Source organism: Nelumbo nucifera, chromosome 4 (assembly GCF_055504915.1).
Source record: "Nelumbo nucifera cultivar China Antique chromosome 4, China Antique-T2T, whole genome shotgun sequence".
Classification (NCBI taxonomy): Eukaryota; Viridiplantae; Streptophyta; class Magnoliopsida; order Proteales; family Nelumbonaceae; genus Nelumbo; species Nelumbo nucifera.
The window spans coordinates 42446089-42734446 of NC_142652.1; the positions used below are offsets into that span (position 1 = coordinate 42446089).

Genomic DNA, 288358 nt, shown 5'->3' on the forward strand with positions numbered 1-288358 from the left:
AACTGATGGCTATCGATCCCTACGGGAACCATTGAGGGCTCAATAGTTGGGAGAGGCATAGTTTGAGAGGACAGAGGGAGGTTCAATCCTGGGGTGTTCGTGATGCCTGGCAAAGTAAGAGGGATAGTGAATTGTCCTATCATGACGAATGGGTTCTCCATGTTCGACGCAAACTGGCTTTGCCCTCTAAGTGCAATGTCCTCAACCTGGATGTTGTTGTTGTTGGCGTTGCTTGGAGATGCCATTTCTCGTTTAGTGAAAATGTGAGAACTTGACTTATTGTATCAAGTTCCCATAGATTGAGCCAATTAATGGTTTGTGATCTGGTCGCTCCCTATTGGAAGATAGCTCAAATGGTGAGTTGCTAAAAAGAGAGATCAGAGTGTGATGCTCTCTTGGTGTAGGAACTTTGATGCTTAAGTCAGTGAAGAGTTTTGGAGAACTAGAAAGCAAGAAAGTAAGAAAGTTGTGAAAGCTAAATTGTGGGTACCTTCTGCGAGAGAGGGGACGCCTTTATATAGGCATAAGGAACCGAGAGCTTTGCGTAACGCGTTCGAGATCTCCGGGAATCCATATCCGCCATATTCGAAGGCGATTTCTTAGTTGGAAAACATGATCCACGTAGAGGGATAATGTTTGTCCGATCAACTCCGATGTGAAAATGCAGAGAGACAGGTCTAATGGTCAAGCATTGTGATCCCGGAGAAATCGGAGACAATAGCTCACTCATGAAGGAGACCGGTCGCTATGTCAAGCATGTCAGCCACTAGCCCCAATCAAGTTGGTCGGGTCTTGGGGGAAGGTCGCCCTTGACGCCGAGGTCCCAAGCTCGATCGTGATCAGGTCATTAGGTTCGATTTTTGACATAGATTCGAGTTACCTGAGGTGTGAGAGTCTCCTCCAAGGTATATCACGTTTGATGTGGCTCGAAAGTGCCATGTGGCATGCTATGACTAGAGGGCCAAATTCTCTTTCATTAAATAGGAAACCGAAGGGAATAATGTGACATAGCTCATCCTCCACTTGAAATAAACATTATAGAAATTAGATTTAGGGATTGCTTGGAGGACGAAATAGTGGTGTGATTGTAATTCCAATCGATTTATATGCACAAAACTTGAAAACTAGATAGGTATTTTGATTATTGTAATATAATAGAAGCTAAAATAGATTCAAATTACACGATCACATAAGCAATGTGTTGGGAAGAAAAAAATGAAAAGAATGAATACTTGGAGTCTAATTGTGGATGATGGTGTTGGTCGCCACCAATTGGAGAGGGAGAGAGTGGGAGTACAAAGGGTGGGTTCAATTTGGTGTGGTGCGAAACCGAAAGTGAGAGGAGTTTGGCCAGAGAGCAGTGGAAGGAATGAAGAGATCCACGTTTCATTCCTTCCACTCCTCTCTGTTTCAAACACGCACATGTTTCAAGGACACGTGGCACATCTTCATACTGCACGCATGAAATTGAAGTCACATCTGCCCCACAAATGCACCTAAAAACGTCTCATCCGTGTATCGGAAAGATATCTGAATGACAACATCTGACATGATATTCTCAATGCACGGTGAAATATGCGTGGGGCGTTTGGGCGCGTTCTGTGAGTACAGATGTGAAGTCCATAAAGTCTGCTCTAATGGAAACCGGACTCGTATGCTTTACAGTTGATGCCTCTATGATGAGTTACGTGTTTTCTTGTGATTGGGTAACTAAGCCCGTCGTACACTTTCTTTAGCACATACCGCCGAGAGCACGTTGCGACCACGCGCTCTCTCGCGAATTCCAATCAAATACTGACGGGTCAGAATTTTAAAGGATTTAAATACATTTATATTTATTTCCATCGCTGACTTGTCCGTGTATTATTGGGGTTTCGTAAAGTGTGCTGCAGATGTGAATACAATCTGCCCCAGTGGACCTCTGCTCTACTTGTTTCCGTTGAATGCCGGAGACTCTGCGCGTAGAAACGTGAGAACTGAGAAGCGTCAAGTCAAGGCAATATTTGTGAATTTCGAATTAAGAGAGAGAGAGAGGCTCTCCGGTTGATTTCCGAGAAGTAGACGAAGGACAAGTCAACAAGACTGGTTTCTTTGCGGCTTCGTCTGCTCTTATTCTGATTTTTTCGGGCGATCGAATCTAGTGTTCTTATACTGTTTTCGGACTTCAGAGTAGAGTCATCGGTACAGGCTTCCTTAAATACCAAACCCACTTGCCTTTCTTTCTCCCTCTTTGTCTGTCTGTTTGTCTCTTCTAGAGCAACTAGCGAGGGAAATTCAGAGCGAAGTTTTAATCATCTCAGAAGGGTTGCTCCGGAGAACACTGGGTTTGTGAACCAAGTTGACTAGCTCTAGTGGAAGTTAATTACAGACGGTTTATTGATTTGCTGTTGAAAATTGTGCAGGTTTCTCTTTGGTAATTTTATCTATTATCTTTTATTCTTCATGCATTTAATAATGCATATCTCTTCCTCTTGGTTCTGTTTTCTTTAATATTTGAATGAGACTGTTTTGTTATATGAACTGATTTGAGGCGTATCTCACCTATTACATTGTCGTTATATATGACATAGTAAAAGAAGGATAAGGGGATTTTGTCCCAGTATAATTAAATCTTTGCATCAGCTGCAAAGTTGGCTAAGTTATTAGCACAAGAATTGAGCTCTCAACTCGATGATGACAGCTTCAAAGTTGGAGGAGTTGCCTGGTTTTCATGGTGGAGAGTTTCATGTCCCATGACATGGGTTTATGCTGATTTCTTAGTATTCCACTATTAGCTTTGAATCACCTCCCGTAACCATGTGTGAGTAATAGATCCAATGGGTAACTCGGATGTTAACTGCTGCTTCTGCTTCTGCGACAGGGGCTGTTGTATATCCAATATATAGGCTGCTATTGGCTACTTGAAATCTACCGGATTTATCCCTAATGATTCATCCTAAGTCTTCTGGCCCAGGGTTGCCCCTGGCAAGGCTGTCGAAGATGAGATTCACAGTGGTTATCTTTATGTTGAGGCTTTCCCCAGCACCACTTGAAACCATCTCTACTTCAGTGCCTACCTTGGAATCACCTCAAATGAGATTCATAGCTAACGGAAAATCACAAAGACTTCAAAACACAAAATAATCCTTAAAAAGGAACCAAGTTGCAGGTTCAATCCTAGACTGCACCCTGGGAGGGAAACCCCTATCTGTGCACTGGTAGAAACAGATATTAATTGGAACTCATTTCAGAGGCCCTAGAAATAAATCAAATCAAAATCACCCACTATAAATAAACCCAAAGACACTAGAGTGTCGCTTAAGATCTTGATCAATCAGTATCTAAAAAATTTCTTACCTTTTTTCTCTCCTTTTTCTTGATTATTTGGTAGAAACTCCAGGTCTCCTTCTTTTGGCAGCAATGAATCTTATATTTATTCTTTAAAAATCATCAAAAACCTGGCAGCTCATTATAGATTGATCAACTCCATTTTTTCTGCAGTTTGCTGATCCTAAAACTGCATGGGTTTCACCTGACAACTTTTTTGAATTTCTCTAATACCTATTTATTTTTTTCTTGAATATAATTTTTTTTCTTGATTCTAACTTTATATGATTGCGAGTGAGAGGAAGAAGAAGAGAAGTAGAGAAATAAAGAGAAGAGAGGAGAAACAGTAATGCAAGCAGACAAAAAGTATAGGGGCATGTGTCCCTTTATAATATTTATATCAATCACCAAATTATATATGCAAGGGAATTTCTATGATGTTGGAAAGGTATGATATCAGAAGAACTTGGACCAATCAGAAAGACACCATGGGTGAATTTTGTTGAATACCAGCTAATTGGTTATCATAGTTAGACTCAGTCGTTCTTCTTTCTTCCCAACACAAAGAAAAAGAAGAAGCTATAAGTAACTAGAATAACTAGGAATAAGTAAGCTAGAATAATAACATAAATCTCTCAAAAAGTATCCATTTAGAATTTGGAGGAAGTAGCAGAAGAAGAGACTAGAGATGATGATGATATAGCTGATGAAGTTTCTAAGGTTAACAAGATAGTAGGTTTAAACAAACTAATTGAAAAAGGAGTTGAGGTTGGCAAAAATAGACTTTCGCCGCATTTGGTTTGCGGGAATAGGGATCGTCTGGAATCGGAATTGGAATGGGCTATTCCAATTCCAACTATTTGGTTGGGCAGAATCGGAATCCCATTCCCATTCCTGTCTGAACCAAACAGACTATGGGAATAGACCATTCCGATTCCAACTCAGAAGGGTTTCGTTTTCGGTTTGCTTTACAAATTGCTTTAGTTAGAATCTTTGCCAATCGATCTCCTGTCTGAACACAAGGTAAGCAGACTTCCTCAATAGCCACTTTTCTTTAACAAAATGCATGTCTACTTTGATATGCATTTTTCTATCATGTTGGACAGAGTTATGTGCAATGTTGATAGTAGCTTTGTTGTCACAATCCAGCCTCATTGGATCATTGATTGGGAACCCTAGTTCTTGGAGTAATGTCTTTTAACCATAGTAGTTTGTAAGAACCTAGAGTCATTGCCCTATGTTCTACTTTAGCACTTGATCAGGTTGTCATTGATTGTTTTCTGCTCCTCTATGTAACTAGGTTTCCTCCAAATGAAATTATATCTTGATGTAGATATTCTATCAACAATAGATCTACCCAATCTACATGAATACAAACTTTAACTTTCAAGTTTCCATGGTTCTTAACATGAATAAAACAGATTATTTATATTAGACATCCTTCAATCAGAAATTCAAATCTGAAAATTTTCCTTATTTCACAGGAAAACTCAATAAAAAATATGTACCTCATTCAGGTTATGAGGTCCCCTTGATTATCACTGTACCAGTAGTCGATAAATGTAATGACATCACCTGTACAGCATGATGATGCCAGCAATCTCCCCTTACTAGTAATAGGTGTAGGATCTATAGTGGCCTGTGCTCTAAGCCTGGAGGCTCTGATAGACTGATACCAAGTAGAAGCATGAAGATGACAGTTGGGATACTGTCCAAGGAAGGAGAGAAGAGATTAAGAGAAGAGAGGGATTGGGGCAATGATCAATAGTGTGGTATCTGTCCCACACATTCACCTATCTTGGAATGGAGAAAACTACCATTGTTACCCCTAATTAAAAGATAATGTAAAACATACTTATTATATAATAGTTCTAATGGGGTGTTGCAAAAATTGATACTAAAAGGTGGAGTTGATTTGGTGAGAGGTTGGGGTTCAGAAGGGTTTATTTTTTATTTTTATTATTTTTTGAGTGGTTTATAAAGTTGGTCTTGGAGAGGTGGATGGAAGTTCTGGTAAGGCCTCTGGCTGGTTGTAGAAAAGACTTGGGATAGAATCCCACCATCACGAGGGTTGGGGGGCGGGGGGCGGCGTGGAGGTAATGTTATGGGTTTTGGGGATGGGCTACCCTCTTTATGTTGCCCCATGTAATCAAAAATAAAAAAATCCAATTTTTGGAAATAAAAGGCCTTTGAGAGGTGGATGGAAATTCTGGTGGTTTGGCATGGATGGTTGGGGGAGGAGAGTTGAGGTCTGTTGTATTTTTTCTTATTATTGTTTGTGTTGGGTGTTTGATGGCTTTGTCTTGGTGGGGAATAAATTTTCCTTGACTCTTTTCTTTTTATTTTGGTGATATCTGATCACTTGAGGTTGTATCTTTTTCTTTACTATCAAAAAGAAAAAAAAAAGTTTATTTAGAAGGTCACCTGTTTACAACTTTATTGCGGGTGCATGTAACTATAAAACATATAACATCATTATATGTATTGACCCATACCTCTTGTCAGGCATGCATGCCAGACACTGGTTGAAAATGGTTGCTCCCTTATCTTATTAAAATCTTGTCAGTTTGCTTTGACAGCACTTGCTAAATTTTGAATCCATATGGTCAGTTAAATCTGCTATGAAACACTTAATTCCATTGCCTTATTAATATTTTTGGTGATTAATACATTAAAATGTGCAGCTGCTTCAAATGTTGAATGGATAGAATAGAGGAATCTGGATCTTTGCTTATTTGTTTTCAACTTTTTAATACAGGTTTAGTCCCTGAGAAATGGCTAGTGATGAAAAAGATGAAGTGCCCATGTTATCAAACACTGATTCTCAGTCATTGGATGAAAGCTTGGATGTTGAATTCCCAAGATTTTCATCAAGGAACAGGAGTGCATCCATGTCTATAACAATGAACTCTGTGCACTTAAATGAAGGTGAAAATAACTTTGTAGGTTATACTGGTCCTTTGCGGAATGAAAGGAGAACTCCCTTTGTGCAGATGAGTGGTCCTTTATATATCAGCCGGAAACCTGAGAACTTTAATCGACCAATGCATGGGTCAATTGATGACAAAATATCAATACTTACAGCCGAACACTATCCTTCATTTAATGGAAGGGATAAAAAAGAATGGATGGATGAAAGTTATGCCCGCAAGAATGAACATTTGTTGAGGTCCGGGCCATTGGGAGTATGCAATGATCCTTACTGCACAACATGTCCAACATACAATTTCAGTGGATTTCAACAAAAGAACTCAAAGGTGCTTGTCCCTTAACAGTTCAGCTCTCCATATTTATGCTTTCGTACTTACATCTACAAAATCTATGTGTATCCATATTAATAATTTATGTGTCTGACTTTTTTAAATGAGGTCCATACATAATTTAGATGAAGTAAACAAAGAACCTGATTATATAGCTATCTATCTGTGATAATACTACAGGGCTTCTAGTTTCTTTTGATAGGTGATGCATATTTAATGAATAAAAAAATTAAATGTTACAAAAAGATAATGAGAAGGACCCATCCAAAAAAAGTGTATTCTGTCAAGGAAAAAGTAGATATAAGAACCCAATTTTTCAAAGTGGGTCACCGGGCAGGCATTTTTTTTGAAGAATCAAGCAAAAATTTCATTAAAAGAAAAAATATTACATCCTAGCACCCTTGGTTGTTTAGATGACATACCAAATACATTCTCCAAGCTTAAAAATGAAAAGGGTTTTGCATTACAAGGCTGGAAATCAAGGAAATTCCAGAAGTTTTCAATGGGATCAGCTTTGGAGGCTTGATCAGATTGCCCATTCCTACTATCAAATATTCAATGCTCCACCCATTCTCTTCCCTCCTCCTTCTCTCATACCCCTTGCAATCCAGCTAAGGAACCACATCTTCCTCCCCATCTCCCTGTCTTCCCACCAATCCCAAGATCAGTCAATCTCTTCCAGTCCCTCCTCTTCTCCCACTTCCTCGTTCCACCCCTCAACTTTTTCTAAATACTCTTCCTTTTTCTTATTCTCTTCTATTTTCTTTTTTTTCAAACTTCTTAAAAGCTATTCTTGCGAAGCCTTCCCCTCCCCAACAAACTAAATCTAGAGGCTTTCCTATCTCGACCTCCCTCTCCACCAATGTAGAGGACTGATTTACTTCTTGGTATCAGAGCTGGATTTCCCTTCTCTTTTTTTTTTTTTTCTTTTCTCTTTTCCCATACACCCTTCAATTAGGAGAGTATACAGAGAGATAAATTCCGTATAGTTTAGGGGATCTTTTCTCTTTTCCCACTCTTTTCCCATACACCCTTATGCTAATCGTGCATATATAAGACCATTGCTAATGTTTTGTCCCTTAAGGTGAAAAAGGTATTGCCATCTCTAATTTCTTAGTATCAAGGGGCCTTCATTCAAGATCAGATTTTAATTGCTAATGAGTGTGTTGAGGCCTAGAAGAGATTAAGAAAGAAGGGAATTGTGGTTAAGTTGGACTTGGAGAAATCCTACGATCTTGTGGATTGGTTTTTAATTAACATTTTGAGAATTTGTGGCTTTGGATTGTTGTGGTGTAAATGGGTTAGAGGATGCTTGCAATCAAGTCATTACTCAATATTTGTTAATGGGTCGGTGGTAGATTTTTTTGAAGACACTCGAGGTCTTAGGCAAGGTGACCCACTATCCCCTTTTGTTTTTGTTATGGTTGTGCCTTGAATTCTTTGTTGTGATCTGCTTCGAATTAAGTTGAGAAAAACCCAAAGGAAAAATTTCATAGTAGTTTGTAGTGGAAGCATAGGGCTTGGGCTGTCCCTGTAGTGCTAAGGATAGGATGCATATTCATCTTATGGGTCTGAACCAAATACAAAGAGTTATTTACTTAGGGGGTTTCCTCTCTATTGTATACTTAGTCTTTGTCTTATGGGAGAAGATAGTGATTTTGGGTGTATTTGGGGTTTAGGGTTTTCTGTAAGTGATGTTGTGAGTGCACAACTCTGTATTATTCTCCATTGCTGATTACATAGTGGATTTCTGCTCCTCTTTCGCCCGTGGACATAGGCTATGAGCTGAACCATGTAAATCTATCTGTCCCCTTTGCTTGCTTCTCTTTATCTCTATTTTTTTTTCTTTTTCTTGGGTGCCATGTGAATCTGTTTTTTCTGGGTTTTGTGAAACAATTTTCACCTTGGTAGCTGAAGTTTTGAGCAAATTGATCTCTAGAGCCAATAGTTTGCAGCTGATTAAAGGTTGGTCAGTTGGGAGGGATAGAATTCTGGTCATGCACTTACAATTTGCTGATGATATCCTAGTCTTTTGGATAGGGAATTCAGAGATGGGTGGAAAATTTGAAACTAGCAGTAATCCTTTTGAGAGGGCTTCCAACTTGACTATTAATTTGAATAAAGGCTTATTTTCCGGAGAAAGGGGAGTGGCCACTCAAATACTTGGGGTGTGAGAAGGGGAGTGGCCACTCAAATATTTGGGATTACCTCTAGATGACAACCCCGGGTGAAGGGATGAGAGATCCATCATATGGACGCCAAAATCTTGCGGAATAAGGTGGGCGAATTTCAAAAATTTTTATCTCCCTTCAACTGGGAATCGAATTTCCTATTTAGAAAATCTTATTTTCAAGGATCAATCTTGAACCATAAACTAAATCAGATCTGAACAAAAGCAGTAGGAGAGAATTATACCTGATACAGAGAAATATTATCTCTCAATGGAGGTGTTCACGCCCAAGGAAGGATCCAAAGACTACTCCCACTGAATATGGCGCAGTGCAGGATGGAGCAGAATCAACAGTGTTCTCCAAGAACCTGATCCTTCGTAAGAATAGCTGGATGGCACGTGAGCACTGCTTCCAATCAGTCCTTTCACAAAGGGCTGCTATCAAGATCGAATCTTGATTTTTCCTACAAAGTTGGAGATCGAACTAGAGGTCTGGTGGCGGCAAGAAAGTATTTCGCAGAAATTGCAAAAATCTTTCTTCAGTGATTTCAACTCTGAAGACTAGAGAACTTGGTGATGTGTTTTCTGTTGTATCAAAAGGTTGCCGCCCCTTCTTTTTCTTGTAACCCTAAATGATCAGCTCCTAATCCAATTAGGAGTTGCTGATCCAAATCACATTTAGATCAGACATCCCTTTAGGTGATAAGGATAAACCCTTATCTTATCTGTGGATTAGATCAGTCCTCTCCTAATCCTATTAGGAGGCTCCTAGATCTAAATCTTATTTAGATCTTGGACTCTCTGAGTGGATAGGGTCAAGGCCCAATCCTATTAACTGATTTAATCCCAGATCCGCCCCTCATTTAAACTGATCAAATCAGCCCAGTTCGAAATGAGCTTCAGGCCCATTAAGGTTATGTGCTCACTAAGCCTTCTAAACTGCTGCTCAGTTGGGCTTCCTTGTATGGCGTGGGACCCAAACATTGATCTACACATCAGCCACATGGGTTCGGCCTAGCCTTTGTTACAAGGCCTGGCCGAATACACTGCTATAGATGGTGCACCCCTTGAAACCCATCAGATGGGCTCTATGGGCCCAACACTTACCCTAAGTGGTCCCTGGGCCAAGCAACCTTGTAACACCCAGGGACTGTGGGAAGATGCAAGGTTAGCCCATCAGGTATTATCCTCAATGGTCTTACACTCAACCTCTCAGCCCATAATGATCAAACACTACCCGACAAGAGAGGACCTCTCCCTCAGCTGCAAGGAACAGTGTTGCACTCTCTATTCATATGGATCCCGGGAATTAAAACCTTTTGCAAACATTTTAGAAATCATAATATATATACTTTTATATCTCATATAAAATATATTTTGCAAAACAAATCTCAACGATTGAAATCAGCTACCGGCAGTCTTGGTTTCCATCAGTAAGAGTGCATCCTCGATCATTAACTTTGTCCGACAAAGGGGCTAATCCTGTCACTGATTGGTACATCAAAGACAGCCCAATCTGACACCTAGTGTAGTATCATAATCGAGTCTAGGGGTCGGGTGTAAGTTTCCAGTTTTGCCCATTAATCTCCAAGGTCCAGGGCAACACTGGAAATCTGGTTCGGTTCAAAGATTCAATTAATCCTACACTGCATGTGCCTTGGGTCTCACCTTGTCGACTGAGACAGGCCACCCCAACCAACTTGGTGGCACACCAGTGTTAGCCTTATCAGGATAGGTCTCCCCAGACCGACCCACCGGCTGTGAACATTCTAAACTAACACGAGTCTCATTAAGTGTCCAATTTAAGGGTATTACACAGAAACATACCAAAGGAACATGAATCAAATTTGTACTTTATTCATTTCCAATAAACTCATAATGTACGTCATTCTGATTAAAGCTAAGGGCATACAAAAACTGTCTAACACCGGGTCACTTGGCTTTTGGAATCCAGTGGTGGAAAGGTTTGAGAAGCGAATAGCTGGATGGAAACACAATTATGTTCTCTACCTTAGCTAACCTTCCTGTTTATTATATGTCAGTTTTTAGGATACCCCAAGTTGTGGTGAAAAAAATTGAAAAGATTATGAGAGACTTCTTGTTTTCTCTTTCAAACTGTTAGGTTGGCAATTCCTGCTATTGTACCTCTTTTATTTTGTGTCTGATAAAAATAGCACCTGGGGCGGCAGATCAGATTAGATTTTTTTGCACCCCTTTTCCTATTCTTTCTTCTCTGCTCTCTTCTTCTCTTCTCTTCCATCTCTGTTCTTTCTTTCTTCTTGCTAAAACAAGTCTGAACCAAGGTACAAACAATCGTTACGAATCAGCCCATATCGGCCAATACGTATCATATCGGCCCCTTCCCAATACGCCTGTACAGGGGTTGTATCGGGTCAGGGCCCTGGTTCATAGGGTAGCCGGTGAAAGAATGGTAGGATCCATCGTATGGACGCCAAAAAGGTTGCGGAATGGGTGGAAGAATTTCAAAAATTTCCTACCTTTCTTCCAATTGGGAATCGTATTCCCTAATTTTAGAATCAAAATTCAAGGGTCCTACTTGAACCAAACCAAACCAGATCTGAACCAAAGATCAGGGGAAGGGTTATACCTGATACGGAGAATCAAAATCTTCCAATGTCGGTGTTCACGCCCAAAGAAAGATCCAAGATCTGCTCCCGCTGAAGATGACACAACGATGGTGGGGCAGAACCAACAGTGTACGTCTCACGTACCGAACTCTTCACAAGAACTCGTTGGAGGCTTAGAGCACCGAAGCAAATCAGCCTTTCAGCAAAGACTGATATCAAGAATAGATTTCTTGATTCTCCCTTCAATGGAGTTTGAACTATGCAGCAAGGTGGTGGCGGCTGGAGGAGATCCCTAAGGCTGAAAGTGACGTGAATGCAGTTTTCAACTTAGGGGAGATGAGATCCTATCTCAGATTGCAGAGAGTGTTGACTGCAAAACCCTAGGTCGAATTCTTGTAATTCTCTGTTAGGGTTTCCTTCATTCTTGGTGATTAAGAAATCTCCTAATCCTATTAGGAGTTATCCCAATCCAAATCTGTATTTGGATAGGGGATAATCTTAATCCTATCTGTAGATTAGATCAGCCCATTCCTGATCTCATCAGGTTAGTCTTAATCCTATCTGCAGATTCGCCCCTTTAAGTGGGTGATCATATCAACCCAGTTCGAAATGGGCTTTTAGGCCTAATAAATAAATAGTGCTCAATAAGTTTCCAAACTACTGCCCAGTTGGGCTACTTTGTATGGTGTGGGACCCAAGCATTGATCTCCACATCAGCCACATGGGTTCGGCCCAGCCTTTGTTACAAGGCCTAGCCGAATTCACTGGAAAGCCCAGTGAACCCCTTGAGCCCATCACATGGACCCTATGGGCCCAACACTTACACTAAGTGGTCCCTTGGGCCAAACCATCTTATAAAAGCCCAGGGACTGTGGGCAGATGCAAGATTAGCCCATCAGGTATTATCGTAAATGGCCTTACACTTAACCTCTCAGCCCATAATGATCAAGCACTGCCCGACAAGAGAGGACCTCTCCCTCGGCTGCAAGGAACAGTGCAGCACTCTCTGCTCCCATGGATCCCGGGAATTAAAACCATTTGCAAACATTTTGAAACCATATGTAAGTATATATCATATATATGTAAATTTTGCAAAACAAAATTCCAACGATTGAAATCAATTGCCGGCAGTTTGGTTTCCATCAGAGAGAGTGCATCCCCGATCATTACCTTTGTCCGACAAAGGGGCTGATCCCGTCACTATGATCACCCACTTAGATGAATTCTCAGACTGTCCCAACATACCCAGGTTTTGACCCCCGCTAAGGATCTCACTGATTGGCATATCAAAGATAGCCCAATCCGACACCTAGTGTAGTACCATAATTGGGTCTTGGGGTCAGGTGTAACTTTCTAGTTTTGCCCATCAATCTCAAAGGTCCATGACAATACTGGAAATCTGGTCCGGTTCAAGGGTTCAAGTAATCCTACATTGCGTGTGCCTTGGGTCTCACCCTGGTGGCTGAGACAAGCCACCCCAATAGTTGGCAGCAAACTAGTGTCAGCCTTGGCAGGATAAATCTCCCCAGACTTATCCAACGACTATGAACATTTAAAACCAACACAAGTCTCATTAAGTGTCCAGTTTGAAGGTCTTACACAGAAGCATACCACACAACATGAATCAGACATGTACTTTATTTATTTACATTAAATATCAAAAGTATATCAAAACAGATTGAAGCTAAGGGCATACAAAACTGTCTAACAGCTCTCACTTGCACTTAGGTCCAATCTGGTACAAGTCGGAGTCCCATACATTCCACGTGTTTCTCAAACACCTTTTGTGTGAGTGGCTTAGTTATTGGGTCTGCCACATTCTCCACTGACGCTACCTTCTGAATTAGGACGTCCCCTCTACTAACGATCTCCCGCAGTACATGGTACTTCCTCTCGATGTGCTTTGACTTCGAGTGGGCTCGAGGCTCTTTAGCCTGGGCGATCGCTCCATTATTGTCACACAACAACGAGATGGGTGATGTGCTGGACGGAATCACTCCCAATTCGTGTATGAATTTCTTCATCCACACGGCTTCCTTGGCAGCTTCACTTGCGGCAATGTACTCGGCCTCGGTTGTGGAGTCTGCCGTGGACCCCTGTTTGCTGCTTTTCCAGCAGCAACACACGATCCTATCGTGAAAACATACCAGGTGTAGACTTTCTATCATCTGGATCCGACTGGAAATTGGCATCAGTATACCCTAGAATTTGTAGTGAACTACCGTCGAATACCAGACAAAACTCTTTTGTCATTCGAAGGTATTTGAGTATGTTCTTCACAACAGTCCAATGATCCTGCCTTGGGTTGGCCTGGAACCTGCTTATGATACTCACCGCCTGAGCAATGTCAGGGCGAGTGCACAACATGGCATACATGATGCTCCCTACGGCTGAGGCATAGGGAACGTCTTTCATGCCCTCAATCTCCTCAGAAGTCTTGGGAGACATCTTCTTGGAGAGAGTAACTTCGTGCCTGAAAGGAACGTTTTCTTTCTTGGAGTTCTCCATGTTGTACCTTTTGACAATTTTGTCAATGTAAGCAGCCTGGGATAATCCAATTATCCGCTTCGATTTATCTCTATAGAGTCGAAGACCCAGTATATAGGAAGCTTCTCCAAGATCTTTCATGGAGAATTGCTGCGAAAGCCATACCTTGATCGAAGTCAACATTCCTACATCATTCCCAATGAGTAGGATATCGTCCACATACAACACCAAGAAGGTGACCTTATACCCACTAGACTTCCTGTAAACACAAGGCTCATCCGGATTCTGCTCAAAGTCAAACGATTTGATGGCAGAGTCAAAACGGATGTTCCAACTCCTAGAAGCTTGCTTGAGTCCATATATGGATCTATTAAGTTTACATATCATATGTTCCTGACTAGCAGCAATGAAGCCTTGCGGCTGCTGCATGTAGATATCTTCACTAAGATCTCCATTCAGGAATGTTGTTTTGACTTCCATTTGCCAAATCTCGTAGTCATGGTATGTTGCTACAGCTAGCAGGATCCTAATGGATTTAAGCATGGCCACGGGCGAAAAGGTTTCCTCATAGTCGATGCCTTCTTTCTGAGTGTACCCTTTCGCCACCAAACGAGCTTTGTAGGTCTCAATCTTGCCATCGGGGCCCTTCTTCCTCTTATAGATCCATTTGCAACCAATTGCTTTTACCCCGGAGGGCGGATCTACTAGAGTCCACACTCCATTGGCCTCCATCGAGTTCATCTCAGCTCTCATGGCCTCCACCCACTTTTGGGAATCTATGTCCAACATAGCTTCCGCGTAAGTCACGGGATCCTCCTCACTAGTCAAGGCTTCCACCAGGTAACTATCCTGGTCATAACCATAACGGACTGGTGGCCTGGATACCCGGGTGGATCTTCTAGGTTGGTCATTACCTGGAACTTGTGGGACATCTCCCACTGGTCTTGAGCTCTCCTCATCAAGAACTATTTCCTGACGATGGGTGTCCAGGATGTAATCAGTCTCTAAGAACTGGGCATTTTGACTGCAGAACACTTTCTGCTCACTTGGGTCATAGAAAAGATAACCCACTGAATCCTTTGGGTAGCCTACAAATAGGCAACGACTGGTCTTGGATTCCAACTTGTCCGCACTCATTCTTTTAATGTGCGCAGGACAACCCCAAATCTTCAAGTGTCTGACACTTGGTTTCTTTCCGGTCCATAGTTCGTATGGAGTTTTCGGAATCGATTTGGTTGGAAACCGATTCAGCACGTAGATAGCAGTCTCTAATGCATATCCCCAAAAGGATGTGGGTAATTCCGATCATGTGAGAAGTGACCGGACCATGTCTAACAATGTCCTGTTCCTCCTCTCTAAAACACCGTTAAGTTGCAGTGTTGTAGGAGGAGCCAACTGCGATATTAACCCGTTGGCCTTCAAGTAGTCTCTGAATTCGTCATCGAGATACTTGCCTCCTCGATCTGATCGAAGGGCCTTAATTTCTCTCCCTAACTGTTTCTCGACTTTTTGTTTGAACTCCTTGAACTTTTCAAAGGATTCGGACTTCTGTCTCATTAGGTACACGTAACCATATCGTGAGTGGTCATCGGTGAAGGTGATGAAATACACGTATTGGTTACGAGTCCTAACACTCAGGGGACCACATACATCAGTATGTATAAGGTCAAGTGTGCCTGTACATCTTTCAGGCTTACCGTTAAATGGCCGTTTTGTCATCTTGCATCGGAGGCAAGGCTCACAAGTGGGAAGATCTTCTACGGTTAGAAAATCCAAAGCACCATCCTTTACCAGTCTTGTGATTCGGTCAACACCGATATGGCCAAGTTGGTAATGCCTCAGGCATGTGGGACTAACTATATCACGACTCCTTTTCTTGGGAATTTTGACCGACGTAGTTTCGGTTAAGTTAGCTTCTAGAGAAGGATGTAGAACATAGAGACCGTTCTCCAGTTCCCCGCATGCGATGAATTTATTATTCCGTTTAACAGTAATCATATTACTAAAGTTAATAGTATATTCATCAGCACACAGTTTAGAAACAGAAATCAAATTTCTTCTTAAGTTCTGTACATAAAGACAATCTTTAAGTACAATAACTTCTTCTGTAAAAACTAATTCTACGGTTCCAATTGCCACAGCTGCAACACTTGCAGTCGTTACCAAGAAAAGTGTCACTTCCCCTCCAGTGAATTACACGCATGAGTTGAAGCCCCGGAGTCAACACACCAGGACACAGAAGTGACTAACAGATTAGTCTCAATGACACAAGTTTCGAAAGTACCTTTCTTCAATTCCAGGTAGGCAGGACAGTTTCTTTTCTAGTGGCTGGCCTGCTTGCAGAAGTGACAGGCATCGGATGCCTTGTCTTTCTTTTGTTTCTTAGATTTAGTGGCCTTTTTCTGGGGTTTCCTCTTTTCCCTCCTCTTCTTGCCAGATTTGCTAGCTTCAACAAGCATGGTTATCGACTCATCCTTTCTAATCAGTTCCTCGGCTCGTTGCAACATGTTGCTGAGCTCTTGAACGTTGACATTCAACTTGTTCATATTGTAATTCATTATGAATGGATTGAAGGACGGAGGCAAGGAGTTAAGAATGACATCTATCTGTGTGACCAGATCCAGCCCGGACCCAAGGGCCTCCAGCTCGTTAATGTAACCCATCATCCGGAGACAATGGTCATGAACTTGCTGCTCCTTGGTCATCTGCGCGGTCATGAACTGCTTCAGGACCTTTTGTCGAGTAGAACGGTTCTACTCTTCGTACATAGTCTTCAGATTATCCAATATGTCCTTGGCGAGTTCGATCTGATCGAACTGCCTCTGTATCGGATTATCCAAAGAGGCTATTATATAGTAGCGGGCTAAGAAGTTTTTCTCCTCCCATTCTTGGTATTCCCTCCTGCGGGCTTCTAAAGCCCTATCTCCCGGTCGATCCGATGCAGGATTCTTTGCCACTTTATCTAATTTTTTTGAAGTCAGGACCAACATAAGGTTTCTGTACCAATCGGCTTAGTTTGGGCCGTTAAGCTTGTTGTCGTCAAGCAACTTAGCAAATTGTCCATTTGCCATTTTCTAATAAAACAGCAAAACGTTATTCCACAACCTTAGTTTGATTCATGTTACCTACATAGATAAGGCTTTTAATCTATGCTCCATTTCCATTTGTTCATCTCTGAGATTTCCCTCCTATCTCAGTGACGGAGATGGCGAAATGTCTCTGGAAATGTAGGAAATCACATAGGGTGCGTGGGGCCAACTGTTTCAGCTGCATAACCCCACCACCTTTCTGTGACGAATCATATCCACTCATCATATGAGTTTCCCTTTGGCCTCTGTCAGACAAGGTTCAGAGCCGTTTTCAGGTAAACCTTTCTGTCTAGTGAGTGCTCATCCATCATATTCAGGTTACGCCAAGGTACCGTAAGAGAGTTCCCATTTTCTAGTGAAGCCCCTCCCACATCGGTCTATGATCTTATGAAACACTTTGACAGACCCAACAGCAAATGGATAGCTTAATTTTATGGTGTGTTTCCTCATTACTGAAGGACCCATCATCGTGCTAATGATGGAAGGCCTTTAGAGAGTCTATCATATGGATCTCCCTATCACCTGCACTCATATTTGCTGGAGGGAACAAAATTACGCCCTTGTTAATTTAGGTCAAACCAAAGTGGCTCCCACTGACTTTCATAAAGTCAGATTTATGGTGACCCAAATCGGCTAGGGTTTTTGCACGCGTCCCTTTTCAGGGTTGTGGGGCCCACCATGAAAGGAAGGGGTCATCCAATGACCTTAGGGAAACACCATGGCAATGATGTGCATTCAGCCATGGTGTGCCCAAGAGCCACTTAACGAATCATCATGGGCCAAGTGCTTATGGCCCATGGTCACAGCACATCAAACATCTGAAAGAATGGTAGGATCCATTGTATGGACGCCAACAAGGTTGCGGAATAGGTGGGTGAATTTCAAAAATTTCCTACCTTTCTTCCAGCTGGGAATCGTATTCCCTGAATTTAGAATCAAAATTCAAGGATCTTACTTGAATCAAACCAAACCAGATCTTTACCAAAGATCCGGGGAAGGGTTATACCTGATATGGAGAATCAAAATCTCCCAATGTCGGTGTTCACTTCCAAAGAAAGATCCAAGATCTGCTCCCGCTGAAGATGACACAGCGATGGTGGGGCAGAACCAACAGTGTACGTCTCACGTACTGAACTCTTCACAAGAACTCGTTGGAGGCTTAGAGCACCGAACCAAATCTGCCTTTCAGAAAAGACTGATATCAAGAACAGATTTCTTGATTCTCCCTTCAATGGAGTTCGAACTATGCAGCAAGGTGGCGGTGGCTGGAGGAGATCCCTAAGGCTGAAAGTGGCGTGAATACAGTTTTCAGCTTAGGGGAGATGAGATCCTATCTCAGATTGCAGAGAGAGTTGACTGCAAAACCCTAGGTCGAATTCTTGTAATTCTCTGTTAGGGTTTCCTCCTTTCTTGGTGATTGAAGAAAACTGAAGAAAATAGACCTTGAGAGTTCCGCAATGAGGGTTTTGAGAGTGAGAGTTTCAAACATTACTCCCTCTCAGCACCCTTACACTATTTTATTAAGATAAATTTGAATAATTACAAGGAGGCCCTTAGTTGGGCAAGAAATTACAAAGAACATAACATAGAAAGGATGGGCCCGAAATAAGGCCCATTACAGAAAAGAACATAAACAGTAAGAAAGAATAAACAGCCTATGGGCCATTCGGCCCATCTTCTCTACACTCCCCCTCAAGCTGAGCATAGATGTCAATCATGCCAAGCTTGCTAGTATCATGCTGAAGTTTTGCCTTGGGAATGCCTTTGGTGAGAAAATCTGCCAATTGTCCTTCAGATGAGATGAAAGGAAAACATACTTCACCCGAAGAGACCCTTTCTCTAATGAAGTGTCGATCAACTTCAATATGCTTAATTCTATCATGTTGCACTGGATTGTGAGCAATGTTGATGGAAGCCTGATTATCACAGTACAACATCATTGGCTTGTCATGTTCAACCCCAAGTTCCTTCATCAATGATTTTAGCCATAATAATTCAAGAACTTCATGTGCCATGGCCTTGTATTCTGCTTCAGCTGAAGACCGAGCAACAACCGATTGTTTCTTGTTTCTCCAAGAAACAACATTACCAGCCACCAAGTTGCAATACCCAGAAGTAGATCTTCTGTCATTAATGTTTCCGGCCTAGTCAGCATCGGTGTAGGATTCAAGTTTCATATGACCATGCTTGGCAAACAGAATTCCCTTTCCTGGGGAGCCCTTCAAATAACATAGGATTCGCTCTACTGCTGCCATATGAGTGTCTCAGGGAGCATGCATGAATTGGCTAATGCAACTGACTGTATATGCAATATCTGGCCGAGTCATGCATAGGTACATGAGTTTCCCAAGAAGTCTCTAGAAGATTCCTTTGTCTTCTAACAATGTCCCATCTGAGGCAGAGAGTTTATGACTCATATCAATAGGAGTAGCAATTGGTCTAGCACCCATCTTTCCAGTTTCAGAGAGCAAGTCAAGAACATACTTCCTTTGGGAGATAAGAATCCCATCCTTGGATCGAGCAACTTCTATGCCGAGGAAGTATTTCAGTTTGCCCAAATCTTTAATCTCAAACTCTGTATGGAAGAAAGATTTTAGATCATGAATTCCTGAAACATCATTACCAGTCACTACAATATCATCTACATATACAATGAGGTATACTGCCAGATGTTCACTCATTTTCACAAAAAGAGTATGATCAGACTATGTCTGCACATAATCAAAGTTAATGAGTGTTGTTCTAAATCTCTCAAACCATGCTCTAGGGGACTGTTTTAGTCCATAAAGGGATTTCTTCAGCCTGCATACCTTTCCTTTCATATTGGTTCCATACATCCCTGGAGGAAGAGACATATAAACCTCCTCATGTAATTCACCATTCAGAAATGCATTCTTCACATCCAATTGATAAAGGGGCCAGTCAAAGTGAGCAGCTAAAGATAGAAGAACCCTCACAGATGTCATCTTGGCAACAGGTGCAAAGGTCTCCAGATAATCAATCCCATATGTCTGTGTATAGCCTTTTGCAACCAGCCTAGCCTTGTACCTTTCAATGGTGCCATCAGCTCGATATTTGATAGTAAAGACCCACTTGCAACCGACTGGATCCTTCCCTTCAGGCAAATCAACCACTTCCCATATGTCATTCTTGTGTAGGGCATCAATTTCAGACCTCATAGCACCCTCCATTCTGGAATATTAAGAGCTTCTGACACAGACCTGGGAATAGGGTTAGAAGCAGCAGAAGATAGATAGGCAAAGTATGAAGGAGAAAAGAACCTGTAAGAAAGGTGCTTGGAAATGCAGTGAGCAGTGCACTTCCGTTTTCCTTTCCTAACAGCAATGGGAATATCAAGGTCAGGGAAGGATGACTCAAGAGTGATTTGGAATACAAAAATGAGGGGACTGGGAGAAAAGAAAGGAAGGGGTGGGGGGGACTTGCAGGAATCAAAGTTAGCTAAACAGAAATGCAAGATTGAGGAGAATTATATGGTCAGAAAGGAATCTAAGCTGGTCACTGGCATCATCATGTGGAGCCTTTGAAGAAATAACATCAATCTGGAAAATGGAGATGTATGAAGGTATAGAGGAACTATAGGGAGATATGCTGACTCCATAAGCTAAAGAATGTGAATAATGGAAGGGAATGGGTGAGAACAAACATGTATGGTCCAAATTCATATCAGAAGAGGAGGGAGTTGTTGGAGGAGCTCTATGCCATCAAAGGTTTGTTGGAGGGGCAATGGGGTTCATTTCTTGTTTTTGGGGGGCAGGGGGTGAATAGTTGAATGCAATTAGATATGCCAACAAAACAAATGATTCTAATCAAATTGTAACAACTAAAATGAGAAAATTCAATCAATTTATTAACAATTGCGGTGCTGATAAAAAGCTATTAACAATTGTAAGCTGAGGGAGCCAAGGCTATTGTTAATTTCAAATGATCCAATTTTCAGGAAAACCCTACCTGTTCTAAGCTAATAGGTTCCTTTACTCAATTGAGTGGGAGGATCAAGGGGGAGAGGGATTATCCTGCAAATCCCTCTCCTGCCCCATATCAATAGAGAAGGCCATTGGATGTCTAAAAGCTGTTTTGAATTGTCTAGATAGATGTTGGACACAAAAAAGGACCTAGTGGGAACAAGGCCCCACCTGAGGATTTTGGTCCACAATCCTTAATTACAAGCAAAGATTTGGAAGGGCCCATATTAATAGTCTTTCTTTTTATTTAATCATCTTGAGAAGGGATTACTTATTTTAATCATTGTAATGAATATATTACATGTGAATATTTAGTCTTTGTGTGATCCAATTATTTGTTTTTTCTAGAATGAATACAGTGTATGTGATTTTTTAGTCCTCATGTGCTCTGACTATTTGTTCTTGTATTGGTTTTCTAGAGGTCAGAAAGACTGATTCTAGTTCCCATTTTCAATCTCTTATATTGTGATTAGTAGACCCTTTTTATTTCTCAATTGATTCACATCTATAGTAGTATCATTCAGGTAATTTATCTGATTCATGCAATTTGCTTTTATATGTGGTCATTTGCAGTTCCATAATGCTTTCTATGATGATGCTAAGAGTCAGACAAGGAGGATTTGTACCCTCTTACAGTCATATATACCTGGTGTTATGAACCCTCATACTAAAATTGTTCAGCAATGGAATCAATTTTTTGTCATTTCTTGCTTAGTGGCGATTTTTGTAGACCCCTTGTTTTTCTTCCTGCTTTCTGCAAAGGAGGTATGCCATTGCTTACTTTGTTTCCAAAAGCATCTTTTTGCAATACAATGGAATGATGTTGATCATGGGTTGAATACTTGATATATCTTCTTATTAAATGACCAAGTATCTTAGCAGTACACACAAACTAACATATTTTCTTTATAATAAGATTATTATATTCTCCCATTAGGGTTGTTGTCCACATTTAAAATGCTTTACCCAATATACAAGTTCTTGGGAACATGTTAGGACTTAAAGTCCTTGGGAACATGTTCTTCAAGGTATGACATGAATGGAAAGGTTTGTAAACTAAAGAGGGCCTTGTATGGACTTAAATAATCCCCAAGGACCTGCTTGAAAGATTGTGCAAGGCAATAAAAACTGTAGGATACTAGAAGAGTAGTGCCAATCCCACTTTTCCATAAAAATAACAGAGGAAACCTAACATCATTGATTGTATATGTTGCATAGTTTTCAAGGCGCCAAGGCAAGACTAGGCGACAATGGGGCTCCTTGTCGCCTAGTCGTCTAGGCGGGTGCCTAGGCGATGGATTTTTTTTAAATTAAACCATATATCCTAGGGTAGTTCCCTAGGTTCCATAACCATCTTTCCTTAATAATTATTCATAATTTCATAAGATATATATAAATTTCTTGTTTAATTCTAGAAAATCAACATTTTATGAGAGGAAAAAGAACAAAGTAAAGAAAACTCAAAAAAATATAGGGGCTGAACCCCTACTTTTGTTATAGGAAAGACAAAAAGAAAAGGTGGAGGAAGAAGAAGAAGATGTGGAAGAAAAAAATGTGTTGATTAGACAAAATTTTAAGTTCTTCCCTTGTTTTTTGGTTCAGGTTTTGAAATTTTTGAGGGTTCAATCAAGGATCAAAATTTCAATACGGTATGCCCTGTATTGGGTGTATTGTATTGTATCTTTGGGGTCCTGATACCTATTTACAAGTGTTTTTGGGGACCCATTTTTTTAAATAATATATATATATATTTAAAAATGAAATTGAAAACCAAACAAATAAAAAAAATAGGGGGAGTATCGTTATAAGTAACGATGCACCTCTGCCAACACACAGAGGTGTATTGATACTTTGAACCATGGGTTCAACACAGCAGTTAGCAATGTTTGCGTTGATTAAACCCTAACAAAATAAGAAATTAATAAAAAGAAATTAGTATATAAACACATAAAATGAATATTCTAGTTTAGTAATATCTATTTTATAATTATAATATCAAAAAATTAAAAATATAAAAGTATTTTATAACCTAGTTCACAAAACTGCTTGGCGATGGGTGAGGCGAGCCTCCAAGGCTGCCTTGTCGCCTAGGCGTCACCTTGACAATTATGATATGTTGATGACATGGTTGTTACTAGAATTGATCCAATGGATATTTATAAGTTAAAATGTTTCTTAGCCTCAAAGTTTGAGATTAAAGACTTAGGACTTCTAAGGTATTTTTTTGGAAATAAAGGTAGCTAGATCCAGTGAGGGAATTTATATTTACCAAAGGAAATATGCATTGGATCCGTTGAAGGAGACATGAAAATTAGGGATCAGACCCGTAGACGCTCCTATTAGAGAAGAATCATCGATTGCTACAAAGTGGAGAACTTTACACAAACAGAGGAAGGCACCAGTGACTTGTTGGCAAACTTCTCTACTTATATCTCTTTAGACTTGGCACTACATTTTTATTCATATGGTTAGCCAGTTTATGCATATTCTTCGAGTTTCACACATGAAGACAGTAAAAGGAATCTTGAGATACCTCAAAAACATGTCTTGGAAAATGATTATTTTTCAAGAAACATGATAGGATCACTGATGCTGATTGGGCTTGATCTCTTGGGGATAGGAGGTCTACATTTGGATATTGTACCTTTGTAAGTGGTAATCCTATTACTTGGAGAGGTAAGAAACAATCTGTATTAGTTAGATCAAGTGCTAAAATTGAATACATGGCCATGGCTCATGGAGCAAGTTACTTTGGCTCTGGATACTCTTAAATAAGTTGGAGACAGGTGTGATTGGACCTCTAAAGCTTTATTGTGACAACTGAGCAACACTTAACATTGTTAATAATCCAGTCCAACATGATAGAGCTAAACATATTGAAATCGATAGACACATTGTGAGAGAAAAGATTGTTTCTGGAGACCTCTGTGTTCCTTACATGCCTTTTGCAAGAAAGCTAACTAATGTGTTCACCAAGAGTCTTACTAGATTATGATTTGTAGAATTTCTATGCAAGTTGGGCATGATAAATATCTATTTTGAGCTTGAGGGGGAGTGTTGTCAGACCTAAAGATGTGGGTTTTGGCCCCTTTATCTATCTGTGATATATATTTTTTTTATTTTGTTGGGTTGTATGGGTCTGTACTTGTTATGTATTTCAAATCTTTACTAGCTACCACCGAAGTAGGGGACAGTTTTGTCACTTTATTGTCACTTTTGAAAATTTATGTAAATAACAATTTTCTGCTGGACAGAATTGTGCTGACGCCCATTTCTCTTCATTCTTCTCTTCTCTAACCCAGGGCTGAAACAAAACCTCAAAAGAGGCATTCTGAAGTGGAAATTTTCACTTCTTTGGGTTTTGGAATAGTTAAAACTTTTACTTGTAGAAGGGTAGAAGTTGGTGACCAAAATTGGTGGGAGGGTATGGGGGGTCTAGTGACTTTCAATGGAGATGGTTAGTGGGATTGTGAGAAGTCTTGGTAATGCGAGAAAGTGAGTTGTGAAGGATTTTTTGCAGAGGTTGAAACCATCCATTATTTTTTTAAAGAAGCAAAAATAGAAAAAAAATCAATGTTTTTGGTTGGGAAGTATTTGAGGGTTGAGGAATTAGTTTTGGGTTGGCATCCCCTCTCTTGGTGCCTTGGGTTGAATTTTGACACCATGGGATGAGAGTCAAGTGGAGTTTGTTAAAGTAGTGGGGAATTTTATGGTGACAGTGAAATTTAGAGAAAAAAATGGTGGTTGACAAATGTATATGGCTTTACATCTTATAGAGATAGGGAAGGTTTGTGGGAGGAGCTATATGGTGTTAGCAGGTTGTGTGAGGGTACGTGGTGTTTGGTGGGGGATTTCAATGTCACCTGTTTTTGTTCTGACAGTAATGTGGGCGCTTCTATAATTACTAAAAGCATGACAAATTTCAGTGAATTCATTTCAGATTGTTTGCCAAGGGACCACCCCTTGCAGAATGAATGGTTTACATGGTCCAATTTGCAAGCAAACACTTTATGTTGTAAGTTGGACACGCATTTTTGTTTAAGGTTGGGAGGTGTATTTTGGATCTGTTATGGTGAAAGCCATGGCAAGGACAATTTTTGCTCACTGTCTCTTAGTGTTGAAATTGGATGAGATGACCTATGGTCCTACCCCTTTTAGATTCAAAAACATGTGGATCAAACACCCTAATTAGACCAAATTGTAATAGCAAATGAGGAGGTAGAGGATTTTAGGAGGATTGGTAAGAAAGGGTTTGTATATGTTTAAAGGTTGTCTTAGGTTCACCTTAATGCAGCAGGGGAAATATTGTATTTTTACTTTATTTTTCTGATTGCCCTAACATAAATACCAATGCTGGTGCTGCCAGATCAATTGGGGGAGTGATTAGAGATCATGAAGTATTGATGGTGGTACTGTATTCAGGTGTAGTTGGCTTAGGAGATTCAATTAAGGCAGAAATTTTGGCACTTATACAAGGTTTGAGATTAGCACAGAAGCTTGGTCTTTGAGATTTGGAAGTGGAGGGTGACTCACAACTAGTAATTCATTGGGCAAAGCAACTTAAAGCAGCACCTTGGAAATGTAGACATGCATTTGGGGAAATTGATGTTATTTCAAAGTGTTAGTGTCGACTGTATAGGGGTAGTTTAGTTCTTCTAGTTATGTTTAAGCTGGTGTGTAGTGTTTATGTTAAGTGATGTGTCCTATACTTAAGTAGGGGCATAATAGTCTTTTGTTTTAATTTAATAGAAACATGTAAATATAACCTGGTTGACTAGAGAGAGTGACTTTTTTTCTCTTGTTTGAACCACTTTTCTCCTCCTTTCTTTTCTTCTCTTTTTCTCTCTTCTATCTCCTTAATCTTCCTCTAATTCTAACAGAATTCTAGTGCAGGTCTGAACTTTATCATGGTATCAGAGTCATTGTGACAAAATCAGATCTGCCCAGAATTCTGTCCTATCGCCATTCAGCCTAGGGTTTTACAGTTTTCTTCATCATCCGTTGGAGATAAGGAAAAGGGATGAAAAGGAGTGATCACCCTTTCCCTTTGGAGGTTTTCATGCCTCCTGTCAGTGGTTTAGTGGGTGTTTGTGGTGGTTTGTAGGAAGCCCTCTAATCGATGGTACGAAGGGGGCTGTTTCAGGTGGTGCAGTGTACAGTTGAGTGTTAGGTTGGTTTTTGGTATCAGATAGGTGGGACATATGTGTGTTTCAGTGTGAATCGAGTGGTTGGTGAGTTGCTAGTGCTATGGTGTGTATTCAAGTAGTTGTGTGGTGCTGAAAGCGAAGAAATCAGCGACAGGTATTGATGAAAATTGTGACTGTAGGTGGTTTCACTAATGTGTAGTGTGGTGAAAAGTGATTTAGATATAAAAAAAAAAAAATTGGGAGAATTCAGATATTGGAGACCGTTGTGAACACAAATCTAGTGTTTTGGTTCCCAACGACTACTTGAATGTTCAGATGACTTCTATCAAGTTGAATGGGGAGAATTATGTGCCTTGGGCAAATTTTGTAGAGGTCTTTCTTAGAGCTAAGAAGAAAGTGAAGCATGTAAGAAAAGAAAAACCTCTTGCTGAATCTTTGGAGTATGGTGATTGGGGACAAGAAGATGCACAGATTATGACCTGGTTATGGAATAGTATGGAACACAAGATCAATGTGAATTTTATGTTCCTAGGTACAGCCAAGGAGATTTGGGACCATGCCAAGAAATTGTACTCGGGACAAGACAATACTACTAGAGTGTATTAGCTTTATCAGGAGTACTTTAATCTACAACAGGGTAATCAGAGTCTTGAGGAGTACTATGCTAGTATGAGGAACCTTCGTAATGAGTTGAATGTGTACCATCCCCTCACCTCTGATGTTAAGATTCAACAACAGAGAGAACAACTAGATATGACCAGATTTTTAGTAAGGCTGAAATCTGAATATGAACCAGTGAGAGCACAAATACTAGGAGGGTCAGCTCTTTTGTCTCTAGAAGAGGTGCTTGCTTGTCTTCAAAGGTGGAGCTCGGGGTGTTAAAGGTGGAGCTCAGGGAGTTCATCCCGGTCGTAGTGGTAGTAGTGGATCTATGTATGGTCGTAGTGGTGGTGGTGGACATGTTGGAGGTTGAGATTCAGGGGGAGCTTGTGGTAGAGGACATAGTAATGGTTCGAGGGGGTGTACAAATTGTGGTATGGAAGGGCACACTATTAGCTTTTGTTAAGATTTGCATGGCCCACCTTCAACATGGGCAAATCATGTAGTTGCTAGTGATGGTAGTTCAAGACAAGATATCCAACAAACTGATAAGATGCCCTTTACATCTATGGTTGTCTCCGGGAAGGAGATGATGAGTGTCCCACGTGATGAATATGAACGGTTTATCCAGGCCACCTCTCAATAGAATACAACTACTCTCGCACATTCAGGTATGGCTTGTCTGGCATCCAAACCCACCTCCTCGATTATTGACTCTGGAGCTTCTGATCATATGACTGGGACTCTAGGTGTGTTTTCCTCCCTTTAATAGTGCTCCACATCACATTCTATTACCCTTGCTAGTGGTTCCACATCATCCATTTGTGGTGTTGGTAATGTTGACATAGACCCTTTATCCCTGTCCTCAGTTTTGTATGTTCCCAAATTCCCTTTTAATCTTATGTTTGTTAGTAAGCTAGCGAAGTCTCTTAATTACTCTATCACCTTTTACCCCTCTTCTTGTGTTCTTCAGGATCTCAATACGGGGACGAAGATTGGTGGAGGGCATGAAGCTGATGGACTGTATTATCTTAATGGTGGTGGTGGTTCATCAACAATTCTTTAGACATCTCTCTCTCTTCAGTGGCACTATACACATGGTCATCCATCGCTTAAAGCACTGAAATCACTTATTCCGTTGAGTAGTCTTTCTGTTTTGGATTGTGAGTCATGTTAGTTGGGGAAACATCATTGTGTTCCCTTTAGTCCTAGGGTTGATAATCGTATGTCGAGTCCTTTTTCTTTAGTTCATTCAGATATTTGGGGTCTTAATAAAATAGTGTCATACAATGGTTGCAAATACTTTGTTATTTTTGTTGATGATTATTCAAGGATGGCGTGGCTTTACCTAATGAAAGGAGTGAATTGTTTTCCATTTAAAAAAAAAATTATGTTGAAATTTGCAACCATCTTGGTATACACATTAAGATTCTTGATTCTAATAATGGTCGGGAATACTTTTATACACCATTTTAGGAGTATTTAGAACTGTTGGAAAGTAGAAGATTGACTCTCTGATTGATTCTCCATAATTTTAGGTCCATCAGTTTAGGAAACTTAATTTCCTAGAATCATGGGATATTAATTGGAGAATCCCACTGATATAGAAATTAGTTTTTTAGGAAAAGTTAGTTTCCTATTTTATCACCCTGTAAATTAGCTCTGTAATTCTATATAAAGTTGTGTATATGCTCCTTCCAAGACAATACAATCAATTCATGTTTTCCCTCAAATTTTCACATGGTATCAGAGCCAGGTTACGACCTAATCCACACATAGTATCTCTTTGGTCATCTCTGCTGCGTTCAAGAACTCTCAAACAGTATTTGGGAGGTTCTTGAGTATCCTTGATTCTTCTTCGAGATCGGCTACAGATCTGAACTCTACATTTTTGCTTCTTCTGGACTGTTGTGCCATTGGATTCATCCTTTTTTTCTTGGATCTCTTTGTAGAGGCATCAGATCAGTCTGAAATCTTAGATTTGGTGTTGCCCAGAGCAGATTTACTGAATCCCTTTGGTTTCATTTGGATCAGTTTTGATTTTGAGTGGTTTCGATCCACTCTTCAGTTTGGTGGAGCATTACAGTTACCTTTTTTTTTTACATTGGCTAAAAGATTCTTTAGGCCTTCATCGCCAATCCTTACTAAGTTTTTCAGACCTTCATTGTCTGTTTTTTTCTCTCTTTCTTGAAGCCCACCCAATATGTCAGAAGCCACCGTATCAAATACTACTGCACAATCGGAAGAAGTTTCCTCACATCAAGCATCTGGCAACCTGCAAAACATTCAGGCAGCATATAGGTTGAATGGGAAAAATTATTTGAAGTGGTCTCAGTTTGTTCGAACATATTTAAAGGGAAAAGGAAAGCTTAGCCATCTCAGAGGGACGGGACCGAAGGAAGGAGATCCAAGATTTGATGCATGGGACGAAGCTGACTCCATGATCATGTCATGGTTATAAAATTCAATGAACCCTGAAATCAGCGATACGTGTATGTTTTTATCCACGGCTAAAGATATCTGGGATGCCGTCCGACAAACATATTCAAAAGCATGTGATGCAGCACAAGTGTACGAAATCAAAGTCAAGACTGGAGCAACTAAACAAGGCAGCAAGACAGTTACCGAGTATGCAAATTTACTGCAGAACCTGTGGCAAGAACTCGATCATTATCGGTGCATTGAGACTAAATGTGCAGCGGATGCAGCAATCCTAAAGAGTTTTATCGAAAAAGATTGCGTTTATGACTTTCTTGCAGGACTCAACGCAGAATTTGATAAAGTTAGGGTCCAGATTCTCGGCAAAGAAGAGGTACCATCTCTAAATGAGACTATTTCTCTGATTCGTGCTGAAGAAAGCCGTAGGGGGGTTATGCTTGAACCCCAAGTACTAGAAGGTTCAGCCATGAATACAAGGATGGAACAACCAAAAATACTGGAAGGAATGAAGACAGATTTGTCCTCTGCACGGGACAACAAGGAGTCTCTTTGGTGTACCTATTGCAAGAAACCAAGGCACACCAAAGAGAAGTGTTGGAAGCTGAATGGTAAACCATCGAATAGGGAATGGGGCTACCGAGGAGGACAACAGAAGAGTCGAAGTCAAGCTAACTTCACCACAAATCAGTCGAGCCAAGAAAAGCCTCCAGACAAGACCGAGTTCAATAAGGAGGAGATCGAAAAGTTAAAGGGGCTTCTGGGTTCGTTGGAGAAACCTAGTGGTACAGGCTCTCTTGCAATCTCAGGTAAGTTTTCTATTCCTCACGGACTAAATGTCTCAGATGAACCTATTAGGGATTTATGGGTTATTGACTCAGGAGCCACAGATCACATGACTCACTCCTCACTACATTTTAGCACTTACACCCCCTACCCAAGCAATCGAAAAATAGCCATTGCAGACGGTTCCCTTACTACCGTAGCTGGCCTTGGGGATATCCATATTAATCCATCACTTACACTAAAAAGTGTCCTTCATGTTCCAAAATTGTCCACTAACCTGATATCCATCCAAAAACTCACCCATGACATGAACTGTAATGTGCTTTTCTATCCTTCTTACTGTATATTTCAGGACCAGGATTCGGGGAAGAGGATTGGACTTGCTAAGGAGAAGAATGGACTCTACTATCTTGAAGAATCATGCAAATCAAATATTGTCCAGGATAAGTTATCTCTGTCATTCCTTTCATCATCCAACAAAGACACCATTTGGCTTCATCACTTTAGACTAGGACATCCATCTTTTGGAATTCTGAAAACTATGTTTCCCTCCTTATTTAAAGGATTGAGTGTTGAATATTTTCATTGTGATGTGTGTGAATTTGCAAAACACAAGCGTGTGCCCTTTCCAATCAGTAACAAGAGAAGTTCAGTCCCATTCTTTTTGATCCATAGTGATATATGGGGATCCTCCACAGTTCCAAATGTGTCTGGCTCACGATGGTTCGTCTCTTTTATTGATGATTGCACTAGGGTCTCTTGGATCTTTCTTCTTAAATCTAAATCAGATGTAAGTAGTGTACTCCCAAATTTCCATAACATGATCCAAAATCAGTTTGGGGTCAGAATCAAAAGATTTAGATCGGATAATGCACGGGATTATTTCAACCAAACTTTATCCCCATATTTTCAAAAAGAAGGGATTATCCATGAATCCTCCTGCATTAATACTCCACAACAAAACGGAGTAGCAGAAAGGAAGAATGGTCATCTACTAGCTGCAACCCGAGCCTTACTTTTCCACCAGCATGTTCCAAAAACCTATTGGGGGGAAGCTGTGCTTACAGCTGCATACATTATAAATCGATTACCTTCAAGGGTTTTGGGATTTAAAACACCAATGGAAACACTTTCTCAATTTTATCCCGATCTACGTACAACAAATAATCTCACCCCAAGAATCTTTGGATGCATTGCTTTTGTCCATGTTCATACCCATAATAGAGGGAAGTTAGATCCAAGAGCCATCAAGTGTATTTTTGTGGGTTATTCGTCCACCCAAAAGGGTTATAAGTGTTATCACCCACCTACTAAAAAATTCTTTGTCTCTATTGATGTCACTTTTGAAGAAAAAACACCATATTTCACTCAACCTTATCTTCAGGGGGAGTCTTTGTCATTCATTGAAGATAAGGACAGAGAATTGTTCCCTCTTGGTCTACCTACAGTTTCTCAACACCCAAACTCAGCATCTATACCAGCTCAATCCGTATCTGCACCTATCGAACCACCTCAAACCAAACCAACTTCTTCACCCATTCATACCAGACCCATGACAGAGAATGATGAACTTTGTAACTCTATGAGATTGCAGGTATATTCAAGAAGAAGAAACCAGGATCCTAATCTTGTGCAGGTTCAAGATTCAACTCCTAATCCTGAGAATGAGGTAAATACAGTTCCAGAAATTTCTTCTGAATTAGCATCTGACCAAGATCTTCCTATTGCCCTTAGGAAAGGCACAAGAGAATGCACTAAACATCCCTTATATCCCTTAGCAAATTTTGTGTCCTTTAAAAAATTCTCACCATCACATAGGAGTTTCCTAGTTAGTCTAAACACCATTCATATTCCTAATACTTTATCTGAGGCATTTTCTGATGAGAAATGGAAAGATGCTATGAGAGAAGAGTTGCAGGCTCTAGATAAGAATCAAACGTGGGAAATTGTTGACCTACCACCAGGAAAGAAACCCGTGGGCTGCAAGTGGGTTTTCACAGTAAAGTACAAGTCAGACGGCTCTCTAGAAAGATACAAGGCAAGACTCGTGGCAAAAGGATATACACAAACCTATGGTGTTGACTATCAGGAGACATTCGCTCCAGTGGCTAAGATGAATACGGTAAGAATTTTGTTGTCACTAGCAGCTAACTTCGACTGGTACTTGGAGCAATTTGATGTAAAGAATGCTTTTCTTCACGGTAATTTAGAGGAGGAGATATACATGGATATTCCTCCGGGCTTCAAAGGAAATCTAAAAGTAAATAAAGTTTGTAGGTTGAAAAAAGCACTATATGGTCTCAAGCAATCACCTAGGGCGTGGTTTGGAAGATTTACTAAAGTTATGCTTGCCATTGGATACAAACAAAGTCAGGGAGATCATACACTCTTTATAAAGCATTCGGATGTAGGGGGAGTCACGGCTCTTCTGGTATATGTCGATGACATAATTGTCACAGGAAATGATGAAAAGGAGAAGGAAGCCTTGAGAAGATGCCTAGTCAAAGAATTCGAAATAAAAGAACTTGGGAGATTGAAGCATTTTCTAGGGATTGAAGTAGCTCATTCCAGAGAAGGCATCTTTATCTCACAACAGAAATATGTAACAAATCTTTTAAGAGAGACAGGAAAGTTAGCATGCAAACCATCCTCCACACCGATTGAGCCAACTCACAAATTGGGAGAAGCAAATGAAGATCCAGCCGTGAATAGGGAAATGTACCAAAGATTAGTAGGAAAACTTATATATCTTGTCTACACAAGGCCAGACATAGCATATGCCGTAAGCGTGGCTAGCCAGCTTATGCACAACCCGAAAGAGGTTCACCTACAGGCGGTCTATAGGATACTACATTACCTAAAGACTAATCCTGGCAAAGGAATCTTGTTTAAAAGAAATACTGGATTAACCCTAGAGGCATACACCGATGCAAATTATGCAGGCTCTCCCATGGATAGGCGGTCCACTACAGGTTACTGTACATTCCTTGGAGGAAATCTTGTGACATGGAGGAGTAAGAAGCAGAATGTGGTAGCTAGATCAAGTGCGAAGGCAGAATTCAGGGCAATGGCTCAGGGAGTATGTGAATTACTATGGCTCAAGATAATTTTGGAAGACCTAAAGATCAGATGGGAAGGTCCAATGAGATTATTCTATGACAACAAGTCAGCTATTAACATTGCTCACAATCCGATCCAACATGACAGGACAAAGCACATTGAGATAGATAGGCATTTCATAAAGGAAAAGCTGGATAGCGGATTAATTTGCACTCCATACGTCTCAACGAATGGTCAACTGGCAGATGTGCTGACAAAAGGGCTTTGCAATGTGGCATTCCAAGGACTTATCTCCAAGCTGGGAATGAAAGATGCATATTCACCAGCTTGAGGGGGAGTGTTGGAAAGTAGAAGATTGACTCTCTGATTGATTCTCCATAATTTTAGGTCCATCAGTTTAGGAAACTTAATTTCCTAGAATCATGGGATATTAATTGGAGAATCCCACTGATATAGAAATTAGTTTTTTAGGAAAAGTTAGTTTCCTATTTTATCACCCTGTAAATTAGCTCTGTAATTCTATATAAAGTTGTGTATATGCTCCTTCCAAGACAATACAATCAATTCATTTTTTCCCTTAAATTTTCACAAGAACAACATGGCATTATCCGTCAGACTTCATGTACCTACACTTGACAACAAAATGGGGTAGCTGAGAGAAATACCTGTCATCTTTTAGAAACTGCTCGGTCCCTTATGCACCATATGAATGTACCCAAACATTTTTGGAGTGATGTTGTGCTTACATTTTGCTTCCTAATTAACCGGATGCCCACGTCCATCCTTGAAGTTCATTCTCCTTTCACCACTTTGTTTCTTACTTTGTCTCCGTTTCCTCTTACTCTTTTCGTGTGTGCGTATGTTTTGTTCATAATCTTGGACCTAGAATGGACAAATTAGATGCACGATCCACTAAGTGTATCATCCTTGTCATGGTATAAGTGTTATAACCCTAGTTCTCGACATTCCTTTGTGTGTTCTGATGTTACTTTTTTTGAGTCTACTCCGTTCTTCTTTGGGTCAGGTGATGCCCCTTCTTCTTCCTCACCTCCTCCTCCTCCTCTTCCATTTCTTGTTGAGGACCCCATTCCACTTGTTCTAGTTGTGACTAAGTCTTTGCCTCCAGTGTGGCTTCCTGTTGAATGGCCACCCATCCATCAAGTGTATACGCATCGACAACATGCACTAGCTCCTCCTCTAGCTTCGTCACCGCCGACAGATCTGGCAGTTGTTCCCACACCAGCCACACCCCCTGTTTCTGACCTTGATCTTCTTATCGCTTTGCAGAAAGGTAAACATAGTTGCACACTTCATCCCATTTCTAATTATGTTTCTTCCTCTCACCTTTCTGCTTCCCATCGCCAGTTTGTTTCTCTGTTGTCTTCTATTTCTATTCAAACAGATGTCCAGGAAGCCCTTTCCTCTCCAAGGTGGCACCATGCAATGGAAGAAGAACTCTCTTCTTTAGCTCATAATCATACGTGGTATCTCACCACCCTCCCTCCTGGTAAGCATGTTGTAGGTTGTAAGTGGGTATATATTGTTAAGTATTTACCTAATGGTAGTGTAGAGCGGTTGAAAGCTAGATTGGTTGCCAAAGGATATTCCCAAACATATGGTATTGACTATATGGAGACCTTCTCTCCTGTTGCTAAAATTGGTTCAATTCATGTTATGATATCTCTAGTTGCTATGTATGATTGGCCTCTATTTCAGCTTGACATCAAGAATGTCTTTTTACATGGTGATCTCCTTGAGGAGGTCTATATGGAGCAACCGTTGGGGTTTGTTGCTTAGGGGGAGGATGGTAAGGTGTGCAAACTAAAGAAGGCCACTTTATGGACTTAAATAGTCCCCCAGTGCATGGTTTGATAGATTCAATGAAGTGATAAGGAAGTTTTGTATGAAACAGTGTCAGGTTGATCACTCAGTATTCAACCATCATTCACATGTTGGGAAGACCTTACTGGTGGTGTATGTAGATGATATTGTCATTACCAACAGTGATAGATTGGGGATTGATAGGTTGAAGACCTTTTTGGAGCACTTTCAAATAAAGGACCTTGGTAAATTAAAATACTTCTTGGGGATAGAAGTAGCAAGGACTAAGCATGGTATTAATTTGTGCCAAAGGAAGTACGTTCTTGATTTGTTGGAGGAGATAGGATTATTAGGTGCCAAACTGGTTCAAACACCTATGGAACCAAATACCAAATTGAGCAGTGATATGGGTGAGGAGTTTGAAGATCTTGGAAGGTACAAGTAATTGGTGGGTAAGTTAAACTACGTAACCATTACTTGGCCAGATATTCATTTGTAGTTAGTGTGGTGAGTCGGTTTATGCAGAAACCTTAGGTTCCACATTGGGATGCAGCTTTAAGGATTGTAAGGTATTTTAAGGGAGCTCCTGGTCGTGGCTTGATATACAAGAGTGGAGGAAATCTTGAAATAGAGGGATACACTGATGCTGATTGGGCTGGTTTTGTATTTGGCAGAAGGTCCACTACAAGTTATTGTACTTTCCTTGGGGGTAATTTGGTGACATGGAAAAGTAAGAAATAGACAGTTGTGGCAAGAAGCAGTGTAGAAGCTGAATATAAAGCCATGACACATACCACTTGTGAACTAGTGTGGTTGAAAAATCTTCTACAGGAGATGGGATATTCAGTTGACACTCCAATGAAGCTTTATTGTAACAACCAAGCTGTAGTTCACATCCGGACAAAGCATATAAAAGATGACTGCCACTTTGTGAGAGAGAAGGTGCTTAGTGGAGTGATGGATACTGAATATGTTAACACAGGAAGTCAATGGGTAGACTTGTTCACAAAGGGTTGAGTCGGGGAAGAGTGGACTACATATGTAACAAGATGGAACTATATGATATATACTCACCAGCTTGAGGGGGAGTGTTAGTGTCAACTATATGGGAGTAGTTTAGTCCTTATAGTTATGTTTAAGCTGATGTGTAATGTTTATGTTAAGCGATGTGTTCCATACTTAAGTAGGGACATAATAGTCTTTTGTTTTAATTTAATAGAAACATATAAATATAATCTGGCCAACTAGAGAGAGTGACTTCTCTCTTGTTTGAACCAGTTTTCTCCTTCTCCTTTCTTTTCTTCTCTTCTTCTCTTCTTCTCTCTTCTATCTCCTCTAATCTTCCTCTAGTTCTAATAGAATTCTAGTGTAGGTCTGAACTTTATCACAAAGAAATTGATAGTGTAGTATCATAATCGAGTCTACGGGTCAGGTGTAACTTTCCAGTTTTGCCCATCAATCTCCAAGGTCCAGGGCAATACTGGAAATCTGGTCTGGTTCAAAGATTCAATTAATCCTACACTGCATGTGCCTTGGGTCTCACCCTGGCGGCTGAGACAGGCCACCCCAACATTTGGCAGCACACCAGCATCAGCCTTGGCAGGATAAATCTCCCCAGACTTATCCAACGGCTGTGAACATTCTAAACTAACACGAGTCTCATAAGTGTCCAGTTTAAGGGTATTATACAGAAACACACCATAGGAACATGAATCAAATATGTACTTTATTCATTTACAATAAATTCATAATGTACATCATTCTGATTGGAGCTAAGGGCATACAACTGTCTAACAAGGATTTGGTACACTCTTTGGGCGTGAACACCTACGTTGTGTGGAGCATTCTTGTGTGGGTTCCGTATCAGGTATATCCCTCCCTTATTTTGGTTTTAGATTTGGTCTGGTTTGGTTACAAGAACGAACCTTGAAAATGCAATTTTCTAAATTGTGAATTGGATTTCCAGATGGGAGTAAAGAAATTTTTGAAATTTCACCCAACCTTCCTGTAGGGTTCGGCCATTCATATGATGGATCTCCCATCCCTTCAATCGCCTCGTTCTCCTCGCACCCCAGCATCTCCCTTTTTTTGTTGCTCAAACTAAATCACCGTTGCCGTTGTAACTTCCGGCGGGACGGTGGTCCTTTCTCAAACCAAGTTACCAGAAATCCCCTGTTCTGATCGGCTTTCACATGGACCACCCCACTTCGCCTTCAGCCATTTGGCCGATCACCAGATTGGGTTCGAATTCCAAGCACGCTTGGTAAAAAGTTGTTTGGGTAAAGAGGTGGTTGACTAATCACCACTTAGAGATCAAATTTTCTACTTCGACACTGCACTCTGCATGCAACTCTCCGTTTGGACCAGTTTAAGTGATGGATGAAGATGAGCTTTCCACTACCCAATCTTATTGTTGGATTCTTAATTCATACCCATATTGGTTTTGTCTTTAATCCCATTGATGGGAACTTTCAGGAAGGGTTTTTCAAATGAGGTAAGGGGATTTTTCATACCACACATATTCAGACATAAACAGAGATATAAACAGTCCATATGCATACCTATCAATAAACACTGCCACATGGATGAAATCCAGTCCAAAAGAGAAAGAAGACGCTACACTATCAGCCGACTAGAGAATTCTGTTCACACCTGTCCACCACCAGCCCTCTTCGAGTCATCGATTAGAGAGTTTCTAGCAAACCACCACAATGACCAATACCACAGCAACTGGAGGCATAGTTACCTCCAATAAGGAAAAATGACCACTTTTTGGTCCCATATCGATCCTCCAATTAGTTTGGGAGTTATTCAAAAAGAAGTTCTGATATGGTGTTCCCAGGTGTAAGGAAAGAAAAAAAACTGAGTTTTAGACTGATTTTCTAATGCTCTGATACAATGTGAGTGATTTGATTAACACTAGTACAGTCCTAGGTCTAAGATAAGTAAGAAGGAAAGAAGAAGAATAATAGAAAGAAGAGAGGAGAAGAAGAAAGGGTTTGGTCTGAGAAGAGGAAAAGTCAATCCCTCTCATCCAACCTACCTTATATTTATACTCTTTGTATTAGACTGCAAAAGACAAATCTATCCTTCATTAAGTATGGGACACAACTTAAACCCAGACAAAATAGTCAAATGACCAAAGTGCCCTTGTACTGTTGACTCTAATACCATCAAATTGGTAATGCCATTTCAAAATTTCCTACAAAGTTTCCCGCAAATATTTGCATTTTTTGAAGGATCGTTTTCCCATAAAATAGAAAACTTGGACCATGTTTTTTTCCATGTTATATTTGTGCAGGTACATTATATTTGCTCTTCTTTTCTATTAATTTTAATTCTATTTTTTTCCTAGGAGTACAAATGCATAGTTCTTAATTGGCCCATGACAAAAACACTTGTGGCTCTTAGAAGTTTGACTGATTTTGTTTACTTTCTGCACATGCTACTTCAGGTAAGCTACTCTCTTAGATCTTTGCATTTTTTAGCAGATTCTAAGATCCTTTCTTAGTAGTTTTGATTTCCACATATTCATATATTCTTTCATAGTAAATAAAAAAAAAATTATTGATGAAGGAAAAATTCAATAATAGTGTCTTAAAGTAACATGTCCATCTCACCCAATTGTATGCAATAAGTTCAAAAGAAGAAAGAAACAGAAAAAAACACTTTATTATCATTAATAAAAACTCTCAAGAATAGACCAAAAATTTATTATCATCCAATTGTATGAAAAATATCACTTCATTATCCTTAATGACAATGTCAGAAAAAACTCTCTGGATGAGAAACTATCCAATCCAGAATAAGATTCCATGTCATTGAAATACCATGGTCCCTTGCTTATTGCATTGTGAAATTCAGTTCCATTCCATTATGATTGATTTATGTTTATAGCATCTATTGGGTCTGTTGGTTCACCAACTAAAACAATAATACTACAGATTTCAGATGACTTTGGTCTATCTGTCCAGTAACTGGGCTATAGGTTAAAACCAAACTGAGGTGGACTAGGGTACTTTTTTTTTTGCCTGTCTTCTTTTTTTCACTTGCATATTTTTGTTGGTTGGGAGTTGCAGTGCAAGAATGCTATGATATTCTCATTATCTTTATTTGTATTAGCACAACAAAATAATAATATTGGTAGGTGAAATTGCATCTATAACTTTAGATAGAACTTTTTTGTTTTGTCAGATTTTTTTTTCTAAGCTCCTGATGGTAGTTTCAGTTTTTTTTTTAGTTTTTTTTTTCTTGTGGGTTGTACCTAATTGCTTTTGCATAGAACAGTAGGGTTTTTTGTTGTGTCAGATTGTTTTCTAAAGTCTCAATGATACTTTTGCATTTTTTTTAGTTTTTCGTGTGGGTTGCATGTAACTCCTTTTGCATAAGATAATTTGTCCTTTCATACTTTTTTATGATTTTATCTTATCTCTGTTGGTAAATATCTTATTTTATTATTTTGATAAAAAGGAGCTTGTCCCAAGTGTATGCAAGCAGATCCTGATTCTTTTTTTGGTGTATTAATGCATATCTAGTACATCTGTCTTAAAGTTAGCTTTCCATGTCAACGGAAGTGTAATGAAGAAATATCTTTTTTCAATTCATTAACTTTTGTGGGAGACAATTCAGATCTTATATATAACATTTTTTCTTCTTTTTTTTTTCAGTTTAGGTTGGCTTATGTTGCTCCTGAATCTAGAGTTGTGGGTGCTGGTGAATTAGTTGATGATCCGAAGACAATTGCTCTCCATTACCTTGTAGGCTACTTTTTACTTGATATAGTTGTGGTACTGCCACTTCCTCAGGTAATGTTCTATCTCATGATTCTTTTTTTTTTAGTGTCAGTGGAAATGTCGACTGGGGAATATGTCGGTTCCAGTAAAATTTTGTGTCACTACCCATGGAAATGGAAATGTGTGGAAATATTAGGAAATTTAGGGACATTTTAAACCATGTATAACTAAAAACTTTTGAATTGAAAGCTTTTCTTACACTTCATTAGAAAGATATAATGGAAATTTGTAAATTTAATGAGCAGATATTATTGTGTTCTTTGGAATTTCTAACACATTTACTATCTATTCATGCAGCAAGATCTAGTGAAGGTGATTGCTTCTATTCTTTTATTTAATCTCCTGTGGATGTTCCCCATAAATATGGGGACAGTTCTTTTTTTGTCTGACATTAGGAGGATAGGTTGTCTGAAGTGGGAAATTGTATGGCACCCAACTTTGAAAGGTCTATTGTTGCATAGGGAGATTGAAGAATGCACACTTTTGTTTAAGACTTTTTTCCCTGGTTTGAAACAACTACTTGATTAACAAATGAGAAACTCAAACTCAACTCTATGTTAGTCCTAATTATTTAGGGCTGGCTATGCTAGTACTGTTTTTCCATTGTGCTCTATCAAGATCCATGTTTATTGTTAAATTGCAAGTCATCAGATCATTCCTTACCACTTCTTCCCATACTTACTCTGATATTTCCCTTGCTCTTTTAGATCCTTCTATTTGTACCAAGTCACTCCTTTTTGGTGTGATCATTTGTTGTCTGTGTAATTAAATCTAGCTTCAGAGTTGATGGTTCTATGGTTTTATTGTTGTTTGTGTTACATGGTATCATGTGTACATTTGTGCAAATATTTTTCCTTTTTTTCTTTCTTTTTAGCTTTCATAGGGGAAATTTTTATGTAGTACATAATTACATATATTGAGAATCTCATTTATGCACTACATTTATTCCCACTTATCACTTAGTTTATTAATAGGGTAAAATACTTAAAATACCCCTAGGTTTTGTGAAATGGATTAAGTAATACCCTATGGTTTCAATAATCCCTTAAAGTACCTTCAGTTTTTCTGATAATAGGATGAACGCAGCCTTCCGTTAGCACTCTGTTACATTATGTTCACCTGTGATAGCACGTGACTGTAATAATATTTTAAAAGCCCCATTTTCCCTCATCACCAACCTTATTTATCAAAATGGTTTTATCCACTGTCACAAAAAACAGTATTCCTTGCCAGAAGTATCCATGTGTTGCCCGGTGGCACTGAGGTCAAGCCCTCAGCTTTACTTTCACTGAAGTGGGGATTTCAGTGATTTTTCCCATTTTACAAGCTGATTTGATCCCCAAGCCAACAAATTCCATCTCCATACCCCGTGGTGACAACTTTTCAAGGATTTGATCCCAAGTCCTCAGCTCTGTTTCCACTTAAGTGGGGATTTCAGATTTTACAAGTTGCAGAGGGTTCGTTTCTATTTCTTTTTCTCTGTTATGTCTATTTTTGTTATTTCTTTGTTTCATTCTCTGTGTTTCACATAAATTCCATAATTTGTTTTCTGCCATTGCAAACAACAAGGTAGAAAAAAGTGTCTACAGATTGTGTAAGTATGCTGAACCTGCAAGAACAAGAAAAGGGAAAGGTGAATAGCCATTGTTCTTGATGCCTAACAACTATCTTCATGTCTTCAATCTTGTTGGTGCCTGTATTCCAACTCAAAGAAGATACTGTTATTGGATTTCTGTTATTCCCCTATTGGGGCGAAATATGGCTTCACCATGGTTTCGTTGTGAATTGAAGACCTAAATTTCTATCTATACTTGATCTCTGATCTTAAAGTCTGGGTTTCCTTGAAGTTCATTGTTTTAGGATTTTGTGTTTGGAGCACATACTCAGTGGAGTATTTTGCTAGAAGAAAGCCACCGGCTTCAGTAACACCTGAATTTATATAAAAAGCTGCCTGGTTTAAGACACAGCAAAATCATAAATTGTTACATGGACTACAAAGGAATTGTGGCTTAAGACTAAATGCAGCTTTATGTCTCAAACACCTTTTTTCTTGGTGGTGCCTTCATTCCTTTCAAGTTTGTCAAGGGTGGGCTGAGTAGTGTCAACATTGGAAGAAAATAAAGGGGTCAGCATTGTTCTACTGGATCAAACAAATGGACCCTTCAGAAGCGTTGATTGGGTCATTGTTTATTGGAACAATGCAAGGAGGATGACACTCAAGGCAATGATTTCATGCCTTGAGGAATATACCTGGAACCATGTGGTGGTCGAGACCAATGTGCCAGTGTATAGAAGTGTCTATGTTACAGTAGATATTTCAAGTGGAGTCATTTTTTATTTTTGGATTACTTTAGATCCATTTCAAGGTTTGAATCTTGTCAATCTTGAGAGGTTACCATGAAATCTCATGATGACACAGACTATAAACCTGAAAGATTTAGATGGTAGATTTAGATTTGTGGTAGGTAGATTTCTCTTTGGAAATTTTATAGATGAGCCCTGAAATGGGTAAAGCCAGTGCTTGGTCATGTTTTTTAAATTAAAAAAAAGAAGGAATAGGGGAAAAATAGACATTTTTGCTATTCTGTCAAGAGATAAAGGTGTTGCCCAATTTTTCAAAAACCAAGGGGTACTTTAAGGGATTATTGAAACCAGTGGGTATTACTTAGTCCATTTCACAAAACCTAGGGTTACATTTAAGTAAGTTGAAAACAGTCCTCTTGAAGTATAGAGCTGCTTGAGATTAGATGCAAAACCAGAAAACAAACAAGAGAAGATTAAGAAGATGAGAGAGAGAGAGAGCTGGCGGCAATGAGAGTTAGAGAGTGAGAGGTTCGAACTAAACCTCCCTCTAACACTCTAAAACATTTTGTTAAGTTAATCCTTGAATTATTACAGAGAGGCCTTTGGGTGGGCAAGAAATTACAAAAACAGAATATATAAGAGTATGGGCCTAGAATAAGGCCCATTATAGAGGAAAACATAAACATAACATAGAATGACAGCCTATGGGCCATTCGGCCCATCTCCTCTACACTCCCCCTCAAGCTGAGCATAGATGTTAATCATGCCTAGCTTGCTAGTGTCATGTTGAAGCCTTGCCTTGGAAATACCCTTGGTGAGGAAATCTGCCAATTGTCCTTTAGAAGTAATGAATGGAAGAAACACTTCACCGGAAGAGACTCTTTCTTGAATAAAGTGTCTATCAACCTCAATATATTTGGTTCTATCATGTTGTACTGGGTTGTGAGCAATGTTGATGGCAACCTGATTATCACAGTACAACATCATGGGTTTGTCATGATCAATCCCAAGTTCTTCCATTAAGGACCTTAGCCCCAACAATTCAGAGACTCCATGTGCCATGGTTCTATACTCTGCTTCGGCGGAGGATCGGGCCACAACTGATTGTTTCTTACTCCTCCAAGAGACAACATTACCAGCCACCAGACTGCAATACCCTGAAGTAGATCTTCTATCATCAATATTTCCAGGCCAATCAGCATCAGTATAGGCTTCAAGTTTCAGATGACCATGCTTGGTAAATAGAATTCCTTTTCCTGGAGAGCCTTTCAGATAACACAAAATTTGTTCTGTTGCAGCCATATGAGTATCTCTAGGAGCATGCATGAACTGGCTAATACAACTGACAGCATACGCAATATCTGGCCGAGTCATGCACTGGTATAGGAGCTTCCCAAGAAGTCTCTGAAAGACCCCTTTGTCTTCCAACAATGTTCCATCTGAAGCTGAAAGTTTGCGACTCATATCAATGGGAGTTGCAGATGGTCTAGCACCCATTTTTCCAGTTTTAGACAGCAAATCAAGGACATATTTCCTCTGGGAAATAAGAGTCCCATCCTTGGATCTAGCAACTTTTATGCCAAGGAAGTATCTCAACTCCCCCAGATCCCTAATCTCAAATTCTGTACGGAGGAAAGACTTAAGGGCCCGAATGCCTGAGGCATCATCACCAGTCACTATAATGTCATCAACATACACAATGAGATACATTGCTAGAGATCCACTTTTCTTCACAAAGAGAGTACGATCTGACTATGTCTGAACATAGCCGAATTTAACAAGTGCAGCTCTAAATTTCTCAAACTAGGCTCTAGGAGACTGTTTGAGGCCATAAAGTGATTTCTTCAATTTGCATACCTTTCCTTGCATATCTTTCCCATACATTCCTGGAGGGAGACACATGTAGACCTCCTCATGTAAGTCACCATTCAGAAATGCATTCTTTACATCCAACTGATAAAGAGGCTAATCAAAGTGAGCTGCCAGAGATAAGAGAACCCTAACAGATGTCATCTTGGCAATAGGGGCAAAGGTCTCCAGGTAGTCAATCCCATATGTCTGTGTGTAGCCTTTTGCAACAAGTCTGGCCTTGTACCTCTCAATAGTCCCATCAGCCCTGTATTTAATGGTAAAGACCCACTTGCACCCAACTGGATCCTTCCCTTCAAGCAAATCCACCACCTCCCAAGTATCATTTTTGTGTAGAGCATCCATTTCAGACTTTATGGCATCTCTCCATTCTGGAATCCGAAGAGCTTCTGACACAAACCTAGGAATGGGGTTAGAAGCATTTGAAGAGAGGTAGGCAAAGTATGAAGGAGAAAGTAGATCATAAGAAAGGTGTTTGGAAATGTAGTGTGCAGTGCACTTCCGCTTTCCTTTCCTAACAGCAATGGGGACATCAAGATCTGGGAAAGATGGTTCCAAAGAGGCTGAAGCAGTGCCTGTTATCTCATCTGTGATTGGGAATGTATGAGTCTCATTTGTTGTAAGGGAAACAACTTGCTCATTCCTGGATCTTTGCCTTTGATACACTTTGGGATTATGGGTATGACGAGGAGGTAAAGAAATAGGGCCACTAGGGCAAGAGGAATGAAGTGACTGATCCTCTTTTGATTCATTTGGTGAGGATACAAGCTTGTCAAGTGACTCAACTGGGATAGGAAGAGGAAGAGCAAATACTTGTGACAGACTCTCCCCCTGTTGACAATGTCCTTCCTGAGAGGAACCATAAAAAGGAGAAAGCTCATCAAAGGTAACATCCATAGAGACATGTCGAGTTCCAGTCTTTGGATCAAAACAACAATAACCCTTTTGTGTGGGGGAGTAACCAAGGAAGATGCATTTTGGGCTTTTGGTTCAAACTTATGTCTCTGGGCACTTGGAATGTGAACATAACAGGTACAACCAAACACACAAAGAGGAATCGGGAAGAGATCCTTGTATGGATGAAGAAGACTGAACGGGGATTTAAACCCTAAAACCCTGGATGGCATACGGTTTATGAGATAGATAGCAGTAAGAACATCACCCCAAAATCTTGTGGGAACATGTGAGGAAAACAAAAGGCTCCTTGCAACTTCAACAATATGTCTATTTTTCCTTTCAGCAACTCCATTTTGTTCAGGGGTTCTAACACAGGAGCTTTGGTGAATAACCCCCATGTCAGAGAGATACAAGGATAAACTTTTCTCAAAATACTCTTTTGCATTGTCGGATTTGAAAACCTTAATTCTGGTATCAAATTGAGTTAAAACTGTTAGACAGTCTTGTATGCCCTTAGCTTCAATCCGATTTGATGTACTTTTGACATTTAGTGTAAATAAATAAAGTGCATGTTTGATTCATGTTGTTTGGTTTAATTCTGTGTATGACCCTAAAACTGGACACTTATAGAGACTCGTGTTAGTTTTAAATGTTCACAGCCATTGGATAAGTTTGGGGAGATTTATCCTTTCAAGGCTGATATTGGTGTGCCACCAAGTGTTGGGATGGCCTGTCTTGGCCATCAGGGTAAGACCCAAGGCATATGCAGTATGGGATTACCTGAATCTTTGAACCGGACCAGATTTCCAGTATTGCCCTGGACCTTGGAGATAGATGGGCAAAACTGGAAAGTTACACTTGACCCCTAGACTCGATTATGATACTTCACTGGGTGTTGGATCAGACTGTCTTTGATATGCCAATCAGTGAGATCCTTAGTGGGGATCAAAACCTGGGTATGTTGGGACAGTTTGAGAATTCATCTGAGTGGGTGATCATAGTGACAGGATCAGCCCCTTTGTCGGACAAAGGTAATGATCGGGAATGCACTCTCCCTGGTGGAAACCAAACCGCCGGCAGTTGATTTCAATCGTTGGAAATTTGTTTTGCAAAATTAATATATTTATATATATGTACGGTTTCGAAATGTTTGCAAATGGTTTTAATTCCTGGGATCCATGTGAGTAGAGAGTGCGGCACTGTTCCTTGCAGGCGAGGGAGAGGTCCTCTCTTGTCGGGCAGTGCTTGATCTTTAAGGGCTGAGAGGTTAAGTATAAGACCATTTAGGATAATACTTGATGGGCTAATCTTGCACCTGCCCACAATCCCTGGGTTTTTATAAGATGGCTTGGCCCAGGGACCACTTAATGTAAGTGTTGGGCCCATAGGGTCCATGTGATGGGCTCAGGGGTTCACTGAGCATTTCAGTGGATTCGGCTAGGCCTTGTAATAAAGGCTGGGCCGAACCCATGTGGCTGGTGTGTAGATCAATGCTTGGGTCCCACGCCATACAAAGAAGCCCAACTAGGCAGCAGATTGGAAACTAGTTAGACACTGGACCTATAATGGGCCAAAAGCCCATTTCGAGATGGGCTGATAGGATCACCCATCTATGGGGTGAATCTGAGATTATTGTTAGTAAAAGGATTGGGCCTTTAACCTTATCCACTTTGGGAGACCAAATTCAAATTAGATTTGAATCTGGTAACCTTCTTATAAGATCAGGAGTTAGCTAACTTAATCTGCAGATAGGATTAAGATAATCCCCTATCCAAATACTGATTTGGATTGGGATAACTCCTAATTAGGAGGTTTCTTAATCAAGAAGTAAGGAGGAGAAATCCAAGAGAAATATATCAGATTTCGAACCAAGGGGTTTAATCAAGAAAAACTCCCTGCGAATTGAGATTAGATCTCATACATACTCCAGAGAGAAGAGAAGCAGTTCAGCCATCTTCGTCCCAGGAGTTCTCCTCCAGCCGCCGCCATTCCCTCTTGCAAGATTCGATCTTTGTAGAGGAAAGAAGTCAAGAAATAAGTTCTTGACATCAGTCTTGCAGGAAAGACTGAAAAAGATTCAGTGTTCAGAGTTTCCAGAGGATTCTTGCGAAGGATCCAGTGTGTAGGACGCACCCTGCTGGTTCCGTTCCATCCACAGCTGTGTCATCTTCAGCAGGAGCGGATCTTGGTTTCTTATTTGGGCGTGAACACCAACTTTGGGAGATACTGTTTCTCCGGATCAGGTATAATCCTCCCTTTTTCCTTTTGGTTCAGATCTGGTTCGATTATGGTTCAAGTAGAATCCTTGAATATTGTATTCTAAATTTAGGGAATGCGATTCCCAGTTGGGAGAAAGTAGGAAAATTTTTGAAATTCGCCCACCCATTCCGCAACCTTTTTGGCGTCCATTAGATGGATCCTACCATTCTTTCAAAAACAAGCTCATGAAATTGCCTCACAAGTCTTGGGACTTCATCACGGGATTTCATTTGGTATATCCAAGTGAATCTAGAAAAGTCATCAATAAACAGGATGAAATATCTGTAGCCCCCCATAGTAGGTAAGTGGTAAGGCCCCCACACATCAGAGTGCACAATATGAAAAGGAAAATAAAATCTTTTATTGCTCACAGGGTAATTGTTTCAACAATGCTTTGACAACTGACATGAATCACAATTGAGACTGGACACACTGACTCCCTTAAACAATTCGGGAAGTAAATGACTTAAAGCAGAAAAAGGTAAATGACCCAACTGACAATGACTCAACATAATTCGACTGACAGACTCTGAAGAAGTAGAACCAAAGGCAACATTCTTGGGATGATCAAAGCATTGGCAAGGAGTGTCGAGCAAGTATATTCCATTTGCTTCATGGCCACTCCCAATCACCTTTCGAGACTCCACGTCCTGAAACACACAGTGAGAAGGGAAAAAGGTTACACAACAATTCAATGACTTGGTCAAGCTACTTACAGATAATAAATTTGTATTTAATTTAGGTACATGAAGAGTGGAAGATAAGAGTAAGGAATCTGTAGCCTTGACAGTTCCGTTGCCAGAAATAGAGGCAAGAAAACCATTAGCTAAGGTGATTTTGTCTCAACCAGGAAGCAACTCATACGAAACAAACAGAGTGGAAAGGTTGGTCTTGTGATCAGAAGCATCTGAGTCTATGATCCAAGGGGTCTTCTGATTACCTGAGGTGGATGCATGGTTAGCAGAAGCTCTTATACCTGAGTGAGCAAATGCGGTGGTGGCTGAATTTCCAGAAGGGTTGGATGATGAAGTTACACCTTCAAGATGGCTGATCATCTTTCCAAACTTCTCACATTCAGCTTTCATGGCTGTCAACTGTGTACAGGCAGACTCAACTTCTGTATCTGTACCCATGGCTGCATTTGCACTCCCTGTCTTTCTACTATCATTTTTCTTCTGAACTGAACAGGGACAAGACTGGGATGCAATTTCTAGCACTTGTCCTTGGTGTGTTTTGGCTTCTTGCAATATTTACAAACCACCTCCTTCTTCCTGTGCCACTGGGAGCCCCTATAACCCCTTTGGGTTTAACCCCTATATTTGCAAAATGGTCATTGATGCCAACTCCTTGAACCTGTACTTGTCTTCTACTCTCTTCACTGCTGACCAAAGCATATGCTTGCGACAATGAAACACTTTGCTTGGACAAAATGTTCTGCTTTGTGATATCATATTCAGGATTCAGCCCAGTTAGGAACTCAAAGACCCTGTTCATTTCAACTAATTTCCTGTATGTTTCAGCATCATTGGGGGTATCTCATGTTACAGCCTCTATCAGATCAATATCTTGCTATAAAGATTTCAGGGTTGAGAAGTATGCCGCAAGGGATTTCTCCCCCTGTCTTAGATTCTTCACATCACTCCTCAGTTTATAGGCTCTGGCAACATTCAATTTCTAGGAGTCGGTTTCTACAACACTATCCCAGATTTCCTTAGCCGAGTTCATCCAAAGATAGTGTTGACTAATCTGTGGCTGCATTGAATTCACAAGCCACCCAATCACTGTGTAGTTCTCTTGCATCCCTCTCTCATAAGATGGATCGTCTTTTGGGGGAGATTTCTTGCTCCCAGAAACAAACCCCCATTTTCCTCTGCTACAAATATGGATTTTCACTGATTGTGACCATGCCAAGTGGTTGGTCCCATCAAGTTTAACTGTAGTTACAGCCAACATAGAATCGGCTGGGGTTCTCAATGTCTGTCCATATTCAGCAGCACTCTTGCTTTCAAGGTCTGAGAAGTCCATCATGAAAAGGTTCCAATTAGGGTTTTAATAAGTTTCTCAAAGTGCAGGGATTCTTGATGAACTTGGTTTGAGCTGAATCGGCAACATCACACAGCTCACAAAATCAGTTCAGTCTTGACAACCATGACAGCCAAGCTCGGTGGCAGTTCTTTCTAGAAGAAGAAATACTATTTCAGCCTTCAAGGGGCAACTAGCAGACCTCCAAACACAAAGTATTCCAGGTCCCCAACAACTGTTGTCCCAAGGAGAAGAAATAACAGTCCACAGTCCTTAAGAGGCCTTTTAACAAACACTCTGTGTGCAGTAGTTAACACCCTACTGATAACTAGTAGAAACCACTTCAATAGTATTTCGTATAGGTCCAAGAAAAGGCTGGGCTGAATTAGAGACTAATACCACTGAGCCCAAACCAGTTTCAGCAACTTGACAGTTCAACAATAGCCGAACTGCTCCCCAAAATAACCTAGAAATCTCTGAGTTGAATCAGTCCAGCAATAGCCGAACAGTAGGGCAGAATGAAGAGGGTTTTCGAGTACTTTAACTGCGGTAACTTACAGTATGTGAATCTTTGATTTGAGCTTCAAATCAAGCTGAACACCTCTCTCTAATTCTTCCTGGTCACCGAACTATTCTCCAAGTGGGTAGAGACTTGGGCACCCTCCAATGACCTCCAAGAACCAGACGAATGACTTTAAACTTCCAGCCCTAGAACATCCTCATGCAGTCGGCTGGATTAGAACCACATGAGGGTCATGCCAAGCTTTGGCCTGCTTTGATACCAAGTTGAAAACAATCCTCTTGAAGTATAGAACTGCTTGAGATTAGATGCAAAACCAGAAAACAAACAAGAGAAGATTAAGAAGATGAGAGAGAGAGAGCTGACGGCAATGAGAGTTAGAGAGTGAGAGGTTCGAACTAAACCTCCCTCTAACACTCTAAAACATTTTATTAAGTTAATCATTGAATTATTACAGAGAGGCCCTTGGGTGGGCAAGAAATTACAAAAACAGAGTATATAAGAGTATGGGCCCAGAATAAGGCCCATTATAGAAGAAAATATAAACATAACATAGAATGACAGCCGATGGGCCATTCGGCCCATCTCCTCTACAAAGTATTTTACCTTTATTATTAATATTGTTGTTGTGCCCAACACATTTCAGATTTGAAAATATGTGGTTTGGGCATCTGGGGTTTGGAAAGGTGGTAACAGTGTGGTGGAAGAAGAATATAGATGGAAAGGTGTGAGATTCTTCAAGAAAATTCATAAAGGACAGATTGAAGACATGGGATAGAGAGGCTTTTGAGAGAATCTTTGGATAGGGGATTCTTTTGTTAAACACAAATTTTCTTTTTTGTACTCTCTTTCCTTATGAGGGAATTATGCTTCCTTATTGGAACTGCTATACTTGCTAGAGTCAGTTTTTTGGATTAGTTGTATGCAGACAGTTACCCAATAAGAACCAAACATATATAACAGAAACTTATAAGAAAAGGCCCAGTCCCATACTATTATTATTCCTTACAACACTTCCCTTCAAGCTGAGGATATGTATCTATCATGCCTAGCTTGCATTACAGTTCATGAACCTCGCTTTAGATAACCCATTTGCGAGCACATCTACAGTCTATCTTCCAGTTGGCCAGTATGGAATGCACAAATCTCCAACTACCATTTTTTCTCTAACAAAGTGTCTAACAATCTCCATATGCCTGGTTCTATTATGCTGAACTGGATAGTTAGCCATGTTAGTTTCTGCTTGGTTATTACAATACAACTTTAGAGGAGGTGAAATCCCCATCCCCAATTCTCTTAATGGAATCGAATTCCATAATAACTTAGTTACTCAATGAGCCATGGCCCTATACTCAGCGTTAGTTTCTTGGTTCTCCAAATTTCAAGTTTCCTACCAACAAATATACAATACCAAGTGGTAGATATCCTGTCCCCTATAGATCCTATCCAATCATTATTGATTATGTTCTTATGTCAAATTTATCATGTTTCTTGAATACTTTTCTTGGACATGTCTTGACTTGAGGTATTTGAGAATTATTTCAGTAGCTTTCACATGAGCAACTCTAGGAGCATGCATGAATTGACTTACAACATGCTTTGCATGTGCAATATCAGGGCCTCCTATAATCCATGGTTTTGTTCAATGGTGTTTCATTTTTTTTTTTGCTTCCAAGTTTCCTTATTTCTTGCAATAGGTCCAATGTATTTTTCCATTGACATATGTAGATTCCTTCACTACACCTTGTCACCTCTATTCCAAGGTAGTGCCTTAAATGACCCAAGTCCTTAATCTTAAATTCTGAGGCTAAGAAGTTTTCCAACCTTTGAATCTCCTTCGAGTCATTTCTAGTAAGCACCATTTCATCAACATATACAATTAAAGCATTGATCTAATCCTTTCTTTTCTAAAACAAAGTGTGGTCAGCACCACTTTGTATCCTACACTTCTCATTGCTTTATATAATCTCTCAAATGAGGCTTTAGGAGATTGTTTTAAGCCATTTCAGAGCCCTGTTGGCAATAGCAACAGGAGCAATTTGATTCTTAAATTTACATCCACATCTTCCACAGTGGCAGTGAGAGGCCCTAAGTATAGTCACCTATCCAACCGTAATGAGATATTACCGACACTCACCAGCCAATTAGAATGAAACAAGCTTGTCAATATAACTGAAATTATCACTCCAGATCTTGCTACCCCTGGAAGGCTTCAAGGTGATGTAGAAATTCTATTTTTGAGATATTGGGATTGGAAAAACTTATCTTAAACGTGCTGTTCAAACAACCCCTTCCAAAGTGCTTTAAGTCTGAAAACATGACTGACACCTCAACACTTCTTACATGGAAATCCCCTTCATCAATAGGAAGGCAAATATTCTTCCAGGAAACTCAGTGATGCATTCTTTCTATTTCTTAGTTCTCAACAAGAGGTTAGCCAAAATGTGCTCCACTCTTCTTATCACCCCCTTGGGAAGTGCCACAGCAGCAGGAACATGAATTGGCATACTATTAAGAACATGCCTTATAAGAACCAGCTTTCCACCATGAGGCAAATAACGACCCTCCCAACTAGCCCCCTTGTTCTGGATTTTTTCAACTATTGAAATAAGCACACTTCATCTTCCCCTTCAAAATAGAAACCCCAAGATATGTGAAAGGCATTCTCTTATGAACAAACCCTGTCACACTATGAACAATCTGAATTCTGGAATTAGAAGCTTTACTAGACATATGAAATCTGCTTTTGTTTATGTTTATTTCTTCACCTGAATCTCGTGGGTAACATTTAAAAAAAAAATTCATGATTCAAGTCAAGGCATACCTGGTTCCTCATGTGGAAATAATGGTATCATTGGCATAAAGAGAGTATTCATAGGGATCTCCTTCGACTAGAATATTGCAGATTGGGATCATTAGAAATCAAGTTTGCAGTCCACGAAGATTTGTAGTAGCCTGTAACTGTACCATTCCATATAATAGAAAACCAGCAATTATTTAAGATCTTTGAAGTAAGAGTAACCCAATCTTGTTGAAATCAAACTGACTAAGAACCTACACCAGGAACTGCCATCCCATACAATTATATGCCTTCACCATATCAAGCTTGAGAATCACATTACCTCCAATCAACTTTCTATCAATGTCAAAAACAAGCTCTTGCATCAGAGTGACGTTATCAAATATTCTCCTTACTTTTACAAATCCACTTGCTCCTCCAAAATGATTTTGGGGATTAAATTAGTTATACTCAGAGTGGTTAGTCTCGAAAAATTTTGTAATAGAAATTACCCGAACTTCTTGGCCTAAAATCTGAGAAAGATTTAGGGCTCTTGCACTTTGGGATCAAGGTGATAAAAGGAAGTGTAACTGGTGGGAAAACCACCTCCTTGAAAGAAAAAGAGGCCTAAACACATCCTTCTTGATTATCTCCCAACCATGAACATAAAAATAACTCAAAAAGCCATCAGGCCCCAGGATACTCTCCTTACAGAGGATATACATTTTCTAATAATCTAGTTCAGCATGATTGTACTAAACATATGGAGGTGGATGTATATTTTATCTAGGAGAGAATCACAAGTGGAGAAATTTGGCTACCTTTTGTAAAACCAAGTGACCAACTTTCTAATTGTTTAGTCAATGGTATATCTTGTGTGACCTTAGGAGCTGTATTCAAAGTAGTAGAGAAGAGAAGAAGACCTCTGAAATACTGTGAATGTCGAACTGAATAGCTTAGTCGACAATACTGTTATTTATATTAGAATGTAGTACAATGATACAAGGAATTACTGGAATGCCCCTGATTAGTAATGGGACACCCAAACAACTTAAAGCATTAAACAGGCTTAGGCCCATTAACACAGGCCCAGTACAGGATAACTTAAACTTAAGTATAGGCTAATAAGAACTCTTATCAGCTGAACACTCATACATAAATAGACTTCAATCCAACACTCCCCCTCAAGCTAAGCATGGATATCAATCATGTTTAGCTTGCCAAGTATGTCCCTGAACTTTGCTGCTGCCAGCCCTTTAGTCAATACATCTGCAATTTGCATCTCAGATGGAGTATAAGGCACACAGAGTTCTCCCGAGACAATTCTCTCTCTAACAAAGTGTCGATCAATCTCAATATGTTTTGTCCTGTCATGCTGCACGGGATTGTTGGCAATGTTGATGGCAGCTTTATTGTCACATTACAGCCTGAGAGGACCTTCAACCTTAATGCCAAGCTCATTAAGAAGAGTTCTAAGCCATAAGAGTTCAGCAACCCCGTGGGCCATAGCTCGATATTCTGCTTCTGCACTTGATCTAGCCACTACATTTTGCTTCTTACTGCGCCATGTGACCAGGTTTGCTCCCACAAATGTACAGTAACCTGAGGTTGATTTTCTGTCTCCAATAGACCCAGCCCAATCTGCATCATTGTAGGCTTCAATTTCAAGTTTATTATTTTTTCTGAATAGAATTCCCTTCCCTGGGCAAGTCTTCAAGTATCTGAGAATTCTTTCAACTACTCTCATATGAGGGGTCTTTGGTGAGTGCATGAATTGACTGACAACATGCACTGCATAAGCAAAGTCTGGCCGAGTAAGGGATAAGTATATCAATTTTCCTACCAATTTTTGGTACCTTTCTTTATCACAGTATTCCTCACCCATTGATTTTTGTAATCCATGGTTCGGTTCTATTGGAGTGTCTGCTGGCCTGCATCCCATCATGCCTGTTTCCTCTAGGAGATGTAGCACATATTTCCACTGACATATGTAGATTCCTTCTCTTGATCTAGCAACTTCAATCCCAAGAAAATATCTCAGATTTCCCAAGTCTTTGATCTCAAATTCTGAAGCTAGGAACTCCTTCAGTCTCTTTATCTCTTCCAAGTCATTCCCGGTAATCACTATATCATCCACATAAACAATGAGTGTCGTAAGCTTCCAATCCTGTCTCCTTGTAAACAAGGTATGATCTGCACCACTCTGAGTGTACCCCACTTTCTTCAAGGCCATACAAAGTCTCTCGAACCATGCCCGGGGAGACTGCTTCAAACCATATAATGCTTTCCTTAGTTTACACACCTTCTTGCCTATTAGACAGTTTTGTATGCCCTTAGCTTCAATCCGATTTGATGTACTTTTGTTATTTAGTGGAAATAAATAAAGTACATGTTTGATTCATGTTGTTTGGTTTAATTCTGTGTATGACCCTAAAACTGGACACTTATAGAGACTCGTGTTAGTTTTAAATGTTCACAGCCATTGGATAAGTTTGGGGAGATTTATCCTGCCAAGGCTGATACTGGTGTGCCACCAAGTGTTGGGATGGCCTGTCTTGGCCATCAGGGTAAGACCTAAGGCACATGCAGTATGGGATTACTTGAATCCTTGAACCGGACCAGATTTCCAGTATTGCCTTGGACCTTGGAGACAGATGGGCAAAATTGGAAAGTTACACCTGACCCCTAGACTCGATTATGACATTTCACTAGGTGTCGGATCGGGCTGTCTTTGATATGCCAATCAGTGAGATCCTTAGACGGGGATCAAAACCTGGGTATGTTGGGACAGTCTGAGAATTCATCTGAGTGGGTGATCATAGTGACAGGATCAGCCCCTTTGTCGGACAAAAGGTAATGATCGGAAATGCACTCTCCCTGATGGAAATCAAACTGCCGGAAGTTGATTTCAATCGTTGGAATTTTGTGTTGCAAAATTAATATATATATATATATGTACGGTTTCGAGTTGTTTGCAAATGGTTTTAATTCCCGGGATCCATGTGAGTGGAGAGTGCGGCACTGTTCCTTGCAGCCGAGAGAGAGGTCCTCTCTTGTCAGGCAGTGCTTGATCATTAAGGGCTGAGAGGTTAAGTGTAAGACCATTTAGGGTAGTACCTGATGGGCTAATCTTGCACCTGCCCACAGTCCCTGGGTTTTTATAAGATGGCTTGGCCCAAGGACCACTTAATGTAAGTGTTGAGCCCATAGGGTCCATACGATGGGCTCAGGGGTTTACTAAGTCTTTCAGTGAATTCGGCTGGGCCTTGTATTAAAGGCTGGGCCGAACCCATGTGGCTGGTGTGTAGATCAATGCTTGGGTCCCATGCCATGCAAAGAAGCCCAACTGGGCAGCAGATTGGAAGCTAGTTAAACACTGAACATCTAATGGGGCAAAAGCCCATTTCGAGCTGGGTTGATATGATCACCCATCTATGGGGCGAATCTGAGATTAATGTTAGTAAAAGGATTGGGCCTTTGACCTTATCCACTCCAGGAGACCAAATTCAAATTAGATTTGAATTGGTAACCTCCTGATAAGATCAGGAGTAAACTAACTTAATCTGCAGATAGGATTAAGATAATCCCCTATCCAAATACAGTTTTGGATTGGGATAACTCCTAATTAGGAGGTTTCTTAATCAAGAAGAAAAGAGGAGAAAAGAGAGAAAAAAAAAACATCAGAATTCGAACTAGGGTTTTGGTGAAAGAAAACTCCCTGCGAATTGAGATTAGATCTCATTCATACTCCAGAGAGAAGAAAAGCAGTTCAACCATCTTCGTCCCCAGTGTTCTCCTCCTACCGCCGCCATTCACCCTTGCGAGATTTGATCTTTGCAACAATAGGAAGTCAAGAAATCAGTTCTTGACATCAGTCTTGCAAGAAAGATTGAAGAAGATTCGGTGTTCAGAGTATCCAGAGGATTCTTGCGAAGGATCCAGTGTGTAGGACGCATCCTGCTAGTTCCGTTCCATCCACAGCTGTGTCATCTTCAGCAGAAGCAGATCTTGGTTTCTTCTTTGTGCGTGAACACCAACTTTGGGAGATACTGCTTCTCCGGATCAGGTATAATCCTCCCATTAACCTTTTGGTTCAGATTTGGTTCGATTATGGTTCAAATAAGATCCTTGAATATGGTATTCTAAATTTAGGGAATACGATTCCTAGTTGGAGTAAGGTAGGAAATTTTTGAAATTCGCCCACCCATTCCGCAACATTTTGGCATCCATTAGATGGATCCTACCATTCCTTCAGTTGTATCAGAGCCATAGGTTCGAATCTTGAACCAAAAAGAAAATTAGATCTGACCCTGCGCAGATGGATAGAAATTGTTCTTCCAAGTTTTGCGCATATTGCTTTCTTTTTTTCAAGAAACTGTTTTTGTTAAGGGCGATTGATCTGAAATTAATTTTGTTAAATCCAAAATTTATTTAGAATTGTTCTTTATTTATTTTGATTTAATGGACTGTTCGAACCTGGAGATCGCAGTGCAGATTTGGCGTAGATGGTCTGCGCACCCTTTTTCCTTTCTATTTATTTATTTCATTTAATTTGGTCTGTAAATAATTTTTTTTTTTATTTTCTAGACTGAATGTATAGGATTTGATCAAGAATGTAATTAATTAATAGAAATAGGATTTCTGTTATTTATTTTCTTGATTAAAGAAGAAGGAAGAAGATGGTGGCGTTGGAGATTTGCAGATGGAGAAATCGCTTCCTGCGATTTGCAGTTTGTGAAACTGCAACATTGGAGATTAACCTCTGTTTTGCAGGTGGTGCGAACAGTCCATAGATTGATTTGTGTTTGTTTAATTTTCAAATTTTTAATTTCAGATCTTTCATGAATTAATTCTTGAATTGAAAATCAGTTTTGGACCTTTTCGGACTAGATTGGACCAAAACTGTTTGGACCGAATCTGGGGTTCGAAGAGGACTGTTTTTCAGTCCATCTTTCTCACACTTGCTGTTCCAAATCTAATGTTCAATTACAAGAATTAATTCGGCCCACCTGTAAAGCCCAGTTTTAAAGGGTTAAAACTGCAAAAGCCCATTATTGTGAGATAAGCTATTTGGGCCGAACTGCTAACTGCGATTCAGCCCATACACCTAGTAGACATTAATTGTTAATGATTTAGTTTGATATGGGCTATTCGATGGGCTTTACAGCAGTTAATTGATTGGATCAATTCCTCCTTTACATGTGATGTTTGGATGTTTGATGTGCTGTGACCATGAGCCATAAGCACTTGGCCCATGAAGACTCGTTAGTGGCTCTCGCGCACACCATGGCTGAATGCACATCATTGCCATGGTGTCCCTTAAGGTCATTAGATGACCCCTCTTTGTTTGGTGGGCCCCACAACCCTGAAAAGGGATGCGTACGGAACCCCTAGCTGATTATGGCCCACCAGAAATCTGACTTTATGAAAGTCAATGGGAGCCACTCTGGTTTGACCTAAATTAGAACTAGGGCGTAATTTTGTTCCCTCCAGCAAATATGTGCGATAGGGCGATCTATGTGATGGACTCTCTAAAGGCCTTCCGTCATTAGCACAATGATGGGTCCTTCAGTAATGAGGAAACACACCATAAAATTGGGCTATCCATTTGCTGTTAGATCTGTCAGAGTGTTTCATAAGATGATAGGGGCGTCATAAACCGATGTGGGAGGGGCTTCACCAGAAAATGGGAACTCTCTCACGGTACCTTGGCGTAACCTGAATATGATGGGTAAGCACTCACTGGACAGAAAGGTTTACCTGAAAACGGCTCTGAACCTTGTCTGACAGAGGCCAAAGGGAAGCTCATTTGATGAGTGGATATGATCCGTCACAGAAAGGTGGTGGGGTTATGCAGCAGAAACAGTTGGCTTCACGCACCCCATGTGATTTCCTACATTTCCAGAGACATTTCGTCGTCTCCGTCACTGAGAAAGGAGGGAAATCTCAGAGATGAACAAATGGGAGTGAAACATAGATTAAAATCCATATCTATGTAAGTAACATGAATCCAACCAAGGTTGTGGACTAATGTCTTTGCTGTTTTATCAGAAAATGGCAAACGGTCAATTTGCAAAGCTGCTAGACGATAACAAGCTTAAGGGCCCAAACTATGCCAACTGGTACAAAAATCTTATGCTGGTCCTAACTTCCGAAAAGTTAGACAAGGTGGTGAAAAATCCTGCCCTGGAACGTCCGGGTGATAGGGCTTCTGAGGCCCGTAGGAGGGACTACCAAGATTGGGAGGATAAGAACTCCCTAGCCCGCTGCTTTGTCATTGCCTCATTAGACAACTCAATATAGAGGCAGTTCGATCAGATCGAACTAGCCAAGGACATATTGGACAGTCTAAGAACAATGTATGAAGAGCAGAACCGTTCTACTTGACAGAAGGTCCTGAAATTGTTCATGACCGCGCAGATGACCAAAGGGCAGAAAGTTCATAACCATTGTTTTCGGATGATGGGATGCATTAACGAACTTGAAGCTCTTGGATCCGGGCTAGATCTTGGCACGCAAGTGGATGCCATCCTAAATTCTTTGCCCTCTTCCTTCAATGCGTTCACAATGAACTATAATATGAATAAGCTGAATGTCAGCGTCTAGGAACTCAGCAATATGTTGCAGAGAGCCGAGGGTATACTCAAGAAGGATGAGCCTGTGGTTTTGCTTGCTGAAGCTAACAAAGCGGGCAAGAAAAAGAGAAAGGCAAAGAAGCCCCAGAAGAAAACTACCAAACCTAAGAAGCAAAAGAAGAACAAGGCATCTGATGTCTGTCACTTTTGCAAGCAGACTGGCCACTGGAAGAGGAATTGTCCTGCCTACCTGGAATCTAAGAAAGGTAACATCGAAACTTGTGTCATAGAAACTAATATGTTAGTTACTTCTGTGTCCTGGTGTGTTGACTCCGGGGCTTCAAGATTGTGCGGCAATAGGAACCATAGAATTAGTTTTTAGAGGAGTACTTGTACTTAAAGATTGTCTTTATGTACAGAACCTGAGAAGAAATTTAATTTCTGTTTCTAAACTATGTGCTGATGTATATACTGTTTATTTTAGTAATATGATTACTGTTAAACGGAATAACAAATTCATCGCATGCGGGGAACTGGAGAACGGTCTCTATGTTCTACATCCTTCTCTGGAAACTAACATAACCGAAACTACGTCGGTCGAAAATCCCAAGAAAGGAATTGTGATACAGTAAGTCCCACGTGCCTCTGGCATTACCGACTTGGCCATATCGGTGTTGACCGGATCACAAGGCTGGTAAAGGATGGTCCTTTGGATTTTCTAACTGTAGAAAATCTTCCCACTTGTGAACTTTGCCTTCAAGGTAAGATGTCTAAGCGGCCATTTGACGGTAAGCCTGAAAGATCTGAAGGCACACTTGACCTAATACATACTGATGTATGTGGTACCCTGAGTGTTAGGACACGCAATCAGCACGTGTATTTCATCACCTTTACAGATGATTTTTCACGATATGGTTACGTGTACCTAATGAGACATAAGTCTGAAACCTTTGAAAAGTTCAAAGAGTTCAGACAGGAAGTCGAGAAACAGTTGGGGAGAGAAATTAAGGCCCTTCGATCAGATCGTGGTGGCGAGTATCTCTCTGACGAATTCAGGGACTACTTAAAGGACAATGGGATAGTGCCACAATTAGCTCCTCCTGCTACACTTCAACTCAACGGTGTTTCAGAGAGGAGGAATAGGACCTTGTTGGACATGGTCTGGTCACTTCTCGTACGCTCAGAATTACCCACATCCTTTTGGGGATACACATTAGAGACTGCTATCTACGTGCTGAATCGGGTTCCAACCAAATCAGTTCCGTAAACTCCATATGAACTTTGGATCGGAAAGAAGCCAAGTGTAAGACACTTGAAGATTTGGGGTTGTCCTGCACACGTTAAAAGAACAAGTGCAGACAAGTTGGAATCCAAAACCAGTCGTTGCCTGTTTATAGGCTACCCAAAGGATTCGGTGGGTTATCTATTCTATGACCCAAGTGAGCAGAAAGTGTTCTGTAGTCGAAACGCCTAATTCTTAGAATCCGAATACATCCTGGACACCCATCGTCAGGAAATAGTTCTTGATGAAGAGAGCTCAGGAGCAGTGGGAGATGTCCCACAAGTCCAGGTAATGACCAACCTAGAAGGTCCACCCGGGTATCCAGACCACCAGTCCGATATGGTTATGACCAGGATAGTTACCTGGTGGAAGCCTTGACTAGTGAAGAGGATCCCGTGACTTACGCGGAAGCTATGTTAGACATAGACTCCCAGAAGTGGGTGGAGGCCATGAGAGCTGAGATGGACTCGATGGAGACCAATGGAGTCTGGACTCTAGTAGACCCGCCCTCCGGGGTAAAAGCAATTGGTTGCAAATGGATCTACAAGAGGAAGAAGGGCCCCTATGGCAGGATTGAGACCTACAAAGCTCGTTTGGTGGCGAAAGGGTATACTCAGAAAGAAGGCATCGATTATGAGGAAACCTTTTCGCTCGTGGCCATGCTTAAATCCATTAGGATCCTACTAGCTGTAGCAGCGTACCATGACTACAAGATTTGGCAAATGGATGTCAAAACCGCGTTCCTGAATGGAGATCTTAGTGAAGATATCTACATGCAGCAGCCGCAAGGCTTCATTGCTGCTGGTCAGGAACACATGGTATGTAAACTTAATAGATCCATATATGGACTTAAGCAGGCTTCTAGGAGTTGGAACATCCGATTTGATTTTGCAGTCAAAATGTTTGATTTTGAGCAAAATTCGGATAAGCCCTGTGTTTACAGGAAATCCAGTGGGGATAAGATCACCTTTTTGGTGTTGTACGTGGACGATATCCTACTCATTAGGAATGATGTAGGAATGTTGACTTCGGTCAAGGTATGGCTATCACAGCAGTTCTCCATGAAAGATCTTGGAGAAGCTTCATACATACTGGGTCTTCGACTCTATAGAGATAGATCGAAGCGGACAATTGGATTATCCCAGGCTTTTTATATTGACAAAATTGTCAAAAGATACAGCATGGAGAACTCCAAGAAAGGAAACGTTCCTTTTAGGCACGAAGTCACTCTCTCCAAGAAGATGTCTCCCAAGACTTCTGAGGAGATTGAGAGCATGAGAGACGTTCCCTATGCCTCAACCGTAGGGAGCATCATGTATGCCATGCTATGCACTCGCCCGGACATTGCTCAGGCGGTGAGTGTGGTAAGCAGATTCCAGGCAAACCCAGGGCAGGAGCATTGGACTGCTGTGAAGAACATACTCAAATACCTTCGAAGGACAAAAGAGTTTTGTCTGGTATTCGATAGTAGTTCACTACAAGTTCTAGGATATACTGATGTCGATTTCCAGTCGGATCCAAATGATAGAAAGTCTACATCTGGATATGTTTTCACGATAGGATTGTGTGCTGTTTGCTAGAAAAGCAGCAAACAGGGGTCCACTTCAGACTCCACAACCGAAGCCGAGTACATTGCTGCAAGTGAAGCTGCCAAGGAAGCCGTGTGGATGAAGAAATTCATACACGAATTGGGAGCGATTCCATCCAGCACATCACCCATCCCATTGTTGTGTGACAACAATGGAGCGATCGCCCAGGCTTAAGAGCCACGGGCTCACTCGAGGTCAAAGCACATCGAGAGAAAGTACCATGTACTGCGGGAGATCGTTGGTAGAGGGGACGTCCTAATTCAGAAGGTAGCATCAGCGGATAATGTGGCAGACCCAATAACTAAGCCATTGACAAAGAAGGTGTTTGAGAAACACGTGGAAAGTATGGGACTCCGGCTTGTACCAGATTGGACCTAAGTGCAAGTGGGAGCTGTTAAACAGTTTTGTATGCCCTTAGCTTCAATCCGATTTGATGTACTTTTGTTATTTTGTGGAAATAAATAAAGTACATGTTTGATTCATGTTGTTTGGTTTAATTCTGTGTATGACCCTAAAACTGGACACTTATAGAGACTCGTGTTAGTTTTAAATGTTCACAGCCGTTGGATAAGTCTGGGGAGATTTATCCTACTAAGGCTGATACTGGTGTGCCACCAAATGTTGGGATGGCCTGTCTCAGCCACCAGGGTAAGACCCAAGGCACATGCAGTATGGGATTATTTGAATCCTTGAACCGGACCGGATTTCCAGTATTGCCTTGGACCTTGGAGACAGATGGGCAAAATTGGAAAGTTACACCTGACCCCTAGACTCGATTATGACATTTCACTAGGTGTCGGATCGGGCTGTCTTTGATATGCCAATCAGTGAGATCCTTAGATGGGGATCAAAACCTGGGTATGTTGGGACAGTCTGAGAATTCATCTGAGTGGGTGATCATAGTGACAGGATCAGCCCCTTTGTCGGACAAAGAGTAATGATTGGGAATGCACTCTCCCTGATGGAAACCAAACTGTCGGCAGTTGATTTCAATCGTTGGAATTTTGTTTTGCAAAATTAATATATTTATATATATGTACGGTTTCGAATTGTTTGCAAATGGTTTTAATTCCCGGGATCCATGTGAGTGGAGAGTGCGGCACTGTTCCTTGCAGCCGAGAGAGAGGTCCTCTCTTGTCGGGCAGTGCTTGATCATTAAGGGCTGAGAGGTTAAGTGTAAGACCATTTAGGGTAGTACCTGATGGGCTAATCTTGCACCTGCCCACAGTCCCTGGGTTTTTATAAGATGGCTTGGCCCAGGGACCACTTAATGTAAGTGTTGAGCCCATAGGGTCCATATGATGGGCTCAAGGGTTTACTGAGTCTTTCAGTGAATTCGGCTGGGCCTTGTATTAAAGGCTGGGCCAAACCCATGTGGCTGGTGTGTAGATCAATGCTTGGGTCCCATGCCATGCAAAGAAGCCCAACTGGGCAGCAGATTGGAAGCTAGTTAAACACTGAACATCTAATGGGCCAAAAGCCCATTTCGAGCTAGGCTGATATGATCACCCATCTATGGGGCGAATCTGAGATTAATGTTAGTAAAAGGATTGGGCCTTTGACCTTATCCACTCCAGGAGACCAAATTCAAATTAGATTTGAATTGGTAACCTCCTGATAAGATCAGGAGTAAACTAACTTAATCTGCAGATAGGATTAAGATAATCCCCTATCCAAATACAGTTTTGGATTGGGATAACTCCTAATTAGGAGGTTTCTTAATGAAGAAGAAAGGAGGAGAAAAACAAGAGAAAATACATCAGAATTCGAACTAGGGTTTTGGTGAAAGAAAACTCCCTGCGAATTGAGATTAGATCTCATTCATACTCCAGAGAAGAAAAGCAGTTCAGCCATCTTCGTCCCTGGTGTTCTCCTCCTACCGCCGCCATTCTCCCTTTTGAGATTCGATCTTTGCAACAATAGGAAGTCAAGAAATCAGTTCTTGACATCAGTCTTGCAAGAAAGACTGAAGAAGATTCGGTGTTTAGAGTTTCCAAAGGATTCTTGCGAAGGATCCAGTGTGTAGGATGTACCCTGCTGGTTCCGTTCCATCCACAGCTGTGTCATATTCAGCAGGAGCGGATCTTGGTTTCTTCTTTGGGCGTGAACACCAACTTTGGGAGATACTGCTTCTCCGGATCAGGTATAATCCTCCCATTAACCTTTTGGTTCAGATCTGGTTCGATTATGGTTCAAATAAGATCCTTGAATATGGTATTCTAAATTTAGGGAATACGATTTCCAGTTGGAGGAAGGTAGGAAATTTTTGAAATTCGCCCACCCATTCCGCAACCTTTTGGCGTCCATTAGATGGATCCTACCATTCCTTCATTGGCAACATCATAGCCTAGTGGAGGTTCCATGAATACCTCTTCATGAAGATCACCATTTAGGAAGGCATTTTTCACATCCAGCTGATGAAGTTCTCATGAGAAATTTGCTGCTAGTGACAAAAGAACCCGGATTGTGTTGAGCTTTGCTACTGGGGCAAAGGTTTCTTTGTAGTCAATTCCTTCCTTTTGAGTAAATCCCTTTGCTACAAGTTTGGCCTTGTACCTCTCGATTGACCCATCCTCCTTGTGCTTTACTGTAAATACCCACTTGCACCCAACAATGCCCTTCCCCTCTGGCTGGTCCACTAATTTCCAAGTTCTTGCATTCATTAGGGCTTTCATCTCTTCATTCATGGCTTCTTTCCACCTTGGATCAGATGCTGCCTTTGAGTGCTTAGAAGGAACACGTACAGAGGAAAGAGCAGGCACAAAGGAGTGATAGGCAGGAGATAATTGTAAGAAACAAAATCAGCTATGGGATGTCGGGAGGTACAAGAACGGACAGACTTATGAAGAGCAATAGGAAGATCCAAATCCGAAGTATGTGAGTCAGAATTACCTTGAATTGTAGAGACAGATTGATCTGAGTCCAATTGATTGCAGTCATGAGGTTGAGAGCCCTTTTTCCTTTTATTGTGGGTAAGTATCTCCTTTTGTTGCCTACTGGAATCTTCAAGAGCAGCTGCTGCATCAGGAGGAGTAACTGGTACATTTGGAGCCTTACTAGGTTGGCCCAGAATGTCATAGCTAAGAGTAGTGGAATATGATGGAAGACCTGAGTCTGATAGGGGAACAAAAAAGGACGGAGAATGAGAATCCTCTTCCAATCCTCTAGTCTCCCCCTGAAGAGGATTCTGAGAGGACTGGAAATAGGGTTGAGACTCAAAAAAGACTACATCTCTGGTGACATACTTTTTCTTGGAGACAGGATCATAACACTTGTACCCCTTTTGTGTAGGAGAGTACCCAAAAAATATTCCCTTTGTAGCCTTGGGATCTAGCTTGGTTTTCTTTGGATCCTTCACATGTATGAAACATATACAGCCAAAAACCCGTGGGGGAAGAGGAAATTCTGGAAGAGTGGGACACAAAACAGAGAAAGGGGTCTTCATACCCAATACCTTAGATGGCATCCGATTTATCAGGTATGATGCAGTGAGTACAGTGTTAGAATGTTAGAGTGATGTTCGGCTGATAAGAGTTCTTATTAGCCCATACTTATGTTTAACGTATCTTGTAACTAGGCCTATGTTAATGGGCCTAATCCCGTTTAATGATTTAAGTCATCTGAGTGTCCCATCACTAATCAGGGGCATCCTAGTAATTTCTTGTACTTTGTACTACATTCATATATAAATAATAGCATGGTCGACTGACTAGTATAGTTTGACATTCACTGCATTTCAGAGTTTCTCCTCTCTCCTTTGCTACCTCGAGTACATCTCCTAAGATTACATGGTATCAGAGCAAGTTCGAACCTAGGGTTTCAGCAGGCGCACTCTCTTCTCTTGTTGTCTTTTCATCTTCTCTCTTCCTTTTATGGGTTGCTGCAGTAAAGACCTAGGGGTGTAAGAGAGTAAAGCAAGTTCGAACCTAGGGTTTCTCTTGGTTGTAGGACTCAAGGGAAGTAAGACCCAGAAGTAGATGTCCTACTAGGTTGTTTCCAGTAAGTAGTAGCTATTTGGCTACTGAGAGAGGTCTGTATAGGACAGACCTAGTTGAGGACTGATTTCAGCAGTCCTAGCACTAGCCGAAAGGGGGAGAGCTTCCTCTACAGTTGCAGCTTCGGTGCTCCAGCAAGACTTGCGCAGAACAATGGTAAAGACTTTGCCTCTTCTATAGTTGCAGCTTTGGTGCTCCAGCAAGACTCTTACAGAATAGTAGTAAATAGCCCTATTTTCAGGTCGGTTACCAGCCCTACTTTAGCCCTGCACAGCACAGTGGTAAAGACTTACACTGCACAGTTGCAGCCTCGAACTTTTACTTGCTACTGTACCCGAACTGGTTCAGTCCAAGTGAAGTTTATCTAGTGTGCTACCAGCACTGTGAACACTTCTACCAGCACTGTGAACACTATGACCACTTCAGCCAGCCCTAAACTGAACCACCTACAGCATTGTGAACAACTCTAGGACTGAAGTCAGGATGTCCTCAGTATCCGGTGAAGTTTCCTCTAGAGATAATAGACCTGTCGCAAGGTCCTCAAACTTGGAAAACCCTAATCTGCACAGCTTACAGATTACAAGTGTGCTGCTGGATGAGTATAACTTCAGAGAGTGGTCCGTCTCAGCAAGGCTGTTCATTACCTCTCGTGAACTCACAGGCTATTTGGATGGAGACAAGAAAGAACCAGAAATTGGCAGTCCTGAATACATCGTGTGGCGCTAGGAAAATGCCACAGTCATGTCTTGGTTGCTGGCCTCCATGACTCCTCGGGTGGCCAGAACTGCTCATCATTTCCCTACAGCCACTAAAATTTGGGAGAAAGTATCCAAGACATACGGCCAGAAAAAGAACAATGCTAGAATCTACAGGCTGAACCAAGATATTGCAGCCTTAAGGCAAGGAGACATGTCCGTGGCAACATACTTTGCAACACTGGAAGGCCTCTGGGAAGAGCTTGATCATCACTTGATTTTGGATTGGGAAAATGCCAAGGATAAGGAGAGGCATGACAAGCAGATTGAGGAGAGCAGAGCCTTCAAGTTTCTAGCGGGCTTAGGCCTTGTATATGAAGGTATAAGGTCACAGATTCTAGGAGAGATGAATTACCTGAGCTTTGCCATGTCTACTACCTGGTGAGGAATGAAGAAGTAAGGAGAAAGGAGATGCAAGTTGACTCCCAGACATAGTCCACAAAACTATTTGGAGAACATTCAGCCCTAGTCTCCACTAAGGGAAATATATTTTCAGACAAGAAGTCCCTCAAGTGTACCCATTGTGGTGGTGAGAAACACACAAAGGAGAAATGTTGGGTCTTGTACCCTCATCTGAAGCCAGCTGCTCTGAGAAAGGACAATAGGCAACATAAGGGCCACACAGCAAGTGGGAATCTTGCCACCAACAACAGCAGTGACAACTCACAGAGTACTCAGACAGTGTCTTCATCCACCACAAGGCAGGCTGCCGACTCCTCTGGACCAAGTACTTTGGGCTTCACAGCTAGTGAGGTAGAGGTTCTCAGCCGGGCATTAGGTACAACCTCTGCATTTAGTGCAACTATTTCCATTCATTCTACCTCTTGGGTGATTGATTCCGGAGCCACTGACCATATGACACATATGTCCTCCTTATTCTCTTCGTATCATTTGTTGTCTGGCTAGGATAAGATGAGAGTAGCTGTGGGTCTCTCTCTACCATCTCTGGAAAGGGGGTGGGTGACCTAAGCAAGGATCTCTCTCTTAAATCAGTCCTACATGTTCCTAGTCTTACCTCAAATTTGTTGTCTGTTTCAAAGCTTACAAAAAATTTGAATTGTAGTATAACTTTTTTTCCTTCTCATTGTGTCTTCTAGGACAGATTGATGAGGAGAACAATTGGGAGTGGTCATGAGTATGGGGGCCTCTACTATTTTGATGCAGATATCAGCTTAGCCCTACATGCTTCTGCTACTACTAGTCTGGAAAGTGTGGAGTCAATAACTAGGTTGCACCTATGGCATGCTAGGCTAGGTCATTTGTCTTTTTCTTCTTTAGCAATGTTGTTTCCCGAATTATGTAAGGGCATTCTAAGTCAGAGTTTAATTTGTGATGTGTGTCAAATGTCAAAACAATGCAGATCAATGTATCCAATTTCTAGTAATGAAATTCAAGCCCCTTTTGATTTGGTTCATTTTGATGTTTGGGGTCCTTCACCCATTGTTTCCATTGATGGCTTCCGTTACTTTATCAGTTTTATTGACCATTATTCTCGGTGCAGTTGGATTTATCTGTTAAAAGGATGTGATGAAGTTCCATGGATAATTATGATGTTTTGCAAGATGGTTGAAACACAATTTGATAAGAAGATTAAGCAATTCCATTCAGACAATGTAGCTGAATACTTTGAAAGATCCCTGAACTCATTCATGGAAGATGCAGGCATGTTACACCAATCATCGTGTGCTTACACCCCCCAGCAAAATGGGGTTGTTGAGTGCAAGAACAGGCACCTATTGGAGACAGCTCGAGCTCTACTTTTCCAGCATAATGTGCCCAAGCAATATTGGTCTCAAGCTGTTCTCACTGCATCATACCTAATAAATCGGATGCCATCTAAGGTACTGGGTATGAAGACTCCTTTCTTTGTTTTGTGTCCCACTCTTCTAGAATTTCCTCTTTCCCCACGGGTTTTTGGCTGTATATGCTTCATACATGTGAAGGATCCAAAGAAAACCAAACTGGATCCCAAGGCTACAAAGGGAATTTTTTTGGGTACTCTCCTACACAAAAGGGGTATAAGTGTTATGATCCTGTCTCCAAGAAAAAATGTCACTAGAGATGTAGTCTTTTTTGAGTCTCAACCCTATTTCCTGTCTTCTCAGAATCCTCTTCAGGGGGAGACTAGTGGGTTGGAAGAGGATTCTCATTCTCCCTTCTTTTTTGTTCCCCTTTCATCACCTTCCACTACTCCTAGCTGTAACATTCTGGGTCAACCTTGTGAGACTCCCACTGTGCCAATTACTTCTCCAGATTCAGTTGATGCTTCTGAAGGTTCCAGTAGGCAAGAGAAAGAGATACTTACATACAGTAGAAGGAAGAAGGGCCCTTAACCTCATGATTGCAACCAGTTGAACTCAGATCAATCTGTCTCTGCAATCCAAGGTAATTCTGACTCACTCAATTCAGATTTGGATCTTCCTATTGCTCTCCATAAGCCTGTTCGTTCTTGTACCACTCGGCATCCCATAGCTGATTATGTTTCTTATTCACACTTATCCCCTGCCTATCATTCCTTTGTGTCTGCTCTTTCCTCTGTATGTGTCCCTTCTAGGTACTCAGAGGCGGCATCTGATCCAAGGTGGAAAGAAGCCATGAATGAAAGGATGAAAGCCCTAATGAAAGCAAGAACGTGGGAATTGGTGGACCTGCCAAAGGGGAAAGGCACTATTGGGCGCAAGTGGGTATTCACAGTAAAGCACAGGGAAGATGGGTCAACTGAGAGGTACAAGACCAGACTTGTGGCAAAGGGTTTTACACAAAAGAAAGGAATTGACTACAAGGAAACCTTTGCCCCAGTAGCAAAGCTCAACACAATCAGGGTTCTACTATCACTAGCAGCAAAATTCTCTTGGGAACTCCATCAGCTGGATGTGAAGAATGCCTTTCTAAATGGTGATCTTCATGAAGAGGTATTCATGGAACCCCCACCTGGATATGATGTTGGAAAGAAGGTGTGTAAACTAAGGAAAGCATTATATGGTTTGAAGCAGTCTTCCCGGGCATGGTTTGAGAGACTTTGTATTGCCATGAAGAAAGTGGGGTACACTCAGAGCAGTGCAGATCATACATTGTTTACAAGGAGATAGGATGACAAACTTACAACACTCATTGTTTATGTGGATGATCTGGTGATTACTGGAAATGATGTTAAAGAGATGAAGAGGCTGAAGGAGTTCTTAGCGTCAGAATTTGAGATCAAAGTCCTGGGAAATCTGAGATATTTTCTTGGGATTGAAGTTGCTAGATCAAGAGAAGGAATCTACATATGTCAACGAAAATATGTGCTAGATCTCCTAGAGGAAACAGGCATGATGGGGTGCAGGCCAGCAGACACTCCAATAGAACCGAACCATGGATTACAAAAATCAATGGGTGAGGAATACTGTGATAAAGAAAGGTACCAAAAATTGGTAGGAAAATTGATATACTTATCCCTTACTCGGCCAGACTTTGCTTATGCAGTGCATGTTGTCAGTCAATTCATGCACTCACTAAAGACCCCTCATATGAGAGCAGTGGAAAGAATTCTCAGATACTTGAAGACTTGCCCAGGGAAAGGAATTCTATTCAGGAAAAACAGCAGACTTGAAATTGAAGCATACACTAATGTTGATCGGGCTGGGTCTGTTGGAGACAGAAAATCAACCTCCGGTTACTGTACATTCTTGGGAGGAAACCTAGTCACACGGCACAGTAAGAAGCAAAATGTTGTGGCTAGATCAAGTGCAGGAGCAGAATACCGAGCTATGGCACACGGAGTTACTGAACTCTTATGGCTCAGAACTCTTCTTAATGAGCTTGGTATCAAAACTGAGGGTCCTCTTAGGCTGTATTGTGATAATAAAGCTGTGGTCAACATTGCCAACAATCCCGTGCAGCATGACAGGACAAAACATATTGAAATTGATCGACACTTTGTCAGAGAGAGAATTATTTCAGGAGAACTCTGTGTGTCTTATACTCCATCAGAGATGCAGATTGCAGATGTATTAACTAAAGGGCTGTGAACAACGTTCAAGGACTTACTTGGCAAGCTAAACATGGTTGATATCCATGCTTAGCTTGAGGGGGAGTGTTAGAATGTTAGAGTGATGTTCGGCTGATAAGAGTTCTTATTAGCCCATACTAATGTTTAACTTATCTTGTAACTGGGCCTATATTAATAGGCCTAATACTATATAATGATTTAAGTCATCTGAGTGTCCCATCACTAATCTGGGGCATCCCAGTAATTTCTTGTACTTTGTACTACATTCATATATAAATAATAGCATGGTCGACTAACTAGTATAGTTCGACATTCACTGTATTTCAGAGTTTCTCTTCTCTCTTTTGCTATTCGGGTACAGCTCCTAAGATTACATACAGCTTGGGACCAGTATTGCTTGGGCACTTTGTGCTGGAATAGTAGGGCTCGAGCTGTCTCCAATAGATGTCTGTTCTTACGCTCAGCAACTCCATTTTGCTGAGGGGTGTTAGCATAGGATGATTGGTGTAACATGCCAGCATCTTTCATGAATGAGTTCAGGGATTTTTCAAAGTATTCAGCAGCATTGTCTGACCGAAATTGCTTAATCTTCTTATCAAATTGTGTTTCAATCATCTTGCAAAAAGCCATAGTTATCCGTGGTACTTCATCTTGTCCTTTTAACAGATAAATCCATGTGCACCGAGAATAATGGTCAATAAAACTAATAAAGTAACGGAATCCATCAATGGAAACAATGGGTGAAGGTCCCCAAACATCAGAATGAATCAAATCAAAAGGAGCTCGAATTTCATTACTAGAAGTTGGATACACTGTTCTACATTGTTTTGACATTTGACAAACATCACAAATTAAACTCTGACTTGGAATGCCCTTAAACAATTCCGGAAACAACATTGCTAATGAAGAGAACGACACATGACTTATTAGCCTAGCATGCGATAGGTGCAGCCTAGCTATTGACTCCACACTTTCCGGACTAGTACCAGCAGAAGCTTGTAGGGCTGAGCCGATGTCTGCATCAAAATAGTAGAGGCCTCCATACTCATGACCACTCCCAATCGTTCTCGTCAATCTGTCTTGGAAGACACAATGAGTAGGGAAAAAAGTTATACTACAGTTCAAATTTTTTGTAAGCTTTGAAATAAACAACAAATTTGAGGTAAGACTAGGAATATGTAGGACTGATTTAAGAGAGAGGTCCTTGCTTAGGTCAACCACCCCCTTTCCAGAGATGGTGGAGAAAGACCCATCAGCCACTCTCATCTTATCCTGGCCAGACAACAAGTGATAAGAAGAGAATAAGGAAGACATATGTGTCAAATGGTCAGTTGCTCTGGAATCAATCACCCAAGAAGTGGAATCAATGGAGCTAGTTGCACTAAAGGCAGAGACTGTACCTGATCTGGAAAGAGAGGTGGAAGCAAAAGAATTGTTTTTTAGACGGGCTAATGCCCGGCTGGGAACCTCTACCTCACTAGCCGTGAAGCCCCAAGTACCAACTCCAGAGGAGTCAGCAACCTGCCCTATGGAGGAAGAAGACACTGTTGGAGTACTTTGTGAGTTGTCACCACTGTTGTTGTTGGTGGCAAGATTCCCACTTGTCGTATGTCCCTTATGTTGTCTCTTGTCCTTTCTCAATGCAGCTGGCTTCAGATGAGGATACAGGACCCAACATTTTTCTTTTGTATGTTTCTCACCACCACAGTGGGTGCACTTGAGGGACTTCTTGTCTGGATATCTGTTTCCCTTAGTGGAGACTTGGGCTGAATGTTCTCCAAATAGTTCAGTTGACAGTGTTTGAGAATCAACTTGCATCTCCTTTCTCCTGACTTCTTCATTTCTCACTAGGTAATAGACATGGTGTAGCTCCGGTAATTCATTTCTCCCTAGAATTTTGTACCTTATACCCTCATACACTGGGTCTAGGCCAGCTAGAAACTTGAAGGCTCTGCTCTTTTCAATTTGCTTTTTATGTCTCTCCTTGTTCCTGGCATTTTCCCAATCCAATATCAAGTGATGATCAAACTCATCCCAAAGGCCTTCCAGAGTTGCAAAGTATGTTGCAACCGTAATATCTCCTTGCCTTAGAGCTGCAATGTCTTGGTTCAATCTGTAGATTCTAGCATTGTTCTTTTTCTGGCCGTAGGTCTTAGATACCTTTTCCCAAATCTTAGTAGCTATTAGGGAAATGATGAACAGTTCTGGCAACCCGAGGATTCATGGAGGCCAGCAACCAAGACATGACTATGGCATTTTCCTTGCGCCACACGGCATGCTCAGGACTGCCGACTTTAGGTTCCTTCTTGTCCCCATCTAAATAGCCTGTGAGATCACGGGAAGTAATGAAAAGTCTTGCTGAGATGGACCACTCTCTGAAGTTATACTCATCCAGCAACACACTTGTAATCTACAAGCTGTGCAGATTAGGGTTTTCCAGGTTTGAGAACCTTGCAGCAGGTCTGTTATCTCTAGAGGAAACTTCTCCGGATAGTGTGGACATCCTGACTTCAGTCTTAGTGTAGATGGCTCTGTTTAGAGCTGGCTGAAGTGTTCACAGTGCTGGACAATCAGGTGCTGTTAGCTCGCTAGGTGGACTTCACTTGAGCTGAAGCAGTTCGGGTACAGCAGCAAGTGAGAGGTTCTGGGCTGATAATCGACTTGAAATTAGGGCTCTTTACCACTGTGCTGTGCAAGTCTTGCTGGAGCTTCGAAGCTGCAACTGTAGAAGAAGCTCTCCCCCTTTCGGCTGGTGCTAGGACTGCTGAAATCAGTCCTCGACTAGGTCTGTCCTATACAAACCTCTCTTAGTAGCCAAATAGCTACTATTTGCTGGAAATAACCTAGTAGGACATCTGCTTCTGGGTCTTACTTCCCTTGAGCCCTACAACCAAGGGAAACCCTAGGTTCGAACTTGCTTTGTTCTCTTACAACCCTAGGTTTTCACTGCAGCAACCCAGAAAAGAAGAAAGAAGATGAAAAGACAGCAAGAGAAGAGAGAGTGCGCCGGCTGAAACTAGGGAGAAGCTAATGTTCTGATACTATGTGAGCTTAGGAGCTGTATTCGAAGTAGTAGAGAAGAGAAGAAGACCTCTGAAATACTGTGAATGTCAAACTGAATAGCTCTGTCGACAATACTGTTATTTATATTAGAATGTAGTACAATGATACAAGGAATTACTGAAATGCCCCTGATTAGTGATGGGACACCTAGACAACTTAAAACATTAAACAGGCTTAGGCCCATTAACACAGGCCCAGTACAGGATAACTTAAACTTAAGTATAGGCTAATAAGAACTCTTATCAGCCGAACACTCATACATAAAGAGACTTCTGATTGTTTAGTCAATGGTATATCTTGGATTAGGATGGAAGACAACTTGTACAGGCGTAGCATTTCTTTTAATTATGCCTAACTTGAGGGGGAATTTTAGAGCTACCAGTTTAGAGATAGTTTTGTCTACTCATAATCTTTTACTAGTGAGGTACATGTATTAATCATTAGTATAAAACCTAATAAGGTGGCTGGTATACAGAACTTTTTTCCCTCTCATTTTTTTTTCTCTTCTCATCTCTTCCTCTCTCTTTCTTACTTCTCTTCTTCTACCTTTCTAATATCATATTTCTGATACTAAAACATCACAATTCCTGCATCAATATTCATACTAATATATGTAAATTGCAATACAACACTTAATTAACCTAATGACTACAAGTCCTTATAATAGTAACTCTCAACATTCTCTTCTTCTGTTCCTTTTTATGACATATTGTTCTGTACTTTAATTTTGTGTTCTCCTTTTGTGTAGATCCTGATATTGCTTGTATTTCCCAAGTATGTTGGGTCAGCAAATTATGCAAAAAATCTATTACGAGCATCGATTCTTTTACAATACATACCCAGGCTTTTCAGGTGCTTGCCTTTGCTTGCTGGTCAATCATCAAGTGGCTTCATATTTGAATCAGCATGGGCCAACTTTGTAATCAATCTTCTTGTGTTCATGCTGGCTGGACATGTTGTAGGATCGTGTTGGTACCTACTTGGGCTACAGGTGGGTTGCGTCACTTTTGATATGAACAGATAGAATTGTCGAATACATGTTTTTTCTATATCTTTATGCACATTAAAATACTGAAGCCATGAAGCTGTTCTCATGAGATAATTGGATGGTTATGCATTTGGCAATTGACTTTCTTGATAATATCTTTTTCTATTCAACTATCATATTGATATTTACAGAATCTAAGTGTATGCTGGGGATGATATAATAGCTAATAAATAATTTGTGGAATGTTTGATACACCTAGGGAAAAGGTGCTTATTTTTGTTTATATTATGATTGAATGTAGCTATTTGTGGCAGAGATTTGCATATTTTTATTTGTTACTCCACATTTTTTACATTGCAACCATAAGTCCAGCACGTACTTCATGATAATTCAGTTTGGGTGGTCAAAACAATAAACCTACTTCCTCAGGTAAGCCCCACATATACTTTCCTTGTTTTTGTTAATGAAAGAAGAAAGAAGAAATTTGAGACTAAGAAAAGAAAAGAGTGAAGGTGGACTATGATCATTACATTTTATTCAATGTCTTAACCATTATACATTCTAAATACCCAACAAATCCAATTTACCTTAAGGCTTGTTACGATATTTTCTTATTGGTCACTCTCTTGCTCCCTTAGGCTGTGTTTGGTTTGAAAGAAAAGGTAGGGAAACCTGTAGAAATCTTGTATTAGGTTTTTCCTTTTCTTTCAAACCAAACACAACCTTAGTGGATGGTTCTTTCTCTCTACCATTATCTATAGGTATCCTATCCACCTAACCTTCAAGGTTTAAAATGTTGGTGTCAGTGGAAATGTTGGTCATCCAAATGTAGGAAACATTTCATAAATGTTGGAAATATTGTATGGAAATAGTGTAAAAATTATAGACATGGTGGAAACATTATGAAGTACGCAAAAATATATAATGGTATTTTATGAAATGATAAAATAAGCATGGAAACTCCTTTTTAAATTATTTTCTTGTTCCAAATCATTAAGCAAAACTAAGAAACTAAGGTTGTAGACAAAATAGTATGTTGTGAAGTTGTCTTGTAAGCCTCATGTGGTTGAAACTTCCAGTGAGTGTACCATGTATGCTTTGGCTTCTTACAGTAATCAAATACAGAGTCTTTTTCCCCATCTGAACTGTCAACCTTACTGTAGTAAGGTTTAGATTTGGCTATTTTCATAGCCAAATTGTCCAAGGGAGGTGTCTGGAGCATGATTTCCTCCAACTTTCCTCACTGTGAACTAGGGTGTAGGCTTGAGAAAGTGATAATCACTTTGTGTGAGAATGTGTTGTCTAGTAATGGCTTACTCTTGATCTAGCCCAATTAAAAACTTATTGTGGGTTGCTTTATCCTCCTACAACTTCCATTCCAGGGTCTCTAGTTAGTCCATCTCCTCCCAGAGTGATTTCAGTGTAGAGAAATACAAAGTCAGAGACATATCTCTGTGCTTCAAAACATTAACCTACATCCTTAACTGATATACTCTGTCTACATCAAGAGATGTGAATATGTCTACAATACTATCCTAGACATCCTTGCTAATTGTAGAGACAATGAGAAGATCTAGCCATAGGGCTATTTTTGTACTTTTACTTCTTTTGTTGTACATCTATTTTATGTACTCTTTCTTTTGTACACTAAGGGCAGATTTGTCCTTTTACTTTCTTTAATATAAATCTCTTTTAGGGTGTCGATAGTGACCATGTGACACACCTACCAATCTGCTGTGTTCTCTTCTCTCTCTGTCTTTTTTATCTGACTTTGACATGGTATCTGAGCAGGTCACGATCAGATCTGCATATAACCTATTTTGAACTCTTTTCTTTTCAGCTATCTAGAGTACTCCCTAACAGTATTTGAGAGGCTCTCGAGTGCCCTTGAATCCCTCCTCTAGGGCATCTCTTGATCAGAACTCTATAGACATTTTTTTGGACTGTTGTGCCATCAGATTTCTTTTTTTTTTCATTGGATCTTCTTGTAGAGACATTGGATCAGGCTGAAACTTTAGATCTGGTGTCGCCCAGAGCAGATCTACTTATTCGAATTGGTTTGGATTGGATCGGATTTGATTAAGAAGGGTTTTGAGCCACTTCTGAGTTTGGCAGACTCTTATAGTTTCCTTTTCTGGATATTAGTTGAAAGGTATCTCTTTCATTATTCTGATTTGAACCATATCTTTTGCTTAGAAGTGTGGTTTTCTATCTCTTGTGATTCAATGGCATTAGAAAGGATGGAGGTTTTCTCTATTAAGTTTATTGGTATGAACTATGCACTATGGAAGTTTAATTTTCAATTTCATGTCGAGGCAAAAGGTCTTTGGGGATATCTGGATGGATTAGTACCTAAACCTGATGATTCAGATATTAAGGTCATAATTAGTGGAAGATTGATAATGCGAAAATCACATCATGGATCCTAGGATCAGTTGAAATTGACATTGTAATCCCTATGAGAGGATACAGGACTGCCTATGAGATGTATGAGTATCTTGAGAATGTATATCAGCAATCAAACACCTCTAGACAATACCAGATAGAGGTTGACATCTTCTCATACTACCAGGGAGAAAGGATGGTCCAGGAATACTATGCATGGTTTATTAATCTCTGGACAAAGTATGAGTTAGTTCACATGGGAAAGGATCTGTCAGAATGTTGCATGAAGTATATAAAGGAGCACTTTGATAGAAGGAAGATTATGCATTTTCTAATGCATCTCAGGCTTGAGTTTGAAGTTGTCAGATCAAATATCCTGAACCGAGGAACACTTCCTGACTTGGATATTATTCTTGGGGAAATTCTGAGAGCTGAAGCTAGATTTGCTACACAGATTATTCTGGATGGGAGAAAAGATTCTAACATTAATACTGTCCTCCTGGCAACAAAATCAAAGGGGAAGGACTTCTCTAAAGTACAATGCTATGAATGTAAGGAATTTGGCCATGGTGTCTCCCATTGCAAGAAAAAGAGTACATGCACTTATTGCAAGCAGTTCGGCCATATCATTACTGAATGCCCTACTCGGCCTTAGAAAAGCGGTGGATCCAATTGGAAGAAAGTAATCTACAAGGCCTATCAGACTGTTGTAGATGGATTAGATGCCTCATCCTCCATTACTTCTGTGGTTGGCCAAAATGACACTTTTGGTGGCATGTCTGAAGAACGGATTTGACAACTCTTGTCCTTGGTCATCTCCTCAATCTTCTCTGCTATTGGTCTGTTTGGTAAGTCACCAACCTATTGTTCCTCACCAAATCACCTCTAGTACATCGACTCAGGAGCCTCTAATCATATTATAGGGGCCACACTCGGTCAGTACTTCTGATGGTCATCTCCATTTCATTTATCTACTTCTAAGTCATCTCCGTTTCATTTATCCAAAACGTTATTTGTACCCAAGCTCACCACCAATTTGATTTCTGTTGGCCAACTTGTAGAGGAAGGTAGCATTGTCTCATTTACTTCTGATGGTTGTTTGATAAAGGACCGACAAACTGAGGAGGTGAAGGGGAAGGGGCGTAGACTGGGACGACTATTTGCTTTGGAGTTTAAGAAGAATAAGGCTTCACATGTTTCTACTTCTTGTTTGCTTTCTACTACTTTTGGTTTTGAGTCCTTCAGTTGTAATAATGATTGGCATTTGTGGCATAAATTGTTGGACAGTTTTGTATGCCCTTAGCTTCAATCAGAATGATGTACTTTATGAGTTTATTGTAAATGAATAAAAGTGCATATTTGATTCATGTTCCCTTGGTATGTTTCTGTGTAAAACCCTTAAACTAGACACTTAATGAGACTCGTGTTAGTTTAGAATATTCACAGCCAGTGGGTCAGTCTGGGGAGACCTATCCTGATAAGGCTGACACTGTTGTGCCACCAAGTCGGTTGGGGTGGACTGTCTCAACTGCCAGGGTGAGACCCTAGGCACATACAGTGTAGGATTAATTGAATCTTTGAATTGGACCAGATTTCCAATATTGCCCTGGACCATGGAGATTAATGGGCAAAACTGGAAAGTTACACCCGACCCCTAGACTCGATTATGATACTGCACTAGGTGTCGGATTGGGCTGTCTTTGATGTACCAATCAGTGAGATCCTTAGCGGGGGTCAAAACCTGGGTATGTTGGGATAGTCTGAGAATTCATCTGAGTGGGTGATCATAGTGACAGGATCAGCCCCTTTGTCGGACAAAGGTAATGATCGGGGATGCACTCTCACTAATGGAAACCAAGACTGCCGGCAGCCGATTTCAATCGTTGAGATTTGTTTTGCAAAATATATTTTATATGAGATATAAAAGTATATATATTATGGTTTCTAAAAAGTTTGCAAAAAGGTTTTAATTCCCGGGATCCATATAAGTAGAGAGTGCAACACTGTTCCTTGCAGCCGAGGGAGAGGTCTTCTCTTGTCGGGCAGTGTTTGATCATTAAGGGCTGAGAGGTTAAGTGTAAGACCATTGAGGATAATACCTGATGGGCTAATCTTGCATCTGCCCACAGTCCTTGGGTATTACAAAGTGGCTTGGCCTAGGGACCACTTAGGGTAAGTGTTGGGCCCATAGAGCCCATTTGATGGGTTTCAGGAGGTGCACTGTCCATAACAGTGTATTCGGCCAGGCCTTGTAACAAAGACTGGGCCGAACCCATGTGGCTGATGTGTAGATCAATGCTTGAGTCCCACGCCATACAAGGAAGCCCAATTGGACAACAGTTAGGAAGGTTAAGTGAGCACATAAGCTTAATGGGCCTAAAGCCCATTTCGAACTGGACTTATTTAATAAGTTAAGTATGGGCGAATTCTGAGATGGATCAGCAGATAGGATTGGGTCTCAACCCTATCCACTCAGAGAGTCCAGATCTGAATATGATTCAGATCTAGAAACCTTCTAATGATATTAGGAGATGGCTGATCTAATTTGCAGATAGGATAAGGGTTTATCCTTATCATCTAAAAGGATGTCTGATCCAAATATGGTTTGGATCAGCAGCTCCTAATTGGATTAGGAGCTGATCTTTTAGGATTAGAAAAGGAGGGGGCGGCAGCCTTTAGAGACAGATACTCACATCCTCTTCAGAGCTGAAAATCACAGAAGAAAGATTTCTGCAATCCCTGTGAAAATCTTTCTTGGCGCCTCATTCCTGCGGTCGCCAGACTTCCAGTTCGATCTCCAACACTGTGGGAGAAGTCAAGATTCGATCTTGACATCAGTTCTTTGTGAAAGAATTGATTGGAAGTTGTGCTTACATGCCATCCTGTTGTTTCTTGCGAAGGACAGAGTTCTTGGAGAAGAACACTACTGATTCTGCTCCATTCTACACTGCACCATCTTCAGTGGGAGCAGTCTTTGGATCCTTCCTTGGGCGTGAACACCTTCGTTGGGAGATATTATTTCTCCGTATCAGGTATAATCCTCTCCTACTCCTTTTGGTTCAGATCTGGCTCAGTTTATGGTTCAAGATTGATCCTTGAAAATGTGATTTTCTAAATTGGGAATGCGATTCCCAGTTGAAGGGAGAGAAAAATTTTTGAAATTCGCCCCTTTATTCCGCAAGATTTGGGCGTCCATACGATGGATCCCTCATCCCTTCATAAACACCTTCGTTTTCTAAGAAACTTGATCAGTTATTTGCTTCTGGTAGCTTACCTATTTTTGTTATTTCCTTTAAGAATGTTAATAAAAATTGCATTAATTGTGGTTTATGTAAGAGCCATATTTTACCTTTTCTTTCTCACTCTGAGCATGCTACAGTTCTTTTTCATTTAATACATAGTGATGTTTGGTCATCTCTTGTTGTTTCACGGCTGGGTTATAAGTAGTTTGTAACCTTTATTAATGACTGCACCGGATTCACTTGGATTTATTTACTTTGAAAGAAATCTGAAGTTTACTCTGTATTTAAGCACTTTCATGCTTATGTTACTACTCAATTTGATGCTCAGATATGTGTGCTATGATTGGATTCAGGGGGAGAGTATTTTGATGGGGATTTCCAAACTTAAAACAACACTGAATTCAATCCCAGAAATCCTATCCAGGTACCCCATAACAAAGTAGGGTAACAAAAAGAAAGAATGGGCATATTTTGAGCGTAGTCAGAACACTTCTACAAGATTCCCATGTACCTTCTTGGTTTTGGGTGGAGGCGGCCAGCAATGCTGTGTATCTCAAAAATCGTCTTCCTTCATTTGTTTTAAATAATTCTTCTCCTTTCCAATCTCTCTTCCACAAACCTCCAGATCTATCTATACTTAGGGTTTTTGGTTGTGCTTGTTTTGTTCACCTTCCACCTCATGAACACACAAAGTTAACCACACAAACAACTTTGTGTGCCTTTATGGGGTACAATTCTGAACATAAAAGATTCCTTTGCTATGATCCTTTGGTCTGACATATTCGAATCTCTCGTAATGTAGTTTTCCTTGAGAGAGCGTCCTTTTTTGAACATATTGTAAAATTCCCAACTCCTTCCACTTCCTTGTTACGCAATTTTGATTCTATAGGTACCTCAAGTATACCCATGCCACCTCTGTAGAAACTTTAGACCTACAGGAAGTAACAATCTTCTTCAGTCTCAATGTCCCCCCCTGCTCCACCACCAGCTACTGATCCAGTCACTCCAATTGCCCTAGTAAGTGCACCTGATCCACCCCTTGAACCCATTGTACCCACTTTACGTCATTCTTCTAGATTCTCGCCCACATAACCGTTATGGTTTTTCACTAGACCATAGATCCTTCCTTGATGTTTTATCTACTACAGGCATTCCCAGATCTTACCAGCAGGTTGTATCAAAACCACATTGGAAAGATGCCATGGATTTTGAGATCCGAGTCCTTGAGAATGACACTTGGGACTTGGTCAAAGCTCCACCTGAGATATCTCTCATAGGGAGCCGATGGGTCTATTCTGTGAAAATGAAATCTGATGGGAGTCTTGACAGATACAAGGTTAGGTTGGTTGCACAAGGCTATAAACAGGAATATGGGATAGACTATGAGGAGACCTTTGCTCCTATAGCAAAAATGACCACTGTACGACTTCTAATGGCTATATCTGTAGCCAAACAGTGGACAATCCATTCAAATGGACGTAAAGAATGCATTCCTTCATGGGGAGTTGAAGGAGACAGTCTATATGAAGCCCCCTCTTGGATATTGTACAAACATGCAGCTTGTTTTTCGTCTAAAGAAGTCACTCTATGGTTTGAAGCAAGCTCCTAGAGCCTGATTTGAGAAGTTCAGATCTGTTATCACTGATGCAGGATTTATCCAGAGTTCTTCGGATTATTCTTTATTGACTTTAAGGCGAAAGCAGGAAGTGACGATCTTACTTCTTTATGACGATCTTTATAGGGGATGGTGTAGAAGGAATTGTTGAGCTACGATAGTTACTCGGTGAATCCTTTAAGATGAAGGACTTGGGGTCTTTGACATATTTCTTGGGGCTATTTTGTTAACCAACAAAAGTATGCAGCTGATCTAGTTAAACTGGCCAATCTCAGTGATTCCGAGATTGTGGACACCCCACTAGAATTGAATTTAAACTCAGCAAAGATGATGGTTCTCTCCTTGAAGATTCTACCCTTTATTGTCAACTAGTGGGCAGTTTAATCTCTCTCACCATGAATTGGCCAGATATATCATATGCAGTTCAACTGGTGAGCCAATTCATGTCTTCTCCAAGACAACCTCATTTATCTGCAGTTCATCGGATCATTTAGACATGTGTGAGGCACCTTATCATATGGGATATTTTTCTCCTCTTCATCCCCTATTAACCTTACGGCTTATGTTGATATTGATTGGGCCGGTTGCCTTAACACCCAATGGTCCACTACTGGCTGGTGTGTATTCTTAGTCAACTCTCTTATCTTGTGGAAGTGTAAGAAACAACCTACTATATCAAAATCTTCCATTGAAGCTGAATGCAAAGCTGTCTTCTGTGTGTAGTGAAATCATATGGCTCCGGGCTCTTCTACTTGACATGCTTAATGAACCATCACCGTTTGTGCCTCTCTATGCAAACAATGTCAATGTAACCAAAATTGCCTCCTACCCTGTCTTCCATGAGCACACTAAACACATAGAAGTTGATTGCCACTTCATCTACGCTCTTCTTCTTGAGGGTATTATATCTCTTCCTCATGTCTCCTCTAGGCTCCAACTGGCAGACTTGTTAACTAAAGCAATGACTCGGGCTCGACATCTATTTCTCATGGACAAACTGATGCTTATTCCTAGGCATCAGTTTCAAGGGGAGTGTAGAGGTAGTGAGAAGATCTAGCCACAAGACTATTTTTGTACTTTTACTTCTTTTGTTGTACATCTATTTTATGTACTCTTTCTTCTATACACTAAGGGCAGATTTGTCCTTTTACTTTCTTTAATATAAATCTCTCTTTTAGGGTATCAACAGTGACCATGTGACACTCCTACCAATCTGTTGCGTTCTCTTCTCTCTCTGTCTTTTCGATCTGACTCTGACACTAATGTGTGGCTGAATGGAATTAAGCAATCGCAGCATAACCATATAGTTTTCTTGCATCTAATGGGGATAACTAGGGTCCTTGGAATTAGGCTGTACTAAACTCCTAGTGATGTAACTTAGTTTTCCATGCTCACCATTGCCAATTCTTATAGGCTAAGACCATTCTAGGTTGTTAGTGCCATCTAGTCTTGCTGTAGAAATCTGTCCTACATTTTGGAGATCTCTAGTTTCTCTTGGAACCATATTTTATTAATAAGAATATCATCACTGCAGATTCAGATTAGCTGAATGCTTTGGCTGTTCAGCAGGCTGTGGAACCAATGATGAGGTTCCACACCAGTAAAAAATTCAGGGACCCCACTGTGAAAGGTGCAGGCCCCATGTATTTTGTTACTTGCGTAGAACAGCCTGCTAAACAGCCAAAGCGTTCAGCTACACCTTGCTCCATCACTGCATCCTCCCAGAACCATTTTAGGATCACCAGTAGACTTCTGATTACTCCCACTAGCCTCCATGTCTTTTTCAAACAATTCGAAACACCAAAATAATGAAAAGTAAACACTTATGGGTTGTATAAATCAGAGTTTTGGGCAACAAAAGGTCTTCCCAAGGGAAAATCTAACTTGGTAACTCTAGGAAGGAGAAATTCTTTAACCGATCTCTCAAAAAGAACAAGAAAGGTTTCCAGCTTAGATTGATCTCACATACAATGTGAAAGAAACCCAATCAAATCAAGTCACAAAATAAAAATAACTCTAGTAAGAGTCCCATCTCTGAAACCCTAGCCCTTAACTTGGGAAGAGCAAATCTTAGATTGATCTCTGCAGAGATCTCTACACTTTATCTTGTGGAAATTGATCTTCTTATAGAAGAAAAATAACTTGAATAAGTGTCAATTTCCATTTCAAAGGATAAAAATGTATCCTTCCAATTGAAAAACTCCCTTTATTTCTCTGATTCTTCTTATTTCTAGGAAATTCTCCAAGAACATTACCTTGGGCAGCAACCAGAACTCCAAAAACTAAGAATTAGGCCAAATGTAAATGATTGCTCAGCCTTCTTTCTTCCATGCAATCGTCTGATCTGAAACTTGCATGAAATAAACTGAACTCACAATAGATATCGTTCAAGAAAGAATGCAATGTACAAGAGAAGAGAAGAGATCTGAAACGAATAGTATAAGGGGAAAAATGAGGGAGAAGACAATTTACACTTATTCCCTTAACGAGGAGGAAACTAATAACAAATTCAATATAAACTAAATAGCCCATGGGCCTAATAACAAATTTAGAACATACATAAAAAAGAATGAACCCGGGCCTGTCAGCACTATGCAACCCTAATGCATTTGATACCTCTAGCTCTATATTTGTTCTATTTTCACATATAATTTGTTTACATGTTACTTGTATACTTGCTTTGAGTCAGACAATTTGCAATGACTTATTTTAATCATTTTGAACATTTATGCTGAAATTGGTTTGCTAATTTGTTCTTTCTATTTTTTTTTTTTCAGAGGGTCAATCAATGCCTTAGAGATGCATGTGATTCTTATGGAATGGGGAATTCTTCTCGAGTTGGTTATTGCAGGGACTTCATAGATTGCGGGCATGGTGATCCAAAAATGGAGCCATTACTAGAATGGAATGACTGGAAAAACCATACAGATGCAAATAATTGTTTTTCCAAAGATGCTCCTTTTAATTACGGAATCTACATTCAAGCTGTTAATATTACTGGGAAATCCAGTATCATTACAAGATATATATATTCCTTGTTTTGGGGTTTCCAGGTGCTTCTTGTATCTTTAAGTCAATCTATATATGTTACTCATTTTTTGTTGTGTTCTGGGCAATAGATAATTCTTATAAATCTTGCTTTCTTAAGATTTGTTGTTTAACTCAAGGTTCAAAATTTTGGCGTTGTGTATTATATTGGTAAGCTTTGATACAGATATGTATCACAATACACTTTGGATACACATGGATGCAATGGAAAGATATGGAAATGCTCAAATACATTGGGGAAACTCTTATAAATCCCACAAATACATAAATGACAATAAATTTAAAGATGAAATAACCATGGATAAAGTACAAATACATGACAAATGCACATTTTAGTAGTTTACATGGAGAGATACATTACAATGAACAATATTGGGAGTCTAGAACATCTAGATATCATACAATAACTTTACTATTAATGCAATAGGAAATGTTTAAGCATTCCAATCTACTAAAAATTCACTACAAGATACATTAAATTGTTGTTTGATATCCATGAATTTGATATATCATTGGTAAATCCATCTTATATTTTCCATAACATGAAAATCAATTTAGAATATATGAAATAAATTACTTTTTTAAATTTTCAGATCTTTTCCAAAAAATAAGAAAAATTCATTTTTGACATAAATTATTAGTTGGGACCCATGTGGTGCACAGGCTTTGTTAAACAAAACTGTAGCAGAAAGAACCCTTTAACATTCTTGACTAAGTCAATGTAGTCCAAGTCCAACTCAAGCATTACTTTCAAAATGTATAGTTAGTCCTAATATAATTTTTATTGTAGTAAATCTAAATATTATATTATTGTATAACTTTTACTTATCTATTCATTTTAAATATAATTTAAATGGATTTTAATACATAATTAAGTGCAATTTCAATTTTTATTAATAAACTAAAAACTTTTTTGGGTTGTATCTATTTGGTCCAAAATTTTATTTGTTTATTCAGCGTGAATAAAATTAGATGTAAATCAGTCCTCTAATATCAAGATTAAACTTAGTGATTAGCAGAATAGAACATATTTGAATAATTATATAAGAGAGGAAGATGGCGAAGAGAAGAGGTAAGAGAAGAAGAGGTCAAATTAATCACCCTTCTCCTCTAACCCTATTTTATTAATCTCTAAAAAATTGATGATGACAAGTATACCCTTAAGTGGGCGGCCATCTTGGCAGTTACATAAAGAAAATAAAATAAGAACAAATAACAGGCCCATTAAGCGAGGCCCATCAACATAAAATAAAAGATAAAATAAAGGATATCACATGAAAGGCTATTAGGGCCCATTCGGCCCAGTCTCTTTACACTCCCCCTCAAGCTGAGCATAGATGTCAATCATGCCCAACTTGCTTATATAGTGTGTCAATTTCCCCCTGGGAACTCCCTTGGTCAAGATATCAGCCAGTTACTCTTCTGATGTGATAAATGGTAAACAAACTTCTCCTAAAGAGACCCATTCGGCCCAGTCTCTTTACACTCCCCCTCAAGCTGAGCATAGATGTCAATCATGCCCAACTTGCTTATATAGTGTGTCAATTTCCCCCTGGGAACTCCCTTGGTCAAGATATCAGCCAGTTACTCTTCTGATGTGATAAATGGTAAACAAACTTCTCCTGAAGAGACTCTTTCCCTTATGAAATGCCTATCAACCTCAATGTGCTTAGTTTTGTCATGTTGAACAGGATTATGTGCAATGTTGATAGCAGCTTGGTTATCGCAATAGAGCATCATTGGTTTCTCATAGTCCACCCCCAATTCCTCTAGAAGGGATCGTAGCCATAGTAATTCCGACACACCATGAGCCATTGCCCTATATTCTGCTTCAGCTGAGGATCTAGCAACTACTGATTGTTTCTTACTCCTCCAAGACACAATATTCCCAGCAACCAGAGCACAATAACCAGAGGTGGACCTTCTGTCATCAATACATCCTACCCAATCTACATCAGTAAAGGCTTCTAGCTTCATGTGACCATGCTTAGCAAATAGAATACCTTTCCTTGGAGTACCTTTCAAGTAGTACAGAACCCTTTCTACCGCAACTAGATGAGTATCTCTGGGAGAATGCATAAACTGACTGATAACTCTGACTGTATAGGAAATATCTGGCCGATTCATGCAAAGGTATAACAGCTTCCCAAGCAGTCTCTGAAACACTCCCTTATCAGACAAAAGTTCACCATTTGTGGCAGAAAGTTTATGATTAGGATCAATGGGAGTGGAGATGGGTTTAGCTCCAAGTTTACCAGTTTCAGCAAGAAGATCAAGGACATATTTGCGCTGAGATATGAATATACCATCCTTAGATCGAGTGTACGAGTTTTTGTACCGAGGATTCGAATCCCTCTCTTTCCGTTTCCTCTGATGACTTGAGATTTTTCTTTCGAATTCTAAAAAAATCTCGAGCCTCTTTTATCTTTTATCATAGTTAAATGTGTGGAATAGATAAAATCATAAGAAAATTCAGAAATAAATAATAAATTAAGTAAGGAAAATGAGAAACCCCTTATTTTTTTTTATTCCTCACGTCCAAGATTACGTCCTGGATCATTAGATAGGAATCCGAAGATGAATAACCCCAAAGGGTTGTGGGTTTTTTTCTACCAATTGGGGCCCTCCCTTCACAACCCCCATAGGGATATCAACAGGTGTTCCATCTTGCAAATAAGGCATATCTTGTCTAGGCAAAATTTTTGAAATGATACCTTTATTCCCATGTCTTCCAACTACTTTATCACCTACTCTGATTTCACGTTTCTGTGAAATATATACACGAATCGTTTCTGGATTATAGCTGGAACCTCCCTTTTTCTGGATCCATCTCACATCAATAACTCGACTTCAATGCCCAGGAAATACCGAAGACCTCCCAAATCTTTGATTTCAAATTCAGAGTTGAGAAATGCTTTTAGTTTACTGGCCTCTTCAATGTCATTACCTGTGACCACAATATCATCAACATAAACAATCAAGAAGGTCACCAGAGAGTAATTTCTCTTCAAGAACATTGTATGATCAGATTGTGTTTGAATGTAGCCAAAAGTGACAAGAGCAGCCCGAAATCTCTCAAACCAAGCCCGAGGAGATTGTTTGAGACCATAAATAGATATGTGTAGTTTACACACCTTGCCTTTCATTTCTTTCCCATACACTCTTGGAGGTAGAGACATATAGACCTCTTCACGAAGTTCTCCATTCAAGAAGGCATTTTTAACATCGAACTGGTGTAGGGGCCAGTCAAAAGTAGCTGCTAGAGAAAGTAAAACCCTGACTGAAGTCATCTTAGCTATAGAAGCAAATGTCTCAAGATAGTCAATGCCATACATTTGGGTGTAACCCTTAGCAACCAACCGAGCCTTAAACCTCTCAACAGAGCCATCAGAGTGATATTTAATAGTAAACACCCATTTACAACCCACTGGTTCCTTCCCTTCCGGCAAGTCCACAATATCCCAGGTATGATTCTTATGCAATGCATCAAGTTCTGTCATCATAGCTTCCCTCCATTCAGCTTGAGATAAAGCTTCCGGTACAGACCTGGGTATCACATGGGAAGAAACAAAGGCAAGAAAAGAGTAGTAGGAAGGGGAGAGAAGGCTGTAAGATAAGTGTTTGGAGATACAATGGGCTGTACACTTCTGGTTGCCCTTGCGAAGAGCAATAGGAAGGTCAAGGTCTGGAACAGTCTGAGATGGGTCAGTAGAGAGCTGACTTGTTTGCTCAGGAATGATGGGAGTGGCAAGATGCTCTTCTGAAGGAGTGGAAACAACCTGCACATGTCTGAATCTCTGCTTTTGGTACCACCTTTGGAGAGCAGGAGCAAAAGTAGGAGGGGGAGCAGGGACATCAGGGGTAGGTCCAGTGGAAGAGGTGGACACCCCATGATTGGACTCACAAGGGATGGGAAGAGGAACAGCTGGAGACATAGCAAAGTGCTCATCAGATTTCTCCCCCTCGGGAGGAATACTAAAGAAGGGAGTCAACTCTGCAAATGTGACATCCCGAGATACAAAGTGGGTGCCACGAACTGGATCAAAACAGCAATAACCCTTCTGTGTGGAATATCCCAAAAACACGCACTTATGAGCCTTAGGTTCAAACTTGTGCCTTTGGTGACTATGAATATGCACATAGCAAGTACACCCAAACACACGGAAGAGAAAAGAAATCCTCATCCGGGAAGAGAAGACTAAAAGGGGTTTTAAAGCCAAGGACCTAGGAGGGCATACGGTTGATCAGAAAGGTAGCAGTAAGAACAACATCTCCCCAAAACTTTATAGGAACATGGGATGCAAATAAGAGGGATCTGGCAACTTCAACCACATGCCTGTTCTTTCTTTCCGCCACCCCATTTTGTTGTGCAGTGTAGGAACAAGAACTTTGATGAATAACCCCAAAAGTTTCAAGATAGGTGGAGAGGGTTCTCTCAAAATACTCCTTAGCATTGTTAGAGTGGAATATTTTGATACGGGTATTAAATTGGGTGAGGATGAGTTCATGAAAATTTTTCACAGTAGTTGGTACTTTATCCCTGGATTTCATGAGATAAATCCAAGTGTAACGTGAATAATCATCAATAAAAAGGATAAAGTACCTATAACCCCCCATGGTTGGCATGTGATATGGGCCCCACACATCAGAGTGAACAATATGGAAAGGAGAAAATGATCTTTTATTGCTAATTGAATAGGAATGTCTACAATGCTTTGCCAGCTCACATGATTCACAATGAAGACTCGATAAAGACACTCCTTTAAACATATCTGGGAACAAATGACTCAAAGCAAAAAAGGACAAGTGACCAAACCGAAAATGACATAATAAAGTTTTGTTAACAGACTCTGACACGACTGACTCTAAGGCAACTCCATGAGGTGGTCCCAAAGCTTGATCTAGTGTGTCCAGCAAGTATATTCCGTTTGCCTCATGGCCACTTCCAATCATCCTCCGAGGCTGCAGGTCCTGAAAAACACAATGAGTGGGAAAGAAAGTTATGCTGCAATTCATTGACTTTGTTAAGCTACTAACAGATAAGAGGCTTGTGTTAAGCTTAGGGACATGAATGACAGAAGATAAGAACAGGGTGTCAGAGGTCTTTATATCACCTTTACCAAAGATGGGGCAAGGGACCCATCGGCAAGGGATATTTTCTCTTTCCCAGAGAGGAGGTGATATGAGCAAAACAGGTTAGATAGGTTGGTCATATGGTCTAATGCACCGGAATCAATAATCCCAGGGATTTTATGATTACCTGAAGCTGAAGCATGATTCGCAGAAGCACGAGTACCTGAGTGAGAAAAAGCCGATGAAGATGATGTACTGTTGGAAGGGTGAGTTGAAGAAACCGTAGCTTCCAGGTGATTTAGGAGCCTCCCATACTTCTCAAAATCTAGCTTCATTGCAGCCAACTGCTCAATAGTTGATTTTTCTTTGCTTTCCTTACTTCCCCCTTCAGGCACTGTAGCAGCATTAGCAGTCTTGGATTTTCCCACCTGACTGCCCTTCTTAGGGTTATTATTGTTCTTAAACCTATCAGGAAGAAGTTCAGGATGAAGCTTCCAGCAGGTGTCCTTTGTATGTCATGGTTTCTTGCAATATTCACACATCTGCTCTCTTTTCTCAGTAGGGCCCTTTGGTTTCATTCCCGCATGCGCAAAATGTTCTGTAGATGGACTCTGCAACTGCACCTGCCGCCTACTCTCCTCACTACTTATCATAGCATATGCTTGTGAAAGAGTAACCTCATCCCTGGCCAAAATGTTCTGTCTGATAATATCAAACTCAGGGTTGAGTCCAGTGAGAAACTCAAACACCCTATTTCTCTCCACTAGCTTTCTATACATTTCAGCATTCTTTGTACTCTCCCACACCACTGTCTCCATAACATCAATTTCCTGCCATAGGGATTTTAGTATAGAGTAGTAGATTGCCACATTCTTCTCCCCCTGTCTCAGGTTCTTCACATCACTTTTCAATTTGTATGCTCTGGCTACATTCAGTTTCTGTGAATAGGTCTCAGTTACACTATCCCATATCTCCTTAGCCGAAGACATCCAGAGATAGTGCTGGCTTATATGGGGTTGCATAGAGTTGACTAACCATCCTATAATAGTATAGTTCTCTTGCATCCATCTTTCAAATTCAGGGTTTGTCTCTTTGGGTTTCACCTTGCTGCTTGTGAGATACCCGAGTTTTCCTCTACTACAAACATAGATTTTTATAGACTATGCCCAAGCAAGATAGTTCGTCCCATCTAGCTTAATTGTAGTAACACCAGTCAAAACAGAATCTACTGAAGCAGGTCCAGAAACTGGCACCTGCTTGAACTCACTTCCGTATGCCTCCATTAATCAAACGGAAATCAAAGAACAGAAAATTTTGACTATGTAAACTTACTTGAAATCAAACCAGAACTTGGGTGCTTGAAAAACTAGGGTTTTGCTCTGTCTAGCAGATGGGAGGAATAGAGAAGATACTGTCGCACCCACCAGACTAACCCAAACTCTTCCAAACCTAAACCGCCCTCCTTTACCAGTCACAAGACACCTTCCAAGCACAGAGCGCCACACCCAAGCTTCACCTTTCCTAGTAACCTCGAAAATCTCTAGTCGGCTAGGGTTTTGGGCAGCAGCAAAACAACATCACTTCTTAGCAAAATCTGGCCAAAACTAAACCCTCCAAACCCTTCTACCAATTAGGCAAGTGATTCTCTATACTATAGAGAACCTATCTCTCCATACACTCTCTTGATTTTAGAGTGTACAGGAACAAAGAAAAAAAGAAGGAAGAGGAATTGAACCTGCTTTGATACCAAGATGTAAATCAGTCCTCTAATATCAAGATTAAACTTAGTGATTAGCAGAATAGAACATATCTGAATAACTATATAAGAGAGGAAGATGGCGAAGATAAGAGGTAAGAGAAGAAGAAGTCAAATTAATCACCCTTCTCCTCTAACCCTATTTTATTAATCTCTAAAAAATTGATGATGACAAGTATACCCTTAAGTGGGCGGCCAACTTGGCAGTTACATAAAGAAAATAAAATAAGAACAAATAACAGGCCCATTAAGTGAGGCCCATCAACATAAAATAAAAGATAAAATAAAGGATATCACACGAAAGGCTGTTAGGGCCCATTCGGCCTAGTCTCTTTACAAAATTAAATACAATTTTAATTTTTATTAACAATTTTAAAATTTTTATTAATATAAGTTTTTTAAGTGGAGTTTAAATGGATGTTAAGTTGCAATCAAGTGTGTTTTTTAAATTATAATATTACCATATCATTTTTATTGTAGCAGTGCAACTTGGTGGGCCCAACTTGAGCCCAAGTTGATATAGTTCATGATTTTACATGGGATGGGTTTGATTTTTAGTCCTCAAGTTGGGCTCAGGACCAAAACCTCAAGCCTTACTATTTTTCAAAGTTGGTTTTGAGCGTAGTCCTTAGGTAGCAAGAGCTCAACCCATGCCTAAGCCCAACCTTAACCTAACTTGAGCCTAGCCCGACTACATACAAAATATATAAATTTTCTATTTGAAGGTTTAAATTATTCATTCTAAATAGGTTAATGCAACTTTTTAATACATTGAGCCTAATGAGCCCACCTAAGCCCAATTGACCAACCCAAGCCTAACTTGAACCCATGTACATCAGTTTTCAGTTTTATGTTGCTTGTGTTGGACAAGTTGGTCTTGACCTCAAGCTTTGGCCTTAAGCCCAACTCTCAAGGTGGGGCCTGGGTTGACCTTAAACCCAGCCCAATCTACTTATCCTGCTTCCATGTTTTATTGTTGCAAGTCAGTTCTAATTTTGTTTATTTTAAATGAATTTTTAATCTTAATTAAAATGGAACTTAAGTATTTTGGTTTCATGCTTACTAAATGTTTGTTAACAACTGAAATCATTGGTGCTATTATTTTAACTTTTAGTGGTTGAGTTATTTTTTTGATCAAAGAATAAAAACTTTATTAATCAAAATATGAAAGCATTACAAAAAGGAGCATTGTTGGCGGTTCATGCTGCCAAGACAACTGGTAACCTATGGAAACTATTAAAATATAAATATTTTTTATACTGACAATTTTCAACTGCCACTATGTTGAGAATGGCTAGACAGGGGTGTTTTTGGTTTTTTCTCTTTTCTCGTACTCTCTCAATATTTGGACACCCATATAGGGGCCTTCTTGTAATTATAATTTTCTCAGATTATAATGTATTCTTTTGAGTGTGTGACCAGTGAAAACACACACCTCTCGACACTTAGCTCTCTTCTTCCCCTTCTTCTCTTCTTCCTCTTGAAACCCTAGTTTCTACAACTTGGTATCAGAGCGGGTAGAAGCATTTGGGAGTTGTTCTCTGCTGATCTCCTACCTAAAGGCGAATTGTTGACGTCAGACCGCCCACCACCGGATGACGTCAGCAGTCTGTACAGGTGCCGGCAGCAATCTATGAAACCAGCACAGTTTTATTCGCCCTGATTTTAGAAAAATTTTGGTATCTCTTGTCATCATATGAATCTTCTATGATTTTTGATGGATATTTTAAGGAAAAAACCGCAGAAATTTCAGATCTGATGTCGAGCCATGTGCAACAGGTTTAATGATATTTTTTGCTGTAAAACCTAGACCATTCAGGTCATTTTTCAATTTGGGAACAAGAAGTGGTCCCATAATTTTCTAAGCATTATGTGATTTTTGGGAGATTTTTTTCTCCTTTTATTTTGCCGCCAACCTAGTTTTTTCGGGCTTCCTTTGGTTCTTAATCGTGTGGTAACCTGGTTTTTGGGTTTGGAAGCTTGATTTAAGTGTTGGAGTCCTTTTTGGTTGGTGAATAGGTGTCTTGTTAGAATATGGAATCATCTAAGGATTTTCAGATGGTTCCCCGACATGCTCCCAGGAACTGCAGATATTTCCAATGGTATGATAACTACTGTTAAACTGGATGGAACTAACTTTTTAGAGTGGTCTCAGTTTGCTAAACTTACCATTACTGGGAGGGGTAAATTGGGATTCATCACAGGAAGGGAAGTGAAGTCGAGTCCTGAAGACCCGAAACTTGCAAGGTGGGAACAAGACAATTACCTTGTTATGTCATGGCTGATTTGCTCAATGCAACCTCATATTTCCCGAAATTACATGTTTCTTCCATCTGCCAAGGATATCTGGGATAGGGTGGTTGCTACTGATTCCCAAGTTAACAATACTTCTAGAGTGTATCAGCTTCGGAGGGAAGCTTGCAGTATGCATCAAGGGGAGAGATTTGTTGCTATGTATTTCTCTTCTCTACAGTCTATTTGGGAAGAAATGGATAACTTGAAATCTCTAGTTTGGAAGGACCCTGAGGATGGTGAGTAGTATCGGAAGTACATAGAGGAGAATAGAGTCTTTGATTTTTTGGCAGGCTTAAACCCAGAGTTTGATTTCACCAGGCAACACATTCTTAGTGCAGGCGTTGTCTCTCTTGCTACTGCTTACTCTCTTGTACAAGGGGAAGAAAGTCAAAGAACCGTCATGATGCAATCCTCTGTGAGTGATCATTCTACCTTTATGTCATCACGACCCAAACAAAATTCTAACAAACATCCCATTGCAGAGAAGGTTGAGGATGTTATTTGTGAGTACTGCAAGACACCAAGACACACTAAAGAAAGGTGCTGGAAGCTCAATCCTCATCTAAAGCCGGAGAAGTACAAAACTAGGAAGAAGGGCAATGCTCACTTGGCTACAGTTGGTAATGATGCTCATGCCCTCGGATGTGATTAACTCCTCTAATGTGATGGACAAACTCAGGAATGTATTGTTGCAGCTAGAGAAGAGTGGTACATCCTCCTCATCTGGTTCTGGACTTAGTAATCTATCTAGTTCATATGCCAAGACAGGTACTGCACTTGCTTGTTCCACCTCCTTTAGCCCATGGATTGTAGACTCTGGGGCCAATGCCCATATGACTGGTATGCCTTCACATTTTACCTCATATAAGTTAACCCTGGGAAGGGCAAGATTACTATTGCCGATGGATCTCAGATCCCAATCTTGGGTTGGGTGAAGTCAAAATCACTAATAACCTTTCTCTTGACTTTGTTCTACATGTGCCCCAGCTACAAAAAAATTTATTGTCTATTAGTTCTTTAACAAAATCCCACAATTCCTTAGTGACCTTTTTTCTCAACCATTGTGTTTTTTAGGACCTAAGCACAGGGAAGACAATTGGAAGTGGGCATGAAGTGGATGGAATCTACCTCCTGGATGGACCTTTAGAGCATGGATTGTCAAGCCAGACAGAGTCTTGTTCCAATGAGAAAACAAGTCTTTTGAAATTATGGCATTGTCACCTTGGTCATATGTCTATCAATTCTGTCAAATTTTTGTTTCCAAACTTGTTTGATTCTATGTCCAAATTGAATTTTGAATGTGAAGTTTGTCATTTATCCAAACAATATAGAAACACATATTTTGCAAGCAATAAAAGAAGTAATGTTGCTTTCCACTTGATCCATACTGATGTTCGGGGCCCATATGCTGTCCCCTGTATGGGGGGGTACAGATATTTCATTCTCTTCATTGATGATTATAGTCGGTATACATGGATTTATTTGATGAGAAGTAGAGATGAAGTTCCTATGATTGTTGAAAACTTCATGAATATGGTCGAGACACAATTTGAGAAAAGAGTTAAGATAATAAGATCTGGCAATGCCAAGGAATACTTTGAACATCACTTGCATAGATTTCTTGAAGACAGGGGAACTATTCACCAAAGTTCATGTAGTCATACTCCACAACAAAATGGGGTGGCTGAAAGAAAAAATAGGCATGTGGTTGAAGTTGCTCGAGGCTTATTGTTCCAAAATCATGTTCCAACTCTTTTCTGGGGTGATGCTATTGAGACAACTGTATATCTCATTAACAGACTCCCATTAAGGGTCCTTAACCTTCATTCTCCTCATCAACTACTCTTCCCTGATGAACCTCCTTTAAATCTACCCCTTAAGGTCTTTGGTTGTGTTTGCTTTGTTCATGATATGAGTCATTCCCGGTGCAAGTTTGATCCTAAATCAGTTAAGTGTGTATTCTTTGGTTACTCTCCAGTCCAGAAAGGCTATAGATGTTATGATGCTCTCTCTAACAAGAGATATGTCCCTAAGGGTGTTACCTTTTTGGAATCCTCTTCCTTTTTCCAGTCACCCCGTCCTTCTCTTCAGGGGGAGAATACAAATGAAGATTGGACTCCCTTCTGCCTTCCTATACCTACCTCTATTCCTTCCTCTCTTCCTACCGCTATTCCTTCTCCTCCTCCTCCTCTTCCTCCTGTGTATCGACCTCGGTCCTAGCAGCAATTTTTCATCAGGCACAATAAGAGGGTGGCTCCTGAAACAGAATGCCCATCACAATCTGATTCCCCGGACTTAGGTAATCTTGAACCTCCTGACAATCCTATTATTGATTTTAACCTTGATCTTCCTATTGCCATTCGAAAAGGGAAGAGGACATGCAAAAATTATCCTATCACTAACTATGTGTCTTATGCTCTTTCACCTTCCTATTGTGCCTATATTTCTCCTATATCTTCTGGTTCCATCCCTCGCAATGTTACAGATGCAATGCAGTGCTCACTCTGGAAGGAAGCTATGAACTAAGAAATGGAGGCCCTAATAAAGAATTAGACTTGTGTTCCATGCCCCAAAGATAAGATTCCTGTTGGGTGTAAGTGGATTTATACTATTAAGCATAAGGCAAATGGCTCAATTGAAAGATACAATGCTCGGCTTGTAGCCAAAGGATACACTCAGCCTTATGGCATTGATTATTTGGAAACCTTTGCTCCAGTTGCTAAAATGAACTCTATTTGTGTGATCATGTCTCTTTCTACCCATTACTCGTGGCCTTTATATCAAATGGATGTAAAGAATGCCTTCCTTATTGGGGACTTACAAGAGGAAGTGTATATGGACTTACCACCTGGGGTAAGTTTTCCTAATAGTGATGGAAAAGTGTGCCGCTTGAAAAAGTCTTTGTATGGGCTAAAACAATCTCCAAGAGCATGGTTTGACAGGTTCAGGAATGCCATTTTAAAGATTGTTTTTTCTCAATCTTAGGCTGACCACACCTTATTTATTAGAAGAGTTGAAGGTAGAGTAACAATGTTGATAGTATATGTTGATGACATTGTTGTGACAGGTGATGATATCAGAGGTATCTCATAGTTAAAGTCATTCATTGCTTCTGAATTTGAGATTAAGGACCTTGGTGATCTCCGATACATTCTTGGCATTGAAGTTACAAGATCCAAGAAGGGGATTTTTCTGTCACAAAGGAAATATGTACTTGATTTGCTTCATGAGGTTGGGAAATTAGGGTGAAAGCTTGTAGAAACTCCAATTGATCCCAACCACAAGTTGAACTCTACTGAAGGAGAAGTTCTTATAGACAGGGGGTATATCAGAGATTGGTGGGACGCCTTATGTATCTTTGTTTGACTAGACCTGACATTTCCTATGCTGTTGGAGTGGTTAGCCAATATATGCATGAACCCAGGACATCTCATATGCAGGCAATTAACAGAATTTTAGCATACCTGAAAGGATGTCCTAGCAAAGGGATGTTGTATTCCAACCACGGCCATTTAAAGATTGAGGCTTACACAGATGTTGATTGGGCAGGGTCCATCGATGATAGAAGATCTGCATCCGATTATTGTGCCTCAGTTGGAGGCAATGTGGTTTCCTGGAGAAGTGAGAAACAATATGTGGTTGCTCGTTCTAGTGTTGAGGCAAAGTACAGGGCAATGGCTCATGGAGTGTCTGAACTACTCTGGTTGAAGACCTTATTGACTGAGATGGGCATCCAAGCAGATGTTCCAATGAGACTATATTGTGACAATCAAATAGTCATAAATATTGCTCAAAATTCTGTCCAACATGATCGTACAAAGCATATTGAGGTGGATAGACACTTTATTAGAGAAAGAATTGCTAGCGGAGGGAGTTGCCTTCCTTTTGTAAGGTCAGAAGACCAACTAGCTGATTGCCTCACTAAAGGTGTTCACCATCCAAAGTTTGCTAAGAACCTTGCCAAGCTGGGCATGATTCACATATATGCTCAGCTTGAGGAGGAGTGTTGAGAATGGCTAGACAGGGGTGTTCTTGGTTTTTTTCTCCTTTCTTATACTCTCTTAGTATTTGGGCACCCATATAGGGGCCTTCTTGTAATTATTATTTTCTCAGATTATAATGTATTCTTTTGAGGGTGTGAACAATGAAAACACACTCCTCTCGGCACTTAGCTCTCTTCTTCCCCTTCTTCTTCTCTTCTCTTCTCTTCTCTTCTTCCTCTCTCTTGAAACCCTAGTTTCTACAACTCACTAAAAGTTGAAGACCAGGAACAAGTCCCTTTATACTGCATTATTTTGATATTTTCCATGTAAGCCATGTACCCATGCCTTTGGATACTGATATGATACACCCTGTATCAGGCATATCGAGTTAATATTTTGAACCTTGGTTTAAGCTAGTTGTTAGCAATAAATACTGTTGACAGATTGGGTCATCTATACGGTTTGTGTTAGTTTCATATGTCTGTTTATGTGTTTAGACCAGGTTAATGTTTTAGCTTTTTTTTGTGTAACAGATTGTTTGGTTGATCTATTAGAATAATTTGCACATTTCTATGAGGTTCATATGTTACTTGAGCTCACTCTATCATGTAGTTTTGACTAAGTTCATTGTACAAATTTGCAGCATATTATTTTGTTTATTAACCTTAGTTTCTTATATTTGTTTGATGGTTTGAAACATAAAGTTGTCTGAATGAGTAGAGTGTTTTTTTCTAAATATTACTTACCTAGAATTTTGTTATTTGCCATTTGACTATTTATCGCACATACTACTAATTGGAACTATGTTTTCGTTTTTGGTGGTAATGCATTAGCAAATCAGCACGCTTGCCGGAAACCAAGTTCCTAGTGATTTTGAATGGGAAGTTCTTTTTACCATGGCAATTATTGGACTTGGCCTCTTACTTTTTGCATTACTGATTGGAAATATACAAAATTATTTGCAAGCCCTTGGAAGGAGGTATGTACTGTATTTATTGGATTGATAATGAAAAATGCCACTGGATACGTAACATAAATGTAGAAAAAGTCTTTCATTTTTTTAATTGAAATTCAGACTTGAGAGTTGAGGAAAATTTTCATAATTTAAAGAAATTAACAACTAGTTAAAGAAGCTCATTTAATGTTGAATTATGTTATTGATGCTTCCTTGAGGTCTGACAGACTATTTTTAACAAATGTGGTTTATGAAAGTCTAGGAAAGCATGTACAACCATGAAATTTGGTTCGTCTAGGGTTTATATTGAATGGTACAAGTATTATATGACTAGGGCAATGTCATGTTAGGATTCAAGTTAAAGGATCTAAATTGCTGGTTAAAGATCGAGAGGACCTTTATCAATACACACAGAATACTTAACAAAAACCCAAGCACAAGAAAGTGGGAATTTGAGAAGAATTACTGTAGTGCAAATCTATTAAAATGGGACAAAAGGGAAGTTGAATTAGGTTTTAATCTAATGGAGTAGACACACAAGGGATGATTTCTACTTGACTGGTTTCATAGGGCAAAACAGTAAGAGTATCTGAAAGGATTCAGTTACAAGATGTTTATTTACTGGTTATTGGTCAATGTTAGCCCCAAAGTAGAGTTTTTGTATCACCTCATAGCAACACCCAATATGCAACATTGAACGATAGCAAAGATTTATCATATTTCGAAACTTGGAAAGCAGGAAAAAAAAACCTGTAGATCCTGTAGTCTGTAGGGTTCTCTGGGTATCAGACCTAGAACTTCTTTTTTCAAGGGGCCACACAATGAAGGATAGCCATCCCCCAAATCCATAATCTCCCCAACCCACGAGGCAACAGGATTTGATCCCATGTCTCTGCTCCAACTTGCCAGAGAACTTACTAACTGAACCATCACGAGTCGGTAATATTGAAATGAAAAATTTTAATTGTTTATTCATTTCCTAAAAGACAAATATTGCTACATATTATGCTATATAGGCCTTGTTTGTTTGCTGTGCAATTTCATTTGCGGTGATGCAAAAGTACGAGTGTAAATGATTTGAGTTCGCATCCTGATTTTTTTTTGTTTTTACTCTTTTATCATTTTCCTTCCATTTGCATTGTGGATTAAGCATGGTTTGAATATTGGCAATATTTGGTGAAATTTCCCTTGAATATCCCCCTTTTTCTAGGTGACGATGCAAAGTTTTTTGGGAATCTTATTTTTTCCAAATATCTCCAAAATTTTTGGATGTCAGTGATGTTTTAATTTCATTGATAAATTATATGTTTGGTTTAAAACTTTAGAATATTATTAAAAACTTTTCATTTTTTTTTTAAATTCTCATATTTTTTTAAATATTTTCCTAAAAGAACCAATGAGGAATTGGTGATTTGATAAGGAACTTATTAAAGTCTCATAGTTTTATCCTATTTGACTTATAAAGTTCTTTGCTATTGTTTATAAATTTATTAAAATATTTTCCTAAAATATGGAAAGTGGCATATTTAATGAAGAGAAGATGGATAAAAAAACTAAAAGGGGAATGAAGAAAAGGATACTTATTAAAGTCTCTTAATTTTCTCCTACTAAAAGGAAGGGAAATTTTAAGCTCATGCAAATTTAAACAGTGGCAGCAGTGGCTCATATAAAATAGGTTTCCCTTCCTTTCTGTTCCTTTTATTTCAAACCAAACACAGCCTAAGTGTGCAACTATACTTCTTTTGATGATTTCTTGAAGGTTTATTAAATAATTCCATGTTCTAGAAAATTTTCAAGAAAACATTTTGTTTTCTTGGTGACTCGTTGCCCAATGGGGATATAGATTTGATGGGTCCAGGGACCAAGGTAAAGTGAGGAAAGGTGTTAGGCACCCTACACGCCCGGTTATACCAGTCTCTACTTCACCAATGTTCCAAGGATGATTTTTAATAATTTTGGGCCTTAAAAATTAGAACCCACTTAAATAGTAATGGACAAATAATATTAAAACTACTAAAAGAAATAAACTAAAGAAATGACAATATCAAATGAAGAGAGAATGTTCAAATAGCTAGGTAAATCATGCAAGTCATAATCTATCATTGAAACAAGTGAGTGGAGGATACATGAACTAAAAACTAATTATTTGCTATAGAAATTAAAGCTAACGAAATCCTAAGTGATGGACTATGTGTTGGAATAGGGTTAGAATCTATCTGATGGATGGTCGTGTTAGACAGTTGCATGCCCTTAGCTCCAATCAGAATGATGTACATTATGAATTTATTGTAAATGAATAAAGTACATATTTGATTCATGTTCTTGTGGTGTGTTTCTGTGTAATACCCTTAAATTAGACACTTATGAGACTCGTGTTAGTTTAGAATGTTCACAGCCGTTGGATAAGTCTGGGGAGATTTATTCTGCCAAGGCTGACACTGGTGTGCTGCCAATTGTTGGGGTGGCCTATCTCAGCTGTCAGGGTGAGACCCAAGGCACATGCAATGTAGGATTAATTGAATCTTTGAATCGGACCAGATTTGCAGTATTGCCCTGGACCTTGGAGATTGATGGGCAAAAATGGAAAATTACACCTGACCCCTAGACTCGATTATGATACTGCACTAAGTGTCGTATTGGGCTGTCTTTGATATGCCAATCAGTGAGATCCTTAGCGGGGGTCAATGTTAGACAGTTTTTGTATGCCCTTAGCTTCAATCAGAATGATGTACATTATGAGTTTATTGTAAATGAATAAAGTACATATTTGATTCATGTTCCTTTGGTGTGTTTCTGTGCAATACCCTTAAACTGGACACTTAATGAGACTCGTGTTAGTTTAGAATGTTCACAGCCAGTGGGTCGGTCTGGAGAGACCTATCCTGATAAGGCTGACACTGATGTGCCACCAAGTCGGTTGGGGTGGCCTGTCTCAGCCACCAGGGTGAGACCCCAGGCACATGCAATGTAGGATCAATTGAATCTTTGAATTGGACCAGATTTCCAGTATTGCCCTGGACCTTGAGATTAATGGGCAAAACTGGAAAGTTACACCCGACCCCTAGACTCGATTATGATACTGCACTAGGTGTCGGATTGGGCTGCCTTTGATGTACCAATCAGTGAGATCCTTAGTGGGGGTCAAAACCTGGGTATGTTGGGACAGTCTGAGAATTCATCTGAGTGGGTGATCATAGTGACAAGATCAGCCCCTTTGTCGGACAAAGGTAATGATCGGGGATGCACTCTCACTAATGGAAACCAAGACTGCCGGCAGCCGATTTCAATCGTTGAGATTTGTTTTGCAAAATATATTTTATATGAGATATAAAAGTATATATATTATGGTTTCTAAAATGTTTGCAAAGGTTTTAATTCCCTGGATCCATATAAGTCGAGAGTGCAACACTGTTCCTTGTAGCCGAGGGAGAGGTCCTCTCTTGTCGGGCAGTGTTTGATCATTATGGGCTGAGAGGTTAAGTGTAAGACCATTGAAGATAATACCTGATGGGCTATTCTTGCATCTGCCCACAGTCCCTGGGTGTTACAAGGTGGATTGGCCCAGGGACCACTTAGGGTAAGTGTTGGGCCCATAGAGCCCATGTGATGGGTTTCAGGGGGTGCACTGTCCATAACAGTGTATTCAGCCAGGCCTTGTAACAAAGACTGGGCTGAACCCATGTGGCTGATGTATAGATCAATGCTTGGGTCCCACGCCATACAAGGAAGCCCAACTGGGCAGCAGTTAGGAAGGCTAAGTGAGCACATAACCTTAATGGGCCTCAATCCCATTTCGAATTGGGCTAATTTAATGAGTTAAACATGGGGCGAATTCTGAGATGGATTAGCAGATAGGATAGAGTCTTAACCCTATCCACTCAGAGAGTCCAAATCTGAATGTGATTCAGATCTAGAAACCTCCTAATGAGATTAGGAGAAGGCTGATCTAATCTGCAGATAAGGGTTTATCCTTATCTCCTAAAGGGATGTTTGATCCAAATATGATTTGGATCAGCAACTCCTAATTGGATTAGGGACTGATCCTTTAGGGTTACAAAAGAAGGAAGGGGCGGCAGCCTTTAGATGACACACATTCACATCCTCTTTAGAGCTGAAATCACAGAAGAAAGAATTAAGCAACTCTGCAGAATTCTTTCTTGCCGCCTCCTTCTTCTTGCCCCTTATCTTGCCAGTTCAATCTCCAGTTCAGTGGGAGAAGTCAAGATTCGATCTTGATATCAGTTCTTTGTGAAATGACTGATTGGAAGCTGTGCTCATGTGCCATCCTACTATTTCTTGCGAAGGACTAGGTTCTTGGAGAAGAACACTGCTGATTTTTCTCCATCCTGCACTGCGCTATCTTCAGAGGGAGCAGTCTTTGGATCCTTCCTTGGGCGTGAACTCCTCCATTAGGAGATATTATTTCTTCGTATCAGGTATAATTCTCTCCTACTGCTTTTGTTCCGATTTGGTTCAGTTTATGGTTCAAGATTGATCCTTGAAAATATGATTTTCTAAATAGGGAATTCGTTTCCCAGTTGAAAGGAAGAGAAATTTTTTTTTGAAATTCGCCCACCTTATTCCATAAGATTTGGGTGTCCATACGATGGATCTCTCATCCCTTCAGTGAAAACCTAGGTATGTTGGGACATTCTGAGAATTCATCTAAGTGGGTGATCATAGTGACAAGATCAGCCCCTTTGTCGGACAAAGGTAATGATCGGGGATGCACTCTCTCTGATGGAAACCAAGACTACCGGCAGCCGATTTCAATTGTTGAGATTTGTTTTGCAAAATATATTTTATATGAGATATAAAAGTATATATATAATGGTTTCCAAACGTTTGCAAAAGGTTTTAATTCACAGGATCCATATGAGTAGAGAGTGCATCACTGTTCCTTCCAGCCGAGGGAGAGGTCCTCTCTTGTCGGGCAGTGTTTGATCATTATGGGCTGAGAGGTTAAGTGTAAGACCATTTAGGGTAATACCTGATGGGCTAATCTTGCATCTGCCCATAGTCTTTGGGTGTTACAAGGTGGCTTGGCCCAGGGACCACTTAGGGTAAGTGTTGGGCCCATAGAGCCCATCTGATAGGTTTCAGGGGGTGCACTGTCCATAACAGTGTATTCGGCCAAGCCTTGTAACAAAGGCTGGGCTGAACCCATGTGGCTGATGTGTAGATCAATGTTTGGGTCCCATGCCATACAAGGAAGCCCAACTGGGCAGCAGTTAGGAAGGTTAAGTGAGCACATAACATTAATGGGCCTAAAGCCCATTTCGAACTGGGCTGATTTGATCAATTAAATAAGGGGCAAATTCTGAGATTGGATTAGCAAATAGGATTGGGTCTTAATCCTATCCACTCAGAGAGTCCAAATCTAAATGTGATTCAGATCTGGAAACCTCCTAATGAGATTAGGAGAAGGCTGATCTAATCTGCAGATAAGATAAGGGTTTACCCTTATCACTTAAAGGGAATTCTGATCCAAATATGATTTGGATCAGCAACTCCTAATGGGATTAGGAGCTGATCCCTTTAAGCTTATAAAAGGAGGAGGGGGCGACAGCTTTTAGTAGATACACATTCACATCCTCTTCAGAGTTGAAATCACTGAACGAAGAATTCAGCAACCCTGCAAAATTCTTCCTTGCTGCCTCCTTCCTGCCGCTGCCTCACCTGCCAGTTCGATCTCCAGTTAGGTGGGAGAAATCAAGATTGGATCTTGGTATCAGTTTCTTGTGAAGGGACTGATAGGAAGCTGTGCTCACGTGCCGTCCTGGTAATTCTTGCGAAGGATTAGGTTCTTGGGAAGAACACTGTTGATTCTGCTCCATCCTGCATTGCGCCATCTTCAATGGGAGCAGTCTTTGGATCCTTCCTTGGGCGTGAACACCTTCGTTGGGAGATATTATTTCTCCGTATCATGTTGGTTCAAGATTGTTCATTGAAAAATATGATTTTTCTAAAATAAGGGAATACGATTCCCAGTAGGATGGAGAAAAATTTTTGAAATTCGCCCATTCTATTCCGCAAGATTTGGGCATCCATACGATGGATATCTCATCCCTTCAGGCCGAACCATGCTTGATGGTTAGACGGAATTTCAAAATTTTTTCTAACCTTTTCAGGAACCAATTTCTCAATAAATTTGAAATCTAAAATTTCAAGATCGTTCTTGCATCGATTGGACTAGATTTGAAACCAAAGAGAAGGGAGATGATACCTGATACGGAGACCACAAATCGTAGCTCCCAAGGTGGAAGTTCACACCCAATATCAGTCCTAAAACCAGCCTCCAACTGAAGATGGCGCAATGTACAGAGGACCGATTCAACAACACTTGATTTCAGCAAATCTACTTTCCAACTTGCTTGGATTGAGTAGGGTAATTGACCTGATATTCTCTTGTGTTTTTCTTGAAAAAAATAGAGAATAAAACTGATCTAAATCAGTTCTTGAAAGCCTAGGTCGCGATAGGGTTTCTTGGGAGACAAAAGAGAAGAAGAGGGAACAAAAGAGAAAAGTGTACAAGTCTAATTCACCCTCTTCTTTTATCTCTTAATGGAGCACTCTCCTAATATAATTAGGAGATTATCCAAATCTGAATTAGATCTAGACTCATTTAACAATTAAACATTATCCCCTTGAGAGGATAAGTGCTCCATACACAATACCAGACCCAGATTTTGTCATGTGACTACTTAATTAATCTTATTAATTATGGGCCTTTGGCCCATTTTCTTCAAAGGCTCACGACCCTAGGTGTTGCATGGCTACTTTAGGCCTGATATTGTATGTCATGGGATCCCACAAAGGTTTCCCTCAAGTCCATAAGGGTCCGGACCCACCTCTAAAAGAGGTTAGGCCGAATTTACTGCTCAAAGCAGTGAACCCCTGATCCAATCAGCATGGGCTGTCTGAGTCCAATATTTACACCTAAATGATCCCTAGATTCAGCCACCCTATAAATATTCAACGATAATGGACTTAAGTGAGATAAAAGTCATCAGGTAATCAGCCCTGTAATGGTCTCTTACACTTAACTTCTCGGCTCATAATGATCACAACACTACCCGATAGGGAAGGACCTCTCCCCTGACTACAAGGTGCAGTGCCACACTCTCTGCTCAGGTGGATCCCGGGATTAAAACCTTTTTTTGCAAAACTTTTTCATATAAATACATTTTGCAAAAACAATTTTAGTTACAGTTGAAATCCACTACTGGCAGTTTAGGTTTCCATCAAAGAGTGTAAACCCTAATATTCAGTTAATTAACAATGCCAATATGTAAATCCACTACCGGCAGTTTAGGTAAGAAGTAATTCTATATCCTACAACTAAGATGTGATGAAAGTGACCATTATCATGCAAAATCCTGATGCCTATTTATTCACGCAAAGAAAAACGAGCAAATAGAATGAGAGTGCATGTTGATCAAAATAGGATTACCAAGCTACTTTCCAATCCAGCAAGCGGATCTACTAATACATGCAAGATAATTCACTAGTAATCAACATTTTACATTACAAGAAGATGACTTACTTGGTATTCTGTTTGTGATTGCTTGAGTGAAAATTCAGTTATTTAACTAAACCCATAGAAAAATCCAAGAATGAGAGAAAACCATTATAACTTTCTACCACTGTATCCTGTAACTCTGAGTTTTATGATTAATTGACACTCGACATGACCCTTCGGCATCATTCATACATTCAAAACCTCTCTCCATTCTTATGGAAATATTCAGATTTTTTGGTAGGATAGAACTATTGGTTGTGTGGCCCAAATGGTATAGAAAGACTGACATAAGAGTTGTCATACCACTGCTGCATTGTTTGATCTCAAGCATTCTCCTTGCTTTGCTTCATAGCGTCCAAGGGGTGTTTCTTGTGCTTCCAGTGTGTGGGTTGAAGAAAAGAGTTTTTTCAAAGTGTAGGATGTGGATGGAAGAGAGAGGGAGCTTAAGGATGTGGCTAATGGTTGTGGGAGTGTGCTTGCATGGGTTTCTCCCTAGGCTAGAATGTGTGTCCTTGTGTGTGAGAAAAGGAGGGTATTTATAGATTTTTGGGGAGGATTCTAGAAGGGAATGGAGGGCTGAGATTTGAGATTTAGGAGATCTATGGCTGAGGTTTAAAGGTTTAAAGGGTTTTTGGAGGGAGATTGATTGAGGAAAGGGGCTACCAAGATAGCTTTGGGAGAGATCCTCTCAATCAATGAAGACAATAGGTGGAAAATTTCACCAATTTACTTAAATTTAACATTCCAAGTTTAGGTGATTGGCTTATTTGATTGTGGCTCCTTATTTGGTTAAATTTTAAATTCTAAGATGGCTCTGGAGGCTGAGGGAAAGATCTGGTCATGAGGGTCCCTAGGTTCGAATTTGTAGTGAAGAGGATTCCAAATGGAGGGCCTAGATCAATCTAGATTTGGGTCTCAAGATAGAAAGGCTAATGGTGTCTGAATTGGATGATCTTGGTTTCCTTGGACTCGGAATTTGGAGCTCTAGGCATCTACAAGGTTGGATTTTTGGTTTCATGTAGCATATGGTTCAAGATAAAAAATGATCCCAATCGGACGATCAGAATTGGTTCCGGCTTCGAGTCTTAAGATGAAAGGGTAAATGGTGTCGTTGGATTTGGATTGTTGGGCTCTATATACCTGTGGTCTCGGATTTTTGATTTGACGGGAGATGAGATTCAGAATCAAAATGACCCCCATTAAACGATCGGAATCAGTTTTGGCTTCGGGTCCTAAGATGAAGGGGTAAGCGATGTCGGATTTCGGTGATTTGGATATCCTCGGATTTGGATTGTTAGGCTCTACATACCTGTGGTCTTGGATTTCTGATTTGATGGGAGATGAGATTCAGAATCAAAATGACCCCGATTATCGGGATTGGTTCCGACTTTGGGTCTTAAGATGAAAGGGGTAAACGGTATTGAAATTAGGTGATCTTGGTGTCGATGGATTTGGATTTTTTGGCGCTACGTACCTATGGTTTCAGATTTCTGATTCGACGTGATATGAGGTTCAAGATCAAAATGACCCCAATTAGATGACTAGAATCAGTTCTGGCTTTGGGTCTTAAGATGAAGGGGTAAATGGTGTTTGGTTTGGATGATCATGGTCTCATTGGATTTGGATTTTAGGGCTCTATGTACCTAATGTGCTGGTTGTAGAGTTCAAACTTTTGTGAAATTCCAAAAATGCCCTTGGGTCGACTGAGAGGTTAGCTGAAGCATGCTTGGATCTTGAAGAACTGCAAAAAGACCAAAGAGCGCAAAAATGGGTTGTCAACAAATATGTTTGGTCCTATCATGCTAGATTGGATTATAGGCAATATTAAACACAACTTGATTGCCGCAATACAGTTTCATAGGTGAATGAAAATTAATCCCCAACTCTCCTGTTAGATTCTTCAACCAAAGAAGTCTAGATACACAATGTTCTACTACCTTTTATTCAGATAAAATCACTAAATAATCCTCATGGAGAAGTCCCTGAATTCATTCTCTATTGGAATATAGAGATTTCTTAGACTGGGCTAGTGGTTAACCATAGGGCTGATGATGTCATCCATACAGCCACAGCTAGTGATATCAACAATTTCCTGTTAGTTGGAAGGATCTCCAGTGTTGCTCTGGTGCCAACTTCAATGCAGAAATGAAAATATAATATTATAATGATAAAAGGTGAAAAAACAAGTGAAGAAGAAACCAGGAAGGAGAAAGGTTTTAGAAGCGGAAAAACTTAATTGTGCTCCATTTCAACAACTACAAATAATTGTAATCACCTAAAGCTGAGATTAACTGTGGAGATTTTATCTTTGAACACAAGGGGCTAAGAAATCCTGCTAAAGATGAACATGCCAGAAATGTGGTGTGAAGAAGTGAAAAAGGACATCTTACTAATTCAAGAACCGAAGTGTTGGTTCGGCTGTGTTAATTTGTATGTTTATCTTTGTTGGGTCTTAAGTCATTAGTTATTGGGCCTTAGTTACTGGGCCTAATCTTATTTAGTGTTTATTTGACTAGGTGTCCCATCCTAATCAGGGGCATTCTGGTCTATTTATGTAACATTATGTAATGTTTTTATACATAATAGATTAGGGCTGGCTGAGAACAATTCTGCCGCCCATCTCATACCTTCTTCTTCTTCTTCTTCTTCTTCTTCTCCTCTCATTCAACAGCTCTATTTCAGCAAACATGGTATCAGAGCACTAATCTTTCGACTGGTTACAGCAGCCGCCTCTTCTTCTACTCGCAGTTAACTCTCTCACTTCTTTTTTTTTGGTTGCTGCAAAGAAACCCTAGGGTTGGTCGTAGAACACAGCTGGACCTACATCTAGGGTTTCCCTTGGTTGTAGGGCCCAAGGGGAGTTAGACCCAGAGGCTAATGCCCTAATAGACGCAGTACAGCAGACTGTAGCCATTCGGCTAAGATAGATCTGTGTAGAACAGATCTAGGCGGAAGGACTAATCTCAGCAGTCCTAGAACTGTTCGTGGGTGAGGTTATAACCTGCGATAGCAGTGCTTAGCACACAGTAGAAGCCAACACAGCAAGTTGCAGGCTGCGGCAGCAGTGATTAGAACACAGCAGAAGGTAGCACAACAGATTATAATCTGTGACAGCAGTAATTAGGGCACAGTGTGCAGTGTAGTACTCGGTGTGTCAGCTCTGTGTCGGGTTCTCAGGACTGAGTTTACAGTGCAGCAAGTTCCGTATGTGTGAAACAGTTCACTATATATTGTGTTTACAGTCTTGACATTTACGAGTAAGAGAAGATGTCTTCCATATCCGGGGAAGTGTCTTCTAGAGATGTTAGGGCTTGTGGGAGGTCTCCTAATTTGGAGAATCCAAATCTGCACAACCTATCACAAGTATGTTGTTGGATGAGTACAATTTCAGAGAATGGTCTGTCTCAGCCATGCTTTTCATCACATCCCGGGAACTCACTGGTTACTTGGACGGGCAGAAGAAGGAACCCGAAGTGGGGAGTGCTGAATATGCAGCTTGGTGCAAGGAGAATGCTACAATTATGTCCTGGCTACTTGCCTCAATGACTCCAAGAGTAGCTAGGACTGTTCAACATTTCTCCACGGCTGCCAAGATATGGGAAAAAGTTTCTAAAACCTATGGGCAGAAAAAGAATAATGCCAGAATTTACAGACTGAATCAAGACATTGCTGCCTTGAGGCAAGGAGATATGAGTGTTGCAACATATTTTGCTACACTAGAAGGACTATGGGAAGAGTTAGATCACCACCTTATTATTGATTGGGAGAATGCCAGAGACAAGGAAAAGCATGACAAACAAGTTGAAGAGGGTAGAGCATTTAAATTTCTGGCTGGCCTAGATCCTATATATGAGAGCATAAGGTCCCAAATTCTGGGAAGGGATGAAATGCCAGACTTACATCATGTTCACTACCTTGTGAGGAATGAAGAGGTGAGAAGAAAAGAGATGCAGGTTGATACTCAAACTAAACTAGCTGAACAGTCTGTGGAACATTTGGCCCTAATCTCTACAAATCAAAGGGGAAACAGGCACTCTGACAAGAGACATCTGAAGTGCACCCACTGTGGAGGGGAAAGGCATGTGAAAGAGACCTGTTGGGTTCTCCATCCGCATCTGAAGCCAGCTGCATTGAGGAAAGATAAGAAGCATCAGAAGGGTCAATCTGCAAGTGTGAATCTGGCTACGGGTCAAAGTGATGATGATTCAAAACACTCATTCACAGTTACTTCCTCTTCCATGGGACAGACTACTAATTCCCCTGGAACCGGGTCCTTGGGTTTTACTGCCGATGAGGTAGAGGTACTTAGCCGGGCCCTAGCCCGTCTAAGGACCAATTCTCTTCCATCCTCCTCCCTTGCCAGATCAGGTATTGTCTCTACCTTTAGTGCAATTAGTACTATTGATCCTGCCTCTTGGATTATTGATTATGGTGCAACTGACCACATGACACACATGTCTTCTCTATTTTCTTCCTATCATTTAATGTCTGGCCAAGATAAAATGAGGGTTGCTGATGGTTCTCTCTCTACCATCTCTGGGAAAGGAGTGGTTGACCTAAGCAAGGACCTCTCACTCAAATCTGTCTTGCATGTTCCCAATCTTTCTTCAAATCTCTTATCTGTTTCAAAGCTTACCAAAAATTTGAATTGTAGCATAACCTTTTTTCTACTCATTGTGTCTTTCAGGACAGATTGACGAAGAGAACGATTGGGAGCGGTCATGAGTGTGGAGGTTTCTACTACCTTGATGCAAACATCAGTTCGGCCTTACAAACATCTGCTACTAGTAGTCAGTCCAATGTGGAGTCAATAGCTAGGTTACATCTGTGGCATGCTAGGCTAGGTCATTTACCGTTTTCATCATTGGAAGTGTTGTTTCCAGAATTATTCAAAGGTGTTTCAAGTCAAGAGTTAGTTTGTGAAGTCTGTCAACTATCAAAGCAATGTAGAACTGTTTATTCAACTTCGAGTAATGAAATTCAAGCTTCTTTTGACTTAGTCCACTCTGATGTTTGGGGCCCCTCTCCCATTATTTTTGTTCATGGCTTTCGATACTTTATCAATTTTATTGATCACTATTCTCGATGCACATGGATCTACTTATTAAAAGGACGAGAAGAAGTGCCGCGGGTAACCATGACATTTTGCAAAATGATTGAAACACAATTTGGCACGAAGATCAAACAATTCAGGTCAGATAATGCTGCAAAATACCTTGAAAGGTCCTTGAATCTGTTTATGGAGGATGTTGGAATGATTCATCAGTCATCTTGTGCTAGTACCCCCCAACAGAATGGAGTTGCTGAGCGCAAGAATAGGCACCTATTGGAGACTGCTCGAGCCTTACTATTTCAGCACAAAGTTCCAAAAAACTATTGGTCTCAAGCAATCCTTACTGCATCATATCTGATAAATCGAATGCCATCCAAGGTATTGGGGATGAAAACTCCTTTCTCTGTTCTTTGCCCTCATCTTCCTGACTTTTCTCTTCCACCGAGAGTCTTTGGTTGTGTATGCTTTATACATGTCAAGGATCCGAAGAAGACCAAATTGGATCCTAGGGCTACAAAGGGAATCTTTTTGGGGTACTTCCCTACTCAGAAGGGATACAAGTGTTATGATCCAGTCACCAAAAAAAAATATGTCACAAAGGATGTGGTATTCTTTGAGTCTCAATCCTATTTTCATTCTTCCCAGAATCCTCTTCAGGGGAAGACTAGTGGGATGGAAGAGGATTCTTCTATTCCTCCATTCTTTGTGCCTCTCTCTACCTCAGGCCTTCCATCTTCTCCTCCTGATCCACCTAGTTGTGGTATCCCGGGTGAATCTAGTGAGGCTCCCATTGTACCAGCTACTACTAGTGATGTTGCAAATATTACTGAAGACTCCAGTAGGCTGCAAAGAGATATCGGAATCACCTACAACAGAAGGAAGAAGGGCCCTCTAACTCATGACAGCAACCAATTGGACTCGGATCAACCCGTCTCAGAAACTCAAGGTAATCCTATCAGTTCCTCTGACTTGGATCTTCCTATTGCCCTTCGTAAGTCTACTCATTCTTGTACTATCAGACACCCCATTGCTGATTTTGTGTCTTACTCACATTTGTCTCCTCGTTATTGTTCTTTTGTGTCTGCTCTCTCTTCTGTGCATGTTCCTACCAGGTATTCTGAGGCAGTATTTAACCCAAAATGGAAAGAGGCTATGGACGAAGAAATGAAGGCCTTAATGAAAGCAGGGACTTGGGAATTAGTGGATCTACCAGAAGGGAAAGGCACTGTTGGATGCAAGTGGGTGTTCACTGTGAAGCATAGGGAGGACGGGTCCATTGAAAGGTACAAGGCTAGACTGGTAGCAAAAGGGTTTACTCAAAAAGAAGGGATTGACTACAAAGAAACCTTTGCTCCGGTGGCAAAACTCAACACAATCCGAGTTCTATTATCATTAGCTGCAAATTTCTCATGGGAGCTACATCAGTTGGACGTGAAGAATGCTTTCTTGAATGGCGACCTGCATGAAGAGGTGTTCATGGATCCTCCACTAGGTTATGGGCTTGGTAAGAAGGTATGTAGACTGAGAAAAGCCCTATACGGCCTTAAGCAGTCCCCTCGAGCTTGGTTTGAGAAGCTATGTGGGGCCATGAAGAAAGGGGGTTACACTCAAAGTGGGGCAGATCATACTCTATTCATAAGGAAGAGAAATGGCAAACTTACAACACTTATTGTCTATGTGGATGATATGGTAATTACAGGGGATGATCAGGAAGAGATTAAAAGACTAAAGGAGGTCTTGGCTGCTGAATTTGAGATCAAAGACCTGGGCCAACTGAGATACTTTCTTGGGGTTGAAGTTGCAAGATCCAAAGAGGGCATCTATATATGTCAGCGGAAATACATCCTTGATCTTCTTCAAGAGACAGGCATGATGGGGTGTAGGCCAGCAGATACTCCAATAGAACAGAATCATGGTCTACAGGAGTCAGTAGGAGAGGACTACCTTGATAAGGGAAGATATCAAAAGCTGGTGGGGAAGTTGATTTACTTGTCCCTCACTCGCCCTGACATTGCTTATGTTGTACATGTTGTCAGTCAATTCATGCACACTCCTAAAATCCCTCACATGAAAACTGTGGAAAGGATCCTCAGATATTTGACGTCTTGCCCGGGGAAAGGGATTCTGTTTAGGAAAAACAGTAAAATTGAAGTTGAAGGATATACTGATGCAGATTGGGCTGGCTCTGTTGGGGACAGGAAGTCTACTTCTGGGTACTGCACCTTTGTTGGAGGAAATTTAGTTACATGGAGGAGTAAAAAACAGAATGTGGTTGCTAGATCTAGTGCAGAGGCCGAATATCGAGCTATGGCTCATGGTGTTGCTGAACTTTTATGGCTTAAGATCCTGCTTGGTGAACTTGGAATAAAGATTGAGTGTCCTCTCAGGTTGTACTGTGACAACAAGGCTGCCATCAACATTGCAAATAACCCAGTGCAACATGATAGAACAAAACATATTGAGATAGACCGTCACTTTGTCAGAGAAAGAATTGTCTCAGGAGAACTCTGCATCCCTTATACTCCCTCCGAGATGCAGATTGCAGATGTTCTGACTAAAGGGCTAGCTACAATGAAATTCGTGGACTTACTTGGCAAGCTAAACATGATTGACATCCATGCTTAGCTTGAGGGGGAGTGTTGGTTCGGCTGTGTTAATTTGTATGTTTATCTTTGTTGGGTCTTAAGTCATTAGTTATTGGGCCTTAGTTACTGGGCCTAATCTTATTTAGTGTTTATTTGACTAGGTGTCCCATCCTAATCAGGGGCATTCTGGTCTATTTATGTAACATTATGTAATGTTCTTATACATAATAGATTAGGGCTGGCTGAGAACAATTCTGCCGCCCATCTCATATCTTCTTCTTCTTCTTCTCCTCTCATTCGACAGCTCTATTTCAGCAAAACGAAGCATTTATGCATCGATGGATGTCGGGTTAAGAAATGACATTTTAGTGTTAATATTGGAGAGTCAAGAGTGGGAGGTGGTTCTAATAGAAGGTTTATTCAAAGGGATGCTACATTTTGCAATTCTAGGTCGTCTCTAAGGTGATAGAATGGAAAGTAGATCCTCTTTATATTTTGCAATTCTAGGGCGACCTCTAGTTTTCTTATGAAATAGTATTACCAACAGGATCTACTGGTTTCATGAATCCTTTATTGTCCTTGTTTTCTCATTGATCCATTAAGTATATAATCTACAAAAAGAATATAAGAGAAAATATAATGTTTTCTGAGTGTTGCTTTAATCTTATCTTTCAATTAGATTTTGTAATTTATCCTAATACTTAATTGATATTTTCTTAATTTTGATTTGTTAAGGGGACTAGAAATGCAGCTAAGGCGTCGTGATGTTGAGAAGTGGATGAGTCATAGACGTTTGCCTCTACCACTAAGAAGGTATTCCTGATTCGGTACCTTTATATTAATTTTTTTTTAGTATCTAAATTGTAGCATTTATTTACACTGGTTTACTTTTGTTTTCCTTTTATTGGTCTTGTTTGGATTTATATCTGGTTTTCCATTAGAAGTGTTAAAGCTTACATTTAACATATTGTGCAAAATTACAAAGAGGCCCTTGAATAGGCACCCTAATACAAAAGAAACATAAAAGGACAAAAATACCCTTACATTGTCAACACTCCCCCTCAAGCTGAGCATAGATATTTGCCATGCCCAAATTGTTTTTGTTGTTGTCAAGCTGGTTTGGGGTCCCCATGAGCCATAGCTTTGTACCTTACCTTTGCACTAGATCCACAACTGATTGTTTCTTACTACTCCAAGATACAACATTACCATCCACCAAGGTACAGTAGCCAGAAGTAGGCCACCAATCATCAATAGAATCTGCCCAGTTAACATCAAAATAGGCCTCTACCATCAGATGCCGATGATTAGAATACAACATTCCTTTTCCTGGACACCCCTTCAAATATGCAGGTATTCTATTCACTGCTTGCATTTGAGATGATATAGGCTTATTCATATATTGGTTGACCACACTTACAGCATATGATATATCAAGTCTACTTAGACACAAGTAGAGAAGGCGACCGACAAGTCTTTGATACACACCCTTGTTAAGAAGAATATCTCCATCATCAACACCCAAATTATGATTGGGAACAATTGGGAGTTTCAACTAGTTTACAATCCAATTTACCAACCTTCTAAAGTAGATTAACAATATATTTCCTCTAAGAAATGTAAATGCCTCACTTTGACCTTGCAATCTCAATCCCTAGGAAATATTGGAGATTTCCAAGGTCCTTAATTTAAAATTTAGTAGCAAGAAAATACTTCAGTTCAACAATTCCAGAGATATCATCCCTTGTGATAACAATATCATCGACATATACTATCAACATAATCACTTTTCCATTTAATCTCATGATAAACAATAAGGTATGCTTAGCTTGAGATTGTGAGAAGCCAACTTTCAAGACGAATTTTCTGAATTTGTCAAACCAAGCACTAGGGGACTGTTTAAGGCCATAAAGGGATTTCTTCAAGAAGCAAACCTTCCCTTCACTCCCAAGGATGTTCATTCCTAGAGTAAGTTCCATGTAAACTTATCCCTGAAGGTTGCCATTAAGAAAAGCATTATTAACATCCATTGATACAAGGGCTAAGAATAGTGGGCAGCAAGGGACATGATAACTTTGATTGAGTTCATCTTGGTTATTGGGGCAAATGTTTCTTGGTAATCAATGTCATAAGACTAAGTATACCCATTTTCCACAAGTCAAGCTTTATACATTTCAATTGATCCATCAGCTTTATGTTTCACAATGTAAACCCACCTACATCCAACAAGAACATTGCCTTTTGGGAGAGAAACAATTTCCCATGTTTTGTTTTTTTTCAAGTGCCTCCATTTCCTGGTTCATAGCATCCTTCCAATGAGAGAACTGCATTGCCTCAATAACAATGTGAGGGATAAAAACAGAAGCAATAGAAGAGATATAGGCACAATAAGAAGGTGATAAGGATTCATAGGAGACATAATTTGAGATAAGATATTTAGTACATGTACTTTTTGCGTTATGAATTGCAATATGATGGTCAAGGTCAGAACCCACACTAGGAAGCTCAGTAACAAATTCAACACAAGGATTAGAAACAGGAAGAGGTTTAATGAACCAGTAGTGCCAAGACTGAGGAATAGGAGGAGGCACAAGAGGAACACTATTACCACCACGAGGAGGAGGAAAAAAAGAAGAACTAACAATATCTGTTGTTTTTGGAAGAAGAATTGACATACAAAAAGGAGTCCAATCTTCATTGACATTCTCCTCTTGAAAAGAAGGATGATGGGAGGAGAAGAAGGGAGTAGACTCAAAGAATGACATCTTTGGACACACATCTTTTTCTAAAACATGGGTCATAACAACAGTACCCCTTTTGGACCGAAGAATATCCCAAGAAGACACAAGAGGTTTCAACAGCAGCCAACCCACCATACGAGCATGCAATCCCTAAGCTCCAAATCTGGATTTTTAGCCAATTTCCATCCAAAAAATCTAAGAAAAATATAAAACAGCTTCAAACCACCATGAAACCTATACCAAAATTCCTCTAAAACTGGAGTGCATCAATATGCATTAGAAACCCATGTGGATGCTGCCAACTGTATGAATTGCTGATGTCAACCGGCAGCATGCTAACGCCAGTAGGTCTATCTGTGAGTCATGACCATTAGCAGATGGTTTCCTCGATCTTACGATGCTCTGATACCAAGTTAGAAGATATAGAGATGAGGGAAAAGAGAGTGACAGGTGTGTTACTGTTCACACCTAGAAAGCCTACATTTAACATATTGCGCAAAATTACAAAGAGGCCTTTGAATAGGTGCCCTAATACAAAAACAAAACATAAAGGAACAAAAACATCAAGAAGTCACTTGTGCATTCTCCCTTGTCTTTGCCTCATCCTCCTAAAGGAGGAGAACATCAATCATTTCATAATAATTCTAGATGATTACTAGTCATAACAACACTATTATCTTTTTAGTGGAAATCTTCTCAGAAATGAATTGTTCTTCAACTTCTATATGACTGGTCCTATCATGATGAATTGGATTTTTTTGGATATTGATTGTTGCCCTATTGTTTGGATAGAGACTTATAGGCTCTCCAACAGTTAACTTGAAATAATATTCAGCTTTAGCACCTCATTGAACAATGACTAACTGTCTTTTGCTCCTCCTGGTCATGAAGATTCTTTTTTAGATTGGTTTTCTTCATTACTGAGGTTTCACTAACAAAAGGTATAACTAGAGATAAATTTTCTACCATTTGCTATACCTTTTGTAGTGAAACCTTTTAGTAACCAAGAGAACTTATTTACTAGTTACTATTTTTAGTAATTTTTTTAACTCCATATTAAGTTCATTTAAGTAGCATTAGGAAAGCATTATTACAGTTGTTTAGGAGTTTTTCCTTATTTAGGTGAGGTTACTTATGGACTTGTTTTTGTTTTAAAGTGTTGTAATGTGCATGTTTAGTGACATAGGGGCATTATTGTCCTTTCATCTTTAGTTATGTTTGCCGTGATAAAATAATGAATAGGAGTTGCCACTTTTGCCTCTTATTTTCTCTTCTCTTCTACTTCATTTTCTTTATGAGTTTAGTTCTATTATCATGGTTCTTGGTGTCACATTCTGTAACAATGGTAAAACTGGAAACAGAGGTTAAAGATCATGGTCGGTCCCACTTGCACATAGAAAATGTCATCAGAGACCCCGGTTTATGGACTCAAGGGCGGCCACTACGATGGTCAAGTTAGTTGAGCCAAGGAGAAAGGCAAGTTGAGGAGCTCGATAGTGCACCAAGGTGTGCCAAGGTGAGAAAGAAAGTAGAGGAGTGTAGAGAGGAAGAGTCTAGAGACAATCAAACGTTCTACTTCTTAGCCTATTTATAGGTGGAGCCATTAAGTGCAGGGGTGGCAAGCTTGGTAATGGTTTCCAAGGTAGGACTGCCTTTTCCACCCCACAATGCATGAGCTAGTTCCACATGGCCAACTATTACACCAATTAAGCATTTTAGTTTAATGGTCCCAATAGCTTGGTTGACATGTAACTATTGGGTATAATGTTCCTCTTAACTAGAGGTGTAAATTGAGTCGTGCCGCTTGCAGCCCGGCACGAACTTGGACTGGCCCAACACGACGGTCCATGGGCCGTGCCAGGCCTGGCACCACCGAGCGGGCCGTGCTGCGCGGCACAACCCATATATATTATTTATATATATTTATATATACATTATATATATATATATTTATATATTTATGTAGAGAACACTGATGTGGGCCCCACAGCTGTGGTCCCACTCTGTCCGTAGGGTAGAATGTACCTAGTCATCCTAGGGTTAGCTGATGGTCAATCTGTTATTCTAGTTGTTATTTATATTTCAGTTTTATATTGTTTTATGTTATGTAAATACCAAGGGCAGATGTGTCTTTTCATGTAACTAGCATAACCTATAAATATTAAATAGAAGTGGCGGCGGCAGGACATTTGAGATTCTGTCCTTCCTTTCAAATCTTGTGTTCTACTGCTCTCTCACTACTCTTTCTCCTATTTCCTCCATACTTTCTCTCCTTTTTCGAACCTGAAATTTATTAGTGCTCAAGACTGATAGCAGTCTTGAACATCTACAATTTATATAATATTATATAAATTATAATTATATAATAATATATAGTATATAATATATTAATAAAATAAATAATATTCTTTAATTTTATTATACTAACTTATTTAATTATTGTATACACAAAATTCATATGAAATTAAAAGTTTAAGTTTTTGTCAATTCTTTTTTAAATAAATAGCTTTGGCCCGATGCACAGCCTGACCTGGCCCAAGGCTCAGCCCACAAGCTAGCCCGGCCCGCGACACGGCACAGGCCTGGGCTGTGGGCCATGCTGGGCTGACCCCCAAATTTTTCACTGGGGAGGGCAGCATGGCCCACGGGGCAGCACAACACGGCCCACACTTTGCGTGGGCATGGGCCACTTTATACCTCTACTCTTAACTCACCCAAAGGAGTTATCAAATTGCCCCCAAGGTCTTTGGATTGCCAAGAATACCCTCTAAGGTATTTCACATGGTGTCTCTAGCATAGGATCTGTCTAGCTCGATCCAGTTTCAATTGGGCAAATGGCACAATTTGGCACTTCTTCAATACTGAGGTGAGTAAGCTCCTCCACAAACATTGACCTACCGAGATCAAGGTTTATTGAGATAACCAAGGTACTTTGGTGTGGCTTGTTCTTTGGCTTCATACACTCCATTAACCTAGTTGACAATCAACTGAAACCACTGAAGACAACTAATCGGATTGCTTCCAATTTCTTTGCTAGGGAGATCCCGGTTATGAGTGCCTTCGCCATACTTGGCTTCATTATTTGAAGCTCAAATACCAAACCTTAGCATATACTCCAATATTGTGTCATTTGGGCTCAAGTCCACACTTAGCATGTGAGTTATGACCAAGGGATCAATCCTTGGCATTCTAGTGGCAGGCCAGGAAAATGCATTGGTGTTGGCTCGAAGGAAACTGACCAAATTAGAGCAGAGGTCATCTTGGAACAAGAAACCGATCTAGACTGTCTTCTCAAGCTCGTCTTCATTCAGGAGCACAACGAGGTTTTCTATTGGTTGACCTCAATTGGTATTCAATTTGTTATGAATGTCTAAGCCATCAACCTCCAATCCTTCTTTGGTCTTTCCCTTCAAGGCAGCAATGGAACACTGATAAGCCACCTACTAGTTGTTGCAGACTGTCTGGTCCCATGGTCAGTTGATAATTTCATGGCAAGGTGGAGGCTACCGCCTTCATTGCATTTGAGTGTAGGTCATCCAATAGTGACATTGTAAGGCAAGGTGACCTTGACAACCAAGAACACTGTCATAGTTGTAAACTAACGAGGTTATTCCTAAGCTGTGACAGGAAGGTAATTTTCCCTTCATGCTTCATTTTTGCACTAGAGAACCTGACAAGGGGCATGTCAGTGAGTTGAAGCCAATCTAGGCTAGCTCCACCCTCTTAAAAGCATTACTGAAGAGGATGTCTGTTGAGCTTCCATTATCTATCAAAATCATCTTGACATCATAGTTGGTGATCATCATCACGACCAAGGACCACCAATGCATCGTCATGGGGTGTATGAATCCCTACCAAATGATTGCCGGAGAAGGTGATCACCTTGTCCAACTTAAGTTTCTTCTACAGCCTGTATTTCATCTAGAGTTGTCGGACATAAGCCTTACATGTTGTGGAGCTTTCCTCTCCAGAAGCTGGTCCACTAGATATCACCACAATGACCCCTATTGTAGGTTGGTTAGACGTTGGATCAGTTGAGGAAAAGCCAACCTCTTTGTCATTTCGGATGTACACCTTCAAGTTCCCTCACCTAATGAGGGTTTCAATCTCATTTTTTGGCTCATGACATTTGTTCATATTGTGGATGATGTTGCAGCGAAACTTGCAATATTTTCCCTGATTCCTCGTGCTGGGATTATTCTTCATTTATGAGTACAACAAATGCAGTCCTACTTCCTGACCTACATCATTCTAGATCTGGATTTGATTGGGATATAGGTTTTAGGAGGGGTTTCCGTGAATTTGAATTAAATAGTGTCTTATGCTTTTCTGAATATGATCTATAGGAAGAACTATATAGAGTACCATGACCTAATTTTTGGTCTTTGGGTGATTGGAAGTTAAGTCAGTTGAAGAAATCCATACATGGATTGAAAGCCTTCCAAAATCCTGGTTTGAGAGGTTTGGAGTTGCTATGCAACAGGTGGGATTCCAAAATCCATACATGGATTAAAAGCCTTCCAAAATCCTGGTTTTAGAGGTTTGGAGTTGCTATGCAACAGGTGGGAGGTGGGATTCCATTAATACATATGTATCATACCGTCCATATCAAAACAGAGAGAAGTATAATTACTTCTTAATTTATACATATGATGACCTTGTTGTCAAAGGTAATAATCCCCTTCAGAAATAGCCAAATTGAAGTTTTTGACTGTTGAATTTAAATAAGGATTTTAGTTACTTGAAGTTTCTTAGGAATCAATGTAGCTTGATACAAGAAAGGGATATTTATAGTAGTGAAACTATCTATTGAAAGACATAGGAGAAGTAAGAGTTAAACTTGTGAATACTCTTGAGGATCCCAAGCACAGATTAAGTGCTAATATTGGGAAGCCGCTTCAGTATCAAGCTTCTATCAGTCATAAGCTATATGTATCTGTTAAAATTCTCCTATTGACCTCTTAATCAACTCTGTTACCAGATTAGGTTACTCCATACAGATCAAAACATAAAGGGGGTATGATCTAAAAATAAGTTCACAAACTAGACAGAAGGAAGAAATACAGAAACCACAGAAAGATATGAAGAGGTATCTAGAGTAGTTGATCCTCACCCGTAATGACCCTTTATTGGAATATGGAAGAGAGATCAAATATGTAGTAGTATAAAATTACAGAAATGCTCATTTGGACCTACATAAAATAAAAACATAATTCAATGCTACTTCTGTACACTAGTGTCTTAACATGACTATATACAATCCCTTCTTTCACAAAATAGTCACCCAAATCTACTATTGACTACTCTATGAGGGCTTATTTTTTATTTTCCTATTTGTGCAATTGGGGAATTCGAAGCCACTGCTTAGAACTTGAAGTCAGTATTTTAAAACCACAAGGCACAAAAAAGGCGCAAAGGCCAATTTGCACCCAAGGCACAAGTTGCAAGGCACAAGGCGAGGTGTGCACCTTTTTGAAGCAAGGCGCAAAAATATGAAAACAAAAGCTAAAAAATCAAAAACATGTCAGGAAATTCAAAAACAAATGCCAAAAATTAAAAAAAAAAGCAAAAAACATAAAAAATATTAAACATAATATTAATAAAAATATACCTTAAATTTTAAAATTAATGTTTTAAAAAATATATTATCTGAAATTAAAATACATAAACATAACATGTAAAGCGTATTCAAATGAAAATATAAAAATAAAATCAAACATATAAAACATTTTCAAGCATGTAAAATCCATAATCTCTTTTTTTTCCTTAATTGCATTACTCAAGTAGCTAATGTGATGTAAAACATATTACATTCCTGATTCTACGAGCTGACTTTGTGCCACGCCGCTTGAGGCAAGCCCAAACAAGTCCATTTTAGGGTCTTAAATTCTTAATTTCCACACTAAAAATAATGGTTTTATATTTTTTAATTGCCTTTTAAGAAGATATTTTATTAAGATAAACAAATGAACAACATGGACTTGTTTGTGCTTACCTTGAGGGGCGTGGTCAGGGGTTTGGGGACAGAGCCCCCAACCCAGCCGCTAGGTTCAAAAAAAAAAGCAAAAAAGCGTAAATTTTTCAAAAGGCACATGCCTAGGCTAAGGCGAAAGGCGTATCAGGTGCATGCCTAGGCACACCAGGCGGGTGCCTTTTGAAAGTGCTACACCTAGGACCTGGGCAAGGCGCCTAACCTAAAATAAACCTCACCTCTGTACCTAGGTGTGCCTTTTAAATCACTGCTTGAACTTGCTGATGTGTCAAGATTTAAATCACTATAGTTTAAAGGCTGAATCACAATTGGAAAGAGATGGCAGATTTGGAATCTCTTGTTCTAAAATTTTTGACACATCAACATAGAAGTTTTGTATGTATGAATTTGCTTTTCTAGATTGAACAATGTATTTTTGTGGATCTTATGTAGCTGTTATATAATGTAGGCAAGTACGACAATCAGAACATTTCAATTGGGCTGCAACACAAGGTGTAAATGAAGAAATGTTGCTGGATAATTTGCCAGAGGATCTCCAAAGAGATATATGCCGTCATCTCTTTAAGTTTCTTAATAAAGTGAGGTTCATATACTGCAATGCAAGAAAAGGATTAGTGGATTTTTTTATTTTGTCACTGACTAGATTCATTGGCTTTGATCCCTTTATATTTATTTCTTTAAACTATAGTATATCATTGTGAATCTATGATTTTGTTTATCATATGATGGAAATATGGAATACAACACTTTTATTTTTGACACAACCAAAGGTACTTTGTAGAAGTCAGTTCCCCCATCCTATGTATTCGTCTTGTGTGGAATTGGTAACAAATTTAATTTGTTGGAAAATAATATAATTGAAATTTTTTGATAACTACTTTGGAATCTTAGAGATGAGAATGAATAGAGAAGACAAAAGAATGAGAAGTGTAGAGTAAAGGTGCGAACTCCTTAATTTTATTAGACTGAACATTCTATGTAGTAAACAAAGAAATAAAAATTATTAAGAAGAGAGCACAATAGGTGATAAGATATCTTCAACAAACAAAGAAAAAGAAGCCCCCAAAACCAAAGAAAAAGAAGCCCCCAAAACCAGCCACCCTTCAAAACAGAACATCTCACAACCTAACACCCTGCACCCTCATAAGAGTCCAATTTTCACCTTAAATTACCATTCCGCACCAGAAAATTCAACCAAAGCCATTCTTCTTTTCCAACTCCATAAAATAATTTCTTACAAGTTTTTCTCTCCTAGATAGAAAGAGTCCCAATGTTTTTCTTATGTGAACATCCTTTTCTATCATCATTTCCACATCCAACTTTTTCTCAATCTTTCTTACGTGGTCTATAATCATCTCACCCAGTGATTTAAAAGGTGTGCCCAGGCACACAAATGAGGCACATTTTAGAGCATTGTTTTAAAAACGGGACTGGACCGGATGGTTGAACCATCTGACCCAGGAACTGGTCATATATCTGGGTCCGTTTTTAGACTGAACCATTTTTTTTTGGAAAAATAACCATTGAATTGGTCACAGAACCGCTGACCCAGACTATAGAACTTCTAAACCATTTGACCTAGGCAGTGATTTGCGGTTTAATAAAAAGTTATTTCATTTTTTTAATATTATTAACGGAGAAGAAAAAAGAGATAGAGAGATGGGGGAAGGACCGAGACATGACCTCAGATCTGAGATCTGTGGGATAGAAGATAGATAGATAGAGAGAGAGAGAGAAGGAAGTTGTTGTTGCCGTCACTGTCATAGGTGAACGTTTTTTTTTTCCCTTCGTTCTTTCTTTCTTTCTTTCCTTCCCTCCTTCATTTCCTTTTTTCCCTTTTTTCCTTTCTTTCTTCTTTTCCCAGCTGACAGCCACCTAACTCTAGCTCTCTCTTTTCTCATAAAAGAAGAGAGAAAGAACCCTAATATACTAAATTTCCAAAGTAAAGGTCAAACCGCCTGAACCTTTCAACCAAGACGGTTGAACCACTGATCTGGAAACCGGTGATCAAAGTGGTTCAGTTTCCGGGTTGGTTTTTAAAATCCTTGTTTTAGGGTATGCGCCTCACTTAGGTCCTAGGCAGAGTATTTTCAAAAGGTGCATGCCAAGTGTGCCTTGTGCTTCAGCCCAGGCATGTGCCTTTTGAAAATCTGTTCATTTTTTCTGTTTCTCTTTTTGTGTGTTTAGCAGCTGGGCCGGGGGCTCTGCCCCTCAAGTCGGGTTATTAGTATCAATTATTCTTAACTTATTAAATAGCTCACTGTTATGCTTGGTGGTTATACCCTTTGTGAAAACATTGGCTAACTGATTTGTGGAATTAACATAAGGTATACATATTACACCCATCTCCATTTTTTCTCTAATGAAATGTTTGTAAACTTCGATGTGCTCAGTCCTGCCATGTTGGATAGGATTATGTTATATATAGATGGTGGCCTTGTTGCAATAAAGATTAGGTTGATTCAGTACCAATAGATTATCTATGTAAAAAATTACCAATAAAGTTCAAAAATAGTGTAAGAAAAATAAAAGAATGAAGAAGAAACTGAAAAAGAGAAACAACTATGCAACACTTCCTAGTAGACTTACAGGGAATTAAAAATAAAAATTGAAATTCGCCCCTATTGAGCAAGAGAAAGAAGAGGAAGAGAAGGAGGAAGAGAGAAGAGGCTGGCGGACTTAATGCCTCAAAAGAACTTTCTTCATGCGAGTGAAGCATTTGTATTTATACTATAATGGCCGTACAACACAAGTGGTATAGAAATTACAAAACTACCCCTGCGGGCACTAAATCTGTGTACAGTACATACAATAACATCTGTCAACACTCCCCCTCAAGTTGGAGCATAGATATCAATCATGCCCAACTTGTCACAGAGATCTTGATGTCTGGAATGGTTTAGCCCTTTTGTAAAGATGTCTGCTAGTTGGTCTTCAGAGCTGATATATGGAGTGCATACTTCGCCTGTGATGACTTTCTCTTTGATAAAGTACTTGTCAACTTCAATGTGCTTTGTTCTATCATGTAGTATCGGGTTAGCAGCAATACTTATAGCTGCCTTGTTATCACAGAGTAGAGTCATGGGTTTGTCCACCGAAAAACCCAACTCACCCAACAGATTCTTTATCCACATACCTTCGGCTACTCCGTGTGCCATTGCACGGTACTCAGCTTCAGCACTGGATCTAGCCACCACTGTTTTCTTCTTACTCCTCCAAGTAACAAGGTTCCCTCCTACAAAGGTGCAATAACCACTAGTAGACCTTCTGTCACTTTGAGATCCAGCTCCGCATTAGTATAAATTTCAACTCTCAAATGTCTATGGTTCTGGAATAATAAGCCAGCACCAGTGAACTTCTTAAGATACCGCAGTATCCTCTCTACTGCTTCAAGATGAGTGGTCCTAGGTGCATGCATGAACTGGTTGAGGACACCAATAGCATATGCTATGTCTGGACGGGTCATAGAGAGGTACAACAATCTCCCTACAAGCCTCTGAAATTGGTTCACATCTTTAAGAGGTTCACCTTGGCTGTCACTTAACTTATGGTTGGGGTCAATGGGAGAGTCAGCTGGCTTAACCCCAATCTTTCCAGTGTCCTTAAGCAAGTCTAGGACATATTTCCTTTGGGAGATAAAGATACCCTTTCTTGATCAGGCAACCTCAATTCCAAGGAAGTATTTGGCAGGTCCTAGATCTTTCACTTCAAACTGAGTGGCAAAGAAACCCTTCAAACTTTGAATTTCATCCTTCCAGTCACTAGTAACAATTATGTCATCCACATATACTATTAGGGCAGCCATTTTACCTTCTCCCCTTTTCACAAACAGTGTGTGATCTGACTGACATTGCTTGTATCCCCTCTACTGAACTGCAATATAAAATCTGTTGAACCAAGCTCTTGGTGAATGCTTCAGCCCATATAAAGACTTCTTTAACTTGCACACTTTCTGTTCATTTCCTTGAGCTAGAAAACCAGGGTGTTGAACCATATAAACTTCCTCTTCAAGGTCACCATTCAAGAACGTATTCTTGATGTCGAGCTGATGTAGATCCCAATTCAGATTAGCAGCAAGAGAGAAAAGAACTCTAATAGAGTTCATCTTGGCAACAGGGGCAAAAGTTTCTGCATAATCAAGTCCATATACTTGAGTAAACCCCTTTGCCGCTAAACGAGCTTTATACCTCTCCACGGTTCCATCAGCCCCATGCTTGACTGTGAACACCCATTTACATCCAACTGGATTCTTACCCCTAGGAAGATCAACAAGTTCCCACGTTCCATTTTTATGAAGGGCATTAATTTCTTCCTTCATGGCATTTGTCCATTCTGGTACTGAAAGAGCTTCTGCCACATTATTGGGAATAGGGACACTGTCAATGGAGGTAAGGAAGGCACAAAATGAGGGTGAAATGTTCTCATAGGAAACAAAGTTGGAAATGGGATGTTTAGTGGTGCACAACCTAACACCTTTCCTATGGGCAATAGGAAGGTCAAGATCATTAGCAACAGAGGAGTCAGAAACATCATTGGGAGTCAAGTTACCTGAGTGGGTATGATCTTCCCTCGAGGAGTTTGATGGCACTTGAGGTACAGCTTCTGGATTCTCCACAATTCTTAAATTTGGTTGGCCTTTGCGACGATGATAAAAGACACGGAAATGTGGAGGATCGGGAAGAGAAGGAAACTGAACCAGTTTCTCCTCATGCCTACACTCCCCTTGAGGAGAAAGAGGAAAAAAAGGCTCATTTTCAAAGAAAGTAACATCCATGGAGACATGGAATTTCCGAGAAATAGGATTAAAGCAACGATACCCCTTTTGAGTGAAAGAGTAAGCAAGAAATATGCACGGGATAGCACGAGAATCCAATTTCCCACGGGTGGGAGACAGATTTTGGACAAAGCACCGACAACCAAATACACGAAGGAGGGGTATAAAGAAGAGGGGCCTTAGGGAAGAGAAGCTGATGCGAGGCTTTGTTCTCTAACCAACGAGAGGGCATTCGGTTAATGAGGTATGTAGAACAAAGGACAACCTCAAACCAAAAATGTTTGGGGACATTCATATGAAGTAGTAAACCCCGAGCCACTTCAAGGAGGTGTCGGTTCTTCCGTTCAACCACACCATTTTGTTGTGGTGTGCGGGCACAAGAGCTACGATGAAGTGAGCCATGTGAAGCAAAGAACTCCGTGAGATCACTATGAAAAAACTCTTTTGCATTGTCTAACTGGAAAATTTGTATCTCAGTCTGAAATTGGGTGAAGACCATCCGCTGAAAGTCTTGGATAATTTTTGGTACTTCCTCCCGGGTTCGCATTGGATAATTTTTGGTACTTCCTCCCGGGTTCGCATTGGTACTTCAATGAAGGTAATGAAGTACTTATAGCCACTCTCAGAAGGTAAAGTAACAGGGCCCCATACATCAGAATGAACAATGTGAAAAGGAAACTCAGATTTACTATTTTTCTGAAGAAAATGAGTTCTACAATGCTTGCTTAACTGACACATTTGACAAGAGAAATCAGAAACAGACATTGACTTACACAGTTCTGGGAATACAACTTTTAAGGACTCAAAAGACAAATGACCAAGACGGCAATGCCATAAATACACTTTACTCTTTCTGAACTGACTCATAGACTCTGTAACATGAAGACCAGCCGTATTCCCCAGCATGTAGAGTCCAACCATACGTCCCCTACCAATCGTCCTCCCCGAGGCCAGATCCTGAATCAAACAATAAGAAGGGAAAAAGGTCACAGAGCAGTTTAAGGAATTAGTAACACTACTAGCTGAGAACAAATTCATGGGAAATTTTGGAACATGAAGAACATCAGGAAGTGTAAGACCAAGAGGAAGAGAGAGAGTTCCCTGACCAGCTATGGAAGTGTATGATCCATCAGCTAGTCTCACTTTATCTCTTCTGGAAAGAGGGTGATAAGTTTGAAAGTAAGAGGGCATACCAGTCATGTGTTTTGATGCTCCAGAATCAATGATCCGTGGAGAGTCAAGGTTGTGAGAAGCAACATGGAAAGCTGTGGCAGGATTGCCTGACGTGGATGCAAATGAGGTTGTGGGAGGACCATCCATCTGGCGAATTGTTCTACCATAAAGCTCCAGATGGTCACGGAAGGAGTTTACAATATCCTCCCTTGGGTCAGATCCAGAGTAGCTATGTTGGCCATGTGGTGTTTGAGTTACAGTAGAAGTGGAGGGCTGATTCTCCCGAGTAACCATGTTGGCCATGTGGTGTTTCTTGGTACCTTGTTGCCTGAGCCTTTTAATCACATCTGAACCTTGCTTCTTAGGCAGATCTTGAGCCCATTTTGGTTTCCCATGAAGATCCCAACAAGTATCTTTGGTGTGCCGGGGCTTCTGACAGTTAGTGCACCACAATTTCTCCTTATCTTCTGTTTTCTTCTGGAGATCCCCTCTCCTGGAAGAAGATCCACCACTAGTAGAGGCACCCCCTTTTGCCGCCAACACAATTGCATCCCCTTCGGTATTGTTCATCAAGTTTCTCCTTCTCTCTTCAGACTGGACAAGAGCATAGACCTCCTGAATTGATGAAAGATCCTTAGAACTGAGAATTTGTACTCTGATGGATTCATAGATAGGATTGAGACCATGCAAAAAGGCAAACACTCTTTGCTGTGAGACGAGTTTCTTATACAATTTGGCATCTTCATCACACTTCCAATCAATATCCTGGTAATGGTCCAACTCCTTCCAAACAGAGGTCAAGTCATAGTAATAAACTGATAAACTTCTCTCCCCCTGTTGACAAGTAGATGATGTTGCTTGCAGTTGATAGATCTTGGCATAGTGTCGTAGTTCAGAATATGTGGATTTTGCCTGTTCCCAGATCTCATTTGCAGTTTCAGCCCACATGAAGTTCTTCCTTATTTGTGGTTGCATGGAGATCAAGAGCCACGACATAACCATACTATTCTCCTGATCCCATCTATCATGTTTAGCATTTCCAGAAGGTGGTTCTTTGATTCTTCCATTTATATAGCCTATTTTTCCCCTTGCAGTTATGTATAACTTGATCCCTCTTGACCACTCTAGGTAATTTAACCCATCAGGAGGAACAACAGCCATAGGGAAGGATAGGTCACTGCCCCCACTCATTCCATTCAGTATTGTGGAGATTCCGGATGTGGCTGAATCTTCACTATTCATGATTCCAGGTTTAGGAGTACACAAAACCCAAGGCACACTGCCTTACAGAGCTGCTACAGTCCACAACTAGGCACTTGCTGATTTTCTGTTTCACAGAGAACCAAGCACAAACACTGCAGCTGCAGTACTAGTTTGTATGACCTACAGTTTGTAGGAGTCCACAGAACAATATACTAACACTGCACTTGCAGTGTAACCAGGTCTGAATGACCTACAGTTTTACAACTTTCATGCAACTTCTCAGTAGGAACAGAAATACAAAGTGGTAGTTCACCACACACCTAATCGGCTGATACCAATTTCAGGGCAGCCGAACAGTCACTGAGTGTTTAGGGCATCAACAGTTACTTAGAGTAGCTGAATAGCAGTAACACAAAAGAGAAGAGAAAAAAAAATGTAGCCGAACAGTCACCCTAGTCAGATTTTAGGGCATTAACAGTCCATCGAAGAGAGCAAGAAGAGAACAATAAAAAAAAAAAACTTCAGTTGAGTACCAGGTCACCCGAACAGTGGATAGGCAGTACACTCTTGGACACCATCTTCTCTGCAATCCAGAACCCTTCTTCGTACATCAGGTGATAGTTTTCTACAGTCTTCTCAGCCGAGCAACTACAGATACCAGCACCTGGGCTGGAGGATGAAAAAAAAAAACTTCGTAGCAGAACCCTTTTCTGTGCAAGGAAGTTGAATAGTCAAGTTGATTCTACTCGGCATTGGAGACTAACCGCAGCACTGGAAAATGATTTCTCTTCCTTGCCTTCGAACATCAGGAATATAATGACCTCAGCTGGTTGTTTTCCAGGCCTGGACAGTTCCGCTCTGATACCATGTTGAGCAAGAGAAAGAAGAGGAAGAGGAGGAAGAGAGAAGAGGCTGGCGGACTTAATGCCTCAAAAGAACTTGCTTCATGCGAGTGAAGCATTTGTATTTATACTATACTGGCCGTACAACACAAGTGGTATAGAAATTACAAAAATACCCCTGCGGGCACTAAATCTGTGTACAGTACATACAATAACATCTGTCAACAGCCCCTTTTTCTCTATTTTTTCTTGATTTTTGGGCTACACTCCAAGTCTTCTCCCTAGGCAGAAAATCAGATCTCTAAAAAATCCTCAAAAAACAGACCATAAAAATACAGATCAACAGATACTTTCAATTCCCCATGCAGTCTGCTGGTCCTAGAACTGCATGGAATTCACTTATGAATACTATGGTCGTGCTCTGATACCAACTTGGACTATAAGTCAGAAAAATAACTTAATAATCAAGAAGAATGTAAGAGATCCCCTCTCTCTCTCATCTCTCTCATCTTAATAATCAAGAAGAATGTGGACAATGACCACAATACCCCAACCACCCATATTAAGAAAAATACACTATGAGAGAACAGTTGTTTTAAAATAAGGACTAAAACAACATTGCAATGTAAATTTACTGATAATAGGAGTGCAAATCAGGATACACTTGGGATTGGAGATGAAGAGATAACTCAATGTAACCTGGTTCAATTGTTCATAACAAGGGTGAGATTGATGAGGATATCACCCATGGAAGTAGAGCAGGATGGGAATATTGGATGGATGTATCCGGAGTTTTATGTGATAAGTGAATACCACTTTGGCTAAAAGGACTTAGCTCCAGTAGGTGACAACTTGAGGCAAAGTATATTGAGATGATTTGTTCACATGCATAGAAAACCACTTGCAGCACTTGTTAGAAAAAGTGATTTGTTACTAATTTAAAGGTCTACAAGAGATAGGGACAGACCGAAATGGACTTTGATTGAAGTAATAAGAAAAAATTTAAGCACATATAATTTAACAATGGATATTGCACTAAACAGAACAGAATGGAGTAAAAGGATTCATGTAGCCAACCTCATACAGATGTGACAAGGCTTCAATGAAGTTGATGACATTATAAGAAAAAAAACAGCAGCTTGAAAAAGACAAAAATATCAGCTATAAAGACAGTAAATAAACAATAATCATAGCTGTAATATGAACTCCAAACAATAATACCTCTGGCCACCCATATTTAGAAAAATACACTTAAAAAGAACAGCATCTTAAAAGAACTAAAACATCCACTATTAAAGGAGTACATAAACAATGATTATGCCTGTAAACTGAACTCTCAGCATTATTGTTCTACAGTTTTTTAATCTTCATATTAACTTCTTGTCTTTGTTTTAAGAATATATGTACTTATATTGATTGTCAGGTTCGGATTTTTGCCCTAATGGAGGATCCCATCTTAGATGCCATCCGTGAGAGACTAAGACAGAGGATATACATAGAAGGAAGCCACATTTTAACTGTTGGTAGGCCAGTTGAAAAAATGGTTTTTATTGTCCGGGGGCAAATGGAGAGCATTGGAGAAGATCAGAGTGTAGTCCCCTTATCAGAGGGAGATGTTTGTGGCGAGGAGCTTCTTATATGGTGTCTTGAGAATTCTTCAGTGAGCAAAGGTACAATTCTTATTCTTGATTTGCACTTTCCCTTCAGCTAATACATAGATTAATAGAGAGCTGTATCTCTTTCATCCGCCCAAATCCTGACCATGGTCATATTAAGGGCCATGGTATAGAATAGGTTTACAAACAATGTTTTTTTTTTTTTCAATTTGAAACTCCAAGGCAGAAACCATAATTGACCATCTTGAACAAAAATTAAGTGTGTACTCTGCAGAATTCTCAGTTGTCCTGACTTCTAACAATTTGAATTTGGAAACATTAGTATTTCTCTAATCAATTGGTTCAAAACGAAACTGCAAATTGAAAGACATCTGTTAAAAACAAAGTCAAATAATGAAAATTGAACTTTTATTTGAACTACATGGGAACTAATTGTATAGAATCTATGGTCTGATTGTGTTTTTTCTCTGTATTCTTTTTTATTTACGGACTCGGAGTATTGTTGTATCATTACTTGTACATGTACAATTATGTAAAACACATTCTTTGCCTTTGTAAGAGGACATAATGGTCATTTCTCATTCTTTTAATTCAATAATATAAGTTACTCTTTTGGGGATTGGTCTGACATTAGACATGCCCAAAAGACATGTTTTCTTTCTTGCATGATCTGCCTCTGACATGGTGTCAGAGCAAGTCACTATTGGCTTTTCATTGAAGATTTAAGATCTATGATACTGATCAGTATTCAAGGATTTCAAGAGAAGTTTTGTGCATTTTTTGGAGCTTTCTAAAGCAGTATATGGGATGGATCGATCAGCCAAAGTTCTCTCCTCTTTTCTGCAAATTGCAGTATTGTTTTCACTCTTATTCTTTGATTCTGAAAGTAAGTAGTCTGATCCACATAAAGCCTTGGATTTTGTGTCACTTCAGACTTATCTTTATTTTTCTATTGTTTGATCCGAGATCAATTTGATGATTTGGAGGGTTTTGATGCTTTTCTCTGCTTCTCACTTTTGGTAGAACCATGTTATTTCCTTTATTGGACTGATTCCACCAAGGTCCTAATCGGCTGCTGCTTTGGACTTTATATTCTACTAGATTTGGTATTTGATCTGTTACTGCTATTTTTTGTCCCTACCTGCTACTAATAGTTGAAGCGTTCTTCTGGCATTAAATTGAGTTATGGTTTTTTATTATTTTCTGCTATAAATGCCAAAATATTTATAGAGAAGGGAGAGTTCTTGTCTAGGACCTGTGGAGATACATTAATAATTTAGTCCCTAAACCTAGTGAATCTAATGTTAAAGGCATGGTTCAAAGTATCGATACTCGATACAAAATTTTAGTGAATTGAGATTGCATTGGTCAGTACTCTATTTTCCTTATTAGTTTTTTGGTTTTATAATTCTATTGTATAGAGAGGGGTTCTAGTTCTATCCAATCATCCCAAATAGCTTTTTTTCCCTGCTGCCACTTACAGTACTTTTCTTCAAGAAAAGAGACTGAAAGGAAGCTTAAAATTAGTAGGTTTCTTGCTCTACCATGGAAACTTGAAGATATTTAGAAGAAAGGTAAGAAGTAGAGAAGAGAGATTTTGAGAAGTCAATAGTAGGGTGGGGTGGCACTCACGTTTGTATTAGGGCAACCTAACACAGTTTCTAATCTCTCCACATCTTGTTAAGTGATCTGAGAGCAATAAGAGTACACATGAAGAGGAGGTACATACTCTAAAGAAGAGGAAACTCTTGACAGTATTGCCGGCCAGAAATAAGAGGAAGAGAAGGGAAGATAAGAAGAAGAGAGAAGGGCGAAGAGAAGAGAGGGTATTTTCAATGTAACAGTGCTGGTGGCGCCAGCCTTTATTATAATATATATGGGGCGGCAGAAATAACAAGGGAAAAGACCCTTGTGCCCCTGAGTACAATAACAGACATAACAGAAAAGAAAAAACGAAATAAAAAACCACTTTAACAAGTCAAACAGACCCTAGCACCAAAACTAAATTATTTTAACAATCCCCCTCAAGTTGGAGCATAGATGTCAATCATGCCCAACTTGTCACACAAATCTTTGTGCCGCACATGATGAAGACCTTTGGTAAAGATATCTGCAAGTTGTTCTTCTGAGCTGACATATGGTGTACGCACTTCTCCATTTTCAAGTTTCTCTCTAATAAAATGCTTGTCCACTTCAATGTGTTTCGTCCTATCATGCAGAACTGGATTAGCAGCAATATTGATGGCAGCTTTATTGTCACAATAGAGTGACATAGGATTGCTCACTTCGAAACCTAGTTCACCTAACAGATTTCTTATCCACATGATTTCAGCAACCCCATGAGCCATCGCTCTATACTCTGCTTCAGCACTAGATCTAGCCACCACACTTTGTTTTTTACTTCTCCATGTGACCAGGTTTCCTCCTACAAAGGCACAATACCCACTGGTAGACTTTCGGTCATTGACTGCTCCTGCCCAATCTGCATCTGTATATACTTCCACCTTTAAGTGACCATGTTTTTGGAACAACAAACCAGCACCAGGAAACTTCTTGAGGTATCTCAAGATCCTCTCTGCAGCTTCAAAGTGAGTTGTCCTAGGGTTGTGCATGAATTGACTGAGGACACCCACTGCATAGGCAATATCAGGCCTGGTCATAAACAAATACAAAAGTCTCCCCACGAGTCTCTGGAACTTCTTCACATCTTTCAAAAACTCTTCCTGATTGTCTCCCAGATGATGATTAGCTTCAATTGGTGAATCAATTGGTTTTACCCCCAACTTGCTTGTATCTTCTAGTAGATCTAGTACATATTTCCGTTGGGAAATAAAGATGCCCTTGTGAGAGCGGGCAACTTCAATTCCAAGGAAGTAACGTAAGGGGCCTAGATCTTTCACCTCAAATTGAGTGGCTAAGAATTTTTTTAGTCTCGTATTTCAGCCTCCCAATCTCCTATGATCACTATGTCATCCACATACACAATAAGGGCTGCAATTTTACCTTCACCTCTTTTCACAAACAGAGTATGATCTGACTGGCATTGTTTGAACCCCATCTGTTGAACTACTAAATGGAACTTACTAAACCAAGCCCGAGGTGATTGTTCAACCCATATAAAGATTTTTTTAACCTGCACACCTTTTGTTCACTTCCTCTTCCAAGTTACCATTCAAGAAAGCATTTTTTATGTCCAATTGGTGAAGTTCCCAGTCAAGATTTGCTGCCAATGAAAAAAGGATCCTAATAGAGTTCATCTTGGCTACTGGAGCAAAAGTCTCTGCATAGTCCACTCCATATACTTGTGTGAAGCCTCTTGCTACCAGTCTAGCCTTGTACCTTTCAACAGTTCCATCAGCCTTGTGTTTCACTGTGAATACCCACTTGCAACCCACTGGTTTCTTCCCTTCAGGAAGGTCTACCAACTCCCAAGTGCCATTTTTGTGTAAAGCATCAATTTCTTCATGCATTGCATCTGTCCATTCAGGTTTAGACAACTTCTGCCACATTCTTAGGAACGGGGACACTGTCCACAGAAAAGAGGAAGGCACGGTATGAAGGTGAAACATGATCATAGGACACAAAATTAGAGATAGGATGATTAGTGGTACAAGACCTAACACCCTTTCTCTTAGCAATAGGAATATTAAGATCATTGATGACAGGTTAATCAACATTTAGAGGAACAAACATATCAACAGGAGCAAGTGTACCTGGCTGATGAGACGGATCTGCCTCGGGTGAATCCGATGATGTTGGTTGCATAGTGTCAGGTTCCATGGTTCTTGAACTTTGCTGGCTTTTATGGCGACGATGAAAAACCCGAAATGGAGGAGGATCGGGTAAAGGAGGTAATTGAGTTTGAGTCGCCTATTTCTCCTCAACCCTACTCTCCCCCTGAGGAGAAACCGAGAAAAAAGGTTGATTCTCAAAGAATGATACATCAATAGAGACATAGTACTTGCGAGAGGTGGGATCATAGCAGCGATATCCCTTTTGAGATAAAGGGTAACCAAGAAAAACACAAGGAATAGCCCGAGGATCAAGCTTACCGTGAGTAGGGGACAGGTTATGGACAAAACAACAACACCCAAAAACACGCATCGGAATGGTGGACAACGGGGCTGTAGGGAACAAAACCTGATGTGGGGCCTTATAATCTAGTAGCCGAGAGGGCATGCGGTTGATGATATATGTAGCACACAAGACTGCATCCATCCAAAACCGTTTTGGCACATTCATATGAATTAATAAGCCACAAGCTACTTCAAGAAGGTGGCGGTTCTTCTGTTCAGCCACACCATTTTGTTGGGGTGTCCTGGCACAAGAGCTTCGCTGAAGTGATCTACTCGAAGCGAAAAACTCCGTGAGATCACTATGGAAATATTCCTTTGCATTGTCCGACTGGAAGATATGGATTTCCATTTGGAACTGAGTGAACTGAAGGGATGAGTGATCCATCCCATGGACGCCCAAAGATTGCGGAATAAGGGGGCGAATTTCAAAAAATTTTCTCTCCCTTCAACTAGGAATCACATTCCCTATTTAGAAAATCATATTTTCAAGGATCATTCTTGAACCATAAACGGAACCAGATCTGAACCAAAAGGAGTGGGAAGGATTATACCTGATCCGGAGAAAAAATATCCCCCAATGAAGGTGTTCACGCCCAAGGAAGGATCCAAAGACTGCTCCCATTGAAGATGGCGCAGTGCAGGATGGAGCAAAATCAGCAGTGTTCTTCTCCAAGAACTCTGTCCTTCGCAAGAATCAGCAGGATGGCACATGAGCACAGCTTCCTATCAATTTTTTCTCAAAGAACTGATGTCAAAATCAAATCTTGACTTCTCCCACAACTGGAGATCGAACTGGCAAACAGGCCGGCAAGAACAGGGAGGCGGCAAGAGAGTATTCGCAGGGTGCAGAATTCTCTCTTCTTGTGATTTCAGCACTGAAGGAAATCTAATTGAGTGTCTTCTAAAGGCTGTCGCCCCCTCCTTCTTTTGTTAACCTAAAAGATCAGCTCCTAATCCAATTAGGAGCTGCTTATCCAAATCATATTTGGATAAGATCTCTCTTTAGGTGATAGGGATAAACCCTTATCTTATCTGCAGATTAGATTAGCTTTCTCCTAATCTCATTAGGAGGTTTCTAGATCTGGATCATATTCAGATCTGGACTCTCTGAGTGGATAGGGTCAAGTCCCTATCCTATCTGCTAATCTATCTCAGAATTCGCCCCATAATTAACTAATTAAATAGCCCAGTTCGAAATGGGCTTTAGGCCCATTAAGCTTATGTGCTCACTTAACCTTCCTAACTACTGCCCAGTTGGGCTTCCTTGTATGGCGTGGGACCCAAGCATTGATCTACACATCAGCCACATGGGTTCGGCCCAGCCTTTGTTACAAGGCCTAGCCGAATACACTGTTATGGACAGTGCACCCCCTGAAACCCATCAAATGGGCTCTATGGGCCCAACGCTTACCTTAAGTGGTCCCTGGGCCAAGCCACCTTGTAACACCCAGGGACTGTGGGCAGATGCAAGATTAGCCCATCAGGTATTATCCTCAATGGTCTTACACTTAACCTCTCAGCCCATAATGATCATACACTGCCCGACAAGAGAGGACCTCGCCCCCTGCTGCAAGGAACAGTGTTGCACTCTCTACTTGTATGGATCCCGGGAATTAAAACCTTTTGCAAACCTTTTTAGAAACCATAATATATATACTTTTGTATCTCATATAAAATATACTTTGCAAAACAAATCTCAATGATTGAAATCGGCTGCCGGCAGTCTTGGTTTCCTTCAGTAAGAGTGCATCCCCGATCATTACCTTTGTCTGACAAAGGGGCTGATCCTCTCACTATGATCACCCACTCAGATGTGAAAGCTAAATTACTGTAGCTGAAGTAGCAGAAAAGAGAAGAAGATGAAGAAGAGATGCTGGAATGTCGAACTGCTCTGCTCAGTCGACAGTACTATTATTTATATTATGGTGTAGTACAATGATACAGGAAGTTACTAGAATGCCCCTGATTAGTGATGGGACACCCAGACAACTTAAAACATTAAACAGGATTAGGCCCATTAACAAAGGCCCAGTACAGGACAACTTAAACTTAAGTATAGGCTAATAAGAACTCTTATCAGCCGAATACTCATACATACAAAGACTTCAATCCAACACTCCCCCTCAAGCTAAGCATGGATATCAATCATGTTTAGCTTGCCAAGCATGTCCCTAAACTTTGCTGTTGCCAGCCCTTTAGTCAGTACATCCGCAATTTGCATCTCAGATGGAGTATAAGGCACACAGAGTTCACCCAAGACAATTCTTTCTCTAACAAAGTGCCGATCAATCTCAATATGTTTTGTCCTGTCATGCTGCACGGGATTGTTGGCAATGTTGATGGCAGCTTTATTGTCACAATGCAGCCTGAGAGGACCTTTAGCCTTAATGCCAAGTTCATTAAGAAGAGTTCTGAGCCATAAGAGTTCAGCAACCCCTTGGGCCATAGCTCGATACTCTACTTCTGCACTTGATCTAGCCACTACATTTTGCTTCTTACTGCGCCATGTGACCAGGTTTCCTCCCACAAATGTACAGTAACCCGAGGTTGACTTCCTGTCTCCAACAGACCCAGCCCAATCTGCATCAGTGTAGGCTTCAATTTCAATTCTATTGTTTTTCCTGAAGAGAATTCCCTTCCCTGGGCAAGTCTTCAAGTACCTGAGAATCCTTTCAACTGCTTTCATACGAGGAATCTTTGGAGAGTGCATAAATTGACTGACAACATGCACAGCATAAGCAATATCTGGCCGAGTGAGGGATAAGTATATCAGCTTCCCTACCAATTTTTGGTATCTCTCTTATTAACAGTAGTCCTCCCCTACTAATTCCTGCAGGCCATGGTTCTGTTCCATTGGAGTATCTGCTGGCCTGCACCCCATCATGCCTGTTTCCTCTAGGAGGTCAAGAACATACTTCCGCTGACATATGTAGATTCCCTCTCTTGACCTGACAACTTCAATCCCAAGAAAATATCTCAAATGACCTAAGTCTTTGATCTCAAATTCAAAAGCTAGAAACTCCTTCAGTCTTTTTATCTCTTCCAAGTCATTCCTGGTAATTACCATATCATCCACATAAACAATGAGTGCAGTAAGTTTGCTATCCTGTCTCCTTATGAACAAGGTATGGTCTGCACCACTCTGAGTGTACCCCACTTTCTTCATGGCCCCACAGAGCCTCTCAAACCATGCACGGGGAGATTGCTTCAACCCATATAATGCTTTCCTTAGTTTGCACACCTTTCTACTAAAGTCATAGCCTGGTGGAGGTTCCATAAATACCTCTTCATGAAGGTCACCATTTAAGAAGGCATTCTTCACATCCAGCTGATGAAGTTCCCATGAAAAATTTGCTGCTAGTGACAATAGAACCCGAATTGTGTTGAGCTTTGCTACCGGGGCAAAGGTTTCTTTGTAGTCAATCCCTTCTTTCTGAGTAAACCCCTTTGCCACAAGTCTGGCCTTGTACCTTTCAATGGACCCGTCCTCCCTGTGCTTTACAGTAAACACCCACTTGCACCCAACAGTGGTCTTCCCCTCTGGCAGATCCACTAATTCCCAAGTTCTTGCTCTCATTAGGGCTTTCATCTCTTCATTCATAGCTTCTTTCCACCTTGGATCAGACACAGCCTCTGAGTACCTAGAAGGAACACGCACAAAGGAAAGAGCAGACACAAAGGAGTGATAGGCAGGAGATAAATGTGAGTAAGAAACAAAATCAGCAATGGGGTGCCGGGTGGTGCAAGAGCGGATAGGCTTACGGAGAGCAATAGGAAGATCCAAATCAGAAGTATGAGAGTTGAAATTACCTTGGATTGTAGAGACAGATTGATCCGAGTCCAACTGGTTGCTGTCATGAGGTTGAGGACCCCTTTTTCTTCTGTTGTATGTAAGTATCTCTTTTTGTTGCCTACTGGAGCCTTCAAGAACATCTGCAGCATCAGGAGAGGTAACCGGCACAGTGGGAGCCTCACTGGGTTGACCCAGAATGTCACAACAAGGAGTAGGAGGAGAGGATGGAAGACCCGAGGCAGATAGGGGAACAAAAAAGGAGGGAGAATGAGAATCCTCTTCCATCCCACTAGTCTCCCCCTGAAGAGGATTCTGAGAAGACTGAAAATAGGGTTGAGACTCAAAGAACACCACATCTCTGGTGACATACTTTCTCTTGGAGACAGGGTCATAACACTTGTAACCCTTTTGTGTAGGAGAGTACCCCAAGAATATTCCCTTTGTAGCCTTAGGATCTAGCTTAGTCTTCTTTGGATCCTTCACATGTATGAAACATATACAGCCAAAGACCCGAGGAGGAAGGGGAAAGTCTGGAAGAGTGGGGCACAAAACAGAGAAAGGGGTTTTCATACCCAACACCTTAGATGGCATCCGGTTTATCAGATATGATGCAGAAAGTACAGCTTGAGACCAGTATTGCTTGGGGACTTTGTGTTGGAATAGTAAGGCTCGAGCTGTCTCCAATAGATGTCTATTCTTGCGCTCAGCAACCCCATTCTGCTGAGGAGTATAAGCACAGGATGACTGATGTAGTATGCCAGCATCTTCCAGGAATAAGTTCAAGGATTTTTCAAAGTATTCAGCAGCATTGTCTGACCTGAATTGCTTAATCTTCTTATTAAACTGTGTTTCAATCATCTTGCAAAATGCCATGGTTATCCGTGGTACTTCATCCCGTCCTTTTAACAGGTAGATCCATGTACAATAAGAGTAGTGGTCAATAAAACTGATAAAGTATCGGAAGCCATCAAAGGAAACAATGGGTGAAGGGCCCTAGACATCAGAACGAACCAAATCAAAAGGAGCACAAATTTCATTGCTGGAAATTGGATACACAGTTCTACATTGTTTTGACATTTGACATACTTCACAGGTTAAACTCCGACTTGGAATGCCCTTAAACAATTCGGGAAACAACATTTCTAATGAGGAGAAAGACACATGACCTAGCCTAGCATGCCAAAGATGCAGCTTAGCTATTGACTCCACACTTTCCGGATTACTAGCAACAGATGCTTGTAAGGCTGAGCCGATGTCTGCATCAAGGTAGTAGAGGCCTCCATACTCATGACCGCACCCAATCGTTCTTCTTGTCAATCTATCCTGGAAGACACAATGAGTAGGAAAAAAGGTTATATTACAGTTCAAATTTTTGGTAAGTTTTGAAACAGACAAGAGATTTGAGGTAAGACTGGGAACATGTAAAACTGATTTAAGAGAGAGGTCCTTGCTTAGGTCAACAATTCCCTTTCCAGAGATAGTGGAGAAAGACCCGTCAGCAACTCTCATCTTATCCTGACCAGACAACAAATGATATGAAGAGAATAGGGAAGACATATGTGTCATATGGTCAGTAGCACCGGGATCAATAACCCAAGAAGTAGAGTCAATAGAGCCAGTGGCACTGAAGGCAGAGGCTGTACCTGATCTAGCAAGAGATGTAGAAGCAAAAGAATTATTTCTTAGACGGGCTAATGCCCTACTAAGGATCTCAACCTCACTAGCAGTGAAGCCCAATGTACCAGTTCCAGAGGAATCAACAACCTGTCCCATAGGAGAAGAAGACACTGTTGGTGTATTTTGTGAGTTGTCATCATTGTTGCTGGCGACAAAATTCCCACTTGCCGCAGGCCTATTATCTCTAGAAGAAACATCTCTGGGTATTGAAGACATCTTGACTGCAGCCACTGTGTAGGTGACACTGATTGAGACTAGCCGAAGCAGTTCTGAAGGTTCTGAACCAGTTCTGGAGCAGATCTGATTAGCTGAAATGATCACAGCAGGTTCTGACAACACTCGACACAGTTTCAGACTTGCCGAGACTGTCACAGTTCTGAAACAATTCAGTTACAACAGCAAGCAAGGAGTTCTGGGCTGGTAACCGACCTGAAGCTAAGGGTTCTCAACTATTGTGCTATGCAGACTCCACTTGAACTTTGAGTACTGCAACTGTAAAGAGAGTGCCCTTCCTTGCGGCCAATACTAGGACTGCTGACATCAGTCCTCAACTAGGGTTCACAGTGCTGAACAATCTGGAGCTGGCAGCTCCCTAGGTAATCTCACAGCAGTGGTGAGGGGTTTCGGACTGATAACCACCCTGAACTTGGAGCTGTTTGCCACATTGCTATGATGGTAGAAGTGTTCACAGTGCTGGTAGAACACTAGATAGACTTCACTTGGGCTGAACCAAAAACTGCAACAGTTCGGGTACAGTAGTGAGTGAACAGTTCGAGGCTGCAGCAGTAGCAAGTGAACAGTGGGCTCTGTAGAAGAAGCTAAGTCTGTGCGAGTCATGCTGGAGCACCGAAGCTGCAACTGTAGAAGTAGCTAAGCCCCTTTCGGCTAGTGCTAGGACTGCTGAAATCAGTCCTCAACTAGGTCTGTCCTACACAGACCTCTCTTAGTAGCCAAATAGCTACTATTTGCTGGAAATAACCTAGTAGGACATCTACTTCTGGGTCTTACTTCCCTTGAGTCCTACAACCAAGAGAAACCCTAGGTTCGAACTTGCTTTACTCTCTTACACCCCTAGGTCTTCACTACAGCAACCCAGAAAAGGAAGAGAGAAGATGAAAAGACAGCAAGAGAAGAGAGTGTGTGCCGGCTGAAACCAGGAAGAAGCTAATGCTCTGATACCATGAAAGCTAAATTACTGTAACCGAAGTAGCAGAAAAGAGAAGAAGAAGAAGAAGAGATGCTGGAATGTCGAACTGCTCTGCTCAGTTGACAGTACTATTATTTATATTATGGTGTAGTACAATGATACAGGAAGTTACTAGAATGCCCCTGATTAGTGATGGGACACCCAGACAACTTAAAACATTAAACAGGATTAGGCCCATTAACAAAGGCCCAGTACAGGACAACTTAAACTTAAGTATAGGCTAATAAGGACTCTTATCAGCCGAATACTCATACATACAAAGACTTCAATCCAACAAGATGAATTCTCAGACTGTCCCAACATACCCAGGTTTTAACCCCAGCTAAGGATCTCACTGATTGGTATATCAAAGACAGCCCAATCCAACACCTAGTGCAGTATCATAATCGAGTCTAGGGGTCGGGTGTAACTTTCCAGTTTTGCCCATCAATCTCCAAGGTCCAGGGCAATATTGGAAATCTGGTCCAGTTCAATGATTCAATTAATCCTACACTGTATGTGCCTAGGGTCTCACCCTGGCAGTCTTGGGAGACATCTTCTTGGAGAGAGTGACTCCATGCCTGAAAGGAACATTTCCTTTCTTGGAGTTTTCCATGTTGTATCTTTTGACTATTTTGTCAATGTAAGCAGATTGGGATAATCCTATTATCCGCTTCGATCTATCTCTATAGAGTCGAAGACCCAGTATATAGGAGGCTTCTCTAAGGTCTTTCATGGAGAATTGCTGTGAAAGCCATACTTTCACCCTAGTTAACATTCCTACATCACTCCCAATGAGTAGAATGTCATCTACATACAGAACCAAGAAGGTAACCTTATCTCCACTGTACTTCCTGTAGACACAGGGTTCATCCGGATTCTGCTCGAAGTCAAACGATTTGACAGTAGAGTCAAAACGGATGTTCCAACTTCTAGAAGCTTGCTTAAGTCCATAAATGGATCTATTAAGTTTACATACCATGTTTTCCTGACCTGCAGCAATGAAGCCTTGCGGCTGCTGCATATAGATATCTTCAGTAAGATCTCCATTCAGGAATGCAGTTTTGACATCCATCTGCCAAATCTCATAATCATGGTATGCTGCTACAGCTAGTAGGAACCTAATGGATTTAAGCATGGCCACAGGCGAAAAGGTTTCCTTATAATCGATGCCCTCTTTCTGAGTGTACCCTTTCTCCACTAGACGAGCTTTGAAGGTCTTAACCCTACCATCGGGGCCCTTCTTCCTCTTGTAAATCCATTTGCAACCGATTGCTTTTACCCCGGAGGGTGGATCTACTAGAATCCAGACTCCATTGGTCTCCATTGAGTCCATCTCTGCTCTCATGGCCTCCACCCACTTCTGGGAATCTATGTCCAACATAGCTTCCGCGTAAGTCACGGGATCCTCCTCACTAGTCAAAGTTTCCACCAGGTAACTATCCTGGTCATAACCATAACGGACTGGTGGCCTGGATACCTGAGTGGATCTTCTAGGTTGGTCACTACCTGGAACTTGTGGGACATCTCCCACTGCTCCTGAGCTCTCCTCATCAAGAACAACTTCCTAACGATGTGTGTCCAGGATGTAATCAGTTTCCAAGAACTGCGCATTTCAACTGCAGAACACTTTCTGCTCACTTGGGTCATAGAATAGGTAACCTACAGAGCCTTTTGGGTAGCCTACAAATAGGCAACGACTGGTTTTGGATTCCAACTTGTTTGCACTCGTTCTTTTAACGTGTGCTGGACAACCCCAAATCTTCAAGTGTCTGACACTTGGTTTCTTTCCGGTCCAAAGTTCATATGGAGTATTCAGAACTGATTTGGTTGGAACCCGATTCAACACGTAAATCGCAGTCTCTAATGCGTAACCCCAAAAGGATGTGGGTAACTCTGAGTGTATGAGAAGCGATCGGACCATATCCAATAAGGTCCTATTCCTCCTCTCTGAAACACCGTTAAGTTGTGGTGTAGCAGGATGAGCTAACTGTGATACTATCCCATTGTCCCTCGATCTGATCGAAGGGCTTTAATTTCTCTCCCTAACTGTTTCTCGACCTCTTGTCTAAACTCTTTGAACTTTTCAAAGGATTCAGACTTGTGTCTCATCAGGTACACGTAACCATATCGTGAAAAATCATCTGTGAAGGTTGATGAAATACACGTGTTGATTCCGTGTCCTAACACTCAGGGGACCACATACATCAGTATGTATTAGGTCAAGTGTGCCTGTACATCTTTCAGGCTAACCGTTAAATGGCCGTTTCGTCATCTTGCCTTGTAGGCAAGGCTCACAAGTGGGAAGATCTTCTATAGTTAGAAAATCCAAAGGACCATCCCTAACCAAACTTGTGATTCGGTCAATACCGATGTGGCCAAGTCGATAATGCCACAGACACGTGGGATTAACTGTATCACGGGCTCTCTTCTTGGGGATTTCAGCCGACGTAGTTTCGGTTATGTTAGTTTCTAGAGAAGGATGTAGAACATAGAGACTGTTCTCCAGTTCCCCATATGCGATGAATCTGTTGTTTCTTTTAATAGTAATCGTATTACTAAAGAAGACAGAATAACCATCTGCACACAATTTTGAAATAGAATTCAAATTTCTCCTTAAATTTTGTACATAAAGACAATCTTTCAGTACAATCGTTCCTTCTCTAAAAAATAACTCCACGGTTCCTATGGCTGTGGCTGCAACAGTTGCATTAGTCCCCAAGTAGAGTGTGACTTCTCCTTCACTCAGCCTTCTGCTTACCTTGAACCCCTGCAGTGAGTTACACGCATGAGTTGAAGCCCCGGAATCAATACACCAGGACGCAGAAGCTACCAATAAATTGGTTTCTAAAACACAAGTTTCAAAATTACCTTTCTTGGATTCCAGGTAGGCAGGACAGTTCCTTTTCCAGTGGCCGGTCTTCTTGCAAAAATGACAGGCATCTGATGCCTTGTCCTTCCTCTGTTTCTTGGGTTTGGCTGCCTTCTTCTGGGGCTTTCTCTTTGCCTTCCTTTTCTTGCCCGATTTGCCAGTTTCAACAAGCATGGCAATGGGCTCATCCTTTTTAATCAATTCTTCGGCCCTCTGCAACATATTGCTGAGTTCCTGCAAGCTGACGTTCACCTTGTTCATGTTGTAGTTCATGATGAATGGATTAAAGGATGGAGGCAGAGAGTTGAGGATAGCATCGATCTGTGATACCAGATCCAGCCTGGGTCCAAGAGCCTCCAGTTCATTGATATAACCCATCATCCGAAGACAATGGTCGTGAACTTGTTGGCCCTTGGACATCTGTGCGATCATGAACTGTTTCATGACCTTCTGCCGAGTAGAACGATTCTGCTCTTCGTACATTGTCTTCAGACTGTCCAGTACGTCCTTAGCTAGTTCGATCTGATCGAACTGCCTCTGAATTGGATTGTCCAAAGAGGCAATGATATAGCAGTGGGCAAGGGAGTTTTTCTCCTCCCATTCTTGGTATTCTCTTCTTCGGGCCTCGGAAGCCCAATCTCCCGGACGAGAAATCCATCCCATGGACGCCCAAAGATTGCGGAATAAGGGGGCGAATTTCAAAAATTTTTCTCTCCCTTCAACTGGGAATCGCATTCCCTATTTAGAAAATCATATTTTCAATGATCATTTTTGAACCATAAACTGAACCAGATCTGAACCAAAAGGAGTGGGAAGGATTATACCTGATCTGGAGAAATAATATCCCCCAATGAAGGTGTTCACGCCCAAGGAAGGATTCAAAAACTGCTCCCACTGAAGATGGCGCAGTGCAGGATGGAGCAAAATCAGCAGTGTTCTTCTCCAAGAACACTGTCCTTCGCAAGAATCAGCAGGATGGAACGTGAGCACAGCTTCCTATCAATTCTTTCTCAAAGAACTGATGTCAAGATCGAATCTTGACTTCTCCCACAACTGGACATCGAACTGGCAAACAGGGCGACAAGAATATTGACTTCTTGTGATTTCAGCACTGAAGGAAATCTGATTGAGTGTCTTCTAAAGGCTGCCGCCCCCTCCTTTTGTTAACCTAAAAGATCAGCTCCTAATCCAATTAGGAGCTGCTTATCCAAATCATATTTGGATAAGACCTCTCTTTAGGTGATAGGGATAAACCCTTATCTTATCTGCAGATTAGATTAGCTTTCTCCTAATCTCATTAGGAGGTTTCTAGATCTGAATCATATTCAGATCTGGACTCTCTGAGTGGATAGGGTCAAGTCCCTATCCTACTGCTAATCTATCTCAGAATTCGCCCCATAATTAACTAATTAAATAGCCCAGTTCGAAATGGGCTTTAGGCCCATTAAGCTTATTTGCTCACTTAACCTTCCTAACTGCTGCCCAGTTGGGCTTCCTTGTATGGCGTGGGACCCAAGCATTGATCTACACATCAACCACATGGGTTCGGCCCAGCCTTTGTTACCAGGCCTGGCCGAATACACTGTTATGGACAGTGCACCCTCTGAAACCCATCAAATGGGCTCTGTGGGCCCAACGCTTACCCTAAGTGGTCCCTGGGCCAAGCCACCTTGTAACACCCAGTGACTGTGGGCAGATGCAAGATTAGCCCATCAGGTATTATCCTCAATGGTCTTACACTTAAACTCTCAGCCCATAATGATCATACACTGCCCGATAAGAGAGGACCTCTCCCTCGGCTGCAAGGAACAGTGTCGCACTCTCTACTTGTATGGATCCCGGGAATTAAAACCTTTTGCAAACCTTTTTAGAAACCATAATATATATACTTTTATATCTCATATAAAATATACTTTGCAAAACAAATCTCAATGATTGAAATCGGTTGCCGGCAGTCTTGGTTTCCATCAGTAAGAGTGCATCCCCGATCATTACCTTTGTCCGACAAAGGGGCTGATCTTGTCACTATGATCACCCACTCAGATGAATTCTCAGACTGTCCCAACATACCCAGGTTTTGACCCCCACTAAGGATCTCACTGATTGGTACATCAAAGACAGCCCAATCCGACACCTAGTGCAGTATCATAATCGAGTCTAGGGGTCGGGTGTAACTTTCCAGTTTTGCCCATCAATCTCCAAGGTCCAAGGCAATACTGGAAATCTGGTCCAGTTCAAAGATTCAATTAATCCTACACTGTATGTGCCTAGGGTCTCACCCTGGCAGCTGAGACCGGCCACCCCAACCAACTTGGTGGCACCACAGTGTCAGCCTTGTCAGGATAGGTCTCCCCAAACCAACCCACTGGCTGTGAACATTCTAAACTAACACGAGTCTCATTAAGTGTCCAGTTTAAGGGTATTACACAGAAACATACCAAGGGAACATGAATCAAATATGCACTTTTTTTCATTTACAATAAACTCATAAAGTACATCATTCTGATTGAAGCTAAGGGCATACAAAACTGAGTGAACACCATGGAAATATTCCTTCGCATTGTCCGACTGGAAGATATGGATTTCCATTTGGAACTGAGTGAACACCATGCGTTGGAAATCTTTCACAATTTTTGGCACTTCATCCCGAGATCTTATAGGGTATACCCAAGTGTATCTTGAATAATCATCAATCAAGGTAATGAAGTACTTATAGCCAGCCTCAGTAGGTAGAGTAACGGGGCCCCAAACATCAGAATAAGCAATATGAAATGAAAATTCAGATCTTTTATTTCGCAAAGGTAAATAACTTCTACAATGCTTACTCAATTGACAAGTCTGATACTGTAACTAACTCACTAACAATGACTCAAACAACTTTGGAAACATAACTTTTAATGACTCAAAAGAAAGATGACCTAGACGACTATGCCATAAATAGGCTTGACTCTCACTTGACAAACTCATGGACTCTGTAGCCACAAGACCAGCATTATTCTCCAACACGTAGAGACCATCCACCATGCTTCCTCTACCAACCGTCTTCCCCGAGGCCAAATCCTGAAACACACATGAAGACGGAAAAAAAGTGACTAAGCAATTCAAGGAGTGAGTTAGACTACTAATGGACAACAAATTAATAGGTAATTTCAGAACATGCAGTACATTAGGAAGGGTAAGGTCAAGTGGGAGTGGTATGGTACCTCGGCCAGCTATGGCAGAAAAAGAACCATAAGCCAGTCTTACCTTATCTCTCCCAGAGAGAAGGTTATATGCCTGAAACAAATTTGACTTACCGGTCATGTGGTTTTAGGCTCTAGAGTCAATAATCTAAGGAGAATCAGTGGTATGAGATGACACATGGAAGGTTGTGGCAGCATTACCTGATGTAAACGCAAACGAGGTAGAAGGAGTAGGACCAGAATCCATCTGGAGGAGAGTCCTACCATACAATTCCAAATGTTCACGAAAGGAGTTGATAATATCTTCCTTAGGGTCAGAACTGGGATGCCTCTCCTAAGTTACCAAAGGACTAGTCTTTGTCGACGCCATATTAGCTGAGTTATACCTTTTTTGATTCTGCTGGCCCGGTTTCTTGCTTTGATAAGGTGTTGACTTCTTACCCAAATCCTGTGCCCATTTAGGTTTTCCATGGAGATCCCAACATGTATCTCTCGTGTGTCGTGTCTTCTGGCAGTGAGTGCACCAAAGTTTGCTCTTATCATCTATTTTTTTTTGAGAGTCACCCTTTTTAAAACCACCTCCGACATGTGTATCTGAATTTCCCCGGACAGCTAGGGCAACTGACTCCCCTTCTACACCATTCATCACACTTCTTCTACTCTCTTCTGACTGCACAAAGGCATACACCTCCTGAACTGATGGTGTTGATAGATGTTATTGTACACAGGTTTAGTACCACAGGGGTATTTCTGTAATTTTTCCATACTTTATGTTGTACGACCAGCATAGTATAAATAGCAATTGCTTCACTCGCCTGAAGTATTCTTTGAGGCATTCAGTCCTCTCTTCTTTTCTCTCTTCCTCTCTTCCTCCTCTCTTCTCTTTCTCAACATGGTATCAGAGCAAGTTCATCTAGGCCTTAAAACAAATTAGTTGAGGTCATTCTCCAATGCCGAGTAGGTTGCCTCTTCATCTCCTAGAAGTTGTATCCCTGAGACTTCAAGAAGGAAGAAGGTGCTGGCCTGACTGTTCATCTTCCTAGCGCAGAAAAGAGTTCTGGTACAGAGTCTTTTCATATTCCAGCCCAGATGTTGTTTTCCTTGATTGCTCAGCTGTAGAGAGGTTGTCACATGATGTACGAAGAGGAGGTTCTGGTTTGCAGAGAGGCTGGCGTTCAAGAAGGTACTGTCCATTTGCTGTTCGGGTGCCCTGGTATTCAACTGAAGTTGTTTTTTTGTTGTTTTTCTTCTTGCACCCTTCGATGGACTGTTGATGCCCTAAAAATCCAAATGTGGTGTTCTCCTCTTGTGTATCACTACTATTCGGCTACATTGTTGATGGACTGAAGTTTTTTTTTCCTTGACTGTTCGGCTACATTGTTGATCTCAGTGACTGTTCGGCTACCCTGAAGTTGGTGTCAGCCGATTAGGTGTGTGGTGAACTATCACCTTGTGTCTTTCTTTCTACTAAGGAGTTGTATGAAAACTGTAAAACCGTAGGTCATACAGACCTGGTTATGTACTGCATTGCAGTGTTTGTATGTTTGTTCTTTGGATTCCTACAAAAATTGTAGGTCATACATACTAGTCCAAGTTCTGCAGCAATAGTGTTTGTTCTTGGCTCTCTGTGAAACCGTAGGTAGGGCTGTTCACGGGTCGGGTTGGGTCGGTTTACAGGGGTTTTCCCAATCAACCCGACCTGATCGGGTTACATGAGGTGGAAACTGAAACCGACCCACTGATAGGCAAAACCGACCTGGTCGGTTTGAGTCGGGTTGGGTCGGTTTGGGTCGGTTTCAGTTTTGCTCCTGTACAAAAATGATAGAGAAGCCTAGAACAAGAAGGACACCTAATTCTAATTGTAATTGCCTAATGGGTTGCCTATTTGGTGTAAAAGACTATAAAAATTAGGATAGATACAATTTAGTTAAGTAGGAACTAGAAGATAGGGCTGTTCTAGTTCTAGTAGAAGACTAGTTAAGTAGGAAACTAGGAACTACCGAACTAGAAAACTAATTGATTCGGTTTGGTTCGGGTCGGTTTTGGTTTTTACATAAGAAAACCGAAACCGACCCGATATATCGGTTTATGATTTTGCCCAACCCGAAACCGACCGGTGCTGATGAAAATCCGGCCGACTCGGGTTGGGCCTTCTTATGAACAGCCCTAACCGTAGGTCAGAAGTACCTAGTTGTATGCTAAAATAGCAAGTGCTTCTTCTTTTGTGGACTGAAGGACATAAGATCTCTTTTCTGTAGCAGCTCTGTGAGGCAGTGTGCCTTGGGTGTTGTGTGTTCTTAAACCTGAAATCACGAATAGTGAAGATTCAGCCACATCTGGAATCTCCACAATGCTGAATGGAATGAGTGGGGGTGGTGACCTATCCTTCCCTATGGCTGTTGTTCCTCTTGATGGAATAAATTACCTAGAATGGTCAAGAGGGATCAAGTTATACATCACTGCAAGGGGGAAATAGGCTATATTAATGGAAGAATCAAAGAACCACCCTCTGGGAATGCTGAATATGATAGATGGGATCAGGAGAACAGTATGGTAATGTCTTGGCTCTTGGTCTCCATGCAACCACAAATAAGAAAGAACTTCATGTGGGCTGAAACTGCAAATGAGATCTGGGAACAAGCAAAATCCACATATTCAGAACTACGACACTATGCCAAGATCTATCAATTGCAAGTAGCATCATCTACTTGTCGACAGGGGGAGAGAAGTTTATCAGTATATTACTCTAACTTGACCTCTGTCTGGAAGGAACTGGACCATTATCAGAATGTTGATTGGAAGTGTGATGAGGATGCCAAACTGTACAAGAAGCTTGTCTCACAACAAAGAGCGTTTGCCTTCTTGCATGGTCTAAATCCTATGTATGAGTCCATCAGAGTACAAATTCTCAGTTCTAAGGATCTTCCATCAATTCAAGAAGTCTATGCTCTTGTTCAATCTAAAGAGAGTAGAAGGAACTTGATGAACAACACTGGTGGGGATGCAATTGTGTTGGCAGCAAAAGGGGGTGTCTCTACTAGTGTGGGATCTTCTTCCAGGAGAGGGGATCTCCAAAAAAACACAGAAGATAAGAAAAAATTTTGGTGCACTAATTTTCAGAAACCCCGACACACCAAAGATACCTGTTGGGATCTCCATGGGAAACCAAAATGGGCTCAACATCTGACTAAGAAGCAAGGCTCATATGTGAATAAAAGGTTCGGGCAACAAGGTACAAAGAAACACCACATGGCCAACATGGTTAATCAGCCCCCCATTCCTATTGTGACTCAAACACATCTCTCTGGATCTGACCCAAGGGAGATATTGTAAACTCCTTCCGTGACCATCTAGAGCTCTATGGTAGAGCAATTCGTCAAACGGATGCTCCTCCCACAACCTCATTTGCATCAACATCAAGTAACCCTGCCACAGCTTTCCATGTTGCTTCTCACAACCTTGACTCTCCATGGATCATTGATTCTGGAGCGTCAAAACACATGACTGGTATGACCTATTACTTTCAAACCTACCACCCTCTTTCTGGAAGAGACAAGGTGAGACTAGCTGATGGATCATACACTTCCATAGCTGGTCAAGGAACTCTCTCTCTTCCTCTTGGTCTTACACTTCCTGATGTTCTTCATGTTCCAAAATTTCCCATGAATTTGTTCTCAGCTAGTAGTGTTACTAATTCCTTAAACTGCTCTGTGACCTTTTTCCCTTCTTATTGTTTGATTCAGGATCTGGCCTCGGGGAGGACGATTGGTAGGGGACGTATGGTTGGACTCTACATGCTGGGGAATACGGCTGGTCTTCATGTTACAGAGTCTATGAGTCAGTTCAGAAAGAGTAAAGTGTATTTATGGCATTGCCGTCTTGGTCATTTGTCTTTTGAGTCCTTAAAAGTTGTATTCCCAGAACTGTGTAAGTCAATGTCTGTTTCTGATTTCTCTTGTCAAATGTGTCAGTTAAGCAAGCATTGTAGAACTCATTTTCTTCAGAAAAATAGTAAATCTGAGTTTCCTTTTCACATTGTTCATTCTGATGTATGGGGCCCTGTTACTTTACCTTCTGAGAGTGGCTATAAGTACTTCATTACCTTCATTGAAGTACCAATGCGAACCCGGGAGGAAGTACCAAAAATTATCCAATGCGAACCCGGGAGGAAGTACCAAAAATTATCCAAGACTTTCAGCGGATGGTCTTCACCCAATTTCAGACTGAGATACAAATTTTCCAGTTAGACAATGCAAAAGAGTTTTTTCATAGTGATCTCACGGAGTTCTTTGCTTCACATGGCTCACTTCATCGTAGCTCTTGTGCCCGCACACCACAACAAAATGGTGTGGTTGAACGGAAGAACCGACACCTCCTTGAAGTGGCTCGGGGTTTACTACTTCATATGAATGTCCCCAAACATTTTTGGTTTGAGGTTGTCCTTTGTTCTACATACCTCATTAACCGAATGCCCTCTCGTTGGTTAGAGAACAAAGCCTCGCATCAGCTTCTCTTCCCTAAGGCCCCTCTTCTTTATACCCCTCCTTCGTGTATTTGGTTGTCGGTGCTTTGTCCAAAATCTGTCTCCCACCCGTGGGAAATTGGATTCTCGTGCTATCCCGTGCATATTTCTTGCTTACTCTTTCACTCAAAAGGGGTATCGTTGCTTTAATCCTATTTCTCGGAAATTCCATGTCTCCATGGATGTTACTTTCTTTGAAAATGAGCCTTTTTTTCCTCTTTCTCCTCAAGGGGAGTGTAGGCATGAGGAGAAACTGGTTCAGTTTCCTTCTCTTCCCGATCCTCCACATTTCCGTGTCTTTTATCATCGTCGCAAAGGCCAACCAAATTTAAGAATTGTGGAGAATCCAGAAGCTGTACCTCAAGTGCCATCAAACTCCTCGAGGGAAGATCATACCCACTCAGGTAACTTGACTCCCAATGATGTTTCTGACTCCTCTGTTGCTAATGATCTTGACCTTCCTATTGCCCATAGGAAAGGTGTTAGGTTGTGCACCACTAAACATCCCATTTCCAACTTTGTTTCCTATGAGAACATTTCACCCTCATTTTGTGCCTTCCTTACCTCCATTGACAGTGTCCCTATTCCCAATAATGTGGCAGAAGCTCTTTCAGTACCAGAATGGACAAATGCCATGAAGGAAGAAATTAATGCCCTTCATAAAAATGGAACGTGGGAACTTGTTGATCTTCCTAGGGGTAAGAATCCAGTTGGATGTAAATGGGTGTTCACAGTCAAGCATGGGGCTGATGGAACCGTGGAGAGGTATAAAGCTCGTTTAGCGGCAAAGGGGTTTACTCAAGTATATGGACTTGATTATGCAGAAACTTTTGCCCCTGTTGCCAAGATGAACTCTATTAGAGTTCTTTTCTCTCTTGCTGCTAATCTGAATTGGGATCTACATCAGCTCGACATCAAGAATACGTTCTTGAATGGTGACCTTGAAGAGGAAGTTTATATGGTTCAACACCCTGGTTTTCTAGCTCAAGGAAATGAACAGAAAGTGTGCAAGTTAAAGAAGTCTTTATATGGGCTGAAGCATTCACCAAGAGCTTGGTTCAACAGATTTTATATTGCAGTTCAGTAGAGGGGATACAAGCAATGTCAGTCAGATCACACACTGTTTGTGAAAAGGGGAGAAGGTAAAATGGCTGCCCTAATAGTATATGTGGATGACATAATTGTTACTAGTGACTGGAAGGATGAAATTCAAAGTTTGAAGGGTTTCTTTGCCACTCAGTTTGAAGGAAGAAATTAATGCCCTTCATAAAAATGGCACGTGGGAACTTGTTGATCTTCCTAAGGGAAAGGATCCAGTTGGATGTAAAGGATCCAGTTGGATGTAAAATTGGCACGTGGGAACTTGTTGTCTACTAGTGGTTACTGCACCTTTGTAGGAGGGAACCTTGTTACTTGGACGAGTAAAAAGCAAACTGTGGTGGCTAGATCCAGTGCTGAAGCTGAATACCGTGCAATGGCCCACGGAGTAGCTGAAGGTATGTGGATAAAGAATCTATTGAGTGAGTTGGGTTTCCCAGTGGACAAACCCATAACTCTATCCTGTGATAACAAAGCAGATATAAGTATTGCTGCTAACCCGATACTACATGACAGAACAAAGCACATCGAAGTTGACAAGCATTTTATTAGAGAGAAAGTCATCACAGGCGAAGTATGTACTCCCTATGTCAGCTCTGAAAACCAACTGGCAAACATCTTCACAAAAGGGCTAAACTATTCCAGACATCATGATCTCTGTGACAAGTTGGGCATGATTGATATCTATGCCCCAACTTGGGGAGGAGTGTTGACAGATGTTGTTGTACACAGGTTTAGTACTGCAGGGGTATTTCTGTAATTTTCCATACTTTATGTTGTACGACTAGTATAGTATAAATAACAACTGCTTCACTCGCCTGAAGTATTCTTTGAGGCATTCAGTCCTCTCACCTATCCTCTCTTCTTTTCTCTCTTCCTCTCTTCTTTTCTCTCTTCCTCTCTTCCTCTCTTCTTTTGCTCAACAGATGGCATGTCTTTACTGCCCAAGATCTGCACCCTGATGGACTCATACAAAGGATTCAGCCCTAGGAGGAAGGAAAAAACTCGTTGCTGAGATACAAGTGACTTATATGCCTTTGCATCTTCATCACACTTCCAATTCACATTCTGATAGTGATCAAGTTCTTTCCATATCGATGTCCAATCAGAATAGTACATCGAGAGACTCCTCTCCCCCTACTTGCAAGTAGAGGATTCAGCTTGCAGTTGATATATCTTGGCATAGTGTCTCTGCTCTGAATAGGTGGACTTCGTTTGTTCCCATATCTCACAAGCAGTTTCAGCCCACATAAAGGTCTTTCTTACTTGTGGCAGCATGGAAACCAAGAGCCAAGACATTATCATACTATTCTCTTGGTTCCACCTATCATATTCAGCACTTCCATACTTCGGTTCCTTCACTTTCCTGTTGATGTATCCTATTTTCCCCCTAGCAGTGATGTAGAGTTTTATTCCCCTAGACCACTCAAGGTAGTTCAGACCATCAAAGGAAATAACAGCCATGGGAAAACTCATATCCATTCCCCCACTCACTCCATTGTGGCTCCCTGAAATCTCTAAAGTAACAGAATTCTCAGACGACATGGTCAAAACAGATAATCAGTCCCAAACACCAGACTTAGGACCCATCCTTGCTTCACAAAACAATGCTCCACTCAGTCCACACCCACACACTTGGGTTTAACAACAGGCTGAGCACAAACAGTACCAAAAAATTCGGACAAAAACAGAAGCAATATTCGGCAGATTTCAGACCTGTACAGTTTTAATAGTCCCAACCTACCAGCCTTCAAGAATGTCTAAAGCCATTAATCAGCAGGAGAGATCCTTATCACTTATAACCAAGTCAAATTATTGAGATGACAGGTCATCCTTGACCTACAGTCGTCTTAACACATGAACAGGATCACATGATTCAAAAAAAACAGAGGTATACAGATCCGACAGCATTCAGCGGCCCAGAACCATTTAGTTTTCACTTGGTACACGACCAAGGAGGGTAAAGAAGGAAAAAAACGGAAAAACTGTACCAGTTGTAAAGATTAGGGTTGTTTTTCCTCAGTCCAGATTCAGATTTCTATTCCGCCCAGGTTCAGCAAGTCTGATCGATCTGTTCTCTCAGTAAAGGTTGTTCGATCTGCCATCTTTAGTCAGTATTCCCGCTCTGATACCATCTTGACAGTATTTCCGGCCAGAAATAAGAGGAAGAGAAGGGAAGAGAAGAAGAGAGAAGGGCGAAGAGAAGAGAGGGTATTTGCAATGTAACAGTGTTGGCGGCGCCAGCCTTTATTATAATATATATAGGGTGGCAGAAATAACAAGGGAAAGGACCCTTGTGCCCCTGAGTACAATAACAGACATAACAGAAAAGAAAAAAACGAAATAAAAAACCACTTTAACTAGTCAAACAGACCCTAGCACCAAAACTAAATTATTTTAACAGAAACTAAGATCAGCATAAGAATCTGAACCTGCTTCTCATCCAAACTAGTATTCTTCCCCAGAAAAGTGGTAAGGAATAAAGACTCTTAACTCTCTAAGAAGGACAAATTCATGGAGGACATATGGTTAATCAAATAGGCTGCAGCCAACACAGTATTTGCACAAAAACGCTTAGGCATGTGGATATGAATCACAATGCTACCTCAAGTAGATGGCAATTCTTTTCAGCAACACCATTTTTTCGCACTATTCTAGGACAAGAGGTCCAGTAGATGGAACCACAATCAGCTACTTCAAACACTGAAACTTCAGATATGAAGTTTCCCAGGTCAGATTTATATAGATATATAATTTAGTTCTGGTTCAGATTACATTTGAAGGGTGTTTTGCCCTTCTTCTTGTTTGACAGTACAGGAAACTTACCTTTTTTGGACTGTTATCAGTTCGAAAACTTTGTGTGGCTGTTTTTTATTGGGTTTTGCTTTCCCCTTGTGGTTTGTGATTGGACACACATATTCCATCAAGTTAGGGTTTCTTTTGGACCTGCATCTCTACTTTCATAGGTTTTTTGTTTATTCATTACTGAAATGGCCATGTAGAAAAGGGATATTCTACTTGTAAAGTTCAATGGGACAGTAGAGAAAATGATTGACCAGCTTGTGGTCCCCACCTGCTCATATGTTTTTTTCTTGTCTATAGTACTGTTAGAATACTGTTAGAACTTTTTTTTCTGTTGTTTCTAGTGATAGGGGCATTCCTGTCATTGTACCACTTAATGTTGAAGACCCACTTTTAAATATCATTTGGGGTGGCAGACTAAGCTAGCTGAACCCCTCTCTCTCTTCTATTCTCTCTTCCTCTTCCCCTCTTCTCTTCGTTTCTAGTTTTCTTTTGCTTACTAAACAGGTCTGAACCTTCTTTGTTTCAGACAACTTGGTATCAGATCAGGCCTAAACCTGGCTTGGGCTCTCATGTAGGTGTTGTCCAGCCGGCTACATGAGAGTTGTTCTAGGGCTGGAAGTTTTAGCTTGAGTTGCCTGGTTCTTGGAGGTCATTGGAGATCGAAGAAGGTGCCCAAGATTCAAATCTCTTGGAGAGCTGTCCAGTGACCAAGAAGAATTGGAGAAAACAGGTTGGTTTCTCATTTAGAGCTTTAATCAGAGATTGAGTGACGCCCAGTAATTTTTTGGTTGTTTTTCATATTTTTTGGACAGCTTGAATTAGTACAGCTGTTCAGCTGTTTTCTTAGACTGCTTTAGCCCAGAAATTTCTGGGTTGTTTTTATACTTTTTGGACTGTCAAGTGGCTGAAATTTCTCTGGAATCAGTACAGCTGGTTGGCTATTCTCTTGGACTGTTTTAGGGCTTCTGTACGGACTGTTTTCTGGGCTGTATTATTTTTGGCAGTGTTGGTCTCCTCTACTGCCCACCTTGTGTTTGTAAAAAGGCCTCCGAAGTTTTCTACTTCCTTTGGGTGCTGTTTGGACAGTACCTGGAATTTCTGTTTAGAAAAGGAGTTTGGACAGTATTGTACTCTCCATTCAGTGATTATTCTTTGTCCATTTCAGCATGAAAATGGCTGGAAATGAGAATAAACCAAATGGAGGACTTATAGGAGTTGTAAACTCTACTTATAACAGTTCATTTCAGATTACTACAGTCAAGTTTGATGGAACAGACTATTTGGAATGGGCCCAATCAGCTGAGATGGCCATTGGAGGGAGGGGAAAGCTGGGGTATGTGATGGGAGATACAAAGAAACCAGCACAGGAGGACCCTTCCCTTGCTAAATGGGTTCAAGAAAGTTGTTTGGTTATGACTTGGTTATGCAACTCCATGTAGCCTCATATCAGTAGAAACTATCTTTGGGCAAAAACAGCTGAGGAGATTTGGGACAATATGAAAGACACCTATTCTCGGCCCCTTAATGTTGCTATAGCCTATGAACTGAAAATTGAGGTGAATAATCTTAAATAGGGGGAGAAACCTGTGTCAATATATTTCTCCACCTTGAAATCATTGTGGTATGAGATTGATCATCTTGAGACTATTAAGTGGGAGAGCCAAAAGGATGTTGTCACATTCAGGAAATTGATTGAGAAAAATAGGGTGTTTGAATTCTTGGTTGGGCTAAACTTTGACTATGACATTGAAAGACAGCAGCTTCTCACTAGAGATAGTGTCTCTTTATCTCAAGCCTACTCTGTCTGGTACATAGTGAGGAAAGTAGAAGGAAAATTATGTTACAAATCCCATTTATGGAATCAGCTTTAGCAACTATAAAACCAAAACCTGGAGGTGATAAAGAGAGGGATGTAAAGAAGGATGGAAAGAGGGATGTGTTTTGTGACTATTGTAAGAAGCCAAAACATACTAAGGACACTTTTTGGAAGTTTCATCCTCAGTTAATTCCAGAAAGACTTAAGAACAAGAAGGGAAATGCTAATTCAGCTATAACTACAAGAGCTTCATCCACAACTGTAACCACAGGAGCTCCATCCACTCCCAACACTAGATCCAGTTCTCTTGATGCTTGGCTGCTGTTAGGGCTGCTTTATCTCAGCTGGAGAGTGAAGTTAGCTACTTTGGACAATCTCATTCTACTCCCACCTCTGCTTTTGCTCAATCAGGTACAAGGGCCACTACCTATCATGCCTTTCCCCAAGTATCACTATCCATTTTTGGATTATTGATTCAGATGCATCTGATCATATGACTAGTTTATCTTCATTATTTCACACCTATTGCTTGTCCTCAGGCAAAGACAAAGTGTCTATTGTTGATGGCTCTCTTGCCCCTATTTCAGGCAAGGGAGACATCAATGTCTCTAATGCCATTTCCTTATCCTCAATTCTGTATGTTCCTAAACTAAGCACTAATCTACTTTCTGTCAGTAGTATCACTAAACACCAGAACTGTTCAGTGACCTATTTCCCTGATCATTGTGTTTTCCAGGATATGGCTACAAGGAAGGTGATTGGGACTGGCCGTGAGACAAACGGGATCTACTTGCTTGAACCTCCACCTAGGAAGAGGAAAGAAGATGGGAAGTCTTTTGTGTCATAGTCTGTGAGTCAGATTATGCTTTGGCATAATCGATTGGGCTATCTTTCTTTTGTGTCTTTTAAGGAGTCTTTTTCCTAATTTGTTTGAGTCAATCCAAGTGTCTAGTTTGAAGTGTGAGAGTTGTGAGTTGGCAAAGCTTGTAGATCAACTTATTCACAAAGTAATAAAATAAGTTCTATTCTTTTTGAAATTGTGCATACTGATGTTTGGGGCCTTATCATATTCCTACTATGGGTGGGTACAAATACTTTCTATTGTTTGTTGATGACCACTCTTGGTTTTCATGGGTTTACCTCATGCGCTCTCGGGATGAGGTTCCCACTTTGACCCACATTTTTCATCAAATGATCCTTACTCATTTTGGGGTTAAAATAAAAAATCTCAGATCTAATAATGCCAAAGAATATTTTGCAAAACCCTTATCCTCTTATTTCCTTGAACATGAAGTGATTCATCAGAGCACTTGTCCTCGTACACCTCAGCAGAATGGTGTAGCTGAGAGGAAAAATAGGCACATCCTTGAAGTTGCAAGAAGCATCATGCTTTATACTAACGTTCCTATTCATTTCTAGGGGGGATGCCATTCTTACTGTTGTTTATCTCATTAACAAGACTCCTTTATGAGTCTTGGACATGAAAGCTCCTTTTAACTTGTTGTATCCTAATAAGGAGATATTCTTTGTTCTTCCAAAACCCTTTGGTTGCACTTGTTTTGTCCAAATCCTTGGGCCTGCCCGTTCAAAATTTGATCCTAAGGCTGCCAAATGTATTTTCCTAGGGTATGCACAAATCAAAAAGGGTATTGTTGCTATGACCCTGTCTCGAGAATTAGGTTTGTATCTGTTAGCATAGGGGTATTTCTGTCTTTATACTTATATTAAGGTTGTTGATCTGTAATATTATGTTAGAACCAGTGCTCCTTACTTAAATAAGGGCACATATGTCTTTTCCATTATTTTAATAATAAAAGCACATGTCTGGCCGAATGGGAGTTAGGTTTTTTAACTTCCAGTTCGAACCAGACTTTCTCCTTTCCTCTCTCTCTCTTTCTTCCACCTTTCTACGTGACTGATCTCAGACAAATAGAACTCCAAGGCAGGCCGAATCATAACATGGTATCAGAGCAACTTGAATCTGCCTAGATTTCTATTCTCTACGCACCCAATCTAGGGTTTCTCTTGGTTTTCCTGCATTCAACTGGAGATAAGGGAAAGGGCTGAAAAGGAGTGATCGCCCTCTCCCCTTGGAGGTTTCTATGCCTCCAGTCGTGTCTTGTGTGGTCGGTTGTTGTTGTTTCTAAGCCCTCCCCTAACCAATGTAGGGCTGATTCGTGTGGTGCAGTGGGTGTCTTGTGTGGACTGATTTTCTTCACGTGTGGTTGTTCCTTCAGTGATAAGGTAAGAGATTTCTATGCATGATTTTTGTTGTGGATCAACTAGGAACTATGTTTCAGATCATATGCTGGGGTTTCAGACAGTAGTGTGCTAGGGTTTATGCTGTTTTTTTGTGTAATTCGAAGGAAGAGTTGTGATCATATAGTGGTGAGATTTCAGGTAGCCGTAGGAGTAGGGTTTGTGGTATAAAGAGTACAATTTTCAGCAACAAGTGCTAAAATCAGTGTGACGAGTGTGATCTAGTTGTGTGCAGTGTGCAGAATTCAGTGATAATAGAATTCAGCAAGTGTGCAGAATTGGTGATAACAGAATGGGAGATAACAGTGATTGTAAACCTAATGTGATGGTGCCTACAGACTACCTGAATGTTCAGATGACCTCCATTAAACTAAATGGAGAGAATTCAGCAACAACAGAGAGAACAGCTTGATGTGACTCGATTTTTTGTGGGACTGAAATGTGAATATGAACCAGTACGGGCTCAGATACTAGGAGGATCAGCTCTCCCTTCTTTAGAAGAGGTATTTGCTCGACTCCGGAGAACTTCTATCGGATCTACTGAGAACTCTATTATCTCAGATAGATCTACCTTTGCTGTGTCGAGAGGCCGTGGTGCTAGAGGTGGAGCTCGGAGAGCTCAGTCTGGCCGTGGTGGTAGTAGTGGTCCGGTGTATGGCCGAAGTGGCAATGGTGGGCCTACTTATAATCGTGGTGGTGATCGTACTGGGGGCAGAGATTCAGGGGGAGCTCGTGGTAGACAACGTGGCTCAGGCCCGAGGAGGTGCACTCATTGTGGTATGGATGGACATACCATTAACTATTGTTATGATCTACATGGTCCACCCTCAACCTGGGCCAATCATGTCGTGACTAGTGACACCAGTTCCAGATTTAGACAGGAGAACCGTTCATCTAATCAGATACCTCCTCCATCCACAGATGGTCCCGTGAAGGAGATGGTGAGTGTTCCCCATGATGAATATGAGAGGTTTATCCAATCCACATCACAGCAGAACACAGCGACTTTCGCTCACTTAGGTATGGCTTGTTTGACATCCACACCCAATCCCTGGATCATTGACTCTGGAGCCTCCGATCACATGAATGGAATTCCAGGTGTGTTTTCTTCCCTATCTCATTGCTCAACATCACAATCTATCACCCTTGCTAATGGTTCCACATCCTCAATCTGTGGTGTTGGTAATGTTGACCTAGACCCTGTATCCCTCTCCTCAGTTTTGTATGTTCCTAAATTGCCTTTTAATCTTATGTCTGTTAGTAAACTGACCAAATCACTTAACTGCTCCATTACTTTTTATCCTTCTATGTGTGTTTTTCAGGATCTCAAGACGGGGATGAAGATTAGTGGAGGGCATGAAGCTAGTGGACTGTATTACCTTGACGGTGGTGGAAGAACTTCAACAGCTCTCCAATCATCCCTTTCTCCTCTCCAATGGCACTGCCGATTTGGTCATCCGTCGCTAAAAGTTTTGAAGTCTTTGGTTCCGTCTTTGAGTCAACTTTCTGTTGTGGATTGTGAGTCATGCCAGTTTGGGAAACACCATCGTGTTCCCTTTAGTTCTAGGGTTGATAACCGTGTGTCGAGTCCTTTTTCTTTGATTCACTCCGATTTTTTGGGTCCTTATAAAGTGATGTCATATAATGGATATAGATATTTTGTCATTTTTGTATATGACTTTTCAAGGATGACGTGGCTCTATCTAATGAAATAAAGAAGTGAATTGTTTACCATTTTTCAAAAATTTTATGCTGAGATTCATAATCAATTTGGTGTTCACATTAAAGTTTTTCGTTCTGATAATGGCCGTGAATATTTATCCTCATCATTTCAAGAATACTTGGACCAACAAGGCATTATACATCAGACCTCATGTACCTACACCCCACAACAAAATGGGGTGGCTGAGAGAAAGAATCGCCATCTGTTGGAAACAACACGATCCCTCATGCATCACATGAATGTTCCCAAACCCTTTTGGAGTGATGCAGTGCTTACTTCTTGGTTTCTGATTAATCGGATGCCCACGTCCATCCTTGATGGTCATTCTCCGTTTACGATCTTGTTTCCCGCCTTGTCTCTGTTTCCTCTTACGCCTAGGGTATTTGGGTGTGTCTGCTTCATCCATAATCTGGGTCCCAGGATTGACAAGTTCGATGCCCGTTCTCTCAAGTGCATCTTCCTTGGCTATTCTCGGACCCAGAAAGGGTATAAGTGTTACCATCCTAGTTCTCGACGGTCCTTTGTGTGTGCTGATGTCACCTTCTTTGAGTCTACTCCGTTCTTTTTGGGGTCCCGTGATGCTTCTTCCTCCTCATCATCTCCTCCTCTTCCACTTCTCGTCGCCGATCCTCTTCCCCTTGTTCCAGCCGTGACCAAATCCAGTGCCACCACCTGTTGAATGCCCACCTATCCGTCAAGTGTATACACATCGCCCACGCGTACCAGCTATTACTCCGCCTACATCGCTGTCGACAGATCTGGCTCCAGACCCGAACCCTGCATCTGAGCTTGATCTCCCCATTGCCTTGCAGAAAGGTAAACGCACTTGCACCCTTCATCCTATTTCAACTTATGTTTCACTTACTCACCTTTCCGCCTCCCATCGCCAGTTTGTCACCTTGTTATCATCAGTTGTTGTCCCTAAAGATGTCCAGGAAGCCCTTGCCTCTCCAGGGTGGTGTTGTGCGATGGAAGAAGAACTTTCAGCCCTTCATCATAATCATACTTGGGACCTCACCGTTCTTCCTCCTGGGAAGCAAGCTGTTGGTTGTAAATGGGTTTATACAGTTAAGTATCTACCTGATGGTAGTGTTGAACACCTGAAAGCGCGATTGGTTGCAAAAGGGTACTCCCAAACCTATGGTATTGATTACACAGAGACCTTCTCACCAGTTGCTAAGATAGGGTCAGTTCATGTTGTGATCTCTCTTGCAGCTATGTATGATTGGCCGCTATATCAGCTTGATATCAAGAATGCCTTTTTGCATGGTGACTTACTCGAGGAGGTCTACATGGAGCAACCTCCAGGGTTTGTTGCTCAGGGGGAGGATGGTAAGGTGTGCAGACTAAGGAAGGCTATATATGGGCTTAAACAGTCTCCTCAAGCATGGTTTGATAGGTTCAGTGTGGTGGTAAAGAAGTTTGGAATGAGACAGTGCCAAGTTGATCATTCTGTATTCAGTCATGACTCTCCGGGAGGAAAAATACTGTTGGTGGTGTATGTAGATGATATTGTTATTACCGGGAGTGATAACATGGGTATTGCCAGGTTGAAGACTTATCTACAAGATCATTTTCAGACAAAGGATCTTGGTAAACTGAAATATTTCTTGGGGATAGAGGTAGCAAGATCTAAGTTTGGTATTAATCTGTGCCAGAGGAAATATGTGCTTGATTTGCTGGAAGAAACAGGCTTGTTGGGTGCTAAACCAACTGAAACACCTATGGACACAAATACTAGGCTAAGCAGTGATATGGGTGAAGTGTTTGAAGACCTCGGCAAATACCGACGACTTGTAGGTAAACTAAACTACCTAACCATTACTAGGCCAGACATCTCATTTGCGGTTAGTGGTAAGTCAGTTCATGCAGAAACCTCTGATTCCTCATTGGAATGCAGTTCTAAGAATTGTGAGGTATTTAAAAGGGGCTCCGGGTCGCGGATTGATATACAAAAGTGGCGGAAAACTTGAAATAGAAGGGTATTATGATGTTGACTGGGCCGGTTCTGTGTCTGATAGGCGGTCTACCACAGGCTATTGCACTTTCCTGGGAGGTAGCCTGGTGACATAGAAAAGTAAGAAGCAGACAATCGTGGCAAGAAGTAGTGCAGAAGCAGAATATAGGGCTATGGCGCATACTGCTTGTGAGTTAGTGTGGCTAAGGAACCTTCTATAGGAAGTAAGGTACAACATCAATACTCCAATGAAGCTCTATTGTGACAATCAGGCTGCAGTTCATATTTCTTCTAATCCGGTGTTTCATGAAAGAACCAAGCACATTGAGGTTGACTGTCACTTTGTGAGGGAGAAGGTGCTGAATGGAGAGCTAGACACTACATACGTTAATACAGGAAACCAGTTGGCAGACTTATTTACAAAAGGCTTGAGTCGGGGAAGAGTGGACTACATATGTAACAAGCTGGGATTATATGATATATACTCACCAGCTTGAGGGGGAGTGTTAGCGTAGGGGTATTTCTGTCTTTATACTTATATTAAGGTTGCTGATCTGTAATATTATGTTAGAACCAATGCTCCTTACTTAAATAAGGGCACATATGTCTTTTCCATTATTTTAATAATAAAAGCACATGTATGGCCGAATGGGAGTTAGGTTTTTTGACTTCCAGTTCGAACTAGACTTTCTCCTTTCCTCTCTCTCTCTTTCTTCCACCTTTCTACGTGACTGATCTCAGACAAATAGAACTCCAAGGCAGGCCGAATCATAACAGTATCTATGGTTGTCACCTTCTTTAAAGATGTCCCTTATTACCCTAGGGTTTCACCTCAGGGGGAGAGTGGTGAGTAGGGTGTGTTTGCTCAAGATGTTCCTTTGTCTATTCCTACAAGTGGAGGGGAGTGTATTGAAGGGAGTTGTCAAAAGTGTAAAGAATTGAGGGTGTTTCACAGAAGATGGTGGCGGCAAGTTGGTTCTAGTAATGATCAGTCCAGGCCAGTTCCTATCTCTTCTACGGCACCAGATTCAGGTATTGCCTCCTCCTTACCCCCTCCTGCTACTGATGACATACCCACTCCTACTATTGATGATATACCCTTTTCCACTACTGTGCCTCAACCATCCTTAGATGACCTTGACCTTCCGATTGCAATATGTAAGGGGAAACGTTAGTATACCTCATCCTCTGCCAATTGTATCTCTCATTTCCTTTCTTATGATCACATTTCATCATCATATAAGTCCTTTTTAGCCTCCATTGCTTCCATTCCGATTCCTAGAACAGTTCAAGAGGCCCTTGTTGTCCCTGAGTGGAAGGAAGCAATGAAGGCTGAGATGGATGCCCTTGTAAAGAATGATACTTGGGAACTAGTTGATCAACCAAGAGAGAAGAAGTCTGTTGTGTGTAGGTGGATATTCACAGTTAAGTATAATGTTGATGGTACAGTTGAAAGATATAAAGCTAGACCGGTGGCTAAGGGATACATTCAAACTTTTGGTATTGATTACTTGGAGACCTTTGCACCAGTTGCAAAAATGAATACCATCAGGGTTTTACTATCTCTTGCTGCTAACTTCTCTTGGCCTCTATTTCATATGGATGTTAAGAATGCTTTTCTAAATGGTGACTTGTAGGAGGAGGTGTATATGGAGTTACTTCCTGGTTAAGAATGCTTTTCTAAATGCTAACTTCTTTTGGCCTTTGGTAAGAAAGTTTGCTAGTTGAAGAAAGCTTTGTATGGTCTAAAACAATCTCCAAGGGCATGGTTTGATAGATTCAGACTTGCTTTGGAAAGATTTTGGCTATGTACAATCCAAATCAGACCACACTTTGTTCAAGCTCAATCAGATCACACCCTTTTCATTAAAAGAAAGGATTCCTCCTTAACCCTTCTTGTTGTATATGTGGATGATTTTGTGGTGACAGGGAGTGATACCTGTGAGATTGACTCTCTTAAGAAGTTGCTTCACCAAGAATTTGAGGTCAAAGATTTGGGAGAACTGTGGTATTTCTTGGGCATTGAGGTAGCACAATCTAAACATGGGATTTTTGTTTCCCAAAGGAAGTAAGTTCTCGACCTCTTGCAAGAAACTAGGAAGCTAGGTGTTAAACCTGCTAACACACCTATTGAACAAAATCATAAGATAAGTGCAGAAGGGGGAGAGCCCCTTGAAGACAAGGTTATGTTTCAGTGATTAGTTGGGAAACTCCTTTGTCTTTGCCTCACACGACCGAAGATTTCTTATGCAGTCAATGTTGTTAGCCAATATATGCATTCCCCCAGAAACACTCTTCTTCTTATAGTTGAGAAGATCCTTGCTTATCTGAAGAGATGTCTAGGTAGAAGCATATTCTTCAAAGATAATGGTCACATGAAAATAGAAGTCTACACAAATGTTGATTGGGTTGGGTGTGTTGATGATAGGAGATCCACCACTGGGTATTATGCTTTTGTAGGAGGAAATCTTGTCTCTTGGAGAAGCAAGAAGCAAAATGTCTAGGGTGGAAGCTGAATGCAGGGCTATGGAAAATGGTGTGGCTGAAGTATTATGGTTGAGATCCCTATTTGAGGAATTGGGCATTACTTATGAGAGGCCCCCGATGCTATATTGTGATAATCAGGCTGCTATTAACATCGCCCATAATCCAATTCAACATGACAAAACTAAACATATTGAAGTGGATCGACTCTTTATTAGGGAGAGAGTTGCCTCTCAAGAAATGTGTCTTCCATATATTGTCTCTGACATGCAGATTGCTGATCTCTTCACTAAGGTAGTGCCAAAGACCAAGTTGGAGACAGATGCATGCAAATTGGGAATGATTAATATCTACTCCCAACTTGAGGGGGAGTATAGAGCTAGTTAGCATGTTATTTATGTTGCTGTTAGCATATTAGTAGTGTTAGTTAGTTATTTCAGTTATGTTAGCTGCTGTTTATTTGTGTTAACAGTAGAGACAATATTGTAAGTCTACTATGTTTTAAGTATAAATATAAACAGCAACTGAGTGGGGCGGCAATAATTAACTGACCCACACTCTTCTGAAATCTCCTCTCTGCGATTTCTTTCTTTCTTTATTTTCTTCTTCTTCTTCTTCTTCTCTTCTATTTTCTGAAATTTCTCTTGTTGAATTCTCATCTACAATAGGACTGATTACAGTCTCTACAACACAAGTATACATGAGGAGGGTGTTCTTGTAATTGTATGCTATTTTATATTAGCTATATATGCATGGTTGGCTAGTGGGTGAGATTAGGCTTTCTTCCCATCATTATTTCTTCTATTCTTTCTGTTCCTTCTCTCTCTCTCTCTCTATCTCTCTCCTTTTACTGTTTACCTCCTATTAATCCTTGGCCACTTTCAATAACTAATGCTTGATCAGTCTTACTATATAGAGATCCCCAATCATTCCCCCACAATGCCACAATCCCCCTTAAGTTGGAGTTCAGATATCTTTCATGCCCAACTTGCTAACAATCTCTTATAAATAGATTTCTGCAACTCCTTTTGTGGGGATGTCAGCTATTTATAATTTAGTTGTAATGTAAGCTGTAAATTTGTCCAGCAAGAAGTTTTTCCTGTGTAAAGTGATAATCCAAATCCACATGTTTAGTATGGTCATGCTGGACTGGGTTATAAGAATGTTAGTTACATCCTTCTTGTCACAGTATAATCTCATAGGTCTAGTTTCAGTTTGCTTGAGATTGAACTAGGAAGAACCTTGAGAAGAACAAGAAGTAGAAGACAGTGAGAATAGCAGTTGAGAATCTTTCTTGTTTCTCATGCCCCTTAGTATTGACTTATATATTGTATAATTCAAATTTCAAGCATGCCCCTTAATAGGTTTCAATATAATATATGTTTTGTTTATTCTAATTAACATTGAATTGCTATAATATTTTCAGGTTAGTGCAAGTGGTACTGATTATCTTTTTCTTTTATTTTTATGACAGATGGGCAGAAAATTAAGATGACAGGAAACCGATTACTTTCCAACAGGACAGTGAGGTGTGCAACTAATGTAGAAGCATTTTCACTCCGTGCTGCAGATTTAGAAGAAGTCACAAATCTCTATGCAAGATTTTTGCGGAACTCACGTGTTCAACGAGCCATAAGGTCATCTATGTGCTAACCCCATCTACATCTTTTTTATATCTACTTTTATATGAAACAACAAAATAAATTGCAAAGAAGAAAACAAGAAATGGACAAAACATTTAAAGGTAATGAAATGAAATTTTATACCATGCACAATATGTTAAGTGCCACTGCCAAGTGACTTAATAGCCAACCATTTCAAGGCCATAGTTTCGGTAAATCAATCAAGCAATAGAGCAAATTGGACACCCAGGTAAGGATCTATATGTTTCCCTGGTTTCCTAGGAAACTGCCAAATAACTTTATGGTAACAGAAAATATGCGTGGATACCATCATAATTAAAAAAGATCATAAATTTTTTGTTGATCTTAAATATGTAAGGGTCAATATTGCATGGACACTAGAGAGATTTAGAACTCCTGATTCAAGGTTTCTTTTCTTACTAAATTGAGTTTCTGTTTGATTAGATTTAAGAAATGAAGAGGAGAAAGAAGTGGTGAAAATTGAGAGAACAGCCAAAATTGTTGGGTGTGTTCCGCTTTATATTTACATCAATTTCTAAAAAGTACATGAAATGACCACCATCCCCCTGGACATCCCAATTCCCAATTTTCCTCTTCCACCTACTAATAGCTGTACACCATTGGTCCACCCAAAGTAGTTTAATCCATCAAGTGGTATGGTAAATATTGGGTAACTCTCATTCTCTCACCGTTGCTGAATACAAACTGTAGGTAACTCTCATTCTCTCCACCGTTGCTGAATACAAGCTGTCCTTCAGGAATTCAAAATACTATTGAATCTTTGGTTTCCATTAAGTTGATTGTTACACTTAAAGCACCAACATTTCTGGATCTAGATAATCAAATTATTAGCTGCTTGCTACTACTGCTTGCTACTACTGCTTTTAGTTTTTGTTATCAAGTCCAAACAGACCAAAAGCGGCAGATTTGACTAATTGCACCCCACAGCAATTAGTCATCTGTACTTTTGTTATCAAGTACATACAAACCATACGACAATCACTCCAACCTGGAAATAGTCAACAATCACACGAAACTGTACAATAGGTCCAATACTTATCCTACAGAAGTACCTGCTGTCTAATAGGGATACCCCTTTGATTTGGTAATGTAAACATGATTGGTCTTCATTCTGCTACATTTTTAACTAACAAGCATCATGTGTCACTGATTTTCAATAGGCATAAGGCATGCATTGCAATTTCTTTACAACATTTATTCTGGATACTCTTCACCATATATGTGCTACTTGATTCTCGTGAGATGCAGAGTTCCTTAGTATTATGTCCTTGTTGAAGTAAGCACCATCTCTCAGATGTATCCCTAAGAGCCCTTGTAGAACAACGGCCATGTATTGTAGAAATTCTTGTTTGAAGAGAAAAGGAAGGGAGACGATTTAATCAGATTGTTTAAAAGCCACATGTCTCGTATATTAATTTCGTATTCTCTTCACGACAGGTATGAGTCACCCTATTGGAGGGGACGAGCAGCAATCCGTATTCAAGTGGCATGGAGATACAGAAAGAGATGCTTAAACCGGGCAACCACCTCAAACCATGTATCCTAGTTATTCAATGAGGAAATGATTTGTTCTGACATGTAAATTTATATTTGTATGATATGTAGTTAATCTCCATTGTTGTTCAGTCAATTGAATAGATTATATCTTTAATGAAACTACTTCCCCGAAGGTTCAAGAAAAGTTGCATGTAAGAATCTACCCATAACCATCAACTTGTCTTTTGGAAAATATAGCTTAAGCATTATATAGCAAAATATACACATGTAAACCATAATTGGGCCTGGATCTTAATTGGAAAGAACAGTGTTAATGTGGTGTATCTGATTACTATATGGATCTCGATTTCCCTTTTCCATGTTCAATTTGATTATTCATACAGATCATCCAAGTCAAAAATGACTAGGTTGGAGTGTTGGACTTCTTATCAGATCTTGAATTCCTAGGTAAAGTTCAAAGGCCAAGCACTGGATAATTAGTCTGAAGTCACTGATATTAACTAGGTTCTTAATTTTAGGTATTAGAATAATAAGAAAAGATTGACCATTATACCAGTATCACAAAGGTGATATATATATATATATATATATATAATGATTTTATAGGGGCGGTGCTCTTTCCTCCATTGTCTCTTGTGAGACTTCCTCTTGCATTTTTACATGCAAGTTTTCCTCTCACATCCCAAATATGTGGGTCTCTTCCTTCTTCTTTCTTGTGATATTGGTGCATGTTAGCAAAGTTTTGTAAAGAATTAGAATGAGAGCCTCTTGGTGGTGATCAGTAATGAGGTTTGTCATGTTTCTTCTTAGGAATTTGAATTGAATCAAGCCATATTCAAATCTGAGTTCAATCACTCAAATGGTGAATCAAATTTAATTCGATATCTGATGGATATCTGAAACTCATTACCAATTTCAAATTCGACTATTTAATCAAATATTTGAATTGATTTGAATTTGGAAGGTTAATAGATGTATTTGTATTGATATTAAAAAGAACAAAGAGAGGCAAGTTAAATTGTTAAAATAAACTTCAACTCCTACTGAATGTAAGACTAAGGGCCTATTCGTTTTCTTTTAGCTCTTATCTCTTAAGATGAATCTTTTAACTTCAAGAGAAAAACGGTTGTTTGTTTCCTCTTATCTCTTATTTTTTAAAGTGCAATCATACAACTTTTTGTTTTTTAATGATACTCCCAAAAAGATAAACAAAAACTCTCATGCATGGGGTCAAAATGGATATTTGATCATTTTCAGAATTCTGAATTTTGAATTAAGAATAACATTCTCTGCATTTAGAGTTCAGAGGAAAGAAAAATTCACTAATACCAATATACCTCTTAATGTAATTATTGCATTTTCAGATGCCAAACTTCAGAGCAAATGAACAGGCCCTAAGACAGTTGAAGGAGTGATGACTCTAAACTTTGATCGTAGTGCCCAAGGCTCCAAGTCAGGCAAGAATTGAAGGTGTGTAATCTGAGAGGAAAAGGGGAGTGTATATGCTGGGATTATAGTGGTCCAATTGGGAAGGCAGATGCTACAAATGCAGAGATCTTGACTGCACTAATAGGAATTCACCTTGCGAAACATCTAGGTTTATCCTCTTTAACCATTAGAGGGGATTCTACAAATACTATAGCATGGTTAAGGGAGAAGGAAGGAGGGTCTTGAAGACTAGCACACTTGATAGCTGAAGCTAGGAATATCTTAGTCTAAATGAATATAAAGCTGGCCTGGAGGGGAAAGGGGGAGCATATGATGGGATTGTAGTGGTCCAATTGGGAGGGTAGATGCTACAATTGCATGTCTTGGCTGCACTAACAGGAATTCACCTTGCCAAACGTCTAGGTTTATCTTCTTTAACCATTAGAGGGGATTCTGCAAATACTATAGCATGGTTAAGGGAGAAGGAAGGAGGGTCTTGAAGACTAGCACACTTGATAGCTGAAGCTAGGAATATCTTAGTCTAAATGAATATAAAGCTGGTCTGGAGGGTGCAAAACACTGTTGCTGATAGCCTAGCAAAATCAGGAGTTTTTAGAGAAAGCTTGTTTAATGATGGTAGTTGTTTGCCTTTGTAATTATGCCAAGCTGCTCTAAGCTTCATAATCCTCTCGTGTACTTCATCTTTTTGTTTTCGATAAAAGTTATCTTTGTTGGAAAAAAAACTAAGTAAATAGAAAACACAAAAGAAAAATAAAAACCTACAACAACCAACTTATGATCTTCTTTGGCATATATCTGATTCAGTTCCAAGTCTTTTGACAGCCATGCTTGAGGGTAGAAAAAAAAATGAGGGATTGAAGAGTTGAGATTTTATTGGAACTGCAAAGGAAAGAGGAAGGTAAAAATGGGAGGGTAAGAGATAGACAAAGGTGGGCTCATCATGACATGAAAAGAGGAAAAACAGGAGTTACTAAGAGATGAAACAGTGGAGTGATGAGAGAAAGAATTGGGTGGTTATCGAGAGATGTTTCACAAGAAAAAAGGTTTTTCAAGAGATGAAATGATATCTTTTCTTACAAGAAAAGGAGGGTAAAGGTATAGCTGTATGCAATGATTAAAATATTGATATTGAGTATCGTATCAGATAACTTGGATATGGATACAAATACGAATATGGATACACTTTGAAAACACATGGATACAGACGAAAAACATGAAAACACTTGGATATGCTAGAAAAATGAATATTAATTTCATAAATATATTATTAACTATAGGTTTAATGTTAAAATGGCTATAAATACTGTATAAATAAATAAGAATTACATATTTTAACGGTATATATGAAGAAATATATTACAATTAATATAACAGAATGCATAGATATCATACAATTTTATTGATATGCATCAACTAAGATTCCAAGAAACATATTATATAGATTTTTACAAATTAATACATGTACAAAGCCATTATTATCTTATTTTATATTAAAGTCCAAGGCACAAAACATATGCAATTATTTTATTTTAATTATTATATCATTTTTTCTATTTTACTAATAATTTTTAACATTAACAAAAATGTTAACTAAAATTAATTCTCAAAATTTTGGTAAACAATATTTTCATTTTTGTAAACAATAAATATGTTATTATAAAATACAAATCAAATTTAATTGAAAATTTATAAAAATATATAATCCTAACTTAAAATATATCAAATCTATTTAAATTTCAAAGATACATATCATATGAAAATTCATAAATTTTAATTACTACAATAATTATTTCATCATTAATATTTTCTTATAAATTTCTAAAATAAAAAAAATAATATAAATATGGATTAGTGTATTTGATAGATTCAATTTATATTACATTTTTAAACATTTTATAAATAATATTTTTATTTTTATAAATAATAAATACATCATTATTTAATGCAAATTAAAGTATTAATTAATAATTTATAAAAACTTTGAGATATATATCATGCTCAAATTAGTAAATTTAAGTATTAAAATAATTATTCTATTATTAATATTTTAAAATTACTTTAAATTAAAAAATGACTTTTTGATATAAATGCGGACTTGATAGATTATTTATTCTTTTGATTTATAAAATATTAATTTTAAATATTATTCTTTTTAATTTGTAATTGGAAGTGCTGAAGATAAGTATATATTGGTTGTTGAGATTTTATATAGTTATTAAGTAGTAAAAGTTAATGTATCCCATTTATTGACATGAAATAAAAGTTGGCTCAGTGGTTAAAGATGCATCATTCTTGGTCTACCGATTTTCAAATTATCCAAATTTAATACAATTCCCAGTTTGCCACAATTCTCCAATTGGAATTCAGATTTTCGAATACCGTTTAACCCTTATTTCTTTTGCTGGTTTTGGTCTACTGACAAGAATACTCGGATGCTTTGTTGGCAAGCAGTTTTGTGGTATTATCCATATGTAACTGGGGTTTCTTTCTTTGGGATCGTGATTGGAGATGATGTTTTCTCTAGTCAATTTATGCAATCCCTTTTTTTTTTTTTTTCCTCGTGCAATATATTGGGGGTTGTGTTTCTTTGCTAGCTCGTTGTTGGAGGCAATGGAGGACTATTCTAGTTTGGTTGGATATCTCAATGACAATAGTAAGTTTAGATGGGCTCTATGGCAACGTCCCCCCACGACAACCGCTAGCTAAACACAAGGGTCCCCTCCACAGAGACATCGAAGCTGGGGGAATGCAGCTTGTCGTTAAATCTGATCCACCAGTTCGGGTAAAAAATGGAATTAAGCAAAAGCTCACTGAACAAAACTGCGGAAACAGGGGAGCATTGGAGTGGTGTCCCCATCAAAACGGTTGATCCCCGAGCCAATGCTTCTTCGTTCCTTCTAGAGAGAAAATGAAAGCATAACATCAACCGGTCCAACCAAAAAACTTTCTATCTAACCTCATGATCTAAAAAATATCAACAAATACTTGCGAATACCATGCCCTTATTCCTGATGGAAGTTCGGAAGTCTTCCACGTTAAGGGAAAAGATTTTTACAGACAAAATCATTGAGAAGGTGATACTTCCACGTTAATGATTAACCCCACCAAATTCAGTTCCTTTTTTCATGATTAAGCTCTTCTCATTAAATAACAAATTGAGCTAAAGATGTTCTAAAATAATAGATGAAAGCAAAGAACATTGGAAGATCAAACATGCATTCATGGTTTTGACACATGGATTAGCCGAACCAGAAATAAGAGCTATACTGCAATATCTAAGCTATTAATTCTGATCACGTACGATCGGCTGAGCCCGATGGTTTCCTTTTCTTCCACTATAGCGTTCATGGTAACCGTCTTTCTGAGACAATCTTTTGGTGTTTTGAGGAAGACAATAATGACGTCGGAGAGAGAGATGCGGGAGTGTCAATATGTTGCCGACGACTGATGACGTTCGATTGATCGGACATGTTTCTTGTTGTCGTGTTTCGTGCCTTGACAGAAGAAAGCAACAAAGAACAATTGGCGTTGTTTATCTTAAGGTATTGTGTGTGTGAGAGAGAGAGTACGGGTTGAGAGATAGGGGAGTATGAAGAGATGAGTTTCGGAGACAGGGGAAGTTGAGCCGTCGGTGAAGAAACGATCGGAGAGCCATGTCTCATTGAACCTGTTGGAGAGAGTGAGAGAAAGAGAGTCAGACAAGCGTTTTCTTCTCCAGATTTTAGTGAGCCTACGGGATTGGAGTCAAATCTAGAGAGGAACAATCTGGAACATTGCAAAATCGGCATTTTCTTCAGGTAGGCGTTTTCTTGTCAAATTCGATAAAAGGAACATTGCAACAGTTCTTCGGCTCTACCATAGTGATAGACGGGGAGTGGTTTATTTTTTAGGGAAATATAGGGAGAATGCATCCTGACCGTGAATTGATGTCAAATTCACGGGCAGGATGTAGTTTATAGGGGAGAGGGCTATTTGTGGGGGGGTTGGAATTCAGAATTCTGCATCGTATGGGAATTAAAAAATACGGACATACTATAGTATGGGAATTAAAAACTCGAAGTCTGGTTCCCTTGCAACGGTGCGAGAAATCCGGGGTCGCAACCCAAGTCGAACCCATTGTCGAAGGGGTTGCTGCAGACAATGTTAAGAAGCGACGACAAGCAAGATTTAGGTCGCAAGAACGGCTATACCTGCGGCGGGTCGAGGTTAAACATGGACGACTCAGAACAGGAAGATGAAGAGTCGACTGGCTGCAGTAGTAGACTCTCTGCTGCAGTAGGGTTCGAAGGGGAAGCAATATCTTTGAGTTCTGGATAGTTTTGGACGCTCTGGAAGTCGTGGTGAGATGGGTTTCCATTACCGTTCACATACCAGTCGTCCCCAAGCATGGACTTGAGCGTAGATAGAGAGACCATGTCCTCCTTGTTATCTCCTCCATCGTTGCTCCTTGCCCACAAAAACCGCGTCTTCTTCCTCTCTTCGTCGATGAGTAAGGGGGAATGTTTATCTTTCTTAGTAAAACATCTGCAATTACCATGTAGCACTACTTTTCGGTTGAGGCAAATTCAACAAAGTAGGGAAGGAGTAGAAGGACTGGAGTGTTGATTGAAGTAAAATGAAATCAAACATGATGGGCATACACATAAAAGACGGTTTTTGCAATGTTTCTCTACAAGGGGAAAGGGGAAGGCAGGAAGAAGAAATGGGAGGAGAGAAACGGGAAGGGGAAGATGAGACATCGGGGGAGAGAGAAATGTCTGACGTAGAAGGGATTAGCACCGCTACTATTTATGTATAGTGAGATTAGGGAGGATGACCAATGTTTTTTGTCTGAATAGTTATCAAAAGGGTAGTCGTGGATTTCAACGAAAGCTAACGGAAGAGGGTTTTGTCTCACGGTCATAGTACAGGGGCGGGGTTTTTTTGTTGCAAAATAAAGTATAAGAGATCTTTGTCAAAAACCCTATAATATATGAGATCTTTGTAATTACCCAAAAATTTATATCATGTGTTGTCATGTGTATACGAAATTTTGACACAACATTGAAATAATAGCATTGGTGTAAGATGAATATAGTTAATCAATTAATTAAACAATAGAGGTAATTTAAGAAATTTGTCCAAATAATAATATTATTACCCTTTAATTTTATGTTTTAGTACTTGCACCAAATAACTCCTTACTAATTCTATATGTCATTCATCACCTTTGCACAAGGTTGAATGATATTTTAGGAGAAATCTACTATCATATGCTTTAATTTGTTCTAATTCATAGGGTTAAGAAAATAGGCCTAGAAAACAATTATTATGGAAGTTTTGTGATTGATGTCCTAACATATAATTTCACCTATTCAATTCTTCAAGATGACTTGATGAGTTGAATTGGCTTGTTGCCTCGTGAGTATATTAGTATTGATTTATAGATGGTTGGTTGGGTTTAACACTCTTGATATATGCTAAGGCTAGGTTATCATCAATTAATTTGAAATGTTTCAACAATTTAGACCCATCCGCACAAGTAAAAAAACTATTTGACTAAAGGAGAATAGGTTTATTGAGGATATTTAACCCATTATTATGGGCAATATTTTTAAACCGCCATTGACTCGAACGGTTCAATGTGAAAACTGGTCACTAATCCGGCTCCAATTACCTCCTAACCTAGAGTTATAACAAAAACTGTTGAAAAAACTAGCAAACTGTTGACCTGACCATTCTAACCGCTGAATCATTGACATTGGTTTGCAAATTTAAAACGAATTCCCAATTTTCCACCCACACACCGATACACACTCACTTCCTCTTTCTATTAAAACTGAAATGACAACTGACAGAAAATAAAAAAAGTAAAGTGAAAACTCCCAAGACTCAAAATTCTATATCATTATGAGAACTGATACTCATAGATTAATTTTTTGGTGGATATTTTCTTGTGATGTGTATATAGATCCAATTCTGTCTTTTCTTGTGATGTATGTAAATTATTGTATGCTTATGGAGCCATTACCATTATGATTTTATTAATTTTTGTTTACATTTATTTCATCACGGGTTAATCCGTTTAATCCAAACAGTCAAACCGTTGACTTATGACTTGGAAGGAAAAACAATTCCGTATCTAGGTCATTTTTGAAAACATTGATTATGAATAGTTAGGTGGATGAAAGAATATGGGATGTTGTGAATCCTTTTGTGTGTAGGAGTTGTTTGATTTATCTGCCTTACTATTCTTATAACACAACTACAAACTTGGTCTCACATCATTATATGCTATTCCACCATTTGTTGATCTTATTAAACATTATATATAGCATTACTATATGAGGTATTTGTTTTAAATTTCTAGCATTACTAGATTCCTCTCTAATTGAAAAAATAGCTTTCAATATTATTTCTTAGTGTTTATTATTTACTAACTCTTCTTATTTACATAATGGTTTTATGTTGGAATGGTAAAATAACAAATGTAGTAGTGACAATACATGTATATTATTTTTTGATATTGAGATTTAATATATACAAACAAGCATTTACCTCAAAAGCTTTAGAAACTCTGGAATCACTGTAGTTTGAGAGATTTTTTTTTTGAATAAAGATCAATTAACAAAAGTAAGAGGAGTTAAATTAGGTCTGGATTTTTGGGCAATATCTATTAATGTACCTATTATATACAAAGAAACTTTAATTCAACCATATGGTCGTTTTAAAACAATTGGATATATAATTGGTGCAAGTATCATGAGGTCATCATTTTGTGTTTGTTATATTTTAATTATACTTACTTTCAAATGATGTTTCATATATAAATTACTTTATATAACATTAATTTTAATTTTTTTAATCTTTTTTTAGGTTAAGTATGTAAACAAAACATAAGAATAGGCATATGGGAGAATGATTTAAAAAAGCCATAATTTTTACATTTCCTTGGTCTAATATATAACATGACAACTAGTTAGTTATATTGTATATAATTTTAAGTTAAAAATACAAAAATATGGAATTTTGCACATTACAAATTACGAATCCATGTGTTGAGTATTTATATTGATATAGCAATGGTTATAATCACCACTATAAATCACCCATATCTATTGCTATAAATCTAAAAAGTGTTTTATAAAGGCAGATATAACCACCGCTATATGTAGAATATATGACAAAAATTAATTTGTAGCGGCAGATATAACTACCGCTATATGTAATATATATGCCACAAATTAATTTATAGCAGTGGATAATATTGTCGCTATAAATTTTAGATTGACGAATCATTGCATTTAGTGACAGTTATAAACACCACTATAGCATAAGTATTTGTCATAAGTTTTGATCCATAGTGACGGATTATTTATCGCTATTTGTTGCATTCTTATTGCTAAATATTTCTTCTGCTATTTGTTGCATTCTTGCCACTAAAGGCTAGTATTTTATCGATGGATGATTTATTTGCTACAATTTCTTTTACCAACATGACTTTCAGCAACAGAAGTTTAACTGCCGCTAAAAAACATGTACTAGTACTTTAGAGGTGGATAAATCCACTGCTATAGACTAGTTTTCTTGTAGTTATTGGGATTACAATGGCAAGAAGGGGTTGGCATTTGCAATATTCAAACTGGCAATAAGTCCTTTTAACAATAAACCGACTTGAGCTCCAAATCGGCAAGTTTGAGGCCAAAGAACTTCACGGCAGCAAGAAGTGAAATGAGGAGGAAGAGGAAGAAAAATCCTTAGTGGGGTTTTTAGCATTTTAGGATAGTTGGGTTTATAATGAAATGTGATGTACTATATCAAATTAAATCTGATGTGACTAATTGCCAATTCAGATTACAATGAGACCTACATATATAGGACTATCATTCTTGAATCGGTGGGGTGACTCAAGAAACGTCAAAAAAAGTGTTTCAAGTAAAAATATAATTGTGAATCATTTTTCGACCGTTTCATTGTAAAACACCTTTCCAAACATGTTTTTTTTTTTCGTGGACTAGAGAATGACACCATACTAAGTTCGGGGCTAGTATTTTTTTGATATTTTTTATTTAGTTTAAGCAAAAATTGTCTATCTTTTTATTATTTTTTTTAAGATTATTTGTATTGTAATATTTAGTTAATTAATTATTATTGTTATTATTAAGTATTTAATTAATGATTTTATTATCATAATTAAAATTTTATTGTAAAAATTTAAAGATTAATCAAAATGTAATATTTACTTAAATATTTAACTAAAGATTAATATTATTTTTAATTAGTAATGTTGATGATTATTTTCTTATATTTTTATTAATAATCAGTATTTAATTGCTGAGTATTATTGTTATAATAGATTTTCTAATTACACTAAATTCTGGTAATTTACATTACTTTAAAGGAGGGGACTATTGCCTGAAGACCTTCCTTTAATATATACTAGTGAGGACCCGTACAGTGCACAGAAAAATCTGAAAGATTGAACAATTTTATTTACTATTAATTAATTGATAAATTAATAATCAAAATTTGTTGCTAATTAACTAAAAGTATTCAAAGTTATTGTTAGTATTTAATATTTTAATAATTATATTTTTCATTTAATGTTGATTGATTTATAGAAAATAATTATTGTTAATTTAATACGAATAAATATTTTTTAATAAATTTAATTTTACAAAAAAATTAGTAATTTTAATAATTGTTATTATTTTCATTATTTTAAATGAAAGTTTGATTGATTTTAAATAAATAAAAATAATTACAAAAGCTAACATTTTATTAATTTCACTAATAATTAACAATTATATAGTAATGGAAATGGTGTGGGGCACCCCATCCATGTCCCTACCCTGTAGTCAAGATACTCTACCCCATCCCTGCCTCTTACCTAGTGTTAGGGAAGTTTAGGGCAAAGCACCCACTCCTTGTTAGGAATGGGAAATCCTCGAATTTCCTCGCATCGTCCTCAGTATCGGGTGAATTCATGGCAAGGCACCCACTCCAATGTAAATTAATTGATAATTTTATTTTCCAACATTATAGTATTTTATTCCCCCATTTGCATTTGGTTATTAATTATAATAATAGCAGTAACTAAAATTTTATATTTTTTGGTCATTGTTAAATATAATTCTTAATTTTATAGAAATTAGTTAAAGAGTTTTCAATTTCTATAAAATATTGTTAATTAACATGAATATTACAGTATTTACCCAAAATACTTTAAAAAGTAACGATGAGTTAATTAATAACAATATTTATTAATTTTTGGTAATTAACTAACTATATTTATTAACTTTTGGTTAATAGTCATTAAATATGGGTTGAAGTACTAAATATTAATCGTATTTAACTATATATTAAATAATATGAATATTTTAAATGAGAGAGAGTGGATATAAATTGTGGGAGAGATTTTAGGAATTGATTAGAAAGCGAGGTAACATGATAAATTCGTAATGCCTTAGGAGAGAGACTGTAGGAATATTTTTAAGTAATTGGGTTAGGAATGATGACATGACTTAATGGAAGTGGTGAAAAGGGGAGAGAAGATAGAATCAAGGAGAATAGGGTGGAGATAATGAAGTAAGGAGAGGCATGCTAATATGGACCATGCTATATATATAGATATAGATATAATAATGTGACGTGACTGCCACGTCAACAAATCTCCGGTGCCAAACGCCTACTTATTAATTTTGCCCTCCGTTGGCTAATTAGTATCATAATCGATCATTTGAGTGGTGTATAGCTAACTTGATTTGTAAATTGCAATAAATTCCACCATTGGCGAATGGATCATATTTCCTAATCCAATTCGATTTGAAAATGCGCAAGAAGGATATCCAAATTCAAGACAAATGGATAGATTCAAATTCAAATCGGATAATATCCGGTCCATTTGCCCCCTAAGTTGCAGCCCAAGGTCCAGCACTCAAATAGGAAGGTTTATTCCAATTGTCAATACTTGAAGGTGGCATAGTCAACCCTATCATTTAGAGCAGTATCCGTGAATCTCCCGCATTGAAATAGACAGGCAAGCGCGTTTCGTTGACTTTGACATTCTCTATACTGAGCGTGCAATTCACTCTTTATCATCCCTTCATCGGAGAGCGAGAGAGACAGAGAGTCGGACTGTCGGAGAGAGAGAGAGAGATGGGGAAATTGTGTTACGATCCCTACATTCAACACTTCAGCCATCCTCATCCTTTAGAGCTTTCCAATCTCCAGCAACAGCACCCGAACTTGGCTTCATGTTCAGGCTGCAAGCAGAGCCCCTCCGGGTGGATCTATTCCTGCAAAGCCTGCAACTACATCCTCCATGTCTCATGCGCTCAGATGCCTCAGCTCATCCAGCACCCAGCCGATCCCACTCACGCCCTCACCCTCCTCTCTTTACCGGCCTACCCAGAAGGTGTCTTCAACTGCGACGCCTGTGGGCACAAAGGCAACGGCTTCAGCTACCACTGTGGAGCCTGCAGCCTCGACATCCACATCTTCTGTGCTACCAAGCCGCTCTCACTCAGCCACCATGCCCACCCTCACACCCTTCATCTGGCCTTCTTCCCTCCTTACCAGAACAAAGGCTTCTCCTGCGACATATGTAAAACCATGGGCTCCAACCACTGGCTCTACCGGTGCAGTATGTGCGAATTCGATGCCCATCTGAATTGTGCTTTTTCTAGGACCCATCTGTCCCTTCAACCTCAGATTCAAAGGTCTCAGCCCGTGCAGATCCAACAATACCAGTCATTCCCACAAGCTGTTCAGCCTCCATACAAGGCTCAAGCTCAGTTCCAGGCTCGGCCTCAACTTCAGGTTCAGCCCCAGTTCCAGGCAGCTCAGTCTCAATTTCCGATCCGGCCCCAGTTCCAGGCTCAGCCTCAATTTCAGGTTCAGCCCCAGTTCCAGGCTCAGTCTCAATTTCAAGCTCAGCCTCAGCTCCAGGCTCCCGGAGCTGCAGGGCTCAGTAATGGGCCTCCACAGACAAACTGCTACGCATATAACCAGAATATGGCTACGCAACAGCCCATGCAGCAGTCAGGGCTAAACGGGACTGGTAATGCTTTGATGGATGCTGCGATTCAAGGATTCATTACTGGTGCTTCTGAACAGCTTGACCAGGATTTCATGCAGAATCTCACAGGAGGTGACAACGGTGGTGGTGGTGGTGGTGGCGGTGACGGTGGAGATTCTTCTGCATCTGTTCTAGATGTTGGGTAGCGGCATGTTTGGGGATTCAGGGTCAACAAATGAATAGTTAGAAATTAGAGTGCTTTGTGGAGATAAAATAGGTCTCTAATGGTTTGCAGTTTGTGCTGTTAGTTATCCATCTCTTTGGTTATTCTACTAATTGAGGATTAAGTTCTTGCTTTCGGGAAGATGTTGGATCAAGATCTTGTACAGGAGTCTGAGATTGTGAAAGTTTAATTTGCCAAAGGCTCTGTAATTGACACAAGCCTCTCCCATGAGCATTGAGCCACCATAGCAGTAAAGGATGAATTTCTAAAAGTCAACCTGGAAAACGAGGCGACCTCATTGATGAGCTGGATGCAAGGATAGTTGGCGATACAAGACAAAGCTGTAATAGGCAAACCAATCAATCTGTCTTGCATATTTCTGGAATTATTTACACAAACTGCAGAAATTGTCAAGCCCTGCCCCCAGTTTGATGCTCTGAAAATTTGTGGAAAAATAAGTTTTTTTTGTCTAATAAATAAAATAAAAACTTCATATTTTTTATGGATTCTCTGTGAATAACATCGCAAGGCAGCGTTAGGTTCAGTCACAGTATAAATTTGGTTTGCATTTGGTGTAAATTCATGGGAGTACATAAAGGCCTGACTCCTGAGTGTATTCTAGTTTACTTTTGCTTCACATTTGACCTTGTTAGTAATAAGTAAAATAGGAAGTAAAATGGTGTGAGGCAGGAAGAAGATAAATTGTTTGGAATGAGGTAGGAAGGAATATGACGCAAAACCCAAAACCCACTTTATATATGAGAGAGAATTGAGGTAAGAGGAATATGGTGCAAATTTTGTATTATTTTTTGAAATGCAAAATTTATACCGTTGACAAGTACAATTTAGACAAAAAAATACAAATTTTGTATCAGATATATGTGTAAACTATATATATTTACAAATAAACAGATACCAAATTAAAACGATGCAAAATTTCTATCTGATTAAGATTTGCACGGAAAACAAACGGAGCTAATGAACAGGATGTCTACTTAGCAGTGATAATGAAATGCTCACAAGATAGCGATAGTACAAAAATAGAAAACTATGGTCTGCAATTGCTGGTATCCACCTGGAAGATATGCTCTATAGGTGGTGTTTGGCTAACAAAAATCAAGCGCTTCTTGGAATTCCACAATTTGGCCGATTTTGTAATAATTGAAGTTTATTTTCTGTTGACGGACGTATGAGAAAAAGCTTCAATAAAACTGAAACCACCATGATAAAAAATTACCAGAAAAGAATCACCATAATTATGAATTAAAAAGAAGCATTGGCCAACACATTTATAAAAAATTATTGATTTCTCAAATGCGATGTGATCAAAATTCAACGTCCCTCTTTCAGTGCTCTTCGCACAAAAGTCATGATTCAGACATTGAATCGATAATTGACAATTAACGATTTAACATATTAGCACAATTCAAAGATTTTTGGGGATTTTTAGATTTTTATTGTTCAGTCCATATCAGAAGTTCTAGTTTCGTACAATTGGGATAGGTTTCAGTTTGGAATTAATGCTAATTCATGAGTGGGTATGGGTGTTATAAATGAAACTATTTATAAATTTGAATTATTGTAGGTCTAGAGTTCAAATCAGAATTTGAATTATTTATAAAAAATTCAAATGAGAATTTAAACTTTTTTACACTTAGCTAACATATCAAGGTCAAATCGATTTAAATTTTTGGGTTTCACTGGAAATGCCAATGTTTGTAACTTTGTTTTACTAATTATTTAAATCTATTTGTAATTATCAGCCAATTAATTAGTCGTTGACATGTATAACTAAAGTCTATACATATAAATACATAAGTGCTTCATATTGATGGGTGCTTAATTTAGGATGGTCTTCATCGTACTCAAAAGTCTTATTTAATTTTTAGTAATTAAATTTAGGGGTGTCAATTTTTCACCCAATCCGCTGAATCCACCCAATTCATTCAACTTGCCCATTTACTTGGTGGATTGTGTGATCAATCTATCACTCAATCCACCCATTTAAATGGGTTGGGTAGTGGACAACCATTGGGTTAATCATTACAGACAAAAGTATTAATTTTTTAGCTTTTTTTTTAATTTTCTTTATTTGAATTAAATAATTTATAATTAATGTATTAATTATCTATTAAGTACAGCCTAAATTTAGTTGACAAGTCCAGACCAGTTCAACGCGATTTAACCCGATTCAACATATATCGATCTGGGTCGACCTGAATCCGAAATAAACCTTGGACAGGATGGTTCGACACTACTTGCTTTGCCCAATTTGGGTCGTTCGGACCAACCATCATTCACACAGCTCAACTCTACCCTTGACAAGCCGATCCGGGTTGGATCGGGCGGGTTCGAATCCTAAACCCATCCATTTGCTTTGCACGGTTTGGATCATTTGGTCTGGTTTGTATCCATACAATCGACCTGAATCTAGTCCGGTCCGATTTACTTCTCTTTACCCGCTTTGGGCCAATCAGTTCGGTCCCAAACCTGTGCACAAACCTAATAAGAGCCGACCCAAGTCAATCCACCACTAGTTGAATCAGTCTGGTCTGGCTCGACCAAATCGAACCAGTCTAGGCCGATCGGGGTCTGGTCTGACTAGACCGATTCGGATCTAAACGGTTCAACAACTCTTGAAATGATTAGCTCAAAGACAATCCAATTAGATAGTTCAAGTTGGTATGACCGGTTTGAACCTAAGTGATTCGTCAAATCCAAAATCCGAACATAGTTAAATGGCTTTGTTGCTTGTGAAAAAATATCATACATGTATATGTGATTTGAACCTTCACTTGTATAAATAGCAATTACTATTGCCACCAAGCTATGACCAACTTATTTGTTAAGAGGGAGTTAGCTTTTTGTTTTTTAAGTACATAAATATAAGATTAATGGGTTTGGGCAGGTTGGATTGGGTTAAAGTGGGTTTAGGTTGAACCCAACCCATTTAATTTTATATAAATGGGTCATTAACGAGTTGGTGGGTTAAATGGGTTGGGTTGAAGCTCAACCCAAACCAAACCCAACCCAACCTGCCCAATTGTCACCACCAATTTAGAGGTTTTTAGAACAGTGTCAAGAGGGGAAAGATGGGGGGTCATGTAGAATCTGAGAGGAACTTAAAAACTAAATGGGCCTATCATTTATATGAGTTTCCTTGAATGTGTGCATCTTTGTAATTTCATTGTAACTTTTCATTGCCTAACTCATAAATATATAACTAGCACATCTCATGAAATTACAATTAATATTTTCTTAGGTTCTATTATGAAATTGGAAATTCATGATACTCAAAAATGTATAATCAATGATTAAAGTATTGATATTGGGTATTATATTGGAAAAACGCTTGAATGCATTAGGAAAATGCATACAAATTATATTAATACCACTAAATTTAATGCCAAAATAATCACAAATAGTGTATAAATACATAAAAATGTTTTTTATGGTATATATGAAGAAATACATTACAATTATTATAATAGGATGCATAGATTATTATATAGATTTTTACAAATTAATACATACACAACCATTATTATTTTATTTTCTATTAAAATCCAAGGCAAAAAAAGCATATGCAACCATTATATTATTTTATATATATTTTTTTAATTTTTAACATTAACTAAAAAAGACAACTAAAAGTTTAGTTCCCAAATTTATGGTAAATAATATTTTTATTTTTGTAAACAATAAATATGTTAAATAAAAAATATCAATTAACAACTTACAAAAATATATAATCTTAAAATATATCAAATCTATTAAAACTTCGAAGATACATACTATACGTAAATTCATGATTTTTAATTACTAAAATAATTATTTCTATTTCTTTACATTATCAATTTTTTATACAAATGTAGATTCATTTATATTATATTCTTAAATAAATAGTAAATAATATATACATATTTATTTAATACAAACTAAAATATTAATTAATAATTTATAAAATTTTTAAGATACATATCTTGTGCAAATTTATAAATTTTAAGTACTAAAATATCTATTTTATTATTAATAGTTTATTCAAATAAATTTCTTGAGGTTAAAAATAATTTTGTGATGAAAATTTGGATTTGATAGATTATTTGTTCTATTAGTTTATAAAATATTAATGTTGAATAGTATTCCTTTTAATTTATAGTTGGAGTGGTTGAATATTATATATGTTATTTATTTGAATTGGTTGTGAACGCTAAATTGAATAAATGTTAATGTATTTCACTTATTATCACAAAAATGAGTGTTGGCTTAGCAGTTAATGACATGCTTAATTACTTGGTGCGGTTGTCTTGGGTTCATCCATTAGTATTCCATCGGTTAAATATTACATAATATCTAAAATACCTTTCTTGTGTATATTTTGAGATCACTCTAAAGAGTAAAATCATTACTAGAGAATGTTGTCATCGAAAATTTTGAATTTGTTATTTGTTGTCCATGTGAGCACGTCATCGTGGGTAGGGGTGCTCACGGTTCAGTTAACCGAACCATGGGGCTTTTTTTTATCAAACCGATACTACTAGTTTTTGGAAAACTAGTAACCAAAACTAGTTTTGGATGGACCATTGGTTCGGTTCAGTTAATTGGTTGATCGGTTCAATTAACCATTGGTTCGGTTCGTCGATTTTTTTGTTTTTAAATTTTTATAATATATATAATAAAAATTTAAAAATATACATAAAATATTATATTTAATTAATAAATAATATATCATATATTATAAATATATATTTATATATAATGCATATTTATTAATTTATAACATATAATATATATAATATAAAATATATAGAAATAAATGTATACCAATTAGTTCAATTAACTGTCGGTTTTCTATATTGGTTAACTGAAACTAAACCAGTACCATCATTTTTTTAAAAACACCAAACCAAAACCGAGCGATCGGTTTGGTTTTGGTCGATTTATTCGATCGATTCAGTTTTTCGATTTTTTTGCTCACCCTTAATCGTGGGGGGAGGCGTTTGCTTAGTTGAAAATGATCTCAGAAATACACATGAATGGTATTTTTTACATTATATAATATTTAACTGACGAAATACTAATGGATGGACCCAAGTACCTATTTTTTAAGAATTCAAGGTTCAAGTGTTGCAATTGAAAGTTTAGGGTTACCTATTTGCCACTACCCCCAAAATAAAGGTATCTATCTGTAATTTACCCTAAAAAAGAGTGCGGCTGTAACATGCTATGTGATGGGCATGAGGAGGCTGTTGAGTAAGAAATCGCAGCTCTTTGGTTTAATGTCTTTCTGGCACCATACATTTTTTTAATCCCATTTCCTCACAAAATTGGTCTTCACACCCACCTCACAACCCTTCGAGCTACACATCAAGAAAGTCTCCATACATGTATATTTTTATTCATGGGGAGATATTTTCCCAATGTATGGCTGCAAAGGATGTAAAGTGGATGTGAAGACCAATTTTGTGACTTGAGGAAATCCGATTTTAGATTTTTCCTATACTTATTCTCTATCTTTGCATGATTGGAATTATGAACATTGCAAATCACCCATCAAACATTCCTAAAATTCTTGGATTTCTTGTCACCATCAAATAAAAACTAAAAATGAAAGGGCAAATTTCTTAAACTATCCCCAAGGTTTAAGAAATTGACCAACTCTATCCCCTATCATTGCAATATTGTCAAAATACCCCTATTGTTTCTAACAATTGTTTTTTTAAACTCAATTTTACCCTTGCCATCTACCTCCTTACAGTAGCGGCAAATCGAACTGACTAGATCTTTAACTAGCGGCAGGGATAACCCCTCTCTCTCTCCCTCTCTCTCTCTCTCTCCCCCCTTCTTCCCCTTGTCTTCCCCTCAACGTTAGACAAGATGTTTCGATGGGTTTGGGAGGTGCCCCCACCCCGACGCCCCTATTCTCTCTTTTCAAGATGAAGCTGAACCAACCAGAACCAACTTCATCATTTGTCTACCCACCACAAAACACTTGGTTTCTTCGACGTCCTCGTTGTCATCGGAAAAGACGATGGTGTTTGTATCGATAACAACAGCGAAAGAGCCGGTAGGGCCGAAGGAAGGGGGCGGACAAGAATTGGTAACCATCGAGCGCCGGGGAGATCACTCAACCATCTGCTGATGGAACGTCATTAATTTCCCCAGGGTGAAAAGCTAGGGCACTATGGAGCCTATGTTTAAATGACAAGGCAGTGGCATTGACAATCTATTTTCTTTTGTTTTACCCCTTTCTTCAGTCCTCTACACGTGTGAAATGGCTCTAAGCTCTGGCCTCTAGACAAACAGTCAGCGGTGATGAAACAGGGGAGAGGGAAACAGAACGAAGGGAGAGGGGAGAGAGAGAGAGGCTCTCTTCTTACCGGTCACCGCCGTCATGCCAACGTCGAGTCATCCCCCTCCCTAGCATATCTGCGGAAGCCTTCATCACCAAGCATCCACTCTTCGTTATGTTGGCTTGTACATGGGTTTCGACGAGGCTCGTATTAGGTTTCAACGCCATCGCCATTGCAACTTCAAGTGGCAGTGGTATTTTTTTTTTCTTGCTCCCCCAATTTCTCTATACTTTCTGTCTCTCTCCCCCTTTCGTTCTTTCGCTGTCACTCTTTGAGCTACTTTCCAGCATAGCCTCAAGCATTCAACGAGGCGTGTCTCTTGACTTGAGCATAGCCTCGGCGAACCTGAAAACTCCACTTCCTCCAACCACCATCTCTCTGATGCTCGGGAAAATAGAGATTTTATCACGAATACTCGGGATCTGGAGCTGAGATCGTTCAACAAACTTCGAACTCAAATATGGAGCCTGAACTGATGTACGACCCCACTCCCGCTGACCACCGACATCTCTTCAGTGTTTTCCCAAGAATACTCAGATCTAGAACTTGAGATTGTCCGGCAAGCTTTGAACTCAAATTTGGAGCTGGATCTGATGCATGCAATGGCAATACAATAAAAACCTGCCCGTAAATTATTTTTATGTAAGGGCAAAAATGACTTTTCGTGTATCTCCATTACCAATTAAATTAATAATAGCGACAATTAACAATAAAGGTACTTTAAATTATACTGAAACAGTAGGAATATAATTAATCAATTGCTTAACCTTGGAGATAATTTAATAAATTTGCCTAAAATGAAGCTACAGAACCCATGTTATCAAAAGACAATCTTTTCATGAGTCAACTCTTAAATGGGCTCAGTGTAGGTCCTAGAAAACATGAAAATCTGTTGGATTCCGATTTTCAGACCAATATACGTGTCTGCGCCGAGCTTCTTCCAAAGATGGAATATAAAAAGTCTATTTGATGGAATGGATAACAATTTTAAGATCAAGCTGAGACTTGGATGTCTACATCCCTTTAGGGTCCACGTAAACGCCTCCATGCTCCCAAATGTATGAAAATATGCAAGCCACACCAATATTACAACAAAATCTCGGGAAGTTTTCGTAGGTGTAATAACTCACAAATTATCACGAGTATTACAACATCTTTATTGGTTACCATCACATTTCGTCAAAAATCCTACAACTAGTCTATTGAAGATATAACCACACAACTAGCATATGGATTTCAACTGCTCAACATGGGTATACTAGCAAAATATCATGAAACGATCCTTAGATGTCCTCGGGACCATTAATCACCTGAATGTTGCAATAAAAATTGCAGTTATGCAAAGAGAGAGAGAGAGAGAGAGAGAGAGAGTGAGAGAGAGAGAGGAAATAATCCAGGATTTCCAGTTTCTACCTTGTTTTCGAGTACAACGCCATCGGGAATTTCCAGTTTCACACCAGGTTTTGCAGCAACATTGACGTTTCCCTTCAAGAATACACCATTAGTTGGTAAATGAAAAAGAAAAAGATTTCACAGTTCAGAACAAGTAGCAGTGAACATATGCATTCAATGAACAATTTATCACTTAGTTACTCTCCATTCAATTGAAGAGTGCCAATTAGTTTAAGTGCTTCGTCTCATCAAACCAGGACCCTGCTATATAGGTGGACGAATTAATGGTGGTTTTAGGCTCCTTAGTTTTAGATCTATATGGGACAGTTGATGGTGATCAATAGCATAGTTGTCATAGCTACCAATTGAAGGTTGGGTCAGAGCACCCAAAAGAAAATAAAGAAACCATATGAATTTAAAGTTGTTATATCAGAATTTTCGATTGCTTAAATTTCAAGACATGAATGTCCATTTTTGTTTCAAATCTTTTATCAACTCAGAACAAAGAGCAAGGAAATCTTTACCGGAGGAAAAAGCGACATACAAAATCATGTCTACTTCCCATTTCCTTCCAAAAGACAGAGCAAGACAGGCATCCATTCACATTATTTACACCCAAAGGCAAATAGCAGGAAAAAATTTGGCTCATTCTAGGAAGGATGCCCGAGAACCCTACTGATGGAGACGTACCCAGCATTGTATTAAAGCTGGATTTTTTTCTTCTTTTAGACTATTTTTAAGGCTGACATGAGAATGTCTTCACGTTCACAAGTGAAATGCTCAACTGTGGTCTTGCATCCCCATTTCGATTCCACATAAGCAACACATGCGATTTGACTTTAATTGAAAAAAAAAACATATTCGGTTGAGCATATTTAACTTCAAACAGCTTTTACATTGGGTTGTGTGCATAGGGGTCTTTTCACTTCAGTTGTCTTATGCGGCACCTAATGGTATGGTGTCTAGACGTTTGAAATAATAATAAACCATTTGTGTAATGTGCTTTAGAGTTTGGTTATCTTCAGAATTTTTTTTAATTACTTTCTTGTTTGAATATGGCAATAAACAGAACAGAATTGTGAAACAGGATTCATGATGATTATGATGATGATGAGCAAGACTAAAGGATTAAATTAGTTTAAATAGGAATCATTTTTCTTTCAGCCCAATTTATCTTTTCCTTGAAGACGGGCATGATGAAAAAGTTTCTAACCTGCCAGCTATTGTACTTTGATCCCTGGAGATCCATCTCAAAACATGGATTCATCGTTTCAAAAGGTAAAGCACATCATTAAGCATAAGGCTAGCTTCCATGGACCTCCCATACCCGTCACCTCATCTAATAGCCTTTGCGTTCACCTTCTATGGTCAATGTGGAAATCCTTGTAAGTTGGGACTTGCCCTGCTTGTTACCAGTTACCACCGAACTGTCTAGATAAGAACTGAAAATACTTGGATCCTAAATAGAAGAATAGCAACAAAAAACCCACCCCCTTGCTCATTTACAAACACAAAACAGCTCACCACCAATCCCAAAGATTCCCAGTTACCAGATCTCAACCACCCTAGCATGAAGACCCCTTTAAGCAATGCCCCACGAGGCAACTTCTAAACAGTTCCCTTTCACCCTTTTTTTGATAAATGTTCCCTTTCACGCATTTCTTAGGAACCTATCATATCCATGCCTTTCCAGAATCCAAAACAACTAGAATTACCATGCATATGTGTTCTGGCTTTATAGGCGATTTTGAGAGTATGGAGTTAGGTTTTTGCTCAAAGATGGGGTGTTTATTTTTCTATTTTCTCCTTCCAGATGATATCTTGTCATCTTCCTTTGTATTCTTCTTTTTCTTTTAATAAATTTTGTTTTACCTTCAAAAATCACCTATAATAAATCAATGATATAGTGTAGGATCATTTGTAATAACAGAATGTCAGGACAAGATTTTACAATTCATTGGTACATGGTAGATCCTAGTGTAACTTGTAACAACCACATCACAAAAAGACATGCCAATTAAACAAGAGGGTTGCATCCAATACCTTGAGTATAATGCCTGATCCAAACCATACATCACCAGTCACCTTCAAGCTATCAAGTTCAATGATGCTAGGGATGGACTTAAAGCGACTAAGGAAGTTTGCAACCTGAATTATATAATAAAATAAAAATCAGTACTCTAATTGAAAACTAAAATGCAACTAATAGAAGCTAGTCATTAAATATGTTACCTTTTTAAACTCGGCGGCCAGTTCAATAGAGGGATTCGCAGGATTGCTTCTAGCATTGTTTCGGATGACAAAGCCATCAACCAACGTGTAAAGATCAGACTGTAGAAATGCATACAAGTTTTAGATGGCATAATATTCACAGCCTCAATATTCATCGTAACAAAGATCTCAGTGTAACCTGAACAAGAAGCAAATCAGATGTTGCCTTCACTGGGAGGAACCGAGATCGTGGAACATTAATACCGATGGCATGATCAAAGAACTGGTCGACAGAAGGTAATCAAAAGAAAAATCAATAACATACAAAGAAGTACTGGGAATTGTATATGTAGAACGATGATGTATTGACAGAGTACCCGAATTGCTGCACCAGCTGCTGTTTCGAGCTGAAGAACTTTGACCCCATCCACTTCCTGGAAACATCAGTAATTTGCCAGTTAAAAGTACATATTAGTAAAAGCTTTAATCAATTGGAAAAGAAAACAAGACTTGCCTTAGGGTTAGGAATAATCTCCATTTTTAGTGCATCAGATTCCACAAGCCTTTTAATAGCCTTCAAATTCACCCACCTGTTTAGAATAGACATCAGTATATCATCGCATATATGAACTAGTTTGAATTATTATCACACTAATAGTTGCCATAGGCACTACTACTTGATATTATATGCATGTGCTCCTACATATTTTGCATACATGAATTTACCTACTTCAACAAGAGACCTGGCTCACTTACAAATTGTTTGTATTGAAGATCTTGAACTTTTCGATGGATTTGAACTCATTTACCTGAATGGAAGGAAGACAAGAAAAGCATAATATTATAAAGCAGCCAGGCATTATGTCCTCGAAGAAAATGGCAAATGTAAATGATCTGCCAGAAAGTACTATTTTCTGCCCACACTATGTTAAAGGTAGAGCAAAGAAAAGTGAACTAAATTGTAGCTTACATGTTCATCAGGAACCTGGGCAATTTCCAGGAGCTGCATACCACAAAAGAAAAGTAAACATCATTTAAGGCTCATGTCAAATATATGCAGCACAACTAATTCAGAGTACTAAAGACAAACACAAAATTAGACTAAGAGAATATCAAAATAAAGCATTTTTCCAATGGTAAAATTTATTTTGACAGGAGTATTTCAAGTGCTTCACATTATTACTTATTTCATCATGTATGAATGATAAATAATTTGACCCATAATTATTTCAAGAACCTAGGTACATATGGTTTTAACAAGAAACCAAAGATAAATTTATAAGCTGTATATTCTGTCAAGGTTCTAGAATGATGCAAATTGTTTTGATGGTATAATAAAAACAAAGCCATTCAAGGAAAAAGATTTTACATCAGTTCAATAAGAGCTAGAGAGGTTTCACCAAAAAAGTTCAAAAAAAATCAGAGAGTAAAACCCAAAAGAAACTTAAGCATAATTGCATGAAAAAGAAGAAATAATATCAGAGATGCAATAATGATACCAGCCATGAGCAATTATGGAAACATAAGCTAATTTCATGTTTCATTTTTTATGAGTAACATATCCCAAAGCAGCATAAAACAGAACTTTCCTCAAGCTTAAACCATATAGGATCAAGTATAAAACTATAACTTCTTCAGGCATTTTCTTATAAAATCTGTTCTCCTATGCTTCGAGAGGAGCATAAATGAGGGGATATTGATGAAAGATGAGTAGTAGTAACTTTTAAGTACTACCATATACCTGAACTCTTCCTTCATATGAAATCAGGGTACCACCTTTTACATCTGCCAAGGTTTTAGGCGTCACCTACATAAGCATGAAAATTTAATAACATAATTTGAAGCTAGATAGTCACATTAAATTAAAAAAGAAAAAAAAAACACCATTACATACCTCCATACAGTACTCATTCTTGTTCTGGACCAAGTGATTTAAGATTTCTATAAAATTCAGTAAAGGGATATGCATCCAAAAAGACTGGTTCTTGATAATGTAGCATATAGTGCAATTAATAGGTCAATGACGGAACATTGGAAAGCTTTAAAAAAATGAAAAGGATAAAGTAGAAATAATTGATCCATATTGGTCATAAAAGGATACTCAAGTCTACAATAGCGCCCAAGTTATCTGAGTTGGCAACAAAAACGTACTCCTTACCCTGGATAGCAAGAATTAAGAATGAAATCAAACATATATATTATAAAGAAAAATAAAATAAAACCAATTTTATAATATATCAAGGTCAGTGATTCAGGTGACAACTAAATAAAGAGGGCAACAATACCAGAGAAAAGCAAAAATACCCTATATTGACAGGAAGAAAAAGCAAAAATACCCTATATTGAGTAAAGAATCAACGTATTAAGTCTTTCCACTATAAGATATCCCATCCATCAGATATTCAAGAAAGAAGATGGCAACATAATTAAACCATATCAAAAGTAAATTTGCACATCAAAAAATGACAAACATACAAATGTGTTTACCTGAGACAGGAAGGCATCAAGTTTCCCACTGTTCAACAAGGATGGAAAAACATCACCATGGCCAGGAGGATACCTTCAAAATGTTATACAATTGCATGAGATACAGTTATAACATAAAAATTGCATGTAGCATTATTCAATTAGTACCAATATATAGGATCATACGAACCATAGCGGTGAATTCAACTACTTAAGCTGCCAATATAATGACCAAAGTGAATGTGATATGGACTCTCAAAACAAGGAGAAATAGAAAAAAATTTCTAAATCAGGGAAGGGAGGAATTTGTACTAAATCCAGAGCAGTTGAAAGGATGCAAGAGCACTAAGAGTGGCATACCATCCATCCTTTCCAGTCTGTCCCTTGCATGGCAGTGGCACAAAATCTTCAATAACCAACCGAGGATATTGGCTCTAGAGAAACCAGACCAATTGTTAGCCATTTAAAAGGTATAAGTAACCATTTCCATAAAAAACCAGAAATAGGCATTTAAGCAATTACACAAGTATTAGATTTCCAAACCTGATTAAAAGTATGAATCTCAATGTTTGACTTTGAGTATTTCTCCACAATCTACACCAGACAAGTTTATTTGATGAGGATTTGAATAACAAAACAGAGGAAAATCTGAAATAAGAAAAGATGATATCACAAACCTTTAGGGTATCATCATGCGTGTTGAATGAATTCATTAGAACCAAAGGAACATTGCATCCATACTTGGAGTTGAGAGACTGTAAAGAATTGTAATACATATATTTAGTATTTTAGTGTAAGATAAATCGTCAGGACATATGAAAAGGCAATGCAAATACAAAGAACCTAAGCAAAAAGTCAAAAAAAAAAAACTGTGACAAATTGACCTCAATTTGGATAACAATCAAGTCAAGAAAAGTCAATCCATTGCGAACTTCAATTACAGACCTGCATTAAAAACAAGAAGGTGTCAAAGTTACATATAACTTATCAAGTCAATTGCAAGGAAAAAAATTAAAAAAGCAGACATTAAGGAATAAGATAATTGTGTGTTTTCGATATCCAGTCAACAGTTAAACTTGGTAGAAAGTACAAGAGGAGAGTGATGGGACTGTATATGCAGGGTCTACTGCTCTGAAGGCAGACTACCTCACTCATTAGGTTCACATACCTATGTCTTCATTGAGAAAGGTTCCAGATGATCACTTCGACCATCTCAACTATTTTTTTTTCTTTGGTATTCACCATCGCGATTATTAGATGATTGAAACGTTAAATCTTATATAAGCCTTACAGAACGCAAAATAATGCAATAACTCCTCTGTTCAAGTTGATGTAACATACAAGCAATAATAAGCAACACAATTCAAATCTATCTACATGCATGCCAAAATAGATTACATAAAGGCAACCATTGCTCCCTTCCGAAAAAGGCTCACTATGAAGGACCTTACACCTAATCAGATATTTCCTCTTCAAGTCTCCATCCATGAGCCCCCATAAAGTGATTTATTTTTTGTTCTGCTTTAACGAGTCTCATTCATGACTGATGAACAAAAAATAATTGTCGTTCATGATCTATATAAACCTCTCTGTATCAGATCAGTAGTGTTGCTATCATCTCAAAATCTCCTTCAAAAAGAAAGAAACTTATAATAGAACAAGAGATCACTTATAATTTCCATATTTGTTTTTGATAAATAAGTGAAATTTTTATTAATTTTGAAATATTAGCACATACAAGTAGCCCTTGGAGAGGCGCGAACTGAGATCTCTCCACTAAAGAAGAAAACAGCCCTTGGAAATATTAGTACATTTGTAATTTCCATATTAACCATTTCAATTGCCATTGTGAAAAAATGAAGACTAGCAGATGATTGATTACTTGGGACCAGTACAGCCCATAGTAGTGCCCAAACCTCCATTGAGCTTCAACACGACGAGTTTGTCTAGCAGCTTCTTAGTTTCCGAGAGATCTGCATTGATCCATTACATCAGAACATTCTCATAAAATCACTGCATTGAATCAATGGAATGGAATTCAATGCGAGTTCTGATACATCTATTTAACTAAAATAAAATTGCATCCATAAAAAATTACAACACTACCTTCAGGAGGAGGAGCTAAGGTCTCGTATGGAACGACCACCTCGTCAGTGGGAGTCTGAATTTTACTCCATTCAATTTGCTGTGCTTCGCCACTTCAAATGCAGAATCCAATCCAAAATGAGAAAAGTAACAGAAGGATTCAAGAAACAAATAAGGCCAACAAAAACGAGAAATTTATAAACGATGTATCTGAATTCAGAAAATTTAAGTAGAAAAGACCAACTACTTAATAACGAATTTAAAAACCTAAAAGTCTAAAACAAAGCCTTGAATAAACCTTTAGCTCTACCTGAGATACCGGGCCACGAGATTAATGAATCCAGATTTCTCATTCTCACTGCAACCAAGGAAAGGAAACCAATCTCAGATCCAGGATCTCGAAGTCCAACATACACAATATCTAATCAGAAACAAAGGATCGGAAACTTAAGCTACTCAGTTCATGAATCTACAATGCAAAGAAGCAAGAAAACACGGAGTCTGATTCAAGAAATGAGAAAGGAATGAAACAGAGCACCTGATCTGATTGAGGCCTGCAACATCAGAACGCAGCTTGGAGAGCTTATCGGTTTCTGTAGGGATCAGAGTAGCAGTGGCCATTAGAGTGAATGGTTGGAAGCAGAGTGGGTGGCGAGAAGAGATGGAATTTGTTTTCTATCGACTGAGATGGAATTTGTAAGGACTGAAACTTGGTAATAATAAGAGAAAATGAGAAATTCACCGTCGGAGACAAAAGTAACGGAATATCCCGCCGGATGACTCCCTGTCGTGAAGTGAAGTGTGCTTCACTACTTCCTGTATAGTTTACAGATGCTTGTACACCATAGACCTGGAATATTATGGGTAGGACCCAGTTTAAACAAAAGTGACCCACTTGATTAATACGATGCTCCAGATTTATAGTGTGTGATGCACATGTAATGCTGTTCAAGAGAGGAAATTTTGTATTCAGACTTGTTGCAATGCTGCTTCAGTATCACGCGAAGGATCTGGAGAGAGTGGTGCTACGTGTCGCTTGACGGAGCAAAACCAAAGCACGTCCTTCCGTTGTGGAGCCGTGAGCCGAGGGGATGGCATGGGCCCACACCGTCATACCGATCGTCGGAACGTGAGATGAGAGAAATGGAGTCCGTTACGATTCAACCATCAGAAGTCACGTGTGCGTCATGATGTTGCAGATGCCATGCGAAGTCAGATTAGCCGGTGAGCATGCTTGTTGAAATGAATTAAGATCGTCAATCGTCTACAAAAGTCTCTCTTAGGTAATCTTGAATGCAAGTTAAAATTTTTTACAGTAAAACCCCTTTTTCTTTTTCTAGGTGCCAAACGCCTCTTATTTTTTGTTTTTCTTTTTCTAGGTGCCAAATCCCTCTTATTTTTTGTTTTTCTTTTTCTAGGTGCCAAATCTCTCTTATTTTTTGTTTTTCTTTTTCTAGGTGCCAAATTCCTCTTATTTTTTGTTTTTCTTTTTCTAGGTGCCAAAAATAGAGAGACGTAAGAAAGTAGAAACCTACAAAAGTCTCCTCTAATCAAATCATAAGTCATAACTGGTTTGAGCACGAAAAAAACATAAAAAAAAAGACAGAATAAGGAGCCTTTTGTATGGTGTACTTAAGGATTAAAATATCGATATCGGGTATTATATCGGATCGCTTGGATATAGATATAAATACAAATATATTTTGGAAATACATGGATACGGATGAAAAAATATGTAAGCGCTTGAATACACCAGGAAATGTATATAAATTCCATAAATATATTAATAACATTACATTTAAGGCTAAAATAGTCAAAATCAATGTATAAATGCATAGAAAATGTATATTCTAATAGTATTTGTGAATAAATATATTATAATTAATATAGTGGGATACATAGAAATCATACAATTTTTATTGATAATGTATCAATCTAAAGTCCTAAAATATATTATATAAATTTTCACAAATCAATACATGTACAAAGCTATTGTTTATTTCAATTGAAGTTCATATCACAAAACACATGCAACTATTATATGTAATTATTATATCAATTGTTTTTATTTTTATATTTTTAGATTTTAACATTGACTAAATAATCAACTAAAAATTAATTCTCAAATGTTTGGTAAACAATAAAAATGTTATTATAAAATGTAATTAAAATATCAATTAAGAATTTATAAAAACATATAATCTTAAATTAAACTCTCTCAAAGATACTAATTCTAAGATACATATCGTATGCAAATTCATAATTTTTAATTACTAAACTTATTATATTATTATTTTTATAATTTTATGAAATAAATTGTCATTTTTGTAAATAATAAATATATTTTTATTTAATGTAAATTAAAATGTTAATTAATAATTTATAAAATTTGTAAGATACATTTCACATTCAAATTTATAAATTTTAAGTACTAAAATTATTATTCTATTATTAATATTTTTATTTGTATAAATTTTTTGAGATTAAAAACATCTTTTTGATATGAATGCGGATTTGAAAAATTATTTACTCCATTAGTTTATAAAATATTAAATTTAAATAATATTATTTAATCTTTACTTAGAATTATTAAACATAAATATATGTTATATGTTAGGATTACATGTAGGCATTAATAAAGAATAATTTTGTTTCGCTTTTTAACAAGAGCTAATGGTTGCCTTAGTACCCTATAGACGTTTTCAAGTTTGCGCACATGCGCAATGACTTAGATTCAAGCCTCGTCAGTTGCATGCGCGAACGTGCGAAAATGTGAATCACCCGTGTATTGGTCCATATCGGCGTGTATCGACCGATATAATACGATACGGTTTGACACTGATGTGTATCACTTTGATACAGACGATTCAGAGGATACGTACCTATTCGTAGTGTTTCCCGTATCTCTTATGACTGATATGATATGCCTCGTATCGGGCGTATCATGTCGATATTTAAATCTTTGACAGTTCTTGACAAAGAAGTATATTGTATGATTTTTTTTGTAAGATGTAGCCCCTATATAAAAACAATTATAAGTAATTATTTTAACAAGTACTTCTTTTAAGTGGTTATTAAGTGGTTTTCTATATTTAGTAAAAAAGTGGAGAAGTACTTTTTTTAATGTACTTCTTTAAAAAATTGACTTAAAGTTGGCTTTTTTTAGTACTTCTTGAAGAAGTACTTCTTCAAAAAATGAGACGAACTAGTCTCTAATATTTTCTTGTAATACCTAAAATACCCCCACACAAGGGTTATACCTTCATCTCCTCTCATTCAAACTTATCTATTAGGTAGTGGCACACCCAGTTATAGGTCCATCGACGACGATTGACGGTGAGGAAAAGTGGTCGACAGACTTGTCGTTTAGCCACTTTCTTCTATTTTCTAAAGTTATTCTTCTCATGTAATCTTTTTTTTTGTTTTTTTTTTAACTTAAACTCCTTGTTCTTCGCAGATCTGTCACTCTCGTTTGTGCACAAATAATTGAAACCCTAGAAACTTGGAAAAAGGACGAGCATGAAGGACGATCTCCCTAGCAAAGGAGGGGGCTTCCCTATCTACCAGAACTGTTGCCACGCTCTCTGCGTTGTAGGGGTCAACTCTTATGCAAACATGTTCTTCAACAATCCATCTTCTCGATCTACTTAGTGGTTTCTTATAATTTTTAATCCTGCTTAAGCTCCATTTTATTTTAATTTGTTCGCTATCATCTTAATTGGCAAATTAATTGTTGCCTTCTCTTAATTCTCATTCCAATTTGCTTTAGGCTTTTGTATATGCAAAATTTTAGTTTTTCCTACTTGATACCGAATAGAATTTCCATGTTTTAGTCAAAATCTAAAGTAAATTATGTCGAACATAAAAACCTAAGGGTCCATTTGGTTCGTAGTTAGAACCAAAATCGGAATCGGAATCGAAATCCTCTGGAATTAGAATTGGAATGATCAATTCCCATAGTCTGTTTGGTTCAGGCAGGAATGGAAATGAGAATTAAAATCAGTTAGAATGAGATTTCATTCCCAAGGGAGGGGCAGGGAATGGCCATTCCCTCAAATGGGGGATGCCATTCCAATAGGAATTAGAATGGGATTCTGATTCCACCCAACCAAACAGTTGGAATCAGAATAGTCCATTCCAATTCTGATTCCAAACCCCTATTCCTGTAAACCAAACATGGCCTAAATATATTTATGCTTATGCAGTCGGAAATTATGAGGAGCATTTCTTTCATTTTTTTGAAGTTCTTGGTGTTTCGGTGGAGCTTCAGTTGTATCTTTATCTTAATTGTTTTGTTCTGGTGAATGTTTATTTGAATTCAATTTTGACATGCTTTTTTGAATTATTTATCTTTGGGTAGTATGCATTGATCAAAGGGGTGTTACAAAACAAAGGACCTCTCGACTGCTTACAACTGGCCAAACGAGGAAGCTCAGAACTAAACTAGGTTCCCTTTGGACAAGCTTGACACGCTAGAAAGTGTGCAATAGAGTTTTTTTTTACGGTTAACAGTTAACATAACACCACAAAACAGAGGTAAAAGAAGAGAGCTCAGTCTTGATGTCCAACAAAACAAACCAGCTATCGCTGTCAAAGGATGTTTGATTCTCCTTTAGTCATTGGATTAGTGAAAGGCTGCCGCTGAAGACAAGTGCCGATATCATAGGAGTCTTTGTATGTCTTTTTCTTGCATGAAAATTTTAGGGTCTCTATGGATTCCTGTGTTTTTACTCTTTTCTTGAACTTGGGAATAGTAAAATTGAACACAAAAAACTCAAAAAGTTTTTTTTTTGTAATATATGAGGAGCTACACAAGCCCAGGGTAGTTCTTCCCCAAAGAAACACCAAAAAGGTGTATTGATGTTTGGTAGAGTGGCTTTTAGAAACATTTAAGCTGTGTTTGCTTTGAAGGAAAAAGCAGGGAAGGCAGAGAAACCTTTACAAACCTTGTATAGGTTTTCCTCAAGGTTCAAAGTATTGACACACATCAGCCCATATCAGCCGATATGTATCATGTCGAGACCCTTCCAATATGCCCCTACAATGGGTGTATCGAGGGTCTGACTGATTCAGGAGGTGGAGGAGCCCTAAACTGGCCCCCTTGAACCAATTGAAAAAAAAGTAAAAAAAATGTAGTATTGATTCACTTAGGCTCAATTCAAGTTCAATGATAATCAAATTCGAATATCAAGGTTTGTTTGATTAACTGTTTGAGCTTGAATTCAACCAATAAAATATTCAGCTAGAAATCTCATGAGTGTTGCTCAATTAACACATATTATATGACATATTAAACAACTTGTGCAAATAATGTTAGACTATGGGATGTTTGGTTCCGTTGGCATTCATTGAAAAAATGCCGCTACATCAGTGCCACATAGGCATTGGTGTTTTATTGTAAATGAAACAAAATAAAACAACTGTTCGGTTTAACCATTTATCAAATAAATGGTAGAAAACTGAAACACTTTGATTTGTGTGCATGGGGCATTTGGGGAAATGTCAAATTCTTATTTCCCCCAATGCCCAATGTTTCTTGAAACAAAATACTGATGTGGCACACTTTAATGGGTATTAATATAAGGTGGAGAGTAAAGATGTTTAAAGTGAAGTTCAACTAAACAACAAAAAGCTAGAAATGTTTAAAGTAAAAGACGTTCAAAGCGAAAAAGTATAAATAAATGTTTAAAATGAAAAAGTATAAATAAACGTTTAAAGTGAAAAAGTACAAATAAATGCCCTATCCATAAACGCCCACAAAACTAATACATACTATATGGTGCGCCCTATCCATAATCTCCACTTATCTCTTTAAGTCAATCAACTTTCACCACATACCACTATGAAATTTTGCTTTCAGGTTTTTTCTCAACTTTTTTTGAGTCAGGTTATGGAGCATATCTCAATTGGAATTCAATGCATCAACACAACAATGATCCTTAACACATCTATTCTTAACCTGCTTTGAAGTAAAAGTATTTGGTTTAGTTTACAACTACATTTCCAAACCAATCAGTTTATGTTCTAGAACATGTCAAACTTTTGCTTTTGGTGGCAATATGTTAGGTCTATTCATGAGGAAGGCAGTGGTTTGTTTTTAAGAAGTAGTTTTTATCTTCAGTAGATGTGGCAAGCTAGAAATGAATTAATATTTGAAGGTCTCTCATTCAATCCTATGGGTGTTGTTTCTAGAGCAAACACACATGTTGAGTTCTTATTTATTAGCCACTTCCTTTTCCTTACCCACTCCTACAACTTCTACTACTATAACTATGGACTCATGGATTAGACCAGTAGTGGGAGAGGTTAAAATTAATGTAGATGCAACAACGTCCATCAATAAGGCATCCATATAAAGGACTGGTTGTGAGGGACCAATCCTTAGAGCAGTAGATAATGATGCCCATGTTGCAAAGAAACACTTATCTCTAGATAGATCTACAACTTTGTCAATTATACCTAATTGTATCTACTCTTATTATGTAAGGGACATTACTACTATGTTGAGCTAAGTTAAATGAAATTGTAAAAATAATCATTAGAAGTGAGAATAGAACTTATCATTTAGTGCTTTCTGAACTCGGAGTGCATCAATGTTGTAGAACCGGTACTGATAGTTGACAACAAACTAAGAAATTATAGTATGAAACAAACTATGTCATGCCACTTGGCCGCTCTTCTTAAATTTGCATTTGCCTCTTACGGTGCAATTGGATGATTGCAAATCGATTTTTAAGATGAAACAGCCTTTAGGCTTCTGGTAAACATGCACTCACTTACTAGACATCCACGAATCACCAATAGAAGATGCTCAGATACGTTGACAAATGATGGTCAAAGGAAAGTGTTTGTGTGATGGTTTGTTTTGTACCACTGGGTTGATCAACAGTGTATTTATAGAATGCTCTCAGTCACCCAAATGGACACAATATGTTCTTACATGAGAACAATACTCAAAGAACGCGTTCTTTGGGAGTGAAAAATCGATGCTCCCAAAGAACGCGTTCCCAAGGAATGCACGGTTCCCACAACATTAACCCCTATTAACGAACACATGTTAATGACTCCCACATGAGAGAATGGGTATTTTGGGTATTTCACACTAAATGATAAAAAAAAAGCCCTACCAAACATTTTCATTTGACAATGAACTCCTCCAATTTTCCATTACAAATCTTAGAGGAATGAGGGACTCCCTTGGCTCCAATTGGACGGCGAGCGAATGGTAGAAAGCATCAATGACATTTCTGGCCAACAATGCATCAATAGGTATGTTGTCTCATCACCATACCTATGATGTGCTCTATTTTAAATTCACTTTTCTCTAGCCAGGTTCACCTGAAATCGATTTTGCTCCCACCGTGATAGTGACAGAGACATGTTGATGTGCGAAAAGAACCATTTGCATGAAATAGGGATCGATTTGTAGCCATTATTGCTTGCAGGTGTTGTTGCATCATGGCATGTTAGTCTTTTGTTTTATTGATTGCATGTTTTGTTTTGATCCTCAAGTGATCAAGGATTAGGTGGTGACAACATGAAGACATTACTATGAAAATGACATGTGTTTTTTATGGTTAACTTTAGGCTTAATGTGGGTGGATTTGCAAAACTGATGTTAAGAAATAGTTTCATTATCCAAACGCTATGTCTGTTCCTATAGAACAAAAATTCATTCTCAAAGAACAATTTGCCAAATTTATCTATTACCCCTGAAGAGTAAGAAATAAAATTCTTGTTTTGGAACAAGAATTTCTAAAAGAACAAGAATAGGTGGGAACATTGCCAAGTAAGGCCAAAATGTTTAAATTTATACAGTTCAAAATGAGCAAATTTGAAACAAACGATCAAGACAACAAAGATACGATGTATGACATGCATATAAACACCCACGTACACCCACGCATGCCTCAACCGAGCTTGACACACGCCTTGAAAAAGATAAGAGGTTTTCATATAACATATTACAAAAGGACAAAAAACAAAAACCAACAAAATACAAAAGACAAACAAAAGGAAGGGAGTTCAAATTCTTGTCTTTTCAATCTTCCCTCAACCAACCGAGGGCTGGATCATTGGTGTATTAGCTGGTTTGTTCAGCATTAACGCGAAATCCAATCCCAGCATTTTGGGAAAAAAGGGGTAAGGAAGTAGTTGTATACAAAAAAAGTATTCCCTCCAAAACCAAAAATCCAACAATTTGCGTAGAGACCTTTAAAAAGAATTAAATGGAGAAGAATTTTGATATGGCTGTCTTCATTAGCATTAAAGATAAACAAAAAGGATGCTGAAAAGAGGAGACTGAAATAGAATATGTAGTTTGTTGCTCGTGATTTGAAGAATATGATTTCGAGGTAAAACCAGTTTCAGATTTTATCGAAAATATTTTGTCAGGCTTGATAAATTAAAGATAAAGCAAGTGTACAATATAAAGGTTGAGGTTGAGGATAGTTTTGATTTAAAACCATAGAAAATATTTTATTAATTTTCATCATTTTTCATAGTGAAAAATGGATCTCTCTCGTGAAGGTAGGTAAAAGGCTAACCCACGTACACTTTTGTCTTCTCTTACACTTATTTATTTTTCTTGCCATCATTCTAGGGATATCATTTGAAGCCAAACAGATCCCAACATTTTGGAAAAACATTTTTCATAAAATTAAGTATTTTATTAATATATAATACTTTTAAATTATATCATTATTTTTCAGTTGAATATTATATATTTGAACGTTTTATGGCAAAATAAGTTGTAGAAATCCTGAAATTTCAGCCAAAATAAATCATCAGATATTTTTAATTTCAGACTTCATGTAATCGTTGTCTCCATAACATAGACGCAATAGTTAATACGTTATGTCCAAATACATATTGGTATGCAATGAGAGATAAGAACAACTAGAAATTATTTAAAAAATCAAATCCAAGATATTGACTTAAACACACACCCCAAAAAACAAAAACTAAAAAAAAAAAAAAGACAAAAGAAAACAAAAAATGTATTGTATAGAATTGAGTTCACAAAAAAAGGTATATTGCAATGACATCACAACATCACAACTAGGGTATGCCCGTTTCTAGCACGTAAGGTCATAGTTTTTTAAGGGCCATTTGATAAGGACTATCTAAACAAGTGCTTTATGAGCTTGTCTTTTAGGCCCCTTTTGTTTGCGGTGTGTATTTCATTTGCATTGGCAACTTGCGATGCAAATACAGGGTAATCCAAAAAGGCTAAAGTGTAAAAAAAAAAAGGTTTTCAAATTGATCTTGTTTTGGTTGTTTTGTAAGAAGTAAAATGGTGTGGTTTTTAGCTGTATGAAAAAGAGAATGAAAGTGGGACAATGGATTATTTATTTGTTTTCAAGATGCTAAGATGGTGATGTAAATTTTGCATCAACTTTTTACATGATGCACATTTTGCACCAGGTAAAAGTATAAATCATAGTTACAAAAAAAAAAATGGATGCAAGACTGAACTAGATGCAAAATAGTAAAGTTTGCAAATTTGCATCCTATTCAGATTTGCACTACAAATAAACAGAGCTTTAGTGCATTATGAAAGTAGATCTAAAACTTTTCAAAAAATTAAGTCTGAGAAGTTAAAAAGATACTAAAAGTGTTTGAAATCAGAAAAGAGGTATAAATGTTTTTCTACTTTCTAGAAGCTCTGAATATATAAGCTTGTTTGTTTTGGACCAAACTTTTAACATCTGCAATTCAATATGTGGTTGTAGTCCCATTGCCATACAGGTAGGCCTCTTGCTTAAAAAAAAGGAGTTGAATAGATTTTAATTCACAATAAAAATATATATGATTAATATGGCTTGTAATTAAGGGAATACAAATTAGAAGATTTGATAAATTTCAAATGAATTCTAGAAAAGATATTACAAATTTATCAATCTGTGTCTATAACTGGGTATTTTAAGAAATAATTTCTAGAAATAAATTCTATATTTTTCATAAGCAAATAACTGGGTATTTTAAGACAAATATGTGTGTTTCATTGTCGTCACAATCACATAAACTATGGCCATTTTTGTAGAAGAAGTTTTGAGGTACGGGAAGAGAAATATGCTTTGAGGCCCATCTTTACCTCGAAGAATAAGAAGAAGAAAAAGAAGATGATGATGATGAATGAAGGAATGAATGTAAGAAATGTTTTTTCAAGTGTGAATGGCTAGAGTTGTTGCAACGTTTTCTCTTACTTCTTGTTTGGTTAGGTTTTTCAAGCATGAATATAACAAATGTTTTTTTTAATGCGATGTAAAGGAAACTGTATGGATGCGAATGCATTAGTAACCAAACAATACTAATGCTCAAAGCACTAATTTCATAAAAATGATGAGTGCATTAACGTCCATAAAAATGGTGAGAATTAACGGTGGCAATTTTTACTTTACCTGTGATTACCGCCCCAACAGGGAGGGTTTTTTCCTTAAAAATGGATTTTGGTGATGGGATGGGTCTTGGGATTTCATAACCCATATGGGTATGGGTAGGGTACTTGTATTAGGCTAAACCTGACCCTCCTCAACCTACATATTATTGGAAGACATGCATTACGCATTAGGCATATGAACTTATGTACCAAGTGTTGAATGTATTAATATTTTGAATTTTATGTGAAAGATAATTGATAATTTATGTGTTTTTTACATGTTTAATCAAATAATTAGAAATTTTGGTGTTTGTTCATGCTATTTTACTTGCTTATTACTTATATATAGTGAATTAGTGATGCAAGTTGGGTTTGTTGAGTTGGGTTTATGGTCAACCCAGGCCTATTCCTAAGATTTGGGCCTACAGCTTGAGCCCAAGGTGAAGCTTGATCTTCCCAACCTGAGCCTACATTGTAATTTGATGCACTCAGGTTGGGTTCGGCCCAGGCCAAGCTCGGGTTGGTCGATGAACTCGTTCTAAAATTATACATGTATGTATGCATTTTGCAAATATATATACATGTATGTATATATGTATACATGTAAGTGCATATATATGTATATGTATATACTAATGTGTATAGTCAAGTCGAGATTCGGTTGGGACAAGGTCTAGGTGGCCTCATATTGGGTTCGGGCTACTAAGGGCTAAGCCCGGGCCTAGCCCAAAAAAGTGAAAAATGCTCAAATTCTTTGGGCTGAGCCCAGCCCAATGATAAAAAATCCAAGCCTAGCCCATGTAAAATTTTGGGCTAGGTTGGTTCAGGCTCAAGTTGGGCCTACCCACGTTGCACTCCTACTATTCAAATAATAGGAAATTATATTGAGATTTTAGATCCAACCTACCAATCCAACCCATGTCACCCTCAAATACAAAGAGGGTAGGATTAGGGAGGATTTTGCATTTTCATGTGTGAGGAAAGTTGGGATTTTGAAAATCCAACCCGCCATGAGTTTTGAAGAAGGTACAAGTTGGGAGGTCTAGTGAGGCAGGTAGGGTCTAGAATTTAACAAACCTTCTCCAAACCCACCCTAGTTGTTGCCATCCCTAGTGAGAATGCTTACCTTCTTCAATCGTGGCTTCAAAATATACAGGCCTACACAAAACACAACCAAAGTGAGAATGCTAACTTCAAATAAACCCATGTCTGACAATCCATAAATGGCAAGAAAACGGTACCATGTAGGCACCACACCAGAAAAAGAGGTGCTTCAGAAAACGACATCTTATTTGGTATTGTTTTTCCATGAAAAACACTTCAGACCATGCTTTGGAAATTGGGAAAGTGTGGTCCGAAGCAACGCCAAATTTGATGTTTTCTTAAAAAACAGCTCAGCGATGCAATGATGTGGCATCATCTTGGACGTTGGATAATATGATCAATTTTGAAAATAGTCTTACAGTATTGGTACCAAACAAAACCAATGCAACACTGCTTCTAAACAAAAAATAATAGAAAACTGTGCTTGCAACTCACACACGCCCATCACCATTTTATGAGAAAATGGTGCAGTATTCCCAGCATCGATGCCAAATACCTACTGTAATATTCATTTTTTTTGGTAGAAGGCTTATTATTGGTTAATAGCAGCGACAAAGTGCTCCTTATCATCGATATAGCAATGCAAAAAACAAGGGTTCTTTGGCCTTTAGCAAAAAAGAAAAAAAAATTCTTTCAAAGAGAAAAAGGTCAAAGTAGAGAAGTAGTTTCATAGAAATGGAGAAATTGGGGTAAGGTTTGTAATGACAAGGTAGAGTTTTGTTCGAAATTGGGCTATAATAGAGATCATCGGGGTGGTGCGAAGCATCGTATCCTCCTCAGCAAATGCCATTGCTAGTAGGGTGGTTTCAAGCTGAGCTGAGCCAAATACATGGCTATTTGAACTCGGCCCGCTGAAATAGTCTTAGGCTTGAGCTTGAGCTCGAGCTCGATTCTAGCTAGAGACTTGAGCTCCAGTTCAGCTCAGTTCAAAGCTCGGATCGACTCAAGCTTGACTATAAGCCAAGTTTTTTCTAAAAAATAAAAATTATACATATAAAAATATTTTTTATTTTACATACAATAAAATAAAAATTATTTATTATTATACATATAAAAAATTGTTTTTATTTTACATACAAAAAAATAAGAATTATAAAAATTATTTACTATTATACATAAAAATAAAATATTATATAATAAAAATTATTTATTTTATATATATATTTATATATATTTATATGTATATGTAGGTATGTATATAATAAAAATTATTTCTATGTTATACAAAGCTCGCAAAACTCACGAGTTGAGCTTCACTTGACTTGATGTTGGCTCAATTAGCAAATGAGCTTATGCATCAGGCTCGAGCTCGGCTCGAAACTCGGTTTAAATCGAGTTGAGTCAAGATTTTCACAAAATAAGCTCAAATAGCTCATGAGAAACTCGGCTCGTGGCCACCCCTATCCCTTAATAAGCAATGGGCAAATGGAGCAAGAATCAACTTTTTCCAATTTTGCTCTGTTTAGGAGTGCAAATTGGACAGGTTAGGGTTGGGGTTTTGACAAAACTTGAATGATCCAACCCAAAGCTTAAGCCTAAAATAGTGTAAAATGTTAACTTGGGCCAACCCAAGTTGCACCCCTACATCTGTTGCAAGTCTTCCAAACTCTAGGTGTTAATGTTTTTTAGGCCGAATTTGTAAAAAACGGCTTAAACCAAATACATTTTCAAATGCTGGAGTCGAAATGCCCATGTGGCACTGGCATGGCACAATATCTTCACGAAATGGCTTGATACCAAACAAGGCACAAGGCACTTCATTAGCAGATGCATAATCAGGTGAGCATCAGCCTGAAAACAGTTCAAGAATTGATACAATACTAATTCTGTCCATCAGTTAGGAATGATTATTTATGATTCAATCCAACTCGACCTGCAAATTTCCGGGCCTAGAGATTATTAATAGTGTCAAAACTCGTCCCATCTAGGCCCATAATCATCCTTCATCCCTATCATCAATGGGGTGTTCTGAAAAACACTTCACTTATCATACCAACAAACTACAGAGCATAACATAGCTCAAAACATAAGAATTATGAATTGTATGTTGACAGAACCATTTAATATAATCAAGTGAAATTTATCGCAATTGGGAAACAAGAATTTACATTTTAGGAATGGTTGTTGCACTTTGAAAAGCATGTAGATGTAACCAAAAGGTAACAATGACCTAGACATTAAGCTAATAGAGTAAACACTTCAAATACATTTAAGAGTGGAATTGGGGGTGGTGCTCACTGCTCAGGAATTTGATGGGGTCAGGAGAGGTGATTCCTACAAAGAAAGCATCATCCATGGCAGGTCGGTGACTAGCAGATTGCAGCGGCTTTCGGGTGGTATCTCTAAAATTTTGGTCGAGTCTCTCCCTAAGGCTGCATTTGGTTGCAGTGTAAATAAGTTTGCACTGATGCAAAATTATAATAATGCAAATTCTGATTTATTTTTGTTCATAGTTTTGCACTATTTTAGTTGATTGCAGTACAAGTGAAATAAAATAAAACATGAAGCAGATTAAAGTAAAATCAGAAACTAAATTTGGCCCTGTTTGGATATACTTTTTTTGATAAATATGTTTGGATATACTTTTATAAAGTATTTTCATACTTTTGAAAGTATAAAAGTACAGAAAACACGATATAGCATTTGTATTGTGTACTTTATACTTTTTGCTTTCATACTTATAAAAGTATGAAAAACCCCAAAAGCACAAAGTCAATTTTTTATACTTTGTGCTTTTTGGTGAAATTGTGCTTTCATTTTCATGAAAATGTACGGTCATGTGTGACCACCCTTCGATAAAACTCTTGACCCTACCTCCACTTGCCACTACTAGAATTGGACTGCCATCACCGGTCTCAAACCTTGAAATCACTAGAAGCTGTCACCAGAAGTACAAACGGATGTGCTTTTGTCAAACAGAAAATGGTACTTCTGTTTTGGAAAGTGTACTTTTCAAAATTTTTTATCCAAAAAGCACAAATTACCAACATAAAAGTATTTTATGTATTTTATACTTTGATATTTTTAAAAGTACAGAAGTAGAAGCATATCCAAACAACGACTTAAACCAGAATCTGCATTCTTTTCATTTGCACTCCTATGCATTTTGCATTAGTGCAAATAAAATTGCACTGCAACCAAACACAATCTAAATGTCATCCAATATATTCAGTTGAGGCAACAATTGTGGTTGTAGGGTTGCAAATGGATAAAATCGAACCAGATGTATATAGATTCAAATTTTAATCATTTATATTCAAATTCATTTCATTTATATGGATTCAAATTTAAATTATTTATATTAAAATTCAAATAATTTATATAGATTCAAATTTTAATCGTTTATATACAAATTCAAATTAAAGGTTATTTATTGGATTTATATTGAATTCAAATCAAATTTAGATTGCAATCGGATATTGACTAGTGTTAATAAATTAATGGGCAAATTTCTTGAAGTACCCTTATGGTTTAGAAAATTGACTAATTCTACCTTTACTATTTACAAGTACCCTAAAGTTGTCTCCAACCTCCCCGTTAATTTTCAGTTGCACTCCATTCACATATGATATCATATGACTAATATATTTTTTTTAAATCCTAAAATACCCTTTTAAAAAATTCAAAACCATCGTTAATACGCAAGTCTCTCTTCTTCTTCTTCTTCTTATCGTGCCCTTTGCTAGAAACAACTACTTTTCATGGTGGATTTGGCCATTGCTTTGCTATGCTTGTCCATCTTTGGGTGAGAACTCTTTCTCAAAGCACGATCAACAGCATTCTTGGTGGACCTGGCTATAGCATCGCCTTGCTTTTCTTTCTTTGGGCGAGAATCACTTGCACTCTCATAAATATGAGCAAATACTTTAATGCGGCCTCTGGCCATTGATGTGCCTGGCTTTTCTTTATTTGAATCAGAACAGATAAATTGAAAGGATGAAGTTATATTCATTTGAGGTTATGCCTCTGTATAAATGCACTGAGTTTGAGTATACATAGGATACTTAAGTATGTAGGATACCTAGAGCACAGATAAATACAGTTGGAAGTCTGTTAAAGGGATAACAACAAGAGATTAGCATCCTTGGATGAGTTGGCAGATGTTGTACATGCTTCTTAACAATTTGAGTGGGAAGTATTCGTACTGTGATTCTGAACAACGGCTTCCATGGTGACTCTGGCCATTTCTTTACCTTGCTTTTCTTTCCTTGGATGGGAATTACTGCTACTCCGTGCTATAGGCAGTTCCCTTTCACAAGAACTTCTGTCGTATGTCTTGACTCTGAATTTGGACTTCCCGTCGTAACTGAAAACTAGAAAATCCATCCACACCAAAGAATGATGTTTTACAAATCTCTACCAACCCTTATGGAAATAGAATTTTTTGTCATTCTTTTTGACTTTAACAGGCTAACTTTTCCCGGTCGAACTTCTGACGATGAGTCTTTTAGGCACCGATCCATTGAAATGCTTGATAAAAAGTGGTGGTATTCCCTGCAAGATTGCAGAAATAAGCATTAGTAAATTCAATTCATATTGAATTAGAAGCAATAACTTTTTTTTTTAATAAATATCTCAATGTATTGAGAATTTTACGAAAGTGTCTTCTTCTTTCAAAGATGAGAATGGAATTGATCATCAGAACCACAGAATGACAGGATTTCTCATTTATACTACACAACTGAAGTATCTTCAAAACAAAGCTCAAAAATTTAGTTAAAATGGGCCTTTAAAACAAGAATTCAGCGATAGTTGCTACTGATCAAAATTTTCCAGAAGTCTAATAACTAAAAATCAACAGTTAATTCCCTAATCTTTGGTGCCTCCCATTCACCATCCTCTTCGTCATCCCAATCTTCTGGCTTCTGGCTCTCTCATCCCAGTCCTTTGGCTTCTTATCATCTAGGTTTGGAATGGTTTTGGGAGGGATCAGTGCTGGTTCAAAATCTTCAACTGACAAGAAATTTGCCTCCTCCTCTTCCCCATCAATCAAAATTCTCAATTCATTGTCAGATTTTAGTATGGCAGTGTAAACATGGGATAGTTCACCAGAGGGAACAGATGGAGGGTACTTGAAGTGGTGTTCAATGAATTTACCACTCTTGGGCTTCATGTGCCTAAGAATGAAATTCACCTAATTTGTGGATCCACACATGTCGGGTCCAAACATGGAGTACGGAGACTTTTGTCAAACTCCTTGGGTTTCCAAACAGTCTCCTGTAAGGGTGTCAATTGGACTGGATTTGGTCCAATCCGATCCAGTCCAATGTGAGTCCATTACAAATGGACCTGGTCCAATCTACTCCAATGAATATTTTAAACCGGTCCAGAGACTGTTTAATCTGTTCAAATTCTTGTTAATTTAGATTGGTTTCAACTTAAACCTGGTTTAAATTCTCAATCCAATATAAATTTATTACGGATGGACCAGATCCATGTCCAATATGTTATATTGGTCCGTCCAGTCCATCCAAATTCAATATGTTTTATTGGTCCATCCAATCCGTCCAAATAGATTTTGATTTGGACGGAGTCCAACCCAAAACTGATCCATTGACACCCTAATCTCCTGAGGTCACAGATATTTCAGGTATGCTCTTCCACATTCTAGCCCATTCTGAAGACGAACCTCGAATTATAGGACAGCTATACCATCCTTGAGGTCTACAGGTTTGCCAAGCTCATTCACTATGGCATACTTCCTCACTTTCTCACTCACAAGAAGCCCATAATCATCATATCCCTCATTCTTTGCATGCTTCCATACACCTTTGTAGTCCTCCTTCTCATAAACGATCGATCCATCGTCCCTCCAATGATTCGCCAAACGACTCATAATAGAGTGCACCGGATGCGCCAAGTCCAACAGTAACACATGCGATCAATAGGAAGATAATTTGCAGAGAGACTTTTGTAGCTTCCATCAGAACGATTTCATAACCCGAGAGTCAGAAATCAACCTCAGAGCTGCGATGTTCTAAAGGAGTCGCCCCACTTCCGATGGCATAACAGATCATGGATCTGATCTTAGTAGTGGTAACTAATTACAAGCAAAAAGAAAATACCAATAACATGAATTGATCAAGTTGATCAAACTGCCTTTACAATCAGACTCTGTAATTAAATAAAATCTCTCTTTCTGGGTTCTTTGATCTTACAATCAGTTTGGAGAAATCGGGGGAGACCAAGACTTTGAAGGAGGGCCTTATGTACTTTATTTCATTGGAGATATTCCCAATGCAAGGTTGCAAAAAGCTGTTATAACGGTGTGGGCACTCATTTTCCCTGATAGAAGTCAATCTCTGCATCAACACATAATCATTTTACCCATCTCTACAGTTTATATCTTTCCGTTCTTTATTAAACAAGAAATATTTACATCATCTTAACTTGAGTGTCCCTCCTACTACTACTGGCCTGCTATGGCTTTGGCAAAACTAGCTGAGAGTCCCGATCCTCTTATTCATCTTCTTGAAAATTTTTATCAGTTGGGTTTTATTTTAAAAACTTGAGGAATAGTAGAGAGTAAATTTGACACTTTGTTTTTTTTCATGAGGAATGTCCCTCCTACTACTATGGACCTACTATCGCTTTGGTAAAACTATCTAAGGGGTTGTGATCCACTTACTAATCTTCTTGAAAATTTTTACTAATTGGGTTTTATTTTGAAAATTTGAGGAATTGTAGTGGGTAAATTTGACATTTCATTTTTTTTTTCCTTAGTGCTTAATGATAATGCCAATTGTCAAAAAACTTAGTGGTACTTTAAAACAATATGTAAACAATAAGGATAGAATTAGTCAATTTCCTAAACCATAGGGGTACTTTAAGAAATTTGACCTAAACTAATCTAAAAATGATCAATATTAAAGATTATTAATAAAATGAACTAAAAATGACTTAGGTATTGTATTTCATAAACAAAATGAATAAAAAATAACATATATGATACTTGAACTTATGACAATTTAATAAAACGTTAAAAAAAAAAGTAACACACAACATTCAGACCAACTTTTACAAATACATAAAATATAAATTACAATCCAATTATAAATGAATCAAATTTGGATCACCCTTAATGAGATTTAGTGCCAATTTGAATTCAAATTTGGACAAATGAATAATGCTTGCAGCCTTACTAGTGGTGTGCTCCCAATTTGAGCATTTGTTAAATTCTGAGTGGGCATGGCCCAAATTTGACCTAGTCCATCTATATACTTGAAGAATTGGGAGAGTGTACCATAGCATTGTGAGGTTGACACTTATATATTTGCTCTCTAGATTATTGACACATGTCTCTCTCTCCCTCCCTTATCTTCTTTATTCTCTATTTTCTCCACCTCTCTTTAAAATTACAAAAATGCCACATATAAAACAAACCTCCCTATATAATTGCCTTTATAATATTAAAAAATTACAGCAATGCCATATATAAGACAAATCTCTTTATATAATTGGTTGAATGACATTTGAAAATTACAGTAGTGCCTCATACAATTATTTATGATTATGACATCATATATATAAAATGTCATTCCTCGTCTTTGTCAATTCTCTCTCTCTCTTTCTTTCATATTCTCTATTTCAACTTTTATTTATCTATTTATTTATTTTATTATTATTATCTAAACATTTATTTATTTAATAAATTATTTATTTAAATAAAATAAATCGATAGAATAAAAGAGATGTGACATTAAGAGATAGATTTCAATAAACATTTATTTATTTATTTTATTAAATTATTTATTTATTTAGAAATAATTTACTAACAAATTATTCTCTCCCCTTGAGCCCAACATTTAGTGTTGTCAACTGGTCGGGTCTAGTTTGAGATAGCCTACACCAGTCCCATCCCAATAGACTTTTATTTATTTATTTAAGAAAAACTAGGGCTGAACCAATAGGTTGGGTCTATTTTAATAGAGCTAAATTGATTGAACATAATTATAATGGTTTTGGTTCCATGATCTTGTCTTGATTAATTATTAGATTGATTATCATTCTTACTTGTCCAGAATTGATTCAAGTCTGGAATCAAACATTATATATATATATATATATATATATATATATATATATATATATATATATATATATATATATATATATATATCTTGTATTTTTTATCATGTTTCATGTTTGAAATAATAAATTTGATAAATAATAAATAAAATAATATTAGTTAAAACTACTCTTTTCTGTCATTGGGTTCGAGTAATTTGTGAATAAAGATTAGCTTCTCTGTGTACCCTTTTGATGCAAAGCTTATAATTACCAGTTTATACATTCATCCATGGATCATGATCCTGTATTTTAAAAGCATAATTCTTAATTCAGATTCAGTTTCGTCTTTTAATTTGATTCATCTGTTTGGGTGGTCGCAAGAATTTACCACACCAATGATCATAGCTGATGTGAACTTTGCTTGAATTGCAATGACAGTATGACATTGAGGCTTCCGGTTTGCAAAGCATACCACTATTGAAAACATCAGATACCATATGGATCTTGGGAAGCATGATTAACTTGTTTGGGGTTCCACATTAAGAATATCTAGACCGACTGTTAATTGGTGCCTTTGCGTAGGTTTATTATGACGGAAATCAAGCTAAATATATTAAAGTTTCATTAGAATTTTTATAAATATAACGAATAACAAAATAATGCACAAATGAGAAAGCTGAAGCCATTCCCAATCCTGCTGATGTTTGATGTTCAGTATAGTTGAGCTCGGATTTTCTATCCACATGGCACTATAATCGTACATTTACATGTTATTATTCATGAAAAGATATTTTTAATGTATAACTGTAATGCCCAGTGGGTAAATGTGTGTAAGATTTTTGTGGGTTGGAGATTTGGATTCGGTATAATTTATTTTCGTGGAGCACACCAAATGGTGGATTGTAAGACATTACAGTCGTACATTAGGAATATCTTCCATATTTATATATTACCATTCATGGAAAGATATTTTTAATGTACAACTGTAGTGTCCTGCGGTAAGATTCTTGTGGATAGGAGATCTGGATTCGGTATAAATTTATCTTCGTGGAGCACACCAAATGGTGGATCGCAAGACACTACAGCCTTACATTGAGAATATCTTCCGTATTTATGTATTACTATTCATGAAAAGATGTTTTTACTTTTTAACGTACAATTATAGTGTCCTGTGAGTAAGATTTTATGAGTAGGAGATCTGAATTCGGTATAATTTATCTTCATGGGGCACATCAAATGGTGGGTCGTGAAGCCCTAATCCTCTAATTAGGGCTGCAAACTGATTGATAGAATGTGACTACAAACAAAATTGATTTGCCAATATTTAAGCGCTTCTGCAACTTACTGTGTTTTGCACCCTCAAAAAGCCACATAAAGCATTTGATGAAAATGCACCCTTTCCCTCCCAAAAAGCCCCGAAACAGCATTTAGAGAATAAGAATTTATTCAGGTCTTAGGGAATATTACCCAACAATTAAGCTCTTAAATTAAACAGTTCCTAGAATTGTTATTTGACCAAGTGGTTTATTGTTAAATCCTTGCAACCTTCAGCATAAATTATTAGATTTCATGTAAAGGGGCATATTAAAAAATAAAAAACCTATTCAGGGACCTCAATTAGAGGTGTAAAGGGGCAGCCCTGCCTACTTACAACTCTAACCTCACCAGTTTAAGTTTTTAAGTTCCTTGATAGGAAGGTTACACCAAACGCTCAAAAAGTAACCAATTAATAAACACTAATTCAAAAGATCTTATTTAAAAGCCTGTTTAAGGAAACACGTCCACCCCAACTAAAAACTTGTTTTTCTTGTTGCTAGTTCCAAAACAAATCAAAATCATCTTGTTTCAAAACATTTTGTTTCTTAAAACAAAAATATGAAAAACATGTTTTTGTCTATTTATTCAACATCATGTTTCATAAATCATATAAACTTTTATACTAGAAAATTTATTTTTATTTTAAAAACTAATAATTTGTTCGTTAAAAAACATGTATTCTTTTTTTGAAACAAAACGAAGTTTTTTGCTGATGTGACGATTCCAAAAACAAAAGCATTTATGTTGTAGAACGCCCCCTAAATTAAATGATAAATTTGATGAGTCAACAACTAACAATCTTTATGCTCTGTATGCGGTGTGATTTATTTGTATTGACACAAATGTATGGGTACAAATAAGAATGCAAATTTTACTTCGTGTTTGACTTGGCTTTGTTTCAGGTTTTATTTTACTTCATACTCGATCCAAATAAACAAAATAAAGCAAAAACTGAAACAAGGAATCAGAGTTTGTAATCAAATCATTTGCATGCCCATACTTTTGCACCAGTACAAATCAAATTGCATTGCAAACAAAACAGGCCTTAGGAATTCCAACAATGGTGCCTATCATTCAGAAGGCAGCATACTTCACCTGTTGCATCGGTGGAAAATTCTGTTAACTTTTACCTAAAAAATACGGAGACTCTTAAGAACAAAAATCAGCAACACCTGCAGATGTGAGGCTCATTCCATTACTGCAACACCACCGGCAGCCTTTATCTTCTCAATTATGTCATTGGCCTCCTCCTTGGTGACCCCTTGTTTCAATAGGACTGGTGTCTTCTCAACTAGGTCCTTGGCTTCCTTCAACCCTAGATTGGTAAATGCTCTGACTTCTTTGATCACCTTGATCTTTGCTGCTGCATCAAATTTCTCCAGTTTCACATCAAAAGCTGTCTTCTCCACCTTCTTCTCTTCAGCCTTCGCAGAGCCAGCAGCTGGACCACCCTGACCCAAGTCCATGCCCTCTGTTGCAATCGGTTGCATTTTGGGATGCCTTAGCCTGTGTTGTAGAGTTGGACCTATCTGCTTCAGTTCATCAGGGGGTAGGGCAGCAATACGTTCAGCAAGCTGAATGATCTTATCAGAAGGTGGGGGTTTAGGGCCATATGGATCATAGAAAGCAGGGTACTTGTACCTCTTAGGCTTGGACTTGGGATCTCTAGGAACAAAATCAGGTTGAAACAGACGAAATTGAAGAGGACCTGTTATCTTAGGGAGAGTTGGAGGGGCATGGACATTTCTGAGTAAAGTAAGGAGCTTCATGGTTAAGTAAACAAGTAACTGCAGAACTGCATGAGAAGGAAATGGTTTAGGACATGGTGACTGCAAGCCACCTAGTCACAATACTTGGTGCAAATGAAGGTTCTATAATTCCTTTTGTTGAGGCTAGTCCAAACTGTCACCTACAAAGAATTAAAGATGTATATCAAGTCATCAGCAACTTTATACAACAAAACAGATAATCCTCTCTTTTATGTAAAAGCACTCTAGCTCTTATATGGGACCATATAGACATGCTTACAGGACAATATACCGATACAGTGACTATATCAATATCTTGCATTAAAAAGAAAATCATGCAGGTCCTCTCTACTTTGTCCTTGCACCTCATGAAAACACATTATACCAATTGAAACTACTCAGAAAGACAGAAACTGATCTAAGTCTAAATATATTTTCTTTTATGCTGCTTCCCAAAAGTGAAAAAAGGAAGAAATATTTAATCTTTTCTTTCACCATTATAGGAAATAGGTAGTTCGATGCCTAAAGAATGGCTATGAACATAACCACGTATACATTTTCCCCATAACCACTTTCAGTGCATAAAAACAAATTTTGTTGCAAAATACATATTTAAGGGAGACGCAATTCTAACTACCCTGTAGCCTCATTTGGATCTCACAAGTATGCACGTGCTTTGCACATGGCAATTTTTTATGATGATGATGATAGTAAGTAACATGTTTTCAAAATTTTCTACATTTTTTTTTATTTCTATGTCCATAAAACCATTCTTATTTGCCATGCTTATTTTGTTTAATATAATGAATATACAATATTAGAGTTGTGCCCAATTTTTTTATATTTTTTTTGAGAGAAGAGGTTAAGCATTTCCATAACAGAAGACTATACAGCCTTACCCACTGAGATATTGAGCAAGGCAAATCTTTGATCAAGGTGATAAAAAAATGCTAAAAAAATAAATATATATATATATGTTAGAAAATTTAAAACAATTTCCAAAAAATTCAAAAAGTGCAAAAAAATAAAAAAGTATTAAACATAATATTAATAAGAAATATAAACTTAAATTTTAAAATTAATGGTTTAAAAAACCTATTATCTAGAATTAAATACATAAACATAACATGTAAAGCATATTCAAATGAAAATTTAAAAATAAAATCAAATATCCATGTTCGGGTCTTAAATTCTTAATTCTCACACAAAAAATATCTTAATAAAATATCTTTTCGAAAGGCAATTAAAATTATAAAATCATTATTTTTGTGTGAGAATTAAGAATTTAAGACCCGAACATGGACTTGTTTGGGCTTGCCTCAAGGGTGTGGTCGGAGGTCCAGGAGCAGAGCCCCCGGCCCAGCCACTAGGTTCAAGAAAAGCAAAAAAAGTACAATTTTCAAAAGGCACACGCCTGGGCCAAGGGCAAGGCGCACCAGGCATGCACCTTTTGAAAGTGTTGCGCCTAGGACCTGGGCAAGGCGCCTACACTAAAATGCACCTCACCTGTGCACCTAGGCACGCCTTTTAAATCACTGAAACCAATTGGCCCTGAATATAGAGCCAATATCTTGCATTCTTCATTTCTGATTGCTCCCCCAATTCCTGCCTCCCAGGTTGCCCATAGAAGTGCTGGCTTCAAAAAGAAGAGAATGGATTCTGGAAGTTTTCAAATGAGAAAAAATTGTATAAAAGGCTATCTCATGACATGGAAATTAAGCTTCAGTGCACTAAAAGAAGTGCTAACTCCTTTGTGGATAAACTTGTAAAACAAGGGGTGGGAAGAGCTAATATGCTTTGGGCAATATTGTAATATAAGATTTATCTTGGGGAGGGTTAAGGATTTTATCCCTCCCCTTGTAATGTTGTATTTGCTCCTCTTTAATTTTTTAATAAAATTTCAATTACTTGTCCAAAAAAAAAATAGAGTTGAAAAGGCCTCTCTACCAATGGCTGGTTTGCACACCAACTATCCTTACAAAAAAAAGCCTACTCCCTTCTCCCACCTTAAAGGAAATGTGATCCTGGAATAAAGGAAATCAAGCAGTCCGAACCATGATTCCTTTCCAAATGCTCATGCCATAAGACTGTTGTGGATGAAGTGGAGCCCAATTCATTAAGGAACTACCATATTTACATTGAATGACTTGGCACCAGAGATTATTAGGCTCCTCCCAAATCTCCATAACCATTTGCAGTGAAGAGCATCATTCATCAGTTTCAACTTTCTAAAACCCACTCCACCAAATTCCTTTGGTTCACACATGGAATCTCAAACAACCAAATGAAGCTTTCTTTCTTCATTAGGGCCCTCCTATAAGAGATCTCTTAAGTTTTCTAGGGATTTTGCAACTACGGTTAGCAAAGAAAAGAGTGAGAACTAAGAAGTAGTAAATCGGTAGACTAGAGAGAACACACTAAATTAAAACAACCATTCCCCCTTTGGACAGAAACCTCCCCTTGCACCCAAAAAGCCTTTTCTTACATCGCTCCATGACCAAATCCCATAGAGAGTTGGACCTATAATGAGCTCCAAGCAGCAGACCAAAATATTTAGTTGGGAGAGAGCCAAACCTACATCCCAAAGTGTAGCTAATTCTCTAATATGAGTAGGGGTGCCCATTATATGGTCTAGACCATTTAACCACATCGAGCCAAACCAAATTTGGCGGTTTGATCTGGTCTGGACTTAAAACAGTTTGGTTTGGTCTGAGGATTCTTCAAACCGTAATTTACTGCAACAAAAAAATGAATTTACTGCTAGAATATAAGTCATGGTTATTTTATCATACATCAAGTAATACAAAGGCCAAAGTTCTATCATAGAAAAAAGGAAAAATATTTCTTGACTCTTTACTTGTGTTAAGAGAATCCCTTCCCCTTGTTTTTAACTTTATCCTCAAGAAAAACAATTAGTTTTAACACTCTGACACTCTACTAGAGGAGCAGCAAGAACTTTGTTTCCATCATTTAGATTATGCATTTTTTGAATTATGCCAATGCAATCAGCCCTTATATGAGGTGTGTCTATTCTTCCCCTGAGTAATGAACTATCTCTTCTTCCCCTACATACATTTGCAATATTTGCCAATTCTTGGAGTTCGTTGGACTCCACTATTTATAATTTTGCTGTTTTAGTTTAATAATTCCATTGAGTAGCATAATTTTTTTATGAAAAGGTAAAGTAAAGTATTGTATTGAATATCAAACCGTATAAAATTCTTCAGATAGAACATTTATTTTCCATGGATTGCTCTTCAAATAGAAGGTGTTATTTGTTTGTAGAGCTTGTAAAATACAACCTAGCTGACAGAACATAATTTTCCTAAGATAAGAAGAGAAAACTGCGTTAGTACTACACTTGATCTGGATTCCAGTAGCTTTGAGATGTTGTGTGTGGTCTAAATTAAGGTGGGCCAACCATATTGACCATTAATTCAACCAAAGATATCATATTGAACAAGAAGAAACCTTAGTGAACAGCTTATCAATCTTAAGTGTAAAACATTATCTGATTTTAGATGGTATAAGGATGTATTTCTGTCCAAAGTACATAGGCTAACTAATTCAAGAGAACCCTATTGGAAAGAACAATTTATTTCAGGGCTTCCCCCATTATTCGCTGAAAAGGTCAGGAACCACCTCAGAAGTCAAGGAGGAGGGGGAATCCAATATACCCATTATACGTTTAGATATCTAGTCCAGATAGTAAAGCAGATAGAACATGACTTCTGCAATGACTTGCGCCTAAAAAGGCAAATCAAAAGATAGAAAACTAACTCCAAAAAAGAGTTAGGAGATTTCTGCTACTAGTTTGGGGTAGGTCCTAAACCCACCAAAGCTCAAGGTTTAAAATGTTGATGTCGATGGAAATGTCGCTTACTAAAATATAGGACATATGTCGGAAATGTCGAGGGGAAATATAGTAAAAATTAGAGACATTGTGGAAATATTATGAAATATGTGGAAATATGCAATGATATTTTGTAAAATGATAAAAGAAGCATTAATACATATTTCTAGACTATTATCTTTATTCCCAACCATTATATAAAGCTAAGAAACTAAGATAAATAACAAATTAGTAAATGACGATTTACTGATTTATTATGCATTTTGATGTTTTTACAAGGTTTTCTGATATTTTCTTTCCTTATTTTTAATTATGATTTATTATAATTCTAATATATTTATTTCACACTAGTAAATAGAAATGCATTTATTCTGATTTTTTAAATATCAAAGTTATAATACATTATGTTTTATTATAAATTTAATAAACTGATTCTCCTTTTTGTAGTATTAAGATAATGATAAATTCTAATTTCTTATAAAACTTAATGAATTTATTATGATTTTTAATACTAAACTTATAATAAATTATGATTTAGTATAAAATTTAATAAATTTATTCTGATTTTTTATATTAAATGTAGAATATGATTTATTATAAAATTTAATAAACATTTTCTGATTTTAAAAAATATTTAAAAAAAATACTAACTAGTTAATATTTTATTACTTGAAAAATATTTTATGTTCTATATTATAAAGTAATTAATTTATTCTTTTGTTTTTATATTTTGTTAATTCTTTTTTATAAATATTTTATTTGAAATATTAAATAGAAATTATTATTGGAATAATTTATATTAATATACTGTATTGTAATAATATAATATACTAATATAATATATTATTAATGTACATTAGTCAACATTATCGACATCCTATTGACATAATAGGAAAAACTGTTTTTTTTGGTTATTTGGACTGATTTGGTTGACATTTCCGAAATATAGGAAATGTCGACCAAAATAATGTAATTTTATATTACCATCCACTTACATGTCGGTGAGCCTTGACATCAACATATGTCGGGCGACATTAGCGACACTTCGCAACATTTGAAACCATGCCAATGCTAAACCAACACATAAAAGGAGAAAATCCAAATTTCACAAAAGAAAACCTGAGAGAAAAGAAAGAAAATCGAAATCTTTTAAAAATAAGAGATCATAAAACCGCCACTTGCTTTAAGTGTGGAAAAAGGAGTCATTTTGCTAACAAATGCTTTAAAAACCTAAAAAAGGTTAATGAATTAGGTGAATCTGTAAAAGGGGTCACCTCTGAAGAAGAAAGAGAAAGAGAAACCTCTACCTCTACCTTGCCAGATGAGTGTTGTGACAACCAAGGTCCCTGTACAGGTAAATGAAACCAGTACAGAAGTTGATTCAAACAGTATTAATATGACCCCTCTAGAAGAAGAACATTTATTAGATATACTAGAGGATATTCCTGATGAGGAAACCAAAAAGAGGCATCTACTTATGGCAATACATAGTAGAGAAAATAATAAAAAACAAAAGTCTAAAAAAGAAAATATAATATCATACAATGAAATTATCAAAAAGGTTCAAGAAACCTCTTCTCGGCCCCTACCTTGATAGACCTAAAGCAAGAGGTTAGCAATCTCAAAACCGGAGCAAATCCCTTGCCTTTTTTCTCTTTCATCTTTTCTGTGAACCGAAGAGACATCTCTTCGAGCTCAATGGGATCCAAGTCGGGAAACTTGCTTTTAAGCTTTTCCATATAGGACTCGAACAAGGTTTGAAAAACCTCGTCTTCCTCTACTAGCTTAAGAGTTGGCGTGAGGTCAAACTTATTCCACCACTTAATTTCAATGATTTTATCAATTGATAGAGGCATCCACGAAACATCCAAATGGTAACTCCATTTAAAGATCCAAGGGAGGTGATATGTTTTGAAGAATTCAAACTGTTTTATATGTTCAAATTCTAAATAGCTTCTTCCTTGTCCAAATTTTGTATATTTATCTAATAATTCCTTTTGGAGAAAGATATCATCTAAAGCTCCCCACGTAGACCACCAAACATAGACCCAATCTGGAAATGGGCCCTGAACTCTTTAGAGAACCGAATAAACCATGAATGCCTGAAGATAGAATTTTGAACGAAAAATACCTTATACCAAGCATCCTGATAATCTTAGTAATTGAACATTCTGGGTCTCCTATCTAATGGCTTGGTGATGAGTCTCGGTTAGATGGAGTCAACCCATGATGCCTTCATCGTGAATTTAACTATTACTAGCTTTGAATAAGTTATTTCTGATTTACTAGGGTCCCTGTAGTAGTACTGAGTTCTAGCAGAACCTGTATGAAGGAGAATTTCTTTATAGTATTTTTAGTCTTTATTTAGACCACATACTGTGAAATGATTACCATCGAGGTATTCTAAGGCGAGATATTGAAGGGCACCCTCTGGATTTACATGAGAGGATACCGCTGCTACTTCTTCATGAGATATTGTTCCCACAAAATCTGTAGAATTGGTTATGTACTGGCTGGAATTAGTCTCAGCAATTGCCGGAGAAGGTTCCCTAATTAAGGGAGAAGCACTGGAGGACTGATTAGTCCTAGTAGAGCTTGACCAGAACTAATAAGTTTGTGGGCTGAACTGATTAGTCCTTCTTTGATGCCTTTGATTAGGACTTGGAGGGAGATCTTGTCTCCTGCTAGCCATCTTTAATTAGATGTCCTTGAAAGAATTCTCCGGTCAAAAAATCTAGCAGAGCATTATCGAATCCTCTAATATATTTAATTTTGAAATCAAATACAGATAAAATAGCTTGTCATTGGGGAAACCAAAATTTTGGCATCTTTTTCCAAAATCTCTTTTGCAGATTTACAATCAATTTGCAAAGTAAAATGTTGATTTATCAAATCTCCTTGAAACTTTGAGATGCATAAAACAATGCCTAGCATTTCCTTTTTGACAGTAGAATATTTTTTTGGGTTTTGTTCCATGTACCAGAGGTAAGCCGGATGATTTCATCTCTTCCATTCCTATGCTGCTTTAGAATTCCTCCATATCCAATCTCACTAGCATCAATTTCTATGATCTTGGGATCTTTGGATGAGGGATACTGAGCCCTCTACTTATTCTTCTCACTATTTGAGTGAACTGATCATTCCACTCCGGAGGACTTTTCTTTAGTCTCTTTTGAAGCAGTTGTTGGTCTCTAGCTAGGTCTCTGTAGTAGTCTACTACATAGTTAAGACTACTAGAAATCTTTGGAATTGGGTTTCATCATTTTACATGCCAGCCTTTTTGGTTTTCTTTATTAATTTGGAAGGATGCAAGAGTAGTAGCACAGAAGAGCTGTATATTTGGACTAAAACGACATGATTGAATTGGCTTTAACTTGAAGGGCAGATGACCCAATTAAGAGTGCAGGGAAACAGTTTTGTCATTAGTTCATTCATGGACTTTGAGATGGATGCAAGGATGATAACAGATCCAGACTCATTTTTTATTGGGAATCCAGGTTTATTGAGGATACATATTTAGGCACTTTCAGGGATTTCCAAAGGAACAATTAACGATTGCAAACTTTGCAATAAATGATCAAATTCAAGAATAAAAGGGTTTTAGGTCCAGATTGATGTTGTTGTTAGGTTGCAGGGACGAGACTCTATATTCCAAACAAACTACAAGACTCTAAACAAAGTTGAAATACCTAGATCAGTGATGCTGTTAATAGTTTGCAGGGACTATTAACAGTGCTACCTAGATCACTTGACAATGGTGCCTTGGTGATCTGATCAGCTGCAACACGGGATGAAGGGAAAAAAGAGTGAGAGAGAGGGGAGGAAGAAGGTGAGAGTGAGAGAGAAACTTGAAAGGGAGGCTGGGATGGTCCACTTAGCCCTCCCTTGGACAGAGACAGTTCCAACCCGGAGGGGGTCTTGGTGCAGGAGGCTAGGATGGTCTCACAAGAGAAAGAAGGTTGTGTGGAGCAGGGAATCGTTGAAAGTCAAGTGGAGAATTTTTTGGATTTTGGGAAGCTTATGGGGGTATCCTTCTCTACGGAGCAAGAGCCTCAGTTGCGAGATTGGATCAGCTCCTCTTTCATCCATGATGCAAAGGATCTTAACCCTCAGTTTGCAAGGAGCTCAGAACCGGAGTCAGATTTGGAGAAAGAAAGTTCTTGGTCAGACGTGTTTTCTACACCATCAGTTCTGCCAGTCGGAAATAGGAAATCCAAACTGTTGAGGGAATGTTATGATCTACTGGTTGTTACCCCTCCTCCTCAGGGAGCCCGTGGCATCAGGGGAAGGGGTAGAAGAGGTAGAGGAAGAAATAGCTTGGGCTGTTAAATTGAGGATCTGGTTGCTCTTTCTTCCTTTGGAGGTCTCTTAGGTTTTGAGTTTTTAGGTTTGGCTGAGGAGTTTGGTTTTCAGATCTCCTCGCTGGTGCATGTTTATGTTGTTTTGTGGCCCTTGAGCTCTGGGCTCGAGTTGTAAGTGGTTCGTTCTTGGCTTCTGTGGGGTAAAGATTTTTGTATACCTCTTGTATACTTTTCTTTCATTTTGAATAAGGTTTACTTTATCTTTCTTTTTTTTTTTTTGATCAATAACATCAATTTCATTAAATTAAGAGAATAGAGGGAAAGGAATACAGAGGGAGATAAAATAACTTAGCTCCCCAAAAAACAGAAAACTCAGGGAAAGCAAAGAAAATTAAAAACTAGCCCAGAAAACAGCCTCCCTAGTCACTCCTTGCTTGGCCAACCCATCCGCAAATGAGTTGGCACTCCCCGTATATCTCTTGCTTCCTTTTGTTAATATCTTTTGTAGTTAACTGGAGTTTTTCAATTCTTGCCCTTCGACTCCACTGGGGATCAAATTTTACTTTATCTTTCTCAAAAAAAAAAAAAAAAAGTGAGAGAAACTGGCAGCGGCTTACCTTGCCAAAGTTCAGTTCAGCTCGGTTCTTCAGAGTAACGCTGAAGGAGGGAGTGACAAGAGATGGAGGGAGGGAGGGTTGAAAACTTGGAATCGAGTAAAGAGAAGGGTTTGAAGGGGTTTTGTGTCATGTACCTCTTTCTTGCTTTAACCGGCTGGAATAGGATTCCGACTCCTGGAAATTTTTAACATAGACAATCCTATTCTAATCAAATAGATAACATGTAACCCGTAAGAGTAAATCCATACATAAACCTATTATAAATTTCTGTTAACATGGGAAGCCTAATAGTATTAAGAGAAAAATGTTAAGTTGTTCCTTATTAGACTGTTAGACTACCAGTGGTGGTGGTGATGGACTAAAAATTGAGGTGGTGGTGGTGATCAACTTGTAACCAATTTTGGTTAGATTCACATTGTTAGTTTTAGTGATTCAGTGGTCGTGGTGATCGACTGAAATCAACCAAAAAAGTGGAAAAAAAAAAAACCATTCCCAAAAGACACAAGATAGCATGACTTCTCGGAAAATTCAAGTCTCTAAATTACAAATACAGAGATTGAATTGAAATGTGACATAATGTATTAACCATAATTCCTCTCAGCCTAAAGAAAAAAGGGGATCGCTGATTCTGAAGGTTGTAAACATGAAGACCTCCCATGTGGGAAATTCTCTAAGGTTCCATGTGAGCAGGGTGGTTCGGTTGTGTGGTTGTGCAACAAGCCAACAAGGCAACAACAAAAAAATAGAACACATGATGATTAATGACAGTGGACAATAGAGTGTCACTTACCAGTAACAAGCAGCAGTGAAAAGCAACCAACAAACTCAGGGAGGCGGTGATGATCGTTCAAACCTCAAGTCAATTTCCCGTTGCCAATTCGCAGAGTTGGAGTTGGAGACTGAGTCTTGGACCTCTTGGTTGCAGCAGGCCACCGACGGTGATTAGAAAGTGGAGACTGGAAAATGGAAAGAAATATAATAGCACATGAGTAGATGACGGAGATGGAGCAGAGCAGACAGGCAAGATTTAAGAGAGACTTGAAGGACGATCGGACGAAAGATTTTAGATGCTTAGGGTTTGCAGGTTTTGGAATTTTCATTAAGGACCTGTTTGGGAGGGCTGAAACAGTGAGTTGGAATTTCGATTTTAACCATTAAGGACTTGTTTGGGAGGGCTTGGGTTAGGCCCAATTTGACCATCCTCCTCTCCCAATGACATACTGAGTTTCTTTTCAGAAAATATATTTGGCACATGGGTTCTAATTTTTATCATAAATACTTTTCAAATTGCATTAAAAATAAATAAAAACTTGCATAGGAATTTAAAGCTTGAAAGAACATTGTATAAATGCAATATAAATAAAAAAAAAAAAAATAGAGAGAGATGACCGAACTTACTCTTGAACCTCGGCTTGGGTGACAATATCTGGTGTGAGCACCGAGAAAACAGCTCACTTGGGTAGGATTTGGAATCGCCACCCATCAGATATAGAAATGGAGGTGATGAGACCTCTAAGATTAGCATCAAAATTCATTTCGATTTAAAAGTGACTCCAGATTTCGAAGCATCAACTAAACTAATTCAAATAAGACTCAAATGGGAGAGGAAAAATGTTAGGCACCCCTCTCCTAAATCCAATAGGTGAAACCCACAAAAAAATCCAAACAAGCACAAATACAAAGTGAAAATATTTAATCCGACAAAAACATGCTAACTAGTTTTACGGTGTGCGAAAAGAACCTATCTTCTCAACATATGAATTAGAGTGAAAGGTAAACAAAACCGATTTAACAAATCTATTACTCTAGTATATATTATCATACCGAATGGAACTAAAGGTTAAGAGGTTAAGATACATCTATATCTATCACTCCATGGATTCAAATGTTAAGAAATTGATATATAAAAATCAACCCCTAACTATAACAAAGAAATTAAACACCATAAGAAGAATTAATCTGAGCAGTGAGCACCCAACAATCACATAGACCGATCAACATAGAGAGATAAGATAAATATCAGAGGAAAAGAAGAGGAAAAAGACAAAAAATGGCAGAATCAGGAAGAGAAAGAGAGAGAGACTACAAAAGCTGGTTTTACATGCTATAAAAGAGGAGGGGAATTACATGCTATGTCTAAACCCAAAGTCGACTAACATAATACAGAAAGAACTTCGGTAGAGCTTCTACTGTTGCAAGTCACTTAGCTTTGAAATTCACTGGGCCTGACCCAAAACGCTGATGAATGCAAAGAGGAGTTGGAGAATGAACTTCACCCAATGATCGAGGGCGGGATCTCAAGCGATTGTGGTATGGTTTTCTTCACTGGGTATCAATGTAGAAAACGGAGGGGGTCTAGCCTATTTCAACCTTAGATATTTCGTCTTTGAGTAGATGCAACTCCAGCACCGGAGCAATCTACGTTATTAGGATCAACCGGTAATGGAGGGTCGGCTTGGCTTGTCTGGCGAGATCACTGCCGATGTTGCTTCTAGTTCCTGTCCAAACGGGAAATCTGAAATGGAGAAGGAGCCAGGAGATGATGATAGCAGGGAAACAAGAGGATTAGTGAGGTTGGGATAGTTGGTTTTTATCAGGAGATAGGATGGATCGAACGCGAATAATAGAGGAATTCTACCATTACAGCTTCCCTATTATTCCTCAAGAGAACTGAGAGGGCAATCAACTGTGGACTTAAAATGAACCAAGGGAGAGTGATGGAAGCCCATCCCAAAGCCCATCTCACCACTAGGGGCAGCAGCTCATAGGATAAGGATAAGAGTCCAAGATAAGTCAAGAAAGGATAATCAAGACCCATCAAGACTTAATCCAAGACTCCAAGACTTATCAAGAATTCCAGCAATCAAGATCCATCTAGATTTCAAGAATCATCAAGAATTCTAGAGTCAAGATAATCAAGATTTCCAAGACTTCTAAGATTCATGCACAAATGAGTTCCAGGGAGATCGGACGATGGAAGAGCAGCCCAAGAATGTTTGATCCTATCAAGATCAAGATCAAGATCAAGCCAAGAAGAGTTCGAACCTATCTACAAGATTGAGATGTTTAGATCAACTACAAATTTAATTTTCTTTCCTAGTTATTTTACAATTTCCAGATGTACTATAAATATTGCTTTTCCCAAGTTAATATTCATCAATTCAGAATTCAGAATTTCTTCAGATTTCTTCTTCAATTCTCGCCACCTTTTCTCTCTCCTAGAGAAATCGTGTAGTTTCACTAGAAACTAGTGTTCGCCCGGTGCTTGCATAGCCAGCTCTGGTTTTCGTTGCTTCCACACTGCGTCAGGTGGTATCAGAGCAGGGAGTTTGCCTAGTCAGATGGCCAACCAAGATGGTAGCAGTCGCAACCCACCCCATGACGGAGATCAGGGGTTACACGCTGTTTGGAGAGCGATTGAAGAACAGCGCACGACCACACGTAACATCGAACAACAGTTAACAGAGGTGATTGAACAACTGCGAACCTTGTTACGGGAGGTTGTTCCATGGAACTAGGAAAATCCACATCAAATCGAAGGAAACAACCACGACAGACCACCCGTCAATACTGCGTTCCGACGTCCAGTTCTTGACGACGATAGTGAAGATGATTTAGAATTTGGTGGTGCTCCAGTTCTTCCCGGCAACAACAGAAACTGTAGAAACTGGCACAATCAAGGTAATTTCAATCCCCGCAGGAATAATGATGAATTTAAACTCAAGGTAGATATTCCTACTTTTAGTGGAGATCTTGGCATAGAGGGACTTCTAGATTAGATCACAGAGGTCGATAGATTCTTTGAGTACACGGAGATACCAGAGGAACGAAGGGTAAAACTGGTAGCTTTCCGATTAAAGGGAGGCACATCTGTTTGGTGAGAATGCCGAAGAGAGACCCGGATCAGAGAAGGAAGGGGTCCTGTTCGAACCTGGAGGCGCATGAAACAGCTTATAAGAGGTAGATTTTTACCCCCAGATTATGAACAGTACATGTTTGAATCTTACCAACGGTGTGTGCAGGGTTCTCGTAGTGTTAATGAATATACATCTGATTTTTTTAGATTAGCTGAAAGAAATCAATTATCTGAAAGTGATAACCAGCAGGCAACCCGTTATCTAAGTGGCTTGAGACCATCCATCAGAGATAAAATTGGTGTACAGATGGTTCTTAGTGTACAGGAAGCAAGGAACCTAGCCTTGAAAGCAGAATTGATGTTCCAAGACAAGGCACATAGTGATAATTATCGTCGGTACAGCGGGAGCGACAACTGTCAATAGGAACAAATCAGTCCCGGCAGTACAGTCTTCTCACCCGGCAAGTACAACTAACGCCGGTAAGGCTGTTACAGGAGGACATACTCGAGGTAACCCTTCCAACCCTCCTAAACCCAGTAATCCCTATGCAAAGTCTGCTCCTATTAAATGCTTTAAATGTAATGAGGTTGAACATAGATCCAGTGACTGTCCGAGGAGGAAAGCAGTTAATATGGTAGAAAGGGAGGAGGAAGAAGATGTGGAGGAGGAAGTATACTGTGGACCTGATGGGGAAGATGAAGAGGGTCCATACGATGTGGAGGAGGAAGAAGATGTGGAGGACATACTCGAGGTAACCCTTCCAACCCTCCTAAACCCAGTAATCCCTATGCAAAGCCTGCTCCTATTAAGTGCTTTAAATGTAATGAGGTTGGACATAAATCCAGTGACTGTCTCAGGAGGAAAGCAGTTAATATGGTAGAAAGGGAGGAGGAAGTATACTGTGGACCTGAAGGGGAAGATGAAGAGGGTCCATACGATGTGGAGGAGGAAGAAGATGTGGAGGACATACTCGAGGTAACCCTTCCAACCCTCCTAAACCCAGTAATCCCTATGCAAAGCCTGCTCCTATTAAGTGCTTTAAATGTATGAGGTTGGACATAAATCCAGTGACTGTCTCAAGAGGAAAGCAGTTAATATGGTAGAAAGGGAGGAGGAAGTATACTATGGACCTGATGGGGAAGATGAAGAAAGTTCATACGAACATGAAGAATATACCTGTGTTGTGAGAAAATTAATGTTGTCCTAGAAAAATAAAGATACTTCTCAAAGGCACAGATTGTTTCGTACTAGATGTACTGTCAAGGGTAAATTATTTGATTTAATTATTGATAGTGGCAGTCAAGAAAATATTATTTGTAGGGATGTCATACAAAGGTTACAGTTACTTCTTGAAAAACATCCAAACCCATATACAATTGGGTGGATCATGGAAGGAGGCAGCGTACGAGTGGAGGAGCGTTGCAATGTACCTTTTTCTATTAGTAAGTACCATGATGAAGTATATTGTGATATTGTAGATATGGATGCTTGCCATATTTTGTTTGGGAGGCCTTGGCAATTTGATACAAATGCAAGGCACATGGGTAGGAAGAATACCTACCAACATGAAAATGAGGGTATACGTTATACTTTGTTACCCATGGCTGAAAAGAACATTACAAAGGCCCCAAAAGCACATGAGATAAATTTCCTTAGCATTACTCATCATCATGCTGAATTTGTAAAAGAATGTAAGGATACTCGTGAGGTACATTTGTTAGTAGTAAAGGGAGAAAATGTTAATGATGAAAATAAAATTTCAGTGGAAGTGCAGGGACTACTTGATGAATTCCATGATGTAGTTCCAGAGGAATAACCAACTGGACTCCCTCCCACAAGAAATATACAACACTATATTGATTTTGTTCCAGGTGCCAATCTACCTAACCTCCCACATTACATGATGAGTCTTAAAGAAAATGAAATCTTACGGGAAAAGGTAGAGAATTATTGAAGAAGGGACACATTCAAGTCAGTATGAGTCCTTGTGCAGTACCAACTTTGCTAACACCTATAAAGGATGGCAGTTGGAGAATGTGTGTCGACAGCAGGGCCATTAACAAAATTACTATTGAGTACAAATTCCCCATTCCTAGGTTGGACGACATGCTAGATCAGCGTAATGGAGTTGTAGTTTTCTCAAAGATTGATCTCAAGAGTGGATATCATCAGATCAGGATCTGTCCCGGAGATGAATGGAAGACAGCCTTCAAGACTAGAGATGGCTTGTTCTAATGGCTAGTCATGCCCTTTGGACTAACCAACGCCCCCAGCACATTCATGAGGTTGATGAACCAAGTATTGCGTCCCTTCACTGGTAAATTTGTGGTAGTATATTTTGATGATATTTTAATTTACAGCAAATCTATCACTGAGCATGTGGGACATATTAGGGAGGTCCTAAAGGCATTGAGGGAAAATAAATTATATGCTAATTTGAAGAAATGCACTTTTATGAGTGACAATTTATTATTCCTGGGATTCATTGTGAGTAAGGAAGGAATTAAAGTAGATGAAGAAAAAGTGAAAGCCATTAGGGAGTGGCCGACCCCATCAAATGTCACAGATGTGAGACGCTTTCATGGGTTGGCAACTTTCTACAGGCGATTTATTAAACATTTTAGCAGTACTGTAGCTCCCATTACTGAATGTTTGAAAAGGGGAAAATTTCAATGGGGAGAAGAGCAAAGTTTTGCTCTCATAAAAGAGAAATTATGTACTGCTCCTGTCCTAGCCTTGCCAAATTTTGATAAATTATTTGAAGTTGAATGTGATGCTAGTGGAGTTGGCATAGGAGCTGTATTGTCCCAAGAAAAGAGGCACATTGCTTTCTTCAGTGAAAAATTATGTGAAGCCATAAGAAAGTGGTCTACCTATGACAAATAATTTTATATTGTGGTTAGAGCCTTGATGACATGGGAACACTATTTAATTGTAAAAGAATTTGTTCTCTACACTAATCACCAGGCCCTAAAATATCTTAGTGGGCAAAAACAATTAAGAAGTGATTTGCATGTTAGATGGTCTGCTTTCCTAGACAAATTTTCATATAAAATTGTGTATAAGGCAGGGCAACAAAATAAAGTGGCCGATACTCTTAACAGGCGTGTAGCCCTCATCAAGACCCTCAGTATTGAGATTGTGGGTTTTGAATGTTTAAAAGACCTATATGCCCAGGATGAGGACTTCCAACAGGTATGGGAGAAATGTGTGAATAAGCAGCTAGTAGATGACTTTTACATCTATGATGGGTTCCTTATGAAAGGGGAACAACTGTGTATCCCTTGCACCTCCCTCTGCGAAAAGATCATCAGGGATCTGCATGGGGGTGGATTAGTAGGACACATGGGAAGGGACAAGACAATTGAAGTAGTTAAGGGGCGATATTATTGGCCGAAATTAAGAAGGGATGTGTCCACTATTGTAAGCAGATGTTATGTTTGTCAGATAGCTAAGGGACAAACCCAAAATACTGGTCTCTACATGCACCTACCCGTTCCTACTGCTATTTGGGAAGACCTGTCCATGGATTTTGTGCTAGGCTTGCCAAAAATCCAAAGGAACATGGATTCCGTCTTTGTGGTGGTTGACAGGTTTTCTAAAATGGCTCACTTCCTCCCATGCAAGAAAACAGCAGATGCATCAGCGACAACCAAATTATTTTTTAGGGAGATTGTCCGTTTACATGGGGTACCCAAGAGGCCAAGACCATCACATCAGATCGTGACACAAGGTTCCTAAGTCACTTTTGGATGACCCTGTGAAGGTTATTTGACTCATCACTAAATTTCAACAGCACAGCCCATCTACAAACTGGCAGACAGACAGAAGTGATAAACCGGACCCTGGGTAATTTAATTCGCAGTATATGTCGGGAGAGGCCAAAACAGTGGGATTTCGCCATTTAGCCCAGGCTGAATTCGCCTATAATAATGCAGTGCACAGTTCTACAGGTAGATCCCCATTCTGCATCGTGTACATGAAGGTTCCTAATCATGCATTGGATTTAGTAAAGCTACCCAGAATACCTAGTGCCAGTACCTCCGCAGAATAGATGGCCGACCAGATCCAATCCGTCCAAGAAGCCGTGAAGCAGAAACTAGAGCAAACCAACGCCAAGTACAAGTTGGCCGCAAACAAGCATCGTCGGCCCCAAGTATTTGACGTCGATGATGAAGTTATGGTATTCTTGAGGAAGGAAAAGATTCCCGTGGGAAAATACAACAAGTTGCAGCCTCGGAAGTACGGACTATACAAGATAGTGAAGAAAATCAATGACAATACCTAATTCGTGGACCTGCCGGATCATATGGGTATCTCTAAGACCTTCAATGTTGTTGATCTTCACCGTTACCTACCAGAGATGACACTTGCCTATCCTTGTCATGACTCGGGGACGAGTTCTTTCCAAGTGGGGGAGAATGATGGAGGCCCATCACAAGGCCCATCTCACCATTAGGGGCAGCAACTCATAGGATAAGGATAAGAGTCCAAAATAAGTCAAGAAAGGATAATCAAGACCCATCAAGACTTAATCCAAGACTCCAAGACTTATCAAGATCCATCTAGACTTCAAGAATCATCAAGAATTCTAGAGTCAAGATAATCAAGATTTCCAAGACTTCCAAGATTCATGCACAGATGAGTTCCAGGGAGATCGGACGATGGAAGAGCAGCCCAAGAGTGTTCGGTCCTATCAAGACCAAGCCAAGAAGAGTTCGAACCTATCTACAAGATTGAGATGTTTAGATCAACTACAAATTTAATTCTCTTTCCTAGTTCTTTCGCAATTTCCAGATGTACTATAAATATTGCTTTTCCCAAGTTAATATTCATTAATTCAGAATTTAGAATTTCTTCAGATTTCTTCTTCAATTCTCGCCACCTTTTCTCTCTCCTAGAGAAATAGTGTAGTTTCGCTAGAAACTAGTGTTCACCCGGTGCTTGCGTAGCCAGCTTCGGTTTTCGTTGCTTCCACGTTGCGTTAGAGAGAGCGAGAGAGAGAAAGAAATGAGAGAGAAAAAGTAAGAGATAATGGAGGAAAGAAAGAGTTACCCCACTGCTGGTTCGATTCGAACGAAGAAAATGAATAGTTTGAAAACAGGATTCTAATGGATTTGTGGGATTCTTGGGACTCTTGGGATTTTTGGAATTCTTGGGATTAGAAGAAAGAGGAAGAAGAAGAAGAAGAAGAAGAAGAAAGGGATGAATAGAAGAAGAGGGATTGAAATTGAAAGAGGGAGAGAAAGCGACCTAACACCGCTGCATGTAGTGGTGCTGGTACGGAATGAAAGAGATAACGAAGAAGAAGAAGAAGAAGAAGGAGGAGGAGGAGGAAAACAAAGAAAGGGAGAGTGAGAGGAGAGGTTCATGTCACTGTTGCTGTGTGTCGAAGAGAGGAAGAGAGTGAACAGTTGATTACCTAGAATTGAAAACTTAGGTTTGTATTTATAATAGAGCTAGTGGCAATTTTGAAATTTTGGGGTTTTGAGGGGTATTTTGTATTTTTGAGAAAATGGGTCAAACCGGGTCTTCTGGTTCAATGGTGGGGATTTTTGGGCAAAATGGTCTCGGATCAAAAAGATCTGAAAAGGGCTTGATTCGGTTAATCTAGGGGCTCGAAATGGAATCTTTGTGTGATCGAGGAGCAAACAAGGTTTGTTTTAGATGAAATTTCATAGGGTAGGGTTTTCGGACATTCTTAGTTGATTGGTAGGGTCAAATTATGGGAATTTGGGTCAACGGGATTATCCAAAATGAAATCATGGTTTGATGGAATGGCAAATGGGGGAATTCGGGGTTGAAACTTTATGGGTAGGTGTTTTGATGTAACCGGAATTTAATGGTGTGGTTTGATTGGTTTGGATATGTTAAGATCAAGGGAATCTGGGTCCAAATGTTTAGGCTAACAAGAGACATCGAAATAGAATCTTTGCCTGATGAAGGCATAAACAAAGGAATCTTGAGCTGAAATTTTATGGGTAGGTATTTTGGGAGGTCCTGCGTCTGATCGTGGTGTCGGATATGATGATTGAGGTGTAAGTGGGAGTCGATGGGGGCCATCAGATAGGTATCAAGTAGGTTTAATAGTGGATTTATGGGCTTTTGAGCTGAAAGTTGGGATTTTTAGGTTTTTGGGTATTTTAGAATGATCAAAAGGGTGTGATCGGGAATTTGGGGTGAGTTGGGGTTTTGGTGACGGAACGAGCAAAAATCGGGTGCTGACATCTAGTAAGAGTGATTCTTAATTGAAGAAAGAAGGCTACAATGGACTTATGGATAGGGTATGGTGGTTACCTAATTGATGAAAACTAAAGAATTTGAAAACTAAAGAGAAATGCATACCTTCATGGTTTGTCTCGTCAATCATTACATAATCTATTAGTATATATCAAAATAAGGATGGCCATGTCAAATGACATCTTCTTTCTCCATTGCCCCATTCTCGGTTTCTCCTCGAGTCATCCTCTCACACTCTCTCTTGCCATCTCATTCAGATATTTCCTACTCCAATTGGACAGCATCATCCTTCTCTCATAAAATCACATTGTAATATAATGGGGAAGTTGCTAAGACATGGAACTTACCAACTGATGCATAGGCCTAATGGACAATTATTGATTTGTGTTCTTCTAGCATTTGAGAGAAAAAGGTGAGATTTTAAAGCTTTTGATGGAGAAACCATCATGGGGTTTTGTACCCTAGTAATGTAGGCCTACCTCCACTTGGCTCTCTATGTTGCCCATCAGCCAGCTGATATACTCACCAAAGCACTCCCTGGTCCTAGCTTCACTCTACTGCATACCAAGTTGAACGTGGGTCCCCCACCTTCAACTTGAAAGGGGTGTGTAAACCGATATTCATTGCAACTGTTTGAGATAAACTCAAACTCTATCACCAACTGTTGTATTTATCCCTTATCTATCTCTGTATTTATCTCTTACTTTCTTTGTATTTATCACCTTAGTATTGTACTCTGTATAAATTATCTTATACTCCTCACACATAGTATAATTGAAGAAATTGTTTCTCTCAAACTCTTTTAGAGAAGTTAATATGATGTTTTTTGGGATATTTTGGTAAGTGTACATTTGGTATTTAAAAAAAAAAGATTACTGCATTACATCAGTTTTTTTTGTTCAAAAAAGTTAATGAAAGGGAAGTATTTGCACCTTTTTCAAAACTATAGGGGTAATTTTTGTTTGGGAGAAAACATAGGGGAGGTTTATAGGATTGTTAGGAAATTGGAGAGGTTTTTATATTTTTTTCTTTTCACCAAACGTAGATTGTGACAAGATCTCCTTGAAGCACAAGCATTTGCACAAAATCTTTAAAACAGTCATAAGGATAGTTATATTGTATGGAGCAAAGTGTTGTGTAGTCAAGAAACAACAATCCAAAAAGTGAATGTGGCAGAAATGCATATGCTGATGCATGCGGATAAATTAAAAAGGATAGGATAAAAAAATGAAGTCATTTATAAAAAGTTGTGATAATTTGGCAAGAGAAACAATTAGGACTAAGGGGGCGTTCTTTTTTCGGATTTTGAGAGGGGGAAGTTTGTCAATGGGATTTTGGTTCCCATTGACCAAGAATCCCATGTTCTTTTTTCAGATTTATGTGGAACTAAGGAAAGTTTATTTTCCTGGGTATGATATCCATTTCCTAGGTGGGTAAATAATTTTTCTACCTAGGGGGAAAGTTGTCAACACTTGAATGAGACAAAAATGCCCTTTTTAATAATGGATTTTTATGGATAAAATGGCCATTACCTTGTTTACATGAGAAATAAAAGAACATGGATAAATGCACTTACCCAGGTAAGTGTTTACCAAGAAAAACTTACTTAGATAACTACATTTATCCGGGTAAGTAATTTACCAAAAAACAAACGGGGTCTAAAATTAATCAGTCGTGGCTAATCCAATCCAGAGAAATTAGATTTCTAATTCCAATGCGTATCCAATAAGCTAATGAAATTGGATTGGATTAAAGCCTCAAACTAATATCAATATCCCGTTTGGAGCTTTTGTCATAAGAAGGGGAAAGAGAACACATATGATAGCCAGATCATTTCTAACCCAGGCTGGGCCTCTCTAAGTTTGGATTTGATTGAACACTTCAAGCCATCTAATGGATTACATTCATTTGGTATAATTCACACCTTAGAATCACAGATCGGTTTGGATTCAAACACTAAAGATTGGATAACTGCTGGATTGAACTTGGGTTGAATTTAACAAGCCTAGAAATAACTTGGCTTTCTTTGTATCCTTATCCATACAAAAAATCTAGATATTTATTACAGGCTACGATATAATTTGGCTGGGAAAAGATCTAAACAGGTCCAGCCCAACTTCAAGCCTTGAAATTCAAATCGAGCCCAAAACAACTCCAACACATCAAAGATTGGGTTGGAGCTGTCTCACCCAGTGTTCTGTTACAATGTAAATGATTTTTACATGCAAAGTTTATTAAAACACACACATTACTCTGCTAATATTCTAATCAAGATGTTTGATAAACATGCAGCATTGTCCAGGATTGATTCTTTGAAGGCATTAGATATGTCTGTGAAGACATTGTCTAAGGCTGTGTTTGATTTGATGGAAAATAAGAGAAAAACAAAAAGTTGAACCCCAAACATAGCCTAAGTGACAAGTGCTTAGCTTGAAAGCTATGAAAGTATGAATTACATTAAAAGGCTATCATCTAATTAACAAGGCAACTGTCTACACAAAAAAATTCTATTTATTTATATTGATTTATTTTATTAGTATGTATTCTAATGCATATATTTTATAATATACCAATGTTTTATTGTTGAATCATAAAAGGTCTTACTGAAGAGGGTCCTTTAATAAACCAAAGGATGTATGATCCATACTTCAATGTTTAGTTGACCAGGGATAACCCACTGACTGGTTGAAGTTGGGTAGGACTGCAAATTCCATCAGCTTGTCCAAATTCAAATTGTTTAAGGGTGATCCACAATCCATTTAGTACAATTGATTTCAAATTGTAGTTTTACCAATAAGTCACGGGTTCAAATTGCATATAAGTTATTTTCAATTCATTTAATTTATAAAAATCAGTCTATCTTTTTATTATACATAATGTCAAATTTGATTTGAATCTAACGAAGCAAATATGATTCTAGTTATATCCAATTCAATCCAATCCAGTTGCAGCCCGAAAATTATGAGCAAGGTTTAGCCAAAAGCTTTGGTTATTCATTGGGCTGTGGAACCAATGATGAGGTTCCGTGCCAATAATAAAGTACATGGGGCCTGTATCTTTTACAGTGGGGCCCATGAATTTATTATTGACATGGAATCTCATCATTAGTTTCACAGTCCGCTAAACAGTCAAAGTGTTCAATTAATCTGAATTTCAAAATTATTGGGGTTGGAGTGAACTACACCACCTTATCTAATATATAAACTTTCACAACACTCAAAAAGGTTCAAGCTATGGCTTGATGCTTACTTTGCTTTCTATAAGCTTGATTTTTTTTTATAGAACCAAAAGGGGTTATACAAAACAGGGGTAGCACGTCCCCAAAAGTCACAACAACAGATATCAATTAAATCCCTAGGAATGGAACTATTGCAGACTTCTTTAGAATGTGCATGGTTAGCAAGCCAATCTACAGCCACATTCCCCTTTCTAAAGACATGTCAGTAGCCCACCATTCCTTGAAGCGCCTCAAACAGCAACCTACAACCATCAACAATTGGCTTCACTCTCCATGGGGGGTTGGTAGCACCCTTCAGATAGTCAATCACCAGCTTAGAATCACCCTCAATGATAATAGACCTGTTAGGAAAATTAAGAGCAACATTGTGGGCTTCCCACACAGCCCATGCCTCTGCCACATTGACAATAGACATGCCTAATTTAAAAGCCTTGAAGTCCAATATTCGGCCCATATGGTCTTGGTTATACAAGTTATCGAGCAGTTCTCATTAATACAAGAGGCATCAAAGTTGACTTTAATGACCTCAAATCGAGGAATTGACTAACTAATAGGAATAATTTCTCTTCTCCTCTGATCAATTACATCCCTTTCCTTACTAATTTAGATCTCCTCCCAAGAATTTTGCGCTCTCTCAATAATAATGGGAGGAGCCACATTTTTTTTGTTAAAAATCCTATCATTACGATTTTTCCAAAGTTGCCAGAGAATTAAATAAATTTATCCTTCTATAAGGGCAATTAAGTGATCCCCCACCTTCATTACTAGAAACGAGGTCCCACTAATTTCTGACAGAACCATTCAGGTCACTAAGAACCTTAATTGAGTCTCTAGTACCCAACCAAATTTGTTTAGCAACCAGACAATTTATAAAGATATGGTCCGTGTCTTCTTTATCCTCACAAATCTCAAAGGATCCATCAATATCCATCCCTCTTGTAATTAACATTTTCTTAATAGGGAGTTTATTGTTGAGAAGCAGGTAAAGGAAATAGTTGTATTTTGGAAGGGTTTTCATACCCCATATTTTGTTTGTTCCATTCATAGATCTCACATCATGTCCATGCATTAAACATGCATCATTATATTTCCATAAGCTTGATTTGGATTGTCCTTGGGATTTATACAATTTCATTTGCATCAGTTTACTGTATCAATCGTGAAAATGATATGAAACTACAAATACTTAGTTTTCAGACCCTAAATACTAGCACCGACCTTGGGGTTCAATCTATAAACCTGTATGAAAAAATTCAGAATGACTGAAAAAATACCCGCCCGTAGGTTGGTAAAGGTGGATGATGGGGTTGCCTCTATCGCAAAGGCTGGAGTCGGTGTGGTGCTTAGAGATGATCATAGTCATCCAGCTGCACATATGGAATATCAATTGTATTGTGGTCACTGATATTCTCAATATGCAACTGGCTGGGTGTGGCCAGAAATGTATTGTGGTCAGCAGATCTGAACTCTGGGTCTGCTGACCATGTTCGTCCAGTCGCACATATGGAATACAAGTTGTATTATGGTTACTGATACTCTCAACGTGCGGTGGATTGGGTGTGGCCAGCAATATGTTGTGGTCAGCAGATTTGAACTCCACAAGAGTTCATGTGGATTTGGGTGTGAAGAAGCTGAAGTGTTTTATAAGGCCTGAAAGTGCCTGTGGATTTGGGCTTTACAGATGTTATAAATGAGGGTGCCACAGAGTTCATGTGGTTCATATTACCATATACTGTGCTCTGCATACAGACTGCAAGTATGACCATCCAGACACAAATGAATTGGCTGGATGCCGTGTGAACAGATTTGCTTGCAAGTTGCAAGAGATTCAGGCCCATATTTGCTCTTCTTGTTCTAGTACATTTTGGTGGGCCTCCACCCCTTATGAAGGGCCGGGCCTGAGCCCAAGTGGGGAGGAGATGTGGTTTTAGCATATCAGTACCTGGTCAATGCTGAAGTTTGTGTTTGTCTATCTATTGGATGGTTTGGATTGGATTTTCATCCCTTCAAAAGGCCAATGATGAAAGGTCGTTAGATATCCATGACACTAAGCTTGCTGATGTGGTTGCCAATAGAATAAGAGATACGGCTATTAGTCCGATTTGGAAAAGCATTACGAGGGTATTTTTATAACTTCGATGGTAGCTACGGACCAATCACCATGCCCAATGGATGATGACACTACAGGAAATTGGATCCCTGCCAACGTTGGATCCATGTCATACGATTCATTTGGATAACAATCACATCGGTATGAGGTCAGGTTTAGGTTAGAGATGGGCCAGTCCAACATTCAATCCATTGGCATAATGGCATTGAACACATCCATCTACAAATGTATAGCAACACGGTCCACGTCACCTTACCTCTTCATTCTTCTCCCTCTCCATTGGGTTCCCTCTCTCTCTCCCTCCACAACTCATGTCTCTCATTTTCTGTAACAACCTAATCTTTTTCCTTAATTAGCTCAACATATGTTTTATCACCTCATTCGCTTCTGTATCTAATTCCCCTCTATTCTCTCCTCTTTCCCATGAAATAGGGCCATAATTTATTAAAATTTTGTTTTCCAAATTAAACAATATTTATATATCTATAGATGTGATTTCAAGCAAAGAGAGGGGAATAAGGAGAATCTGATGTTTCCTATATATTCATGGCATCTTCCATTATTGTTAAATAATCTATTCTTAAATAATAATCTATTGTTATATAATCCAATAGCTATGAAAATTATTAAAAATTCTACCAAAAATTATGAAATAATTATTTCAGAAATAATCCATTATTTAGCAAATATTAAATAATATAATAATCTACCAAAAATTAATAAACAATCCATTGTTTAATAATTTTTGGTTATTAATAAATGTTCAAAATTTCAATGTTTAGCATAATTTACATTAATCATTTTAATTTAATAAATTTTGATTAAATTTTTACAATAATAATTTATTGATAAAAGATATTACTAATTAGCATAATTTACTAATTTCTATAAAATCAATAATTATAGTAAACAATTATCAAATTATTTAGGGAAACTATTAAACTAATAATCCATAATTATTTTTTAAATAATTAATTAAAAATTTAAAAAATTAATCTATGAAAAATATTCTCTAAAACTATTTAAATAATAATCCACTATTATTATTCAACTAAATAATTATTAAAAAGTTTAGGAAAATTAAATTAGGAAATTAATCTATCAGAAATGGTTTCGTAATTATTTAAGTAACAACCAATTATTATTGTTATTTCAATAAATAATTTAGGAAATTATTAAGTCTATCCACATTGATCATGCATGGTTTTACATTAATTAACAACAAATGGCTTAGTTTTAATTAAAATAATGTGATTTACCATAGTTACATTTACATTGATTAATAGTAAATAATATAGGCTTAAAAAGTAAATAATTTACATTAATTTATTGTTATTGTAAATAATTAATTTACTATACATTATTACTAATCAATATCAATTTCAATATTTTTTTGTAAATTATCATAAGATAATATAATTTATTGTTATTTAATTTACTATTGGTTAATAAGTTATAGAAAATCATTACAATTGTAGGGATGGCAAATTTCCCTATAAAACTGGACCTCAATATCAATTTCAATATTTTTTTGTAAATTATCATAAGATAATATAATTTATTGTTATTTAATTTACTATTGGTTAATAAGTTATAGAAAATCATTACAATTGTAGGGATGGCAAATTTCCCTATAAAACTGGACCTGCCCCGCCCTGAATGGGGCAAGTTCTCTCAAATCTTAAATGGGGACAGGGTAGAGACCGGGTGGGGACAGGGAAAATATTTTTGCCCCAAATTAAGGATGGGGTTTCATATGATTTCTTGAATTTGATGGTAAATTAGTAAAATATCCGTAGATTTAATATTGGTTTTTAAAATATCTTGAAGTTTTTCTCATATTCTTATTCTCCTATAGGATCCCATAATTTCATTTAGAAAATACCCTCAAATTGTCATATCCAATTCTTAAAATACCCCTAAATTTCCATAATCCTATGTGTAAAATATCCATAAATTAGATTTTTTAATGGTGCCTCACGGTGGGGAAAATTTGGGGATTCTCTATCTCCGACGAGGAATGGGTGCCTCGCCATGAACCTGCCCGACCATTGGGGTCGGGGGGGGATGGAGTAGATAGAGTGTCTTGACTTACAAGGGCGAGGGACAAGGAGGGGTGCCCCATCCCATGCATCACATGGTCCCCGCTAGTTGTAAATATATAGCCTCAATAAGAGTACTGTTCACATGATGTACTAGGTCAAGTTCGATAGTCTTCTTCCAGTTAGTTAGGTCAGGTTAGCTAGGTTTGGATGAGAGTGACTTTGGGTTGAGTCAGACTTGTATCAATGGGATCCATTGACATTCTTTCTAGGGAGATTTTCTAAATGCACAACTGCAAGTGATTGTAAAGATGGTGTGAGGACTGAATCCGATCTTAGCTACATCCCGAATATTTTGCCTAAATTGTCAAAAACTCATCATGAGTTTTCAGCATTTCTCTTAAACTCACCACAACTTTTTAAAACGTCTAAAACTCACCATGTCAGTAAGTTTTTATTTTCCAAAACTCACCTTCTGCTAGTGCACCATTAATGTTTCTTAACAAAGGTGTCCATGTCCGCATAAATAACAATTTTTATGACCAAATCACCCTTAAATGGCAAGTTAGAGGGAAAGGGTCTTTTTCATTTTTCATTTTTTTTACATTTTTAGTGTTTTCTTATAACTTCTAATTTTTTTTTTATAATTTCTGTTTTTTACATTTTTTATATTTTCTACCATCTATAAAATTTCCTGTATTTTTTTTGTTATTTATTTGCAATTCCTGTGTTTTTCTATAATTTTGGTGTTTTTTTTACTATTTTTATTTTCTGATTTTGTTTTTAAATTCCTATAGTTTCTATAATTTGAAAATAATTTTTTATTTTGTGTGCAATTTCTATAACTTTTTATATTTTTTGTAATTTTTGTGTCTTTTCCTTTTTTTCATGTCTAAATATTAAAATATATGTATATTTTATATTTTTCTATGAAGGCTAAAATGGTAATATATTAACAGCTGTTAGTCTCTTTAACGTCAAATTAATGGTATGGTGAGTTTTAGACATTTTAAAAAGTTGTGGTGAATTTAAGAGAAATGCTGAAAACTTATGGTGAATTTTTGACAATTTTCCTAAACTTTAAGCATGTTATAAAAGTCAAATCCAAATATCATGTATCATATATGGTTATTTAGTTATTGCACACATGCTTTTATACTAAGTTATATTAGTCTAAAAATTTTCAGTGACGATGTTATTTTCCTTGCCTTATGCATACCGGCTTTTACTACAAGTTAGAACATCTTGCAACTTTTGAATGAATGAATGAAAATACACCTCCTATAGATGGCGTGGCTCAGTTCCTGAAACTTAAAAAAAAAAAAAGAAAACCTACCTTGAATAATAAAAACACAACATCCATGTTTTCATGAAAAGTTCAAATTAAATTCTCTTTTAACTTTGGGTGTTTGTAGCTTTGTTATTCACCTATAAAATAAGCAGTTTTTTCTTTAAATTAGAAGGTATAAAAAATAAAATTCTCTCAAATAGAAATGAAAAAAATAGAGTTTGGATCTGCTGACCACAACAAATTGTTGGCAACCTTCATCCAATTATATTTGGGGAATATTGGTGATGTAAAGTATAATCAATGTTTGAATGTGACCAGTAATGTACTGTGGTCAGCAGATCCGAACTCGTGAAAATAGTAGCTGGAATGTTTCGACTTGAAAAATCTTCTATCTATTTTATGAAAGCAAAAAATAGGAGCTCAAACTGATTTAGGCTGTATTTGGCATTCCTTATTTTAAGAATTTATCATCCTTTTACTGTTAAAATACTTCTGTAAACACTGAATTTTTAACTGTAAAAAAAAAAAAAAAATCTTAAAATAAAGAATGCCAGATTTAACCTTAGCAAATAACTTTTCTAAAGTGTGGCAGAGGTCATCAGAAAAAGATGTCCTCTGGGCCATGAAACGTCTCCCTTGGACAACTTTCAAATGCACATAAATCTTTGTCTACTTTTAGAATGTCAAACTAAAACTCTTAAAGGCAAAGAGAGAGCATAGGATCATGACTTGTAAACCTAAGTCTACAATTCAGATATTTCACAATTCATAGGTGTTAGGTGCATTGAATCAATACCGTAGCCTTTTTGAAATGAGAAAGAAGTTGTCAAGCTTTGTTTCTTTATAATAAAAGATCACAGGAATAAGCTTATATCCAAGTTTAGTTCCCACCAGGGCATAACCTTCCTGTGAGCATGGGCTGATTGGGTTCCATAGCAGAATCTGGAACTTACTTTGTAGGGATTGGTTTCAGTTTTTGAGAATTGGAACTTACACCTGTAAAAGTCGGCTCTAGCCTTGCTAGTTCCTGCGTCAGTTTAGGGTCTAATCTGGAACCTATTATATATATATATATATAGTTTAAAACTTATATTATTTTTATTGATTAAGTAATTTAATAGGTAAATTATCACAATATATTACTGTATGGTTTAAAACTATCATTATAATTTAAATTTTGTAAATATTATATTTTACATTACTTATTATACTCATTCAAATATTAAAATGAAAACAAATGATCAAATCACTTATAAGTAACTCAATGGTCAAGTGAGATTAAGTCCTTTATAAATATGAATACTTGAATTCAAATCTTCACATCCTCAACATTATTTGGGGTTTATTTTAAGGCAAATTCAATTTTGAGGCCAGTTCCACCAAAGCTAACCAAGGCTGGTTCATTAGATCAATTTGGATTAGTTTCTAAACATTTAGAAACCAGACCCTACCCTATAACAAATTGAACAAGTCACTTGAAGGCCGGTTTTTGGTTGATTCCATTCAGTTTTAGGTAGAAGCTATTCATTTGGTTACCTAATCTTACCCAATTGGCCAATCTACCCCTCTCAAGATGAGATAGTATTATTTGAATTTATAGCTGTTTTATAGGCCATGATTAAGTATTTTACACCACACCAGCCATAAGTCAATAAAATAGGGTAATCGTTGGGTAATAATGAAGAGCACAGAAAGTGAAACCCACCCAGAAATTCCTTATGCCAAGTTCATTCTATTAGGCGACAGAGTTAGGTGGGTTACCAATTTAACATGGTCATCATCTCAAGCATTAACCAAAATAATTGGACCAGTTCACCGGTGTTAGAACGACAGTTATCCGAAACAGACTAAAAAGAAAATAGGACCAATTTTGTTTTCATACACGAGCAGTGAGATAAGATGTACTATTATTTAACTGGGCAAAATTAAATTTGACTCTATATTTGTACTAGCCTCTTTAGTGATCTGACTCTATATTTGTATGTCTGTTCTCTTAGCACAATTAGACCAAAATTGAAATGTCTGGGACAAAGCCAAATCGGATGAGGATAGTTGAATGGATTCAACAAATGATCTATTAATTCACAATGATCATAGCACCTATATAGACCTGATCATGAAAGGAAGTGATCCTGGGTTTTATGAACCTTAAATAATGTGGCGGATAAATGGAGAAAAGAAAGAACTAATGACCAGAGCAGCCTCCCTTCATGTGGCACAGTGGCAAGTTTCATCCCACTTGGTAAATCCTCCCTAATGGGGCAAAAACTGCTCTCAGCACTCTTGTTTTTCCATTTTTGACCGACAGCCGTGGCTGTTTCCTAATAGACATTGCAATTCATTGAACCTTAATAATGTCCAAAGGAAATTATTTGTTTTTATTTCCCTCCCATCATGGCTTGACAAATGCATCTGACCACCTAGTGATTCATGAAATGAATTATTTTTAAAACATTAAACCCTAATTGCTAGACTCAGCCTAAATCCTAAAGTCTACAATTAGTTAAGCACTTGGTCGGATGCATTCCCTCTGATTAGGTAGAGACAACGTTTTTTCTACTTTTGTAAGATAAAAGGTGTCTAATGAGGGACAAATGTCAGACTCTTTACCTAATTCAAGGTTGACCAGAACAACCCAACATTTGGTTTTGCACTAGAGAGTGATGTTACATGCCATGTCTGCATACCTTATTATGAACATTAAAATGTGGGGCTGTGGGTGGGTTGTTGGGAAAGATATTTGATGAGTTGTGATTCATGAATCTTACAGGTGCTTGGCAAGAAGCCACAGAATGCTGGCCACATAATACATTCTCAAAATGGCAAGCTTTATGAAAATAGGCATTGCTTAGTGTAATTTTAACATCATAAACCGACAAGTGTAAGAAGTTGGATTCAAGTGTGAAAGCGCCACTTCCTGCTAAAATTATTGAAGGTTAGTCTGCATCCAATTCACCTCCTGAAACTCCATATAGCCATAACCAATATTTAGTAATGTCCCAAGAAGAAGCAATGGCCATTTAATTGTCTTAAAGTATCTTTGAGTTTTTTTTGACAATTGTCTAAAATCTATCTTGTCATTAACTTTCTATCATATTCCATTCAAATGTGACATTAAGTGATTGATATATTTTTTGAAAATTTCAAAAATACCCTTTTATAGCATTTGATACCAAGGGTAACTATAGGGTCTCACATTAATGGGCCAGGTACCTTCTGGCATGGTCACAATGCTTTCTCGGGGGTAAGCCCTTAGGCTCCTCGAAAACTTCTTCAAACTCATCTAAGAGTTTCTGGACTCGGGAGTCCATCACTTCAGTCTTCCCCATTCCATTTGGGCCTTGTAATTGTAATAGATATACTTGTTGGGCCTTAGTTAACACCTTATCAGCAGGACCTTCCCTTCTAAATACCTGGGTTTAGACTGTTTCAGGCCTTTGAATTGGTAAGTTCCCATGGAAGTTGTATACTGTAGGCTTAAAGTTGAGAAATCACAAATTATTAGGCCAAGGGTTCTCAACCATTAGGCCCCCAAAACCGCATCATACCCCAACAATGGTAATACATAGAAATCAGCTACAATTGTCTAACCTTGGGGATTTAATGGGCAATTGCACACATCGGCCCGCCCCACAGAGTTTCTCCTCATTAGCTACTACCATGTGAAAAGGGGTTCTTAGTCGTGATTGGTAAATGGACCTTTTCTACAATACGTGGGCATCCAAGAAATTGTTTGTTGACCCACTATCTATCAACACAAAAACTGGGTAGTTCCAGATGTTACCTCTTATTCTCATGGTGTGGGCCCCACCTACTCCAACTAATGTGGGTTTTCAGTCTCCTCACCTTCTTGAACTTCCATGGGCTCACTATCTTCCTCAGATGGGCCTACCATCCACAACAACTTCTGTCTTCTGGGATTTGCACCTATGTTGTAGATGCCACTGTTCATCGCAACTATAACAAAGTCCCTTGGCGCACCTCTCCTAAACTTCAGTTGGAGATATCTTCTTCACCTCCGGCAGCTTAGTGTTGGTAGTGTTAATGGAAGTGGGTCAGGATCACCCTAGATCCACCCACTGTAGCTTCTATTGTGCATTCCACTCCTCTTCTTCAAGGAGAGCCAATCGGGTTGCCCTCGATAAAGAAGGAGGCTTAAACATTTTTACCACAACTCCGAGATTCGGTCGAAGTCCTGCCACAAAGCACCCGACTAAGAACTCTTCTAATAGTCCTTTGACTCAGCTCGACATCCTCTGAAAGTCTTCAAAGTATTCTTGTACAGTGGATGTCTGGGTATGCCTTGCTAGCCTTCTAGTGTGGTTCAACTCCAAAGGTCCGTTGAACCTACTGTCGAGAGCAGTCACCAATTGTCCCCAAGAAGAGGCCGATTGGAAGCCCTTAAACCAGCAGTACCATTCAATAGCCTTTCCCTCAAACCCCAGGCTCGCCACTGATATCCATTGCTCCTTCGGAACTTCTTGCAACTCAAAATACTAATTGATTAAGAGAAGCCACCCGTCTAGATTTGTTCCGTCAAAACGAAGGCAGCTCCACCTTAACCCTCCTCTGAAAACTAATATGATATCCTCCCCCCTGATTGGACCCCTCAGATCGTGCGTGAGAAGATCCGACAGCTACCGGTGGTGCTAGAGGTGGCTGGCCTCCTCTCGAAGAACTCAAGCTATGGAGTTTGTTGAACACCTCGTCCATTTTTCTATGTAGCTCAACTTGACCTCGAGTGAGATCTGCATGTCCACGCTCAACACTAATGAGTCGTTGCTCCAGATCCTCCATTTGCTCTTCCGTCGGATCGAAGGGCTTTGATACCAAAATGGTATCACACTCTTCTCGAATCCAGGCGGTTTTCTTCTTCGACCCTCGAGGAATGGTGCTGGAAGCACCTTCACAAGGTCAGTGATAAGGAGTAAGTTGATTTGTCAAGAATTTGTTGCCTTTTATTCATTATTACCATGTATATATATATATATATATATATATATATATATATATATAAAGTAAAGATTCTATCATGGTGTGACAAACGCATGTAGCACGAAACGCGTAGCGACACCAGTGGTTTGACCCGGGCTCTACTGGGATTGGGTTGGGTCCAAGGAAGGGATTAATATCACAGTGTGAGAGTTGGGAGAAAGGACAAAATGAAGATGAGGAAGAGGAGGGGGGGGGGGGGGGGGGGAGGAAGGGAGAGGGCGAATAGGCACTACCTCTTCTGCAAATTTCCATGTTCGATGATATCCTTTTTCATGAAATTTTGACTGACGGTTATGGAGGACGGGAAGATTATATGTTTTGAATTTATAAAGGGAATCATACTAGCTTGAGCGGTCTCTAGTCAAATCCAAAGGTCCCTTGAGTCTGCTCTCAGAGTCTCAATTTTATTCTCAGTTTCTAGAATTTAGAGGTGAGATGATTTGGGTAGTCATGTAGAAAATTTATACAATATTGGACCAAACACTTAGGAAGTTGAGATGGGCCCATTTAAATTTTGACAAATCTTTAACTGAAACCATTTGGATTGGCAAGTTCGTCCCCCTCCACCAAATTGAAGAGAGGGCTAGAGGATGACAAACCGTGGAGGTTTGCAATGACAAAAGAAAAGACTCAACACAGGAAGTAGGTTGCGATGAGGTTTCAACAGAACGAAAACAAAGTTACCAAAGGAAATTCTTTATTTCCATATGATAAATACAAGAGATTTTACATATTTATAGGTGACGGGGAGGTCAGTTCTTTGAGATCTTGAATCGTGTACATCTGTCTTTCTAGGTCAGCATGTTTTAGTTTTAACCACCTAACTGTTGCGTGTCCTTACTAACACCCCCCCTCAAATTGGAGTCTGATACACCCAACTTGGATAGAAAAAAATGGAATTGGTCTACCCCGAGAGTTTTGGTGAACAAGTCAGTAGGCTGGGATTTGGTAGAAAGATGTTGTAGCTGAATAGTCTTCTTCTGTACATGTTTTTGGACAAAGTGACAGTCGATGTCGATGTGTTTCATTTTTTCATGAAACATAGGATTGGTTGCTTGATTGTCACAAAAGAGTTGAATGGGTTGTGTCAAGGAAAGAGTAAGGTCACGAAGAACATGTAGTAGCCAAATCAACTCGCTTGTAGTTATTGCCATATCCCGATATTCCACTTCAGCAGATGAACGAGAGACTATTGCTTGTTTCTTAGTCTTTCGAGAGAGGACAGGTGTTTCCAACATAGTAACATATCCAGTTGTGGAGTGACACGTTAAAGGACACGCGGCCCAATCTAAATCACAATAAGCATGAAGGGATATATGGCTGAAGAGGAAGAGAAGAATATGCCTTGTGTTGGAATACCTTTGATATAGCGAACTATCCTCTTGGTGGCCTGCATGTGTTCCTCTCGTGGGGCATGTAAGAAATGTGAAAGCATATGAATTGGAAGGCTGAGTTCAGGCCGTGTAATGATCAAGTACATGAGGCGGCCCACCAATTTTCTATATTGTGAAAGATCTTCTAGTAATGGGTTATCCATATCTACGAAATGCTATTGATGTTCAATGGGATGCGATACTGTATTAGATTCAAGCATTCCAGTTTCAGTAATGATGTCCAAGGCATATTTATGCTGACAAACAGATATGCCTGAGTCTATCCTAGTGACAAACATATATGGCTGAGTCTGTCCCATGACAAACAGTGGAGGTCTGCGATGACAAAAGAAAAGACTCAACTCAAGAAGTAGGTTGCGATGAGGTTTCAACAGAACGAAAACAGAGTTACCAAAGAAAATTCGTTATTTCCATATGATAAATACAAGAGAGGTTTTACATATTTATAGGTGGCAGGGAGGTCGGTTTGTTGAGATCTTGAATCTTGTACAGCTGTCTTGCCAGGTCAGCATGTTTTAGTTTTAATTGCCTAACTATCGTGTGTCCTTACTAAGAAAGGAGTAAAAAAGGATCTCTTAGAAGAGGCAATTTATCTAGAATTGAGTCATTTCTAACAAAACATATATATATTAGGTAAGTTGAAATGCCTCGATATCTAATGATGCCTAGCTAAAATAAGTCATTTCTGTTCGTTAAAATGGGTTGAAAACACTCCCTTATAATAAATACAACCATTTTCACTTACATTATAAGAGTCATTTCTAGCTCATTTTATTCATAATTTTTACTATTTGATCATTTTATTTCAATTTATTAGGGATATATACAAATTTTGGATTTCATTCAAGTTGGATATCAATCTGATAAAGATTTGAATTTGAATATTAATAGAACAATCTTGAACTTAGGTATATCCCAGTCAAATTCTATCTACAATGGACAAAAACACTAATTTTGGATCTAATTTGAATAATAATGAACTTCAACTTAAATTAACAGATCAATCTTGAACAGAAAATGTTGTTAAAATTACTTAGTGATCAGCTTGATTTGGTGATTTATTTTACCATTTGATTTACGATTTTTTTTAAGACGTTGGCCAAATTGATTCCCTTAGAATATCTGTTTGTTGCTTAAATTAATCACTATTGTGATAAGTCAGTATCACGTAAATATGGAAAACCTGCCATATTATGGGCCCAATATTACTTCCCATTTTTTTGCATGTAAATTACATAACATCATTTAATGCCTCTTTGAGATCTCGTAGAGCTACAATAAAATGTGATAACGATTGGAACCCACCACAAAACTGTGACCTATCATGCATGTGATGTGCAAATGGATCATGTTGGAAAGTATTGATTGAGATCTTTGTTGGCAGGAGATCTTAATTCGGTTTACTGAACCAAAAAGATAAATCGATAAAACTTGATTCAATTATTGTTTTATTCTAATAATAATTAATTGGCATATAAATGCCACCGTGATATTGGACACTTATGTGTCCCAGTATGAATTGTCCCCTTAATCTATTAGAATGAATCATCATATATTGTATTTAATTAATTTAATGGACATCTGAATACTGTAACGAATTAGATTGTATTAAAATGAAATTTGGTTTGGATTGGATTGGATCATGTTAATTTGGTTTAGCTTTCAAAAAAAATTGGTTTGGATTTGATTGGATTGGATTTTTATCCAATCCATTGACAGCTTTACTTGCAATTTCCTCTCAACAATAACTGTCCCAACACAATTTCAATATGATCTGTGTTTGCACATCTCACCAAAATTGTCCTCCCACTATGTATGAGATGTGTGGATACAGATCATATTAGAATATGTTGGAACATTTTTTTTGTTGAGAGGAGATCTAGATTCCGCTTGATTTGTGTATAGGTTTGTTTTCTTTTCTTTCTTCTTTTTTTTTTTTAAGTTTAGAAACGTACTACACGCAATGGGGATAGTACATCGCCAAAAATGAGCTAAATAAATAAGAAGAGGGGAAGAGGAAAGGGAGGAGATAATAAAGTCTAGAGAAGGGGAAGGAAAAAGAACTTCATGAGCAAACCAGTCCGCCACCTAATTAGTCTCTCTGAAAACATGCTGGTACTAAAGACTTCCATCGAACAGAACTCTCCTCCACAAACAACTAGAGATAACACTTTTCAGTTTCTATGAAACTTTCACCATTTTGTTGAAGCAAGAGATGACAAGAATCACCCTCAATGATAATAGAATACTCCCTCTGGTTTGTTGCTTGAATATAAATTTTTCACGCAGTTCACAATTCAGCTTGATTGATAATACAAGTGGCAAATTTATATGCTTTAACAGCTAACACCTGTCCAAGTTCAAAATTTTATATATTTTACAAAAGCAAACGTTATAACTGTGATATTAGGTCTTCATTAAAATCTTTCTTCCTATTAGGCCCTACTTATCTTAATGTTATACAATCAATGAAGTACTACACACAACAGGGGTAGTACATCCCCAAATATATCAAACTCAACTATTTGGGCTATATATTTTGTCCATTTTCATATTATTTGTTTCATAAAAAAGGACAGGCTGAAATATTTTAACTATATTTTGTTAATTTTCATAATGTTTGTTTTCTTTAAATTTACATCGAATAAACTACAAAAGGGAAGAAAATAAATTCACTGTAGAAGGGGCAGAGATAATAGCTGAAATGTTTCGGTATGGAAAAAACAAAAAAGAAGATAACGTTTAAGAAGGATTCCACTATTTCAACATAAGGAACTGAGGGCACTCTTTTCTTGGTAAGTTACAGTCTTACAGAGATCCTTTGACCCAAGTAGAAGAATTTACACTGTTGGGCCTCGGCCTTCGGGCCAGGTCCATTCAAATTTCGACAATTTCTCAACCTGAGGCCAGTTCTAAATTAAATCCTTTATTGGATTCTTCTTAAAATGACATTGGCCTTGCAAATTAAGTTTTGAAATCAAAGATAAAAAAAAAAAAAAAAAAAACTTTGTTATGCTACAGTCCTCTAATTTCTAGAATGTTCCACTTGCATCAGCTTTTTCAATTTTTAGAATGTTCCAACTTCTCACCAGTATTGAATGTGGGTACAGCTCTCCAAATTCTAGAAAGTTCCACTTTGCATCAGCTTTGAAAATATTCCAACTTGTCAGAGCATTGAATGTAGGCAGGTCTCATAAAAATGGCCTGGCTGCCAACTATTACAACAAAAATCTTCCAAAATCCGTACCTGAGAAATTCTGTCGGGCGGACCATATAAATAAATAGCTCTGTTTACGGGTGGGGCTTTGGGTCTGACTTACACTATATTGAACTGAGGATTCGAATTGGGCTTATTCAAGTTTTGGCAAAAAGTTAAGTCCGAACCGATTCATCAAGAGATATATAAGTAAACAAGGTGATACAGGAATATAACTTTATTATTATTTATTTCCTTGATTTTTAATATATTATAAATACACATTGGAGGGAGACTCTGGTGAAAACAAAGCATGTCATGACATTACCAAGGAGAGCCTACAATTATATAGATTTAATCTAGTGCCTTCTGAACAATGGGTCCATAAGCATGCACATTGTTCTTATCTTTGTATTTCTAATTAATGCGAATAACCTCATTTTATAGGACTTTTCATTAGACATTTTTACTTTTTATTTAAGTAACATACAATAGGCATAAAAAAGGTATATATATATCTTTTATTCTCACTTTAAAAATTATCCACTTATAATAATTAAGAAACTGCTCATTTATAACTATTCAAAAACTCTCCTTATCTCGAGGCTTGAAAATCACTTGAGACCTGCTGTATTAAAATATGGGTGCGTGTGGACACCACCCAAACAAAAGAAAAAAGGTACTTATATAAAAACAAAAACCACAGATAAAGAGGTGGATTTACACAGACTATAGTGCTTGATGAATCATCCAATAAACTATGACCAGGGGTACATCCAAATGCATGTAGACAAATTGAGCAATATCATATTCTACAAGTATCCAACAGTTGACTTATTATGGAAATGACTTCATCAGCGCAAGGACTTCCATTAGTATTACCCTTCTGTTAGTTTGGAATCATGGTTTTTAAAACCGAACCAGTCAGGGTCTGGTTACCGGTTCAAATGGTTCGATCATTTGATTCAAACGCTCGGCCCATTTTGATAAAAAATAAAAAAAAAAATTAAAAATTTTAAAAACGATCAAAACAATTCGAATGGTTAACCTGCTGGTTCAGCGGTTTGTTGACCAAAATCAACGGTTTTGGGGGAAAATAGAACCGGTCAGGTGACTGATTCCCAATTTTTCCGGTCCGGTCCAGTTTTGAAAATCATGGTTGGAACATCCATATATAAAGGGTCATCTACTAAAACACCTTATGTTTTTATGGATTTATATATTAAGACCTACCTTATGATTTTCGATTTACTAAAAGACCCCCTATAGTTTGCAATGAATTTGTTTGATTGACCTTTTATTAGATGAAAATGAAAAATGACAGTTTTGATTCTAATGTTCATTCAAATAAATTTAATTAAAAAATAAAATAAAATAAAAATACCATTTTTGCACCTAGTAAGACATGCATGAGCAACCACTTTATTCGGTTCTATTTGATCAATCTTGTTTTCTATACAAAGTGTAAGGGATAACTTTTCGAATATGCAATCACAGGGCCATGTCCTCAAACATTTTCCATAATTCAGTTTTAGGTGATCATGTTATTATTTTCAGATGGCAAAACAAACAGTTTTTAATTAAAGATTGATTAAATAAATAGGTTGCAAATTATAAGGGAAATTTTAGTAAATTAAAATAGAGATTAAAAGATAGGTTTAAGTAAATCTGTGAAGCTACAGGGGTGTTCTAGTAAATGACCCAAAAAATTGGGAAACTTTTACTCAGTTCTGTTTACTCTCAAAAAAATTCCTCTCCACTGACAACTTTTATGACAGATAGATAGATAGATAGGTCAGTTTTTTAATGCATCTAAATGCCAAATGCATGGAGTTAGGGTGGTTCTTTATGTTTAGATATTATAACCCATCCTATCATGTATATCATGAAAACATTAGGCTGAAAAATAAAAAAATTGGAGTTTTGGTCTTTCAAATTGTGCAATATGCAAAACATGTATATCATGCATGTGGGTAATTTAAACTATGTACTAAAATCAAAGAGGACTTGATTGCAATGAAACATTGAGTCCACTTTGTCAATCCCAAGATTCAAAATATTGATATGATACGCCGAATATGGGGTGTCTTGAAATAGAAATATGGTCTTATGCCACAAGATCATCTTCCCATATCATGCTATTAAGTGAAATAAAATAAATCTTATCTAATTTAATGTTCATATATAATCCAAATAAATAATAATGTATATCTACATTCATAATTAAAAGAATAATATTCAAAATTAGTATTTTATAAACATTAATGAAATGAATAATCTATCAAATCCATTAATTCACATTTATATCAAAAAATGATTATTTTTTCAAGAAAATTATAGAAATAAAAACACTAACAGTAGAACAAATATTTTAGTAATTAAAATTTATGAATTTGCATATGGTATACATCTTAGAATTTTTAATAGATTTAATACATTTTTATGTTAAGATTATAAGTTTTTATAAATTATTAATATCTTAACTTACATTAAATAACAACATATTTGTTATTTACAAAAATAAAAATATTGTTTAATAACATTTGAGAATTTAATATTAAGTCAACTGTTTTTGTTAATATTAAAAAGTAAAGATAATAAAATAGACAATAATTGATTTAGTAATTAAAATACAATAGTTACACATGATTTGTGTATGGGATCTTCCATATTCTTATAAGTCTAATGTATGTTTTAGGTAGGTTATATATTTTTATGGTTATTTTATTATTTAACTTAAATAAATAATAACATAATAATGGTTTTATTGAGTAATTTGTAAAGATCTATATAATGTATTGTGTACTCTTTATTGATGCATTATCAATAAAATTATATGATATCTATGTATCATGCTATATTAATTGTAATGCATTTATATATACACATACATATATAAACACACACACCATTAAAATATCCATTTCCTATGTATTTATACCTCCTTTGTTATTATTTCAATCTTAAATTTGGTGTTATTAATGTATTTGTCAAATTGATAGGAGTTTTCCTAATGTATTCAAGTGTATCCATATCTTTCTACCATTTCATGTGTTTTCAACCTTAAATTTGGTGCTATTAATGTATTTATTGAATTGATAAGAGTTTCCATAATGTATCCAATCCTATCCATATCTTTCCACCCAGTTCTCTAACCAATTCAATACTTTTTTTTTTTTTCAAAAAACAGGTCTAGTCCAAAACCATACCTGAAAACATAACAGGTTCCCTGGTCAAACAGTCCAATTGTCCAATCTATTCCGATTTTCATAACAGTAGTTCTTTCAATTCACAAATTATTAACTGTTGAGTATTTCAAGTTATTGTTTTACTTCAATACGTACCCTTAGACATTTTCCATTAGGCTATGTTTGGTTTGAAGGAAAAGGTAGGAAAAGAACGGAAAAGGTATGAAAATCTATATAAAATTTGTAAAAGTTTCTTTACCTTTCCTTACTTTTTTTCCTTCAAACCAAACATAACTTTAGGTTTTAGCAATATTATATTCTATCTTCATGACCAAAACTCCAAAAATAGGCTTATCCATTTACTTGAATTGAACCAATATGAGTGGGTAGTGAGATGAGTGAACATGAAATTGGGGAAAAAATAAATCAGGGGTACTTTTGACTTTTAAAAATAATAATGGTGCATATGAACCACTTCTGTTATGATAGCTAACCTTGACTTGATGAAAACACCAGTGACAAAAAAGTCATGCATGTTTAACTGTTCTAGAAAAGTGGAGTTTAAGTCAAGAATCCCTTTTTCTTTGAGGTAAAATCTCCCATGTTGGTTGGCATAGCCTTGGGCTTCATCCAATTTAAGGTGGGTCCACGGTAATAGATCGAGGGTTTGGTTCACGGTTTTAGCCGAAGGCTATGCCAATGGATATATAGCAGATTTATCTCATTCTTCTTTTTTTTTTATTATTATTATTGTGAAGATAATCCAAAGAAAATAATTATAGTACTGGTTGATGATCAGAGATGATGATGAAGAAATTGTGGTGAAATAGAACACATATGAATGCTTCGGATAGTGCATGCTTATTTTGCTACTCTATGTGCAACAGTATTACAACAGCGATGGAGGAGCATAAGCTTCTGCAATGGGAAGGGTGTCAATGGACCAGTTTTGGACTGGACCTCATTTAATCCAAAATCAATTTGGACGGATTGAATGGGCCAACAATATATATTGGATTAGATTAATTTGATTTAAAATATTTATTAGATTAGATTGGACCTGGTCTGTTAGTAATAAATTTATATTGGATTAGGTTGGATTAAATCAATACCTGATTCATTGATATAAGATAAGAATATTAGTGTCCATAGACCAGATTTTGATTGAAACCAATTTAAATTAAAACAATTCTGAACCAGATTAAATGATTCAGACATTGAATTGGGTCAGCCAAAAATAATTTAAAATATTCATTGGATTGGATTGGACCAAATCCAATCCAATTGGACACCCTTAGCAATGGGCTATTAAAGTGGCTAAAGATCATGCAGGTGTAGAGTTAACCCTCCATCAGAAGTTTGATAACGATAAAGACAATCACTACATCTCAACAATAATACTAGAGAAGCCGATTACAACCATTCTTTCTTTTCTTCTATTTTTAATATAATGGATCGATTACGTTTTTCACGGCTATATTAATCAGGATGAGCCAGAATATACAGTAACAAGTGATCAAATCATACCAACCAGACTATTCTGGACCAAACACTGTTTTGTTTGCTGTGACCTAAGCATACCACATCCCAACAATTTCATATATGAAGCCATTCCCTTGTTTCCAGGCTTGAGTCACTTGAGACTTGTGGTGGTATTAGAAGTAGTGGACCTGGGCAACCACCCAAACAAACGAAAGAGGTGGATTTGCAGAGATTGTAGTATTTGATGAGTCATCTAATAAAACTATATAGATATACGTGGACCAAGGGTACAAGCCAAAGGCATCTGCACACGATTGAACAATATCATATTATCCAACAATTGAGCTACATCTGTTTTGAAAATGACTTCATTTGCTTAAGGACTTCCATTAGTATCATGCACCCTTCAATCATACTCTTCTCTTTCTTGACTCTCAAAAAATTCCTCTCCACTTGCAATATTTATAATTTTATACTTATTTCTTTTTTTTTTTTTCTCTTCTCAGTTTTCATGAGTTTCTGGTTGGTTTCAAGTAGTGTTACATGAATAGGGACACAGGAATCAGAATCCAATGCATGTCCAAGAGCTCGAATCGGCGATATGAAGAAACAAGGAGTCGCAGACATGACTGCAGCTAGAATCAATGTATAATCTATTAAAATAGTCTGTATTTTGTTGAATTTAAAAATTTTAAGCCCATAGAAAAAGGTAGAAATGATGTTGGACAAGAAAATAGAAAAAGAAAGATGTGGTATACAAGTGTAGTTTAAGAATCCATGGAATGTCATACTCTGACGTGTATCTGACATGGATGCTTCATCCATTTAGGAGCTACCTTTATTAAAAGTAGTATCAAACCCAACTCTCTCTCTCTTTCATTAATCTAAATGGTACAATTCTGATCCCTTATGCATAACTTGTGGCATAGGTTGTTTTGGGGCAGAACCCTGTAGGTTAAATACATGTAGTCCACAAATGACTCAAGAAACTAGAGGAATTCCAATATTGAGCAAACGTATTTGAAGAAAACAAGGATAAATGATTCCTCAAAGGAGTCAAGTTTGCCTTGGATGGCATTTGCTAAAACTGAAATCTGTTATTATTACCCTGAAAAGTAGAGAAGCTTTTTTTTTTTACAGATCTAATAACCAAAAATAGTAAATTTGGTCTTCTCATTTCCAAAGCCTCTATGATATTAAAAGTGGGGACATTCTAATCATTATCAGCCACTTATATGCCACTTTATACCTAATCATACCTATTATCAATTTTCAGTTCAAATATAACAAGATGATACAATATTACCCATGTTATTTTATTTCTCATGTAAATAATGTAATGACTATTTTAGCCATAAAAATTCATTACTAAAAGGGGCATTTTTGTCCCATTCAAGTGTTGGCAACTTTCCCCTTAGATGGGAAAGTTATTTATCCACCTAGGAGATGTGTATCACTTACCCAGATAAGTGATACTCAGGAAAATAAATTTTCTCTAATTCCCACATAAATCTGAAAAAAAAAAACATAAGATTCTTGGTCAATGAAAACCAAAATCGCATTAACCAACTTTTCCCCTTCTCAAAATTCCAAAAAAAACACCCCCTAAATGTTTTGTCTTTTTTGGCAAATGTTAACTAGCGGGTTATCTTGGATTTTTATATTTTATTTGAGTGTATTCTTGTATATCTATTCTATATAAATAATAGTGGACACTTGAATTCAGTGCAAATTATAAAGTTAATATCCAAATGCCATATTCTTTCATATAATTAATATTTGCCTACATATGTGCATGGTATACACTTTGCACTAATAATATAAACGGGATACTAACTTGAAGTCTATATATATATATATATGTAATTAATACTTACTTTATCTTACACTAGTTTTGACCAATGAAATTAACCCACATCATAATGTGTACCACGTCAGATGGAAAATTTAGCTGTGAACAGGTTTTTTGGGCATTAGACATAATGGTCCCACCTTATCTCGAGTGATCTAGGGAGTTGCACAAGGGGGTTGTGTAATGGATTCGTCATTTTTCATAGAATCCATGCTCGTTAGCCAAGTCTCTGTTCACTGTGGGGCCCATTAAAAGGTTTTGCACATCCACTATTCTTTTGCCACGTGGTTGATTATGGCTCCTAAATATTTCCTCATCATTGCGTAGTCACATGTAAGAACCTCGTGGTAGAGCTCCAAAAATGCAGAAGGCAAACTGCAGTTATTAGTTTATGGGACTAGATACTGACCCAACTGTCACAACGTACGTCGCCAAGTGTCCAAATTTTAGTGGTTGAGAATTTTGATGTGGGCAAGAATCCTAACCTCAAATCCAACGACAACGCAAGAACCCCAGTCTCGTCCAACCCAAGGCTCAACTGTTCCATTGTCGTTCCCAGTTGAGATTAGACCTATTTATGGGCCGGGTAATCCAACGGGTTGGTCCAGTCCGGCCCGTCTTCAATCGGGCTTAGTCAAAATTTTAAGTATAAGGATTTGGGTTTGGGCTCTAAAATTTAGGCCTGATTATTTTTTGGGCCGAGCTTGGATATTTTCAAATAAGCCCGGCCTGAGCTTAGTCCAACAATATTAAATATATAATAGAAATAAAATATATATGTGAATAAACATAATATATTATATAATAATAAAATTAATAGCACAAAAAGTATCATATATATTAAATGTATAAAATATTATATAATATATACTATATTGTTAATAATATATAATTAATATGTTATAAAATACTTATCAAAGTCGTGCTTGGGCCCAGGTTTTAGGGTTCATATTAGGCCAAGCTCAGGCTTAGCCTCAAGCCTAATAATTTTCTGTTTATAAAGAGGCAAAGCCCAGCCTAAACCCGGACCGGCCCGACCCATGAACAAGTCTAGTTTAGACCACACATGCAGTATGGGTTGTCTCAACCCGATCTTAACCGGCTTCCACGTACCCCATTAGAATCCATCCCACCTTAGCACAATTTAGACTTGTACGTTGTAACAAACCCAAACCTTGGGTTACTTAATTAAACCACCTAACTAACAAACCCCATCAGAATCCTGTCCACTAGAACTCTGCCCACGTTTGCCCACATAACACCATAGCCACACATGGAGAATATTCATCCTAAAGAGATGTTCCCAATTCACGGGAGTAGTGTGCTATTAATAGACATGGGCATGAGATCCCGCGTCATTGGAAATATCTCTCCATAACAAATATAAGATATATTTTCAATGCACCCTAAGATGAAAAGTACATCAACGCCCAAACCGGAACTTGCAGGAGTTTGTTGTTGCAGAATCTTGAAATTCGGAATTGCATGGAGGAGGGTTGTATCGTGCCACTTGGTCACTTTCCTTAAAACTGCATTTGCCCCTACGATGCAGCTGGGTGATCGCAAATCGGTCGCCAAGATAAAACAACCCATAGGCCACTGGTAGGCGTGCACTCGCTTACCAAATCTCCATGAACCACAGAAGACTAATGCTCAGATTTACAGAGAAGACAGAGTTGAAAATGTTGTATGTGTTAAACTGGGTCAACCAACACTCCTCTTATAGAGTGTTCTCAGACCCGAATGGACACAGAGGTACCCGTTCAGACAGGAGCCTCTTCAGAACAGTGCACTTGTTCAAAGAGTTTTCCCATGCACTTAAAAGTGGGAAGAGGAAAAGACAAAAATAAGAGAGGGAGGAGAGAGATTCTTGAAATTTTGAATCTCCCTCCAACAACTTAATTAAACCACCTAATTAACAAACCCCATCAAAATCCTCCCCATGAGAACTATGCCCACGTGTGCCCACATAACATCACAGCCACACATGGAGAATATCCATCCTCCTACATAGTATTATGCACGGAGAGATGTTCCCAATTCACGGGAGTAGTGTGTTGTTAATAGACGTGGGTAGAGTTCTCATGGGCAGGAGATCCCGTGTCATTGGAAATATCTCTCCATGACAAATATAAGATATATTTTCAATGCACCCTGAGATGAAAATTACATCAGCGCCCAACCCGTGCCTCACATGTACACTCAGTGTGCATTGAAAATAGGGAAAAGTAATCTTTTGGGCCCTAATATCAATAAAAGTAATATTTTCAATAAGATTTCAAAAAAAAATGTTAGCATTTTAAAAATACTATCAAATAAAGGCAAAATTATTGTTCATCTTCTTCCTCCTTCAAATCATTCATTAGTGTCGCCACCTATTACCGCCTCTGGCAACCTCTGGCAATGGCTTTCTTAGCCCCGCCCACCTTCGCCTCTGCCTTTGCCTAACGCCACCACTTTTGCCCACCTCCAGAGGTGGCAGTGTTGGGTAGAGGCGGAGGCAGAGAGGTGGGTAGAGGTAGAGGTAGTGACGGCGCTGGTGAATGGTAGACTAGTGTTGCCGCTGCCGCCTTTGCCTCCGAAGATAGAGGTGGCGGTGTTGTGTAGAGGTAGAGGCGGCGCTAATGAATGATTGTAAGAGGAAGAAGATGAACATTAATTTTACTCTTATTTGATATTATTTTTAAAAAAAATTAATCTTTTTTTTTTCAAAATTTTATTAAAATTATTAATTTTATTGATATTAGAGCCTAAAAGTTGTCCTTATCTGCTATAATCCTAGAAGATATTCCCTAATATAATTGAGATGTATTATGAGGGACCGTAAGGCGCTGATGTGAATTCACTGAGATGTACACGTAGGATTGTGGGGCGCATGTGAGCTGCACACCCTATGGAGGGCTAATCTAAACTCCTCATTGATAACTCTAGTGGGTATAAGTGCTGTCAATTGCCCGGATCTGGTCAGTCAGACTCTCAGTCCCGATTCCCGAATTTGCATAACCAGTCTTGAACGACTTAGGATCTGCAATAATAGACCCAAAACCGACCCAATTTTTACTGTCAGACCTAATAAGATGAATAAAATAATGCGATTGTAGTGAACACTTTGAGAAATTTAGACATGATGATATGATAATATTACAAGTATGCCCCGAGAAAGATTTGTTTAGAACAGACGGTGCCAACTGGCTTTGGTATTGTGTATCCTTATGAAAAAACAAAAGTTCGAAAATCTGACATGTAATACAGACCCAGAGAGCTAGGCTATAGAGCTGTAAATAGATTGGATTTTGTAACATCCCACTCTAATCCGATTAATGAAAACTGAAACCCGAATCTAAAATGCGATCAGATTTAATATTCTGGGATCCGATTAAAATGAATCTTATCAAAATCGGATTGAATTTGGATCCAATCCCCCTTTTCTTCATGTTTTTAAACCAAACAATTCAAAAAAAAATATTTTTCTTAACTTGTAACTTGTATATATTGAATTGATATAAATATGAAATATTGAATTTATTTTATATAATTATATATATATATATTATATTTTATATATAACTAGCGGGGACCTGTGAATTTGTTAAGTTAAAGATAAATAATAGAAATATGTAAGAGTATACAATTGTTTTATATAATAATTAATAATCATCTATATTTTATATACTGCTTTTAATAACTTTTTACAGTACAAAAATAACAATAACTAATTTTAGATAAGCTTATTTATCAAACTTAGGGATGACAACTTTTAAAAATATGATTGAATATGTTTTAATATTTTCTAATAGGATTATAAATTTAGATTATTTTATTTTTTTCTAAATAAAATAAAAAACAAAAACATAATGGTTGATATTATAAAGAATCACAAGGAGTAGAGATCCCCGTGGAGACGGGGATGGGGATAACTTTGTCCCCATTAGCGGGGATGGGGATGGGGATGGGGAGAGGCTCCTCATCCCTGCCCCACCTTGTTGCCATTCCGAATAAAACTAATGAAGTTGACCAACCCGATTTCTAGTATTTCTAATTGACTTTGGTTCAACAATTTCCCAATCCGACTGGGATGGATTGGTTTCGCTTTGCCTATTTGTAAATTGACTAAAATCAAATGACCCGACTGGGATGGATCGGTTTTTTGAATAATGCCATTGTAATTTTTTAAATTTAAATTTTTAAACTCACCGACCAAATCGAAAATTGACCCAAACTAATATAACCTAAGTGACCAACCCCCCAAATTGACTAGGTTGATTTGGTTGGCCAAACAACCTACAACTGAACTGGACCAACCCGTGAACAATAGTTTAATCTCAAATAATTATTAAAAATTTATAGAAAATACATAATAAATTAAATAAAAAAATCTAAATAACAGTAGTTTAAACTCCAATAATTATTAAAAATTTTCTTTAAATAAAAAAAGAAAAATAGATTTATACATAATTATTGAAAATATATTTATCACAAAAACAATAAATAATTACTAAAAACAATAAATATTAATTTTAGTATAGGAAAATATATGATAAATAAAGATAAAGTTTTTAAAATTATTATTGATAAAAAATAAAATTTTTGAAAGTTATTTTCTAGAATTATTAATTGGTATAAATGAAATTAGTTATTTACAATATTATTTATTTATTAAAATAATATCATTATTTAAATTTTAAAATATTAATTACTTGTTGAATTTAATAATCTATAAAATTATAGTACTATTAATACATAATTTTTTATTTTAACTATTTAAAACCTAGTTGTGTTAAATATTTCATTATTTAAAATATTTAGTTATTATCTAAATATTTTAAATCTTAATCTATTTATTATAATTGAAAGTTATTCAGTAACTATTTAAAATATATTATTAATTTAAATATTTTGTTATTTAAGATATTTAGTTTTTAAAATATTTAAATAAAATTTCATTTTTAATGTTAGAGTTTTATTATTTGCATAACATTTAGATTGAATAAAGCATAAATTCATAATTTATATTGTTTGTACATATTTCATGATGAATTTTATAAAAAAATGGGGGAGGTCGTTTAGGAGAAATTTTAGTATATTAAATTATTTAGGTTATTGGAACTAGGGGGGGGGGTGAGAGAGATTTTAGGAAGAATTTTTTGGGAAATGTAGAGTTATTAATTGGTAGTTTAAAAAAATGAAAAGGTTCAAAAAAATTAAAAAAAATCAAAAAAGGAGAAAATTTCTAAGCTTTCTTGTTTTAATATATGTATGTATGTATGTATATTAAAATCAATATATTATAATATAATCAGATTCATACTATAATCAGATAAGATAGAGTTAAATCTATATCTGATCCTATTATCTAAAGAGATCATCCAAATCCAGGATAGTGGGGATAGTCAAAACAGATGTATTGAGATTGGTTTGGTTTGGATCTTTGGTGTGTATCCAACCCATTTCCAATACAAGTAGGGATGCCTAACAGTACAAATATGTATCTCAAATATTCATTAGGCTTAGCTTGGAAGAAGTACAAATACAAATATGTACAGTACAAATACATACAAAATAATATAAAATATAAGGTTTTGCGCTCTACATATGTGTATTTGTACTCCTTCCAAATGGAGCCTTAGTAACTGCTACCAATGGCCACTCATGCCTCCAGAAAATCTGCACTTGTATAAGTGCATGGGAGTGCAAGGCTTTGTGTAGATTTTGGTTACTTTTGCTTCATATTTGACATTGTATTGTTTGTTTATGGAAAGTAAAAAAGCATAATGGTATAATTGGGAGTGAGGATGGAAGTGAAAATGCAAAATAGTAGTTGAGAGAGAATTGAGGTAGGAAGAAGATGGTGAAAACTTTGCATCAGTTTTTGAGATGCAAAATTGGCATTGCTATTAAGTGCAATGAGACAAAAAGTAGGAATTTTATATCAGGTAGGAATGCAAATTCTGTATCAGCCTAAAAAAATTTAGGCTGCATAGACTAAGAAAAATTAGTATTGGTGCAGGGAATTAAAGTCATATTTTCTTGATAACTTTCTCTTAAAGATTTTCATAGCCGCTGTAAAACCCATAATTTGTTTTTCCTATTTTTTTAAAGTAATAGGGTGTAGAATTTTTGTTAAATTCATAGAAAACAATCACAATAAAGTACAATGCTTCAGGCAACTGTTACCAAATTATTTTGGGTCATTTTTATTTTGCAGAGAACAAAGTTCATTTTATCCAAACGGGACCTAAGTTAATGTCTTGTTTCAATGGTTAAAATCAATTTCGTTATCATCTTTTCCTCACTCACCATATAGCGTCAAGACTTTTGGTCTTTTCCAGGTGTACTGAAAAGGACGTTTAGGTTGGATAAATATGAAGTTCCATCATAATCCAGTTGCCCAAAATTAAGTAAAAATGACTTCTCCAAGGCATCAGGGGGGAGGGGGGTTTGGATTTTTAATGTCATTGGAGATTAAATTTAATGAGTGTTTAATTGATTAATTGCAAAAGACTTGTAATCATGCTATGAAAAAAATTGTAATTCTTTGATTTGCAAATCACAATTTAAGAAGAGATGCACAAAAATCATTGTACTCAAAAAACCACAATTTTCAAATCACAAATTATGATTTGTGATCGATTTAGAAAGTCGTATCTGAGCTAAATGTACAGCACATAAGAGTGCATCCAAATACTTTGAAAGATTGGATTAATTATGACCATTGATGTATGGTCATGACTTGATCAAATGTGATCAAGAGACATCATGTAATCATATTAATAACTGTTATCTAATTGTGAACATCCACAAAGTTGAATTTTGTGATTATAGAGTTTATAAAAGGGTGTAAATCATGCTGGTTTTCAAACAAGTTTTTCACTCAAAGTCACTGCATAAACACTCTTGTCTTTCTTAATCTAAATTATCACATAAGGTTTTTCTGGAAATTCTTCAGCTTTATTAGTTACAATTTCTCATCCAAAGTTCTATTATATCATGAGAATGAATTTATTAATAACCCAATAACAAATTCAATCAACTGAATGGGGGACAAATAATGATCTAAAGGCAATATTTTTAAATATCCCTCAAAACTTCTCCTCTAGTTTTCTATAACTATCATCTCAACATGATAAGGGCCTTAGTTGATAAGTTCTCTTACTGATTGTACCACCAGAGACTTGGGATCATATCTTACTGTAGAGGTTGGGTTTGCTGAGGATGGGCTGCCTCCCATAGTGTAGCTAATAAGCAAAAAATAAGAAAAGCTTTTGCCATGGATGGTTTTGCTAAAAGGTTCAATCTAGAAAAATTATCTCACCAAAGCAACTTTGGTTGAGGAAAATAAAAAAAAAAATGTTGGAATAATTCTTAGGAATATTCAATAAAATATGAACACATATCCCATTTATTTTTTTCTAAGACTATATTTGATTTGAAGGAAAAAGTAGGGAAGGGAAGGAAAAGGTAACTCTATAGCCAGTGTATCCCTGTTTCATTGGAAAAGGCTTTGGCTATCCACGCTTGACAGCCTCAGCTGTCCACCTCGTTGGTCCATACAGTCGTTGTGCTTTAGGCACTGTTGCTGTTTTATGAAATTGATACGGACTAACGTGTCAGGCAAAGAGCACCGGGCAGAATTTTCCAGTTTGTTGCAAGAATTTACGAAAAAGTACGGACGTGAATGAGCTCACGTGATCATATCTGACGTGAATGAGCTTTGCCAGAATTCAGAAGCGCCATGACACGGGTTAACACTGGGCACGTTCTTATCTATTCACGCCTATGTTTTGATATTTAATAAAAATAAATTAATATATAATTTACCCATTCTCAAAATAACGTGGCATTCCCATAAATTCTTTCAACAGCAGAGGTTATTGGCCCCCTACAGCTAAAGTTTTTCTCCATGACATCATGGCATTGTGGCTTCTACGGTCTGATACACTATGACTGTTGAAAACAGCGGAGCTTTGCTGGCTGAACTTCAAATCAGCCCCAACAAGGGGGCACCTACAACGTCTCATCATTTCTCCAGATAATTCCTTATCATTTTCTGATACTATCATCAGGAGATGTTCTCAATGTATAGTAGGATGTGCTGTGAAGCATTGTGAGGCGCTCCTTGTGGGGCTAATTTGAGCTTGGTATTAGGAGGACATAATTAAGGGGAGAATGATGGTTTAACCTAGGGTCAGAATTTATAAGCTCAAAGTACTGATAGGATAGGTGTTAACTTGGAATTGATGCCAATTCATGGGTGGCTGTTAGTGCATAGAGTGTGGGTTGTTGACATATGTTTATGACTCTGTAGTGGAAATCAGAAATCTTTTTGATGTTGTTCTTATTATTTATTGTTATTATTTTTTTTAAATAGTGTGCAAAAAAGTTGGTTCAAATGGTTGAGGGTCCGTTTGGGAGTGATTGAGATAAAATGATGGATAATATATTTAAATGATTTGTGTTTTAGTAAATGGAATAAAATTTATCCTTGTTTGAAAAATTATTTAGACTTCTTATGCTAATTTACCCGAATAAGTGCATTTACCTATGTTCTTTTAGTTCCCAAGTAAATAATACAATAACTTTTTTAGTCATACGAAATCATTATTAAAAGGGATAATTTTGTCCCATCCAAGTGCTAACTTTATTACCCACATAAGAGATGAGTATCATTACATAGAAATATAAATCTTTCATGAACCCCACATAAATTTGGAAAAAGAACATAGATATATTGTCAATGGGAACCAAAATCCCATTGACCAACTTACCTCCTCTCAAAATCCAATTAAGGAATGGGCTTTAAAGTAACTTCATAAGTTTTTTGACAATTGACAGTCGCCATTATTCATTAATAGGAAGATGAAAAACTATTTTATCCTTCATTTTTCTTTGAAATTTTAAAATAGTAACATCTGAATATACATATCCATAATCTAGTTACATCTTACAATCGGTTGAGGGATATTGTGCAAGGGAGCTCAACCCAAAGCACATTATGTTGGTTTCAACTGCTTCCTTCAATTAGGGATGAAAATGGTTCAAATTAGATTTGAATTAGGGTATATTCGAATCTAATCTGAAACACTATAGGGCTGACTTGATCTAATCTGAAGATCAATCGGATCTCATAAATACCTATTTGAATTCGAATCCAATCAAGATGTCAGATATCCAAATATCATTCAATCCAAATTATTTTTTTAAAAAATTAACAAATTATTAAAAGGAACAGAAAATATAACTATTTAAATAAAAAACAAAAAATACAAGTATTTTTTCAACTATTTTCATCAATATATATATATGTTTTTATAAAAAATAAATAGTATAAAAATTTTAAAAAATACAATATAAATAATATATTTATGAATGAATAAATAACATATATACATATATAATATATATAAATAAATAAATACATAATATATATCGGACCAGATCCTTCCAAATCGGATAGATGATTATCTGATCCAGACATTCGAAACAGGTGTATCCAAATCCGACAATATAGAATGGATTGATCGGATCCATTTGCATCCCTACCAGAATCACCTTCCTCTTGTATAAGGGAGCAACGGTTGTAGGGTAATGGGAAAATCTCCCCATCAAATTTGAGGTTAGTTGGATCCCACAGTATTCCTTCCGAATGAGGAAAAGCGGCCACAGGCACCTCCATTCCCCCCCGGCCGGATCTCCTCTCCCTCCTCCTCTCTGCCCTGCAACCTACAACCGGCCCATCCCACTGAACCCGGTCAGTAATGTCACTGCCATTTCGATTGACCGCTGCAACCCAAAAAAATTCAGGTTGAGCTCCCTTGCACAATTCAGGTTTTGTCAATAACTCAATTCTTAAGATTCCTGGTGAGGAACAGTGCCTTGCATGAATGAGAACAGCTATGTAGATAAAGGTCACACACATCCAATTCCTTGTTACGACTTGCGAGTGAAGTCGGATTGAATCTGAATGATCCATTTTATCCTTATATTCACTGTCGAGAGATGCAAAACACGAGGTAAACCTTGTTAGCTTCGTGCCTCAAGGACCCTTTAGAGTTGAGACTTTTTCTTTTCTATTTTATGATCTTTGAATCCCCGCCTTTAACAACATTACCGCTTGTTCCTTCCTGCTTCTCATGGGCTTGCTGTCTGAACAAATGCTATTGAAGTTTTGGGCATGTAGAAATAAAACCAGATCCCTTCATGGCAATCCCACAACGATTTATTTGCCTAGATTTTGCATTCAGATGTTGGGGATAAAAAAAAAAACGGAATTGGCAAGAGCATTATTTTGACAATTTGAAGAAAAGTGAAAGCAAATTTTGAAATTAAAAAATTTTATACAAATCATGTGACATCACGATGCACTGATGCAGGGGGATTTTGTCAATTGTCAGGAAATTCCTCATATTTTGTGATTTTTTTTAAATTTTCAAATAGTAGGATATGTTTAAGGGATTTTTAGACTCCACTCTAGCTTAGAATTCAGATTTGAATTGCAGATTTACAACAATTTAAATTTATATACAGTTCCACCTATAACACCCATATCCACCTGTGAATTAGCATTAATTTCGCACTGGCACCTACCCTGAACTGTACCTGTTGAGATGAGATTTCTAGAGTGGACTGAACGATAAAAACCCATTGTTTATTTTATTTATTAAAACATAGGTGTAGTTTAAGTATTTTACCCATAAATAATTATTATGATTGATTGAAAGCTGATTTCAGTTCTTCTGATTTACTAAACTTAGCTTATAAGTTGGTTTATACATGGTTTTCAAAATCCGACCGGACCAGACGGTCAGACCAGAAAAATCGGTAACCGGTCAGTCCCCCGGGTCCAGTAATATTATAAACCGGTAAATCTTTAAAACCATTAAAAAATCAGAAAACCGATGACCCGGGTGGTCGAACTGCTAAATTGTTCGACCCGGGTAGCTGTTCGCGGGTTATCACTTTTTATTTTCCCTAATTTAAATAAAATAAAAAAAACAAAAAATAAAATAACCCTTCCCTCCTCTTACGAACGTTACGAATGTTTAGGGTTAGAACCCCATTTTCATTCTAAGTTTCTAACCCTTCCCTCCTCTAAGCCCTCACACCCCACCTGCGGCGGCCAAGACCTACGGCGTCAGATGGCGATACACAGCGACCGACGGTGATTCACGGCGACCGGAGACGGTGGTGAGCTTCATCTACGGCGGCCACCGTTGATTTTGCAGCAGGTCCAACAGTAACGGTTGCGACAGTAATAGATCCGGCAACCGACTTGCAGCGGCGGCCGACAATTTTGCAGCAGGTCGAGCAGTAACAGTTGCGGCAGTAATAGATCCGGCAACCGACTTGTAACGGCGGCCGGCGATTTTGCAGCAAGTCGAGCAGTAACAGTTGCGGCAGTTGTATTTCTTCATCATGATTTGTGAAATCTCTTTCCATCGTTGATCTTCTTGCGAGTATGCAGAAACCATCGAATTGAATTTAATGTCATTCATGGAAGGATGAGACCAAGATTCAGAAGCTGTAGTTATTGTAAAGATGATAACATGTTGAAGCATCGCTTAATGATGTCATCCATGTTGAAATCCCTGATATCTATCTTGTTTTCACCCATTGTGCATTTGTGCCCCACCCTAACTGTGACTGAGTTGATCAAAACCTCCTGCACCTTCTCTTTGTTCTGGTCCTGATTTCTAAAACCTGTTTCTGAATTTCAGGCCACTGAACTAATATCTAATTACCTATATATTGTTTAAAGCCAGAAGAACCAGATCACATATTCTTAATTTGTTTCAAAATGTAATACAAAAAGCAAGAAATTAAGAATTACATGGAGTGTATTTGCAGAAATATTAAGCTTAGCAGTTCAATCATGCTTACATTATTATCCTGTTCCAATTTTTTACCTAATTTGTTTCCTTGTAGCTGGATGCAGAATTTTGTGGATATTGGTTATACAATTGGTGCATTTATGACGTTGTTCTCTACATGTTGCTTGCTTGGGATTGATATATCTCGTATACATTTTCAGGATCCTGAATTGCTGATGATGTTCGCTTTCTCCTTTACATCTACCACAAGATGATGGAAAAATTGAATAACCGATCCTTGTGGCATCTTGTAGTTCGTGGTGCACTGTATCGTAGATGTTTCTGCATCTATGATAATGAGTATGCAGATTGGCTATCTCTCCCCCATATTCCAGGTCTTTATGATTCTGAATATGGTAGTTTACTGCTGTGTAACATTCTATACTCTAATATCAATAATTTTTCTTTTTATGTTATGTCCTATAACAGAGAGATTAGTCTAAAAGCTGGAAGTATGCAATATTAGGGTACGTTTGGTTTACAGTTGGAATCAGAATGGAATGGTTTGGTCCCTAGTTCACAGATGGTTTAGTCTGTATTTTTTTTTGTATTTTTCTCTATTTATTTGCAATTTTCTGTTTTTTATTTTTATTTTTATTTTTGTGTTTTTTCTGTATTTTTTAGAATTTTCCTGTATTTTATTTTTATACTTTCTATGTATTTTGTACTTTATTATTTTTGTATTTTTTCTGTATTTTATTTAATTTTATGTTATTTTTTATTATTTATAAATATAATTTTTATTTTTAATTTATTTATGATGTCATGGGTCAAAACGTTTGACCCAGATGGTTGAACCACTTAACCGGAAACCGGTCCCCTGATCAGTTCTGCTTCCGGTTCGTTTTTAAAACCTTGGGTCTGTAGGTTCCACCTGAAAAGCTAGAAGCACTATAGTTCAGCCCTCCTAAACGGGTAGGGATGGCAATTTCCACCCTATCTGGTGGGTACCGGCCCCTACCCAACCGGATTGGTGCTTCTTTCCAATTTTTTTTTTTTTGAAGAATGGATCTTGGGGCAGAGATAGGTTTTGGGATTTTACAACCAATACAGGTACCGTTGGGATTTGGTATTAAGCTAAACTCCTTGATATATACATTGAATTTAATAGTGCTTTGAATTTTATATAAATAATAATTAAATAATTTTTGTGTATTTTATATGTTTCAATCACATAATTGGAAATTTTGATGTTTGTTCATATTAATTTTCTTGTTTATTTCTTATAGATAACAGAAAATTATATATGGGTTCTATACTGAATCCGCCAACTTAGCCCATCCCACCCTAAAATGGAAGGAGGATGGATGGGAAAGCTTTTGCATTTTCATGTGCAAGGGAGGTTTGGATCTTGAAATCCGACCCACTATGGGTTTTGTGGAAGGTATGAATTAGAAGGCTTGGGAAGATAAGAAGGGTCTAGAATTTATAAAACCCTCATTGAATCTATTCCATTGCCGTTCCTACAAATGAACACAAAATTCATCCAATCTTGTTCGAGATTTACTTTGCTCTTCCAAAAAACAGGCTTTTGTCCTAAAAATATTTAGGATTGCTCCACATCATATTGCCACATTAAATTAAATAAGGCATAGATAACACCTCCATAAACGGGCATAACTATATAAATGCATTGGGTCATTTCCAACTTCTAAACAAAACCCTAATCACTCTCTTCAAATCATAGATCATTCTCTTGCAACCCCAAGTTCCACCATCTATTACCATCAAATTCAAAGGAGAAGAAAATATTTTTCTTTGTCAAAATAAGGCATTGTCTAAGAAAAAGGAAATATTAATACATGTTTGACCTTAGGCATTAATCTCTAAGGCCCTGTTCATATTTCGGTAAGCTATTTACCTGATAAATGCACTTACCCAAGTAATTGTTAATCAGGAAAGATTTACCCAGGTAAGTGTATTTACCCATGTTCTTTTATTTTCCATGTAAATAAGGCAATGACCATTTTATCCACAAAAGTCCATTATTACAAGGGACATTTTTGTCCCTTTCAAATGTTGGCAACTTTCCCCCAATGTGAGAAAGTTATCTACCCACCGGGTAAGTGATGGTCCCCATATAAATCTGAAAAAAGAACATAGGATTTTTGGTCAATGGGAATCAAAATCCCATTGACCAACTTTCCCCTCTCTCAAAATCCAGAAAAAGAACGCCCCCTAAAAGCGACTAGATGCCTTATCTCGATCTATTCAGCCTATCAAGAATCCAAAGATACGATATTGTATGCCCAAATTTTGAAATGTTGTGTACTATCAACACTTTGAACCTTGGGGATTATTGCATTTATTTTTATGGGGCTCAAGGCTCATTATGCAGGTGACCGATGATCACTCAGACATGCTTCATGTATCAAACTAAGGCTATGTTTGGGAGTGCTTAAAAATAAGTACTTATTTGGACCACGATCACACCATTAAACACTTATTGGTGTTTGAGAAATAAGTCCAAAATAAGTGCTTTTTTTTTTTAAAACAATAGCTTATATTTTAAATCCAAATTTCCAGTTTTTTTAAGTACTTATACAATGAGGACTTATTCATTTTTTTTCTTGCAAAATTATCCCTAGTTAAATTTTAAAATACCACTTATAATATCCCGAGTTGAATTTTATAAAAGTTTTTTTCTAAAAGTACTTTTGTAAAAATGCTTACATAAAAGTATTATATATATAAAAGTACTTACGTAAAATTACTTTCATAAAAGTATTTTTACAAAAGTACATTTGTAAACGTGTTTTTATTAAAATGTTTTCATCAAAGTACTTTTGTAAAAATGTTTTTACTAAAGTGTTTTCATAAAAGTACTTTCGTAAAAGTGCTTTTATAAAATTTGAAAGAAAATGAAGGACAAAATACCCACAAACGTTTATTTAAGTGCTTATTGGAGAAAAGACTACCAAACACCTAATATGAAATAAGTGCTTATTTTTTAAAATAAGCACTTGAAAAAATTGGGTGACAAATGCAAATAAGTGCTTATTGGAATAAGCACTTATTTTTAACATAAGCACTCCCAAACATGGCCTAAATAAGCTACGTACCAGTTAGCTTTACAACAAAAGCCTTCAGTAAATATTATAACTCAAATTACCGTGTTTATCAGTAGCAATGCAAATTTCATTTGCAGTGGTTTAAATGCAAATAGGCCTTGTGTAAATTCTTGTTTGCTTCTGTTTCAGATTTGGCCTTGTCTGGTTGGTTTGGCTCAATTTGGAAGGAGCACAAAGACAAATATATATGGTATAAGTACAAACGAAATAATACAAAATATAAGGTTTTGCACTCTACATATTTATATTTGTACTCCTTCCAAATGGAGCCTTTGGGAAAAATTAAATAGGAAGTAAACATGTAAAATGGTGTGATCTTAGCTTATATTGCTAGATGATGGATGTAGGAGACTAGGAGGAGGGTTATTTATTTAGGATGAAGGTAGGAGGGACATTTTTGTTTGGGAGTGAGGTAAGAAGTAAGATGATCATGAATTCACCATGTGGTCTTCACTATGAGAGAGAATTGAGGTAGGAGGAAGATGGTGCAAAATTTTTATCACTTTCTAAAATGCAAAATTTACACTGCTAGTGAATGCAAATAAGACAAGTACAAATTTTATATCACGTAGGAATCCTACAAATCGAAGTTACAAACAAATAACTGCAAAACTAAACCAGGTGGAAACTTTATATCTGGTTCAAGTTTGCACTGCAACCAAATGCAGCCTAAAATGACGTATACTAAATTAAGAAAAATCAGTATGAGTACAGGGAATTAAAATCACATTTCCTTGATAAATTTTCAAGGCCACTATCAATAAACCCAGCCGTGGAGGTTAACTAGAGCAAAAAAATCAAATTAAAAAATCCCAATATTTTTTTTCTTTCTTTTTCCGCAAATAAGGTGTAGAAAATTTGTTAAATCACTTTTTTTTTTGCTCAATTTTATTTTTCGCAAAACAAAACTCGATCAAAAGCAAAAATTTATCCAAATGGAGCGTACATGTCTTGTTTGAATGGATAAAATCAATTTCGTTATCACCACCACCGAGGGGTAGCCCAATTGATGAATGATTTGTCCCGGTGATGGTGCGATTTTCTGGCTATTATATTTTCCGTAGATAGTGATTAATACAAAAGAAAAAGAAAATCGTTATCACCTTTTCCTCACTCCTTATAGTGCTAGACGTGTGGTGTTTGCCAGAGACTTTGATAAGACTACTACGATAAACGAGTCCCATACTGCAAGTCAGGCATTTATATAAGATTATATAAATAATATAGTTCCATCAAAATCCAAAAGCAAAAGACTAAGCGAAAATGACTTTTCAAGGCATAAGGGCTGCTTGAAACATGATTCTTTTCATTATTTTGCTAAGTGGGACTCCTACCTAAGATAGATTTGTAACATAATAGATCATTTGATCGGCAAATTATCAAAGAAATTGGCCTGTCGGAAATGTTGATTCACAAGTTCATGACCATTCTTGTTCTTTTCTTGGTGAGTAGGTTTTTCTTTCTTGCAATGCACAGATTATGGTGATCATGCTTCTGCACAATAAGTGATATCAGAATGAATATATAAGCTCAGGGTACAATTTAGACTAATCAACTGATCGTATGCAATTCATAAGTTCTGTAGTAGGGATATAGGAATTTCTGTTTATAATAAATAAATTTAGGCTCAGTTTAAAAGGAATACAAACACAAATATGTAGAATGCAAAACATTGTATTTTATATGTATTTGTATTGACATATTTCTATTTATATTCCTTCCAAACTGAGTCTTGTAGTCGAGTGTATCCTAACAAGCAGAGAAAAATTAAAACCAAAAAACACACACAAATTCAGGTTTATGGAAGGTTCTACCAAAATGTTCAATCAAAAGCAACTTTGGTTTGGGAAAATAGTGGAGCATTCTTATAACCGCCCAATATATAGACCATGGGTTGGACCCCGTTTGTTTGAAATACAACGCAGTGAAGCACTAAGGGATTTGCTATGGGTAGATTACTAATGTGTCCGTGTTTTATAGGACTAATGGGAGAAAACTTTGGCTGTCTACATGTCTCTCTATGTGACAGGTTAGTCCATACAATAATGTCTTCAGCACTATTTTATGTGACAGGTTAGTTCATATACATTAACGTGTCAGGTAGAAAGGGCTCTAAGACAGCAGAAATTAGGTGGTTGCAAGAATTTATCACAACAATAATGAACATAGCTGATATGAACTCTGCCACGAGGGTATCGCATTGTGGCTTCCAGTTTGCCACACATACTACTGTTGACAGCATCAGAGCCCATCTGGGTGCTGGGAGGCATGATTAAACCTCTCTGAGGTCCCAGTTATCAATATCAATATCTGGATTACTATGACAAAAATCAAGCTAAAAATCTTTTTTTTGGATTATAGTTGATAACCGCAACTTTTGGATTGGGTTGAATTAAGCCAATATCTAGTTCATTGGTATAAGATAAGAATATGTGTTAATGGACTGAATTTGGGTTGAAACCAATCTAAATCAAAATGAATTTAAACAGATTAGATGGTCCAAACATTAATTGGACTGGTTCAAATTGGTCCAAAACATTAATTGGATTAAATTGGACCTGATCCATTTATAATGGATTCACATTGGACTGGATTAAATTGGACCAAATCTAATCCAATTAATACCCCTGCCTCCGGTCTCTGTCTCTCTCTCTACTTCGGTTGTTGTTGTAGAAAACCCAACAACAGTAGAGCAGATTAGATTCAGGAGACCCAAGAACCAACCCATTCCAGCTCCAGATTCAACCCCATAAATCTCTTCTACCAATCAGTCCCCTCACGGTAAAACCTCCATGTCTTCTCTATTCGTGTCCACATTCACCTCCAACAATTAACAGCAAGAAGAAGGGTTCCGACATGTCTTCAGCATTGAAGGATAAAAAGAAGAGCTTTACATCTGCAACATGGAGAGGTCTTGGATGCACATCCTCTTCACAGATATCGGCGCCGGAGGCTATTCGGTCTTCGGCAGATTGGCAAGAGAAGAAGGTGAGGAAAAAGAAGCAGAGGAGCACACAGAGGAAGAAAAGCCATCATGTCACGGAGATGACGTCTATGGGGAATCCAACTCCTGTTGTAGTTGTCCCTGATGTTTGGTGCTCTCTTGGGATCGGTTTCGCAGCCAATGCCGCGCCAATTGATTGTGTTGTGTCGAGACGTCCTGTAGCGGGAAGAGGGAGGATTGATAGTGAGAGGATAAATCAAAGAGAGGTGTGCCTTCTGTTTATGTTATTCGTGGCTTTTGTTCATATATTGGGTTTTCTTTTGGGATTATAACTGATAGGGGTAATTTTTGGAAGCTTCACACAGAGATAGAAGACCCGCACCTTCTTATGGATCCAGACGATTTTCTCTGCCGGTTGCTTTGACGGAATTTGAAGGAGGGCCAAGGGTTCAGGAAGGGGTGATGAAGCTCTTTCATGGTCATCGAAAGGAGGAAGAAGAGGAAAGAGAAAGATAAATACCAGAGGTGGGGAGATTTGTTTATGAAGGAGGAAGGAGATGAATAATGTTTCAACCCCTGATATTTGAACTTTAGAGTTTAAACAAATCTTTATCAAACGGGAGTAAAATATTAACGACGAAGAAATATTTTGTTAGACTGGATCGAATTAGACCAAATCTAGTCCAATTGACTGCCTCCCGTCTCTCTCTCTACTCCGGTTGTTGTTGTAGAAAACCAAACAACAGTATAGCAGATTAGATTCAGGAAACCCAAGAACCAACCCATTCCAGCTCCAGATTCAACCCCACAATTCTCTTCTACCAATCAGTCCCCTCACGGTAAAACCTCCATTTCTTCTCTATTCATGTTCACATTCACCTCCAACAATAACAGCAAGAAGAAGGGTTCCGACATGTCTTCAGCATTGAAGGATAGAAAGAAGAGCTTTACATCTGCAACATGCAGAGGTCTTGGATGCACATCCTCTTCACAGATATTGGCACCGGAGGCTATTCGGTCTTCGGCAGATTGGCAAGAGAAGAAGGTGAGGAAAAAGAAGCAGAGGAACACACAGAGGAAGAAAAGCCATCATGTCACGGAGATGACGTGTATGGGAATCCAACTCCTGTTGTAGTTGTCCCTGATATTTGGTGCTCTCTTGGGATCGGTTTCGCAGCCAATGCCGCGCCAATTGACTGTGAGCGGGAAGAGGGAGGATTGATAGTGAGAGGATAAATAAAAAAGAGGTGTGCTTTCTGTTTATGTTATTCGTGGCTTTTGTTCATATATTGGGTTTTCTTTTGGGATTATAGGTGATAGGGGTAACTTTTGGAAGCTTCACACAGAGATAGAAGACCTGCACCTTATTATGGATCCACACAATTTTCTCTGCCTGAAGAACCAGCTTGCGATTAAAGCTTTGACGGAATTTGAAGGAGGGCCAAGGGTTCAGGAAGCGGTGATGAAGCTCTTTGATGGTCATCGAAAGGAGAAAGAGGAGGAAAGAGAAAGATAGAGACCAAAGGTGGGAAAATTTGTTCGATGGTCTAATGAGGAAGGGGATGAATAGTGTTTCAACCTCTTTTTAATATTTAAAAAAAAAATACCTTATTATAGAAATTATATAAAAAATATTATTTTTATTGATAATAAAATATAAAAGTTGTTCTTATCAGCTATAATCCCTTTTTTCTTCTTAGAAATACTGTATAAAAAAGTTTAATAGGAATTCCTACAAAGATATCAAAATATTGCACAAATTAAATAATTAAAAGCAAGAGAGCTGAGTTGAAGATTCAGTTCAGCTAGTTCAGCTCTGCTTTGAAATTCTCCAAATAAACTTAGTAGACATCCCTTTAAATGATTTGACAGATGGTAGAATTGAACTGTCACAATCTTGACCAAATATATATTATAATCTGGTATGCATGGGGCCCACGTGGGAAGCTAGAAGCCGTTGTCCTTCAGCCCTCCCAAATGGGCATTGGACCCATTACCTCGCTCCTTGAAGAGAAGATGTTTTCATTGTTTTTCAACTTCTAAATAAAACCCTAATCTCATTTATTAAAATATTAATACAACTGATATCCAAAGTTGAGTATATATAATGCTTATCAATTTGATTGATATATTTTTTTCTTTACTTTTTTTTTTTATTTTATAAGCTACAAAGGGATGGGATTTATCATCCCAAACTATTAAATGTTTTAAATATTGATGTATCAATGAATCCATGCATATCTTGGTGCATCAATACAAACATAATTTTTTTTTTTACTTTTTTATTTTATAAACTACAGAGATGGGATTTATGATCCCATACTATTAAATGTTTTAAATATTGATGTACCAATGTATCCATACATATCTAAGTGCATCAGTATAAATATATATATTTTTTTCTTTATTTATTTATTTTTATTTTCTAAGCTACAGAGGGATGGGATTTATCATCCCAAACTATTAAATGTTTTAAATATTGATGTATTAATGTATCCGCATATGAACATGCATCAATGCGGACATATTATATTAATATTTATTAGTCCTTGTCTAATCTCACTCTTCAAATGAAAGCTCACTCTTTTCAAACAGACTTCATCCTTTGCTAACCAAATTTCATTAACTGACTATCGCCTTTAATGTCTCTGGTTTCGTCATACTTTTGGTTATTTGAACTTTAAAGTTTAAACAAGTCTTTATCAAACGGGAGTAAAATATTAAAGACGAAGAAATATTTTACTTCGTCAAAATAGGGCATTCCACGAAAGTATTTTCCATGATTTACCTACTTGGATTTACAGGTGTTTTAGAAGGTTTTGACTTCAAGAAAAGCAAAAATAGTAGTAGAATAGCAGAATTGCAAACAGAGTTCACCATTGGAGCTATTTTATTTGTATTCTGATAAAACTAAATTAAACAGAAAAAAATACAACAATAACAAAGGTAGAAGCATACTTTATCATTTTTTTTTTCACAAGAGGTGTCGAAGACAACGGATGATGCAATTCAAGAAGTAGAAATTTGGTTCACAAACAGGGGCGGAGCTAGGATTGTTTATTGAGGGGGCCAAAGTGTAATAAATATGGATACGAGGGGCCAAAAGATAAGAAACATAGGTAAGAGGGGCAAAATATATGTGGAATTTAAATAACTATAAGGATTTTCAAGGCAAAGGGAGGAGGGCCATGGCTCCCCTCTGCCACCCCCTCGCTCCGACCCTATTCACAAAGAATGAGTTTCAGTAGTGGGAGTTTTCATTCTTAGGGTTGAGATTTAGGGGGTGTTTTATAACGTAAATGAGAAATTGGGTGACGTGTTTTTATCCACACTACACCTGTGGTGTGAGTTAAAACACACCACCCCACAACAGGATAGTTATTCTACATTATGGACAAAGATATGTGGATTGAATGACACAACATCTCCCTAGGTGTTCTACCCTGTGTTATGATTCCATGCATCTCACTTACAAAATTTGAGATGATCTGTGCCATTAATCATAAAAAACAATAATTTATTTTTTAGTAATATGCATAATAGAGAAATATTATTAAACTGCCATTGACATGAACATCTTTTGTTGTTTAATATAATGAGCTTTCACCCTTCAAAATGTTAATCATTTTAATTTCTATTATCACTTTGCTTTGTTTGCTACCGTAAAGAATTAACATAAAAACTAAAGCAAAGTATACTAGAATTTGAAGCAAAAATCAGAATTTGCAACCTTTTTATGTGAACTCCATTAATGTATTTGCATTTAGTGCAAATGAAATTACACTGAAAACAAATGAAATCTTGTGCATCAAGTAAAAAATATTTTCTTCTAAGGCTCAGTTTGAAAGGAGTACAAATATAAATTTGTAGAGTGCAAAATCTTGTATTTTGTATGTATTCATATTGTACATATTTGTATTTGCATTCTATCCAAATTGAGCCTAAGGAGAACTTGTACATATGAGAATATAACTCTATAGTTCCTGATAATATTCTTAACATATTTATTTTTTGTTTCCTATAAAATATTCTATTGTGCCATTTACGTTGGGGATTCTAATCCTCTAGACAGCAAAGGATATAATTAATCTAATCAAATCCAAGTTAACCGTGCAGACTTGCACCTGATAGGCACTGCAAAATCAGTAGCAGATGCGTAAATTCTTACCGGTGGCGATGATAGTCGTTGCAAGGGCAGGCGACGACAGGAAATGGTGAATGATGGCAAGCTTTTACTCAGCAATGGCTAGCCTTGTAACGGCCAATGAAACCAACCAGTGAGGGGGAAATAATGCACAAAAAAATAAAAACAAAATTACAAGAAAATGGAGATGAATAACTTACAGCTGACGGTCTGGTGATGTAGTGGTGTTCGGAGTAGCAGTGGTGCATGACATAAAATAGAGGTAGTAGAGGCGAGCTTCACAGCGACAAGCATAATGGCAACAGTAATATGTTGAGAATAGTGCGAAGCATGGAAAGATACACTCAAGGTTCAAAGTATCGACACGTATCGGCCCATATCGACCAATACATATCTTGTTGGGAGCATCCAGATACACTCCTACTAGACCTGTTCATAGGTCAGGCTTTCACTTTGTATTAATAGATTTTTCTAAGGCCCGAGTCCAAGCCCGGCCCTCATAAAAAGTTCGAAGCCCGAGCCTGGGCCCGAGCCCAAAATTTAGCCCATGTTGTTACAACTACTGAAGCGGTTGAATAGAGAAAGAGAGAAATTACAAAGAAAAAATAAAAGATGTATATATTAAATTATAAATATATACATTTCAATAAATATTATATTATTTATATATTTTATATAATATATAAAATACATATTATGTATTTTATAAAATATATAATGTTGAATTGGGCCGGGCCGGGCTCGGGATTTGACACAGTTGGGCTTACTGTGTTAGGCTCGAGGTCAAGCTTGCAGGCCTAATTACATGCACAAGCCTGATCGGGGTGCGGGCTGGGCCATTGGGCTACTTGGCCCATGAATAGGTCTAGCCCCTATAGAGGGTGTATCGGGGTTCTATCGATTCAGGGGATGGAGAAGCCTTAAACCGCCCCCTAAACCGGTTTAAAAAAAATAAAAAAGTATCAATACTACCCAATACACCTCTACCGGCGTATCGACATTTAGAACCTTGGACACACTATAGAATAGTGCAGAGCATGGGGTGAGATTGGAGATAAATGTCTACAGTAGCAATGGACTGTCTATGAGAAATAACCGTGCATGGAAAATATTTTGCCTTGTAGTGTAGATCAATCCACGGTATAGTGTAATTCAGTCCACACCACAATACAACCGAATGATTGGTTTTGGCATGGAACATTTCAAAACATATTATCTTGTGGTACATCCACACTACCGTACACCACCTTAGTAGTGGGAGTTTTCATTCTTAGGGTTTTTTTTAAGGTCATTCTTAGGTCTTTTTTCAAGTTAACATGTTTATAATGTTCTTGCTGTTAGTGGTGGTATTATGAAAAAACTTTCGGTCCATTTAAATTATAGGTATAATCGATTTGTATAGTGAAGCCATGCTTGCTTATTTCTAAAAAGGAAGGTTTTAAAAATCGATCTGAAAATGAAATCATTATGACCACCGATTTCTACCTCACCAGGTATGTTCGACCATCCATGTCTAACAGTTAGGCGTTTTTAATATATTAGGGCAGATATTGTTAGTCTTAGTCTTTTATGAGTGGTTGTCCGTTGAAAAAGAAAGAACTATATAAAGAAAAGAAAAGAAGAGAAAGGAAAAAAAAAAAAAAAGAATGAAAGAAAAGAGGAAAACAAATAAAGAAGAGAAAGAAAAAAAGAAAAGAGAAAAATGAGGGAAGGGGGATGAGAAAGATCTGACGTTTATCAGTGATGGTGACGTTCATTTTAACCCGGATTTGTTAGTGCTACTCACACTAACCTTACAGTGTTTTCAACCGTGTGTTAAAGAACATCCCCCATACTTGATTTGATTGTTCATGAGAGGATGTCTCCAATGCAAGACTGCGATATACTGTGAAATTGGTGTGAGGCATATTCTGTGAGCAGCAAATCTGATTTGTTTCTTTCTACGGAACAAAATTGAACTTTCTTTTTTCAAGGAGCAAAAGTGAATTCAATCCAGCTAATGCTTGATGTTTAATATAGTTTATCTTCATGGGCACAACAAAGGGTGGGCCTGAATCCCT

General features: G+C 38.3%; 3 protein-coding genes, 2 long non-coding RNA genes and 1 pseudogene across 14 annotated transcripts; 4 read left to right on the forward strand and 2 right to left on the reverse strand.

Annotated features, from left to right (window-relative positions):
- The first annotated feature begins 1689 nt into the window (after nucleotides 1-1689).
- LOC104590509 (putative cyclic nucleotide-gated ion channel 20, chloroplastic) lies at nucleotides 1690-171235 on the forward strand. Of its 3 annotated transcripts, none has more exons than XM_088903557.1 (13): nucleotides 1690-2413; nucleotides 6065-6563; nucleotides 21457-21648; nucleotides 38089-38187; nucleotides 39401-39538; nucleotides 74175-74417; nucleotides 84434-84709; nucleotides 98645-98790; nucleotides 114662-114739; nucleotides 123108-123237; nucleotides 132075-132321; nucleotides 169192-169354; nucleotides 170819-171235. In XM_088903557.1, the coding sequence occupies exons 2-13, from the start codon at nucleotides 6081-6083 to the stop codon at nucleotides 170925-170927; spliced, it is 2304 nt and encodes a 767-aa protein (XP_088759683.1). In that variant the 5' UTR covers nucleotides 1690-2413; nucleotides 6065-6080; the 3' UTR covers nucleotides 170928-171235. The 3 variants fall into 3 exon arrangements, with proteins under 3 accessions (XP_088759683.1, XP_088759684.1, XP_088759685.1); XM_088903558.1 differs by having other exon boundaries at nucleotides 1690-2402; XM_088903559.1 differs by lacking the exon at nucleotides 21457-21648.
- A 10873-nt stretch (nucleotides 171236-182108) lies between these two features.
- Nucleotides 182109-184253, forward strand: LOC104589539 (uncharacterized). 2 transcript variants are annotated; one of them, XM_088904409.1, is made up of 2 exons: nucleotides 182109-183127; nucleotides 183203-184253. In XM_088904409.1, the coding sequence occupies exons 1-2, from the start codon at nucleotides 182465-182467 to the stop codon at nucleotides 183530-183532; spliced, it is 993 nt and encodes a 330-aa protein (XP_088760535.1). In that variant the 5' UTR covers nucleotides 182109-182464; the 3' UTR covers nucleotides 183533-184253. The 2 variants fall into 2 exon arrangements, with proteins under 2 accessions (XP_088760535.1, XP_010246187.1); XM_010247885.3 differs by having other exon boundaries at nucleotides 182116-184253.
- A 6735-nt stretch (nucleotides 184254-190988) lies between these two features.
- On the reverse strand, nucleotides 190989-198950 carry LOC104589540 (UTP--glucose-1-phosphate uridylyltransferase). Of its 2 annotated transcripts, XM_010247886.3 has the most exons (21): nucleotides 198595-198950; nucleotides 198367-198414; nucleotides 198078-198169; nucleotides 197854-197944; nucleotides 196856-196916; nucleotides 196649-196726; nucleotides 196515-196565; nucleotides 196332-196405; nucleotides 195993-196065; nucleotides 195607-195664; nucleotides 195400-195446; nucleotides 195247-195312; nucleotides 194476-194508; nucleotides 194262-194314; nucleotides 194020-194095; nucleotides 193883-193939; nucleotides 193705-193788; nucleotides 193527-193625; nucleotides 193338-193442; nucleotides 191316-191387; nucleotides 190989-191212 (listed from the first exon to the last, which is right to left on the reverse strand). In XM_010247886.3, the coding sequence occupies exons 1-21, from the start codon at nucleotides 198675-198677 to the stop codon at nucleotides 191186-191188; spliced, it is 1428 nt and encodes a 475-aa protein (XP_010246188.2). In that variant the 5' UTR covers nucleotides 198678-198950; the 3' UTR covers nucleotides 190989-191185. The 2 variants fall into 2 exon arrangements, 1 of the variants encoding a protein (XP_010246188.2); XR_002022250.2 differs by lacking the exon at nucleotides 193705-193788 and having other exon boundaries at nucleotides 193527-193704; nucleotides 193831-193939; nucleotides 198595-198864.
- A 20765-nt stretch (nucleotides 198951-219715) lies between these two features.
- On the reverse strand, nucleotides 219716-232133 carry LOC104589541 (uncharacterized; annotated as a pseudogene). Of its 5 annotated transcripts, none has more exons than XR_016085920.1 (3): nucleotides 231515-232130; nucleotides 230178-230343; nucleotides 219716-220777 (listed from the first exon to the last, which is right to left on the reverse strand). The product of XR_016085920.1 is annotated as an uncharacterized LOC104589541, transcript variant X1 (transcript). The 5 variants fall into 5 exon arrangements; XR_016085922.1 differs by having other exon boundaries at nucleotides 231596-232085; XR_016085921.1 differs by lacking the exon at nucleotides 231515-232130 and adding an exon at nucleotides 230786-231508.
- A 42155-nt stretch (nucleotides 232134-274288) lies between these two features.
- Nucleotides 274289-276548, forward strand: LOC104589543 (uncharacterized). The gene is made up of 2 exons (XR_733975.2): nucleotides 274289-275725; nucleotides 276301-276548. It is a non-coding gene; the product is annotated as an uncharacterized LOC104589543 (long non-coding RNA).
- A 4480-nt stretch (nucleotides 276549-281028) lies between these two features.
- LOC104589544 (uncharacterized) lies at nucleotides 281029-284699 on the forward strand. Its single transcript, XR_016085302.1, has 2 exons — nucleotides 281029-282420; nucleotides 282510-284699. It is a non-coding gene; the product is annotated as an uncharacterized LOC104589544 (long non-coding RNA).
- Nucleotides 284700-288358: the final 3659 nt, after the last annotated feature.

Excerpts from the sequence above, each read along its gene's own strand:
- LOC104590509 (XM_088903557.1), top strand. The coding sequence starts at position 6,081 with ATGGCTAGTGATGAAAAAGATGAAGTGCCCATGTTATCAAACACTGAT. Across the intron at positions 123,238-132,074 it reads TCTTTAAGTTTCTTAATAAA|GTTCGGATTTTTGCCCTAAT; the intron begins GTGAGGTTCATA and ends ATTGATTGTCAG. Across the intron at positions 169,355-170,818 it reads CGTGTTCAACGAGCCATAAG|GTATGAGTCACCCTATTGGA; the intron begins GTCATCTATGTG and ends TCTTCACGACAG.
- LOC104589539 (XM_010247885.3), top strand. The coding sequence starts at position 182,465 with ATGGGGAAATTGTGTTACGATCCCTACATTCAACACTTCAGCCATCCT.
- LOC104589540 (XM_010247886.3), bottom strand. The coding sequence starts at position 198,677 with ATGGCCACTGCTACTCTGATCCCTACAGAAACCGATAAGCTCTCCAAG. Across the intron at positions 193,443-193,526 it reads TGGCCGCCGAGTTTAAAAAG|GTTGCAAACTTCCTTAGTCG; the intron begins GTAACATATTTA and ends TATATAATTCAG. Across the intron at positions 191,213-191,315 it reads GCGTTGTACTCGAAAACAAG|GTGATTAATGGTCCCGAGGA; the intron begins GTAGAAACTGGA and ends TGCAACATTCAG.